Source organism: Dromaius novaehollandiae, chromosome 3, assembly GCF_036370855.1.
Source record: "Dromaius novaehollandiae isolate bDroNov1 chromosome 3, bDroNov1.hap1, whole genome shotgun sequence".
Classification (NCBI taxonomy): Eukaryota; Metazoa; Chordata; class Aves; order Casuariiformes; family Dromaiidae; genus Dromaius; species Dromaius novaehollandiae.
The window spans coordinates 36,595,672-36,875,191 of NC_088100.1; the positions used below are offsets into that span (position 1 = coordinate 36,595,672).

The 279,520-nt window shown below is 38.0% G+C and overlaps 4 protein-coding genes and 2 long non-coding RNA genes across 20 annotated transcripts; 2 read left to right on the top strand and 4 right to left on the bottom strand.

Moving 5' to 3' along the window:
- Positions 1–6,087: 6,087 nt before the first annotated feature.
- LOC135327836 (uncharacterized) lies at positions 6,088–18,932 on the bottom strand. The gene is made up of 5 exons (XR_010388246.1): positions 18,222–18,932; positions 16,955–17,135; positions 14,046–14,173; positions 7,932–8,008; positions 6,088–6,160 (listed from the first exon to the last, which is right to left on the bottom strand). It is a non-coding gene; the product is annotated as an uncharacterized LOC135327836 (long non-coding RNA).
- Positions 18,933–19,014: 82 nt separating this feature from the next.
- IRAK1BP1 (interleukin 1 receptor associated kinase 1 binding protein 1) lies at positions 19,015–36,053 on the top strand. Its single transcript, XM_026121076.2, has 4 exons — positions 19,015–19,340; positions 25,627–25,692; positions 29,818–29,948; positions 30,978–36,053. Exons 1-4 carry the CDS (start codon positions 19,089–19,091, stop codon positions 31,246–31,248), a joined length of 720 nt encoding a protein of 239 aa, XP_025976861.2. The 5' UTR covers positions 19,015–19,088; the 3' UTR covers positions 31,249–36,053.
- LOC112995855 (uncharacterized) lies at positions 27,609–41,733 on the bottom strand. Of its 5 annotated transcripts, XR_010388245.1 has the most exons (8): positions 40,681–41,410; positions 39,629–39,795; positions 38,257–38,346; positions 37,006–37,076; positions 36,055–36,218; positions 34,099–34,209; positions 30,879–31,068; positions 27,609–28,841 (listed from the first exon to the last, which is right to left on the bottom strand). XR_010388245.1 is itself a non-coding variant. In XM_026121075.2 (7 exons), exons 1-7 carry the CDS (start codon positions 40,711–40,713, stop codon positions 31,051–31,053), a joined length of 654 nt encoding a protein of 217 aa, XP_025976860.1. In that variant the 5' UTR covers positions 40,714–41,410; the 3' UTR covers positions 27,609–31,050. The 5 variants fall into 5 exon arrangements, 4 of the variants coding, with proteins under 4 accessions (XP_025976860.1, XP_064364762.1, XP_064364761.1 ...); XM_026121075.2 differs by having other exon boundaries at positions 27,609–31,068; XM_064508692.1 differs by lacking the exons at positions 27,609–28,841; positions 30,879–31,068; positions 40,681–41,410 and adding exons at positions 31,970–32,197; positions 41,426–41,733 and having other exon boundaries at positions 39,629–39,791.
- A 12,816-nt stretch (positions 41,734–54,549) lies between these two features.
- On the bottom strand, positions 54,550–175,478 carry PHIP (pleckstrin homology domain interacting protein). 2 transcript variants are annotated; one of them, XM_026121112.2, is made up of 41 exons: positions 174,995–175,478; positions 174,773–174,831; positions 174,558–174,587; positions 174,341–174,400; positions 164,138–164,288; positions 163,926–164,024; positions 154,682–154,842; positions 142,096–142,317; positions 141,364–141,464; positions 133,903–133,973; positions 133,048–133,148; positions 132,911–132,951; positions 131,712–131,810; positions 129,506–129,659; positions 128,464–128,598; positions 112,954–113,082; positions 107,691–107,916; positions 104,419–104,556; positions 103,206–103,389; positions 102,060–102,183; positions 93,342–93,482; positions 91,114–91,190; positions 90,087–90,318; positions 86,813–86,932; positions 83,867–83,974; positions 83,289–83,413; positions 82,997–83,079; positions 78,231–78,342; positions 77,955–78,016; positions 76,335–76,490; positions 74,219–74,339; positions 72,032–72,157; positions 69,553–69,625; positions 69,108–69,158; positions 68,638–68,787; positions 66,731–66,883; positions 64,404–64,567; positions 63,639–63,919; positions 63,170–63,331; positions 60,281–60,910; positions 54,550–54,787 (listed from the first exon to the last, which is right to left on the bottom strand). In XM_026121112.2, the coding sequence occupies exons 1-41, from the start codon at positions 175,038–175,040 to the stop codon at positions 54,765–54,767; spliced, it is 5,481 nt and encodes a 1,826-aa protein (XP_025976897.1). In that variant the 5' UTR covers positions 175,041–175,478; the 3' UTR covers positions 54,550–54,764. The 2 variants fall into 2 exon arrangements, with proteins under 2 accessions (XP_025976897.1, XP_025976896.1); XM_026121111.2 differs by having other exon boundaries at positions 60,281–60,913; positions 174,995–175,462.
- An 18-nt stretch (positions 175,479–175,496) lies between these two features.
- On the top strand, positions 175,497–187,582 carry LOC112995846 (uncharacterized). 7 transcript variants are annotated; one of them, XR_010388248.1, is made up of 4 exons: positions 175,497–175,679; positions 176,282–182,887; positions 183,195–183,291; positions 183,770–186,125. It is a non-coding gene; the product is annotated as an uncharacterized LOC112995846 (long non-coding RNA). The 7 variants fall into 7 exon arrangements; XR_003262269.2 differs by lacking the exon at positions 175,497–175,679 and having other exon boundaries at positions 175,714–176,437; positions 181,439–182,887; XR_003262267.2 differs by lacking the exon at positions 175,497–175,679 and having other exon boundaries at positions 175,714–176,404; positions 181,439–182,887.
- Positions 187,583–193,747: 6,165 nt separating this feature from the next.
- HMGN3 (high mobility group nucleosomal binding domain 3) lies at positions 193,748–218,728 on the bottom strand. 4 transcript variants are annotated; one of them, XM_064508697.1, is made up of 6 exons: positions 218,329–218,591; positions 203,280–203,330; positions 197,565–197,594; positions 196,718–196,765; positions 194,253–194,366; positions 193,748–194,134 (listed from the first exon to the last, which is right to left on the bottom strand). In XM_064508697.1, exons 1-6 carry the CDS (start codon positions 218,341–218,343, stop codon positions 194,003–194,005), a joined length of 390 nt encoding a protein of 129 aa, XP_064364767.1. In that variant the 5' UTR covers positions 218,344–218,591; the 3' UTR covers positions 193,748–194,002. The 4 variants fall into 4 exon arrangements, with proteins under 4 accessions (XP_064364767.1, XP_064364766.1, XP_064364769.1 ...); XM_064508696.1 differs by lacking the exon at positions 218,329–218,591 and adding an exon at positions 217,657–217,787; XM_064508699.1 differs by lacking the exon at positions 203,280–203,330 and having other exon boundaries at positions 194,253–194,363; positions 218,329–218,728.
- Positions 218,729–279,520: the final 60,792 nt, after the last annotated feature.

Sequence of the window (279,520 nt, forward strand, 5' to 3'; positions counted from 1 at the left end):
TGCTTTTTCTAAGTTTATAACTTTAATATTCAAATAGCTTGTTTTGAAACTTCTGCTCCCAGTCATTAACACTTATGAAACTGGGTTGTTTGCATCCATCTAAGAGCTACAAAACTAAGCCAGCAAAGCCAGTCTTATATCCACCTAGCCAGAACATTACACCTGTATAAAAATAAAGACTCAATATACATAGCCAATAAGAGAGGACCTACAGTTCTGAACAGACCAAATTTTTACATACAACAGATTTTTTTATTTATATTTAGTGTTTAATAATTTAGTTTATCTACCAAAACTAATGAACAGCATGCTTTATTTCAACATGGTTGCTGAGTTACAGGAGTCTACAGTATCACCTGGAACTAGTTCTACTTTGTGCAGCTTCATTATTAATAAGCTGTTCACCTGTGTAGGGGATGTGCGCCAGGTCTGTTTTTGAAACACGTTTATAGCTGTGGTCCGCATCCATGAAGATACAGACTTTACTGAAGCTGACACAACCATAAGAGTTCTCCTGAGAACACTTTCAACCTTTATGTTGGGCAAAACATGAACTACAGGATCTAGCTACACCAAAGGTAAAATATGTAAAACCAACCCAGGAATGGATATAATTGTTTTATCTAAAAGTGTTTCCATCTTCCTGCCTAAACCTCAGGAGAAAGATGTCGTCTATGTAATTTACAGAGTAAAATTTCTGAAATATGTTCTTCTTTCATACTGTGTTTCATGTTACTGCTCACTGAACAACAACACTAGTGCTTTTTCTAGTGCCAGCCTCAAAACTGACTTGGGGGGGGGAGATTATTTTTCCTTGAAAACACATGAAACAGGATTTTAATTTTTCACTGGCATTCTTGCTTTTGACTGATTCATTGTTGTACACAGATGCGTTTATAAGCAACTAAGAACAATGTTAAGCTTATTCAGAACTCAGCTTATCAAACCAGTTAATCCTAAAGCCATAGAGGAATGAGTACTGGGATTTAGAAAGCATAATGAAAGACTATTTTGATGAGTCCCAGCCAAAGTAGTTCTGAAGACCAGCAATCTAGGTGTTTTATTAAGACAACGAAACAGATAAAGAAAAGTTTACCTTCATAAATGTGAACACTAAAGCATTCCTTGAAGAGCTTAAAACTGTAGCTAACTGACTAGAGAATTTAACTGAAAATAAAATAACCTATGTTTATATTTGGCATATGCTTTTACTAACAAGCATTCTATTTTATTAATAACAATTTTAGTTTACTACGGTTTACAACATATGGTACACAATTTTATTGTTTTATATATTCTACTCTCCCATTCTGCTGTCAATTCACATTGACTTCAGTAAGAACTATGTCTGTACAATCAGATCAAATGGCTTATTGTATTCTTTTGGAAATACCCGTATGTGAAGAATCAAACAGTATTTCTATTAGTCACAGAGTTGACCATTTTTAATATATATTACAGATAGGATTCAACTCCACTTGCTACAACAAAAGTGACTTTAATTTACATATCTGATTATGGAGATGAATCTGACTCCATATAATTTAAACAACTATCAATTTCAAGCTATATTATGTCTTCCATAATGTTCAGAGTATTTAATGACTAGCCCTACTTTATTTGCAGTCGTTTCTTCTCTTTTCTAGCATTACTAAAACAATCACTTTGTTCTCTCTCAGTGCAAAAAACAGAAAAAAGGTAGAGAAACCAAACTCCATATCTCAAATGATGATCATCACCAAAACAGGTCATGTGTAGTATCAGATATGCCCCCTTTTGGACTACTAATTTCCTAAGAATTTTTGCTTGCAATGAAACAGAATGTAACACTCTAAAGAAAGAGATTTGGTACATTAAAGTAACGGTGTTTCTATTCTAATTAAATAACTCTACTTCAAAACTGAGAATCAAATCATAAATGTATTCAACATCTAGGTCAAAAATGTCAAAAGTATCTAAATATCAACTACCTTAATAGCCCACATATATTTTCAAATGAAATTTAGAAGCTTAAATATCACTGACTATCAATGAGATGATTGAGGGCTCCGTAGGAAGATTTTGGTCCTTAAAAAGGCAGTATTATGGAAAACCCCACTATGTAACTACCTGAAATTTTAGTAGCCAAATACCTTCAGGAATCCAGCTACTAGTAACAAAATATCCTTTGAAAATGTCATGTGAGAAAAATGAACCTAGACTAACTCAGTAACCACGCTGTCTGAACAAACCAGATGTCAGACTTTTTCTTCTCTATGTAGTAAATTGTTTTACTTCTGTATGCAGGACACAACTCTTTTCTATATAACAATATGAAGAAAGAAATCAAGTTATTTCTGCACATACTCTCCTGCATAAATACTGGGCTGGATTTTTAAAGATACGCAAGTGAATTTTGTCAGTCATTGATTTCAACAAGAATCAGATACCGAGACATCTTCTTTAATCCAGCCTTAAGAGCAACAGCTGGGATACAGGAAAACCATATTTGAATCCATGCTAAATTATCATTAGAAGAAGTGGAAAGAATAATAGGACATATTCAAACTATTCAGGAGGAAAATGAAGGTGCAGTTCAACTCTGAGTTGTGTTCTCCTGTCACTGCAAATTACATAACTAAGCAGCTTCTTCAACTGGAATTATTACTCTTGAATCAAAAAATCCTGATTTTTCAGATAAATTAATTTAATTTAAAGTTAGATAGCTGTTTCCTAGCTTGTATTTTCTAGAGAAAAGGTAGACCTATCGGAGCGCCAGGAAGCTGCCTTTTCCATCCAGCAGACCAAGGGGGACTTATCTGCAATACACTCTTAATGGCTAGGAGAAGGAAAGGGGAGGGTAAGAGAGAAGCAGCAACAGTAACTTCTACAGATTCCCATGACAGGGCTTTTCTAACTTTATCATCTAAGAGTCAGCTGCCTACATGTCAGGAAGTCCCCTGGGCTCCTCTACAGTCAAAGGAGAGAAAGAGGCACCTCCAGAAGGCAATTCATCTCATCCTAAAGTGGATGTCTAAGACAGGTTCAATGAATCACTTTCTCATTTCATTTTTATCCTATGGCTATGAAGGGAAAGTGACAACTAATTTTTAGATGCCTGAGTTTGGTAAGATAGATCCTACTCTAGTGTCATTTTTCACTCTACTCTGAAACTTCACGTTTGGATTTTCTTCACCTTTGTGGTATTATTGTCTTTGGGTCTTGATTGCTTTTCTCATCACAGCTGCCAAACTTCACGATGCCTGACCACTCACTGGACTGAGCCAAAGCCCACTGAAAGATTCTGCTTGAGGTGAATGATCTCTGGATCAGACTTTAAGGAAAAATCAGCACAGGGGCAAAGGAGCTCATCAAGATTATTGAAGAACAGCGAGCAAGTCAGCTTACTCAGGTCTATGCAAAAAAAGTTTTCCCTTGAGTCTTTAAGAGAGGACCAACATACCGAGTAGCCCACTTTTGTCGAGAAGGTTATCAGTTACCGGCCCTGTTTTTCTCTACTTCATATCTTGTGCTGTTATACATAATTTGATAAACTGCACCAAAATTGCTCCATATGGTTGTCATTCACTTTTGTCCAGCAGAAAGGCCAATGACAGGAGTAAGACTCTCTCGAAATCTGTATTGCAAGAGTCTTTCTGCACCTGTCTGATGGGGAAAGGACTTTCAGCTAGAATCCTAGAATCTCCTCCATCTGGAGTTAATTCAAATTTTATCAGCTTTGGGCAACATATAAAAAGATTATTGTTTAAACATGTTCATGCTTACCATCAAGGCAAAATCACATGATTAACTAAGTGATTCTTTTCTGCTCCCAACAAAAGTAGACTCAAGGGAACCAATAGATACTTTAAGATCAGATATATCTGCCTATGCATAGACTCCTATCTATCTGTCTGAATCTATGCGAGTTAAACATACAAATATGTACTTCATTAAATCAAACTTTGATGTTCTTTACATAATTCAATCAAAAACCAGCGATCTTTATCACTTTCACATCAGAATTAATAGGATACAGACACAGTAAAAAATCATATTATTGGGATTTCATTATTATGCAGTGCCATGCATTTACTATTATAATGTAAAATAACATAAATATTTAAATCTCTTGGTACAATATGGAAATTAACACCAAATGAAAAACTATTAGCATCAGGAAAGCAGTAAGTTACTTCTAAAACTATTCTGTCTTTCTCACATATGCAGCATAAATGGATGATTTAAATCTCAAATCAGACTCCCATTTTCCTACCAGTACTTTTGTAATGAACGTTTAGAGTTTAAGCCTAGTCAAATAACTGTGTGAAATGCTTCTTATGATGCATTACCCCTGCTCTCCTATATACATACATACAGCTATTACACTGCATAAAATTGAGAATAATTGCACAAATCTTAAGCGCATGTTCACACATATACATACACATACTGAAACCCTTTCTACATAGCTGCTGTACAACGGTCCAAGCAAATAAAAAAAATATTCTGATAATGAATTATCCACAAATAAAATTTACTATAAATTTTATGAATATATAGATGAACCACAGAATGGTATATACAGAATGCTAATCTCTGTGTTACCCAAGTACTAAAACTGGAAAGAGAATACAAGACCAGAGAAAACAGAAAAAGAACTTTTCTGTTCCATTATGGAGGGAGCATTTTTAGTGTGAAGGCTTGTTACAGTAGTTCAACATTAAATGTCACTCTATGCTATGTAGTTGAGTTATAAAACTCTGGTACAGCTTTTGTTCATGTCCTTTAGAATAGATACAACTGGGATGGCTCATCCAGCCTACATACCTCTCTCCAGCAGTAGCCAATAGCAATTATTTAGAGAAAATATAGAAATACAGAGACTGAATAGAGTAATTTGTCCATGCTGTACCTCCGAAGCAACTAGCAGAACTCTTGAGACTTCCTCCACAGGAGGTCATACCCAGACTCTATTCTCCACTAGTTTATCATAAAAGGAATTATGAACCCATTTAGGAATGCATTCATCCTAGAGTAAAGGTAGATAACAGGTGTGATGGATTCTGTATGTTTTGTTCAACCTTTGCTGTTTACTTCATGGTATTATAGCACTCCTTTTAAAAAGGGAATGAGTGGGTCAGGTGAACATGTTTGGAGAGGGAGATTGTTCCATCTCTGGCACACCACTGGGGGAGAGAAGACGGCAGGAGAGAAGAAGACAAGAATGAATGCTCAGAAAGAGAAGCCTGCAACACAGCAGAAAGACTGAGACCAAGTCTATGCTAGGCTGTCAGTTTAGAGCAGGAGTGTGCTTTAGAAGAAAATCTCTCAACTTCTCCACTTGGTTGTGCTCTGGTTCGCATTGTAGAACGCTCTCTGAGCATACTAACTGTATTCCTTTGGGGTGAAAATAAATTGAAAGATGCAAAACAGGAGTGCAACTCCAGTCTCAAAAGAGCATTCAGTCTATAGGACCATGCTGAGCACAGTTTGAAGCAAATGTGTATGGTGTGGGCACTGGGTCCTCAGCAGCAACTGTTCCACTCTACAGATAAGCCCCTAGAGGCGCCCACTAATTGACAAAGCATATATAGCCTGAAAGACTCCTGAGAGGAGCAGAGTCTGCCACAGCTAGCCCTCAAAGCAGACGGGATGACCAGAAAGGACTATATAGGGTGTGCTACAACCCAGAAAGCCACCGAGTTGACTGAATCTATGCTTGGAAGCATGGACCTGCCTTCAACAATGCAGTGGGAACAGGAAGATATTTTTATAAACCATCTTTTTCTATTGTGCTTTGTCTGGTCACTTTATTTCATTAAAAATATATATATCTCTATTTTTATTCTCAAAAACCTGTGTTTTTGAGTTTAAAAGCCATCTTGGCCTCTGGGGGAGCTCACTATAAAGAAAAATTCTAGGCAGATCCATCCCAAAGCTCTAGCCAGATCCAGATCCCATTACAAAGATTCATAAAGCAACTTTTAAATAATGAACCATGTAATCCAATTCTGACAATATTTATGACTGCAGTCCTAAACATTGAGTAATTGAACCATTCCTTTTTATCAGGGGAATGAGAGCATAATCCATACTTACACTTTGTCTGTGGATTGTTGCTAGTCTTCCCTCAGGAAACTGGGATGATGCTTACTACAGCCATACATGATTGACATTACTGAAATACAGCCCACAAAATGCTGCATCACCATCTACAGCACAGAGAAACTCACTGTATCACATGTGATCAAACACTGTACTGAAAAGACATACCATAAAATGTCCATTTGACCTCCCCAGAAGCATTAACATTAAAAAAATGCTGAACTAATATCAAATGACTTCTGCTTTTTATTTCTTGAAATGTTAAAATGTTGTTTGGAAGGAAACAGGCAGATATGAGTTACAGTGTAACAAGATACTATACATCAAAGATGCAAATATTTATTTTATTGTAATCCATCTCCTATTTATGGATTAAGTTGTTCAGGGAGCATGATAGATCTACATCATCTTTCTGAAAGCCAATTTTGCATTTTGGTCTCTGGTTTAGATAACAGATAAAAATCACATATAACTCCCCAGTGAATACAGTAATGCAGATGCTGAATCAGTTAGTTCAGGAAAAATCCTCATGAACTTACACAAACGTAAAAATTTCTTCCAAATCTATCTTTTGCCGATAAGACATAGACAATACATTGCTAGGCACTTTAGAAAAAACTTATTGCTCATTGTTGTTTTCTGTTGATTTTACTTCATGTGATCACATAACACCCTTTTTGGTAAGCTATACATGCATTTATAAAGCACTTTCAGAAGCAAGGATGAAAAGCACCAGCTAACTACCATCATTACCTCTGCAGAGGACTCAGAAAACATGCATCTTTTTGTCTGAGAGAAGCATGAATTACATGCTGAGGCTATAGAAAGTAGCTTTAAAAAAAAATGTAAAGTCATTACTGAAAATTTGCATCTGATAAAATCATAGACACTGAGAAATTACACACCCATATTTTGCAAGTAACACATACACTCAAATTTCTAGTGATGCTTAAATCACAGAAATCCTGCTAGAATCATTTTCAGAAACACAGTTGCCTCTCTTTCTCCAGCTTCTTTTAAGATAATTTTCACAAACAGTAATAACAATCATGTTCAAAACTCATTACTCTGGCCAATATAGGCAATCTTATGTCTTCAGGTCATAATCCTGTACTGAAGGGTTATGAGAAGACTCTAAAGTGCAACTAGAACACCTAACAAAGCATTTTCCAGGGCTTACCAGCCCCTACCGGCCTTTCACCAGGCACAGTCCCCTGGGCTTTGACTAACTCTACCAACAGGGGACCTAGGTCTGCAATTACCTGTTCTCCACGCTAGAGTTTATTAGTGGATCACCTTAATAGCCTCTTGGTAGTAACAGGAGTAGTGGTTTTACAAATTCACATTGCCTCTGCCACGCTAAGAAGGCAGTGAAGCTGTATGTGTGTTACTGGCACAGTTCTTTGACCTGCTTCATTCCTATCAGTACATGACCCTGTATTTAATATGACTCTAAATTTGGAGTCATTTTCATGCAAGTTAGATAAAAAGTATGAGCATGTAAACTGCAAACACTTTCACACAGATGGCAATGCAGTGAGAAATACTATTCCATTTCCCTATACAGAGAGAAGAAATGATAAATGTCAGACAAACCTGAGATATTCTTCCTCCAAGGAAAAAGAAAAAAAGCAAAAAAAAAGTTAGAAACCAGCACTTAGATGGAAGCAACCCCCATTTTGGGACTCGTTATATAATCGCATTTATTATAAGCCAGTGGTTGATTCACTGGAATGTGTCACTCCAAAACACTACATTTTGCAATCTCTTGCTGCCATCTTATGCCGCTTTTTGTCACTGCACAATCCATGACATATATCAAAAAATTTAAAGGAATTTCTCACCTGTATCATTCTGTTCGTAAGTGTTCGTCATCCTCTCGGCTCATTACTGACTGGCACTCATTTCCGCACCCCCAATCCTGCAACAAAAAGTCGAACATTCCAAATTCTTTTTGAAGTTGAGGAAACCTGAGAACACCCAACACCCCTGAGAAGCCTGTTAGAGAGACTAATAACAAGCTCTGCCCTTCCACACTATTTCCTCAGTTGCTCACTGCTCTTCAAACATACTGCTCCATTTTCATTTGCACTGATTGATTCCGAGTTTCCCTTTGTGCAGCATTGTGCAGGGACTACAAAGCAAATGAAGATAGGCCTGTAGCCTGTCTTTTGTAACAAAGATGGCTATAAATGGTGACAACAGATTCACAGTACAGATTATCCATGTGAAAAGAATTTAGAGACTGTTGCTGTTTTAAACAGAGTTAAATGACAAAACACCAAAATGATTGAGGCATAAGCAAAATTAATGGTCTATAATGTGATCTTTTAAAGCAGTTTTTTTTCTCTCTCAAAAGCTACTCTAAATGACATTTTGGACATTTATGGGTGTATCCTTTCTTGAATTCCACATCAAATCTCTACAATTTACAGGTAAAGGAACACTGCTGTTTTTTGTTGTTCTTTTTTTAAATCAGCAAAACCAGAAAAGTCTCCCTAAAGTCTGAGAGTTAAACTGCATTTTCTCTTTTTCTTGTCCCATCAACTCTTATCAGATTTTCCAACAACCAAATTATTCCCCTAGCATTACCTGTACAAAACCACTCCATTTTAGTTGTGTTGGATGTTGATGATTAGAATTTAGTAAAAGCATATCTTGTGGCTGATATATTAGGGAGAACAGATTCATTTTGCACTTTTTTTCTTCTCCCACTCAGTTGTCTTTTTGTGGTTGTTAGTGCTCTGATGAAAATTAAAATAGAGCTCAGCTTCTCAATACAACTAATGTAAACAAATCTTCCAATTCACAGCAAATGCTGCAATCACATTTTATGCCACATAAACCCCATTTTCTTAAAATGTGTTGACTTCAAGCATTCCCAGCTATTGTAATCCCAAAGCATAATGTTGCAAGACGACTAACATTTATATTGATTTTTCAATATGTGCTACAGTAACTCCTTTTTAAAGACACTTCAGTGATCATTCTAAATGACAGTGCAATCAAACCAGAGCTGCATAGAAGTATTTCTGTGTTTGGCTTTTCCTAGCACTGGAGTAATTGCCGTATCTCACTTAATAACACATTCACGGGAGAATCAACTAATGCAGTAGGACTCTACCATGAAGATCGAAAAGTAATATTATATTCTTCTGTGCTCAGTTTCCAGAAAGATATTAATGTAAGCTAGTATTTAAAAAAAAGAAAAAATAACAAATCAGTGTGATTTGCAGCATTCCTAGACTCTATTACATTATATGGCCCCTGTCGCAACTTTCTGCTCCTTGGCACACTCCAGTGTGGGGAAATCTAATCAGTTATTTATCCCAGCTTTCTACCTACTTGCAAGGAGAAAAGAGTGCAGAACCTGACCTTGAAATACTCCCAAAACATGCCAGATTGGTACAAACAGAACCATATGGTTAATCTTGCAATTATCTACTTTCTTCAGTACTTGTATAATTCCCTGTGGTCTGTATTTTTAAACATACAGGTCCTAATTCACCTTTTCAGGTGCAAAACAGGGCGCCCACTGAAAACAAGGTATAGTAGAGTCATACTCAAGGTCATTAAAAATATTTGATTTTTTTAATTAAATCTTAGTTAATTAAAAATACCATTATTGCAAAAAAGAGGAAGACTAAAAACAGGAGAAAAGTAGCATGAATTAAGAAGGCCAACCTATTTCTCATCCGGTAACACTGGTCTCCTGATAACTACAGGGAATGACAGTTAGCAGATATAACATAAGCTTCTGCTAATGTTAAAATGGAAAAAAACACTTGTTTTTTAACAAAATGTAATATGATATCCTTTCATGTGCTGAGGAGCACGGATGATTCAGATGACCATTGAACTTCAAGTGAGGTCTGTAGGCATTACACCACAGAGACCTACATAAAATAATTCGACAATTTAATTTCAGCTGAAAGCAAAAAGATACCCTAAATCAAAGATGATGCATTTGAAAGGCTGAAGAGTACTCTGCACATCCCCACCTACGGGCAGAGCAAAGGGCCCAGGGTAAATTTAGGTAAAAAACATGTTTAAACAAGTATTTATTAATTTTATGTTCCTCAGGGTTACTAAGTACCATGCCAGCCTGCTCTGCTTCAGTGCTGCTTCACAACTGCTTAAAAGTTTCTTTACAAATCAGGCATCTCTGCTTCTGAACCAATTCTACAATCAATGGCAATATTGTAAATCTCCAGATTCATAGTCCAAGAATGCTTACAAATGCTCTTTAGATACAGCTTTGAGCAAATGGACCTCTTTCTACCTTGCTAGGATCACCTCCCTGATATCTGTGCTCTGACATCTTTGTTTCTGTCACCCTTTATTCTGGCATTTGCTATGCATTGTCCTACTGTCTCTGCAGATCTTACCTGTTCCATTTTATTTCCTTGGCATGTGGGCATTGGACTTGTTAGGAAGCCCAAAGCTCTTCAAAAACATTTCTACATGCAGTTTTTCTTGTAAACATTTTGCCTTGGTCAATCTTTGAACTGTGATTTGTCTTTTCTCCTGCTGTATGACATATTTTCACCAACCGAGATTGCTCTTCCAATCGCAGTGGCTGTTTCAAGGCTATCTCAGACATCCCTGCAGAATTACTGAGATATTCTTTGTTAAAATCGCAGTTACGGAGGGATCTCTTCCCTGTGTTTATTTATTCTTCCCCAAGTCGCATTATACTACTTCTTCTATTTCAAACCCTAGTAAAAACTTCTCAAATAACTAAAAATAACATCGCAGAACTTCTAACTTTTCCATCTGTTGGGAGCTGCGTGGTTTGAGGACTGGTCAGTAAGCTACCTGGTCAAGGTACTGCAGTGACATGTAGCTGCTGTAAAAGGTATTTTCACTTGGGAGCCACCCTACTACTGTGCCAAGAGTGTTCCCTGGTACTCAGGGTGGCTTAAACACCCTTGCACAACAGGAAGAGCACCACTTCACTTGTGCTGTGTAGGGGAGTACCAGGCAGGTGCTCAGGACAGGAGCCACAGTCCCTTGCAGAGAACATACAGGTCCAGGGAGAAAAACTGTTGGTGGCAGGCACCTACCTTCGCACTCTGAACTGTCTTTTGTGCCAGAGAAACTGCCTTTAACAACATACATGAAAAATATTCAAGAAGAGGAATGTCAGGCAGCGAACATTGGTATGATCACTCTACAGGGCTGCACTGCACTGGGAGTGAGTCTAAGTCTCTAATATTAGGCTTAGCTTTTCATAGAGAATAGGATTAGGGTTTCTAGGGAAATTTGTCCTGAGGAAGGACATGAAGGAGACAGTGGTAACACAGTAAACCCAGTCCTCCAAGGAATTCCAGGAATGGGGGGAAAAATCTGTAAAAGATAGAGAAGGTGAAAAATGAATTGGATGGATTGAGCAGAGCGAGCTGGGAAAAGGAGGGAAATAAAAGGATATGATTTAGCAAAAAAAACAGGGTCTTCAAGGGAACTTTAATCATGGCAAATCAGTACAATAACAGGTGAAAGTTTGTCTAAAATAGAAAGAAAACATTGATTTCTGTTCCTTTTCCAGTAACTCCTTATGTATGAAAAGAAAGTCTTGGTACAAAAGTTAGGGAGACGTTTATAACATTGTCTCACTTTTTTAAGGTTGTCACTGTCACTGTCTGGTTCAAAGCCAATGATTTTTCTAATTTTCATTCCCCTGAGTACAAGTAAAAGCACATGTAGTCTCTTGCTGTCAACTGCACGGGTCTGACTCTTCCACTTGTGCTTTCTGTTCTCAACAAAATTCTTACATGCCATATTTTAGCTAATTTCTGAATTATCACTCCTTCTCATACCTATTCTTACACCTCACATTCCCACCATCTGCAGCTTTGTCTTCTAATGTGTATTTTTTAAACAAGCATCTGTCATTGGCTTAACATGAATCTTATAGTTGTTTACAATATTCATTATTTCAGATCAGTAGACATTGCTGACAATGGTCTTAAGTCATTAAGAAGACCCACAAGAAAACCAGAGTTATACCCTGTTGCAATTCATTTAAAACATGAGATGCCTTGATGTCAGCCAAATAAACATGTATAGCAATCTCCTGTCAAAGTTACGCTAATTTAAAACATTTCAGGATTATTAGACTGAAAAAAAAAATGATTAAGGTCATCCAAAGAGTGACTGGCCCAGATTTAAAGTTGTCAGTCTTTACTTTTTCCTTTGTTTTTCCTTGCCTTTTCCTTTTTTGCTTTTCCTTCCTTTACCTTCTTCCTTGCTATTATGTAATAGCAAAATCTCATCTAAGTTGACAGGTTGGGAATGAAAAACTGAAAAAAGGAAATCTTCAGTCAGTATATAATCAATGTATGGATTGCCTTGATGCAGGAGATTCCTGATCAAATTATAGGGCCAAGTCTCATGACTGTCTGGGTGATTTTATGACAAATAACAACATGCGTTATATCACATACACAATTAATTTTAGGCTTCAATTACATTATGACTTGTACTGTTGAAAAAGAACCTATTTTTTGTCCATGTCATGGTGTTGTGAAACTACGATACATTCAGTATGGTTAAATAAACAAATAACATGTAAGGGAAAGAGTATTTTTTAATTAAAAAAAAATAGTTTCTAACCCAAGCTTAGAAGGACAATTTTTAAGTACTGATTTTTAAGATGCCTGTGTTCCACTGTGTAACTTCAATTACATTAACAGAAATGTGAATGAGCAGACAAATTCCAGGAACTGGACTGATAAAAGCTGCTCTGGGGAAAAAAACAGCCTCACGTCCACCCAGTTAGAATTTAAAGATTGTGGCTAAGTCAGGCCATACCCATGAGCAAAGAATAGGGTCTGAGTTCCAGAATGAAGTCCACTTGTGATAAAAATTGCTTTTTTTTGCATTTCAAAGATGGGACACAGGTTTCTGCAATCAGTCGTGAGGGAAGGAAGTCAAAAAGAGGGTGCATGGGGAAAACTCATCTGAAATTAAGGAACTATGCTCACGGAAAGAAGGGAGACTATGTCTCTTAAAACAGTGTCTTCTGGTTACTGATGCTTATAATTAAGTGTTGAGTCAGTGCATTACTGAAAACTCCTGTCAAAAAGGATATAAGCAAACAGCAGACAGTAAGGACAGCTGAGACATTGGGAAGTGGAAAAAAAACCATCTTTGAAGGTTTTTTAGTCTAACATCTATCAAGGACTGCTGATTCTGCCCCGGAAAAGAATAGACTTGTTAACGTCTAGTCTCTTCTAATCCCTATTTTCTATGAATCTATGTGGCATAATAGCTTTTTTAAACAATGTGTGTAATTAATAAATAACTATCTGACCAAGAACAGCAAGAGGCTCTCCATAAGTAATCTTTCCATCAAGATTATATATTTTTCTAAAAGTTCAGACAGCACGCTTTTAAATTTATAAAAGCTGTATGGCTTCTTATGGAAGTCAGGACACAGGGATTTCTTTTAACCATAAAATTCAGGATTCTGTAATTCTCCCCAGTTGTACAGTTGCCTTTACAAAGTTCATATAACATGCTTCTACTGAAGATGCAATTGCTATAACTAACAGGTTCCATGATGATCGAATTACAGGGGTATGTTGCATTGTTAAAGGAGGAAAATTTCTGGGCAGTTAACATTAAGATGTTTTATATATGAGAAGTATACGTGTGTATTCATTCACTGTCATCATGTACTTCTAAGAAAATACAAAATTATAGGCTGGAGAAAATGCATATTACTTCCTTCATAACTCATGAAAGCTCAGCTGACATTTTAAATAATGAACTGAGATTTAGTATTAAAATTGCTAAGCTAGCGTAAATTTTAATTAACTGTTGCTTATAGTATTTTAAATTACTTTTCAATTAATATTATCAGATCCTGCAGATTTGCTATTTTTTAAGTTGTCAATTTATTTAAATATTACTTTGTTTGACACATCGATTTTTGGCAAAGATTTATTACTTACCAAGAATAATTCCAGATCATTTCCTCATCAATGCAATAGTAAGAACCACTTCAAGCAGTCATTTAGGCTTCCTGCAATGTTCATATCCTCAAACTGGGACTATGATTTTTTTTCACTTTTCGGTGCCACTGAAAACAGAACATGAGGTATTTCAGAGAAATTAGATTTAAACCTAATTTCTACTGGTCTTAGTTTAACTTTCTCTCTTACAGCCATCTACATTATTAACATCAATATGCTGCATGATTTAGGGCTTCATTCTGTTGCGACTAAAGAGAGCCATAGACTTTTAATTGATTTCAGCAGCAGCTGTATGAAGTTCTTTACCGGTTTTACAGCAACTGTCAATAGTGATCTATTATGATGGTTTTTGTACTGTGGGCTCTTGACTAGTAGACTAAAATAAATCTATCAGCTCATTTCATCGATAGCTACAATCAGAGAACAGGTAACAATTTCATTGTTCACACTGCATGCTAAATTTGAATTAGAAAACAGAGTAGAGAAAACTCCATTTTTATTAAGAGGACAAATTAAAAACTAGAAAAGGTCAGATCACATCAGAGCCCAGCCTGAGCAGAAGCCAGTGGTTTTGTAGGGGTTCTCTCTAAAATCACTTTATCCTGTCAAATCACTATTCAAAGGAAAGCCTAGAAAGGAAAAAAATGACAAATGTCTTTTCTGAATCTGAGGGATGTTTAACTGTTTAAAGGAAGGCAAAAATCTGAATAGTCTATTTTTGCTTTCCAGCAATACTGTGACTTCCCATATGTGGACAACATGTTCCTCTGGTAAGAGAGGTGTTTTCTAGCAGATGACATCTACAGTGGAGACAGAATAACTTAACCATTTTTGACCAATCTCCCTAGTTACAGGAATTATTTACAGCCCTTGGAAATGTGAAAGTGAAGGCTCAGAATGGGAAGAAGACTGGAGACATTTCTCTTTCTCTATAGAAGTCTGAGGGGCGATAAAGGGAAAACCTTGATTTTGCTTTAACATTCTCATCAACTTCACCTCTTGTGAGCCCTAGTAATTTCCCCTCAAGTCTCAGCTTGTCTGTCAGTGTTTCTCAGGAGTCTTTCCACAGGGAAAGAAAAGTTTTCTACATGCTGAAGTCTCCTGAGGAAACACATCCTCAACATAGAATTTTAGGTTCACAGAAATCATGTAAGTTCTATGCTGGCTGGAGCCAGTGCTCCAGTTTATCCAACAAATTTTGATCCTGGAAATAAAATACCAGCCACGGCAGGGCCACTAACTTTGTTTCTCTTTCTTCCATGCATGTTTCTTCTTAGAAGACAAAAAATGCTGGAGAAAAAGTTTTGAACTCTTTGGTGATCTTTATTAAGTTAAGAATTCAGTGATTTGGGAGAATTCTGACAAATTCATTTTAAATCTTGTAAAATTTTCTTCATTCTCAGACCTAACATTCTAAATTTTGAGTCAGACATGGTTTTGAAAGGATAACAAATCAAGGCTTATAATGGAGTGATCGCCAATGCCATATAAGAAGTGAGTGACCAACTCTGCATATAAACATGGTAGGGAATAACCAAGATAACATAGATATGAAATGCTGTTGTAATGCACTAATTCAGCATCTGAGGACAGATGACAGAAAGACTTGAGTCAACATGGTTACAGGAAGCTGTCCTTTCACAAAGACAATTTTCAAAAAATATCTGAAAACAGCTTTAACAGACTCCTTTTCCACACACATTCCAAACCTCAAAAAATCTTACAATTCTCTACCTAACAAACCAAGCTCCATTACTAAAAGTCCTAGGCAATGCAGCACCTCCCTACTAACCTACAGAAATACATTCAGACATAAACCATTTGTTTCCTAAGGAAAAGGTAAATTCCAAGCACAACTTTGCACATTCTTCATCCCACCATAATCTGCAGTTAATTCTCTATTTTATGGCTTAATCATAAATTAGCAGATTGATATTCTCAATTATGTTGGCTTTTCAGACATTACAAAAACTGTATAATCCATCATTTTCAAAAATAATTTCTATTTGAAGTCAGAAAAAGCCTATTATCTACAGATTCAGCTTTATATTCAAATTCTGAGTGACAGCTTCTCAACATACTGGTGCTTTGCAAAGTACCCTTAAAAATACTGCAAAGTAAATATGTTTATGTTAGTACATTAACCTTAGTGTACGATGTTCTTACAGTGCATGTTAACTACTCAATAATACTTGTACTGTGTTTCAGAGAAACATATTTTTCCATAGATTAATTTGCATATAATGTAATTTCATATCTGGCCTTGAAAAATGTCTTCTAGAACACATCCAAATAAGCTCTTTAATTATGATACCTTTTTGCAGTATTTCTAGTAGATACACTATATTCCCAGAAAGTTAAACATCATATAGCATATAATTTTGATATGCATAAAATATGTGGCATTTCATTGCACATCTGCATATATGCACGTAACTACTCCAACAGATTTGGTTGATACAAGTTGTATGCCATAAAAAGGCAAATTTAGAAGGAAATCAGTTTTTATCAACAGTTAAATCAGAATAGTGCTCACCACATAAAAACAACCTGGAGGGTATGCAACTTGGCTTAATTAGGTTATCCAACATTTTACTGATGATTTCTTGATGACTAGCATTCAATATTTAGAGTGTGTCTATTTATACTGCTATGTATTTGAGTAAGTAAATTCACTACAACATCTCAGCTAAATGAAAAAAAGTTCTGTTTTGACAGACTGCTTTCAAAATCATTTTTAACTCCCTATTTAACAGAAGATTTTATTTCTGAGGAATATGCATTTCTAACTTCCTCTGTACTAATTTTCATTTTACAATATATTTCCCTTCTTGAAGTCAACACTGTCTAGAACTTACTTAAGTAAGTGACCAGACATCACTACTTACGGATTCTATTGCAAGCTTCTTCCTTGTCTTGTCATGTAACTTTGATCCAAAAGTCAGTTACACTCAAAATGCTGATGTCTCCACTTTCGATTTTTCATGCTGAGAAACATGGAGCGTCATCTCTAATGAACACCTAACAGATACAATCTATCTCATCCGAAGTTTTAAGTGTTCAGCAAATCTGGAGAGAAAAACAGATTCAAAGTTATACTGGGCAGAAAACTCAAAATATCATGAGGCACGCAAAACTTATTAACATCACTTAAAGCAGATGTGGTATTAATGGTGGGAAAGAAAGTTTATACAGAATCTGTCTAATGACAAGACATGGAGCACACACTAAGCAGAGTTAATGAGGGAAAAAAGAGAGGACTTTGGTTGCCTTAACATTTCTCTTTCCCACCACCTCCAAAAAATCTGCATCTGACTTGTAAAAGCCAATCTTGATGTCTCTGCATATCATAAGTATAGCAATATTTATCTGTGTCATATTAGGCAGACTTTTTAATCTTTGCAATGTGTATTCTGAAGGTTGTAAGACCCTATATAAACATAAAATATTGTCAGAGTTTTCCATCTCTTTCCCAAATTCATTCAGGACCAATCAAAACAGTGAACAGCAATGATGTATCCAGATTCCCCCCCCAGACATGCCAGTACAAAAGAGACCAGACATACAGACCAATGCTAGCTAGACACAGATATGAAACTTTGGTTTTAGCTCATTAAAATAATTTAATTTGAGAATTCTCCACAGTCAGAATTTTAACAAATATTTTTATTTTTTCACAACTACATTATATGAACATAAGCCAAGATATGGAAAACCTACGCAAAATGAAGGCTGTAAAGTTAAACTATACATTCTGTTCCAGGCGTTTAGTGATGCTTTTTCACAGAATCACAGAGCGGTTGAGCTTGGAAGAGAATTCCGGAGATCGTCTAGGCCAACCCCCCTGCTCAAAGCTGGGTTGATGTGCTGACTGCTCTGGGCTGTGTCCAGTGGGGGTCTGAATATCTCCAAGGATGGAGACTCCACAGCCTCTCAGGACAACCTGTTCCGCTGCTTGACCACCTTCACAGTAAAAAAGTTTTTTCTTATGTTTAAAAGGAACTTTCTGTGTTTCAGTGTGTGCCCACTGTGTCTAGCCCTGTACCTAGCACCACTGAGGGGAGTCTGACCTCCTCTTCTTTAGCCCTTCCCATCAGGTATTTAAACCCAATGATCAGATCTCCCCTGAGCTTTCTCCAGCCTAAGCAGACCCACCTGTCTCAGCTTCTCCTCCTGTGTCAGATGCTCCAGGCCCTTCACTGAATTTGTGGCCCTCCACTGGACTCGCTCCAGCACCTCCGCGTCTCTCCAGCATTGGGGAGCCCAGGCCTGGACACAGCACCCAGATGAGGCCTGACCGGGCCTGAGGAGAGGGGAGGGAGCACCTGAGTGCTGAGCAAAACCGAGTCCCCACCCCTTTCCTAAGAAAAGGGCAGCATCTACCAGGACGTGGCCTGCAGATCTCCAGGCAGCCAACTCACATGCTGCAATGCCCCACAGTGGCAAAGGGGCAGCGCCAGCACGGGACTGCTGGGGCAGGCTAGTTTGTTACAGGGCCAGCCTGCGCCCTGCCTGTCATGGCACAGGGAAACCCGGGCCTCCTTCCACACACAGCAACAGCAACACCCCTTTCCCTAGTGCTCCTCCCCAGGCTCTATCTCTTAGGTTGCGCCAGGAACTAATACGCTGGAAAAATACGATAATATGCGGAAAAGATATTAGAAACAGGTCAGCTCTTCCTCTGAGGATAGGGCCGCCCCTCTCAGGCCTCCCCAACGACTCCCTGCCCGCTTCAACGACCGAGGACGTCCTGCCTCGGCAGCTGTCATGGCGAGCTCCCTGAAGCGCGCGGCAGGAGCACTTCCGCCTCAGTAACTGTCATGGCGGAGCTCTCTGGAGCAGGCGGCAGGAGCACTTCCGCCCCGGTAGCTGTCATGGCGGAAAGGCACCTCGCTCCAGAGCCCGCGTGGAGATGGCGCCGAGGCGGCTGTCATGGCAACGTGACGGGTCACGTGGTCGGCTCCCAGGGTGCAGCGGGCGCGCTGGCGTTGGTTGCCATGGTGCCGGGCGGGGCCCGGCGGGATGGCGCTGCCCGTGCCACCTCCCGCGCGCGTGTTGGCCGAGCTGGGCCCGGCGCCGGCGGCCCCGGCCGCGGAGCGCAGCGGCCCGCGGGAGGTGCACGTGAGCGGCAGCGCGGAGCTGAGCGCGGGCCCGGACCGGGCGCGGGTGTGCGTGCGGCTGAGCAGCCGGAAGGCGGCGGCGGCGGCGGCGCGGGGCAGCGTGGCGCGGCGGCTGGCCTACATCGCGCAGAGCGCCCGGCAGCGCGGCGTCCTGGTGAGAGCCCGCCCCTGCCCGCCGCCGGGTCTGCAGCCGGCCTGGGGCGCTTGGGAAACGACACGTTCGGGGGGGAAAGAAAAAAAAAAGCAGTTATTTTCTCACCATAAGTTATTTAGCCGTGGGAAGCCGTTTTGTGGCAGCATAGTCGCTGCCCGCGCGGCTTTGCTCACACTGTAAAAGCTCCGTGATGGTGATTTTTCCCCTGGTGACGCTGCTCATGGCGTGTTTGGATTTTATAAAAGCAGCTCCAGGTGCTGTCCCGCACCTAGGACTCTTGAAACAGAGCAAAAAAAAAAAAAAAAAAAAAAAAAAAAACTTTGATGGAATAAGTGGTCGCTTTTGAAAGCCTTCGCTACTGAAGACTCCAGGAAATTTGTGCCTTTTCAGTGTGTTCGCAGCTGAGCTGGGGTAAAGGGAGATGACCGAGTTTGCTGTTAATGCCAAATTATTCAGTGTACTAAAAATGAAAGAATTGCTGAGGGTTTTGTGGTGCTCCCTGATGCTCCGGTGAAATTCATTATTCATAAACACAGAGTAGTTGGAGAGCAAGCAGTTGTAACTAGCCCCAAACAGTGATGCTTCTCCTTAGTTGTTGCCAGCCCGGAAAGCACATTTGGCACCATCCTGGACAGCTCTCGGGGAGCATCATCTCCCTGCCCAGCGATGGCCAGGAGCATACTGGCATGATAGGAATCCCTGAGAAAGGAAAGGAGAACAAGTTATGGATATTTATTATGCACACGCACATCTCAGATGCTGCATGCATGGGAGGGTAAGTGCTGACTATAACTTACTGTAAAAAAAAAAAAAGCAAGATTTTCTGGTTTCTTATAGAATTGATGGTGATGCTGCCTCTTTCTCTGTATTAGCTGAATAATGCATTTGTTCTGGAGTAAGAGTGATCGTAAGGATGGCACTTAACCCCAGAGTTAGGGAAAGGACATACTGCAGCCGTGGGGCGAGATGTACTGCAGGCCTGGGCAGGGAGAGCGCTGCAGGCTAGGTATGTCAGTGACCCTTCTCCTGTGGGGTTGCTCTAGCACGGCTTGATGTGTGTCTGTCACGCATCCTTGCCCAGAAAAATGGCAACCAGAAGCAGGATGCCTTTAGAACAGCTTGTTCAGTCAAAAACACTTTTGTGGGGGATTATACATTGGCTGCCTTTGGTTTCTATTACACGAATTAATAGGAGCTTAAAGTCTGTTGCGTTTGGGGGAGGAACAGGGGAAGGTGAGTGAACGCAACATGCATTCCTTTTTATTAGCAGAGAAAATAATAAGCTTTGTACCCATCACTGTAGTGAGTTATCAGACCATGAGCTGTTTTCTTTCTACATGCAATTAAATAACTCTTCAAAGTGTGGAGAGATTAGAAAAGATAGCTGCAGATATCTAGCCTACAGTGAATCTGAATAACTGACTTCTGGTTTTGACACAGTGCATTCAACATCATTGCAAATAATGCAGAAAAGGCGTAAACAGAATGCTAAATAAATGAGCATACTTTGGAGTGCTGTAAACACTACTGCAGACTAGAAAAAATAATTGCAAAATGAAGTATGACCCGGACAAATAAATGATTTTATTTAAGTATATGTAGTCAAATTCAGAAAGGTAATGGGAATATGTAAGTGATGGTGTTGTAACCTAGGTGGAGAGAAGACTATTTTTACGCTGTGAGAGCTGAGCGTTCAGTGTGTTATTATAGTTATAATTTCATGGTAATCTTTTGGCTGGGTTCAGAGACGCTACATGTTGGAGAATGGAAATGTTAGTTCTTCCTGATTACTACAGAGACTGAAATGCTGCTTAAATTCTGGGTTTCTCAGTGTTACCAGTGTGTTAGCTCTAGGAAACTCGGAGAAGAACAACAAAAAGTTGTCTTTTTTCAGAGTAGTTCCCAGTGGTATAACTGGTATAATTTTGAGTGCTTTGTTCCATCCCATTTTAAATCATTCTGCTACTGAAGCATTCATTTGCCTTGTAACTTTTCTACTGACTAACAACTCGCACTGCTGGCAATTTCTTCTTAACTGGATTTCCTAACATCACTTCTAGTTAATACCATTCTAAACCACTGTAAAATTAATATCCCTTCATGATGTTCATACAATTCCAGTTGTTGCAAGCTTATCTAAGGCCTCTTTAGAAATCATCTGGCTAATCTATGTATTTATTTTTTAATTAATCCATAGCAGAAAATTTCCTTAGGGTGTTTTTTTATTGCTATCATAGGAGGTCTGGGAGATCAGAGGTGCACAATCTTTGTAGCAGCAGGGGCTTGCATTAGTAGCCTGTCAGAAGCCTGAGGGCTGCACCTAATTTCCATATATATTTACACAGGATTTTAATCAGAAATAGATGCACACAGTACTATATATTTATAGAGTGCTGTAAGTATGTGCAGCACTTCAGAGCACAGAATCTGCTTTGAGGGCTAGAGGGAAAGTAAAATCAAGAGGGATACCAATCTCTTAGCCCAGCTGTTCAAAAGTAACATCTTTTCTCTTTCTCCAGAAGCAAATTGATTTAAATTTATAACTTATAGTTTGTTTCAGCTTGGTGTGGAGATGATACCCATTTTCTTTAACCATTGCAGCTGACAATTGTCATTGGCCACCTTGTTTAAAAGTAACAGTGATATTTGTTGTACTGGGTAAGCGAGGCTCCAGAATCAGGGTGTTATTTAATAAAACACACACATCAGCTCACAAATTGTATCCATGTGGGCTCTGACTTAGAGGTTCTGTATACACAGATATGTTCTTAGATATATATATAGTATCCTCCATATTTGGAACATTTTATTCAAGAGTGACAGTTAAGGATTCACATCCAGACAGTCAATGAGAAAAGGATTTAAAAGTTTTGCTTATCCAGATAGAAAATTTTCTAATTTCAAAATGTTCTTGATTAAGAAGTGTAGAAACCTGCATAAGACATCACCTTTTTTAGGCTACCACTTATTTTAAGAAATATCCCCAAAGTGTTCCTGCATTAGCAGCATACAAATCTGCTTCCTACCTTTGTTAAAACAACCGTTACATATACTTCCATGATTCCTGCAACGGACATTAAGCATCAGAAACTTCATCACTGTAGATATTTGGTTGTCATTCTGTCCATCTAATGCCAAACAGAACGGACAGAGTGCAGGAATGAGTGGCTGGGGCATAGATACCATGCCTAGTTAGAGCATGCGCACAGTGTTTAATTGGTAAAGGTGCTCATGATCTTCAAACTATCCAGAGATATTTTGATGGATGGACTGCTAGGAGATACAAGCATGCATCAGGTCTTATCAAGTATTTCTTTAGCACTAGAAGAAAAACACTGTGTTCAGGTGGAAGAAGCTAACTATCTTTTGGCTGTTTCCTTGTCTTTGTATTATTTTGCATAGAGTAAAATTATATTGGATATATCAATGCAAATGTACAAGTACATTTTAAGAGACATTTCCAAGTGTCTCCAGATTTGTAATCTATAACCACACATAATGGCATAGCCCACATAATACACTACTGTGCATTAGTATACGTTTTCAAATTATAAATGTTTTTTCCTTATTGAGACCAGTCTTGTGTTTTATAAAAAGGACACACAATTTTGTGAACTCAGTAGCCAGGAGTGGAACACACAGTTTTACCTTCAGGTTTTTTTCATACTGTGTTGTCATATAGCTGTCACCTTGAAGCTTTCATTGAATATGTATTTAGGTTTTTTTCCAGTACTCTTTTGGGAAAGAGTAGTCATTCTTTTAAACAGCAGTGGTTTAATTAGGGTGAGCATGAGGGTTCCATGAAAAAGAAAGTGTTCATAAGTAGCGAGGAACGGAGGACTATATAGGACTTTGTCGTGTTGAAATAAAGAAAAAAGGAAGGTGAAGCATAGTTCTGGACTTGATGTTAAAAGGTCAATGGGATATTGACTGACTTTTCATTTTTGTACAGTACCTAACACAGCACAGCTCTGGTCATAACTTTGGGGCTTACAAATGCTCTTATAAATCAAATAAAATGACCTAATTATTTTTCTGCAGTGGTGATAGTTTATTTCACTGGTGGTTTAGAAAATACACTTATAAGCAGAGTATAAATGTGATTCTGTTAAGAATAGTGCATGGGGGGGGCAATTGAGGTATCATATAAAAATAATGTTACATTCATTTAATATTTCTAATGTGATTTTTGTCCCACAGATTTCGCAAATGAAATAAACTATTCCAGAAGTGGATAGTACCTGATACATCAAAAGTGCAGCTTGTCCTAAGGCACTGTGAAAACTATTTTTTCCCCTGTGGTTATTGCAGCTCCTCAGCCAAAATCAAGTACAATATAAACAGTAGACATAAGCAGTAGGGGAGAAGAAAAAAAAAAAAAGGCTTTTTCTTTTGATGTGGTGGAAGCTTTACTTCCAATGTGAAACTGTCATCACCCACCTGTCTTTTCTGCATCCTTGAGAATAGAACCTGCTCCTGAACAGGGACACGTATCTAATGGAAGATGTATCATAAGAGGGCATGTTGTTATAACTTCAGCAACTATTTCTTCCATTTATCTTCACTATCACATACAGCTACTGTCAACTCTGGTGGGATAAAAATTAGCTGTGAGGGAAATCTTTAATAGATGGCACAAAATGATTTTTCACTTTGATTGCAGAGAGATTGCAATAGTGCCTAGAACCACAAGATGGCACTGTCCTTAAATATACAGCAAGCGTGCTTAAAGGCAAAGCCAGAGAAAGCTTTAGCAGAAGAGGACTTTAATTTGTCCAGAAAGAGAACTTCTTCAAAGGGATAATGCAATGGGGACAAGGAAAAACAAATGTGCTTTTCGATATTTATTCTAAAGTTTTATCACATTTTGGTTATTTCTATGAAATATATAAGACTTTTACAAAAAACGCTTTACTGTATGGTTATTTCTGTGAAATATATGAGTTTTAGGGGAGAAAAAGCTTTCCTGTCAATTATATTGGATTCTGTCATAAATAGTAAGATTTTCCTCCATCTCATAAATTAAATGAACTGTTGGCGCTGAGCACTCTTCAATGAAGCATAGCCAGCCATGCTGCTGAAGTACCTCAAACCTATGACTGTAAAAGGGGAAATATAGTTACTGGGGGCTAGCTGGCTCCATGCCTTTACCAGAGAGACTGTCCAAAAATAAGCACTGTATTTGAGCACTGCCAATCAATCATCAAACTGAAATTTCAGAACTCATTTCTTGTAGGCTGCTGCATGGTGATGATTATGGATCTAAACTCCCTACAACGCTTTAGAAGGAAAATAGTCCTAGACAACAGATTATTGTCATTTCTATGAACTTTCTCATGCTGCATGGTAAAGCTGAAAATTTGAATCCTCTACAGGAAATATTCTGAAATCATCTTTTGAAATAGGTCAATACTGAAAGCAAATATTATGTTTCCCTGTACAATAAATTTAGTAAGTAAAGCTTTTTCAGTAATTTGAAAGTCTTAGTATCTGCTTCCCTGGGGTTCCTGGGTATTAGATTCAAATATAAATTTGCAATTAAATTGTAAACTGCACTTTTTGTTTTGCTGCAGTAATTTTTCAATGAACTGTTCATCCAAAGCATTAACCTGAGAGGGAAGCTGGTGAAAGAAATGTGATGGTTAGACCATTAACAAGCCAGTCATATGTTCAGATGCAACCAGAGTTATTCTGTGTCCTAGTTAAATAGTACAGTATCCTATTTGCTAGTCCTCTGTGCATTCATTACATTGAATAATACAGTTGCTATTAATGTGAAAGTATCCATGGTGGAATAACCTCTTTTATGGGTTACCATTATGTTAGAATAAAAATGATTTACTCATTGTTGAAATCACCTACTTGCTGCAAGCTGTTACTCTTGAAATAGCTTAAAATAGGGGGGGCTCTGAAGCACTTTTTCTATACTAACTTTCTGAAAACAATTTAAACTTCTAGTTTTGTGAACCAGGTGAATTGACAGTTACACACGGATACACACAACTTCTAGCTAGCAGTGGCTTTCAAGACCCAAGTCTTTTCCTCTTCAAGTGAATAGCAGCAAAATTGCATTATAGAACTACTGTGTAATTCACTTTAAATAACTTCAAAAGAATCTATCTAGTTTTTAATTGAAGAAACTTGCATAGAAAAATTACACACTTTTGTTGCTAAATTATAAGTGACAAGCCCAAACTGTCCAACTTTTACAGAATATGATGTACATACATTTCTAATGTATGTTGATTTCTGGGTTTTAAAGTTATATTCTTGTACTTTGTTTTAGGAAGAAAATATGACTGTAACAGAGGATTTTAGTAGACTAGAAAACACTTACCAAATGGAAGCAGAGGTAGGTATTCAACCTAGCAGAGAAAAAAAAATGCACCAAGGGCCAGTGGAAATGTGCAGACTGTCTTTCATCATGACTAGAGTAGCTGTTCTCTACAGTAAAGTTAGCATAGTCCACAGAAACTACTGAAAGACTGCCATTGAAAGTGGCATTTAGTTGCAGCCTGCTGTTTTGTGCAGAGTATTTGTTTGCTGCTACTGTAATATAAAAAGAATTATTTTCTTCTCAGATTAATGTGTGTATTTTAAATTTCAGGTGATGCTATAGAAGGGAATATTGTGTTCTAGGACTCTAAGGCTGTCGTTCTACGGCAGTATAAGCAAACATAGGTTAGCGTCTTACCGTTCTGCGCTCTCATTCACCCCTAGCCATTCCTGCCCTCTACTTTTTGCCAGGAGTTGTACTTACATGATCAGGTGGTAGGTTAGTTCAGAAAGCTCTCCAAAAAGTGATTGTTTTTTCCATCATTTCAGCTCCCTGAACTGGAGGCAATGCAAGGCAGAGGACAAGAATGGATGGGGGACAAGAGTGGCAACCCCAGTCTAGATCTGCTTAAGTCACAGTTGAACAGCACCTGGACCTTGGGTCTATTCTACATGGCTCTGCCACCAGCCTGCTGCAAGTAAAGCAGAGCTAATTGTTTCCTAGGTAATTCACTTTGAATTCTCTAGATAAAAAGTGCTGTGCAAAAGCTAAATATGGGAGTAATACCACTTACTTCAGAAGCAGCCCAGGGGAGTGCACTTTTGCACATTCATGAGATAGCAAAAAGTAAATGTTGCTCTAGAAACATTCACTGAGGGAAATGATGTGTTTTCAGTCAATGAATCTTTTCAGTGCATCAAATTTTAATGACTACCCAGTAACTTTACAGATTCTTATGAAGTCAACCTGGAAGTCTGCAATAAAATGATAGCTGTTTTATAGAGCTGCTACTTACAATTCCCTAAAGCAGGGTTCAGCCTCTTTGATTTGTTTGTTCATTTGTTTTAAGGCATATTCTCATCCAAATAACAACAATAAATATCGAAATAATTGAGAATTTGCAGAGGACAATTTGGAGTTAAAAATGAGTCCTCAGCTACTTAAATGATAGGCGGCAGTGTCATGTTCTGAATTATTTTAGCTTTTTAATACAGACAAGTACTGTAAGGAAAGCTGAAATTACCAGGTCTTTTAGATAATCTATTCTTGAAAAATCAATAAAACTGTATCCAATTATTATTTAGACTACAGACAAGCTTAGGCTTACAACTTCAGTCTTAAGTGGTAAGTTAACCAATCTTCTCCCTTTTCCTGCTCTTAATTTTCATACAACAAAGATTGTAACTGGAAAAACTAATTACATGGATCAAGTGTTTGTTTGTAGATGATATGGGCCAGCTGTAATTGCTGCTCAAAAGTTGTATGGTTGCCTAGAACTGGGAGTCAGAACTTGAAAATCTACCCATAGGACTGCTACTTTGGTTGCCTTGTACATGTAAGTAGCAGTATGGTAGCTCTTTATGCAGAGATTTGTTTCTCCGTTCCTCCCCCTTTATTTAAGTGCTAGTTTCATTAGTACAGCTTCATAAACCAATTAAGTTCTGTTGACGAGTGCATCTGACTGCTTTAGCAATATAAATTAATTTAAAATTAACTTAAACTGGCTTCTATAGCAGTGAGTTTGCTATTATATTTGTCATACATCAAATCTCAAAAGCCATGTTATATTCTATGAACCCTTTTTAGCGTTTTTCTACTTTAAGAGTTTTCAGAAGACTAAAGAAATTATCAGATAAATAGCTATTTTAAGATATAAATAAGTATTAAGGATATACTTTCAATTCTAGGGAGGTAAATTTCCATATATATTATAACAAAGGAAAATGTGCGGAAGAATGAAGCTTTGTATGAAAACACAAATCTAAAATATCTTAATTATAATAGTACATTTATTGCATCATATCTCATGGGATAAAGATTAGGTTGTTTTGTGCATTTTGTAATATACTTGACTTTTTAAAAAACACAGCTTCTTGTCCTTTTACAGCCTGACCCAAACATTTTAACATGCCCACAATGCTTTCTCTAACCATCACATTATTTTGTTCACATTTTATAACCTTTATTCAATCATAATTTTATTGAAGAAATTGAAACACTGCTTCGTATTTTAATGCTCAGGTATCCTCGCTGAATTTAAGTAGAATTTATTGGATCTAGCTCTAAATAATCTAAGTGAAAACTATGATTTAAAAAAAATCACAGCTGTCACTCAGTTGTTTTCTGCCCTGAGGGTACCTGACTACATGCTTGTTTTCTGAAAATAAAGTTCTTAAGTGCCCAGAACTGGCCCAGTCTAAGCAGCTTATCTCTTGCTTAGAAGACCCACGATTCTTTTGTTTGATGATTCTTTTGTTTGATGGTTCTTTGATCTCCTTGAGGGAACTAATCCTGTAAATGCTGACAACAATCTGAAAGACACTATGATGGACCTCACAGTGAGACTGCGCTTTCTGCTTTCCACAAAATACAATTAATTATGACAACTTTCTCGCAAAATACAGCATAAAAGATTATGTGCTTTTTATAGTTTTGGGAAGAGCTCTCACTGAAGAAAAATCTAGGTTCAGTTTCATCTTCAGTCTTAGTTCAAATTCATATTACACCTTCCAGAAAGTGCTCCAACTACCATGTTACAGGTAAAGGGTGTATAACTCAGACGAGGCAGACTTGGTGGAGTTCCTGCACAACAGACTTGTTGCTCTGTCCTTGTAGCGGATGGAAGTGAAGATACTGAGCCAGTGCAAGGATTATACCCAGGATGAGGGGAAATGCACTACACTGAGACAAGCTACCAAGAGTAATGAGATTTGTGCATTAGTTACTTTATAATTGTCAGTATCCATATTTACCTTCTCCTGTATGTGAAGTAGTTCTCTCCTCTCTTACTGAGGGGTAAACTTCCTTGGATTATATCTCTTATCACAAGGTGGCACACGGGAAGTAACTGTAGAGCAGCTGACATGCAGTAACTTGGATTTTCGTGCTAGATACCTTAACTGGGATAGCTTGCTTCATGGACTGCACAGAGAACATGTCCTGTACCTCACATGAGTTTGCAATGGAATTTTCTTTGCCACGGCTTGCTTTCTTTCCTGTGGAAGCTGTATTAGTGTGCAAAAAGAAATGGGATAAGAGAGAGAAGGAGCCTGACTTGGTGGTGGTGAGAGCACTCTACTGGGAGGTGAAGAAAAGGATTTGGTCCTCCTAAAGAGGAGTTTGGGACCTGGGATTTCTGCTACCTGAATGCTCTGACAGCTGGGCATCATTGGTTCACTGCTGACTACTGTGCTCTGCCACAGAGAAAGGCTTGTTCCTGGCTTGAAAGTCAGGTGGCAGGTTTTTCCCTTCAGGGAAGGCTGTAGGGCTCTGGATCCTGGGCTCATAGTGATGACTGTTTGTAGCACTTGTAAGAGCACCTAAATTCTGGAGAGGAATAAGATTCCTGAATCTTTTGTATTTAGTGCTTTTTATTGCCAAAGCCATAGACAGCTAAATGTTTAAATTGTTTTTAATCTGAGTCTGAAGTGCCCAGTTCTCTATAGGCACTGGAGCGAGTCTGTTCACCCAACACAGGGTTTTGAGCCCACTACAGGGACCAGGCTAGGGTTAGCTTAGTCTGACAGTTTAGGTTTCTTGAACGTAATGCTTGGAAATAAAATGTAATTTTCCTTCCTGCACAATGTTTTACACATCATTTTGCTTGGGCTTCTACATAATTAACATCTAGTAATCTAAGGCTAACTATAAAAGGCAGGAATTGGGATGCATCTGGTCATGTGTCCCAAAGAGCACGTGTTCATTCTTCAAATTGTTTACATACCAAGAATACCGTACTTCCTCACAAAAGAGCATCTTCTCAATCCACAATTTTAAACCATTTTATAAACATCTTTCTGCTGCAAAACCAATGGTAGACTCATTATAAAAATGTTCTAGCCAACTAAATGTTACAGTTATATTCAGGACTCTAGTATATTTAGTTTGTACATACACTGTCTTTGCAGTGATTTAATTAAAAGTGCATCATAGCAGAAAGTAAAAAAGAATGACTTGTCTAATCTCTGTGTTCACTCACAGGTCTGTATTATATTCAGTGATTTTGGAAAAATGCAGAATGTTTGCAATCTACTCATTGAAAAGCTAGGGACCTCTGTTACTATTAGTCCACCTCATTTCTACCACACACCAGAAGCTGTAGACACCCTTCGGTAAGTTGTTTCTCAGTCCACAAATTTTACAACCTCAGGTAACAATATGAATACGTCATGTATACTGATTATAATGGGGACAAGCAGTTTCCCTGATGCCTATTAAAATTTATATTTAAGTATTTCAGCATTTTTTCTAAATATAACTTTATAAATTAAGGTTGTTCAGCCTAGAAAGATACAGTTTGTTCCTTCTACAGTGCCCCTGTGCAAAAGCAGAATGTAATAAAAAAATGTTTTCCCACTGATTTCAATTGGCTGTGTTATCAACTGTTAACATTAGCTAGGTCAACATATTTTGGCTTTCATTACATCAGCACCTATTAGTTTTAATTTGGATTTATGCATGAATGTGTCACCAGATGTTGATAATTCTAAGTACTCTTGCTAATTTCCATTAGTCTTAGCTGCTGACAAGCTCTGAAACAAACGATTCACAGTCCTTGCTTAGCATCAAAACATGCTACTTTGAGGCCCAGGGGCCTAGATATTTCCACGGTTAATTATTCAAACTCCTGTTTCTTCTATTGGGATTGTGGGAAGTGGCAGAGGGGACCTTATCTTAGACTGGGTTTTGCCTTTTATAAAGAATCAGGCCTGTTCCCAGGAAGGGAACAGCTAGCTGCTGCTAACAACTCCGGAGGTGTCAGAAGTGTATCTCAAAGGTTTGTGCAGGAGCCTCGCTGGAAATCAGGCCAGTGAGGTTAAACAGGTCCTGGCATGCCTTACAGCTGGGCCACCCAAAGGCCTAGGGCAAAGGCTGAACTCATGCTCTGCACCACACACCTGAAGTGCCTGCAGCATATACGTGTTTGAAATGCTTCATCATAGTTGATAAGGATGCTGACATTTTCTCTTTGCTGAGTTCCCCCTCAGATTTCTAAACTGCCACTCGGAAGCTGGGGGAGGATAATGTGCCTTGCATCTTACCTAGTTATGAAGACGGAGGCACTGAAAAAGTTATTTGGCAGGAAAACTTTGTACAACAGTTGGCCCTGCTTGTTATATTGCTGCTTTTCTACCTCTCAGCCGTGAAGTATGTGTTGCTGCTGTTGGAAACACACGGCGAAAAGCTCAAGAAGTCTGTCGATTGTTTGGCCAGTCATTGGGAAAACCCTTCCTAATAAGAGAAGAAGAAACAAAAGAATGGGGAGGCCACATAGACAGTCATCTATCTAACACCTCAGATTCATTGACGATGCAGGAAAGAATCCAGAATGCAACTGTTTATGCGTCTTGTAGAGTATTTGCTGTGTTTGAGATAAAGGGAAAAGAAAACAGAAGAAACAAGTTGCTCTAGAAACATTCTTGTCACTGAAACCTCGGATTAAACATCCAAATGCCTTCATTTTTCAAGCATGTACTTTTCATGGAACAGTTTTTAGAAAGAAAATTCTCAAATACTAGACACTTGTATATTTAGTAGAAGTTTTCAAAGTGGATTCCACTGGCACTGTATATACATTTTGGTTTTTTAATTCATACACTTTTCATGCTTTCTTCCTGCTTTCTTTTTTTACTTCACTCTTATGGTAGGAAGAATATTAAGAATGCAGTTTGTGAGCCAAAGTAGGTTGCTTCTAACATGTCTATCCAAGTGCAAGAAATTACATTTAATACAGTTCTGTGTCACTCACAACTCTTCCTTTGCGTGAATCATTTTAAAGTATCACGATACATGCTTTGTAAAAAGAGAGTGGTCAAATTATTGCAGGATTTACTTACTGCAGCTCTCCCCAGAACTATTTGAGTTCCATTTGGCCTTTATTTAGCTCTCTGCCCTTAAATCAAGGTTACTGTTAGTTCTGGAAGCTCATTATTTAACCATTTAACTTAATTCCATCCCCCTGGCAAAAGGCCAAGGTATTTGAAATTCAAAACCTTAGGTACTGCTGCCTGAAGTTTGGCTATATTTAAAACCTTCCTCCCAAGTTAGGAAACTAAACCCAGGCCTGAGTTCATGGTACACTGAATATGCAGTGCATTCATTTCTGCTGAAACAAACTGTCCAACATAAGACATGCTTAATAATTTCAGTTTTATTTCTTCATAAGAAATAATTTACATCAATTTTATCCTGCTGTCCATTTGCTCCAGTTTAAAAAGGAAGTGTGTTGTGCACATATACATCACATATAAAACACTTAAATACTTCAGTCATGAGGATAGATTTTTTTCAACCATGGCTGCATAACGTATTTTGATCCATCATAGCCACTGAAATAGGCTTTCATATCAGGGTGATGTACCTGAGAAAATAATTTTTCCAAGGTGAACAGGCATCAGAACTAGCAATATATACAAATTGATACTTTAATGATTATTTTAAGTTATTAACTTATTATGGTTAACTCCTGTTTGGTGTTAAATACAGGATGTACTTAAAGACACTTTTAGCAGGATTTTTGACACACCTTAGCCATTGTTCTGATGGCATAAATGAGGTTTTCTCAAACTGCTGAACTACTCTACAAATCTTGAACATATCTCATGAAGTAACAAGTAAGTGCTAGATCTAAACAGGAGCTGATGTATTTAAATCGGCACTATTTCTTAGTGAAGTACTTCCCACTCATTTGTTGCTGGTACAGCTGTTTGCTATTATTCAGCTGGATCAGTTATCTAGTCCCATTAGGCAGCAGGAACAATAAAGCAGCAGTTAGTGAAGTGATGGCCATAGGTAGCACAATATCCAGCTTTAAGATGCAAAGCCACAGAAGGGAATCCACATTACATGCTGTGTCATGATCCAAAAAGCTTACAATGAGTTGTTTAGAACTGTCCATTAGGAAATGGTGAGAATGAATTTAAGCTTTTTCTCTTCCCTTCAGTCCCAAAACCCTTTAGGAAAGTACACTGTCAATTAGACCGTAGGAGAGGAGGAATGAGGGCATTCTGCAGACCTTCTTTTGAACTTAAGGTATAGGCGTGACTAACAAAGTTTGTAATTAATCTCACTCAATTAAACAACTTTCAAAGGTCTGATTTCACAAGCTTGTTACTATCGCTTCCCCTAATACTCTGTGTGGAGAATAAGCCACTCCTGTAGCTGAATAAAGCAATCTGACATCTTAAAGGCTAGTTTTCACATAAGGTAAATGTTTAAGGTGAGGTATCTGTTTCTCCCCATGGACTATAAAGGTAACTGAAGGTGACCAACTGACATAATGAAAGGTGTGTGGTTTTTTGACGTGTACATAAGAACAGTCAAAACCCAGTTCTAAATACATATGACGCTCATCTGAGATGGCATTGTTCCCATTGCCGAGTTCAGGCACGTTAGTACATTTTATAGTACAGTCTTTGGCTAAAACGGAGGCACAGTTTCATCAGAAAGCTTGGAGAATCTTCAGGCCAGCCTAACTTACACCATTTGATTGGGGCTTTACATACGTGTATTTTACTATACCTGTTAGGTGAATGGCTTAACTACTTGATGTTATTTTGAATATGGATACTGCCACTATCCAATTTAAAAGAAGAAGATTCCACTATAGTGCTGGTTCCCTTGCAAAAATGCCACCTGTATGCAGCATGGATGCTTGAAGGCTGTCTTCTGGATCAGACTCCTCTCAGGACTTAAACATATCTCTAACTAGTTTAAGAATTAGGTGCATCTTGTGTGAGCTAGACATGAAAAGCTACTGAGATCATGATACACAAGACAGAATTTTAGGCTCCCACAGAGCTTTGCAGTCAAGCAGAGAGATATTATTCAGTCTGGGCAGCATCTGAGCCAGAGCTCTTTGAAATGCAGTTTTTTTCAAAGGGGAACTGCAAAACCAGTATACTTTGCTAGATCTGTAGGAAGAGATTAAATGGCTTGTTCAAGTCTGATGGGTCAGTGAGATTCCGAAACAAAGTCCATGTCTGCAACATCCTGTTCACAATAGAAATCAAGTTGCTAAAATCTGATGAGCAAAAAAACCTAGAGTTTGATACTTGGAAGTAGGCAGCACTTGGCTTTAGTCATTTATCACCGGAAAATATGTATTTGAAAGTACAACAATAATTTGCATATCTGCTTTTGTTGCTGGTTTTCACTACCTTTGTTAAATGCATAGCTAACATCTATGAAGTCAAAGGTCAGCCAACTTTTAAGCATACAGGATAACAAACAAGTTGCAGTTAAATAAAAAATAAATACTACCTCTAATCCCATAATAATTGTTATCTCCTCCTCAGGAATGTAAGCTGTAGATTTGCCAAATCCATTTGCTTTGTTAATTAGAATTCGATAGTGAGGAGTATCTTTTAGATCCTGTAAAAATACAAGAAAAATAAATAACCTCAAGGGGAGAACATGACTAAAGATTACATTATATAAGTTAACTTTCAGTAGATTTACAAATACTAAAAAACCCTCAATATATACATAGGACAAATTAAATTTATGATCTTATCAAGATCAGTTTGGAAAATTAAATATAAAACAATCAGACCTGTAATCTGTGAAGTTCTACTAGGCATATCTGAAATACTCTTTAAAGAAGCAATATTCCAAGTAATCTTTTCTCCAGTAAATCTTACAAGAAACATGACTTAGAATATCCCTGCTTTCTGTAAGTAGTCCCCATAACAATTTATTAGTCATCCTTCTTCCTTCACCTTCACAAGTTTTTACAGAAAGGGACTGAAAAAGGGGCGAATCTAGAGCATAATACCACCTCTGACAATGTTGGTCCCAACCCTGGGCATAACTTAGGGAACTCCAGCCACGAAGGAGAAATGTGGCTTACTATTATTTATTTTTATATTCTTATAGTGCCTAAAAACCCCAGTCATAGACCAGGGTCCCAGCGTGACTAGTCGTAAATGTTCCTGCCCCTAACAACGCATAATCTAAACACACACACAAAAAGTGATGGATGAATATAGGCAGATAAATGGTGAGCCAATGAAGCAGTTAGGCAGTACTGGTCAATGTGAAAGGCAGTGACCTCTGCACAACAATGTATTAATGAACTAGAAGTCAAAGAAAGGCAGTGATGCTGTAAGGTGGTGGAGCTGAAAGCATGGATAATGTCTGGAGAGGATTTGCAAGGATCAAGCTCAGTAGTTGACTCTTATGGTCAAAAGCAATTTTGTGTAGCTGATGCATGTAATATGATGATGCAAAAGCTAGTTTAAAAAAAAGAAAGAGGGAACCACATCACTGTTGAAATTAAAATCATAAAGACGAACACAAAGTCATTGGGAGAACAGAACTAAATAAGATACATACAAAGAATCAGCATGCCTGATGGGAAATATCTGGGTGTTCAGTAGATGCAGTAATATAGAGAGAGAAGAAAAAAAGCACTGATGCAGATATTTTAGAAGTCAAGGATGAGTGCCAGGTGGATAAAATTACAACAGGGAAGGGACAGAAGACACAACATAGGACTGAATGTCTGCTCCCAGCTGAACACCAGTTCTCTTCTACAGGCAGTTTCTTTCTTTTTCTCATTTTCAGTCCCCTTTGGCCTCCCTGCCACTTTTGCAACATGTAAGCAGCCAACCCACAGAGTAAGCAGCACTGTCAACATAGATTTAGGATCTTATTTTAAAATAGATCTCATTTTAGAATAGACCAAGGACTTAGGCTAGACAATTTCAAAAGCTTCAAGAATTCTAACAAAAACATGTTGTTAGAACCCCCAAAACATACCTTTTAAACTGAAACTGATTAAACACTAGAGCTTACTTGCATTTCTTAGGTGCAATGAAGATACTACTACTTACATCTACACATCCGATAAAGGATTTAAATGCTTCTCAACTTTAATAACGTACCACAAGAAACTAGTTCAAACATCATAGGTTGACACTGCTGCTTTAAAGGCAATGCTGCATGTTAAAAGTGAGTAATTTTAATTCAAGAGACTGCCAGTACATCCCTGACCAGTGAAGCTTAACCAATGAGTGCTGCAACAAGGCTCTACTGTGATGACAGAGCAGAACAAGCAGAAGTATCCCTCAGCTACACAGGTGATATGGGACTCAAACTATTTTCCATTAGGTTAGCAGAAAGACTGTCTGTAATGGCGTTTCCAAGATATTTTTTTTTTAAACCTGAGTTATTCTGTGTATGTATTAATAAAGCAAGAATTTAAAACATTCAAACCTGTTTTGCTGGAGGATATTTGTGTTGTAGCCATTCTTCTGGAGCTTTAGCTTTTACATCCCATCCAACAATGACTCCTGAATAGCCAAACCTTTTGTGAACTATTACCTGTCCCACACTGAACTGAATATATTCAGGCTTTGGACTGCGAATGTAAGTTGATTCTAGTTTAAGAAAGAAAGAGACTTAGCAAGGAAGTGTGTTTCATCTAGTATACTGAACATTTAAGCAGATGTTCATCTGACTTCCAGTGCAACAGACTGGCAGTTATATTACTTAATGAAGTAAGCAAGGAAAGAGATACTGTCTTCCCCATGCCTCCCCCCCCAAATGTTATTACAGTACTTGACAAAGTAGCATCCACTAAGGAAGGTATTTTTGTGTTTGTACACTTTTGAGACTACGCATAGGTCTTAACAGAGTTTTGGAAAGCATAAACACAAGTATGCATTGACAATTATTTTTACCTTAAGCCTTGTATACAGTATTTTACAAGGCTACACGTAGTGCAACTAGTCCTAACTTAGTTTTTTTCAGTTTGTGTCACAGAATTTCTTCTAGTCAGTCTGCCACAGGGTTTTTTTTTTTTTGAAAGGGAACCGCACTAAGTCGAGATCAAAAGGCTGATCAACTGCTTATTTATCCTGTTATGAAGCTGATTAAATCAGTTCACTTGAATAAAATGAAAAGTATACCACTGTTTTTTCATATGTCAGTTCAAAACAGGCACACTCAGATCTGTTCAGTAAAATGTCCAGGATGGTATACCATATTGATACTGTTATACAATACAGAATGAAAAGGCCCCAGATTCTACATTTTTTGTTTTGCTTACAATTAACAACATTTGGAGAGAAGGTCTTTCCCCCCCCCCCATCGGTTACAAGGTAAGTGCAGACATACACCTTAGAATAAAATATCACAAGCGAAATCCAAGAAAGACTCCAGTACCTGCAAAATAAGAATTGGTTGTTTCTTCATTTTCTCCGCTTTTAATTTTCTTTTCTCCATAGTACCAATTCCTAAAATGTAAAATTAATTAACCAATGTTCAAACAAGTTCTTTAGAAACTCAGTATTAGGATAACCAGTCTTCTGATTATTTTAAGTAAAGCAATACTGCAAAACATTTGATACGAAATTCATTACAATTTGAAACCCAAACAGAATGACAGCTTTACAGGAACAGCACTTTTAGGGGATATACAAGAAAAAGGAATTTTTTTTTAATCTTGGTTTAGCTCAAGTCTGTAGGCATGCTTAAGGTTGACAAATACCTTTTAACAGGATCAAAAATGGAAAAATGTCCTGACTTGTCTGGCTGCATTGTTGAAAATAGCAGCTAATATGGAAGGTTTGGAAGGTCACAAATGTCACCATATTTTTAGCATAATCAATTCTTTATAGTATTATAAGATATTTAGAAGACACAAGCACCTCCTACTGTAGACAGATCATCAAAGGATTGGTCCTTGGAAGCTCTATCTTTAGATATCCCTGGAGCTTTCTGCAAAGTTAGAGGAAGCAAGGTAAGGGGGAACCTGAAGAATCCACAGAAACTGTGCTTTCCTATAAAAAAAATGGAGACTCTTCCTTTTATATATCACTGCTCTGGGCTTCTCTGGGGGCAAAATTTAAGTCTGAATTTTCCACAGTTCAGAGGTCACATCTCACAACACTTAACCTCCTCAAATAAGTACAAGCAAGTCTCCTTAAATTAAAGCGGTGTCTATGATACAGTGAGCTGGTCTAGAAACAGTAAGACTGTATCGTGAATGTCCAAGTTTTCCCTTTTATCTAAATCCATCTTTGTTTTCTAATTCACTTCCAAGTTTTCCAGGACTATCATATAGAGCATAAGATGTTCATCCCATGTTATAGAATCTCATCCTACAAACACATATCTGCTTAAAATCATTAATGTGTTAATCCTACTGACTTCACAATCAGACAAATTTGAAGTAGAGGATAACACATACATAATTACTGCTATGATTTATGTTTAGTTTTCCATGGAGTCCAAGATGCGTATTTGTGCAGAATATAGGAAAAAGGTAGAAAATCCCAAGTCAGTCTCAACAGGAGAATATGAGACATTTCCCCTTTGTTACTTACATCATCCCTAAAGCATACCTTTCTGTTAAAAAGAGACCAATTTTGAAAGTTAGACTTAAGTGTAGACAGTAAATATGTAACATCCTACCTTGTCTTTGATAGCCAGAGCTTTAAATGGTCTGTCCATGCATCCAGGCTCAAATAAGATTTTGTAAAGCTGCTCCACCAGACAATTATCCTTTAGTAGTAAAAATGACCATCGCATTATGTTAAAACCCCAAATACTGTTTTTATATATATATGTATATATATTTTTATATATATATAGTTAAACTTTAAGGTTTTGCTTCTGTTGCAAAAAGAAAAATCTAAGTAAGAAAAATGACCAGGAAAAAGGTCTCCAAGAATAATATCTAGATTGCAAATGGATGTCCTTTCAATCATTACTTGTACCAGTAAGCCATATCTAATTTTGGAAAATGCCTTTTTTCATGACTAGGCTGTTTTCTGTCTCTACTTAGACCATAGGAATTGCTAAACAGCATCAGAACAGTATTCATTCTGTTGTTTAAACTGTTATTTGAGAATAACAAGCATGAGGCATTTCAAAATGTAATCACAAGACTATTAAAAAGTAGCCCATTTATCCAAAAAGCTTCTCCATAAATCTAAACGGCTAGTAGTTCAGTCATGCCATGAAACCTGAAAGTGATTTAACTCTGGGTTCTCACTCACAAAGTGAGACTTTTTTTTTAATCAGTCTAATCTTTTGCTTACATTATTTGTTGCATTTGAATGCTACAGATTAATCACACAACCAATATACTAAACTGTGTTATGAAAACTGTAAATCATACAAATCTCTCTTTGCATGGTTCATCTTCAAGTTATCAACATTTGCCCATGGTTATCACAACTAAATATTTGAATCTGACATAGCATTCTCCTCTTTATACTGGAGACAGATGGGTGTGATCCTGTCTAAATAACTTCTTAATTAGTAAACAAGATGGCACTATTTACTTAATTCTATCATTATGACTGCCTTAAGCAATTTACTATGAAAGAATTTTTGTTGCTTAAGACTCTGCGCTGACTCATACTATGCTAGAAAATATATTTCAATAGTAAGTGTCCAAAGGCGGTGGAAAGTTAGAAATAGTCTTATTCGTCAAACATTTCTCAACTTTTAAAGAGATTAAATCCATAGCAACATACATTGGACTTTCCAAAAACAGAATGAGATTAAGATACAGTCATGCAGTCATGCAGATTATACAGAGATTTTTATATGAAGAAAACAATGGCTGTTATTCAAATGCTGACGGGCATCTTTAAAAAAACTAAATCTGCTCACATTAAGCCACAAAAATGTCTGAGGTATGATGTGAATGTTGTTTTTTAGTAGGAATGGCTGCATCTCCCACCCACACTCCAACTTTCCAGGCCAAAGTGTCATTTGGGATAAGAAAGAGAACTCTTTTCTAAATAAATACAGTAGGGTAGGAGAGGCTTGCAACCTTTCTGTTATTTGGATGCGCTGAGCAGAGTCTGTTCCATACCACTGGGATATGAAATACTGCGCAGGAAGTGCAGACAGCAGCACGCAGATCTGCAGAAGTGCAGCTGCACTGATGTGAGGCATTCCGACAGGAAGTTTCTTCAAAGACACCTCCCTGCTCTCTATCTGAAAAGAGGCAAAAAGAGAGAAAGGGGGGAGAAGGTACCAATAGGCTTCGCTAACTGTATAGTGCTTAAAAGTTTTCTTCAGATTGTTTTATCGGTTCACAAGATAATGCACAAAACATACATATGCATTTCAGTTACATCCAGAGCATATCCAAATTAGATCTAACTGCATTAGAATTTGAGGCATTTATAAAAAGTAATTGCAGGCTATCTAAAGTAGACAGCATCACAAGACAATGAAAACAAAAACCAAGTTAAGTTATATAGAAATCTCTTTCAGCTGGAAATCGACAGAAGAAAAAAATATGACCGGAAGTTGTATCATTGCCTGATTTGCAATAAAAAGCTGCTCTCTCTGAACAAAATTCATTGTGCTTCATTATCAAATAATTAAGTGCATTGAACATATTTGACATATCAGCTTGATGGCCTCAGAGGAAATCTAGTTAGACACAGTGATTGTTATATATATATAGCAGAAGTAAGGGATGTTTTTCCATTCAGAATGAAAATGCGTATAGCGTTATGCCAAGACAATAATAACGTGTCATACTCACATCACTATACTAGACAAGGATTTGACATCATTTATTCCATAGGCACCTGCATACTTTATCAATGCATTACAATATTAATAATGATGCCCCCCATTAAATTAAGATTCATCTTCAGATGAAGAGTGCATTTACTGTCTTTTCACACCTATGAGAATTTTTCAAATTAAAACTAGGACTTGCTGAAATTACAGATGTATATCTTTTACACAAGCATTCTCAGACTGTTTAGGTTTACTGCAACCTTCAAAAAGTTATCTATATAGTATGCGTTCTCCTTTCTGACTCATTAATTTCCAGTAGTGGCTCTTAAAATTACTACTACGTACTTTTCTAGCAGAGGACTCAGCTTGCAAGCACATGCCAACTGCTTCAGTTGCTTCCACTCTAGTTTTTTTTTGCTATCCTAGTTTACCCCATTTTTAAAAAATAATTTAGGTTACTGTAATAGAGAAGGGGCGTATGCGCATGAGAAGTTAGATTTATAAAAACTGCCTAGCAAAGGTAGTTGGAATCACAAAAATGGTGCTGAAGGATGCCTGAAGGATACTGTAAGGAGCTCAGAAACACCTGTGTGCACGAGGAGCAGTTAGCAGAAGTCAGGCTTTTCAGTTCTGCATTGCCCCCTTTAGAACCAACGGCAAAGCAGGAAGGTCTCCCGACATTAGACATTAACCGTGTTCGTACGCCCTCAGCACGTGTTCGCTAACGTGCACCAAGCCGGGAGGAGGGCGGCGAGGCAGAGCCGCAGGCCGGGTCGGTGGGGTGGCCAAGCGCCGAAAGCCCAGCAGCCGCGCAGCGCCGCGGAGGACCGCGCCGCTCGCAGATTATAGGACTTTCATCGCCGCGGGTCCTTCTCGCATTTCTAAAAGCAGCTTTTTACACTCAGCTGGAGCCACCAGACAAGAAAGGATGTGGTAACATATGAAGAGAGAGTCTGAAACAAAGGCGCAGTCCTCCAGAATCAAAATACTTCCGTGCATATTCCCGAAATAGCTGAAAAAACTGTCAGACAGGAATTAGCCCCTGCACCCCCGCCGCCCGCGGTGCGCACGGATCCCGCCGGGAGCCTACCGCGCGTCCCAGGAGCCACCGTCCTCGTACGCCAGCAGCGCCCGCCGCCGCCCGGGGCACCTTCCCGGGCACCGCCGGCTGCTGCTCCGGCACACGGACGGCAAGGGGGAAGCCGCGGCGGTGCTCGCCGCCTTTGGGCGACACCCCTGCTGAAGGGGGAAGGAAAAAAAAAGAAAAGAATCAATCGGTGTCGTCGTCGTCACCCGCGGCGAGACAGCGCTCACCCGCCCCCCCGGCGCCGAGCCTCGCAGGTGGAGGCAGGCGGCGGCGCCGCGCCCCGGGAGGGGAGGCGGGCGGAGCGTTCCTCGCGCCGGGGGCGCCTCGCGGCAGGTGGCGACCGTCGGCGACCGTTTGGGGGGGAGGGGGGGGCGGGCCGCGGACATTTTGTAGCGCTGAGGGAAGGGCGGGAAGCGCCCGGCTGGCGAGCGTGCGTGCGTGACGAGAGGGGCCGCGGCCGCCCCTCAGGTAACCCCGCTCCCCGCCGCCGCTGCGGGGTCGCTACAGAAACAGAGATGTACTGTTTCTCACGCATCCAGGCTGATGTTATATATCCTGCCTTGCAGAGTGGCAGGTTCGCTGGGGCCTTGGTCTTCAAGTACTTTTGTGCAGGGTTTTACATCTAAATTTATATTCTGCTGATCTTGAGGGGGAAAAGAAAAGAAAAGAAAAGAAAAGAGAAGAGAAGAGAAGAGAAAAGAAAGAGAAGATGCTCTTAGAACATACCACTCTGTGCGTTGCAGAAGAGGCCAGTCCAACCTGCTTCTGATTATTGGTGTAGTTCTGCCTGGTGCTTAACAGCCAAATTTTAAAATGATATGTACAAAATGATCTTAGTTTGAAAGGTCCTTTTTTCTTTTTTGTTTCTTTGTTTGTTTTAGCTCCCTAGCATATAAAAAGGGGCTGAAGTCTTTCATTTGGGTGTGTTGCTCATTATGCTTTACACATTATCCTGCTTTACTAAAGGGGTGGGTAAAGCAGTTGAATCTTACATAAAATAATCATTAGTGAGTGGAATTTAGTGGATTTCAACAAATCAAATTAATACAGAGATGTGGATGCTCTAACTAAAGTTCTGCTCTTATTTCAATTTTTCATATTTAGGGGTTTATCTCCTTTTTGATAGAAAAGTACTCGTTCTCCTGTCACTCGAAAAATCTCCCAGGGTAGATCAGATCTCAATTTCGAGTTCTAAAAAAGCAACAAAACCTCAGTAGACTTTCCACACTTACCACTTTTAAGGACCTTCTAAAGAAAAAGGAGAAAAACTTTTTTCTTTATTTTGTAGATTAACTTTAAATAAGTGATATTTGTTACTCCCTTGTGCATTCAAGCTCAAGGGATTTAAGTATTTTCTGTGAAAGAAAGCTAGTGTCTTTAACCTTCTATGACTGAAAGTAAAAGAAGACCATATGAATTTTATGTAAAAGGAATCATGTCTTAACATAAACTTTTAACCCAGTGTCACAGCAGGCTTCAAAGTGTGGCTTATGACTCTACTGGTGGTTCACAGAGCACTTCCTGGTGGTCCATGGGGCTGATTTTGTCACAAATGGAGGAACGCATAATTGAAACAAAAGCCTCCTACACAGTTTCAATAGGGCATGTGTCAGACTTCAAACAGAACCCCCGTATGGGCCTGTGACTGTTGAGTTGCTGCACAGTGGATGAAGCCTGTTAATCAATCTCTTCTTTGCCAGATTTTTTTTGGTGTAAATTCAACAGTGATCACATTTGTTGATGACACCAGAATCAGAATGGGAGCAAACACAAGAAGACAGACTCAAACTGCAAAATGACCCAGAGAGATTAGAGCAACAGGAAAATTACAGCCAACGGGGAAAATTTGGCAATAACCAATGTGTCTCTTTCTTACCAAGGGGAAGCTCTATAAAGGGCAGTACCACAAAACCCAGGAAAAATGTTAACAAGCTGTATGTGGTTCATTAAAGTAGCTTAATTTTCATTGTTTCTTCAGTAACATTTCAATATTTACACTTTCAAATAAAAAGAAAAGCTATCGAAAGCACTTTTCCCCGAAGGGGTATGCTGGAATTGAAAATGGTTTCAGAAATAATTTGACAAATGCAAGAAATACACCATTTGATAATACAGGCTGTAAATACCTCCTTGCTTTCTGTTGCATATAAAATCAGCAATGTACAGTACAAGTATGGCTCTAATTTGCAATATTATTAGGCACCTAACTAGAGTAACTGTGCTTCTTCTACAGACAGGGAAAAATAGTGCAGGGTCTCCTACACTACACTGGACAGAACAAAGGAGTGAAATTCAGGTTATGACTGAAGAAATCAGTGTTACTGTTTTCTCAGTTATAATGATGCTTTGGCATTCTTGTGCAGATAAGATTAAAACACTGTATGGAATTAGAGTATTTTACTCCAATTCATATGCCAAAGCCTGTTGAAACACTCTGATCTTACAGACTGTAATACTAAAATGGTAACTAGGCTCCACCAACACTGTCGTCTATTAAGACACAGTTCCCATCTTCCACTTCTTAAGGCTGTGAAGCTGCATTTATACTGGTCTTTAAACAACAGTGCTGGAAGACTAGATTCATAGTGCTGTCTTTCCTTCAAACCCTCTTCTTTTGCTGTATGCAGGCTCCTTTTCCTTACAGCTTCAAGGTGGCCTTTCCATAAGCACCACTGAACTGGCTTTATTCTTTGAGTATGTTTTTGGCCAGAACAGTTTGACCTTTCACTTGCTTGGGTTGGACTGAGATGTCTGGGGCAGTGGTTTTCAGCCTGGGGGTCTATGAAAGATAATTGAGAAAAGCAAGCATCCTACACATTCAGCATCCTGGGGTTTGCAGTCAAACAAGAATAATCCATTTTTCTAGTGCAGAAAGACCGTTTGAATTCCTGTGCCATGGCTATGTAGGAAGCAAAGGAAAACAGTGTCAGGATATGGCACCAATTCTTTCCCTTCTCCATTGCTGGTGTTACCACTTGACGTGTTCTCCCAGTGACCTTCCTTGATTTGGGTACAGGCTGTATTGTGAATTTTTAGACTGTAAGAAGACGATGATGTGGGGCTGGCAAAAATTACAACAGCAATTTCAGGACGGCGTTGGTGGAAAATACATCATGTGGTAACCAGGTGTCTACAGCTTTGAGGTTCTGGTTGTGGATATATTTAAACCTCTGCAATATGGCTGGTATGCCCAATTAACAAGTCACATAAGTATTGACCTGGATTAGAAACACAAATTTAACCTAAGAAAAATATGTTCTTAAAACATAACTAATCAAATTGTTTCTCTATAGATAAAATACAATGGAAATAAAATATAATGGAACTATAATGGAATACAATTTCATTTATAGCTAAAATAAATGGAAAATATAATGGTTTCAGTTGGATAATTTAATCATTATTCCTCAACCCGATTAAATTTTCATTATAGAGGGAACATAACAGGTTAAGCGTTCTGAAGGTGTTAGGAATATTTCATCATAGAAGGCATCACAGATCATGGCTGCGTCAGCAAAAGAAAAGATGCCTCTTTTCTGCCATTGCAGTAACAGAAAAATGAGTTTAGCACCTAAATAGGAAAAATTCAGAGAATATATTTCTTCCAGGAGCCCCACTTTCCTTCCAGCCCAGTTAGCATCAAAAGCTTAAGCCACTTTGAATAACAGAAAGGAAGAGTCTACCCCAGAAACAGGCCAAGAAAAACCCACTTTGTTTTGGAAAGCGTCTTTCCCCAAGTGAATGGTGCTCAGACCGCTCTGTTTGACAGTGTTAGCATTTAAATGGGCCAATTAGACTTTGAAGGTAACAACTCTTTGAGGAAGAGTGATGGAGAGGTTGAGGTGACACTTTTGCTATTACTTGAATAGAGAGTTTCCTGCAAGACAGCATATTCCTACCTAGTGGTGAAAAGGTTATCTGCACAGTAGAAAAGTCTCTCTGTACATTAATGACATCAAAAATTTTTGAATTATCAGTAAAGCAGTGAGCAAGTTCCTCAAAAAGGGGCATTTACAGTTCTTTTGCATTGCTCATTGGTTTGGATTAGAAGAACTCACTGCAGTGATCTGGGCAGTGAGGATCTGTTCTTCAGGTGTGCAGAGAGGCTTCCAATACAAGTATATGATGTCATATATGTATGTATTTTCTTTCCTTTAAGGAACAAGCATGTCATGTCACGTAATGGGCTAAATTGTATTTTATTGGCTTCTGGTTAAAACTAGCTATGACTTGACAGCATCAGTGAAGTGTCAGAGGTGGTCAGAAAGCAATCTAAACCATACTTTTTTGTGAATGATGTATGATGTGCTGTAGTGGTGTTGAACTTGGTCACTTTTCCCTCTCTTACCATTAAGTTTTTAATTATTCTTGGCAGTGATAGGATTGAAATTAAGGTTTCTGAAGTTAACCTTTTTTTGTCCTGGATTAAACACATAACTTTTCAAAATTTAGAAAATACTTGGTTCCTTTTTTTTTCCTAGTATGGGAACAAAATGTATCCTTTACTGCCATGAAGATTAGATGTTGTTTTGTAGGTTTCATGTTCTTGTACACAGAGATTAGAAAGGCTGGACAAAACAAAATGAGAATATACTATGATAGAAGTCAATCAAGCCAAAAAACTTGAACTTGTAACTCTGTGACAACAATACCGTTATCATGATAACTGTCACTAGCAAGGACTGTTGTCTGAAAGTGCTCCAGCTGCAGCTATAATAAATAGTGGAGAAGCTAAGTTGGAGCAGACTGACAGAACTGTGATTGCAATAGGAGATGAGCTATTAGACTTGGCTAGTGTTTCACCTCTGAGTGCAGAGAGAGGTGCCTGTGCTCCTTTAGGGAACTAGTTGTGCCTCCTTTCAGTATTACTTTGTTCAATTTGCACACATAACAAGACACAGGCTAGGAGGCAGCAGCTAAGATGATAAAGGAGCAGAGGTTTAATGGTGGGAAAGCACAAATACAGTACTAGATGGTATTCTACCCTAATGGCTGAAGGGTTTGTAATACGGAGCAGATGGTGGTGTGCGTGTTAGGCTAGTAGGCTAAGGATGAGGGTAGCAGAGCCAGCTCAAAGGCAGAGTGAAAAAGTATGTGCAGTACATGCTTGGAAAAACTGTTCAAGCATAGTCAGTACCTCCACTTAGAGGTTCCTGGTTTTCAGAAGCCAACACTCTTGCTGACTTTCCCTTGAAAGTACTGGATGTGATCAGGCAACCATATTCCTGTGATGATGATTTCTGCTGTTGATTTTGTTGTGAGTTTTTATTTCTTTTATGAATGAGAAGTAGAGATTTCTGAAGAGAGTCAGAGATCATTTTATTGAAACTGTTAGCACTTGGGGCAATGCTAAGCAAAGATGAAGCGTGTTTTCTGAATGCTACTTACCCTCCTTTGCACCTTGTGTTAGTAGAAGGGAGATTACTAAAATGTGCCAAACTGACTGGATAATATAGTTGCTAGTGGGCCTGGCAAAAACATGGGCCTCAGCCTTGTCCCCAGGTCTTGACAGTTTACTAGGTGATGTTTGCAGTAACACAGGGCAGAAGCCTCGTTTGCCTGTTCTTCATCTTTTCTTCAGCCAGTTCCTATCCATACATCTGTCACTCTTCCCCTTTTTGTCCCAGTAGGGTATAAAAAGTCCCTTCTTGCTGTGTGAAGTGCTATTCTGCTGAACACAGCCTATGATCTTAGCAAGTGCATCTCTGGTCACGCACTTCCTTAACTAGTCAGCTATGTGTGTATAACAAACCAGGTCCTGCACTGTATCTACAAAGCCCACCTACCTCTTTTTTCAGCTGTACACTAACTCAATTTCGGTTGCTTTTTACTTCTTATCAATTCTTCCCTCATCTTTATGTAAAATGCTTAACTTAATATTTTATGGTTTTGAGGAATTAACTGCTGGTTCATCTTTGTGGTAGCCTGCTGCTCTTGATTCATATGGGGTAGGCTAAGAAAAGGTGTTCATGTTCTGTGGGATCCAGATCTTTCCTCATACTGTCAAAAATAAAAGGGACAGAAAAAGGGCTGAGGGCTCATGTAGATCCTGGATTTTGCATAAGGGGGGGGGAGCAGAGAAGGAATCTCAATCTCAGAGGTATTTAGAGGGTACGGTAACCTTTTCCTTTTCCACAGATGCTGAGTGTTTGACTTAGGTGCATGTTCCTTTCTTGGCTGATTTATTTTCAGATTTGCACACTGTCTTTCCCCCAAAGTGGCCACAGACTGTCACACATGCACCAGGATTATTTCCAAGTGACTTGAGACCATTCTGAGATGCAGTCAAAGCTGTAATTGCTTTGATGACCATCTGGTCATCTATCAACTATAAGACAAAAATGCTTCTGCACCTCTGTATCCTCCCTTTCTTTCTCCGTTCTAGGGTTTGCATTTTAAAATTTTTTTAGCTCAAATTTAGAACTCAACTACAATTTTAAATCTCAGTAAGACCCTTGAATATCTGTGGCTTCCAGGTTGAAATTTGGAGCACTTAAAAAAATGAGCCTTGGAGCTCACAAGGAGTTCTCACATTAGAACTGGATCTCTGTTATCCTGAGGTATGCAGAGTATGCAGGCTTTTCTAGATCTTTTGATGGTCCACATCAGTTTCCTTTTTGCTCCACACAGCCTCAAAGCAAGTAGATTCTTCAGGGCCATCATGGCTGTGCTTGCATCTCTCCAGCCCAGGCTGCAGGAACGAGAGGGACCTAACAGCTCCTTTGGGTAAAACCTTGAGGGACACATTAGGTGTCTACTTAATCCCAACTCAGGGAGGGTGGAAGTCTGTAATTCAAGTGATTCAAGCAGCTTACTCTGAAACATTAAGGGACTTTTCCAGAAATACCAAGTAGATTAGTAGAAATTGCGAGATGCTTCTATTTTCAGGCAGGTGGTTGTCCAAATGCTTGAGCAGAGGCTTGTGGTGCAAAAGCCAGACAGAAACCAATCACCTGTGCTCTGTTGTGACTCAGAGGTGTGAAGATAAGAGACCAAGCTCCCCTTCATTCACTGGAGCATGGCAAGGCCTTGGTACTGGTTTGACTAAAAGGAAGTTCATGGTCTGACTGCATTTGGTTCCTGCACAACGTAACAGTGGGGCTTCCCTTCTTACTAGCTAGAGGTTAGCGTGGCAGAGTGCTCCCCAACTTTTCTGTTGTAGCTGGGTCACTGTGCAGCCAGGCATCTGAGACTCATAGCCAGAATGAGCACATGCAAAGAGGCAGCCTGATTTGAACTGTGTGATTAGAGCAGGCATTTGGGAGGGGAGAAACCTGTTCCACAACAGAGGAGCTAATGCAAAAATGCTTAAAGGGAGTCTTGAGCAAACAGTCCTTACCCAGCTCTGCCTCTCACTAACTGGCAACTCAGACAGCACCTCTGAGGGCTGCTGTGACCATGAATACCAAGTGTCTCCCATTATCCCTGTCAGTGGTCTCTTCTACAAATCCAAGGTAAAGAAGACTACATGGTGCAGCATATATCAGAAGATCATCCCAAAGATAAATGCCAAAGAACGTTTTTCAAGCCCAGGGTTTTCATTGTCACCATGCCCATGAAGAACTTTTTAAAATTCCATGCAAGTGAACTTCACACAAATTTAACCAGATATATTTGCAGCAAGCAGCACATGCCACTATCAGATGTTTTGTAGCTGCTTAAACAGACTCCTTTCTCCCCCAAATGGAGTCACAAAGACACAAACCCACCCTGGTAGGATAGGAAGGCAGACTCTGAGTTATCTCATTCTTCAACAGAAGAAGGCAAAGGCAGGGCTGGAATTTCTCCAAAAGTGAGGGCAGTTTCAGTCTCTGCTCAGGCAAGTGGTTTCAGGAGGCATAGAAAACAATCACAAAAAGATTGTGTCCTGTAGCCTTACCTCCAACTTGCTCTACTGATATTTTTGGGTTTTAATCTGGTAACTGTGCTCTTGGAAATAGAGTCCTGCACTTGGATGGAACCAGCCACAACACCACTGCACTACAATCTCTTTAAGAAAAAGAAATTCCTGACAGGAGGAATTCATAAATTTAATTAATAAAGCTTTTTGATTTATTATAATACCAGAGAGAAAATTTCCAAAAAAATTTCCTGATGTGTGAAAGGAACTTCAGACCAAACGCACAGATAGACACTTTTCTCATGTTCTAAATAGCTAATTGACACATAGTCACACTTCATATTAAAGACAAATTAACATATACATAAAAGAAAACTTTTTATAGAGGGAGGTGGACTGTTTGGTTGAAGGAAGTTCTGGTAGTAACAGTTTGGAACAGTAATGGAATAAATATTTATTAACCTTATATAAATGTACCTTAATATAAATGTGCAAATCAACTTAATCATATTACTGTAACCTTTATTAGCAATTTGAAAGATGAAGTTTGTAGACAAAAAGTGTTTCATCCTTATCACTATCAGAATTATTTCTAATTTTAAATTAATGGCTTCTGCTATAGGTTAGCTTTTGCATCAAACATATCAAACTTCTGGTTAGCGACAGGCCTGACAAAGCTCTTTTCTAGGAGCTAGAAATTGATGTTTTGGGTAATAAAATGTCTGAGAGGAAAAACAGTTGGATAGTGTTTGTTATTCCCAGTTCCCTGCATGGAATCACAACACGGTCATCATCTAAGGAAGAGGCTTCTCATTACAGGACTAGAAGCCACTCAAGCAAGAGCATCAACACAGGGTTTGAGATGATGATACGCCTGTGGTAAGCAATGCTGAGTACACTGGGATATGATCTAATGCCTGCTACCTGCTAATGCCTGAGTTCCAGATAGCAGAAGAAAACAGAACCATATCAGCTTTGATGTAGAAGGTTAGAAGAGGCAAGAATGGAACAGTGACCTAAGCCTTTTTCCCTTTCTATTCATCCTCTTGTTACTCCTTATTAGTGTCCCTAGGCTTAAGTTGTCTTCTCTGAGAGAAGCCTCCTTATGAGCAAGTCTTCCCAAAGCAACTTCCTAGTGCCCTGCCTGCTTCCCACACAGCCTCTACCCCTGCAGCTTTTGAGGCTTTCATCATAATTTCAACAGTCAGGAGTATGATCTGCATCTCTTTTTTCAGGTACCACGGCCCTACTATTCGCACCCCTCAGCTCATATCACAATTTTCAGTCCCTGCAAAAATGCTTTCTTTAGCTTTTGCTCATCCTATAGCAACCATCTTTTTTTTTTCTTTTAAACCAGAGTTCAGCCAGGATTTAAGTTCTAGACCACAACATCTTGATGCCTCAGAGGATATACAGACATGAAAGACAAGTTCCCGCTCTAAAGAGTTTACAAGTTTACAAAGTTTACAAGTGTAAAAATGAGAATGGTGTATATGCATTTGAATATGTTGGCACAAAAGCAATTTATTTGCTTTTCCTTCATTCTTGTACAATCTTAAGTACTAAAATAGTTCTTTCTCTGACCGTCCTACATCTTTGTATTTTTCATTTTGATAGCATTAAGTCAGAGGTCTATGCATCATTAGAACTTTAAGAGCCACCATCCATTTGGGGTGATTGAGTCAGCAGAAGATCACAGGGGTAGGGAAACATTTGCAGAAGTTTTCTTGCATATGTAAAATCTGTAGGTTTCTGCCATTCTCTTTCTCCATGCAGAAGCAAGAACTTCCAGAAACACAAAAGTACTAAATTTCTCTCACTTGACATAAAACAGGCATCATTTCCCAGAGCTGTGTGAAGCAATTAGCAATTGCTAAGCTGCAGAAAGTAGAACTACAGTGTCTCCTGTAAAGATTCAAAACTGCCTCTTCTCATGAAGGCAGGGTTCTCCAAAACCTCAATACAATCACATTACATGCACAGATCGAAACTGGGATTTTCTACAGATGTGTGAAACATGGATGATGGTGCTATTCTGTGAACTGCATTTCTGCCATCCTGGTGGCCACGAGTCTTAACCTGACAATGATCTGAGAGAGAGAAAGGAGGTTTAACAGGCAGTCAGGGACACCAAAAGAGGTGTAACCTCAGAACCAAAGATCACAAGAAGTTTTATATGAATATAAAGCTTTGGTAAAGGCTTGCTGCACTCCTACACAGGCTGAAGCATTTTATTGGAATATTTTTCAAAACCAAAAGGAAATTTGATGAATTAGCAGATAAGAAAAAAAATCCTGTCTATAAGACATAATATGCAAGGATCTAGCTTTCTTAAGAGGAAGACTGTATGAAATTTATAATTATTTTTCTAAATAAATCCTCTACTTTCCCTTGTAACTTAAGCTATCAGGACAGTTTGTTTAATATTAACACACATTTTACACCCTTAAACTCTTTACAACCATTAAACAGAATAAAAAATGTGTAATGTATTTTATATCCTTCCAAATGTTTTTCTGCATTAGGAATTAATTGATGTCAGTGAAAGACAATAGTACATAGACACATGCACCCATATTTTTATGTTAAGATTTTAGTTGACTGAAAACAAACTGTAATGCAAGTTGCTGACATGATCACAAATTAAAGATTTTACTGTTTTAAGTAATTTTGTTCTGTAAATATCATTAACATAAAACCTTGGTGAAGGGGAAGCTTTTTGCAGCTGCAGGTTTTTTTTTCTTTTCCTTTTTTTTAAGCAGTTCGTGGCAGCTTGTGTTGGAAGATAACCCTCCCTCCCCCTCCAGTACTGAAGAGAATTAAAATTTTGAATTAGGGTGCTGGAAAATGCAGAAAAAAATAATCCCACTTGATTTTTCTACTACATAATGCAAAACAAGAAAAGTAAATAATTCTTTCCAGTTTTCTAGTCATATTCTAAACTAGCTTTACATTTTAAGTTCTAGTCTTTCTTATTTTGAATATCCTTGTTCAAACTCAATTTCAGGGACCTGAAATAAAGAGCAAATCAGCAGACAAGGCTGTCTGGCACCTTGAATGCTAGCTAGTATTTAGTTTGAACTCAGTATCTCCAGGATTCAAACATGCCTCTTAGTTTCCTCGTTCACTGCTTCTTCATTGATACACCAAAAGCTAAAGAAAAATGAGAGGTAGATAAAACCAAGCTTAGGTAAAATCTCCCCATTTTTGAGACAAGAAAACGAAAAATGAAGGAAATTTGTACGGATGTTATCAGATCAGAAACAGCATCCCAGAATTCTCTAGCCTGTCTTTTCTTCAGTTAACGCAAAGATTTCGAAGCACCAGAGAGGATTCCTAAATCCTTACTACCCTCTCATAAAACAGCAAATTAAGCCTGTTGTACTGATACCTATCACAAAAGATTTCTCTCTGAGCTAGAAAAAACAGCCTGAGAGTTTTGGCTTAGAGTTTCCTGTCCACATTAGTTAAAGTATGTATATATATATAATATATATATATATATATATATATTTTGCATACTGATTTTCTGAATAATAAGTTAATTTTATATTATTTAAATTCCAGTCAGCTTCTACATTGCTTGCAGTTTTTAGTTTCCTGGCACTTGCTTTATTTTCATATATGCTTCAAACAGAAACACTGAATAATTTTTAAATGCATTCCATTTTACTCACTTGTCCTCAGGAAAATGGCAGATACTCTCTTTTGAAAAGTTCAGGTCGATTGCCAGAGCAAGAACAGACAATATTTTTGGTACAAAAACTTTCTCATTTTGAAAACAAAATGGTCATGTTCAGTGATCACACATCATTTTCTTCATTTAATGAGCCTTATGATTTAACAGAAGTAAATGGTTTAACAATGTAGTGAAGTATTAGTGCTGGCACAGTCAGCGTGTTCTAGCTCTCAGATAGCAACATTTCACAGTATCTCCTAATCCTAAATAAAATCTTCATCCCTTCCAGAAGTAAAATAACCCAGCAGGATTCAGAAAGACATCTGCCACACATGTGAAGATAGAGAGAACTTCTCTGCATTACACCCATTACAGTGAAGTGAGACATGATTGTATTTTAAAGTTGATTCTGTGCAGTTATACAGAAGAAAGATATTTGAAGTAGAAGAACTGGAGACATCGTAAAATCACCACAAGTGTTCTCCTTAGCAGAACTAAAAAAAAAAATCACAAACAACTTGGACTATTTATAGTAACAAAACCAAAACCAGCTGTTGGACCCAGTGTGATTTGCTTCTGGAGAAGTGCACTGCCGTTATTAGAACTTTGTACCACCAAAGATGAATATACCAGAAAAGCACTACCTTTGGTACTTTATAGAAACATGGAAGAAGTATGCTGCATTTTCAGAATTTTTAAAGTATTTCTCTCAGAGCAGAACACCCCTATTATTAAAACTCACACAGATGCTTGATCAGATAGGTTTTTCTCATATGCTAAAACAAGTCTTCCTTTTGCCATAGACTCCATCATGGACATATCCGAGAAGAACGGGTCTTACAGGGGAGACTATTGTACTATGACCATTCCCTGATCCCATTGTTTGGCAGCACTGATACCTGGATCTACTAGGTTAGTGATGGTTCCTTCTATCACTTAGCTGTGATTTCAGAAGGAGAAAAAGATCATCTAATGTAACAGATGAAAAGAAACAGAATGCATGTGGTGTGGTATTCAAAATGTCAAACATTTTCTTTTGTATCCGAGAACAGAAACATGTGGGTATAAACAAAAAAATAAACTCTGTATTTTGAAAACACATCCCTTACTGAGTTTTCTGTCCTTTCAGGGCTCCTAAACTGGAAACCAGTACTCTACATGCAGGGAGGCAGGGGACTTCTATTGCTTTAGTTCTTTCTAGCTTCTTCTAGAGTTGACAAGAAGTAGAGATTTCCACATACACTGGTCGCTGCTCTGGTACGAACAGCTGTGACCAGAACAGGGATGGCTTCTTGGAGGATGAGTTACCCTGCTGCACATGTGAAAATGAGCTAAGAGGACTGGCAACATTGTGCTTTCATCGCCAATGTTAGTGCCTTTATATTGCCTCCAGATCTGCAGTTTTTAATGGAAAAGCCTACAAAATAGCAAATTTTGATCTCTGAGTGCTTTGGCTGCAATTTTGTCTATTGCCACGTAATATACCAGGTAATATCATATTCCACAAGGAATCAAAATGAGTTGACTTCAGGCTGTTTTAAAGAATAAAGACGCAATTTTCCCACAGCGCAGTAATTCACTAGATGAAAACAAACACTGTTGGACAGCTTAGAAAAACATGTTTTCTATTTATTTAAAAATAACTTTGTAGTTACTACATTGCAGTGACAGTAATTCTTACACATACATTCTAGTTTGTATAAAAGGATTCGAAGTATTATGCATCAAAACTAACATAGAAAGTGTCCACATAACAGTAAAGAAATTTCCAATCAATATGTACAAAAAGAAAGGGCACTGTTATCCTGGTGAGATACTTCAGGTTATAACATGATAATCCAGATTTCTGGAAAGAAAAAAAAAAAACCTTGATAAAGCTAAAGAATTATAGTTTTGAAAACTGTTTGTTACTCATTACGTACAACTGATTTGTGTGTTTTACATAATTCTGTACAAAATAAGCATAAATTTTAATCTGAAAATGTGTCAGTTTAAAAATTAACCTTTCTAGGTAATTTCCTTAAAGTTGACCTCCATTTTATTTATATTTAAACATTATGACAGAATTTAATTCACTCAAGATTGTTATCCAGTTGTCTGCCATAGTTTTGCAGTTTTAGTATGGTCCAAAAATGTAACTTCTATGCGGTCTCAGTATTAGCAAAGCAACATGCGAAGCTGTGAGAACAAAATAGTACATGTACATCATATAGGCATGTGTACACAACAGGTACTTATAGTAAATTTCTTTATACTCCTAATATGTATGACCTTGTTCTTTGTTCTTTCAGGGTAGAAAATCATGGTATATTACTACCTTCCCTCCCTAAAATGTATTGTTTGCATTATCTGAAGTGAATTTCCTGATGTATTTATCTGCATTAAAAAGGATCCAAAAGGTCTACTTGTCTCACTACCTACCTCCTAAAAGCTAAATTTATTCACCTTTATTTTATTGCAGCATATAAGGTTTCTCTCTAGAGTGCCTTGAGGCTGTTATAGCCTTGGAAAAGAAAAAAAGAAAAAAACCTAATCCCCTTTTTCTGCAATTTAAGATGTCTTTTAAATGAGCTTTCCTGGAGTGTTTCCTCCTCTAACACATTGTAAAATTACATGGCAAATGCCCACATTAAAATTAGCACAAATGCAAGAGCACCTAGAGGTTAGCTCTAGTTTAAAAGCTACCTGTTATTTCTGCCAGACATAACAGAAAGTGTACAAGCTGTATTCCCAATTCAAAAATAGCGAGTTATGTAAGCTGTCAATACCAGATTTGTTATTAGAAACACGTTGTCAGTCTTGGCCAATTTTATGAAATTTAATACACTTTCTTCTGCATATAAACAAGCATTTATATACAATAATTTACAGCAGAAAACTAACAGCCCTTTTATCAGTTGAATATCTAGGTCCCCTTGGAAACCAAGCTGTTACAAGAACTTCAGGGAAAAAGAGACAGAATATATTATACAGTAATTTTACAACGGTAATTTGTCTTCATTAGGTAGTAAACAGAAAATGAGCTTTTGCTGTTTCCAGGTGAGGTTTTAAAGCCCTCTACCTTCTGTTTCACAGCACTTTAGAGTTGTATTTAAATTCTTTTTATCCACTCAACTGAGTTAAATTTTTTTTTTTTTTTGGTAGAACTGCCGTGGACAGAATATACTACCTTAGAGTAAAGTGAGAACTCAGGACACAATGCAATTATTGTGATATGGCTGAACCTTGACTGACCAACAATACATTAAAATTACCTCAGCAAGATTCACATACTTCAAATTAAATTTGAATGCTGATGAAACTGAGGTTAAAAACCTCCAGCCTCTAATCTAATATGTATGTATGGAATGAAAGGGTCCCATTCAGTTAAGCCTACTGCTTTTATGGAACCAGTCAACCATTTAACGTGCACCTGAATTCGAATTACACGCTTAAGCATTTACTTGTAGTCCTTGATCCAGCAAACGTGAGCAGGAGATTTAACAATGTTGTGTAAAAATTGTGACAAGCTTGAAGTTACCGAATGGATGGATGGACTATTTTTTGTGTTGTTTGCAATTTTTTTTTTTGTAAGGCAAAAGCCTCTGGCACAGAATCAAAATTGGTACTTGAAAAATATTTGTACAGCAATACAGTGAATAAGTTGTCTCTACACTACAATTTATTTTTTATAGATACTAATATATCCTACGTGCTGCATCAGGGTCCTTTATCAATTAACAGTTTTACAGATATTAAGCCATAGTAATATTTAACTCAACCAACTCAATCTTACAAGTCTAACAACAAACTGATCACACATGTACAAACTGGACACTGTACAAATAAACATATGCAAATATATATCACAGCAGTCTAATCACTGGAGGAAGACATTTTTCTTTAAAGTTGTATCACTGGATCATTGCACAGTGACAATGAACTCTAGTTCAATATTGACAATAATGAACAATAAATATAGTGGTAAAATTTAAGTTCAGTTCCTGGTAACACGTTAAAAACAAAATGATTAGAGTTGTTAAATACGTAGGCACAGGTACAATGATTCTGTCAAACATTTAGAACACACTGGTATCAGAGAAACAGTTATTTCCTCATCTGTAGTTAGAGTACACACTGTTGTTAGATACCACTCAGTGGTAAATACCAATTTTAATGGTTCCCAGTATAGAACAAAAATTTCAGAACAGTATCCTCATATCTATGTCAAATATAAATGAATTTAATGAATAAAACTATGCTAATTGCTGCCATGTCTGTAAGATCACTTGATTGCATATGAATAAGACACCTATGTAATATTTACAATGCACATGTGAAACAAGCACATGAGATTCTGATGTTCTGTTTTCTGCGTCAGTTGTTAGGTACTAGAGATGGCATTATCTCTAACATGCATGTAACAATAGTTCTTAAATTATTTCAAAACATTAATAGTTTATTGCTCACATTTAAAAACTTAAAATGGCATAATCAAAAGCTCTTTTTCTGTGTTGATACAGTATGTCACAACCTCAAATAAAATATTTTTCCCAACCAAAACGCACACAGTCTGATGGTGACTAAAGTCTCATAAATAAACCGTTTGCAACCTAGTGAAGCTAAATTATAAAAATATAATTTTTAAATAAATCTGGTATTAACTTCTACTAAAATTTTTAGTGTTGCCTCTATAAAAAATCTGACCCAAATTATGCACAATTCATTTTAAAGGAAAAACAGTAATGTGTCTAATATGAATTAAAAAAATAACTGGCTAAAGTCACCAATATTACTGGGAGGGAAGCAGTACCCTTGTTCCACAGGCAAGGCCGCCTATTCTTGTAAAATTAAGATGTGTAATTTTCTACCTACTGTTAAGGGAATGCGTATTATTTTAGCCTCCAAAATTTACATACAAGGTATTTTCAGTATATAAATATATACATAAACATGCCATATAAAACATTATTACAAATGGAGTAAATACAGAAGTTGAATTTTAGATATAATCTATTTCATATATTACAATGCAGATAACATCAGGAAATTACACATTTTCAAATGATTGCCTTCATCAGTGAGTTTTCATAAAATTAAAAAGTTTAATTAGCCTTGAAATGTGAAGCTGCATTTTAACTGTACAACCATAGCTTTCCATCTTACTAGATGTTTAGTGACTCCATTTTAACTGAATAATAAGGAAATGCTTGCTAGAAAAGAATAAATATACAAACAAATGAAACAAACCATTCTGTGCTCCTCAGATTCATAACCAAAGCAATTCAATGAGGATCTGGAAAATACTTCACTCAATTTTTGTAACAAATGTGTAATGAACCATATTAAACTAAGTATGGTGGATACCAATTTGCCATCCACAGTAGCATATTTCCACTCCTCTTGGTGCCAAATACCAACATTCTTTGCTCAAACATTTACGCTTTTTTGTAACAGAAAATAAAGAGTGAAGAATTTGGCCCCAAATAAGTAAACAGAATCTGTGCAAGTTTAAGGCCTTAATTCTGTAGGCTTTTCCTTCCAGATGTTGCAGACATTGTTTGTGAAAGAAGAATCACTATAAAGTAAGGGTGTGCAGAATTGGGCTTTCATTTCAGGTTTATTTTTCCAACTAAGTTAGGGTCACACAAAAATTCTTTCACACTACCCAGAGTTCCAAAATTATATATAATCTGAAAATTTTGGTTACATTTTTGTACCATACCAGATCTCAGAAAATACTACTACTTCTGTATTTTTTTCTTAAAACTGGACAATATGTTTTAAGTGATAGAAAATGGTATTAAAGTTTGTTTGTAAAGGTATAAAATAACTAAATGTACCATAAACAAATAAATAACTGCTTTTCTTTTCCATAGCAGTACATATAGTAATACATTCCCCTAAGTCATATAGTTATCATTTACAATAGACAACTTAATTTTACTAAGGATGCAAGAAATAATAGAATACAAGGCACAATCATTAAATGGAATTTTTTTCTTTAGGGTGTATATTGACTAATGTCAGCGTGATATACCATAAAAAGTGCAGAAAAACACAATGTGCAATGAGACCACTGTATAAAACATGATTGCATAAAAAGTGATTTGGCCTTTTTAACCTTAATAATTGAAAATAACCAATCTTCCCCTTAAAATTAAACTATAAAGTATGACATTTTAAAATTTTTTTTTCAATTCTAGTGCTATCTAAAAAATCCTGAAAAAAGAATTTATACCTGGGTAATATTTTATATGTGTTTATGTATATATTAATATATACACATACACTCTTCTTTGTAGGTCATTTTTAGCCTCTTAAGCATGTCTAAAGTCGTAGAAACAACGATCAATCTGGATTAGAAAGTAAACATCATAATTCCATACCTGTCCTGTAATTTCCTTGAATCCTTTAACCAATTATACATTTTCTCCAAAACATCTCTGTCAAAGGACCCCACCAGTGCATTATTTTCTACCGTAAGTACCAAAAAGGATACATTTCAGAACAATGTTAACTTACAATTTAAAACAATACACAGTTTTTATCACTGCAAACTGTATGCTGTACTGACACTCAAAAAGAAAAAAAGGTTTTCCACTGCACTGATTCTCAGTCTTTGGCACAATAAACAGAGATTTAGTGATTGATACAAGAATCAAGGTCTGAAAAATTAGACATTAGTCAAACTTTTTCCAATGTGGATATATATATATATATATATTTGTGATTACATTTTTGCTATGTTTGGCAGAACTTGGATAAACCAACAGCCTGTGCTAGGCTTCTTTTACAGTTGAATGTTCCATCATTACTGAAATTAAACATTTTCAGATTAGCAAAGTTTGGTATTTTTGCATTTGTATTTAATAGAAATGTAAGTGAATTTACTGCCACTTTTTGCCAAAATCTACCTTCCTAGGAGACTTGACTTTACAATCGATAAAAGTGTACCTTGCTTGGTCAAAAATAGACTTCTGTTCTCAGCTTGTGGCATTAACAGTTTTATCACCTTTTTTTAATTGTGTAGAGATACTATGCATTATTCAAGAGCAGAGTAATTCTCAATTCTCTAAGTCAGTCAGAAATTGCTTCAATTATTCTCAACTATGAACAAAATGACTGTTGAAATGCATAACCTATTTGGAGGGCAATAAATAGCAAAAGTTTAAAATATATATTTCTTTCAAAGAATGTTCTTTCAGTTTATTTTTTGCTAAATTTTTCTCCCCAAATCAGAACACATTCTTCTAACCCATAATAGCAGCAGGGAAGCAGAAGTCTGTGTTCTGCTCGTTCCTTAACTGTACCTGCTTCATAGCATTCTGAAGTAAAACACTTGGTAAAAATTACCAACCGATTAAATTAGCCTTTGCTTTTTCAGTCAACTTTCGGACTCTGCCTCTGCTAGACGTTCCAAAAGTTAAAGAGGTGTCTTCAAACAATAGCTGCCTTTGCTCTTCCTCAGAGTCATCTTCATTGTAGAAGGCTGTCCTCCTACCCTGGTTTCTAGTTCTCATGTGAGGTTCAGAATCTTTAAGCTCTTCAGACCCTTCTTCCATAGGCTCATCTATCTTTTTCCTCCTGCTTCTTGTTTGCATTTTAACATTTGCAGGAACTAAAAGGTCCGAGCCTGGCTGATGTGTCTTCATCTTTCTTTTTGGCTTTCTACCCCCACGGCCTTTTTTTTGTAACAAGTCTTCCTTCATATTATTTTCAGAAAGAGAATTGCATGCAGTGGAGGCAGATGCTTCTTCTGTTATATTCCTTGAAGCCTGGACTGTATTCTGCTCTGCAACCTTCTGTTCAACAACTTGAAGCTTTTTTGGTTTTCTGCCTCTTTTCTTGTGTACCACTTCACAGCTACTGTTATTAGTCTCCACCTTAGGTTTCCGCCCAGGACCTCTTTTAACTGGTGGTTTTGAAGGTGGCCCTCCGTGTCCATTTACCTGAATGCTTCCTGATGCCAAAGCACTGTTCTTGCAATCTGCTATTAAGAAATGAGAGTAAGTATCATAAAACAGATTTTCATCTACATTCATTTTCATACTACCTTAATAAAACTCTGTTAGTAAAATGTATTGTAAGAGATTTACAGTGACTGCCAAATTGTCAACAACCAAGAGACCCAAAGATGAGGTAAAAATAAAACTTCAGCAAGTATTGTGGGATTTAGTTTCTTGACATGACATATGTAACCTCTCTGTTTGTAATTTCCATGACAAATAAATGCTAGGTTCATGAGGAATCCTGGAAAGTATTTGATCACAAAAATCTGTATGTTGAAAGTGAGCACCATTTGGAATAATCTCCTACTTGAGGGGACTATTACCCTTAATTTTTCTCCTGCTTCTGTTGAGAATTGAAAAAAATACTTCCATTTATCATCTTTCAACTACAAATCAATTCTACTTTCCTTTTTCTTGAGGAGCAACTACAGCTTTTTATATGGACATCTGGTTGTTTCTCAGAGTGCAGTAGGATGTAATACTGTATAAAGATGGCTGCACGGGCTACCAATTTCAGGGTAGAATTTTAACACTGTTTAGATCTAACAACACTGTATGCTAAAATACCCATTTTTTTCTCAACATACAGTGTCATAGTAGTTTTGATCTAACAGATCTAGCACAGTACAGCTCAAGAGTTTTATGTCAGCATGCAGTGAAGACTAACTAAGTTGGGTTCAGCTCAAGGAAACTTAAAAAATGAAAAAAAAAAGGAAAAAGAACAGCTCAGGTCTTTTTCTTGGCTGATAAAACAGCAATGGACATAAACTCCTACTTGGTATCTGCAGCAGCAAGAAGTTGCTCAAGAAGCATCACTGCAAGAATTCAGAATGTTCACAGCAGGTTGCCTCTGGATGCATGAAAAAGATGCCTCCATCCCAATGCAGCATCCTTTATAGCCAGTTCATTAAACCAGGGCTATTTCAACAATGAAGGAGGAAAAAGGGAGGAATGTGGGAGACAAAAAAAATAGTATGCAATCTGCACAGATTTCTCAGATTACCAGACAAATGGCAGAAAGTATTTGCTTGGAGATTTGTCTAGACTGAATTTTCCTTAGGTGGTTCTCAGCTTTCTCAGTGGGGTACATCACATGACCTGTTATGGAGGCGTTCTGAGATCACAGTTCTCACCTAACACACAGTACACTGCATCCAGTCATCTGACTGAATATCCATGTACAAGCCCTGTTGCCTTCAAATGTGCCCCCATCGTGCATCAAAAGCATAGGCCTCCATTCCTGTATGAGCAGATGTGCTGGAGAGAGACGATCACGTAAATAAAATTCCGCTATCTGTGACGTGACCAAGCATCCAGTCATAGAATGGGTACATATTCAGCCATGTAATACAGGAACTGCCAAGAAGCTCTTGTGGGAAAAGTTGCAAGGAATGGGCAGGCTGTAACTTATCAAGCTGCTTTTACAGAAGGAGCAGTAAGAAAAAAGAAATAATCATCAGGGACAGGGGGGCTACAGGGAGTAACTGGATTAATCAGATGCGACCCAACTTGTAGACTACCATTTCTCCATCTTCAGAAAAGACACATGCTTAGTAGACCTATCACTCAGGTTCATAGCTGCTTCAAAAGCAAGAAAGTTTTTGCAGCTGGGAGATCTGTCTCCGCAGCAGCCTTAAGTTTGAATGTAACCATACATCAGAAGAGCAAGTAATTTTAGTCAGGACATTACATCAAACCAGGTCCATCAACCCATACAAACACACTAAACAGACACAGTAAACATTCTACAGTTCCATCGTTCCATCTTGCTGTGGAGAAAAAAGAAGGAACCAAATCACAAAGATGCTGTGATCTTTATACTCTTGGTTGTAGAAAGAGACAGTGTTACTAACCCAAATAAACCACATGAATATTATCAGGTAAAGCCTGCAGGGTTAAAAGCATAACCCTGCAAAAGTCTACTTTTGAATCTTAGAATTCATCAATTGTGTACTTCTAATACACTGAAAACATTGTAAAACTTGTAGTAATCTAAGTTATGATATGTTAACATGCCAAAATTGGCACAGCTGTTATACCAAGAAAATGGTTTTAAGAGTTTTAAGAGTCAAAACCATGCTAATTATCCAGTAGGAAACTAACTATCCATTAGACTTTCTTATTCCATTAAATCATAATACATACTAACTTCCTCACCCTCAAATTATCAAGACTAAGGTGCAACGACAGCCACTACGTCACTAACTGGGGGACAAAATGTTCCAAAAAATCCTTACCTTGTTGATTAACAGTGGATGATTTTACTTTGCGTTTGATTTGCTTCTCTTTTTCAGGATTTTCTCTTGTGGTGTTATTCCTAGTGTTATGACCATAATCAGATTGAGTAGGGATTGATAAAATATTCTGGTTCTTGGAATGTTTGGTTGAATTCTCTGGTACTAGAAAGACAAAAAAGAAAACTTGAATAATTGGGATTTTTTACACCACTTTTGATCTTATCTGGCTCAAAAGGAAGTCAGTCAAGTTCTGCTACAAAAGAACTTGAATCAGTGATCTAGAAATGAAAAGGCTTCATGGGTAAAATAGCATAGTATAATTTTGTTCAGCTTTGCTCTGATGAACCTCAAGGTCCTACAGCTTAAGCACTCAGAACCAGTCTTAATGGAGACAATTAAGTTAGATGGCCAAAAAAGCAAGAATTATGTTTAAAGATGTTCACAATGCTCTTCAGCTTTTTTAACTTACCTGACTTCCCTGACCCTGCAGCAGTATTAGGCTTTGTAATTAAAGGCTTTATTGTTAAAGGCTTTCCTCCTGACGAAGTAGATGGTTGCTCTGGAACAGCCACATCTGTTATCCCCCTATTGCTTCTAGTTCGCACAAGAGAAGAAGTTTCAGCTGCTTTTCCGTTCATTTGAGCTGGAACATGTCTCAGTGCTGTTGATCTTGCAGGTGCAGAAGATGAAGAGGAGGCAGAAGTATCTGCCTTCAGCTGAGGTTTTATTAATCTCCTCTTCCTTTCAGGGCTGCAAAATGAATTAGAATTTGTAACCTGGGTGACCACTTTTTTATTTTACAGGAATAAATAAAATTAAATTCTAGTGTCTAGGATTGTGGGAGTAAAACGATCATTTCTGTATGAAATATGTTAAAAATATGACATTTACTGTGGAAATTCATGTAGTTGTGAGCCTCTGAAAAGTGAATCTTTAGTGAAGGATCACAGTAAATGCTATAGTTATATGACAAAGCGTGATGCCACCACTATCCTAACGATGCTGTTTTATTGTACATGTTTAGCAGTTATTTGAATTTCAAGCACTTACACTAGGATAGCTCTAGTTAAAGTTTAAAAATCTTCCACATCATAGGGACTTGCATGTCAAATCTATCATTCTGCAATATAGGGAATAGTAAAGGCAGCATTAAAAAACACCACACTAAGTTCTAATATTTAGGTATGTCAAACTTGCACAGCATTTCATGAATACTGTAAAGAAATGAATGTACCTGGATGCAACACTACTGGAAACTGAGCTGCTTCTACTTCTTTTCTTCCTTCGTTTCTTTATTGTATTTCTTTTATGAAAACGTAGGGCAGATTTATAATCTGACAAAATAGAACTTATATGTTCCTCAAAGAAAGCAGAAAGGCGCAAACTCATGCTATAGATCTATAAAAAGAAAAGCCAGTAAATGAGCAAGTTCTATACTCTTGCAAAGCATTATTATACTTATTTAGCATTAAGCTATAGCTAGAGAAATATATTTATTACTATGGAAAAGTTCTAAGGAAATCTACAGCCTGTCTCCACAAACTTACACTAATCCATGTGTAGGCTTGCATTATCTATTTTCATGGCTTAGAAAGTGTATTGTGACTGAAGATCCACAAGCAGGAGAAAAAAAAGATTTGAAAAGCCATCCCTCCTGCAGTCACTTTCCAACTGCCTTTCCAGAATGCATTCCTTTCTAGCTTCAACAGAACCACAAGTAGAGATCCTTAACAGAATTTACTTTGGCAAACCGATAGTCAAGAAACCTAATTTTCTTCAGCATTAAGTGGCATCCATATACCCTATATTTGAACATCAGTTGTATTATTTTTATGGATGAATTGATACTGCTGGTGAAGTGATTGCAAAGGTACCAGAATTATGTAGGCACAAGTTTTTCTTTTTTTTTTTCCCCTCTAGCCTCAGATGATTTACAGAGAGACCTGATCAAACTCAGTTTAGATCACAACTAATTAATGGAGCACAGCTGCTATTAATTCTGGACACAAAAACATGCAAACTAACAGTCTAGATACTTTAAGTGGGGACACAGCACTATCTTAGAATATGAAACACAAAGACAGTATCACATCAGTTGCCCACCTAATGACATACCTGACATACTATTTGAGTGCCATACTAAACAGTAAATGTGACAGTTACTGAATGCATTACTGAAGAGGACATCCCAGGAAATTTCATAAGAAATTATATAAAAATTAGATAAAAATATATGTTTGATGTGCCAGGAAAAAGGAACTCAATGGGTTTACTCTCCAAGAAAAGCATCAGTGAGGTGAAGATGCTAAAAATATCATCAAATGTCAAGAGTCTGAATGAAAACATAGCCATTAAACAGCTATGTACTTATAATTACACAGATTCTGGAATATTAAAATTCTGACACCTAGAACCTTACATTTCTACTTCTAAATAAAATGAAAGAATACTACAAGTTTACTACTACACCAGTCCATTTGGAATAACATGAAAAAGAATACAATAATTCTGGCAGAACTCATGAATCCACACTGGAGCGAAGATAATGTTAGGCATTCTCTTATTTTGATTTGAGGAGATGAAGAAGAGAAAAACTACAAAGGAATCCAAATTACCCCCAAAGCCCTGCCCTTTGATGCTGGCCAAAGGACAGGAGACTGATTCTTATGTAGTCCAAACATTACTGCTTATTACCCACTGAAGTCGGATCCATCACTGACCAGTCTTCCTTGCTAAATTCCTCTACTAAGCAGTCTGTCCCTGCATTTTAAGATAATGAAGTCCTGATGATCCACTTGCCATTTAAAATAGCCAAACATTAAAAGGTAGAGTGAATTTTAGTCTAACAGCTAAACCACAGTATCAGAAGAAAGGCCTTTTACTGCTACACAGTAGCCTTGACCATGAATAAAGAATATACATTTGCAGCTTTCACTTCCACCAGGTTCTGCAACCTACAAGTCAATTTAAGAGAAAATGGTAATAACTGTACCATTGGTCTTTCAGTATCAGCTCATTAACAACAGCTTTGTATACTCATATGCTGTATAAACAGTTCTATTTCTCAGAAATCCTAAGTGCTTCTTTACAATCTCGTGAATCAGTGAACAGCACAGAATTTCATTGTCCACTCCTAGTCTACCTTAAATAGACTTAAGTATTTCAGTTTTGTGCAACTGCAGAAGTGGAGGAGTTCAGCGTAGGATATGAGTTTTGTTTTGAAAATCTAGTCTCACAAATATCAGTGAAATGTCACTATTGTACATACAATCACATTTCTACAGATCAATCTTTCAATGTAGTTCTCCCTCTAGATCCGTTTTCATATTTATTTTCAAACTACACTTGCAGAGCATCAGAACTTTAGACATTTAAACAGCATACATTCTTTTTCTTTAAAATACAAAGCTATACTACTTTATTAAAAACATTCATGTTTGAAGATTAAAAACAAGTTTAATTATTTCTGAAGTAGTCAACTACACCATTTCTCTATTTTTCTGTCTTGTATTTTTCAGGTAAGTTTTATTTCAAACAGAAATCACAAAAATTAAATCTTACCCTTGACCTTTTACTTGGCGTGTAGGCTTTGGAATTGCTGAAAATAAGTCGCACGTCTTTACATAACTCCATCGGTGACTCATAGTTGCCAGCTTCCAACGTTTCTCTAACAGTAGCAAAATCCATTGGTGTGTCAATAATATCTCTATAATCCTGTTACAAAACAGCAAAACAACCTATTACAATTTTGTTCAAGTCCTAATGTATCTTTTTTGTTCAGATATATTTGGTAAATTTTGGGTTAAACCAAACTATCCTCTTCGAATAGGTGTGGAAGACCACTAAAGACAATTTGCTTCTTTCTAGTCCTACATAATGTAAGTCATGGTAGACATACTCAAAAGGTGCCAGTTTAAAAGTTAACTGATACAAGATCTAATCAATTTTATAAGCATTTACCGAAATACAGGTCTCAAAGTTTTCTGGTTGCTAAACTACTGACATACCATGAAGAAGATAAATGGGATATAAAAATGCAATGAAAAGCTCTCTGGATGGTTTAACAACTCAAAGTTAGTACTAAGCCTATAATATATATGTGTGTATATACACACACACACACACACACACACACACACGCACACACACACACACGTATGTATGTATGTATGTATAGTAGCTTTAAAAAAGAAAGTTTGAATAGTCTTTTGAACGTGATGCCAGTCTTAGTGCATCTCTGCTGAAACCTGAGTGGTTTCCCAAATGGAGAACTGGCAATTTAGGAAAGCAATTCTGAAACAAATGAAAAGTCTGCAGGCTTAAATAGGCCCCTCTTCAAATCAGTGATAGAGCTTTTTTCTAGACTACTGAGGAAACAAAGGAACATCCATAAGACAAAAAGCTCAAATACCCATTTGACAAAAGGTTATCTTAATCCATCAGAACAAATGGCACCTGCGTGTGTGAGTCAGTGCCTCTGAATGTGAAAAAGGTTTGTGAATACTAGGAAGCAGAGTGTTTCATCCCTGAGGGTAATAAGGTGCTTTCTATCAGCTCATTGTAGCACCTGAAACATAAGGGGCCACTTGTAGTCAGCTGACGCAGTACTTTTAGGTTACTTCAAAAATTATGAGGTCCAAAGAGGTGGCAAGACAGACCAAACAGTGACTTCCCCCAAAAAGCATTTCTTTTCAGTCAGTGACTTCCCCCTCAGTTAATCACCTTGGAATGATATTTTAAATAAAAACTTAAGATACACTGGAAGGAAAGCATGCTAAAACTTTGCTGTGTTATTGAAAGTAAAACTAGCATATAAGGCTAAAAGAGATCCAAGGCAACAAGACTTCTGTGTTAAAATATTCTGTAGTTACAAATGGCTTCTCATGGCTATCTGAATTCCACTGAAATCACCCAGGTAGAAAGTGAAATTTGGAGAAATCATTGTTACTTCAGTTAATGTTTCACTACAATTCTTCAGTGAACTGAGACTCATGAGAAAAAAAAGGGTAATTTTTCCCCAGCAGTCCAGATGACTGTTATGAAAATTTTATTTTCTACTTCTTAAATGAAAAACACAAAAAGTGCCATGACAACATTTGTCACAAGCAACAACCAAATATTATATTTGCTTCACACAACTGCTTTCCACCCAGAAAGAGAAAATGCATCTTCATTACACAAGTTGTAATTTACTCCAGAACAAAGACATCCCTTAATATAAACCATTTTGCAATTAAGATATTTAATTTAATTTAAGAATTTAATTTAAGACAAGTACAGTTTATTGTGAAACTGCTTAAAAAAGAAGATGATAAACAATACTAGCAGGTGACAACCAAGCCAACTGATAGCAAAATTGTTGTTAATAGAGCTGCCTGAAGTTTCAATTGGAAGAATTAGAAAAACGGTCAGAGTCAGCAAAAGTAACAATGAGATTTTAACTACTCTTTCTATTGTAAAACACTCACTGGATATTCAAGGAGATCCACTGGTTGTCGAAATGGTTCAGAGTCTTCGCACTGAAAAATGAGATTCAACAACTCCTGGCATTGTTTCTTCCATGACTGAATGTCATATGACTGGGCTCTATTACGTAGCCGCCGCTTCGGCTGATGATCCTGAAATGACAATATTGTTTGGTATATATAAAATAAACCTAGCTGTTTTGACAAAATGAAAAAAAAGTACACTGCAGGATATAAATTCTAATTAACTAGTAATGTGCAACAGCGCAGATAGAAATACTTTTACATTCCATAGCTCATTAGAACAATACTATAGTCACTAGAAGTCCAATGCTTTTTCCAAAAGCTGAAACTATATGATCATAAAACAATTTTCAGTTTTACATCCTTTTCTTTACAAATGCATTTCAAACTATTTACAGAGGTATAGATCATTAAACAAACAAACAAAAACAAAAAACACATGATCTTACCTTTCTTTTTCTAGTGGAAGTCCCTGGCACATTTGTATCTTTCTCTTCTTCCTTTGAGCAAGATAATGAGTCACATAAAAAGGTTAAAAAAAATATAAACACACATGAGAAGCTGAGCCCTTTTAAGCACTTATAATTTGAGTCTTCGCAATTATATCCCTGTGCTTTGGAAAGTATTTCATATGATTATCAGTTTTGAAAACCTCTCAAAAGTCTAAAGAACCACCTAAACTTCTCCAATAAAGCGTTTAAGCTCTCTGCTCTACAGGAAAGGAAGCTGGATTTTTACCAGTTTCCTGGCTGACAAGAAGAAATGGATGTTGAAAAGTACTTCCTACTCCCTTGCAGCAACTGAACACAGTATTTCTGTATCAAGTGGGACAGCGACACATCAGTCCCATTTCTCCAGTCTAGCAATGCCAATGTCTAAGACACAACCACTTACCTCATCAGAGTCAGACAACACTTTCTTCTTCATTGCATTGTATAATGGAATGATATCATAGCAACTCTGATCTCTGCGTAACAAGAAAAATAAATGTTAATGTGTGTATTTCATCTCCCCCTACAGGATCAACTATATTTTGACTAGGAAAAATAAAATATTTATGAAGTCATTCCCAAATAAAGTGATTAGTGCCACAGGAATATTAAAAGGAACATCGCAAAAAGAAAAGCTAATCTTGTTCAAAAAGCTGTAATATATTATCTGAATTCCCTACAATATAGACCACTTAACAGTGACATTTTAAAATGAAACTATAGATTTTATCAGCATTAGAAAAATCTAATACTATACCACTTAAAAGGCTTTCGGGTTCTTTTAAGAACGCTACACCATTACATTAAATCCACTGTAACGTAATATCATCTACAGCGTAAGAAGTTAGATGAATAAATGTTGCTTTTTGAAGGACTATGACTGCCATTGTTTATAGACCTGCATAATCTATTGCAACAAAACATACATCTAGTTTTGATTCCTGTATAACATGTCAAACTTCTACAAACCCAGTAATAGTAAACAAAAAGAAAACCCAAAGGTTTTTTTTTTTTTTTTTTTTTTTTTTTTTAAACTATGTAGCAATTCAAGCCACCACCACACACACACAAAAACAACCCTAAGCAACTTGGCGCTGGAATCCTAATCCATAATACATACTAATATAAATATGATGGAAAGGAGGAGAGAGGGAAACAATAATACCACCAAGAAAAAGAAAAACCACCCCACCCCACAGGATTTGCTGCTTTTAAAGGGCTAAGTAACTTAGACACTAACCACCCTTTGACTGTCAGAGGCATTTAGGTATTTCATTCTCGCTAGAACCACAGAATCGTCCTGCAGTGGTTTTTACTAAAGTTAGATCCCTAAAAATCTCTGGAAGTCTAGGCTTTATATGCATCACTGGTTCACTTAAATGAGTATATTAATAGGCACAAGCTAAAGTGGTATTAGGTCATTATTAAATATAATCTGTTGCACTAATTCAGCAACATCAATTAAAAACACACAGTCTGAGCCATTTAATTAATTGAAAAAAGCCACATAGGACCAAAGATGTTAAAGAACAAAATTAGGAATAGGGAAGCTCTTTAAATGTGTACCTATTCCTAATGATGTGTTTCACTAAAACTTCTAGCATCTGAAGCATTTCTAAGTATTTCGTCATATTTCACCTTCCAGCTAGTATCAGACTCAAAAAGCACATATGATGTCAAAGATTCATGTAAGGAACAAAAATCTTGTTTTCAAATAAATATGTATGGCTTTAGTTATCTCTTAAAATGTAATACCTGTGTTTTATAAGAAAACATAAAATAAAAAACCAAAAAGAATCAATATCCCATGTTACATTGATTAACTGTATTTTAAGGTGTTTATTTCAGTACGAAAAATGTCACATGATTTTTGTTAAAAAAATGAAACATCTTGTCATTTTTCCAGGTGGGACCAGCAGCATTCACTGTACACAAGAAAATCTACACAGTGGACACACTCCATAAGCTCTCACAAATTTCAGGTCTGGAGATGTCAACAGAGTGTGAGAGCTCCAAAACATTTCTCATTGACTTCATTTTTCTTTTAACAAGAACAGAAAACCTTTTGAAAGAGAAGAGTCTTTTAATCTCTGTACACGAAAACATTACTTCTAAATTGAGACCTGCTTTCCCATAGCAGTCTTTCTAAATTTAGGGAACAGGAGATTTTTAAACAAAAAGGTTTTCTGTAAGAATGTTAGAATTTTTACAAAAATTATAAAAGTGTTGCAGTATTTTTCCTTTTTCTCTGTCAACTACAAAGCCTCCTGATTTTTCATTTTGCATGTCAAACATCGTTTTCAATCAGGTTGTAACAGTTACAAAGACTTTAGAATTCAATTACCATAATTATATTAATATATGCAAGATTAAAAGTTAAAATTAGACTCCTAAAGTACCTACAAACGTACATATCATTGCATAAAAATACTCAGACCCATTTCTATCATTTGAAGTAAAAGTTATTTGAAGCAAAAAAAAGTTCTACGTCAATCCGCTACAAAACACATCCTTTTAGTTGGTACATTTCTGCTTCAGATGACTTCTTCATACTCTTTATACTCATTAAAAAAACTTCTTTAGAAGCTTATGACAGAACATCATTTTAAAACTGTAAAATCCACCTTATTTTTCATTATTAAATGCTTTTCTTTTTAAAGAAATTATAGCCTGCATTTTATCAACTTCAGTACAAATTTTATCATACTTTGCAAATGTGTGTGTTCTACTTTTGTCAACACAGACTTTATTCATTTCTGCCCCAACAGCGGACAACGGACTTATTCCAGCTGTAGAACTACCTTTTTTTAAAATTCAGATTTCAAAAAGCTAAATATCTTGGTAAGAAACAGGAAAACTATCAGAGCTACTAAGCAACTCACTTTATGAAATGTAGCAGAAGATCTGTGACAAACTTGGCAGATTTGACGATAGGACTTCCTGGTTCATTAAATGTGCGAGTATTATGTTCTATATATCGGACTTCCCACATTAACGAAGAAAGTCGCCTATGTAGGAAAGGAGGGAAGAGAGGGGAAAAAAAACATTATCAAACAGACTACACTTTTAACAATGTGTATTAAACTGGAGAAAAAGCCTTACATGATTCCTCTAATGCACTGTCCCATTCATCATCTTTCTATATTAAACCAGAAAACATACTCTTAGATAAGTGGCCCTACATGACCAGCAGCAGGCAGCTTCCTGAGTCTTCCTGCTCTCACGTATGTCCTGTGATAAATATGCAAATAGCTTTAAAAATATACAGCTTATACTTCTTGAAAAAATTCAGCTGGCAATCTTTAGCTTTTATTATCTCTTTATGATATTCATAACCCAGCATAAATCACCTCTTAAGTCACAGCTGAGGATTGAAATACAGTACTAAAAAATGTACTAAAATTAAACATTTTTCTCTAACAGCTGGACAATGATCAGAATTCTCCATCATCCTTTACATAGCTCTGATTTCATGACCTAACTACAAAACAGAAAAAAAGTGGCACATTCAAATAAAAAATAGGTGAAAAAATTAAATCAGAATCTAAAAAGATGCAATAGAAAAATGACATTATTTCCTAGAAAATCTCAAAAAGCACAAAAGCTACAAATAGATAAAATCTTCCACTTTTATACTAGCAAAACACAATAAAAGAAAGGAAATGCTGCACAATTTGTTTTTAAAGGGTACAGTGAAGTGGGGAACCATTTAACATGTGTAATGTACCATAAGCATTTAGATGCAATTTAGTTGTGCTTGTGGGTCCAACATTTAGTTCTACAATATGCCAGAAATGATGGGGAAAGGAGGATATTTTTTGTTTGTTTGCTTGTTTTGTTTTTATTTACATAGAGGTATGCTAAGTCTCCTGATTCTTAAGTAAGACTATGATCTAAGATAAGCCTCATGAAAAGCTACCAAAGACATCACATGCGGTACAAAGAGTCCCTCCTGCAGAACACGAAGAGAAAGTTTTTACTGGAAAGCAGAATACATGGCTGAACACAACGCTCCTATTACTTAGTCGGCTTTGGCAATACTACAAACCAGTAAAAACTCGTTTACTAAAGAAGGTATGCTAATTACCAAAAATAACTGCTTACACTTTCGACCAAAGAAATAAAACAGAGTGATTAAAAATTCCTTGCCAGTTCTGATTACAGAGGAGTACATTTTGAAAGCTAAACCTGGATTATCTCATATCACAGAACTAACATGGAACAATACAAGTGCACTATGGCCTTATAATGTATAAAAGCTAGGGCTTTTTGAAACTGACAAGGTAATTTTGTTTTAGGATGCTATATTCAGTTATTAGTACACAAAAAGCACTAAAAACTTTCAAATTTTGCCCAAAGCAACATGCTATCCACAGGCACTCAATACAAACATTAGAGGGAGGATAGTTTTCAAATTAGAATTTTTCCAAGAATCAAAAGAAAACAAGTATTCTAAAGGAACATGCTCCAACCTGGATACAATTTACTACCAAAAAAAAAACCCAAAAAACCCCAGTGATTGCAGTCACAGTTTTGGAAAAGGACAAACTTTGTCAACAAGTAAGAACAGTTATTTCCTGTTACTATCCAATCAAATACACACAATCTAGAAAGTCAAGGCCAATAATTTAAGAAGTTCTATTTTCTATGCACTTGCCTAAAGGGATAATGCAAGATTTTTAAAAAGTACAGAAGGTCAGTAACACTTTATGTCTAAGGTTTCTCTTATTAGATTTTAAATTTTTAAAAATAATTAAGTGGAAAATTAATTCTTTTGACTAAAATCATTTTACTGACCTAATCTCTGGTCCTGCAATTTGAATCTCACACACAGCTAGTCATTTGTATAAGGAGCAACTTGAATACCATGTTATTCTAAAATGCATTTTGCAGAAGAGATTTTCAATCCCTTTTCACGTTTTATAAAACAGAAACCTAGATCAAGCATAGGTGAGACAAATGGAAAGAGCACACCTGTACTCATCTCCTAGTCAGGTATTACAAGACAAACAGCTATCAAAAATATGGCTGACAGCATTTCACAGCAGTAACTGAGACTTGGATCTAACCTGTAAAATCTGCTTTCCAGTCTTTGTTTAATGGTACTGAGATCTGTGGGATATGCCACAACAGTGCAATACATTGGGTAAGCTTGAAGATCCACAGGTGCCACAAACGCAGAAGCAATATCTAGATAGAAAAGAAAAATCAGTTATATATACAAAACCAGTCCTTCAGCAGTTTTAAGATTTTTTTTTTTTCCCTGCAACATGGTATTTCTTCATGTTTGAAACATACAGCAATTACCCAACAAAAATCAATGACAATTCTACATAGTCTAAAATATTTGCAGTAGTTTACATATAAAAGTGCTTGCTGAGATGTATGTTGTAAGTATAATAACTGCAGCAACTAGCGAGTCTGCTGTGCACGAAGCAACATGCTCCTCAGAGACATGCTAGGTGCACAGAAAAAATATGCACATTTTAAAGTAGATTCATTATATAGATTAAGATATGCAATTCAATACTGTTATTTACAAGATGGACTAATTTCACTTGGTTTCATATTGCTACTCTCCCAATTTCAAACAAAGCAATTAATTAAACTCCTACCATGAAGTTACAGCCCTATTTCAATTTCATTAAGATGCGAGAAAAAAAAATACACAAAACAAAATAGAAACATAACCTCCTGTCCCCACCAAAAAACAAAGCAGCTTTCCCAAGCCAATCCACTATAATGCCAACAGACTACAGAGCAATTTAAGTCTGTACAGCTACAAAATTCTTTTTTCTCCTCCTATGGTTAGAAGCATCACATGTGCTTAGACACATCATTCTAACATCTTATACCTCAAGAGAAAATACGGTAATACAAAAACAATTAAAAACCTTCAAAGTCTCTCTCAAGTCTTCAAAAAAAGAAGATACGTTGTTGATAAACAGACTGCTCTTCTGTTAAAAACTGTTTGCTTACTCATGCATGTTCTAGCAACTGGCACTTTGCACAGATATGCACCACATATGTTACAGTTAAATCCCAAACTAAACAGTATGCCATATGACATAATGCAAAATATAAAACCATTACTGCTAGATGGTATACACATTGAAGACAACTAAAATCTCACTTCCTTACACATTTTTGTATAATTCTGTAATTTGGATTAATATATTGTATAGACATTCCCTTTTTTTCAGAACCAAAAGGAAGCTTCTTATGCAGCCTGTCACCAAAGAAATCATGTGAGTTATTTAGGCAGTAGAAATATTTCAAGATTGGGAGTTTGGCGGGGGGGGGGGGGGGGGGAGTGTTTGAATCTTAAGTCTCTTACCTTTCTTCAAGTACTTCAAATTCAGTTAAAAAAAAAAAAAAAGTACAATTGTGACAATTCGCATATCTAATGACCACTATTACCAAAAACCTAAGACTGCTGTTGAACAGTACACTTATCACAAAACATAAAATAGCATTGTGATTCTGCCTGTATTTCACTGATAGATCTCCATTTGACACACCCCCTCTTTGAACACGTAAATGTCCGAGTTGTGTTAAATGCTTTAAGAATTATTTTTTCAAAAGTTGGCTGTAAAGAGTAATTGCTCTATAAGCAACTAGCAAGTGGTTAATCAACTGCTTTATCCTCAATATTTTACTTTTAATGAGCATCTCTTCTGTTTTTCAGATATAAGTAAGGGGATGGGGGGAGCGAAAAGGGAATTAAAGAGGCTAAAAATGAGAAACCTACACATAGGTATCCATTCTGTAGGTAAGTACATAACATTCTTCTTTCTGCTTGTAATATAGCTAGTGTTTTGTTCATCATAAGGATGATAATTTTAACCCTAACAAATTTTAACCCTAACCAAGTGATTCTGGTAGCCAAACTCAAAAATCGAGCACCTGTTTTCAGCATATAAAAACCAAACCCCTTGCATATGTCAAATTATCTATCAAAAATAGCTACCTTTGAAAATGAGAAAAAAATAGGTTTTAAATGTACTTGTGCTATGAAAAATTAAAAAAAAAAATACACACTGCCAAAAGTTTGCTTCAGTTAAGAGACAAAAGTGTATTTTTCACAGCATAAACAGTTACTGATTTTGGTAAAATCGAAAGTATGTATCAGCACAGTCTGCAAAATTTAACACAAGAATGTTTCTAGTATTAGTAAGTATTTACCTAAAGTCATGAGTTGGTTTATCCCTGCAATAATTCTGTCGCACTCTTCGTCTCGGGTCCTGGAACCCCACTCTCCCTCCAGAGGTTTGTAGAGCAGCGTTCTACGTTCATCATCTGTTAAAGGAACGCTTGTTCCCAATTCTTCTGGAAATACAGCTAGAATGTAACATGAAAACTAAATATAGCATCTTGTATCTTGTGTAATATCTATTCAACTAAAAAATATATAACATCATTCTACTAAATAACAGAAATCCATAGCTCTTGATTTGCTCAACAATGTTTTCGGTGCATCCAATACACTTTGCGTATTGTTGTATGTTAAATTTTAATCCTCATAATGCAGTTTGATCCATTTAGAAGATTCATAGCCTTCCAAATACCTACTTAGAACTTATTTTAGATCAATTCAGACACTCCTTTTTCATAACTAAGTTGTTTCTTTTTTTAAATCCCCCAAATTCTTGATAACGTAACTCAGCCTAGGATTTGTGGTGGATGATTTTCAGACAGAGCTTAAGATAAAAGCTTTAATGTAGACAAAAAGCAGTCTCCACTATGTAGTGATTACACCTTGTCACAGCTTTGTGATGTCAAATGCTAAAAGCAAAGCTCCTGAGCGAGCAAATTAATCTGCATTCACCATGGCATTCTTGAGGACCTACCATCTTTGGTAATTCAAAATACAACAGTCAGATTTTCAGGGTATGATGCAAAGTGCTCCTTTTTAACCAAACTTATTTTGAAAGGAAGGTGTAATAAAAGTTAGTATTCGTTGATACAGCAACACACTGAGGTTCCCATTTGGTTAGCTAGCTGTTTTAGTTACTTGTTTCAGACACATTAGCTTCTATGTTACTGTTTTCCTTATGGCCAAGTGGTACCCATTAAAAGAAGGGCTGAAATGAAATAAGTTTAAATGAAACATGCCTACAGCTCACAAAAATAAAGAATTATTTATAGCCAACAAAATTATCAAAATTTTCTAGGAAATATGTGGGAAAATGCTGATTCTACCCTATTTTTTACCAGATTTTTAAAGAAGTCTTCAAGACAAAAAAAAAATCCCTCAGTGCTTAAAGAAGAAATACTACATTTCTACATTCCGTCAGTGGTCTGTGAACAGTGCCCATGACGTACTGTCCACGCTGCAGCATGTCCATCCACCAGAGGTTCTGGACCAGACAGGGAGCAAATCCTACTATTACTAAACAATCCCATAGATGTATGTTGCATCTTCAATATACTGAATGTCTGAGGGCATGCTGACAGGTCTCAGAGCATTCAGCTTTCTCAAAGCTTACGCAGGGCACAGGTTTATCTTCCAGCCTTTCTAATTGTACAAAAAGACCATCTATTTTAACTTTTGCAGCATTTTTGGTTTATTTCCAATGTACAGCCATGCTTATAAAAAATCAGTATATGTCCATTTTTTATAAGGAAAGATGGCAGTTCATTTACTTTTGTCCATATTTAAGTATGATCTTCAAGTAAAATGATTTGTGGGTTCCTCCTCCACCCTCCGCCAAGAGAAATACAATTATTTTGGTCACATCATGTAACATTTTTTTCCTTCTTTATATATACTCTTAAGGCAAATTAAATTATTATGTACCATACCATTACTTGGTATCAGCTCCATGTCCCAAGGACTCATCTTCTCGGTATCCCCATTGTCCCAGCTTAAAAATAACCACATTAGAATTACCTACTAATAATGCTTAAACGATGTAATTAGTTAATGATTGTAACATAACATGTTTATATACTATAAGGTTTTATAATAAACTAGTACAGTGAGATGCATGACTGAATTTAATGAAAGCACGTTGCTTCAATCAGTATTTCAAATGAAATATCTGATTAAAATAAAAGATTGAAGGTAAGTTTGCTAACCAGACATTGTAGCACTGAAACAAGCTATCAGGATAATCAGGCTGCAGAGGTTCCTGGCTTTCAATTGTTCCAAACCACCAAGCATCATCTATTACTGACCTGAAACGATCACCTAGGTAAGAACAAAAATAATTTCATCAATACAAGGCACCTTACTCCTCTCAACAAAAGCAGCTTTTAGACACCTTTGGATTGATCTTGAAAACAGAAATCCCTTGGAGTGTTTGTATCAACAAGCATATATGACTCATAACCAGATCTTTTAAAATAATACTAGTAACTTCTTTCTGGAGGCTGCTTTTAAACCACAACAAAATAGTTAATTATTAATACAAAAATGATTAACGATTTGCAAATCTATCCACATAACCTTTATATACAAATTTACTACTAAAATGCATATGAAGGTAGGACATTTCAATGTGTAACTCCTTTAAAACTAAAATCTACTTGTATTAAACACTACATGTTACCTTTAAATAACTGCATTCGGTGACATTTCTATACGAGGAATATTTCTACTTGCTACTGAGCTCCTCCTCTTGGGTTTGAGAAGTGTTTTTATCTACTTGTAAACTTCCTAATTTAACTCAAAGGTTCATTTCCTTTACTACACAGATGATATGACTAATAACAGAATTAGATTTATTTAAGCTTTTTAAAGGGTTAGCAGTCATTTACTATAATCTGAAACAGTTTCATGAAAGCATTCATATAGCTGAGAAAAAAAGAAGAGAAGCACATTAGAAAGAAAAAAAAAATACATGCCAAAATACCACTGTCATACATTCTAACATCTTCCATAACACAGGCCACAGAATTTAGAAATAATCTTTTAGTTAAGTATTCAGTTCATTCAATCAAGAACAAATGTAATTTAAATGTGAGAGTTCAAGAACTGCACTTTTTTTTAAATGGAATTTGAAGAATATACGCACACTTTCTCAACTGCTGCAATGTTTGCTCTATTTCTATAAATCCACATGAACGGAAAAAAACATTCTGCCCAAATGCCTGCTGCAGATGCCCGAAGTATTAGCAATTACACAGACTTTCAAAAATGCTCCTCTTTCTTTTCTGCACCTTTTTTTTTTTTAATTTAATGGATTGCAAGTAATTCTAGCAGAAATACAATGCTTTCATTAATAGTCCAAATTGTGCTGAATGTAATAGAATGAAGTATTTCATATGTGAATTATCTGAAACACAAGATCAAAAGTGTAAATAAGGGCTTGTGCTTTACTTATTTTAAAGGAATAAACCACTTTTAAGAGCTCTTAAGGAAAAGTCTCCTACCATGGCATTCCCAAGTGATCAGTTTTACAAATATGTGTGTAGGTACAATTATGAGCACCTTCGTGGGGCTGAACACTGAGCAGTTCAAAACTGCTTAAAGGAGAGTATCCTGGCAGCTGCTTCAGATGTCTCATGAGCCACTGAGTTCCTATGGACTGAATGCTTAAGCAGAAGGAAACATGGCTGAAAATGCTCACAGAACATTCTCTCAAATCACTTGTTCTAGGGTCCTCTTTATCACCTCATCTATAGGACACAAAAGAGCACATCTATATGGACCAGCAGACCAACAATTCTCATTAAAATGGGATTTAGCATCTTTTTCCAAAACTGAGTATCACAAGATGATGTTAGCTTGACAAAAATATAAAATACATGTTGAACTTAAAGTGGCTGCTATATAAGAAACAGGCATGCATACCTGTCTAAGACCAAAGCTGCAGGAATCCTAGTGGAATAGGTTTTAGCCCAAATATTAGTATTCTTGTTAAACTACATATAATAAGACAACAAATACATGCAATAAGTAGAATCTCAGTAAAAATCAGATACCATCACTCCTCAAACTTTAGAAGTGTGTTCTTTCTAAAAGCATTCATACATGTAAATAACAGGGCTCTTAAATATTAAAAAAAAAGAGATATAAATACCATAGTTAAGCAAACATTCTTAAAAATACAAATACAAAAACATATCACAAAACACATCACCAAGGATTGTTATCAATAGGCTATGATGGAAGTCAAATCACATATGACAAAGTTGGACAAGGTTAGAAGATCAATGCTTTAATAACCTAAGAAAGTGTAGTCAGAAGTCTTTAATTACCAGTGACTGTGCAAATAGTAGCTATAAAAACATTGATTTGTAGGCTAAGTGGCAGAAAGAAAAAGACAGCAACAGTAGTCCTGAGAAGACAAACTAGTGACTGGATGATTTGAAAAGATGATCAGTTTGTTGATGAAGAGCTATGGTAACAGTTCAGAAGACCTGGGCAGGTCAGATAAATCCTGGGGTTTTCATATTCAAGTGGTTCAATATTCAGGAACAGTTTCATTCACAGTATAGTATATTTTTCCACACAGAAAGGATGATCTACTTTCAAGGAACATTTCCATATTGTGTTCCACATTGTGATAAAACAGCACACGATTCATTCAAAGAACCTAAATATACACTACTAAAATAGCCAAAGTGTCAGCGTACATGGTAGCACTTCAGAAGACTGCTGGAAGAGCTGTAATGGCTTTAACAACAGTGCCTTTGCCATCTCTACTTCAGCATTTCATGTGGTCTCACAAAAGGAGACTATCTCACCACTATTCATACCACCCAGAAGTGGAACTGTAGAATGAGCAACTACACACAGCTGTCAGCATTACAAACTACTGGCCTGAAACTTGCATCATTTACAATGAAGGCTTGATAACAGGCTCTGGCTCTTGATACTTTGCTGTGTAGCTCTGATTCTTTCCACATTCAAAAGCTTCTGGAAGTAAGCTTACCAGCCCAGAAATGAGATGCTATCTGTGCTCCTACTAGTCTTAAGAGTAGGAAGAGTGATGCTATTAAGCCCCTCCACACTTCCTGGATTTCTATCATGACTTCCGGCTGTTCACATACGAGGTATGGCAGTCACCCTTCTACTGCTGCAGTGATCTTGTGGGCTAGCATGAATATAGAGTGGGGGGACAGAGGAGAAGACCACCACAGATCCATAAACAGCAAGAAAAAGAGCAAGGCATGGTGACGTCTTAGTAGATGCTGACCAAGCTTGTTTCTCAACCAATCTTTAAACTAAAATGACCTTTAAAGGAGAATCAGGTAGATTTGTACAGATTTGCAAGCCTAAAATCATTACTACATTCTATGTAGAGTTGAAAACCAAGTGTCTTTTCAGACAAGATCATGAAAAATATGAGATGACATGGCAGTTATTGATACGGTATTATATAATTTATACGTATGTTGTTTAGGCATGCATCCTGAGTTAAGCGAGGACATCATGATGTGCAAAGGACAGGTGATCAATCCAACTTTCCTGGCAAAAAAATCCGATAAGAAATAATATAAAAGAGCTTTTAATATCCAGCTGAGCCACTTTTTCAGTTTACTTAGCTTCAGTGAACTCTGGAAAGGACAACCCTTCAAAAAGAAAACTGCAAATATAGAGTAAGGAGGCAGAGTATTTGTGGAAAGATATGCCTACTTAGGAACAACTGGTAAGATAATCAGATATACCAACATGATGTTGCACTGAAATCCTCCATTGTCCTACATGATGCTTTGTTTGAAGTGTTAAGATAAAAAAAGATAGAAAATGCTACCAAGTCAGCTTTGTTAGATGCTAGCCACAGCTTCTGAAAGGAAGAACTGCAGAAACTGAGCCTGTAACGCAATCACCACAAGTTTTTACAAAAAGTGTTTAACATTGAGATCTGATTTAAAATGGAAGACTATCAAATATTTCATTTTCAGAGCATATCACTTCACAGAATACACTGAGATACTAGAGAGGACTTAAAAATGCCAGTATGTTTATAAACATGGTATCAAACACAGTGTTAGCGGAACAGTGACGAACCATCCTGAATTCTGAAGAGTCAATAATACTTGTTCAATCTTTTAAGTTTAAAAGTCCATCTAAGGCTGTTCTTAGAAATGAGAACATACGTACTTTTTATGTCCTGGAGGGAAAAAAAATTAAAAAAAGACTAGAGTATATATATATATATTTTTTATAATGAAGCTTTCACTTCCCCTAATAACATTTCACTATTAAAAGGTGGTCTTTCCCATAGCACAGAAAAGATGACTAGGAAATAGATCTGACTGCAGCACATGCCTGCAATGGACATTCTCCAGTATCCACCACTTTGAAATAACTATGCACAGGCAAAGAAAACAATATGCCCCTATCATGCAGTACTGAATTATAATTATATACACTTCAATGATGCTAAACCATACGGAGCTGAGAAAGGAATTCAAATGAGCAAAAAGAGATGGGAAGGGCATATTCTTTATGCAAACTCTTTATGCCCATAAATTTCAAATGGTTGAAAATATGTTTCTGTATTTCCACTAACGAATAGGCCTGAAAAAATTAAAGACATTTTTTTCTAGCAGCGATCTAGTCATAAAAGGCCCTTCAAACTAAACAAGAGACAAGCAATATATAGGATACAATAAACCATCGGTTGCTGGTAAACATCATATTTAAAAAATATATATTCTTAATTCCTCCCTGCAAACACATAACAGATTTTCTTTGTATTCAATTTCTTTTACAAATCACCATCAATACTTTGGTTGCTTGTAGCTTCAAAGGCAAAGTAGGACTCCATATCCAAATGCGGGCAGAGCTTTTTCTCCAATTCCAGCACAGTATTTCAGATTCATTTACCAAAACCTACTTTTTAATACGTTATCATGAAAATCGATAATTTTTTTTTAAACTCACCACATACCTATATTCCATCGCCTATGTTTCGCATCATCAAACTGTTGCCTCAAGACTAGAAAATCTATGACATCAGGCATATCATGGTACCTAGTTACAACAGAGGACAAGACTAGTAAGTGATAAAATAGCAAAAGCATACAGAAAAGATTAATTAATTATATTATTAATAATTTAATGCACTTGAAATTCAACACTTCAAAAGTAAAAACTCAAGACATATATCATTAATGGTATCTTTAAATTAAAAAAAATTCCAAAAACATCTCTCAATTTGAATATAATAGTGCTTCCCTTACTTCATGGTGAATGATCCTCCAGTCAATTTACCCGTATCTGGGTCAAGAAAAGCTAGTTTAAGACAGCAGAGAGTTGGCAAACCCACTTCATACTTAATACCAACTATTTTCATCAGCTCTTGCTCCTGAAATAAACAAAACGTTATGTAGCACTGCTGAAGTTAAGGCTACTTTCTGAAACACAAAAGTACGAGTGTGCTAAAAACACTAGAATTCTATCAGACCATGCCAAAACCAAGTATCTAAAATTTACTCCTTCAAAATAAGAAATTGTTTTCAACATGACATTTTTTAAAAAGTTCACTGTGAGGTATAACCACAGTAACAATCAAATAAAAATCAAATAATCAAATGCAGCATAATATTGATACTTGCTCATCAGATCGAAAAAAACATACAGCTTAAAATCTAAATTACTTTGACTTTTAGTTAACTTTTCACTCTTAAATATCTTAAAATATTATGAGCATAATATTAAGAACATTGATATCACAAATCTTCTTTCGGTTACTTTCCAAACTTTTTTTTGTTGTTGTTGTTAATCTCAAGACACCAAACAAAATGCAAAATAGTCATACCCGTAATTCCATTTTATGCCATGGTTGTTTTTTGGGGTTAATACTATATATTTTGTTCTTCTTAGCCATCACAACGTATGCCTCATGACCTTGTCGGAAATAGTAGACCTAAGAGTGAAATGTAACAGTTAGCTAACCAAAACTTTGAGTCGTCGAACTGCCAGCATCCTGTTGCCCTACAATGCATTTACTCTCTTTTACCATTGAATTTTTGCTCTTTGTTTTTCCTGCTTAAGTCACAGGTCCTCAAAAATTAACTGGTGGACAGTTTTAAAGTATATTTATATGAATAAACCCACTGATGTTTATCTTTCCACACGCTTTGCAAAATCCTGCAAAACTACAAAAAAAAAGTATCTGACAACTTTCTACATTAATAGTTACTGAACTTTCTTAACGTCATATAGCAATTTCTTTTAAACAGAGAAGGACTCTACAGCTTCACTTCACACTCCAAAATTTTTAAACCCTTGTTTTTCAGAGTATTTGACACACACAATATCCTCCTAGGAAGAAAGAGCATAGTAGCTACAGAAGGCATGAAAGCTGTGAGAATCTACTATATACTTTAACAATCTAACTGATAGGAAAAGAGGCTACTGAATGACAGATCTAAAATAGTATCAATTTAAATTACACTTTCACTATTGTGACAATTGTTTCCCATAAAAACATCTTGAAGTACAAAACAAAAAACTCAGTTTAGTTGCATGGGCTACAATTCATTCTACACTTACTGACCGTTCCTATTAAATCTCTTCCTAAATTCAATCCACTGTTTACAAAAGTGAAATAGTTTTATTTTTTAAGTGGCTACAAGTATTGCACCTTCCTTCAAAACAGCTAATTAGAAGAATACCTGGGGAAAAAAGAATTGACATCTTTTTCCAGGAAATTATGTTTTTAATCTTGGTAAATTCCTGCTTCTACATAATTTGCTATAGTACTCAGCCTAAGTGTTCTTTATTGTGTCAACGGCAAAATATTACAATGTACGTTTACTCTCTTTGGACAAACACACAGGCAAATGTCAGTCTCATCTCTCTGGTACGTTTCCACTGCTCCTCAAGACACAAAGGTCTGTAAATGGCACTAATCAGAAAGGGAAGAAGGGTGGCTGTGTGTTATTCTTACACACTGTGTACAACTAAATATAGGACTACTTTAGTTTCCCTACTGTTTGTACAGCTGTAAGAGAAGTTTGAAATCTCTCTCTCCTCCCAAACCTTACAGAACATATTAACCATTCCACTAAAATGTTCAAAGGCCATGTGAGACCTCTTCTCTCACCATATTCCTCTAATTAAGCATATCTTTTACTTCTGTGGATCTCAAAAAGTAGCTTTTTTGGGATGAACACCTCACAGAATTTCAAACAAATCTGGGAAGGGCAAGTCATCAGAGATGGTGTTTTAGACTAAGCAGCTTGATTACAAATGTACTTGACTGGTGCAACTATGCCTACTTTCTAGGTACAGGAGAGGAAAACTCCTGTGTAACCAATATGAAGCTTTTTTCAGCAAAAGATTGCAGCCCACTTAAATATTCCTTACACACAGTGCACAAGCTATTCAATGGGTGCCAAACCAAACATGGGAGTTAATCTTACTAAGATGTTAAAGGATATGATCCTAAGTAGCATGGCACAGATAAATCCTTGGCTGCTTCACAATACCCAGATGGTATCAGGGACCAAATGTATTCATTTGGACTTGATCTTGTGAACAGTCAGTCTCCAAAACATGCTTACTGGAGGGTATAATTACACAACCATTTCATCCAGGTGCAACACTGACTTGAAATGTTCCTGCCCTCCCTCACTAGTGAGGCCAATGTAATTTTTGCGTAGCTATGCTGTAAACGGGATCAGTGAAGTGGTCCAGTAAAAACAAAAGCAAAGCTGCTCACACATGGTTACTGCTCCTGACAGTTTCTAAGGTGACACCCACAAACAGCTGCAGCTCAGGAGCAGGTGCACCTTTAACTGACTTTGTCACCAAGTGAGGTATTCCTCTAACTGCATTCTGACGATGTGAGGTACAGAAGAACTCTGCTTAGTACCTCAGAAATGCACAGCTCCCTGGAGAGCCAACAGACTACACATTACAGCATAAGACAACTATTTCCTTTTATGTTAATCTGAGGGAATTTAGGAAGCACTCACAGACTCTGCTTTTCGAGATCGTATTCTATCTGATATCATTTCTTCAAGAAATTCACTGTACTATCCATATTTTACATATTCTAAAGTAGTGAGTGGTGTGTGCCCTCTTGCTACTGTATTGTGAGACTTTTGTACCACGTTTAGGTGATATAAAATACATATACACAAACTTATCTTGTGGTTCTCTGTGCCAAGAAAATAACAGAAGTTTTCTGAAGTCAGAAATTTAAGTGAAAAGAGTTTCTCTTTAGAATAAATGAAGTTTTTAAAAACACTAATTCCTCCAAATTTTTCTAAAAATAAAAGGTTTAATTCCAGGATTTCGCCTCAAGTCCTAAACAGAAATCTTTCAAACACCACCTAAATTCTTATTAGACTTCTTACATATTCTTCAGCATACAAGATCCCCTAAAACAAAGGACTAATTTCACTAGATAAAGTATCTCATGCTTCAGTTTGCATAAGCATGTCATAAGGAAAGTAACACTGAACACAGCATAGTAAGGAATGTTACTCTAACAGCATGGAATAAAAACAGCCAAATACAACACTGTGTGCAGAATACTTTAAAGTATGGGAAACACTAATGGAAGCACTGAGAAAAATTCATGTATAAAATGAAAGCAAAATTGGCGTGATCGAAGGATATTTTAAAGGCAATTCAAAATATTCTGATAATAAATGGTATTAAACCTCTGCAAAAAGTGTGTGGATGAAGCTAAACAAAGGCAAGAATATGCTAAAAGCAGCAAGAATATTGAGGAAAAACTACAGTGCAATACCTCATCCCCCATCTGTGGTACAAACGGGCACCGACGAGGAATAGTATCTGTAATCCATGCTGAAGGCAGCCATTCTTCCAGTGTCAAGCCATTTTCTGCCAAAACTCCTACAGCTAGCCTCTGAAGAAAATGCATAGAAAAAATGAATATGAATAAAACTATCATTTGTGGAACCATTTGTGTTCTGGCAAGTATTCTATTAAAAACAACTGCTATTTCTTAAATATATTATAGTGTAAAAAAGAAAATATTGCTAACGTGAAGGTAAGTCTTACAGAACAGCTTTCAATAATACCAAAACAGCAAAATATTTTTTTTAATTATCTAAAGAACTTTTTAAAAAGTTTTTTTTCTCTTTTATAACCTCGTTCAACACATGAAGACTGAATTTGTTAAGGCTCCATTAACAACGTCTGATGCCTCAAAAGACAGAACTGAAATATGCCACGCTCTTCAACCACTTGCACAAAGACTTTAAAAAGAAGGCAAGAAAAATTGCTAAATCTGAACTTAAAAGCTGCATAGCAGACTTGAATTTGAACCTTTTTTGTATTGAAACAGTCCTATAATCACAATTTTGCATTCAGAAACAAAATTCAGCCGGCACACAGAACAGATTCAACAGTTAAGCCCCTTATCCTTATCCTTTCTCCTTGTTAAAGGTACGTCACAAATCACCATCCCTCATAGATGATGGTAAGGAAATAATTAAACAACTTATGAGGACCAAAAACCATTTTTCATCAGCCTAGACCTAACCAACACGATGATACATTTCAGGCTAAAAAAGAGCTGTTTCTCCTTAGTCCAGGTCTCAAGCTACACCACATGCTGGGCTCCAACACTAGAAGGGCCACACAATATATAATAAGGAAATGCCAAGCTGTGGAAACCAACAGGCCAACTTGCATAGTTACTTGGGCCCACAAGACACTATGACTATACAGCTGCTTTCAATTAAGAAGCCCTGCAAAATGAGCAGAAAGAGATTAATGAACAGAGGTAAGGCAGGTGAAAAGGGCCTGGACTGAAATAAGAAGCTGGCTATTTTAACATGCATGAGTACATCTGCATTACCAACTGGCGTATTCAGTATAACTTGTGGGACTTTTTAAAGACTTTCTTTAAAAGCGTCAAAAGAGAACCTCTCCAGAACTCCATAATAATCATCAGTTTAATGCCCTCCTGAAGCCAAGCCTGAACTCAGACCATTGCACTTATCAGGAAGAGACTAGTCCCAATGAATTTGCCTAATCATTTCCAAAACCCTACAACATCCGTTAGTATTTAGTTCCACAACCTAATTCCATGTTCAGGTGGTTTGGATTTTTGGTGTTTTTTTCGTTTGTTGGTGGCAGTTCTTTTCTGAGCTTGATGTCTCAGTGCTCATAGTAATGCCTCATATGTGATATGATGTGATATCAGATGCCTCATAGTGATAAAGTAAGGAAAGAAATCATTCTGTATTCATTCATTTCTAAACCATTCACAGTTTTATAAAAAAAAAAAAGCTTTCCATCATACCCCCATCCCAAAATCTCTCTTCTAAGCAAGAAAGTCGGTCTGTTTTGTCTGCCTCTATGCAGCAAAAATCCCTATACTGTCTGATCTTCTTGTGTCCTTCTTCCCTTTTATATCCTGTTTTAAATTGATTTTTGGTGGAGAGGAATTAGAAATGTAAGCACTCTTCAAGATCTGGGCAGCCCATGCACTTACAGGGAAGGATGACGTTCTGCCTCTGCTCCTTAATTCCTAACATTCTGTGTGCCTGCCTACAGGGGCTCCCAAGACCTCCTTCCTCAACGGTAAGACCTAATTTTGATTCAGGTTCAGTAAACGGGAAGAACTTGCTACCAGTCAGGACAACGAGCTCTCTGAATAACCTCCAGTAAGGCAGCAGAATCTCTACCACAGGAGACATTGAAGACAAGCACCTCTCAGGAAAGACAGGTATACGTAATCCTATCTAGGGGAAGGGCAATAGAGAGATGATCTTCTGATATTCCCTCCAGCCTAGCATTTTCTTCTGATTCTAGAATGCACTAGGTCATCTCTAAAAATCTGAAATACATAAAGTCAAGATATTTTTGGAATCAAAGACCTCCTACACCCAGATAACCGGGATCAAAATGGATGTAAGCCTTCACACAGTTCAGCCTTTGGAAGTATTAGGCAGTCACCCAGTCTTACTTATTATAGTAAAGTCTAAACTAGAGGCTTCACCCATTTAAAAAAAAAGAAAAAAAAAATCACATCTTCCCCTACCTGATAGCTTTTTCTGATTCCAGACCATACAGATACCAAGATACTATTAATAACAGCATTACAACCAATGACTGCGCCCAATAAACAAAAATTAGCCTAATCAAAGAGTAAAGGTTGCCACCTAACTTCCTGCACTTCTTAGCAAAGATTTACATTTTAGCCAATACTATGCCAACCTGCATCTTAAAACAGCTCTTTTTGTCAGCCTACCTTCTCCATTCTAATGTGGGGCAAAATGCTGAAACTGTGATTCTAAGGAATGGTGGAAACTCCTGATCTTATAAATAAGATATTTAATTGCTTAGATGACACAGTTGATTTCCTTAGATATTATAAAAATTGAAGCTACAAGCTTATGAAAGCCATTAGCATCTACCAAATATATCATGTATGGTCCCTAAGAAGAAAGAATGAAGAAACCAAGTTTACTGAATCTAACACCTACTTCACGAAAAAACACCGAGAATAACAAAAGCCACTGAAAATTTCCATGCAGTGCACCAAACAGGAACAACATGACTATGTTAGAAAATAAGCAAAAACCAGTCAAACAACAACAAAACCCTGATCAAGTGAAATTCCTCTTGATGTTATGATAAGCACAGTGCAAAGCAGCATACACCATGGAATTAGTAGAAGAAAACATATGGTTGTGCAAACCTAAAAGAAATTGGAATGAACTGGGGAGATATCTGAAAAGATACAGACACATATTACATCAATACTCAACACATCTCTAGAAAGGAAGTTTCTGGTCTGAAATAATATAGTGTTAAAGGTATTAAAAAGCACTAAGTGAAACACCTCAAATTCAGAAAGAATATCATTATAGCAATCCATCATTTGACTTATAAGATGCAGTAATTATCATTGACATTAATTACTTGTAAAAGTCAAGATGTGTTTGCAAATTAGATAATATTAAGTTGTATACATAACTAAATCAGTCATTTGATTCTTATTATGACAGTACAAATAAGCACCCAGTGATCTCCAAAGTACATCTAACCTTCTGTTTTCTCTCTTTGGGTTTCCTCTTCTTTGGTGATGTTGTTGGTCCATCTTTCTCCTCATTCCCTTTTTTCCTTTCTTTCTTAATTTGCTTCTTTTGTTTTTCAGGTCCTTCTTCATCCTCTGAACTACTTTCTGCTTTCTTTGTTTTGAGTTTAGGAATTTTCTTTGGTGGTTGCAGATTGATTCCTGCATCTGCTGTCCAGTCAGAATAATCACTAGAATAGTCACTAGGGATGGAATGTCAAAAAAAAAAGAAAGTTAAGAAAGAGAAGTTAAAAGCAATTCACAGTGCTATGGTTTATATAACATAACCCAGTGCAAGACTGTTAGAGTTATGGTCTGAATAACTACAATATTTTAAAGCTGAAAAGCAGTGCCTAAAATCCCATACTCAAACCATATTTTTAGCAGTAGTAAACTAAGACTGAATCACTTCAAGGTTTTTGTAAGAAGCTCAGCTTCCAGCATTGCTGGAAATGAATCCAATGTTCACTTTGTCAGCTCAAGAAAATTTTTAATTCTGGATATTGTTCTCAGGATTTCTGGTTTTGAAGACCTTTAAACAAAAGTTAATAAAAAACCTACTAAAGTCCAACAAGTAGCACTTGATCCACTTTATTTCTTCATTTTTAAGAAGAAATTAAGGATGAGCTAAGCTATCTCAGTCTTTGCTCTTTAATTGCAAACCAAGAGTCAGCAGAGGCACCTGCACAGCTCAGACAGACAGTCACAGCAATCTGCTATTGCATGCCTGAAATGTGCGCGTGCCTGCAAAGAATCAATTTCCTACAAAACCAGTATGAAATACTTCTGCTGGCAAAAAAGGATGAAACATTTCCTAAGTTTTAATTAACCAATAATACAACTGAAAATGAAATCCTAGAAGTTTTAAGTTCTTTGCCATCTGTTCCTCTAAATGTCCACAAGTGCTTATTATTCCTAACTCATTGTTTACAGATAAGAAAAGGGTCTTTAAAATTTTCAAGCAGGATTTTTTTTCTGTAAGATACACTGTTACTTACCTAGAGCTTCCATCACTGTGCCATGCTCTTTCATCATCTTCTGATGTTCCACCACTGGCAACAACTACTTCTCCTTCCTAACAAGGGGGAAAAAAAAAAGCGGAAAAAAAAGCAGCATTTTCCTCAGAAAAATAATAATACATGACAATATGACTAACAGTCTTCTAGGCTGTCTGTATGTTATTAACATATAACATCAGAGAAGTTTTGCATTGTTGAAAAACATTTTAGTTTGGACATATTCAATTTAGTTGACTTACTTAAATGAAAGCAAAAAAAAAAAAATCTGTATCTGGACAGATGCATGGTGTAGAGCAACATTTCTTAACATATAGCCCATAGAATCCTGACTGCTTTGCAATCTCCACAAAAAGGTTACTGTATCTTTTAACAAGTTATTTCCAGAATTTTCTATATAGTTATTGAAAAGATGTGGAAATACTATAAAATGAAAATCAGGATAAGCCTTCAATATGCTTTTAATACTCATTTCGCTTTAGCTACATACTCAGACTTGTGTGGCTTTAGAAAAGATGATCAACTCTCAATGTCTTATGAGCAATGTTTTCAGACTCTGACAGCTGAAAAAGCCCCAACAAATCTTAGCTCTCATGACCTTAAGTCACTTCATCTTTATGCCCCTCTCCTCTAAAATACTGTTCATCGCTTCATGCTGTATCAGTTTGTGTGTATGTGTGTGTATACACACACATCCCATTTCATTTTTAGTAACTGTTCAGAGTTAAAATGCATTTTGGCATTAACAGAATGATTTCTACCTTTCTTTTTTAATGCTAACTCTCTCACACATTCTAAAACCTTAAAAAATCAAACCTATTAGGTTTAAAGGTAATAAAGAGACCTTTTGTGATGAGTTGCATGCATGCAATACCTTGTGCCCAAATAGAACAACAGAGATACTCATTTTTCAGGTGTATATCTGTGTAGTATGTATTTAACACTGTCAGAGGAATAGAAGAATCTAGATTTAATCTCTTAGTTACACTTCTCTGGAAAAAAATTCAAAGCCCTTACCCCTCATCATAGCAAATCACCATAGCGAATGTTACCATTTTTTTGCAACAACTCTGAGATACTGATAGTACAACACAAAAGCAGCTTGCACTGAACTAGTAGAACTGTATGCATGAATAAGCTCATTTTGGTAAACAATTTTTCAGTTTTCTCAGTGTTTCCTTCTTTAAATTGTCTTTGTTGCTTTCCAGTAGAAAGCAAGTTGCTTATGCATTGCAGTAAAATGATCAGAAGCTCTTTAGGTGTTGGATAAAAATTGACTACACAAGCATAAAAAAATACAGATGTTCTTGCAGGTTCTTACTAAGGGTTTGTTGCTTAGAGCCACATTGAACTGAGGTATTGTCTTATACCCAATGTGGTAGGTGGAAAAAGTTTCAACAAGGCACTGAAAGGAAAGATGTGAGTAAGTTTACAAGGTTTTTTTTGCCAACTTGTGCAGAGTAAAATTTGCATTTTAGAATACGAATGAGGCACGTGAACAGTTTTGTTAACACATAAAAACCCAACCATACAGCTTTTTAAGAAAGTTATGCGAGAACTATATAATAGGAATCTACCACATATAACATCTTATATTAGATACACACAATTTTCTATAATTTCTATAATTTTCTATAAATTGTGTGTATGAAAGTTAGCTCTGAACATAATGAAGTTGCATAAATACATGAGCTGGTTAAGGTTTGCATTTTGCATTCAGGAAGCAATTACTTTTTCTGTTAAACATTTGACTCCTTTTAGTGGTAAGCTTTACTTTCATCAGACTTAACACACTGTGTAGTTGACCAAAAAAACCTGTGCATTCATACTTGGTACATAAAAAGGCTATAAATATACAAGTCTTTCATCTTGAAATTAACACTATTTACCATCACCTCCATTCAAATTCAAACAAATTGGCTGTACCGATTAGGCTCACAAATACAGGTGAGATTCAATATCAAAAACATGTACCCTGGAAAATGTCCTTACAGATGAGCATTTCTATCTTTTTGCCAACTAGTTTTAAGCCAAATCTAAAGCTGTATAAGCAGCATCTATTCAACATCTATTTTTAAAGAACTGAAAGAAAACCCACAATGAAAACGTATCCTGAATTTCTGCTAGAAATAGCATTTAATCAGCTGAAGCAGGAGCTTTAACAGATAGAAACAGAAGCTACAGTATCGCCTCATGACTGAGAGCCTTACATCTGAGGAACTGTGTCCATTTTCTAACTCTTCAGCAGGCCTCGCAGTTTCTTCTAATGCGTATCTGGTACGGTAGTTGTGCTGGTTAGCTTGCTGCTTTCTTGAATCACTAGCATCTAGTAAATGATCATGAGAATGGTTCTGTGAAAGCACAAAAATCAAAAATAGGTCTTATTAATATCAGTTTGATTTCAGGTTAGTATCCTATTTAAGAATAGTATTCCAAGAAGCAACTTCTGCAGTAGCAAAAGATACAAGTGCGAATATTAGAAAATTCAAAACAAGGCCACAAGTCCAAAACTAGAGAGTCGCAGAGGAAAATTCCCCACATACGTAGCTTAACATGAGCACCAAGCACTTCAGTATATTCTGCAAAAAAAGAAAAAAAATCTTTCTGTACAGATATAATAGGAAATTCTTATCCTAAATTATTAAAATTCTTCATTGTTTACGGTACAAGGTACACAGACTGTTAACTGATAGGCTAAGAGCTTGTAACAGCTCAAAATTATATTAATAAAAATGGCTCAGAGGAAATGGAACCTCTTATACTCAAGAGGTTAGGATAAGACAACTTTCCCAGTAAAAGTTACTAAGCCTTTGTAAGATAGAGCTTACTAGTTTATCTATACACATTGTAATAAATTAATAAAGTATGCCTTGTGTTGGAAATCTGTTTGAGTGAATTGAAACAAGAACATTTTCCCCATTTCAATATTATAAGCCCTTTGAACTTTGGGAAAGCTGTATCTGTTAAGCTTATGCTCCAACTGTACCTCGTTAGCAAATGAAGAAGCTACACTACTTATATTTACTACTCAGTGCTCTTTCATGCTATACGAATCCACATAGTTGCTGCAGCACTAGAATTTTAGAACAGTGCTCTTCTACAGATGAAGCTATATATACACAAAGTTTAAAATTTCCCCTGTACTACTATAAAATGACAATGTGATACACACCAACTACATGGAGTACCATACAGAACTGATATGGTATACATGGAGTACAACTTATGCCTGAATTTCCAGCTTGTAAATATTGACCTGTATATGACCAGAAGACCAGACAGACAGCATCCCAAAATAAAGTTCCAGTAAACTCCTATTAGTCTCAACACTTTGATGTTGGTAGCTGGAGACAAACCAACTTACAGATCTTGCCGGTACTGCATTTCAGTTGCCTTGAAGTAGTAGCATATTGTTACGTTTACTTTCTTTCAAATGACATATGGCAAGAAAAACAACATGCAAGTGTGCCATTCTGCGTAACAGAAATGTAGGTTCTTAAAACCCAATACGTAACTTAGAGAGAACTTTAGCAAGCATCATTTTGCAACTGGAGGGTCAGATCTGCTAGAAGAGACCAATATAGTAGCACATCCCTTAGCAGACAGAGATGGTGGTTACCAAGAAAGGCCTTTAAATGGTAAAATGATGCATGGAAGAGTTCAAATGGATTAAAGCCAAATGTTAAGAATATGAGTTCCTATAAAGCTTAAAATAATAAAATAAGGTCGTAATTAAGAAATGCTTCACACTCCAGTATAAAGAGATCTTGTTCTGCCTGTAGAAAACGTAATACAGTATAGTCACTTGCTCCTAACACTGTAAGTATGTAGCTCTGTATTAGACCCCTGCCAAAAAGTGCTACAATCTCAATTTCCAAGGTTTTGTTCAGATTTTTTTTGGCACCCATGCTTGAACTTCTGTCTAGCCCAGATCTGAAGAAATTGTTTCTGGACACTTCTCTAGATGCCACAAAAGGAGGGGTCCTTCCCCACTGTTCTCTCTTCCATAAAAGTCATGCAGGTATCTATTGAGTGCTGACATGGTTGAAAAACTGGTCTCAGGAATGAGGCAAGCATAACTGGAAGGAACCACAGAGAGGTACCAATATTATCAGAGCCTTCTGGAATGACAGACTGCTTTGTACCTCTTCCCTTTGGATCTTTTCTTCTGGAGAAAAGAGAAGATCCTGCCTGTCCTGTATGATGGAAGTTTGGTTCATGACTGGGATCCTAAGTTTTCCCATTGAGAATAAAACATGCTTTCTGGCCAGAACTGTACTGGAACTTCGCTAAGTGCCTGGCTGTAGCTAGGATTTGGCTTCCTTTAGCCACAACAACTCCTCCTTCCCCCCCCCCCCCCACTTAAATATGCAGAACTCTGATAGCAAGAGGTTTTTTTCTACCCTCCATGTTAGACGACATGCACCTTTTTGCAGGGATGACTCCAACTGTTCACAGGCCAGCACACTGATGTTATGTATCTGTATGATTACACTACGGTTTTCACCTAAATGGATAAGACAAATTGCTCTACGCTCTGTCACAGTAACTTTGTATTTTATTTGTTCTGTTCATTGAATTTAAGTTAGGGAAGCTGATGTCTGATCTTCCCAAAGAGAGGGCACTGATTTTTAGCAGCACTACCCAAAGACACTTCTACAGGGATTACTTAGTAATCATCATTTTAACATCAGCACTGCCCAAACTTCTGAAGCCTAGAGCATTCCTTTTACTGGATTCAAATTGGCAGCACATACCAGATCTCTCCAAGCTGCTTTGACCTTACTCAGCACAGCAGTGAGGCAGGCCCAAGACTAGTGGCCAACTCCATCACACAGCACATTCTGCCCCTCAGCTTTCTGGGGCTGCTCAATTCTTGTCAGACTCTCAAGACTGATTGCTGAAGCGGCCAGACAGGTCACACGAGCCAGTGTTACAGCAACATGCTTCTGCTGCTTTCACAGAACACCTATTGGGAATAGCTGCTTTATACAAGACCAGCTACCTGTTAGCATCATGAAACAGGGTATAAGAAAGCAAGGACAACAGAAGTGGGATCACAAAGGCCCAATGAAACAAATGAGTCAAGTACCCTTTATATTAATAAGGACACATTTTGCAGAAGCTACACTATACCCTGATTAGATACGCTTATTTGTCTTATCTCTCTGGAAATTAAATCTCTAAAAGTTTACATCCCCATTTCTACCTAGAGGTGAGATTTCTCAGCTGGGTACTGTGAATATAGCCCTTTTCCCTATTTATAGTGAAATGCTGGATCCCTGAAAAACAGGCATGCTTTGTATTGCTTTTTGTTTTTTGGAAAGAGTTCTTCTCTTTTAGCAGTTCAGAGGTTGACAAAAATCAATCAATCAATCAACAAACAATCTTTCTTTCATGGAAGCACCTATCAAAACAGTAACAGGCTGTTTTGGGAATGGTCCTAGTACCAAAAGAAAAAAATAGTTCAAGAAGTCATTGTAAATAATGAAGAAGGACTGTAAAGTATACTTTCGTATATCTTGCCAAAAACATATTTTAACATTACTCCTACTCAACACAGCATTGCCAAAACCAGTTGAAAACCTCCAAGTTGGGAAGATTCTTATTATTGTACGTGGTGGTGTGTGTGTGTGCGTGCATGTGTGTGTGCGTGTGAAGGTTTGAGTAGAAAGAGAAGGTATTAAAAGCTTTTTCCAGCTAAAATGGAATCACTAAGATTTGCAGCAATGACTGAGGAAACACAGCTAACAGTCCTCTTTTTACAATATATATCATAGAGAAAGAGCTTGGAATTAGACTCTGAACTCTACAGGGAGGCTTGGAAATAAAGCCAAGATCATCATGGATTTGAGGTTCAACCATCACTTCCTATCTCTCTTTTAAGTATACTTTGATGAACAGTCATATACACTGACAAGTAGTTTGTATCACATCCAAGGCTTCCATTCAATACCAGAGTTCATCTATGACACATCAGAAATTACAGCTGCTGCCAGAACATTTTTTCTGAGAAATACAAACAGTGACATTTCCTGTATTTAACAGTGATTGGTTCAAACAGGTCATCTGGACACAGCTGGGAGGATTTTTTAATACTATTTTTGAAAGACCTGTTGACTCAGTGGAAACTCTCAGTGGTGTCCTGACAACTTCCAAGTCTGAACATTACATTCTACTATCTGTAACACTATAACTCCACCAGGAAGCAAAGCTTTGCTTTTATACAGGGTTCCAGTAATTTTGCAGGCTTTTGGTTATAACAACTTCACTCTGTTTCTTCACCAGCTGTTTCTATTCTCAATCTGAAAATTGTCCCTTTTTCGTGAAGGCAGTAGGGATCAGGCTATACTAGTAAGTTAAATAGGGCCAGGCCACCAGCATATGCCCAGTACCAGAATGCAATCATTAACAGATGCTTACAACCTCCTTAGGACAAAGAAAGAAAACTCTTTGTAAAGCTCTGCGTATGCTTTCCCAACATTATGCTTTCTATTCATCAGTTTGTCAGATAGTCTATATAACTGCTTTAATTCTTGACTGTGTACACTATCTAAATTCTTCAGCCCAACAGTTCCCTCTGAACTTAATTTGTCCTTAAGGAATTTTTTTTTTCTAGAGAGATACTTTTGTATTAGAGAGATCTTTAATAAACACCTTTGTCCAAAATTAAACACTCTTCAACAACTGTGAGTTCTCCTCCGATGACAAATTTAACAGATCACCCAAACTGCTAGTACATAAAACAGTTATTACCTCCTATTCTGCTAAATATCATCCCTTCATATTCTCCTGAAATATAGATCTGTGCTTATAATTACGTAGTTCTTACTCTTACCATCACATACAGGTAAGAAATTAGTGTAAGGTATTCCAAAAGAAATGAAGACAATAGGCAAAAAGCAGTAAGTGCTTCCAGGTCTCAAATATTTTATTCTTAACATCTTGCCAACTTACTTGGAAGTAGTGGTTAAATCACACATAAGAGGAAATTAGTACTTCTGAGGAACACAATTAAACTATCCTTAGCAAAGAAACGCGCACATTCCTCCTGTTTTCTGTTAGTTTGCAACATAATGATTTACACCTGCAATGGTAGAGGCCTATTTGTACTTTTTGTCCAACCACAGCAATCTCCAACTTCCACTCCTTGAAATTTCTGTTTAAAATTTCCACCTATTGGCAATTAAAAACATTTACATTTCTATCATTTAATTTCACTTGGATAGACCACATCAACCCTCTATTCTGTAGAAATTCCATAGCTTTTTAATATTTATTGAAATGCACTGTAATCCCAGTAGTTTAATAAATGAATACTCTCATTTTATGAACTGAGAACCTTTATCTAAGCATGTTTTTTATCTCATCTCTCAGCATTTGGCATGTTCTTCAAAAATTAATTTAAAAAACAGTTCCATTTTGAAAAAGCTAAAATTCTAATGTAATAGTCTTTCTTGTGTCATTAATTTCATTTTTTTTAAATGTTCTTATTTAACAGTAACCTCAAAAAACTCCATACCTCACCAATGACTTTGAAAGTCAAATCGAATTCTTCACTTCACATTTAAATCAGTAGTACTAAATGCTATTCAGATCAAAATACCCAAGCCTTCAGAGGTTCACTCACACAACTCCATTAGTCTTTCAAAGCACATTTCTCAATATGACCCATATCAAAAGAAATGTGGGTCTTCTGATTTTAAGCATTAGCATGCTTATCTGACTTCCACCTAAGCTGCAGATATTGTTAAAGAAGAAAGACTGAGTTATGACTCTGTACTGCTTTCATCACACCCTGGAATGACTCTGGAACAAAAATTAATAATAAGACTTAGGAAGGCTCCTAACTACAGAAGTAACTTTACCTTATATTACATTCTTCCCCTAAACTTTAACTAAAATTTAAGTTGCCAACCAAAACGCTAAGAATTGTTCCTGCCTTTCTGTTCATTTCTATACTTCTGAGATCATTTTAGTTATAGAGGGGAAGAAAAGAACAAAAGAAAATATTATTTTATCATTATTATAGAAATAGAGCTAAAAAATTTCAAAAACTGATATAAAATTAATATTCTCTAGAGCATGAACATAACTGACTTTGTATTTATATGAGGATGTTTTAATACAAGCCCTGTTTACTTTGTTCCCAGCATTCCTGAAGGTATGGCAGCATGAGATGTTTTCTAGAATTCTTGACATTGTAATTCTTGGGTCTATAGACTACTAAAAGAATGTTTTCCTGTCTTGCTTGGGGGGATCCCCATCTCTTCTAGACCATGAATTATCTCATGAAACACTGAAGAATTCACTAGGCAACAAAAGGGCTACAATCTTTCAATACTACTGTAACACAAAACACAAGATATCCGTATGAAAGCCTACCACATGCACTCAGGGTTAAAAAAAAAAAAAAAAAAAAACACTAAAAACATCATACAACAGTTTTTTGGATTGGAATCAGTCTTACTTCTCTTCCTTCCCAGTTTTGTATATAATTTCATGACTACAGAAGAGGACAACAATTCTAATTCACTATTCCAAATGCTCAGAAATTACTGGACAAAAATGTGCTTATGTTAACCATAAGAACAACAAAAATTGCTAAAATCTGAGCAGTGTAGCTAATTGAGAGACTTAATCGCTTGGGACCAAGCACTCTTTTCACAAATTTGTTTAGCTTATTAAAAGCCTATTTGATACCTACTTATTTCTCAGTCCCTCTGAGATCTATCTCAAGAGATTTTCACTATCCATATACTTCTCCATAAATCTGAGTGCTCCAAAAAGTGATAGATTTAACAAAGAATAAGCAAAGGAAGAATATCAAATTTCTGTTGTGAGATAAATGAAGGACACATTCTCATCTGGATCAGTATATGAAACTGAGCTAGCTTTTGCTCTTAAAGATTTTAAGGAGATAAATATGTATAATGAAAATTTGGGACTCAAAAGGATCCAGTGAAACCTTTAAATTAAGGAGACTAAAAATTTCTCCTCTGGGAAGAATATTTTAAAGTCATCCATTATGAGTTTCTTTTCTCAAAGATGTAATACAAGTAAATTGCCAAAAACAAGATGCTGGACTAGAGCACGAGCTCATCTGCTCTGCTATTTTTACGTCCTGGTGATATTTTAGGAAAACTATAACCCAATTAGAAATTCAAGAGTAAGCTGGTAGGAATGCATGGAGCAGGATCATTTGACTGTATGTGGTAGCTAGAGAGAAAAGGAAAAAAAAAAAAAACCTCAAGCAGCGCAATTGTTCAAGTAAATTTAAAGAAAGCCTATAAATCAGCACCAAAACATATCCCCTCAAGTAAAGAAAAAAAAATTTCTTAAAATTTGAATTTTAAGTCTATCTTCTATTATTCCTGAGAGAAAGTAAGAGTTACCAATACTATGATGCCCTTGTAACTCATTAATGGGCCTTATCATAGCTGCCTCCAAACCCTTGAAGGACAAAGGGCTTATTTCTATGTATAAAAACTGGTAGACACAAGACACAATGAAAAAAAAAAGTTCACTTGATTTTGGGCAAATACAGTTAATGGAGCTTGCAGCACTACAATTAGCACACAGGTACCATTTCTTCACATAGTAATGCACAGAATTTTAATGAGACTCAGTTAAGAAAAAAATGGAAAATGATTAGGGGACTATTGGAGGGAGATTACTCTCACCTTTGTTGAAAACTTTACTTGGGTTGAATGCCAAAAAAGAAGTAAAACCGAGATGTAAATTAAGTTTAGTAACTGTAGAAATGTGTTCATCTCTAATTTACTGTTTTTATTGCATATAAAATTAATTCATCACTATTAAAAAAAATACAGGAGCACTACTTAGCATCTGAAATTTACTTATTTTCAGATTGCTTTCAATCTCCATCCTTTTCTCCCCCAGGGAGTGAATATACGGTACAGGCATTAAGTATGTTACTCTAACAAAATTAAGAGTTGCAGAGTCTTTTTTATACTTGTTCTTTACTTTCTTTTGCAAAATATTTTTTACTTATTTTTCTACCTTGAATCCCCATAGTGACTTTTACTATTTTCAACAGACAATTTGCAGGCATATATTTTATTAAGTTTCACCCTTTTAATTAAGGGTGAAACCATCTCACCTACAATACTACAACAGTACTACAAAAGCCAAAGCAGCTCAGTTTTACTAAGTTACTAAAAACCCCTTCTCCTTTATAACTGCTTTAACATTTACCTCTTTAATTACAAAATTTGGTAAGTTTAGCTAGGAAAGAATAGAGAAGCATGTGAGATGCACAGATAAACCCTGATTTCTAATTATAAATACATAAAAGTTATATGAGAACATCAAGTCAATTATGATCACAAGTTTCATTTTTAATATAAATCATTTCTCCCTATGGTTTTCATCTATCCAGTCTCTCTCTCTCTCCTGCAAAAAATGTATTGGTATCTCCAGTAAAAAACATGACTTACAAAATCCCATATAAAATGGTACCATAATTATGAATGTACTGTGACAGAAAATACCTGATTCTTTATCCACAATGGGATATGTGCTTAAATGCATTGGTGTTAAGGACTATGACATGAGTTTTAATCAAACCTTTCCATAGAATGCTTTATGTCAAACACTAAAAAACAGTAGCAGGATGTATCGGTCAATAGCAACAGATTCCCAACAGCAATTTCCCAACAGTCTCCAATACCAGATTTACAGGGCTTCTCACTTAAGGGCTTATAAAAGAAATCTCAGTTGCTTAGTTAGAACATAGTCAAGCATCAACAGAGGCAAAATTCCTCATTCTGGGAAGGTAAACACATATTCCTGTGTTCCTGTTTTTTAAATTTAAAACTGAGAAGAGTAATGTAAATTCACGTGGCCTAACACACTGAATTAAATTTTATGGTTCTTGCTGTAATAAAGTACAAGTGGCTATTTACCTTGGAGAAAGTAGGTATTTTGTTGTCTCTTTGAACGTGACTCGTTATATGCTTTCTTTTCTCTTCCGACCGATAAACCCTTATTTCTTCTTCTCCCTTTGCTGTTCTCCATTCTTCTTGCCTACTGGAAAAATAAAATTGAGATGTTAACTTCAAAGAAAAATACTACAGCTGAGAATATCTCTTCCGATTATGGAATAAATATTCAATGCTTATAACAGTCTTTGAGTAGTAGTAGTTTCTCTCTTTAGAGTCAGAATTTAGCTTCAAAGTTATCCTTTCTGAACACAGTAAAATTTAAAATGGCAAGTAATGAATATCTGCTATGTTGTGTTTAAAGGACATCTATCTGACTTAACTATTTCCAAATCTATGATTCTCAATTCAAAATCAAGATTCTGGAGAAATGGCCACACAATATCTGAAGTAAGGCAGAAAAACACAACTGAAAAGTACTCTTTCTTCATTGTTTACAAGATAGCAGTTTCTAAATCCAAAGGAAACCTGCATCTTTACACCAGCTCAGTGACTTGGGACATCAGTTATCTCCCCTTGAAAAGGTTTTTCAAAATTTTAAACATTCAAAAAACATTTGGTTACTTAATTATTTCAATCATATTTCAGAAAGCTAGAGCAGTTTACTTTTATCAGTAAAGCACAAAATCCCTACCTGCCACACTCGGGAACGTATTTGTCACAAAAATTTACTACCGGAAGAAATAAAAGTACTGCAGGTTTGGAAATTCATCTCAGGCTGAAGACTGGATGTTGGATTAGGTCAGTGTCCCAGCCTTCTATGAAGGCCATAAAATACCAGAGACTAATGTGGTCAAATCACTGTAATCTTATGCTAACAGTCAGAACAAATATAAGCAGTTAGATCCCAAGGCATATACGAGTTAAATTACTCTCTCTTCTGCTCTATCAGCACTTTTTAATTCACAACACACTGATAATTCCAAGACTTTCAAATGTCATGGAAACAACAGTTGATTTAAAACTGAAACCGATTTTAAGAATTATGAGACCACAGAATAGCTAGGTACCACACAAGCTGTTCTGTAACAATGTGAATTCCAAAACTGTTCAATTTAACTAAGTTGACCAAACTAAAATCCACTGCAAACTTGGAAGACCTCTGTTTACCTGGCCACTCCAGATGAAAGCTCAGGCACTACAACCCTTCGACTCCAAGCCACAAGGTCCCGCTCAGTGGCTATTTCACTTCTTGGTGCATTGCTGTGCATCTGACGCACACCTTCAATTTGTCCACTACGTCGTAATCCTATATTTGGTGGTGAGTGTACTTCTGAGGTAGAGCTTATAGATCCTGAAAAGTCAGAAAGTCATAGCTGTATTAGATCTAAAATTCTAAATGCTAAATGAAAGAAAAAAGAATTACTTCAGAAGAAATAAAGTATTAATTGAATAGAACAGTTCCAATAATCTCTGTAGTTTCCAAAACTCAAACTTCCTATACATCTATGGAGCTGCAGTACTGTTTAAAAATTTATACTGAAGAGGAGCTGAGACATCAATACTCTGAAGTAAAGCAAATATTTCACTGGTTCACTGTTCTTTAAAAGCGCTTCTGAAAACTTTTACAAAAAACTGACTATTGCAACTGCACTGCAGGTCCATTTTATGAAGTGCTGAGCTATCTTACTGAATCTGGATATTCCTTAAACACAAAGTCCACTAGTTTCAAAAATTGAAGCCACAACACTGGAAATTATTAGGAATCCAAGCTGTAAAATTTACAAACAAGAAGCTGAAATGGTCAAAAGAAAAAAACCACGATCCTCCAAACACCTAGGCTAAAAAAAAAAAAAAAAATTCCTCATGTTTCCACATCTTTCCACACACTTGAGCTCTTCTTGCCCCCTCAGGTGGATTTACCACAAAGAATTTTTTGGAGTTGAAGTTTACTGTGAAATCTTCTGTAAGACATTGAAATGTGAAATAGTTATACAGAGAAACAAGAAGCTCTTTCCTTTTCTCTCCCTTTTCATTTCCTTGATTATTTGCCACAATTCAGATTCCCATCAAGTATCTGGCCAGCTCTAGACTAAACAGCAGCACAGTTATTATCGCTAAGGGAACAGAATTGCTGCAAGTTCCTTGAGGGGGCATACAACAGCTATTACAAATTTGCTATGTTAATAATTCTGAGGTTATTAATTCTTTTTTGCGAAAGACAAAAAAAGTAGAAAAGTTTTACTATTTTCTATGGCTCCATACCTCCTTTCTAGTAGTTCAATAAAACACACATATCATGCACAATAATACGTGATTTACATTTTCCAACTGTCAGATGTTCCAATAGGAAAAACAAAACAAAAAACAGCCAGTAATTTACCTCTGCTTATCCGGCTGGTACTGCTAGTTCCTGCCTCCCCAGAACGTCTCTGATCCTGTTCTTGCTGAAGTCTTTGAATCATGCTATCCAATGGACTAACTTCTTGATTTGCTTGTTGACTAAGAACTTGATTCAATCCTGTGAAGCAAAATACGAAGAGAACAACACATAAATGTTGATTTGAGGAGCCAAATACTACAAACTGGCTATCTAAATTTTAGCTTTGAAATTAGAAGTACAGTATATAATCACATTTAAGTATGGGTTAATACATACTTCAAGAGTTTCACTTTTTAAACCAGATAACTCTTTTCTTAATATTAACAGTATTACATTTCCTGGGGCAGGGTCAAGATGATCACATGCCACTCCTAAAAAAAGGTTTAAATTTGATCGAGTATCATCAAGTCACAGAAGACTGTTGTTTGTCAGCTGAGTTAATGTCAATTGTCCACAAGCATGTTCTTAGCCTGTCCCAAATACACTATAAAGCACGTTAGCATAAATCTCAATGAATGAACTACATAAAGGATGTCTAATTGAAATAGAATAGTATTATCTATATGAGGGAACAGCAAGCAGCAAAAATGTTTGATTGAGCTCCACACTGGCATTATGACAATGTAGGAAAGTAATGCTAATTTTCTTTGATATGAACAACAGCCATGAAACCTCTTTGGGTGGGTCTCTCGACAGGACATAGTTCTATTTGAAAGGATTAGAAGGTGATAACGTTATTTCAGTGCAGCAAGCAAAAACCATAGCATGTAAACATAAACAATGCAAAACTTCTTTTCTTAGCCACAATGGTCACAAAATACTAGATATATATGGAGAAAAAGGCAAGGGTTACAGGCTGATTTGAAAAAGAAGTCAAATATCTCAATACAGGTGATGGAACGGAGTAGCGAGAAATTTGTGAACAGAAGCAAGTTGCATACATTTGTTGAGGCAGCGAAGAGGGAACTTGCAAGACTTTGTAATGTGAGATGACAATTTTCAAAGAAATAAGCTACAAAAATTATTTTCCCAGCATCATTCTAAAGAGATATCATAGCATAAAACCACATTTATCAAGATAAAATACAAGATACCACCGTAACCATGCTATGAAATAAAGAGTTTTGATTATGTGAAAGACAGAAACAGTCATCTCTTAACAGATGATGTTATGCAGAAAGAATATAAATATTTAAGATAGTGCTCTCAGGTTTTCAAGGTTAATTTAGCTGAAGCCAACTTCCCCAAAGCGTAGAATCACGGAATGAGGTCTGGTACAATCACAGATATGTTTTCTGACTGATGCGTAATAAGGCAGTCAGATTTGTTTGGTCAACTCATAAGCAGATATACTGTCTCTTGCAAACAATTTGAAATGCTACAAATAATCCAGGAACGCTTTTAAATAAAAAAAAATCCCTACCTAAACAAAAGGAGTATTTTTCATATTTCTAGTTTGTAAAATTTGCCTTCCTAAGTAACAATAAATTAAAAAAAAAGTCAAATAGGAAAGTGGTGTATATTTGAAATTTTCAATATATCTGGTTAAAAGGAGCTTCAGTTAACATATAAACAGTAAATCAAGCTTGACTAGCATTTTTTTTAACTTTTATAAGAAAGAAAAAAAATAGATAAGAATACAGAAAATTACTTGACTAAAAAAACAAACAAACAAACAAACTGTCATAGCTCTAAGTGAGATCAGTCAAATCCTATAATAAAGTTTCAGAAAAACAAGGAGCTTCCATAGTGGAAGGGGAACATATAAAGTACACAAACACAGTTTAGGTTTGGGTAAGGTTGCATATACTGTTGCTAAATTGTAGAGTAGATAAACATCTTCTGTTTCTCCCAAATCTCTCTGGCTCTCTGTTGGTCTGGTTGATGGCTTCCTGCTATTAAACAAAATGCTATGGACATCATCTTCCATTGGACCTTCATCTATCATGCAGACACATCATTATATTTAATATTGCTTTCTGTGTTCAGGGTCTGACTTATTTCAAAATATTACAATGGAGAACATGTCCAGGACATTTGCCAATTTGGAGATTACAAAAACATCATAGCTCCATGTAACAATGAGGTAAACTCACTGGAACCCTAATTTAGCTTCAAAACCACTGGCTAAAAAGTTGGAGATAAAGCACAGCAGACATTAACAAAAGGATTTTTGCCTTTTTACAAGTGCTACTTAGGTAGCATTTTTCCTATAGTTTTGGAGGAAACATTAAAACATTTATTAAAAATTATTTAAATATTCAGGGGCCTGCTATCCTCATCTGTAGACCTGAGGATGAAGAGATCGCTTGAGCAAAATGATACGGTATTTTATGGTCCTTCTGACAAAAGATGATCCTTGGAACACGTTGAAGTTTTGTTCTCTCACGCTATCAACTGTAGGAAATTCGTAAAACAGTCTTTTGGTGAGGAACGAAACTTCCACTCAACTTTCCTAGAATTTCTGACACACTGTAGACTTAAATACGGCATGTATAAGCCACTATTTATAGGCACAGGCAGTTTTCCCAGATTTTTAAGAATATCCAGATACTTAGCAATGCCTATCCTGGAAACATTTAAAGCTACTGTCACTAGCCACTGTTTGGTGATTCACATTAATGCTGAACTAGTAACACACAACAAGTAGGCATCATTTTTAAATCTTCACCTATCTGTACCACATTTAGGCAATTTCCAATAGCTGTTGCCCCAAAGTGTGTTCTCCACATGCATGGCATGCAATGAACAACTTTAGAGGAACATCCTAGGTTTTCATATCCTCATCAAGTCTTGAGAGATCTTTAATTGAAGCATCAAAGCTTAAGTTGAATGATTTTCTTCATCTCAAGAAGGGAAGGATTTGGCAGGAGGTGTCAGCCGTCCTCCTACTTACCTCCTCTTATAGCTGTTACCTGAAAAGGTGTGGAAGATCAATCTATTTCCTACGTTCTCTGAAGTAGGAAGTCTTACCCCCAAAAGATCAACTGAAAGCTCACTCAGCTTCTTACACCATTTCAATAATGAAATGATGAGCTCCAAGCAAACTGGTATTGTAGCGTTAGGAGTACGGACTTGAGCCATGACAGTACTGTAAGTGACGTAGGCTCCCACAAGCAGTGAGTGCCAAGCGACTCATTAGCCATGAAACTCTTACATGCTACATGAACTCTTATTAGCAATGATGAAGAAAAAGTACAAAGTGAGAGGGAAGTGGTAGAACACCTGGAGGTACCACATATACTTGTATACTGAACCGAAACTTTCCATACCTGATGATGTCACTCCCATCTGAGGAATAAGCTGTTCCTCCCTGCAGTTCTCACGACCAGGAACTAGCCTTTGATACCTTGCAGGATGAGGGTTGCCATCCACGTCAACCAAAAATGGAGGAGGCATAAGGTGTGGAGCCTGCTGTGTCTGTTCATCCAGGACAAAGTTGTTGGCATCACGGATAAGGGGCCGATAATCACTATGAAAGAACATCTGATCTGCTATCTGTAAACAAAGTCATTTTGTAATTTTTAAAGAACCTATAAAAAAAGCATACAAAACATATCTGCCAAAAGTATTCTTTACAGTGTTACTGGTGGTCACTTCTATAAAAACAATGTTATAAGCTGATCTATTTAACTCAGTTTAAAGGGGAAAATTTAACAAGTTTGTGGGGGGGGGTTTCCTCAGTACTCACTTTCTGTATTATACTACGACAAGAATAATCCAAAGGCTTGAGGGTGAGGAGTGTTTAAAGAACATGGGAATGGGAGAATGTTTAACAACCTGTAGTCATTTTAAACAGCACAGATAAATTAATAGGTTACAAATTATGATGTATATACACTGATAATGAAAACTGTACCGCAGACTTCTAACAGCTATGGTGTGGGAAGAAGAAGAATAGGAAAATTATTTATCACATCATTTGCAGTTCATCACCTAGTATTTTTAACACAAGCAGCCAAACATACATATTCTTACTAGAGTGCTAGATATTTGAAAAAGTTTCAGTAGATAAAAAGTTGAATTCTTCAGACTCAAAGGTTTGTTTTTAATTTCAGTCCACTCCCTCATAATTTATTCTAGGTGACTTTGCCACAGGCACTCAGGACTGAGGAATTCTTTTGTCCAACCAATATATACAAAGGTTTATGCTCCGCCCCCTCGCTGGCACATGCATCTCAATGTCACACAATCAGGGAGATACTGGATTACAAGGAGAAAAGAGAAAGCAGACAGCAGGCAAAATGATAGACAGATTACACATCCCAACACTGCTCACTGGAAAGTAAATCCCTTCAAGTGACAGTTCATGTAGACAGCTTAACTTTGAACAAATAGAAGTAACATCTCACACAATCATAATTCACTGGAAATAGATTTCCAGTGCAGCATAAAAATGATTAAACAATTGATCAAAGGTGTAAACAGATCTCCAAATAATTTTGTCATAGGTGTTAAAGACAGATATTTGAGCATGGACACAGAAATACCTGAGTTCTAGTAGAATGTGTTCCGACTTCTGGAGAGTATGCTCTATCATAATCAATTCGTAACAATTTTCTGTAACTTGTAATTCAGAAATCAGCAAGATACACATAATTGTGTCATCAAGAGACCAGACGTCAGAGTACAACGCAAACACTAAGTTTCCCTGTCCTGGATGAGAGATGACCAGGAAGGAATGATGACAATAAACATCTGTCTGATACAACATCAAAAAGAAATCCAAGGTGCCTACGTGCATCCACATGACACAAATAAAAACATATAGGAATCATCTGTCACACAGTTCTTGACTCTATCCAAATTCAGAAAAGTAGCAACAGCAAGAAAACTGTAAAGATGCACAGAGAGATGCAACAGCAAATAATTTACTTCTGGGATTGAAACGGCTACTCTTACTGAGTACATACGGACAAGATCACATCCTATGCAGTAAGAAGCCCTGACTGGAAAAGGTATTGTTGCCAAATTCTGTATTAACTTGAGGGAATGAATGGAAAAGATAACAAGCACTCTCATGAGGGGAACAATTGTGTTTCATCAACAGAAACTTCATCAACAGAAACTTGGTTTCATCAAGGCCAGCTTAACCACCTTGTTCCTCCAGCTCAAAGAGCTAGCTCAAGATGAAGAAGAAAAGTCCTATAGGAAGACTTAAGGTTTTGTGCAGAATCATAAGAGCAGAATATCTACTACTTTCACCTAGTGCAATCTTCCTATTACTATTAAGTACTTTCCATAGTGAAAAAGAAGAGTTTCCAATGGCATGACCATACAGGCTGTGAGTTTTAATGTCCTGTGATTTGGCTGTACAGTGCTCTCTGCATCTCACCCTACCAGGTTTTATAAGTAAGGGGAAGATCTGAAGGATCTTGGATTCAGTGTCCTCATACCAGAACAGTCTCCGGTGCAAGATCTGCAGGGACTTATCTGTATTTACCTTTCTGTGTACTCTTTACTGCAAGCAAGTATGGAACAGAAAGTAAATAACCATTTTCCACTCTGTGAGATAAGAATGGCATTTAACAGAGAATCCGGGCTCAGACCAGCTCTAAGCAGAACTCTGAAAAGCTCCTGCTGGAACCTGGGGCTCAGATATGCTCCAGTGTAAGATCTTATCCTCAGGCCCCAGGTCCTTCAGGGTGAATTAGGGAACCTTAAATTGCCATGTTCAGTTTCTCACATGTTCAGCAGACAACCTGAACCTGTTAAGAATACTAACAAGCAGACCTTGCTCTTCTACTTTTAGAGGTCAACTTCACGACAAAAACAAGATACTGTACCACCATAAAAGTGTCTTCTACATAGGACATCTCAAACTCAACCTTGTTGCTGGTGGGAAAGCTTTCAACACAGGTCTGAGCTCTAGAAGATAGACTGAAAGGTTCTTTCCTTTAGCAATTACACATTCAGAACCCTCAGTTTCTCCAAATAGTCTTTTTGTATTTGTATAGGTTTGCCTTTCCTCACTACTGCACAGGAGCTGACAACTTGCAACAAGGAACAGTGGTTTGGGTAGTCTAAAGGAATTAAGGCCTTGGAAGGCTCAGAGATACAGCCCAGTGCAAGATTTTAAATGAACTGAAAGGTGCCTTATGCTTTAGGATAGTTAGGCATTCTTGACAAGTCTCCCCACCTAAGCAAGGGGCCCCTGAAATGCATGTGCCCTGTTGACACTGAGCTCAAATCATCTCTGATGAACTTCAGACACTCAGAAATCTCAGCTGAGATTGGCTCAAGGTCCCCTTAACTGGATCAAAGACCAAAGGAGTCCAAAGCAACTAACAAATGTGTACTGCTCCACAAAACATGTCACCCCCCAAAAATACCACCCACAAACAAAAAACAATATACCTCATCATCATGGCCAAGATCACACCGAAAAATGTTTGTGGGGTTCAAAGGTGGGGGGGGAACGAAGGGGGTAACAAAAGGCCTAAACAGACAGTGATCTTAGTCAACTAGGAAGCACAGATCCTATCTGCACATAATATGAAAAAACTGTACATATGGAAGATGAAGAGATCTCTTACAGTAGAGCCAACATGAACTCGACTAGAATCATCATCTGGAGCACAACTTGCAAAGAGTACAGGACAAGTGTGAACAGACCGGTTATCACACTCCTTTTTCCTGTAAAAATCCTTCCCCAAAATATATGGAAATCATTTTAAAGACAAAAACATACCCTCTACAAGAGCATATTCTTATAAGGTGTCTAAATAAAACAAGCAGCTGGGGGGGGGGGGAGGGGCAGAAAGCACAGCACCAAGTCTCCAGCACCGCCAATCTTTAGTTATATTATTCCATAAGGCAGGTCAGACAAAAGTGAAAGGAGATGGAACCAGACAAGAAAAAGATCTGTAATTTCTGAGATGAGTTTTCTGTGAGCCGAAGATAGATTAAGGCAGCAAAAATGTAAATGCTATTTCTTCCCACTTCTTCTATGGTCAATAATGGTAACAATGTGGCACAGTTGTAGCTGGAGAAGATCATTTTAAATCACCTGAGAAGCAAAAAAATTGAAACACAATCTCTTCTCAGGTGCTGCAGAAAAAATCCCAAGGGAACAAAGGGTCTCTAGAGCTTAAAAAGTGAAAAACACCATTTTCCTTCTTCAAACAGATCTAATCCCTCAAAAGTTAATTTATCAAATGGCAGTGTAAAGGAAACTCCTGGTCTGCCATGGCAGAGACAAAAAGGTTCTTGGCATCATGTCCATTTGCAACATTTCTGAAGTGCAGAGGACTATACAATTACAAAACCACTAGAGAAAATAGGAAATCTGGAGCAATCCATGGACTATGGGGAGAGAAATATTTCTATCACAACGGGGTATAAATCTGGAAATGTAGGAACTCTGAAAGATAGAAAGACCTTGAAATTCATCTTCTGATAATCCTAGTTTTCCTGGCTTGTGTGGCTTCTGCTTCTGTGTATTTTCCCTTCTGTTCCAAAGAAAACAAACAGGTGGATTGATCTGTAGTAACAGTTGAGGGATAGCAACAACAGTCAAGTATTCAGTGCTTCAAATAACAGCTGAGAAAAAGGAATAAAATATCCCCAGTATTTAGCATTGCTGTAACTAGCATCAAGATAAGTACTGGAAGGCTTCAGACAAATACAGTCGCTTACAAGACAAAGACTAAAATTCCTTTTGCTCTCTCTCCTTCAGACCCGTGTGTTGTTTGACAGGGTGCTTTGAAGGCTGACCCAAGTTCAAAGATCCAAAGCAGAAGGCAGGATCCAGACACCACCACTTCACCAAGAATCTCCAAGCACTGGGTACCAGCAGCAGAGGGCCTTGTGGGCACTCCAAACTAGGTACGGTACAGTTCATAGGGCATGCTCATCAACCATGGCAGGTTGGAAGAAAGAAAGAAAAATCTTTCCAGTCATGAGGGTCTGTGACAAGCCACCCAAACTTAGAATACACAATGGTAACTATGATATCAGGATAAAGATACAATATTTTAATTTCACATTACTGTGTAAGCACCATGACATCCATGCTCGCAAAACTACATAAGCAGACATAAAGCTGTATCACTAGAATGCACAGGACCTCTACTGTAAATAATTGTCTCCCATGCTATGAAATGTTTAAACAAATATCAATAATTAGTTTTATTACAATGCCCCCACCCTGCCCCGCCTTTTCTCCTAGTTAGAACCAGAAAAATATTTAAAGTCGAATGTGCAACTAATATCAATTTCACTTCAGTCTATTCACTTTATCCACGTGGATCAACTACTATACACCTGCAAGCCCCTCACATCAGAGAGAAGGCAATGACTCTGATTTTTTTGTGATTCCCATGCAAACAACAATAGCTTCATATTATGTTTCTGTAATTTAAGGAAGACAAACACTGAAAGCAAGCCCAATCAGTGTCAACAACAGGAATCCAAGGCATCCCATATTAATGGTTCAATAATATGTTGAGATACATCTTCTCAAAATGAAGCTCTCAAGTATGCACAAATACATTCAAAACAAACAAACATTTTGATTTTCATCTTGCACTGTACCTTGTCATATTTGCTACTGGAACCAAAGCCAAAAATCAGAAGGTGACCATGAGAATCAGTACATGCAAAATGCTGTCCATCAGGAGAGCACTTGCAGTCAAAAACTGCACCATGTCCTTGTCCTTCAATCTGAAATACATCAATATACAAAACAATTAAGTTACCAGAAATAAATCATTTTAAATTATGATTCTCAAAACTGTGGTGCTGATGTTGAAATTTACATAAAATTGGTACAACAGTATACTGATAGATGGAAGTTACTTTAGTACACAGTTTACTTTTTAGCCATTCACTTTTCAGTGAATTTTGTGATAATACTCATGAAAGATGCCAAATTGATAGTAGTAGAAACGGACAGACTTTATCCACAAAGCAGGCACAGTATAGGAAGTAACAATAAAAGCTTCCCCTTGAATGTCCTGCTGATAAGCCTAACCAGAGAGCTGGGTCCAGTTCAGGGCTTTAGTCACTACATCCTTTCGATCCTCTGCCTTTCTGTTAAGCTAGCTCATAAGCATTGGCTGCTGCGGTGTTTCAGAACATCTGCCCGCTAGAAAACGCACTGACATAGACAACCCACATTACACAACTTAGCAACTGCCTGTTCCTGTAATTCCTACTCCTACTTTATCGGTGTGGGGAGGTTTAGATTTGTGTAGTTTTAACTCCAGTTTTTCAAGGAGAACTGCAAAGATTTTAAAAAAGGAATTTTTACCTGATACTCATTTTCTGTTTTCCAGTTCCATTAAGCCAGAACAAATGGGTTTTTGTTTTTCCCTGCAACCTGTCAATCAAGCAGAGGTGACCAATCACCACTCTGAATTTTCATGTCTTCAGCACCTCTTCAGAACGCCCCTTTCTATTCTCCCCAGTAAAGCAGTTTTGCATTTTCTTTAAAGAGAGACCAAAAAAATTCTTTCCCTAACTGCGGCAGACCTATATACTGCCAGGAGGAATAAAAAAAAAAAAAAAGAAAAGAAAAGAAAGAAAGAAAGAAAATAAAAAAAGAAGAATTCAGTCTGCACACAGTAACGCTATGAACTTCTATGGCACCTTCCAATAGAGGCCATCAGCATTGTTTTTAACAAACTAAGCCTCAAAACTCCTGTGAGCTAGGTACTGTTTTATCTTACAGGTTAAAAGACTGAGGCAAGAAGTCTAACTGTTTTGCCCATGATCATACAACACATTCACATCCACACCCCTGCACACACACCCCAATGATAGAGGCTGCTACACCTATTCCCAGTGCTTTCGATTATTAGATAATGGTCTCTCTTACTACAGATGTTTGCCAAAAAAGTAAAGTGAGTTTCTGGACTTGCAAAAAAGGAACATAAACCAGTGCAAGATTTATGTTCTATTTTGCTCCACATTATTCCAGAAGAAATGAATTTTAGTAGAAGTATCCTACAGAAGGAGATGGGAAATAAAAACAGAGCCTCAAGTGAGTGACACTAACATCACAACTGCTAAGAATGCAGAATTAATTAGGCTAAATAAATGCAAGATCCAACAACTGAGGTAATGTTACACTTTGCGTTGCTCTTTGTACGCAGAAAGCTCACCTTATTAAAGGGAGGCAGGGGAGAGTAGGGGGGAACTTAAGCCAAAGATTAAACTTTGCAGATGTATACTAAAACCTGGAAAAGTGTTTATATAGAAATTTCTGATCCCCTTCCCTACCCCCAACAAAGAAAACACACAAAGTATCGAGCTTCCTAACAACAAAGCCCTGCATAAATAGAATTTCAGGGTCCTCCTAGAGGCTAAGATTTGAAGACTTTTTGCTGTCCAAGGAAAACTAGGCATGCAGTGGGAAGAATAATTTGCTAACCACGGTGAGGGGTGGTGGTGGGGAACAATCAGACAGATGATGTTCTTAATCCTCCTCAGGGAGGAATGGCTGGGACGGACCATTTTCAAGAAACTCCTGGGATTAGAGTGAAGTGTTAGTTGAAGACATTCCCTTCTGATATAAAGGAAAAGAACAGTGATCCACTATTCAGCAATTAGTACAGTGTAAATAATTTTACTCTAAAAATATTCACAATCAGGTTAAAAAATGCTTTTGCAAAGGACAGCAATCAGATCTTTTAGTACCACCCTTTGAGTCTTATGTACAAGTACTTGGAAACAAAGATCCTTAATGCTTTAAGAACAAAAAACTACTGTTGGAGATTATGTCAACATAGGAAAATAAGCTTCTATGATGTAACTGCTATTAAAAATTAAAGGGCAAGGCCTGCCAGGAGTGATATTCAGCAGAATTTTTTTCCCCCAATTTTTTTTGAATTAGTAAGTGCTACTTTACAATAGGATTTCTTCAGTAATAAAGCTAACAGAGAAGAGCTGGTCATTTGGAGCAGAAACTAAACATTAAGTTCCAGAAGGGGTATCCACAATAAACCCATAAAGCCCTAACTTCAGTAAACTATAAGGGACTTGAGCAAAGAGAAAACTGTTTTTTGGTTTTGCTTCTTTTAAATCAAAAGATGCAAGAACTATATGAAAACTGCATCCCAAAAAGAAAAACCGTTTTTTCTGTCTGGAATTTTTCCTTGCTGAATAAAAGGATACCAAGGGTAAAGGGAAGAGGATAGCACTCATAAAAACAGAAAAAGTGTTAGTCAATTAACAGCAGTCCCTACAAAATAGGGATTTTAAAAGTGAACATGTTAAGATACTGCAGATAGCAAAGGCACTTCAACCAAAAAAGGAAAGAACCAGTGATGCTATACAACGAGCATGGACTAAATCAAGATTACCTTTAATCTCAAATCCGAGAATTTAGCTATTTCCCCCACTTTCTATCTTAAGACAACAGTGAGGAAACAGAAAGATGCAGGTACACACCAAAGGGAGGAATGCTGATAAAATAAGGGAATGAAAGGGAATGAAATAAGGGAATGAAAAAGTAAATCTATTCTCTTCCTTTCAGTTGTGATGAGAGTTATATGTTCCCAAATAAGGGAGAATAGAGTTGTGAAAATGGCTCAAAAATAGTAAGTCTTAGTTCATAAAAATAATTTGTTATGTGAAATCACAGAAGTAGTACTTAAAGAGGAAGTGACTGGGGCAATAAGCCACCTTTCTAACCTCTCATGAATAGCATGATAGAGTTAAAAACTAGTCTTTAAGGAAAGTAAAACAAGACAAATGAAAAACTGAATAAAATGCAAATTGCGTCAAAGAGTAGAGAATACCAGACAAACTTAGCAGACTTTCTTCAACAAGATAATTCATTTTGTATACCAAGAAAATACAGTTAATTCAACCTAGCTAAATTTCATCAAGTCATCTAATAATGGTGCCATGATATGGCATTGAAAACTTCGTTCAAAGGGAAGAGATAGTGGTAAGTGGAGAACTGTATTGTGGATAAACTTGCTAAGGAAAAGATAACAGTTACTAGCACTGAAAAGACATACAGAGCTAAAGGTATGTTGTCAGTGAAGTTCCTCAATCCTGGCCTATTTATTAGTGACTACACGAAAAAAAAGAGTACGTTGCAGAAGTGTACATTAGGAAATCAATCATTAAAAACAGAATTGGGACACAGTACCAATGATATTGCCTGCAGCAATTAAATGCCAACAGGACAAAACACAACAGGCCACAAACTTAGTAAAACTAGTAAGAATATCTAATGTACTTACTGCTAGAAAAAATAATGGGATTCAGTCTACACACAATAACACTGTGCACATCTATCGCACCTTCCAACAGAGGCCAAGAGCATTATTTTAAAAAGTTAATGAACTAATAATCTTGTGAGACAGATACTGTTCTATCTTACAGAATAAGAGACTGAGGCAATTGGCTGGAAACAGAAGGAGAAAGATCACTGCATATCTGTTGCAATGAATCACATAATGCACCAACAGAAAGAAAAATGTATGAGGGGGGAGGGAGAGAGAGAGAATGCATGCTCAAGCAAGAGAACATGCATGCTAGACGAGTACACAATGATAAGCAAGAAGTCTTCTAAAATGACACATGTAATTTTTGTTTCCCACATTCAAGATAAATGAATTCTAACTGGAACAGATACAGAGAAATTTTTTCACTGATCAAGGTAATGGAAAACCTAAGAGCTCAGCCTGTTAACAGGACTGCTTTGTACACATATGCAAAACAAGGTGTTTAGGAGGAAGAGAACTATTTAACTTAAACATATATGAACAAATCAGTATTAATTAGGAATAACATTCCAACTTGAAAATTGAAAATCAGATTCCAACCATGAGAAGATGAAATGCTAGAACTTTCTGAAAATAGCAAAAAAGTAAAGATAACTAATTGTTCTTGAAACATATAAACTCTTTTATAATTGATCAAACTATACCATAGCTGCCTTAGTCAAGTCAATCTCCTGCTATTGTGAAGTTCCTTGCAAGTTTATGTTCTTATTTGCTGTAAGGAACAATCTTTGATCACCGCATGCTTCAACAAGAAGCCAAAAAAAGTCTATGGACTTTCAACAAAGGTAGGAGAGGCTGTGTGAATTTGCTGTGGAAAACAACAGTTAAATTTTATTAAGCCAGTGAAAAAAAAATTCAACAGGATTTCCCAGCTGCTTCTAGAACTCTTAGAAAAGATCAAATGGTAGAAAGAAGGCAAGCAGCAACTAAATTGAGACTGAAAAGTTGACTAAAAATGTTTTTATCTTCCTAGCATCCAAGTCAGTTATTTATTCAGGAATGCTGAAAGATAAACATATCCATGGAAAGACTTGACAGATCACCACATCAGAACCTGAAGACACACAAAAGCTATATAAAATACATTTACAGCTTTTTTTTGGAGGGGAGGGTAAATTTTTGTCAATAAACAAAGATTCTTCAAACTCAGTACTGGCCTCTACTTGGACTAATAAAGCATTAGAGTGACTTTACTCCGCAGGATCCTTTATGTGGTCTTACATACTAGTCAAAGGAGCAACTTCTCAAAAACCACACTTTGACCAACTCAAAAATAATGAATCTAAAACCTTATTCTAAGTTATTTCATCCTTCAAAGGTGCTCCTAGACTACAAAACCTGATCTAAAAATAGAAACGGTTTCATACAATTCCAGCAAACAGGAAGTCTCTTCAGACTTCATGAAGACCACAACACAGGAAATAACTTGTTTTAAATCTCCAATAAAAATACTCTGTCTATATGAGCCAGTGGCATGCCTTTTCAGACAACAGTCCAAAAGTATCATCTTATATGGCAGAAACAGTCCAGGGACAGAGCACTTTGCTGAGCTGTACTAGATGGCATATAACCTCCCATGTCTTTCTTCTGATAGGGACTCCAATTTCTCTGTGTGACATTTAGGCTTAAAATAATCAAAAAGTTTTAAACAAAGCTATTGAAAGGGAAAAGATCTAGTGTAGGCAATTCAGGTTAACTGATTAATGAACAGTAAACAACATTGTAACTGACACACGAATACTGTTAGAGCTTCAGATTTTATCAGGTTGCATTGAAAGTAAAGGTAGCATTAGAAGATCAGGAACCACCTCATAAAGATCAATGAAAGAGGAAGCTTGCTTTCATAAGATGAATTTGTCTGCTTTAATTTCAAAATGATGACTGGACCTCAGAAGATAGGATAGGAGAAGCACTAAGATAAATAGATATAAGGAGGCACAGCACAGGAATCACCTGTCATGTGAAGTGTCCACTCAAAACTAAAGGACGGAGTCAACAACCGGCTCTCTGAAGGAGCTGGAGCATGCAGAAAAAACTGAATTCCAATTTAGTAGTCTCTGCTTGATTGACAATTTGCAGGAAGAAACCCTTTTGACTTGAATCGGTAGACGCTATAACACTGACACCATAAATTCCTCTAAGTAAAATAAGGATAAAACAGTAATAAAACGATTGAACCATCATTAAAAGTGGAGGGTGTGTGTGTGTGGGGAAGTTATTCAAATTCACAAAAAAAAACAATCTCCATAATGAAATACATCACTAGAGGTTTCTATCACCTCCAAGGTGGTTTCCAATTTCTCTCACTGATTTATATAAAAATAAACGTGGGAAGAGGACAGAAAGACTGCGGAGAGGAGGAGGGAAAACAGTGCATCCAGAAAGTCCGATTCTTCTGCAGACTTTCCATTAACTTCAGGTGGGGTCAGAATACCACCCCATACAGTTTCAGTTGTAGAAATAAATAAATAAATAAAACTTATGAAATGCTCAACTTGACCTTTATTTGGTCAAATTTTGGTACGACAATTTCATTTACTGCTTATGCTAACAATTTTAAACATCTATAATACATCCACAGTTCACGAAGCTAAGAAAATGTTTCTTTTTAATTTTTTCAGAAGATGTATTGTGTAGAAATTATTTATAAATAAAAAGTTGAGGAAAATGTTTAAGCTTGAAAAAGGACCAGGCAATAAAACTACCACATATCTTATAAAAGTAATTAAGAACCCATTTTGAAAGAAATGCATTGAACCTGGAGCAGTACTAGACAAATTTCTATTAATTAGATACCAGCTAGCTGAAGATTTGGAAACCAAAACTCAGGCATTAGCTTCAGCAGTCTGGATGTTTTTAGCTTCTAAGTGGCCTGAACTTTCAAACTTGTATTACTATGAAGAGTAATATTTGATTTCAAAATAAAATATTAATCTGTATTAACAGGTTTACACAAATTAACTAATATCTAGCTAGGAAAAGGCATGTATTCACCACAATAATTTCACAAAGTGAATGTAAAGCAAAACTAATAAAAATGCATTCACCTTACTTTCTCACATGATGGCTGGCAGTACATGTTTTTGTAGGTTTAAAAATAAGTTTAACACCTTAAATACAACTACTGTTTTGTTACATTATACATCACTCATTTCTTGGTTTTCTGCCTACATTTCTGTAAAGTATGACCTGTTTCATTAAGATACCATTTGGAAGAGCAGCAGCACTTACAGAGCTTTATAACTGTAATTATCATGTAACCAGAAGAGAGTGGCTTTGCAAGGTAGGTTAACATCTGCTTGTTGATTCTATTACTCCAAGTGTTTTCCAAGGCAATTAAATGAAATAAAGGAATTTAAGAGAGTGCCTTCAGAACAAGTCTATCCAATTCAATTTTTCGTTTCCTTACTTCAAGGCTTCTCAGGCAAGAAGCAACCTGAAAAAGAAAACTAAGGACCAAAAAAAGCCACATTTTTTTCTTTACCACACTACAGTCTTAATGGCTTGAGTCTAAACTTCCAGACTGGTCAAGAAATCAAGAGACCTAAAATAAGTTTGTGAATTCTCAGAAACAAATTCTATTCTTACGAAACATTATATACTTCACTGTATAAAGAGTTAGAACGCAGTCTAGTAAAAGCTACTACAGAAGACTGAGATGTAAATAGGTTTTAACAAGCAGTGTGTCTTGAAAAGATCATTCCAACACACCCTTTCTTCCATCTAAACTTTTCTAGAGGGGAATACTAGAAATTCAGTCACACTCTAAACCTCTAAGTGCAATAAGGAAAAGGCTGGAATATTTTTTCTCTCAAGTATCTTCTACTGAAGTAAAACTTCTCTTCTTCACACCAACTGCTTCAGGAACACCTAGACATAACCACTAGAGCAGCTATTCAAAATTGTACCTAAAATTTTATTTAAATGACCTCCTAGCTTCATATGCTTGACATGGATGAAAAGATATTAAAAAGGAAATTTAAAAACAATTCATAATGAACTTGAAAGTAACAATATATAGTCTTTTCTCTAAACATTATATTATGCTGTCTGGGAAAGGTGTATATTAAGTATGTTTGCCTGAAGATTGCGTGAAGCAGCTTTTGTATTTTCTCCTTTTTCAGAATATTTTCTTTAATTTGTAAAAACAAAAACAAGCAAAAAAGGTCATGCTAAGTAGCTGGTCTTAGCCATGCTAAGAAATTCTTTCTAAAGTACAGCTCTGCATTTTTTTTTTCCTATTTCAGATAACAAATACTGCCCCATACAATTTGAGATTTCACTAGAGAGGCCAACCCCAGTAGTGATAATCTTTTGGTTAACTTGGTAAGACAGTATAAAACATTCAATGCTGTGCAAAAGAAGTCATAATCTGAACAAATCTATTGTTATAAAATTGGCAGATGGTCAATGTTTTTAACCCTGCAACAGCATATGACGGTTTTTAATTTCCTTGTTTCAAAGACAGCTACTTCTGCAACACCTTTCTAACTCCAGCCAAGTATATAAGCAAAAGATCAACCTGTAAGTTGGAGCTGCTTCTGCTTTTATGTACTGCATGTTCAATGGGTTATATTTAACTTCTTTGTAAAGCTTTTCAATACCAGGAATTTAAGATTTGCCATTCCCCCTTATGGTACTTTTTTAATGGGGAACAAATACATCTCAGTTTTGATGTGGTAACATAATGTAAAGTCAGTGTAAATCTATCTTGCCAAAATGGTCCATAATTATTTAAGTAAGGTTCCAGTATGATGTCTTTTAATCTCTGAATTCCAAGGACAAAATTTTAGTCCCTATTTTTAAGCCAAATCACAAATTTTCCTTTAAAAAAAAGTGCAAGTTTAACTTTATACAGTTAAAGCCAGACTTTATCCTAAAATCTGAAATAATTTACTTCTGGGCTGACAATTTCAGATGAAGTAGCACAAAATCAAATACTACAAAACTGGCATTAAAGATGCAACTGTGAAAACTTTAACTTGTTAGAAAATTGACAGTTTTCAATTCAACTGCTTACACCAAACTTATTTTAATCTATTGCTTTCAATACAGATGGAAGAAACCATGTTAACCAGACTAGCCAAACCTGTGAATAAGCTGGATAACATTTTGTGAAATAAACACAAAGTGCTTAAGTTCTTATTTAAAAAAAAAAAAAAGTCATATTTACCGTCTAGGTTTCAGCATCTAGGTTTCATCATCTAATGCTAATTGCTAAGCATATTGACAAGAACACATGCAAGGCACCGAAATATCACAGTTCTGGGTACAATGACTATTTACATAAAATGTAAGTAACGGAAATATTTTACATGAAAGTTCTGGGGTCTTAAATATGAGCTTCCATCAGAAAAGTGCCCAGAACGAAAGGAAACGTGATTTTGTTACAGAGATCTAAATTAAAAGATGTCTGAGTTAAAACAAACAAACAACAACAAAAGACACATCTCAATTTTTTCTCCAGGAGACCTGAAGCCCATTAAGGAACCTCACCCTATCATAGAAACTACACCTATCAAGGATGTTGTGGTCATTCTGAGTCTTAATGAAAAATCACATATCTTACATACAGGATCACAATTTTTCAAAAACAGCAAAGAACTGTAAGCATACCCTGAATTTTCTCCAATAAAGATGCAACAGGCAGGTCAGCCTCCCCTTAGGCTTTGCAATTTAAAGCTCTTTTCTGCTGCAGTCTCCACAAGCAGGGTAGAGGACATGGGAACAACAAAACACCATTTCAAAAGAATAACAGTCATGGCGCTGTAAGAAACTATCCACTATTCCTCAAGTACCAATACTGGTTTCCAGGAGAAGCAACATTTACTCATTGACACAAAGGTGAACAAACATGTATTTCAGGGAGATCTCAAGGTATTTCTTTTCCAAATGCAAGAGAGTTAGCTGCCACGTCAAAGAGGCTAGGAAAGGGAAGAAATGGGCATGGTGTGTTTTCTTTTTCCCACTCCTGCTCCTCAAAAAGAATCAATAGATTGCTTCACATCACTAGTTTACAGAGCTCAAGCTGTAGTACATTTCTGAAATATGCTCATGGTATCGTATATGATCTGATGAAATATGCTTTGGCATTTAGAGAGAGACTCATCAGCAAATTCATAATAGCTGGAGATACCTAGTGTGACTTTTTGGTGTCACAAGCTAAGGTAGCTTAGCCTTTCAACAAGTCAGAATAAACCCACAAAAGTAGGAGGATTTCTAATTATTCAGCTTTGTCAATTTAATACAAGACTGTAAAAAACATTCTTCTCTACCAGGATTTCAAAGCAATCTTCACATGATGAACAGATTATGGCCACCTTTGCACTGAATTTAAAGTGGGTTCCAGAAGCACTATCCACCCAGAACATGCTGTAAAGAGCACTGTAATACATGACAACACTCAGAATTACTGTCTTAAAGGTAAGGTAATTTAACAATAATCAGTCCGAGTGAAGGCTTCATAAGCATCAGGAGGAAAACGTTAGTATTGAAAGCAAAGGTCTGACCTTAACAGATGTTTAGGCATACAGGAGGCCCTTGAGGAATGCGAGTAATGTCAGACATAGGAAAGCTATTACAAAGCCTGTCTCACTTATCAAAGATTCACTTTGCAGTAAGAGCCAACCCAGTAAGGCAGAAGAGAAACATGCAGTCATGAAAGATTTTTGGTTGGTTGGTTTTATTTGTTTTTTTTGGAAATTTGTCAATCAGGAGAACCATTTTCGTTTAAAGGTATCACTATTCCTAGTAGATTTATTTCTTCATTACACAAAGGTTGCTTCAGTTTCATAAGGCTAGTCAGCAAGACTTTACGAAAAAATGTACAAGCCTTCAGGTACAATAATTGCAATGCCTAGTTACAATATCTGACTGAATCTGGTAACAGATCCAGGCAAAGTAACTACATCCAAAAACAGTGCAAATATTAAACATTCCATGGCAGCAAGGACTGTAAAAAACCCTGTTCTCCTCTCTTCCAATCTTTTGTTCTCGCTACTGTACTACAGTTATACTTTCAACAGCATACTTTCAAATAACTGCAGTTACCATATGCTCCTGCAACTGTTCACGAAGCTATGCCGTAAACCAAATTATCCAAGAAAAGATGAGTGAGAGAACAGAGCTACAGGCCCTTTCATACACATCCAGAAATCTTTTAGAAAGATTTTGTTTTTATACTTCTCCTGGGCAGCAAGCTCATGGGACAAGAGCTATTATCTTTACTGTAGAAGCCTATACTCGAAGGATCTAGATAGGCTCCGACTTAGCAAGCAGTTAGAATCAGCAGACCTCAACCCTGTTACATATTGCTTAAGGGAAAACATAGAAGTCAGAGGAAAATCAAAAGCAGCGCTGTAACACAAAGACATTTGGGTCCAGATTCAAAGAGCGCCAGTACTTCATGTCCAGAGTGCAACACCAACAAAAACCCACCAATCAAACAAAACAACATCTTTGCATCTACCTAACCTTCTTAGGCACCTCCTTTTTGATCTGGAAGATCCTTAAGTCCTTGTAGGGTATTTTTTTCTCCATACATACTCAGAATTGAGATAGTTTTACTCAAAACTTACAGGAATTACAAGCGTTAGGTGAAGCTGCAGCATACATCATCTGAGTGCCAGTCTTAACATTCCTCATAAACCAATAGTTTTAGGTGTATTTAAAAAATAACTTAGTGAGAACACCTGAGATACTGTCACAGTAAGTGGTGTGCAGCTTTTCTAACATGGCCTGTCTGAAGCCTGAATGGTACCAAAGGCCATTTCTACCACTTTATAATTTACCTAGAACATTACTTCTATACTCAGGAATATAAGTCCAGGACACGCACCTAAACCAACCAGCTACAGATTCATGCTTCTCCACAGTGGCACAACTTCAAGGAAAATGAAAATGTGCAGTCTAGAAATTTACAGTTAAAGACACCATCCTGGGTAAGTGACAAATGTTGGATTCAACACCTTACCTTGTGCGGAGAAAACAAAATCTGTTTCCTCCATTTCCCAGCTGAACACCTTAACTAATAGGTAATCACAGAAGATGGGTGCCATTGCCATGTGTTCCTGTGCTCCCCTTTTAGGACAGCAGTGCTCAGTTCTTGGAAAGACGCCTAACTACAGAAGGGATCCTGAGTATACCCAGGTGCCTCAGTGCAGCTTTGAGTAAGTAGCAGCATTTCAAATACGTCTCTGGGTACACTATTGCCCAGTGGCTCTCACTAGACAGCTCACCATTCAGCATTATTTTTTCCTGGACCATCCACTGAGACAGATGCATCTAATATACTCTCCAGTATACTGAGGTTTTGGGGGGATACTGCACTCTACTTTGGGGATGAAGAATCTAAACTTAGATGCCACAAGAGTCGTGTCCTTCAGTGAATCTAGGCTCTGAGTTTAAAACCTCATGGTTATGGTAGCCACAGCTTAAACCCTTATGAGGTTTGTGCTGTCCTTCTGTAGCAAAAACGTTATTTAGCAAATCACTACAGGTTCTAAACCAATTATCTGCAGCAATCACTTAAGGTTTTTTACCTTTGTTTTTTCAGCAAGTCTGCTAAATGCTTATTCGTACCTGGGAAATGGACCCTGTGAAATTGCTTTAACGTTTCAACACCAAAGCCACAACCTCAATGATTCTTGGGAAAAATGAATGTCAAAAATATATCCTTATAAAAAATATATATCCTTACTCTTCTATCTCATGGAGAACATATTCTTCATTAGCAGTTGTATTAAATCAGGACTGCCAGGGATATTACACTGGCTACAAAACAATACTAAAACTTGTAGATGCACACCCAATTTAAAACTAGCCCAGGACTAGATTTCCTGCACTTGAAAATTGTCTAAAGAGCTTCAGCCCTGTCTTAATTTTGATATTCCTATGGCAAATTTCACTTTTTAGGATAGGGAGAGAATATATTCCTTGAGTCTAGTTGACTCAAGTCACTGAGTTCAGCCAGTCGTTACCCATGACACTGAGTGATGTGATACTTACAGGAATTATACCACGCACCGTCACCACAGCAAAAACTACAGATGAAAACATGAAGCGAGTGTGCATGTGTGTGTAAAATATACATACTTACTGAGGGTAACCCGAAGCGTGAAGACAATCACTTATGCAACTAAGTTTACTATTAATTACGAAGACCAAAATATATCAAGTAGAGCTTCAAATTCAACTATACTGGTGCTAACTGATTTTACAGCAAATCTTAAGTAAAAAGAAAAACAGTGAAAATGTTTTGCAAGACCACTACAGTCTCCTAGTGGCATCTATCTGTTATCTACCCATCAAGGCACAATGAACTTGGATCTCCCCCTCTAAGTTAAATATAAAACAAAAAGCATATCTGGTTACCACTGCTCTGCAGTTTCACATTCACTGGATGGATATGAGGAATTAAGTCTTTCTCTTAATCTGATTGAAATTTCCTGCATTACTCAGATTTTGTGATGCTGACAATGAAGAAACCCAGGTTGTAGGGAGCTTAAAAATACCCAACTTTACTTCACGGATTTGCCATAAGGCTTTAGATGTACCAAACAACCCATTTAAGATGGGAACACCTGACTGGACTAACTATTGTTAAGCTAAGAATTATCTAAGGTTTTTTTAAGAAAACCAATACCTCTGAAGTCTGCAATTTTTATTAAAGAAGAATCTGTTGTAACAAAGTCATCCAGTGCTAGTTCAGCTATCACAGATATTGTCCTGTCGGGCAATGATAATGAAAGGTTCTTGACTGGTAAGGCAGAAATCACATGTCATTCAGAACACAGGTTTGGTTCTTGCTGGTAATGTCGCCTGTCTGATCAAAGAGAACCCAATCTGAAAAATTTTCCCACCCCCAGATAGAAATACTGTTTTTCAGAGGTATGAGATGACGTTCTGAGCAAGTCCAAGAAAGTCAGAGCAGTTATATCAGATAAATTGATTCTGGCTAATAAAATTATGTTCCCAGTTGATACGCCAGTTAGGAAACAAGGAGAAGCCTGCCAATTCTGTGCATACTCATGCCTTCCCTTAGTAAACCAAAACACTTTAACCTCTGCAGCGGTGACTATACAATCAAGTCTCATGCTCTAGAAGCATCTCCCCCCAGTCATCTAAATAAACTCTGTTTTCCCTCCACCCATGTCTTTTGAAACATCAGACATGGAAGACTGGCTAGTGAAATATTCCCAGACTGCAGGGAGAAGCCTCTCTCAGATACGCAACTGGTATGTCCTGTTAAGTGGCCTGATTCAAACTGATTGCCAGACTTGCAATTCCCCTCACCTCACTCAGCAGGCAGACTTTTTCACATTCATTTCCAGCATGAAGCACAGATTACTAGCTGCTGAGATCTTCTGACTCTCTACTCATTTTTCTTTGACTATAAAAATCTTAAATGTATGTGATTTTTTTTCACTCTTTTTTGGTGTTTGGTTGTGCCACACAGCATCCTTTAGCATTCAGCTAAATACTTCGGTCTTTCAGGTGGTTGCCTAAAATCAGAGGTAAGGAACTTAGATTCAGATAGCTCTCAAATTAACTTGTCTTATAAAGAAGAGCAGATGAACTCAGGCTTTTCTGACCTTAAATTCCATGAAAACTATCATAGCCCAATCCTGAGTGGTCACAGAAAGACAACCTAACCAGGCAACAAGAACACACGCCTCAGTTGCTAACAGTGAACAGCACTGAGCAACGAGGATCTGTACTCACAGCTCCAGGCTGATTGTCTCAGACCCTTCATAAGCTCAGTTACGGACATCAACGCAGAGGGAAAATACTGAACCTACGTCAGTGCTGAAGCAGTCTCTTCCTAGGCTGCAAATTCTCTTTCACAAAGTTTGGTAGAATTTCTTCAGAAAATCTGTCCTGTACACTGCACATCTCAAATCTTTCTTTAGGCTCAGAGTGACCCCCTCTTAGCCTGACTTTATTTCCAAATGTCTCTCTTTTTTTTTTTTTTTTTTTTTTTTTTTGGTCACGACAGCTATGTCATCTATGGCAGGTCTCTTCTTGGGACAATCTTCTTTACTCTTGTCTCCAAGACTGTCACTCCACTAAGGCTGGTGGCTGGAAGAAGCCCATTTGCTTATTCTCGAGATTCTGACAATTCCTCAGATTCTACAAAGACTGTGCAGTTTTCTCCAGCAAAGTCTGAGTTGCATAACACATCATTACCTTGTTGAGGAAAAACATACATATATCAAAGACTCACTTAATACTAAGAAACATAAGGAAATACCTGTTGCATCCATCTTCCAGAAGAATTAGTTTAGTGCAGAACAGACCAAATTTGAAACCTGCATGTGGAGGAGCTCTACACAGAAAGGCTGACAGTATTCAGTCCAATGGGTCAAGGCAGCGTACAACAACATTGTATGAGATCAGGTGACTCCTGAAGAGCTTTAGCCAGATTAAGAATTAGTAATGCAAAAAATAAATCAGGTTCCATCTTGGTTCCCCAGACAGGAAACAGAGCACTAAAAAATGATCTCTGTCACCTTGTCCCTTATGCGTGATCTCTGACAATGTAAACCAAGACTCCAATCTCATGTGGATGAAGCATACAGAAAGATGACACTATGAAACATGGCCAAAACCCCACTTTTTCGTATGTTACAGATTTAATCTTTGCCCCACTAAACTGAATAGGAGTTGCTCTACTGATTTCACTGGATGCAGGATCTTGTCCTACATAAAAACCCATGCTTCAGGATGGCCTATGTAAGAATTCATTAATAGCAAAAAGTTTAGAAAGGTTGCTTTGGCATATCTACATAATGTGGATAATTACCATGTTGAAGTAAGACCGGATTTTGACCCCTCTTGCCAAATCCCAAACTATGACGTTTCCATCATGTCCAGCAGAGAAGAGAACTCTTGGATCAAATGGATGAGGTTCAAGTACAAACACTTCATCTTCATGCCCCTGAAATTAAAGATACAGTAAGCTGAACAAGAAGAATGTCTCAAATACTTACACAGCAATTCAATACAGTAACATTGGTAAGTGCGATGTGAAACTATGAAAGTGCCCAGCATAGAACTATGCATACTATGACCACATATTTCTTTTTTTGTGTCTGTATATTATACTCTTCTTTCTCTGGCTGCAATTTTAACTTTGTAACAAGTATATTAAGTAACTCCCAATACTTTTGCCAAGATTTTAGGAGCACAGAAAGCCTAAACCAACTTTTGACATTTTTGATCTTGATGCTTCGAAGGCTTCAATTTGTTTAGGCATAGCAGCAGTTAGAAATTCATTTCAGACCTGCAGAATTAGGTTTTTAACTAAAAGTTAGAGAATTACATTTCTAAAATTAATACTAACTTTAAAGCTTTGCTTAAAATATTTCCATCTGCTGATGTATCTAGTTATTTGGAGCTACCTATTTTCTCAATGAAAAAAATACTACTTTAGTATAAATGCTATTTGATTTATTCTAACTAGACGACTAACTTTTAGTATCCATGGAATGATGAGGTTGCAATAAGAAGTGGTTCAGACATGGCAATTTTATTCATTAACTGTATTTCAAAACCTCTGTCACACTAAATAGAGGTCGGAAGTAGCAAAAATTTTTTCCCTCTCTCCTTCCAAGATGCAGAAAAGAGAGTCAAAAATTAGTTTCAGACATCTCAAGCAACAATGGAGATCTGAACTTTAATGCTTTATTTTCTAGGAATCAGACAGACAGACATGTCTATTACATTTCAATTATCTGGAAGTGTTTAAGGCAGCCTTCAGGTAGAAGGAATGTGTGAGGATAATTTTGGTGATATATATACAAATTCTGCATTCAGGATTGACAGATCAAGACGGAAGACCTTACCATAAGAATATGAATGAGTTGGCCAGTGAAAGAATTCCAAACTTTCAGAGTCATGTTATTTACTGCAGTTATAACAGAGTTGTCATGGCGGTCCCATGCCACCATGGTCACTTTCAGTTTTGTGATTTTATCTTCAACTCCCTGTAGACTTTGTCTAAAACAAAAAAGCAGGAAGAGTTTCAAAGCAATCCTAATTTACTAAAAGTACTGTTATTTCCATACTAAATGAAAACATTTCTGTATTTTACTTTATTAGCAAAAAAACCAGCATTATGTTTTCAAGAACCTGGAGAAACGAAAGATGTTACCCATTGTATAACATACACCACCAAAAAAGACATTTATAGCCACTTAAACAATGACTACAGAGTCACCTTAATATTTTAAAGAATAAATATATAGATTTTTTTTCCAGATAATGCCCTTTGATACCTGATCTAATCCATTTAAGACTGTTCTCTGTGATATTCACTCACTGAAGAATAAAAATCCAAACTAGTTATTTGGTGAACAGTAATTTGGCCTGGAGAATATTTATACTAGGCAGCTATAAGCACAGACAGAAGTATTCTCATACCTTTGAGTTTAATTGTCAGGCCACACTGCATACCATACCACCATCACTTTACTATCAGTAATAATGGTGCTTGATCTTGCATGTATTTTATTTTTGTCTATATGAAAATGAAACACTAGCCATTTCTAACATAATCTATCAGAATACTCCCAAACCACCTTTTTGGAACTGTAATTTAAAGATGAATCACTGTTGAATTTTCTAGTGCATTAAATTCTGGGAAAACATCAAAAGCAACAATAGCATGTCACCACTAAGAAAACAGACACAAAATACAGAATCTTCAATATACTATGCATTATAATACATGAAATAATATTATATACTGTACAATTCAATAATACAAGAAGTGGTTATAAAACCAGATTCCTTTCTAGATCAACGCAAAACCCAGGAGGCTTTACAAGTTGGATTTACTTTTTCCTTTCAGTACAACAGTTTCATTTTCTTTGATAAAACTGCACATGTGTAGACAAGACCAAATTTGGAATTGCATTTATCCTTCTAGTTGAAAGGACAAAACAGAATTCAGCTAAATCTGCTTTACTGAATGAAATGAACAGTTCAGTGTCTCAAAGAAGTTTAGTATTTGTGATTGTAATGAAAAAGAATCCATTCTTATTTTTCCAGGATCAATTAAAACTGAGACTTTTTACAGGATGCATTTTCAAGAGAGATTAAGTCCATCTTTGTTTTTACAGTGCCAGCGTTCTACAGACTCTCATTTAAGATAGTTTTATTGCATCTGACAATAACTGACCAGACACTTTCTGATCCAAACTTCTAAGTTGTACTGTATTTAGCCACTCTCTTCCACCGCTCTCTTGGCCTTTCAGCCATCTCCTCAGCATTACTCCTGATATCATTTTAGACTGTTTTGCATTAAATAGTCTTCTTCAAAATATTCAATACAATTAGTAAGTGGAAAAGTTTTACTCCTTAAATCATAAAATCTTTCTAATCTATGTCAGTTGGAATACATTTCTCTATGCAAACTAAAAATGTCTAAACCACAATTCTAACAAAGCCCTTCTTCATCATCAAGCCTGTTTCATTTTTGGGGAAAGGTAATACAACCTTTTATTTAGACTCTGGTCTACCGTACAGAAATTTCCCATACGTACAAAGCCTTGTAAATTCTCAGATTATTTTAACAAGTGAGAACACATTACACTGCAAGTAATTTATCTGCTCTGGCACACAGAATAAACTAACCCAATACTACTTCTCTAAGCATGCAGATTCCACAGTAATTTTAAGTATTACTAAAATGCAAGAAGTCTCAATAATAGATTTGACTTGGCTTTCTTGGTCCAGAAACAAATACCTACTTAAAAAGCCATATAAATTTCATCTTTGATGGGTTTCATGTATCTTTTATGTTTTTAATCTAATCTTATCAAAGTACTAGTGGAGCCATTATCGGGACAAGCTAGTTTCCAGAGCTGAGTGAGTAGTCAAATATTTGTTTTCATTGGAGTTAAAGAGCTAAACCAGCATATTGTATATTCAAACCATAATCATTTAAGAAGACCTTTTTTTTTAAAAAAAAAAAAAGTCAGCAAGCAAAATTTGAATTGAATGGACTTCAAATAGCTATCTGATAGCAAAACATTTTACATCACTTACCCTGCTGGGCGAGTAGCCATATCTAACAAAATGCTTTTCCATTCCCTTCGCTTAAATTGCCAGATCCTCGCTGTTCCATCACGGCTTCCACTCACAAATCTAACAAAAGGAAAAAAAAAAAAAAGTTTACTCAGAGACCAAAGGGAGATCTGTACAGAAAAACAAACAAACAAAAAGGCAAGAAGTTACAGAACTCAGAACTCAAAAAGTAAACTGCAGTAAGAAGTCTGGTAACAGTTTCAGAACGCTGTACTACTGGCTTGGGGTGAAAATTACTGCATGTGACATGAAAAAAGTTCTGCTTCTCTATCTTAAGTCCCTTCCAAACTAACTGTACCATGATCCATGTGGCACTTTGCCTACTTATGACACCGGTCTGGCATGAGGACATAATAACCCAATGAGCATTCTAAGCAATCAACTCTATCACTCTATATAAAGCTAAGGAAGGAATTCAATTGGACAAAATAGTTGAAATGCCAGCAGAGCTGCAGGACTGAAAATAAAGACTCAGTAACATAGTACTGTATGTTTGGTAACTATCATGATACTTATCTGAACAACTGTCTCCCAGCTGGAGCTTCTCCCCCACCTTTTTCTTACCCTTTTTTAGAGTGCAGGTGGAGAAGGAGGAGAAAAGGGTGGACGGAGCACAATGAAGTTTGGTTTACAACTATTTATATCACAATAAAAATATACATTAGAACATCATTTAAGAGTCAGAAACTTCATAAATAAACTGAACTATTTTCCTTATCATCGTTCACATCCAACATCCAGAACTTCAGTGAAGCGTTAAAGGTTAGACTAGTTAGACAAAATATTCTTAGAATATGAGAGTTTTCCTGTATCCAGCAGTCAATTAAAAAAAAAAAGTAAATATATATAAAAATAAACGTATTTTTATAAATGTGTATATATACACGTATATAACTTCTAAGAAAAAGTTAAAATATTTTATAATACTCCTTAATTTTGGTAAACTCAGAATACTATAATCACTCATTATAATGAATATGACTGTAAGAGTTTCATTTCACTAGTGAGAATCCAAAAAACTCTGGTGATATTATAGATGAATATGCTGCATGAACCTAAAAACAGAAAATGATTTTTTATAACTACTTCCAGAAACTGATATTTACAGATCCAAAACAGGTTTAAAAAATCTAGCTCTGAAAAAGAAATTGTTTACTTACCTGCTACTACTATTAGAAAACTGAATGCTGTCAACTTTGTCCTATACAAAAAGAAAACAAACAAAAAAATCAATATTGATTCCAAATTATCCATACATTTTAAACAAATACATATGTGATTTTAAAATAGTATTTACAGTATGAAACTCCAACTCTGATATCTTCTCTGGCTGACCTGATCCAAAGAAATAAACCCTAATGATGTGATCTGTACTCCCGGTGGCCAAAAACATTCCACCTGAGAAAGGCAAACACAGATAAGCAAGTCATAAGAAAAAAGAGTGATCTAATATTATTACAATATTTTTTAAAGCCTGTAACATTAAAATTATTCCCTTTAAATTTATAGCCATATCTCATTTCAGGTTTGCCTGTGACTAACCTATAAATAAAAACAAGAGTTTAACTGAAGACTACACTAAGTTGAAGTACCTCACATTTGCTGGTAAGTATGCATTTAAAGACATATCTGAAGGATTAGCTAACTTTTCCACCTGTAATAATTTGACTAAGCCCATAGAGGTCCCAGTTGTAGTGAATTACTGAAAATACATCTCCGTGGTTTTGATGTTTTATCCAATTGTTTATGTGGCATTTTTTACCAGTTGCCACTTCCAAGGGATCACAGATATTCAGATCTTGAGAATCCGAGAATCAACTCCTCCTTGTCCAAATCCTTATAGACTTCACATAAAGCAGGCTTTAACACTCGCACTCTCAAGAAAAAGGTATATGTCACATTTTAAAGGATTTTCAGTCAGTCACAAGAGCGTTATTTTCAACATTTTACATGCAACTGTTTTCAAGAATTTCCATATCACCAAGAATTTATGCAGATTCTGAATAGCCATCACTAATATTTGGGATTTTTTAAATCACTAATTCATTTTAATCTTATTAACAAGAAATATGCTACAGTAACTGCATTATACTTCATTTTACTTTCCAAATAACTTCTTATATTGAGACAAAGAAAAAAGAAAGTCCTTTACCAGCACTAAAAGAAGAACAGATCATTTGGACTCCGGGCCGAGGGCGTTCTGTAAATTTTGTTGGCCTTGGACTATAAATAAAGAAATAGTTAAATGATTTCCTAATAGGGTTTCAAAAACAAGTCAGTGTCTTAGAAATAAAGCACAGAAGGACAAAATTAAATATGGAGGAACAGATGGCTGCCCATCTATAAACAATTTAGTGTGACTATGCTTCATGATCTGATCTTCAGGAAACTAAGACATCCAGATGGACTAAGTAATGCATGTATCAAAGAGAGCTATATCACAACTTAAATTCTGCTCCTCCCTCCCCCAAATATTACTATACAAAACACTCTCCTAAGTCACCTGCAAAGTAGAAAGGAGGACACCAGAGCCAGTTATCCATGACGTTCAGTTTTAAGCCAATGAATTCTGGAACTCTGGTCTTCTCTGGCAGTACATGGCTTTACTACAAGAGATAAACAGAGCGTGGTGCTCTTTATAGAAAAGAATGTAAAAGAAATTTAAATAAACTTGAAGCTTTTCACAGTGTTTAGAATGTACCAGTTTGTTCAGAAAGTATATATTCTTGTGGGTGGCACTAGATTCACATTGCCCCCAAAGAATTTTAGGACAATGTCTGGAAGTTCATAAGAAATTTTACTGTATGCATTGTGCTTCCTCTTAGGCATTTCAATACCTGATGTGCAAGCAGAACTAAAGCTTCAATGGATTTAACACTTTAAGAGTGTATAAAAACAACAAATCAGATCTGGTACTTCAATCATTACTTCAATTCTGCTCATGTACTGCTGCAACCTCAAATCAGTAGGTGGTCTTACATAGTATACCATCTGCAATCTTCATTCCTTAAAGAATAAACTCACTAGATAACCTCAGCATTACACCCACAAGTGTCATCACTAAAGATTTGTTTGGATTCTTTTAACGTAAAAGAATACATATTCACAATTCATGTAGAATTTTCTCTTTTAAGAGCAAAACGGTCCACAGAACTATAATTTATTTCAGCTGAAGGCAGATAACCTTCATCAGATGCGTAAGACCCTTTCTCCACCCTGTCAGTCATTGCTACCTCAAGAAAAACAAAGAGTAAGCATTAAACTTAATAGTGCCTATGCAAAGTAATGAACACAGTGAAAATACCAATTAATAAATATTTTTCCAAATTGTTCATTCAGTATACAATACTTCTGTGAATCTTCTTGTCAGAGTTTTCAGGCACTTCCCTGCAAAGATTCATGGCAGGAAAACATCACAAGATACACTAGACAAGACAGATCTATTATGTAAAACAGTTTAAATCCTTCTTAATTGAGATACTAACATAAAAAGAACTATCAGAAGATTCAATATGCAGCTTACATAATTTTGAGTAAACAGATATATAGGCTGCTGCTATCCTTCACTATGGTTTGTGAACTCTACTTTTAGATTTAACATGGCTGCAAAACAGAGCAAGTAATGCCCTCGGGTTCTAGTTTTGGATAACCAAGTGAAATTTTCCAACTTAAAATCTATTTAATGCCTGTTATTTTAGGCATTAAGAGATAAAAGATTACAGTATTCTTTCACACTAGAGCAGGTTATGGTCTTTACAACATGAGCTGGACAATCAGTATTTCAAAAGCTGGATGAATATCTAAAGTATCTAAGAGTACAGATATATATCTAAAGTATATAGAGCATTTTGGGGGGGAAGCAAGGAAGCTGGACAAAAGAATCATTTCTTGCAACATACAGAAACCAAGTGAATTGCTCATGTTACAAAAATTCTCAATCCAATTACATAAGTGGCTGAAAGGCACTAAGGCACCTTCATGAACATTTCACAGACAAATCCAGAAAAGTCTTGGAAAACCATTTTAAGATCCTATTAAGTTCACTGCAGATCAACAAATGAGAGACTGCAGTCAAAAAGGAACCTGCAGTAAGAACAGCAGACAAAAAAGCAATTTCATCCATGTACCTCAACTAAAGGACACACACATCCACACAAACACCCCATAAATTCACCTACTTCAAGATGCTACAACGATGCAAGCACAGTTGCATAACCCAAGCCCCGCACTCTAATCTCACTCTGGATGTTTACTGACTCAAGTGAGACTTCTCCCCAGAAGACAGATGTGCGACCTAACCTCCCCAACTCGTGTCTTTGTTCATGAACTAATGAAAGTCCAGAGTATGTGAGTTCTGATGTATGACGTGTCTCTGTAATACCAGTTACCTTCTGCGTAAGAAAGTAGATGGGAATTATCATACCACATTAATGACAATTGAGAAATTACAGCTTTTTTTTCTAAAATAGGAATGTCAAAATCACCAGCACCTGTTCTTCCTAAGCCTTTTTCTTTTTAATATTATGGGAAAATATTAAAAAAAAACAGCAGTACAGTAAGTTCCTCCATCCAAATTTGTGACAGGTTTCAGCTGCTTTGGCCGCATGGCCTGCCAATGATAGACTACTGCTGGAAACTTGTGACCCAAATAGATGGCAGAAGAATAATGAGACAACTCAGTATCTTTCTCAGAAAGAGAAGATACACATGCAAGTATTTTACAGTGAAACTAGTTAAACTTTTGGGCACTGACCAGTTCTAATACTTCCCCCCTCAAACCTAAATCAGACTATTCTTCAATTCTGATGATTTGAGGTTGATTCTCTGTCCTCTCCCCACAGTCAAGTGATACATGATATGATTTGTGTCTTCTATCATGATCCAGAATAACATCAAGAGACTAAATACTGGGGAAAGCCTTGATTGCCTAAATTTTTCATCATCTTCCTATCCTGTTTAGACAACATTCCATAACTTCCTTCCTCTGCAAGAATAACCAACCTTAGTGTTCATCTATTTAGAAACTAAATTAATCTGCCTGGAATTACATGGCTTTTGGGCACGCACGGTAACTGCCAGGTCAGAAATCTCTTCGCTGAAAGAACAGGAGTATGCAGGAGGCTCTGTAATGCTCCACTGAAGACCATGCCTAGTCACAGCCACACTACACAGAGAAGCATGTGAACAGGGCTGATCTTTTTTTTTTTTTTTTTTTTTTTTTAAACAACATGAGAATTTTGTAGTGAACCATGCCATGTCTGTGTTTCACCCTTTGGCACAGAACCTACTGTAAAGTGTCCTTTAGCTGTTTATCGAAACAGAGCTCTGTCACCAAGCATGTCTCCTCTGGGCCATATGAACGACCTAGATACAACAGGCCTCCATTAATGAGGTTATCCAAGAACTGACCAACATGGGAAGTCTCTAATTTGACAGATACTATTACTACAGTAGCAGAGCTGCTGGCAAATCACAATACAAGGACTTCTGCAATCCAAGAATGAAACGAAGTAAACATTTGCAGAGGAAAAAAAAACAGAACTGGAATAGGGCACTAGACATCAGAAGGCTTAAAGAATATCAAAGTTTCCTTTCTTATGGCTAATAATACAGTTTAAGATAGTCACTGTAATTTTTCAATTCTTCATTATTTGTTGAGATAAGTAAATGCTCCATAATCTTCTGACTTACTTTCAATCAAGGAAAGCATGGAATAAAGAACAATTTCCAGTATACTCATCTCCTGAAGAAGCTGACAGGGAAAGACTTCCTTGACAGAAGGGAGGGACTAAGTCTAATTTTAGTTACTAAAAAAGAGCTCATTGATCCAGTAGACTTAACCATCCAATCTGGGTTCAACTGAAACAACTTCCATTGCAGTTAAGAACAAAACATTATCTTGAGTTCGGGTGCACACTGAACAGAGCAGGGTCTCCAAGGGCTGCTTTTCCTGTATTTAAGAACAAGTTCAGCAGGGCACTGCTGGCACTGCCTATCATATTGAAATAACAGCCACATGATCAGCATGAGGTTGCCCGAGTGCTCATCATTTTAACTCACTGCCAGATGATTCAAGTACTGCTGAGTATAAAAAGCAGTTCTTTCTCAAGCAACTGAAACTTCAACACTTTTCACCGTTAGTTCAGTTTTTAACATATTGGACATTTTAATAATACACCTTCATCTGTGCGCGCAATTGCGTTTTTGAAAGACAGACTGCAGACGCTTTCAGAAGGAACATGAGATTCCTAAGTCAGAATTCAATACGACAATGCTCTTGACCTGTGCTACTCATATCTTTCAGTTTTGCCTGAAATCTCTCATTTCTCCTCTGGGGGGGGAGGAAGAATAGTGATATGGGGGTTCAAGCTCAGAACCTGAGTAATTTTCACAAGAAGTCTTATTTTTTCTGTCATCCTTCCTCCTTTGTAAATATACTGAATGGAAGCATGTCTGTATTTTTTTTTTACTATAGCAATAAAACAAAGGACAAACTCCTCACCCACCAGGTACTTTCTTTTTCAAATGGCCTACACATAACGTTTTGAAAACCAACCTTGCAAAGTGCCTTATGAAAAAAATTAACAGGAATCTCTCCTTCCTTTATTGCTGGCACCTTTTTACCCCAAAGTATCACTGAATGGACACGGATCTGTCCTGCCATATTTCTGCAGTTCTGGAAGCAGATCCAGATCTAAAGGCAGAAGGAAGCGCCATCACCTCATCCAAAACTATGTGGCAAACCCTGCCCGTTATCAAGATGTCGGTCCATATTATGTGGATGTCCTATAATTACACTGAATTCTTAGTTACATGTTATTACTTATTATGGCTTACGTGAATAAGCATAACAATCAGCTAAAGTTTACAGTTCAGCAAATTTTTAAGGAAGACTTCCTGTAACTAACAAATTCCCCTGATTTAGTATATTGCTTAATTTGATAAGAGCTACATCAAGAGTTTTCTGGGTGTCCAACCGTTTCAACATCTTTAGTAACTCAGTGAAATGATTTAGCAGAATAACACTTACCTGGATCCTACCTTGAGCAACACCCACTTACACAGTTCATATAATTGGTCCTTTTAGGACTTACGAGGGAAATCTCAGCGCACAGTAAGTGTGGTAATTATTTGTAAAAGACAAATAGCAAAGCCAAGACCACAAACACAACAGCAATGAAACACAGCGGTCAGTGTATAAAAATTAATGTACAAAGTTCTGAGCTTGTTATAGTGCCCCAGAATTAGTAAGGATATCCTGAGAAAAAGAGACACTTCACAGCAGAAGATATAAAACTGCCTAAAGTTGACATATGCAAATATCGAAAAGGGAAGGCATCAAGTAGAAAGCAAAACAAGTCACATTAATACAGCAATATAGTACAAAATAAGGCTTTCACATTGAATAAGGTAGATTTTGGGTCAGCAGTTATATAATTACTAATAATTTCATGCAGCATATGGATTTCCCAATGAATGTGTCTGCCAAATGCATTATACGTCGCAGCACCTAATTATCTGTCTTGTAACAACACACACCTCTCATGCATTTTGCAAGCAAAGAGGAAACGATAAGGGAGATAATCTTTCCTATTTTACTTCAATAGAAATAAATTTGTGAGTAGTACAATTCTGCCTTTTCCTCTGCTCCATAATGTATTCTCACAGCAGCAACGGAAGTTGTGCATGAAAGTGGCTTTGAACTGCTACTGAAAGCCTTCAGCTCTACTGGAGGAACCACCAGTATCACGCTGATTCAATACTACAGAGACATCTCATAAAAGAAAAAAAAAGAAGTCAGGATGGGAAAGTAAACACAGAATTGTAAAAAGACCTTTTTTTTTTAATTTTTGTCTTTTGCCATTAAATAGGAATGGGATTAGAGTTTTCCTTTCCTGAAGCTAGCTACTGCTCCTTTGCTCATCAAATATTCTTTCTCAGATATTTCTTTCTCATCACCTCACACCAGAAAATACCCTTTAACCAAAGGCCATACAATTATGTCCCATTCTCAAAAGAGTCACTTGCTTCTTAGAAAGACTAACATACTTGTAATCAAGTTTTAGTTTTGATCAAAAAGTATCAATAACTTCAAGTACACAGAAGAGCAGTAGTGGGTTAGAACAAAAATCTGAAACCAGTATCCTGCCTCCAAAAGTGGTCAAAATTAGATGTGTATGTGCATAAAAAGCATATAGTGATACCTCTCTACACCTCCACATAAACTTTCAGCAGTCATATCCTGTGGCAAGGAGTTTCACAGCTTAACTGCATGTTTTGTTAAGAACCTCCTCTTTCCACTTCAGAACTGGCTACCTTAACTTGACACTCTCTAATATGAGAAGGGACAAGGAGCAATTTACATCTTATATGCCCTCCTCAAGAGAGTCATGACTGTAATTTGAAAAGGGCCAAAATGTCCTTTTAATCCACATCAACTATATCACTGTGAACTCAGCCTGGGAAACAAGAATTTGGCATGATTAGTCAGTAAGGATGCAATTTTCCATGTTGACCAAACCAAACCACAGGTAACTGCCCAATATTTTTCCTCTGCATTGGCAGTACCATTCCAGATGTTTCAAAAGCGCAGCTTATTGCTTTTGGAGGATTAAGGTTAACTTAAAAATCTTATGAGAGTCCCCTAAACTCACACTATTATCAAATCAGTAGGAATTCCACCTTTCTACCTTTCCTTTGTCTCTTCCTCTTCCCGTTAAAAAAAAGGGGGGGGGGGCAAGGGAGGGGGGAGAGAGAGGGAGGCACACTGGCTCAGAAGGCTTTAAAAAGCAAGTAGGTTAAGATTTCACCATGTCAAGAAGAACTCAGATCTTAAGAAAAATAACGTGGTGGTAACTCCTCTCCTTAGCATGGTGAAATAAGCATGCAAGCCATCTCTTCCTCTCCTTTCCTCACTACCAAGGAGAGCATTCCATTGATTACAGTGTGTGCCAGACAGCTGAGGATTAACAGCGAGAGAGACAGCCTCATCTGTAGCATGAAACAGGAGAGTCAAAATGCCCAGAGAGCATCAAAATAGTTAAGATCTAGAAAACTACGGAAGTGGCAAAGCTAGCTGCAAGCCCTGAATACCCTTAGCACACTAGAAGAAAGAGATTCCAACAGCAAATGCCTAAATTGCAAGAAAATGAGACCAGCCTAACAGAATATACTCCTAAGAATACATCCCATCCTCAAAATTACATAATCAGTGATTATTAAAAACATCCTTTTTCAATCTTAAGCTACAGATGTTTTGTGATGATGGAAAAAACAGCAAAAAGTATTTTAAAGCCATTTAAAAACTCCTTTCACACATTAAAAAAAAAAAAAAGATTACAATCTTTTACTAGATTAACAGAGGTACAACAAAACTAGGTATGTATCTATTTGCTTTACCCCACAATATCCTCAATGCTCAGTTATGTTATTAACTTAATCCTTCAAAGATAAGCAGGTAACCTACAGTTACACCAAAAATAGATGATATCCAATCATACAGAGTGTGAACCAACCAGTGACAGGTTTCATTTCAGTCAGATTTTTCTCTAACATTTGTACATCATTCTTAATTACAGACAAAGAAATAACGAGTAGTAAAATAGCGACTAACTTTATTTTAAGGGTGCCAGCATCCCACAGCCAAAAGCATATTGTTCCATCTGCCCCAGTTGAAGATAAGTATCTCTTTGAGCCACTGCACAGTGGAGAGAACTAGGGAGGAAAAAAAAAAAAAAAGGAAAAGAAAAGAAAGAAAAAGCTCTCATGTTAATCTGTTCCAGACTAGCAGTATTTTCTGTCACGTGCTATAAAGCTCAAGTCATTGATCTCTCATAACAAATTCAGGTATCCAACCATATTCAAGAAAAAAATAATAAATTGCAACAAACACCAAAACAATATGATGCTTCTCAGAGTAACTTCTCCAGAACCACTTTCTTGGGTTACTTGCCAAAGCACTTTGGGCTCTCCCTCCACACAGTCCAAGACTGCACAATAGCACACAGCACTAAACAGAAAAACTAGTCAGCTGCCACTGCAGTTCTTAGTCAATGCACCTGTATTCAGAACTACAGCCTGCAAAGAAATGATACTTCAAAACAGAACTGTCCACATGCGTCATACAATTTTTTGTAAAATCACAGGAAAGGATAATGGCTTGCATTTTTCAAGTGTCAGGTACTCTGACAATAAACAGAACCGATGTGTACCATGATAAGCCCTCTTCCATTTATGACTTAGTTGTCAGATACATATTTTTATTACATAGAACGTTCCCAAGTAGTTTCCTTTTCAGTCAAACAAAACTTTATTGCTTAGATGATTTCACAAAGCAAAATCCTACCTGCAATGATGTTATAGATGCGCTGTGGCCCTGCAGAACTGCTAAGGGTGCACATGTTCGAAGGCACCAAACTCTGATCATTTTATCACAGCTCCCAGCAGCTATCATGGTGTTTTCATAGTTCACTGCCATATCAGATATTTCAGCTGCATGCCCTCTCAGGGTAGCCAGCAACCTTCCATCATCCGTTGCCCAGATTTTTACAAGGCAATCATCTGATCCCTAGAAGTAAGGCAGAAATCATTTCAACCACACCATTAGCTGTTTTGATACTACAGTTAAATAATACAAGGAATTGAACAACAAAACCATCTTTTTTTTCCCCACTATATTCTAAATGCTTTTTAATTGCTTTCCACACTGCATTCAAAACACAACATAAAATCACATTAATTCTCAACATTATATGAAAATCATACATTTACAATACCAATCTCAAATTCTATAGCAAGCTGTATTTCTTCTTCGGCAATAAGCTTCACTTTTTTCGAAACTTGAGCTCAAACTGAAGAAGTAGGCAGTTGCGATACCTTAAAATTTACATTAAATGTGAAAATCAATTATGAATTGGTACAGTGTTTCTGTCGTTTAGCATTATACTCATTTATGTTCCATGACTAGTTTGTCCTTCATGCCCCACCAATCTCAGATATATTCTTACCATGGGAAGAGTGAGGTAAGGAGTAACGGAATAGCTGTTCATACAAGCTAAGTCAAAGTATTCTAAGTCTACTTTCCTACTCACATTAATAAATGCTGAAAGGACCATTCTCAGTAAACTTCAGAGGCTTCACCTACCTATTCATGCTTAACTCACATTTTGCTAGTCTTCCCACATCATTTTAACAGTTGTTTGCTTGCAAGTAACAAATCCAAAACCCTAGCCAAAAATTCAGACTCAGTCCTTCAGTTTTCATTGCATTTCTGAACCTCTCTGAAAGACTGAAATTCTTCCCACCTCCTTGAATACAATGAAATTTCAACACTGCACAGAGACATTGACAGAAGAGATTTGCACAGTTCCATACTATTGATTCAAACTGCCTGAAAGTTTCAAAAATAACTATTCCTATGTACATTTCATTCATTTGCTTTGGTCCAGAAGGATTAAAAAGGTGGGGGCAGGGGGCATTTAGTTTAACATCTGGAGCACCAATATACTACTGGACACATTCAGGTACAACAGTAAGTTTTAATGTAATGCCATTGTTACAAAGCTTCTCTTGGGTTTCTCCTCTTCCACCTACTTGTAGCGTATTTGTGTGTGTTTATCTGGTATTTATTCTTTAAAGAGCATGGAAGGCAGAACGAAACCATTGTCCATAGGTATCCAAAGCACACAGGGACCAGCAGCCAGATTTTAAAAAGACTCGTAGGCATCTGATGATGTGTCTATGACCAAAAGTGCCAAAAAAATATTTAGAGGCTATTGATACTACTTTCACACATAAATGCACATTAAAAAAGCACATAAATGGTAAAAGTTCTCCTGATTTCTTGCACACTTTAGTCTAGATACACATAATTATATAGAGATCCTACACTGCTATAGTTCAGCTACTCTTCTTTTCCAGACAATCCAATCACGGGACAGCACAGGACTCAGAAAGTCCTCACCAACACATAAACCAAGTATGAAGTAGAACTGTTCCATGAAACAGCCAGGCAAAAATTCTAGAAAGCAGTTTCAAAAGGAACCCAAACACATTCTGCAGTTTTTTGCCCTGCATAACAGGATTTTGAAAGCTTTTTTTTTTTTAAATTATTAGATACTGACTAGTCTGTTCACATTATGTTCATACTGATGAACAGAATTTATTTCTCCTCATTTGCTTAGCTTTCTATGTACTTACTAAAAACGCTGCAGTTCTCCATTTCAAAAGGTAGTTAAATTTTACTCATTACACTGCGTTGGTTCAGATTCAAAATATCAGCTGGGAGGAGGATGAGAACAGTATACCTGTAGTTATCTCACCATTTTTATTATATATCCCTTTCATTTGTAGCACTACTCAGCAAACTAGGCAACTGCCTCAGGCTGACTTTTTGTTTAGAGAACAGGAAGTTGCTTCTTCTCCAACCACACAGGAAATGTTAAATAGCTGCCTGACTCACAAAGTCGGTTATTTACAACAGTTTCTCTTTTCCTCTGTTATTTACATCAATTCAGACAAGACAACATATCTCAACAGAGAGAAACACAACTATATCTCCCATTTTTGAAAAAGTAAAAAGGAAGCTTTTTTTTGGATATGCTGAGAAAGTCTTTATCTCTTAACATCTGTGAAAAGGCTACTTTGGAGTATTACTGACATTTTAATCCGGCAGAAGCCGCTTTGCAGAGGACTCTGGACATGTGCAATCAAGATAATTTAAAGTTAATTTTCAGATTGTCTTGATAGGGGCTCTGATTTACCAGCTGCCATGCTTCTACTTTTCCTCAGATGGGCACAACTCTTTTTTTTTTTCCAAAGGAATCCTTCCCACCTGCCCCAGCTCTCCAAGAGGTACGTCCATGAATGCAGAGATTTGCAGAGAGGTGCGGTGGAGGGCTTCCCCCATACCCCTACCCTAGTCACTTCTGGCATAAACTTCTGAGCTTCTAATTAAAGGTTCTCTTTTAAACAAGCACTTCTATTAAAACAAGATCCCTCTTCCCTGAATCAGAAATTTACCATTTGAGATTTTAGATTTCTTTTTCCTCCTGCAACGATACTGAGGCTGAAGAGTACCAGTGTTCTATGACAGCAGTATTAGGTACATTACTTAACACTTCATTAAAGGTATCTTCTCTTGTACATTCTCTGGTTAGTTACTGCAAGCAGCAGCCAGTTTTGTTTCTAAAAGCTTTGTTGTAAGTGGGATTGATGCAGGGATGTATCTGTTCTACGAAGAAGGCAATAAGTGAATTTTGTTAATAATTACATTTTCTGCCTCTTAGGTCAGGAAAGCAAAGGTACAGCCTATACTATTTCTATTTATGCATGAAACTTCCATGGAGAGATTCTGTGGTACATATTTATCTAACCTGTTACACAGTGCCAGCCCAGAGACAACCACCCCAGATCACACAGTTAAAAAGAAATGGGTGAGAAGTTGACAGAAGCACAGAATAAGTGAGATTGGAAGGGACCTCTGAAGATTGTCTAGTCCAACCCTTTCCTCAAAGCAGGGCCAACTAGAGCAAGTTGCTAAGAACCCTGTTCAGTTGGGTACTGAGTATCTCCAAGGATGGAGACTACATAACCTCTCTGGGCAACCTGCTTTCCATTATTCGATTACCCTCAAAGTAAGAAATTTTCTGATGCTTAAACAAAATTTCCTGTAATTCAATTTGTGCCCACTGCCTCTTGTCCTGTCACTGGGCACCACAGAGAAGAGTCTCACTCCATCTCCTTCACTCCATCTCATCAGACATTTATACATGCTAATAAGATACCCCTGGTGAACAGACCAGGCTAAACAGTCCCAGCTCCCTCAATCTCTCCACTTATGTGAGATGCTTGAGGCCCTTTATCATCTTTATGGCCCTCTGCTGCACTCACTCCAGCATGTCCATGTCTGTTGCACTGCGGAGCCCACAACTGCTGGCCATTTCTCCAGCCTGTCAAGGTCCCTCTGAACAATCACAAAATCCATGCGATGTATCAACAACAACTTCCAATTTGTATAATCTTCAAACTCTGTCCCATCATCCAGATCATTAATGAGTTAAATAACATTGGCTGACATATCAACCGCTGGAGGACACCACCAGTGATTAGCCTCCAGCTGGATTTCATGCTGCTGATCACAACCCTCTGAGCTCCACCATTCAGCCCCCTTTGAAACCATTTCATTAACAACTTATCCAGACCAACACTTCAGCAGTCTGTGAGTGAGGATGCTATGAGACAGCAGCATAAGCCTTGCTGAAGTCAGGATGAACAACATTCTCCCCTCTTCCCTCATTCACCAAACCAGTCATCTCACTGTACAGCTCTATCAGGCTGGTCAGGCATAATTTCTCCTTTGTAGCTCCAGGTCAACTCCTCCCAGTTACTTTCTTGTCTTTCATATGTTTACAAATAGCTTCCAGCATTATTTGCTGCATCACCTTCCCAGGGATCAAGACGCAGATGAATGGCCTGTAGTTCCCCAGATCTTCCTCCTTGCCCTTCCTGAAGACAGGAGCAACATCTGCTTTCTTCCAGTCCTCACAAACCTCTCCCAGGCACCATGACTTCTCCAAGAAGAATTGAGAGTGGCTGCACAATGACATCAGGCAGCTCCCTCAGCACATGTGGGTGTCTCCCATCAGGTGCTATGCACTTGTGTATGCCCAGGTTGTTTAAGTGTTCCCTGACCTCATCCTTCTCCACCAAGGGCAAGTCTTCCTTGCTCCAGACTTCCCCATGGGTCTCAGGGTCCTGGGGTTCCTGAAGGCAAGCCTGACCAGTAAAAGATGAGGCGCAGAAAGTATTGAGTACCTCAGCCTTCCCCATGTCCTTTAGCACCAGGACCCCTGCCCCACTCAGCAGTGGGTCCACATTTCTTTAGTCTTCTTTTGCCTGCCGATATACCTGTCAAAGCCTTTCTTGAGGCTCTTCAGGTCCCTCAGCAGATCCAACTCCAGATGGGCTTTGGCTTTCCCAATCCCCCGCATTCACAGAGAGTGTTTCTGTATTCTTCCCTAGTCACCTGTCCCTCCTCCCACCCCTCGTATGCTTCCTTTGTGCCTGAGTCGAGTCAGGAGCTCTTTGCTCATCCTTGCAGCCCTCCTGCCACCTTCACTTGCCTTTCTGTACATCACGTGAACTGTTCTGGAGCTTGGAGGAGGTGATCCTTGAAAATCAGCCAGCTATCCTCTTCTCTCCAGGACTGTATCCCATGAGATTTTTCCAGACAGGTCCCTGAACAGGCCAAGGTCTGCTCCCCTGAGGTCCAGGCTTGTGATCCTGCTTTTTGCTTTGCTTTCCCCTCTCAGGATCCTCAACTCCATCATCTCATGGTCACTGTGGCCAAGGCTACCCCCAATCTTCACATCCCCAACCTCTTCTTCCCTGTTTTTAACCATCAGGCCCAGCAAAGCATCTCCCCTTATCAGCCGCTTGATCACCTGTGTTAGACTGGCATCATCACCACAGTCTGGAAACCTCCTGGACTGTTTGTGCCCTGCTGCATTGCCCCTCTAGCGGATATCAGTGTGGTTCAAGCCCCCCATGAGAACCAGGGCCTGCGAACACAAAGCTTCTTCCAGTTGTCTGAAGGCCTAACCTACTTCTTCCTGATCAGGTGGTCTGTAGCAAACATCCATCACATCATTCCCAGAGAGCCATTCACTGCAGCACTCCCACTGTGTGAGCTATTCCACATCTGATTCCCTTGAGATCATAACCTGGCAACTACACACAGACCTCTAAATCCTTCTGTTTTCTCCCCACATTACGTGTGTTAGAATACAGGCACTTCAGATGGGCACCTAGTCAGGCTGATTTCCCAGAAAAAGTATGAAAGCTTTCCCCATAATGCTCTCAGCACTTCCTTATTTGTATGCATACACGTGAGGTGTGCCCCTTTCAGCCCTGTCTTTTGTTTTCAGGGTCTCTGCACCCACCTGAGCCCTTTGCTTACCAACCTCATCCACCACTTCCTCACTAGATCATGGCTCATCATCCCCCTTGCTGTCCTTCTTACTTTAAAGATCTCCTCACCAGATTAGCCTCCCTACTGCTTTTGTCCCATTTTTGCCTCATATTCTCCTTTACACATCCCTCAACATCCTGAACATCATCTCCCCTGCATACCTCTGGCACCTCCACAAGGCAAACACTCCTAAGCCTTATTACCAAACTCACTCCTTGCATTGACACTTTCTTTATGGAAGATATCAGAGACCTGAATATTCCTTCAGTTGCTTTCCCCTCTGTTGGCCTACTGCAAGCTACTAGATTAGTAGCAGTCCCACAAAGTGTCATTCGGTCACAAATAAAAGTATCAGAGGATTCAAGACCATTGCTGCCAACTCCCAGTGCTCACTCTCCATCAGAAACGGATCCCACATTTGTGCTTCTCTTTTCGAATCACACAGATTCAGGTTGAGACCAACACCTATCCTATTCTTCAGAGAATAAGAAGAGCTTTAGCTTCTGGTGTTCCCGAGAGGATAATTCTTCTCCTTGCAGAGTATGTCAGCACCAAACCATGGCTGCTGGTTTCCCATGCCCTCTCTACCACCATTTGTTCAGTGCCTGCATAAGTTTCTGGCCTCTGTGATGGTGATTAGTGTTTTATTTGTTCATTACCAGAATGCAATAGATGTGCAGGGATGAAGCTCGCTGCCTGACTTTGATGACTCAGCCTCTCTCTTCAGATGTTTTAATAGTGAGTGTCATGTCAGCAAAGGAGCAATCGCTTCTGCGGTATGCAGAGATGATCTAGTTCATGTGATCTACAGCAGTGTCAAAAGTCTTAAAGTGACCTAACTGAACATACCACCAACTCCCCATCCTTACCAGGCACAGGTTAGCCCATTATCATGACTGTAAGTTTCTTATATGTGCAAGAACTTTATCTGTGAAATGCATCTATCTGGACACTCAAGAGCTACTGTAGTGCATGCACACACTTGTCATCAGGTAAACTATGAAGTTTATAGTGTAGTGCATGCACACAGCTTGTCAGTTATTCCACAGAATTCTGAGACACCTGTCCATCTTTTTTTATTTTATTAAGGGGTTAACTTACTACAGGGTAAACTTTCACATTTGCCACAAAACAAGAACATGAACACAGGCAGTTACTGAAGATTAGCTGACATCTTGTGCATTTCACACACTAGCTCACTTTTTGGAAACTTGCATGCATCCCCATGCTCCAAGTCAACACGGAATTTTCATGACAACTGTGATGCTCCTACACTTTCAACTGACAGAAAAATACATAAGTTGTTAATCTTCGCAACGCACTAAACAACAAATTTCACATTCAGATCAGTATTTACATACAATACAATGCTTTCCAAATCTGCATTAGGCACAAAAAAAATGCAAACTAAAAGCAAAAGCAAAAAAGTAGACACAAAGAAATACAGTCTTTGTTTACGCTAGTCCATTCAAACTTTAGAAGTTAGGCAGGGTGAAAAAACCCTCAAAAGTAAGGGAAAGTACTCTCTTCTTCCAATCTTGGGTGGGGAGAAGGCCTGGGACTAGAAAGAAAAGAATGAAATCCTTCCCTCTGTGTTCTTAAATGACAGACCTGTATTCAAAAATATTTGAGTCTATAAAGATAAAGATGTCTAAAAAGATTTTCAGGAAAAGCCTGCATACTTCATGATGTTTTTAAACAACAAATTAAGGGGGGAAAAAATCTTTCTGGGTTCACTTGGATTCACCTCACCAGGTTCGATCTTAGAAAAAAGTTGGTCTAAACAATCACTCAGAACAAATGCTTCTCCCTCTCTACTCAGTGAAAGGAGCGGAAGGCTGCTTCAAGGAGCAAAACTATCCCTTCCTACATTCAAGGTATCAAACCTCCTCTGAAAGCTCTGTAGCTGAGACAGAGAGCAAACCCAGAAACAAAGTTAGGGGACATACCTCCACTCCTGCCTGACTGTATGCATAGTGTACACTGTAAGACTTGGTGTTTCAACTCCTGCTTAAAACTCAGCAATTTAGCAGACCCTAACTCCTAAAAAGCCAAGCCTTCTGAATCAAAGTGTTCTTGAGTGTCAAAAATCACCTAAGTCCTTGATAAAACTGTCCTAATGGGAAGCTACTTTGTTCATTTATACTTTATTTTAGTCTAAAATTACCTTCTACTTCCAGAGTAGAAGAGTTATAATAGGTTCCAATGAAGAAATGTACCCCATAGATAAAACTGCAGACTGATCAAATCACCCCTTTGCCACTACACTGGACACTAGCAGTTCTACAACTCAAGTATGCCAGAGCACCTTACTCTAAGGGCGTGGTTTTCCAAAACTTCTTTAAGTTTCAAACTTGATAAATAAATACATAAAAAAAAATAGAACTTCAGAAAGTTTCAAACTCTACATCAACCCCAATCACGTGCTTAAAGTGGTAATTCTCCCCGCCCCTGCCCCCAAAAGCAAGAGTTGTTAATACACCAGTATCTTCAAGTTTTTAAAGGTTCTTCAAACATTTGTGTCGTCCTTCTCAGGTATTGATTATTAAAAGTTTTCCAGGTGACAACAGGAGTCAATATACAAATTGCCATGGATTTTTATTACAAGTATATTCTTCTGCCAGCTACTTGGATCTGAACAGGTTCGTTAAAATTTGGCTAAAACATTACCTACTCGGCCTAGTGATGATCTGAACCATATTATCAACTCACGCCATTCTACTGTTATCACTATGTGAGATTTAGAGTATGAAGAGCCTTGCATATTCTTCTTGAAAGTGTAGTTGCCAGCAAAATTTAAAAAACAAACACACGCAGAGGAGACAAAAGTGGTAGTGGAAAACAGATGGTGACAAAGAATATCTTCACCCCTCAAAGCAGGGATTTGAAAGTAGAAGGGGGGAATCAGGAAACTAGAATCGCCAAAACACTCAGCTTGCAGAGGTGAGTGAAGGAATCACTGACACGTGCATGAACTTCTTATGCAAAGCAGTACATGCATGAGAACAGAACCAAGCCATTAATATTAACTGCTTGCATCACAAGCTAGCAGTCCCAAACCACTGGTCATGTTTTTATTGGAGCTGCCTAAGTAAAATAATACTCTGCCTACAGAACTGTACATATTACATAAAACATGCTTTTGAAATTCTCGCATTGTAAGGGTCAATATTTCAAATAAGCTATTGATTTTCCAGTAGGCTTACAGCCTGCAACCATTTTACTGGATGAACAGATATAACATTCAAAGCAGAAAATAAAAAGACATCCGACAAACCAAGCCCTGCATTACGAGAGCCCTAAAAAGCTGCTAGAAGAATATAATTGATGGATAGCAAACAGATTTTTTTTTAAATCACTTAACTCTACATGGGCAATAGGAACTTAAAGAGAAATCAACTTAGTGCTCAACTGCACCTAGATAACTTGAAGATCTAAAACAATCAGCAAGAAAAACAAAAGATAGATCTGTAACCTAATGCCACCTGGACAGACCTCAGAGGTCTGTTTAGTAACAGTAAATTAAATGAAGAGGACCAGCACAGAAGCTGCCAGTTCACTACAAGCTGGCTACAGAACAGCTAGAGAAGCATGTGTTTTACCTCTCTATTGTAGAGAAAACTTAAACAGCTGTTAGCAAGTCTCAACAACAAGGCAAGGAAAAGACAAAAGTAAAATTGTAAATGCTGTAGCATCTTGGCACAATAACAATATCAGGGTCCAAAAAGGCCATGGGAGTCTGACTGAACTAAATGGGACAGTTCACAGCTCTAAAATATGGTTGCAGTTTTGCCAACAAGGACATTGGCTTACACGACAGCTCATGTTTCCAAGGTTATGTCTACAACTGCTAAGAATTATGTGCATATTAAAAGCATTTATCAAAAGTGAATTCTAGAACAAGTTTAGCATCAAAAGAAAACTGATGACAGCATTACCAAGGTACGGAGTAGAACTGGTTCACTTTCACACCATTACTCAGATTTGTGGGCAGAAGTGAAACTGCCAAGAAATGCACAAATTAATCTTTGGTTGGAATCTTATAAAGGCTATTTCATACTGTTGTTTATTATTCCCTAGAAAGCATATCTCAAAGACAACAGGAAGATGGAGGTGGGGAAAAAGAAGAGTGCCATTCTTCTTTGCAGTCAGAAAGTTAAGTAGCAGGTGCTCTGAAAAAAACAGAGAAGACAATGCCTTTTCCTAGCACACAACATGGGTTCTACCCCTCACATTTTTCAAGAGATTTAAGACAGTCAGAAATATTTAGATTTTCTTCACTAATGCTGATAGCCCTTTTGGTTGTGTCTTTCCAAGTAAAAAGGATAAATACAATTTATAATTAATACAATTGATATAATAAATACAATTGATTTAAAAATCTATGTTACTAAGCCAACAGAGTTTGCGTATTAGAAACATTTTTGTATATTCAGAAAAACAGCTAAGAGGTTAATCTTAAAAAAACAAAAAAACCCACACACTCTTGTGACATCTGTAAAAGAATTTTGCATGACCTATTAGCTAGTAGAAAACTCGTGCAATGTCCTGTTTTCACTGCCTCTAGGCAAACTAACAGCATCCTCTTCTTCCTAGCGAAGGTAACATCTCTTAACCAGTAAGAACCAAAAATGTGCTGAAATCACTTTTTTCTTTTAATTTGAAACAGAACACAGCACTTGAATTTACAGGCTTTCAATCCTTCAGATGTTAGGAAGGAAGGAAAAACAGCTATGGTACATTTTCTACAACCAATTATAAATCTAAACCAACTTATTTTATCTAGCTAATGCCACACTAAATGCCAGAAGTTTGAGAGTAAAAATGTAGAGCAAGAATGATCCCCTACTGATACATGCAAATTTGCATTCTAGTTACAGACATGTCTGGAATAAAAAGAAGTCTGCCTTCTTTTCACTTATAAATTCCTGTTTTTCTACTTGCTACTCTAGAGATTTTTAGACATTACAGTGGTCAAGACTGAAAAGAACTGACCCCATTTCATTACTTAGATGCAATTACAATAAGACAGCTCATCACTGTTTATCCTACTGACTACATCACTCCAGCAAAAGCAACTTGCGTTTTACTGGAATGCTGAATAAAACACCTTGGTTTTCCATTTGTCAACAACCACTTAAAAGTCTCTCAAAAACCCCACAAACAAAAAAACCCCACAAAACCGAATTTTTCAGGGAATGCTGAGGCAAGAAGTTCTGCCCCATCCACCCCAAATGGAAAACATCAGCCACAATTAATTTCTATACACACATTATTTAACACTGGATTGAAGTCATCATGATTTGAACCTCAGAGCTTTTTCAAGCTATCACTCCAGGACATTGGTACATCTGTCAAAGGACTACCAGGAAAGCCCTAGGACTGCAGAAGCAATTCCCCCCGCTTTTACTTAAACTTCTCCTGCTTTTCTTTGGGAAAGAAATTACCATTACAGTCAAGGGAAAAGTGGTTAAAGGAAGGCAATTAAGTCAGACTGCAAGAATGCACATCTCTACTCTTCATCACAGATGAATTCAGAGGAAGTTAAATAAATCTCTGAAAGAGGACATATTTTAGGAACATGCGAAGATATCAGGAAAATGAAGAGTGAGAAGAACTTACCAAGGAGTTTTACACACTTTACCTAGGAAGCACCAACAGAAGTTTTCATTTAGAGGTGAAGAGGATGAGCACAGGAGATTTTTATACTTGCACACCTAAAATTCCTAATCCATTCCACCATGTCATAAACCCATAAAACAGAGAGAGTCCCTTTTCCTGACAGGTGAATCATGCATGAACTAGGAAAGATGGTAAGAATTTAATGTCCATCACTACTGAGGGAGTTAGCTTGTGAACGAAAGCTAGAGAAATATGAAAACAATCTCGAGTATGTGTGAATTAACAAGTGAACAAATAAACCAAAGTTTTTCAGAATACTCTAAGTGTCCCATCCCCACAACCATGCATCCCTCCATACAACAAAGCAAAATACATGTGGGGGAAAAGGAAGAATCGTATTTACAACCATCTTATGAGAATTCTAAAAGCCAGGGCTGCAATGCGAAAGTAAGAGAAATGAGCTGTATTTCCACCTACATCACTGAAGTATCTGTCACGAGGTTAGAAAAGACACTCAAGCTCCTGAATCCACAAAGTTATCAACTGCATACAGTATTTGTGGGAAGGCAATCAATGCAGCCCAAGTGTCCCAGATTGACATATTCATAATATTTAGCTTCAGTTAAAGTGACCACTTACCAAGGAATCCAAATTACACTGACACCTACTTGTTTTTCATCGTAATTCCCACTCTTTGGGAAACTTGCAATCTCAGTAGTTATTTTAGGTATCTTTCCCAGTATTACTTAGTTAAAAAAAATACAAATATTATGAACACTGGTCCAAAAACTAGTTCCAGGAATCTCAAAGACAACTCACCATGAACCAGCGTTTATTATCACACTAGTTTTCAGCTTTCTAGTTTCTATCAATACACTGTACAAAATCTAAGTTTATCACCAGATTGTTAATCATATTAGTCAGGTTTTTAACTTAACAAAACATATAGAAAAAAAGTCAAATTCATCTGCGATTGCATACTGATTGTCCTCCCTGAATTCTTAATCAAATCTTGTGGTGATGCTCCATTCTTTTGCCTATGTTTTGCTGCAGAATAACTTCCAAGAGAGAAAACAATCTACAGAAGGTCATTTCTTTCCACTGAAAATAACCTGAGCTTTCTTACTGAACTACATGCATCAGAAATCAGCATTTCATTTGGCTTTAAGATATGTTATATACTCCTTAAAAAAAGGAAATATGAGAACAACAGTAGTAAGACATTTACCTGGTCTTGATGCACAACATCAGCACAGCTAGTTTTTGGTAAAAAATTTAACTGACATGCAATCTATATGTAAATAATAATTCTACAGAAAATAAAGATTTTTGTACTTACAGTAAATATTCGCCTGCCAGTCCGATCAAAGGTTACACAGTATACAGAAGATAAGTGTCCTAAAATTCGTTTGTGCATCTTCATATGTTGATAGACTGCAGTTGGAACAAGGCGTTCAAGTCTGTACTTCCCATTTAGTTTTCTTGAAAACAGGGTATCCACTACCAAATGGGGAAGGGAAGGAAGAGGGAAAAAAAAAAAAAAAAAAGACAGCATTTATATTGGGTTCATAAGCTAAAGTGCTTGTCCAAAAGGGAAAGTTCATTTCAGCCCTGGACCTCTTACCATACGCACAGCTTATTATAATAATTCTCTCATTTTACCATTGCCCATACTTTAATCAGGGAAAAACATAACACAGAAGTACTCTATGATACAAATATGCAAAAAAAGTACCACAGGGCAAGGCAGAGCATGAAGTTACAACACATCAAACATTCAATTTTAAATGCCCAAATGTATGCTTCTCACTTTATACTAAGTGTGAGAAATTCAGAAGGATTGAGACAGCTTGAGAATAGTAAACTATTTCAAATTTATCAATCATAAGACTTTCAGATAGATATTAACTGCAGATCAGCAAACATTCAAATCTTCTCCAGGGCAACCTATTTTGAGGTCTGCATAACCAAACGTTTATCTACTATTCACAAGGCACAATCAATCTTTCCTTCAAAGAATATTACTACCAATTGGGGGGGGGGGGGGGGGGAGGCAGGGGCAACAGGAAGAGAGGGAGGAAAAAAGTTACATTCTGAGTTTGACTAACAGAGACTTAAAACAAACAAACACACACACACACCCCCAAATCCATCCTCCCTCAACTTTAAAATGCTAAGAAGGTCCAGGAGCAGTAATCTACTTTGTTACAACATAATTCAAATCAACCAGGAACTTCAGGAAAAAAGCATTATCCAGAAGCTCAGCTTTATTATTTTTAGACTGTTACTCGTGCAATGATAAGCAATGGAGTACAGTGTTTGCAGGCATGAATACATAGGCATTAGTCAAACAGCTCCCCATATTATCCTTAGGTTGAAGAAACAAGGGCAAGAGCAACACATTTTATATTCCATAGGACTATGTTAAAACAGAAAATGTGTTTAGACCTCCAACTTTTGAATATGTGAAAATTAAACACACATGTACGCCCAAAGTCCACAGCACTACACATAAAAAACAAAATCTGCCAGTGTCACGACAGGTAGGTGATACTTTCATTACTACTCTGGTCAGGCATTCATTCTTTATATTTGACCAAGGCTGTGTTTATACTAGTAAACTACAGGACCAATTCAGCCAGCAGTATTAACTGCGAAAAAGCCAAAAGTCTTTGGCATTGCATGGTTTTGACAAAGGCCAACTAGCACTCTCTCAGATAGCGGTCTGAGCATCTGCACAGGTCAAAGAACATTCAATAGGCAAACCAGATTGTGGCTACACTATACGGGGAGCAAAAGCACTTAGTGGCATGGACAACTGCCAAACCCATTGGTGTCAGGTAAAGAGAACAGCCCCGAACCATTTTATTTACTACATATGTAGCCCAAAGATTCAAAGTCTGGCTAGTTCAAGATGCTTGGTGAATGAGGGGGATCATCAGCTGTGGGGTTAGGCACTTTTAACCAGCGCTGCTCCTGCTTTAGGCTAAACTATATCCTCTCCACTCCCCAAACACAAGAAGAAAAAGATGCAGCTGCAACTGCCTTGCAACAAAGCATCTCCTTGCCAAAGGACAGTCAACTTTAGAACAGCAGAAAACCAAGATGAGTTCAGTTAGGGGGGAGAAAAAAAGGAAAAAAAAGAAAAAAAGCCAGTTTCTGCTTCTGACAATTCCTCCTACAGTTTAACAAAAAAAAAAAAAAAAAAAAAAAAAAAAAAAACAGAGTAAGAAAGGTCTTTGTCATGACAATGAAGTGAGCTTACTTGCACAATAATCTTGACCTATTCTAAAGTTACATCTTGTTTACTCTTAAGATGCAGGTGGTTGCCTGGAAATCAGCTTCTAGCAATGCCTTCACATGAACCCATAGCTCACAAAAAGGAAAAGCGCTTTATCCAAAATTTTAATTTTCAGAAATGTTCCCATCTGTCAATGAATTTAATAGTAATCTTTTATAAGGAAGAAAATCGTTAACCAAGATCATGTAATTTGGAAAAAATATCACAATCTCCCACAGGTCTGAACAGTCTGTCCATTAAGAGATTATTTTTAAGACTTCTCGAACTGTTCTGTTGAACTAAATTCTCACATCCATCATTGTTCTTAGATATGACCTTTCATTTAACTGTATGTATGTTCACCCACATTCGCTTTGCCAAGTGATCCAGTTTGGTTTATTTCACTGACCTATTTCCATTATTTATTCCTAACATTTACCACTCCAATATGTCACTTGCACACTTTGCTAGCACAATAACATTTATTTTTTTTCCCTCCAGAGTTCAGGTAAAAGTTACAAATAGCTGTGTCTCAAAAAAAGATTCTGCAGCTGAACAATAAAAATTCATACTTCTGATGCCAGCCAAAGTCAGAAAGGTCACCAACTGTCAATAATAATAATGTCTTTTGTACTAACTACAGGCCTTTGGTTTTATAACAATCATTACCCATATGTGGTCTCATGACTTGCCAGGCCTTGTCTGGTCTTTATCCTATTTAAGCTTGATTTTACCTATTTACAAAAAAATAATTTCAGAAACTCCTGTAACAGCAAGTCTGGTATCTATCTTGTTTTAGCCACGTTAGCAGTTTTCTGTCTTTGCTTGGCCTAACACAGTGGTGTCAGTATGAGCAAAGGTGTTAATCCAGTCACAGAAAATGCAATAAAAGTATAAGCAGTTCAACAGCTGCAGTGCAAGCCACTAACCATGCATAGTAAGTGAGAAAACAAGGACATGAACTGTATCCAAGCAAAGGCTATAGAGTGCTGGTTGGGCCTTACAGTGAGCCATCCAACATGAAGGGAAGTAAGGGTTGGAAGGAAGAAAGAACAAAACTACACAACAGATTGCTTGCTCCCAACTGGATGGGCACTGTGAAGAGAACACACTGCGCAGAAATAACTCCCATCCAACATGTCTCAAGCCTGGCCAATTCAGGGAAGTAAAATTAACTTAGCTTTGAAAGCTTGTCTGTTACTCACACGTGTAAAATCCTGCTTAAAAAGGAAAAACAAAACAGAACAAAAAAAAAAATCAAGAGATGTTATCAAGTGGTTGTTCTGCAACACTGCAGGACAATCCACCACTTAGTCCCAAGTGACATTTTGATTTGACATTTAATAGTGAAGCTAGCTGATCAGGCTTTCTTATTTTAGTTTTTATCATTCAAAGTCACACACCTTATTTACATGGTCTTATAACAGAATGTGAAATATGCCTTTAAAGGCAGGGGAGAGAAAACTGTCTTGGTCAGTAATAAGCCAAATTCAATCTTTTACCAGGTACAAGTTATGTTAAAAAAAAAAAAAAGTACACTTTAAATCATTATGGCTTATCTTTCATTTTCTTTCTTTCTGAAGTTGTATTTAATTAAAAAAACTACTACTGTGAAGAACAGAAACCAATTTCATCCCTTTCTAGTAACACAAAAATGGAACCAGAACCAGCACAAGCCTGGGATGACACCCGAGGAGCATACTTCACTTACGACTCTTACTCATACTGAATTGAGTTTCCTAACTGGTTGAGGTTGGACACACCTCTAACGAGTAAAATTTAGGACTTTTAGACTTGTCAATTTAAAAAAAAAAAAAAAAAAGTCAAAACTGACAGACTCCTCCTTTCACTCTTTAAGCTAGTAACACTAAATGCGTCATGCATTCACTTGATTTTTCTCCCCTTCTTTCAAGATGTCCAAAATCAAAAAGAGCAGCTTCAATTGACCTCTACCCTCCTACCATATGTCTGTTCAACTTCTAAACACTATACAATACTCTAGGTTTTCTGGTTTACAGATGACTGTCACCTATCTAAATGGGTTAAGCTAGCAACTTGATCAAGCCACCCTGTGTCTCAGAGCATTTCATGAAGGTAAAAATACAGTGACTCCTCACTGGAGTGTCTATGAAGAGATAAAAATTCTATATACATCTGAAAATTTGACATACAGAATTTATTCGTTAAACGAAAATAACTGCCAACTCTTTCAGAGATGTAAAAGGTGAGGTGTTTAAAAAGATAAAGAGTAACAACAAAAGCAAGTTGCACAATCCCAAGCATTTCCAAGCTGTTCCCCGATTTCAATGCAATCTTGCTTACTTTCAGTAGATATTTGTTCAGTCCATATTTAACTCAAACTATTGTTACTGTAAGACTTCTATACACATTTCTTGCATAACAAGGCATTATTTTAGTATAACTCACTTTAGATTTGAATAAACACGTGTAACTGTTTACTTTATACAGATCCCTTAAGATAAGTTTAGTGTATTTCTAATGCTTAGAACCTAAAAATTACTCTTTTGACTTTTTGCTATAATTAAAAGAATAATACAGTTACACAAAGCACTCAGGTTAGTTTTTAGGCCAGAAGGATTAATTAGTAAATTTCTAAAAACAGACATTTACATCTCTTTCAGAACATTACATTCTGTTTACAGCTGAAAAAGCAGCAGCATTCAACAAAAACTGTGAGAAACATGGGCAAAATATCTAAGAACTCTTCTCAAAGGGGACTATGCAACAAGCCCATGAAATAGTATTTTTCAGATGCAGATATATTCATTGATTAGGAAGAACATTCTTCATTTTCAGGAAAGAGCAGCCAATCTCACTCTGTTTTTCTCACCTGAATGACCAGCTTCCCCAAAAGCATCTAAATTTTAGTTCTATGCTTTTTCAGCAGTTCATAAAAACTAATGGAAAGAATTCCTTTTTTGTTTCTGCATTCAAGAAGAAGGGATCTTTGACAGAACAAAGCAGCATAAGGAAAAGACTTTTAGCTCCTTTTATTCTTAATTTTTATTTTTAATAATTTCTTAATCTTTTGGCCTGACATGATTTATTTTGGCCTGATGTGATTTTTCTTGACAACTCCTTTTTCCTTACGTACTATCTTCTAAATGTCCACAACTAGTATGTTAATTATTTGTTCCACTGTTTCTACATAAATTGAAATTAACTAACTTAGCTTGTAATTTTAACTCTTTTCTATTTCTTTAGCAACTTCTTACAAGACAGGTATGTTGCACACGCAATATCAATTGAACAAAGACTATTCCACTTGCTTTTTTTAATTATGTTCTACATGTGGTTCTGTAGTTTTCTAGAGAAGTTCATATTTGTATAGAGGCATTTTAACTGCATATAAAACAGCTACCTACAAGGCAGCTGGCAGAACGTGCACATGGTTTTAATTCTCAAGAATCTCTCATCAGCATCATAATTATACTGGTTCAGCAGGCTAGGAAATCAATGAATACAGCTATATGTTTAGTGAAATGCAAATGAAGGGAAAAAAGTCTGCACAAGCTAGAAAGACTTCAGACCCTTTTCTGTTCCTCAACTGCTGGTGGGCTCTCCACCTGAAATACATACAGCCTGAAGAGTAATAGTTTCTGAAATTTTTGTTAGATAAATCTATAAAACATAGCCTTTCCGGGATAAAAGGGGAAGTCATTTAAGGAAATGGAATGAAATTATCAAGCTCAATTTATAAAAGAAGTGTGATTCCAGCTCATGATTTCATTGAAAGGATCAGAGTAGAACAGGATAAATCAGAGATAAATGCGTCAACACACAGTTCTGAACCAGACACCCAGAAACCTAAATAACTCCTCAGTAGAAAACATTTAACTACCAGCACTTATCTCAATGCTTAGAAAAGGATTCAGTGCAAATATTCAGTGTTCCACAAAAGGTTCAATTAAAAAGAAAAACAAAACATCTATGTCTTTAAAAAGCCTTGTTCTTCCCTAAAAAGTAGTTGAAAGTTAGGGGCTGAAACTGGGAGTTTGTCTACCAAGACAAACCTACAAATCTCTTTGAAAACCAGCTGCTATGGCTTTCATAGCTTTTTTCCCTTGAGCAACTATATACCATTGAACAAGACATGGTACAATGCAAAATAAGCCATTTCCTCTTCCACCCTGACTTCATCATGTTTAAAAATATATTCTCAAGTATAGAAGCAGCTAAGACAACCACTACTAAAGAAATCTTAACTTTCTAAGGTCAAGTCACCTTGCAAAAAGGATTGCTGATCTGGCCCAAGATTCCCCACGTCTATGTTCTTCAAGCACATGCACAACCGCTCAAGAGGGGAATTACTCAGCAATAAGTATATTTCTCCCCATCTCTAGAACACAATATAGAAACAACTCTTTATTTAGAGCTGTTATTCTGGCATTCATTCAAAAACATATTAAACATGCAGGTGCTATACAAGAGTTTAAGCAACCACCTTTGACAAACACCCAAACCACCTGAGCAAGCTCTGAAAACTCACTTCTGAACACCCTACAAAGCCATGTTTTTCTTCCTATATCCAAAACATCTACAGAAGTAATAATACAGAAAGCATGCAGCTTGTCCTTTAAAATAAATGAAAGGCCTGTAAGAACACCAAATACTCTGCCATTCTACCAGGTCAAAATTGGCAGTGCTTTACCAGTAACATTCAAAGCTTCTTAGCTGCAAAATGCTTCTGCTGCAGCTATTGAGAGAACCATAATTCCCTGGCTGTAGGTAATGATATCCATTAAAAAAAAAAAAAAAAGACACGAAAATCCAGTTTTTTTCAACCCTAGAAATAATCTAAACACCCAAAATTGAACTCTTTTTTTAATATATCCCAGTTCATGGAAACCTCACAGGCTAACAATAGCCTCCAAAAGGAGTTCAGACATGGAGAACTTTGCCAGTTACTATGTTTAATGCCTCTGTTCTGAAAAGTATGTAGCTGCAGATTTGTATTGTGTTATTCAGTAGTTCACCCAACAAATATTCAGTCCTCTCTTTTTTGCCATGACAAAACTTGTGTCTTTTATCAGTCTTTTAGCAACACATCTTTTATCACAGTGATGCAACGTATTAAGCAAAGTTCAGAGATTTTGTGCTTCCATAAACACTTTATTTTGTTCCAAGGAGGCCCAGAAACCTGCTTCTGCAGCAATACCTACTCCTTAAGGTCTCACAACTCCTTCACTCATCTTTAGAAGTTTCCCGGACACTTAAGCCTGCAGTGCACTACAGAAGGAGCTTCAGTGCATAATAAGGAATGCCATATTACACTCCAGAAGTCCTTGTTTTGTGTGATAAAAATATTTCTGTGCATCATGACTGTTAAATTGATCATGAAATTTAGAGAAAGCTTCTATGGATTTTTTTTTTCCTCTTAGTCAGGGTGTTAAGTACAGCGACTAAATGAGTGCTTCAATGACTTTCAGTAACAGAGGCTCAAGCTATCCTATTTCATACCTGTTTTTGACTAATCACTTCTTGGTTTTTGTTTTTGTTTTTTTTAAAACTAGTTCAATGCTTGATCTCCTCGAAGGATTTAGAAAAATTTTCAAAAATGCTTTTTCCATATTTAGGTATACAAGTACCTTTGAAAAAACTGGCCATTCTCTGTCTAACCTAGTATGAGAGAAATACTAGTTTTAATACACATAGTATTTTGAGATATTTTTATTGCTACACGTAATTTTAACAGAAAATAGGTTATAGCTCAAAATACCCTCTACAGGAGATGCTAAGTAAATCTTCATTCACTGTCAACCTAACAAGTAAGAAGGATGGTGCCCGCTGGCAGCTGGCATGGGTTGGGTCTGGTTGAACTTTAGTTATAAGGGAGCAGACAAGAATAAGGGAGTAATTTAAGGATAAACAACCTGTTAATCACTGTGAAAGTTGCAAATGCATCTTTGCAGACTTGTGCAGAACCTCTGAGGGGGCAGACTGAGTGCCAGGGATGGTAACAGCCAAGAGACGGGTGCCAAGGGAGCGTGAATGAACCAGGCAAGCATTGAGCACTGTATACTCAATCTTGTAAATCATGTTGTCCAGAGTCATTCAGGAAAGATTTGAAACAGACTCTAAGAGAGACTCCAGAGAGAGAAGGGAGAAATCTCAGCAGTACCAGAGAGAAAAGAGAACAGTGTTCACAGCCCTGCCCCAGGACTTCATACAGCATGGCAGGAACTGCGTTAGGAACCACTACACTGACTTGCCTGGCCTCTCTCCTGGACTGTGCCACCTTTCTTGCAGGACAGGGAAGTCATGTGATTCATAACACTGTGCATATATCTGTTTGTGATCAGTGTTTTGGTGTCCGAATACATTTAGTCTCCACACTGGTCTTAACCTTTCTCCCACCATGGTTGGGGGAAAGATTGGCACGGAAACACCAAAAGAAAACAAGTGCTTTTGCAGAGTTTTCCTGCCCTGACCATGACAAAAGAAAAAGGAAGTACCTTAAAGAACCTCCTAAAATATCACACGTCCTTTGATTCTCCTCACAATTAAAAACAGGAAAATATATTTTCTTATTAGAAAGTTGAAAGTTAACAGAACCCATTTCAGTGACAAAGATATCAATAAGAGCTATAACAACTACAAGGGCAAGCAGAAAGAAGAACGGCAGAAAAATACCCCTCTGACCTACAGCTGCTTTCATTTTTTCCAACTGCACGGACAGCATGACATAGCATAGCAAACTACATGCACAGCTAGGAAATTAGTGGATGGACCAAAGAACAGAAAGAATCACTTCTACAAGACACACAAATTTTTCAAAGAAAACCATTAGAAGTCTACGTGACTAACTCTCCCCAACAACAGAGAAAGACCATGCTGACCTGATTTTAAATTTTTCCACTGTATCAACTACCTTTTTTTATCAAAAGCATTATTAATCTTTTTTATCAAAAGCATTATTAAATTTTTAAGAAAAAAAGTTTTATTTATATATTTTCACTGTTGGAAGATATTATATTCAATTTCATACCTCAAAGGGAAGTTTTATAATAATAATTAGCTTCCGAGCAGAACTAGTACATAAACACATGTACATAAACACATGTACATAAACACATGTACATAAACACATGTACATAAACACATGTACATAAACACATAAAAACTGATACACAACATCCTAATAAAAATAACACTGAATGAAAGGTACAACACAAACAAGGACAAATATAATGGAATTGCTACTCAGCTCTCATCATCACATTAATCAATTACCCTGGGAGTTAGGAATTACAATGGCAATGCCATCATAAGACTGACTTACCTATACTAGGTGGACTGCCATAATTGACAGGTGACTCTGGAGGCCTTCCACAATGTAATGCAGCAAGAGCCGATCCTTTCCACACAACATGTTTGCAACCTGTTTTAAAAGAATTACACAAAAATATAAACCATTTTATTGCATGAGAAAAATGCAGAAAAGACATGGAAAAAAAATCAAGAACTCTCAAAAATCTCATGGAATTTTCATACTTTTGTTTGTACGAAGCAAAGACTGTCTGCCAGCTCCTAATAACGTCTGCACTCCAGGGACACTCTGGGGGATTTCTTGCTCTAGAAGTGGTCCTAGCCGATGGCATATTTGAAGCAAGTGATCGGGTGCCAAGTGTCTATAGTATTTCACCTATTATACAAAAAAGCAAACAAAGCATTTAATAAAGAAAAAACAAACATTTTTGAAAATGTTTGATCTTTTTTCCAGTTTCCTACACAAATTCTTAAAAAAACAGTATATAAGGCATAAAAACAGATAATGACCTTATGCACAGTAACTCTTTCCAGCTGGTCCTAATTAATTCTATTCACAGTATGCAACTTGTACACAGAACTGTTGGTATTTACTATTTTGTGACTTTAAAGCAGAGTTAGCCACAAAATATTAAGCCGCTTTATAATAACAGGGAAAAAATGTAAATATATTCAATATTATGTTTAAATAGTTTTCTGGTCAATTTAAATTACTTTGAGACAAGGATTACAGGCACAGCAACATTTACAGATTTCTTGGAAGATTCATATATACTAAATAAGTAACACAATTTTGGAGAAGATGGATACTCTTCACACACAAAAACATTCTTCCTCAACTCACCTAAGTTATGAGGCCTGGCTAAAGCTCCACAGTTGGAATCTTTACATCTAAGCCTTTTAAATCAAAGCGTTGGTTTAAGTAATTCAATTTTACAATCAGTATACATGTCCCTCTGTTACACTGAAGACATGAATTTGTAACAATAAGGGAAACATCCTCAGACCAGGTTTTGTACACTACTCAGTTCTCAATTGCACAGCACTAGAACAAGCTCCTATCATCATCAACAGATCTTCTCATTACCACTTGATTAAAAGAATGTCTAGTCAGCACTATTGACTGCCCATACAAAACTGAGTCCATGTGTTCTTCGGAACTACGAAAATTATAGATCAGAAAGATGATCTTCTGGAACCAAACAGCTTCAAAACACGTGCAAGTGACTACAGTAAAACACAAATCCTTCAATTAAGAAATAGCACTTTAAATACATAAAACTGCTACTGCCAGCTTAAAGTATAAGAAATATTTAAAACAGTAAAATTAATATGGAGGATAGAAACTCGATTTTCTTCAGTTCTAGTACAGGATTTGGCATGTAGCAGTTTAATCCTTTTTTCAGTCTGAAATTTGTCTGCACAGTTTCACTTTGCAGCAAAAAAGTACTGCAGTAAAAGCTTGTGATGTTTTGTTATTCTACAACTGCAGAAAGCCATGATAGACATTTTAGCAAGACTGATGCTTTTGTACTATCCACAATTAACAGGAATATACCTTACTCTTCATCAAATGTGTTTCTATCTTGCTGACACAATGTAATCACTCCATGTATTCCAGCAATTTGTTAGCATAAGAAGTGCTGATGTCTGCAACTGCGACTTTGGAAAAGCCTTGCTTACTCTAGAGCAAGTTTTTCCTCCCACCATGTCAACCTTCTAGTGAAGGAGGAGGTTTGTCTTCTACTACTCTTCTAGAGTTATATTACCTTCGTAGCAGGCCTTGCAAGTTATCCAAATCTGACTATCTAGAAGTCAAATGACTTAAAAATAAATCTGTAGAATTAATTGTAAATTTTAACTTAAATAATATCTTAAATTCTTTTAAAAAAGCCTTTTTCTTTCTTTATCTTACGTGAATTTTTTAAGATGAGTAAGTTTAATGTTATCAGATACATGCACTCAGTTAGAAGAGTAGCAAAAAATAAACCACTGAGCTTGGAACTTGCTAGTCTGATTCATTTTTCTTATAGGTAACATATAAATGAAACAGACATCTTTCACTCTACTTAGAGAGGGAGGAACCACAGTCAAAATGCATGGCTGAGTGCTCCTCCAAAAAAGCAGAATAGTCCTAAATGGTGACTAAGCTGTGCAATTTCTGCCACCAACAATCCTCATCCATTTCCTTAGCTTTTATTCTCCTTCACTCCTATCCAAAGGATCAAAAACTTAGAAAGTACTGCTCTTTGCACTGTTTTATCTGAAACCAATTTTCCATTTATGTGGAAACTGAACTTTTCTCTCTAAAAGGTTAATAATCAGTGATGTTCCGGTTTGACCACATATATTAAAACAACTTAATACAGTTAAGCATAGTTTTATCCTGCTCAACACCCTTCAATTTTATACATGTCCACAAATGCACAAAATCTGAAGTAAATAAAGCAAATCAGCTTTGACACATTCCAAAGCCACAACTAGCTGACATATTGAGTCATACGTCTCATGATTTGTCATAAGCCATATGGGTTCACTTTTTCTGTTCTTGTTGGGAGGTTTTTTGGTTTTTGTTTTTTTTATAAAAGAAGCATGAACAAGAAGGGCTCAATTCCACAAGCAACTTTTTAAGCAAATGTTTTAAAGAGTCAGATCTATTTGTATTACTCTTGATCATACCTATTAAAGACATTATCTTAAAATACACCTTACAGACAAAAATAGACTGTAGTGCAGGTTAAGCCATTTTATGCAAAAGCTGCCAACATACACAGTAGTTCTGTGATGCTTCTGAACAGAAAATTTCAGAATCATCACTGTTTGCGACCAAACAGTACTAACATCCAACTCATTAAGAAAGTGATTCAACAATAAGGAAAGGAATAAAATATATATATATACATCTCAGAGTAACATTGGCCATTTAAACACTTGTCAGTTCCAGGAAGTTCGTAAAACAATTTCAGATGCGATATACAGATGTCAACACTTGCCTCTCATTTTCCTATATGTTAAGACTAATACATACACATACATTTTAAAAAGAGAGAGAAAAAAAAATGCTCCATTTCACTGTAAAATCTGCCAGACAAAAGTCTCTAGTCTTATTATAGGTTGTATTTGGACTTGTTTCTCTTCTGCTATAAAGAACAAAAATGGGGGAAGGTACTTAACCTATTTTTAAGAAATTTACCTTTTTCTCTTGAAAAACTTCTAAAGTACTTCCCTCCTCACGGGGGGAAAAAAAATGCTTTTAACAATACTAACTTGTATGTGTGACTTAAGCCTTTAGCATTAGAGCAGAAGTCACAAATGAAAAAGTACATAAATTCATCTTAGTCTTAGCATCCTTCCCTTTTGAAAAAGGAAAAAATATATATATAATAGAACCAGAATAGGGCAGCAGCAAGCTAAGAAAGGACGAGGTAAGGAAGTTATTAAAAAAAGAAAAAAAAAAAAAAAAAGCTACTTGAAGGCTAAAATTATTTCTTTTGATCTATTATGCTTTTTTAAAAAATTCCAATAAAGTATGCAAGCTGATGCTAATTATTTTAGGGATTAATGAAAAACAAATTTGGGATACTTGTGCTCCAGAAAGACAGAGAGATCTAAGGTGCAGCCTACTTAGAAAGGGGCAATCCTTGCACTGACGAACTGTAAAAAGAAGCTAAAAACAATATAAGATATACCTACTACCCTGTCTCCTCCTCTTACTAAAAAAAAAAAAAAAAAAAAAAAAAAAACCCACCACAGTATCTTTCAAGTCAAGTGACAAGGAAGAAATCCAATTATTTTTTAAAAGGACATGTTACAAGCTTTGTCAGACACAGAAAAGCCCATGACAAGCCAAGCAGGATGATGAAAATTTGTCTCGTTATCAATCACTGATCCCAAAATGAGAAGTGAAAGTAGAAGGGAAAAAAAAAAAAAGAGAGAGATGTGCAAGTATTTAAAATTCATACAGCTGTAAATGAAAAGTGAAAACTGGACTCTTTTTCAAGCTTTTATGCCAAATCTGTGACATCAAAACAGCATATAAACAGCACTTTCCTTTTCCTGCCAGTCCCCCAGATAAAATTCTAGGTGGTTTCTTTCTTCCTATTAGGCTTTCTGTAACACCTAACTCTGTTCTAATCTTCCAGTAGAAATGCAGAGAAGATATGCTTTCACAAGTATAATACTAAACTAACTATTAGTTCAAAAGAGCCATTCCACATAGGAAGAGTTACTACACTTAAACATTACCGTAAATCAGTAAAGTTTAGGGTCTAACTCAGCAAGAATAGCAACACTGCTAGGAGGTACAAAGTTTTCACACCTTAGGCACAAATATTTTCTAGGAAAGTAAGAAGAGGTATCACTCTTAACTTCGCCCTTCACCTACCATCCTCAACTTCACTTATCCAGAACGAATAGCATGGGAATACACAAAATACAGCTCCAACAGCTATTTAGACTAACATTCAAATCTATTACTTTTGGAGCAGACCTAAGTGCTTGTATTTTCATTCTCCATGACTCTGCAAAATAATTTAACATCAGAATCACAATGAATCAATCAACAGAATCATGGTTTGACCTAGACTCTTTCATTAAGTTTCTAATACATATTTCAGTTACACACTGCAAGTGTTTTAGACACCAAATAAAATACAATCCTATTCTGAATTCTGCACTAAGCAGTACACATACTGAAACATTCTGTAAAATAACAAATTTTTTTCCATGCTAACAGTTAGCATACTTAACTACAAGTTCGGCCCTAATTATCTTTCAGAAAAACGTATTTCCACATAAGAACATTAAAAAAGTCAGTCAGCCACCTTTATTTCAACATGCTAGAGCTCAATTTTACTAATACCAATATCCATCCAAGCTGCAACTATTCCACTATATAAGATATTACAGCAAACAAACTCCATATTGAATTACAACAACCGTTGTACTATATCAGACCATCAATCTAATCGAGTATCCTGTACCACTAGCAACTGCCTGATTGCTTTAAAATTAGGAACTGCAATAACGTACAATTACTTTTCTCTGAAGCATTCTCATTCTCTTTTCTTGGGGGGAGAGGGAGACAGCAGAAGAAAGGGGAGAATTAACTGTTTGCCCAGAAGCATTTTTATTTCTGAAGTATTTTCCAATTATGCATGAGCTAAAAGGATATGGATATTTACCAACTACATTCTATAGAAATGCACACTAACATAAGATTACTTTTCCTCTAATGAAACAGACCTATATGAAACGAGCTGTCCCAAGAACATACAATCCACTTTTCAACAATTTTGTGCTTTTAATAGGTGGAAGAGGGAGTAGATAATAAAAAGAACCTTAGCATAAACAGACTGCTACAAGCTTGGTACTTAACACAAAACATTATGAATGACTGGAACATTTTCAGCCTTGTGGACTTACCTATTACTGTGAGCATACTTGCACCTATTTGCCTATCTTAAAAAAAAAATTCCAAAATGTTTGTAATGAGTTTAGAACAGATACACCTAGGAAACCAAATATTCCTCTTTAGCCCATCCCTTATCAGCATTTCTTAACTCTAATCTGAAAGACACTAGGGTCGACTTGCTGATCCTACTGATTATCTACAGAACAAACCAATGCAAGGTGCTTTACACAAGGAATGGGAGCTCCTCATCATAAACATAAAACAGTTTCAACAAAGAGTCTATAACTTATCATCTGAACTGCCAACTATATAAGTCATCTGTAGAACAGAAATGCTTGACTTGTAGAACTACAATTAAATCATTTAAGTTTACATACATCCAATAGCAGCACTGATAATTAGACCAAACACATTGTTAAGTATCACAGTCATTATCACCACCAGTTCACTAAGCTTTTCAGACTACCTTCTGAAACACTGTATATACTTTCCCCAGAATATCGTTGATAAAACTATATGACAACACAGCTCTGGGATTTGATGCAAATTTTACCTTTCCTCACAGGGTTTTTTGAAGAAATGAACCACTTATTTCAGTTACTTACTAAGAAATGGAATTATTAAGCAGTAACCAGAATACTGCCTAAAAGACTTTACTACCTTAGAGACTATGCAAACAATGAAATATTGCAACTGTTCTGAGTTTAATGGCCCAGTTCCACAGATGCTCTTTGTAACTTCATGCACCTATGCAAAACTAAAAATAAAGAACATTGGAATGGCCTGAAAACAGAGTTTGTCATTTTCACTTTAAAAATAAAATCTTTAACAATGGCGGGAAGGGGAGAGAGAAGAGAAGGGAAGAAACATTAGCAAAATAACAATAAACAGTTTCTGAGAACAATAAAGTATATTCCACTATCTACTAAAGCCACTACACAGTCATCCTATTCGACACAGTTCCCTGCGCTCCTCCATCCACGACTACCACCAATATGAATAAAAGTTTAATTCAACAGAGAAAAAGGAAAATTATGTGAATAACTTAGGTAAGACAAAGAAAGTCCATGCAATAGCTCAGATTTTCTACACCACAACGCTGGTACTTTACAAAATCTATAAAACCTCTACAGTAACTTTAAATTGTTAAGGAGAATCTTCATATTCAGCCAGCAGAAATCCACTTTGCTTCCAAAAGGGGTAACCCCAACACGTTCCATATCCCTCACTATGCATTGCTACCATCTCTCTCATGGTGGTATTAGGATCAAGGTGGCTGAAGTCAGAGAGCTGAATCATCTGAAAATAATTTTTGTACTATTTATTTTTGAGACAGTTCAGCACCCTGATCCAACTGACTGCATACTTGGATGAGTGCTGGTGCCTACACAACAGATGCAGTGGAAATGCATAGCTTTCAGCAACAACACACAGTTAGATCAGCTACACCCATAGTGGAACTGCAACATGAAAAACCAATTACCCTGTAGTCAAATAATGCACAAACAAGCTATGGTGTGTCAAGGCCCTAACAAACATGTTTTTAAGCCTAACGACACAACACTTAAACAATGTATTTAACCACAATCTACACACAATTCAACTCTGACAGAAGGCTCCCTCATTGTGCTATAGCAAGCAGTTAACTCTCTTAGTAAGACTCGACTTCCATTCCCCATCATAAGAACTCCTCAGATTTTCAAAAAGAAGAAAAAAACATGTTTCATGTTTAATTGTTTAATGGGGTTTCACAGCTAACAAAAGAGAACACAAACATGGAGAGATCTGTTCCTGAAAAGTCATGCCATCCTCACTATTTAGGCTAAAAGCAACCTACCAGAGACACAACTCTCAAACAGACTTTGGATATACCACAAACAGAAATTGTAATACTGACAATATAAAAACTAGATTGGCACTCTGAAATAAGAGGCTACACTCTCAAAGACAGAATCAAGTAGTTTATACCACGAATGGGGACTCTAGGAAAAAAATATAATATGGAAATATTTGAATTCAAGGAAAACCACTTAAGACTATAAAACACAGTATAATAGCTGTTCTGAATTCATATATTTTCTTGCAGCATTACAAGCCTGCACAGCATGGTGCTAGCTTGTAAGAAAATGAAACATTTACTTTCACTGACCAAACAGAAGAATGGAAGTAATATACAAGATGAAAATTGTACCAAATTTAACATTATTTGAGAAAATTAAGTTACGGCAATAAAATATCTAAGGCTGTGAATTTCAGTCTAGTAATAGAAAAATAACTCCAATAATTCTTAAACATATGCTTTCAAAAGACGACAAATAAACAGGAACATTAGGCATCACTAGAAAAGATAGGCTATACAAGATCCACATAAATATATAACGAAAGGTATGGTTTTGCAAATAATAGAACAAAAAAAGCTTAGCATTAAATTCCATCAACTGCTATACACAGCCTTTATTCCATTCCAGTCAGGCTTCTAACATTACATTTATTACTATTTTTGTTTGTTTCTTAGCTTTTCTCAGCTGCTTCTATCAATTTTTGCAAAAGCTCTAGGCATACAAGTGAGAGAAACTGGTACTGATGCATGACAAAATGTGCTTTCTCCAGAAAGACCAGATAGCATCTGAAAGCTGTTTCTAAAAAAAAAAAAAAAAAAAAAAAACAAAAAAAAAACAGAGGGTTAAATCAACATCAACCTCCAACTTAACAGCTAAAGATACTTAGGTTAGAAATAAACAAGTTCTTGTTTCACATTTTTTTTCTTGTATGTGAAGTTTAACTCTCATCCTACAAATACACTTTTGTAACAGCTTTCACAAGCCTAAAACATCGAATACAAAGTTTACACTTTTGCTTCCCCAACTGAAGCAAAAGCAGAAATAGAGGAAAGAGAAAAGTATCAAGCACAAAGTAACCAACTTCTTTTTCCCCTCTCCCCACTTCTAGGTAGGGGCAAGGTGGAAGAAGGGCATACAGATGCTTACCAGAAAGTACATGAAGAAGTCTAAGAAAGCTTTGTTAAGAACAGAAGACTAGGAAGAGAAAAAGGACCTAAATAGCAGCTTATGTCTAAACACACAGATCAGAATCAAGTCCAACTTTAGACTCCTGGAATTTCAGAGAAGTACATCTTACATCATTACATACTAACTCTGACTAAATTCATATGTATCTGCATTCTACCAAATAAAAGATGCTTCAAATGCAGGACCTAAAAGAAGCCTGCATTTCTCATAAAGCCTTATCTCAACCTTTAAAAAATTTTTTCCCCACCTTCTCTTTTCTCACATTCTCTTATGCAGACTACATAGGAGACCCCCAACCCCATTCTATACTAGGACTGCACCTACAACTCTAATCTTTCCCTTTAAAATTGAAGGGACAAAAAATTAATGCTAAGTTTTACGAAGTAAATTGCCATCATTGTTTGGAATGGATAATATAGCCTTATGGGTTAATACTACCTTTTAAAAAATATGTTAATAGTGCAACATATCATATAAAGGTACCAGCACTTTGAAATTCCTAGTTGAATTTTTTCACAGTCTTTGACTTCAAGAAAATGTGAAAGTATTGCTATGTATGAGCATGTTTTCAACAAGTCAACTGCAATCAGTTCTTCCACAACTACATGCATTAAAATGCTCAGGCCAGTCCACCTCACACTCTAGAAGAAACCAATGCAATGAACAAGCCTGTTCTAGCTACAATAGAAACTTACCACTTGTATTGAAATAACAATAATAAATAAAATAAAAAATGGCTGCATGTACATTATCAGCTGCGTTATGGTCCCTCTCCTTCCGCATGAACTCAAAAGTTCACCACATGTCTAAACCTCAGAAGCACTGGAACTTAGAGCTAATATGACCAACCAGAAAGCTCAAAGGGAAATCCTGCTTTACAAACAATACAAACTAAGAGGGCACAGCTTTCTTCTGAAATCTTACTTAGAAATTCAGAGATGAAATTAGATGATAACAGCACATCTGTAACAAAAACAATACTAGCAACAAGTTACTAAGGGATGCAACTCCAACATCTTAATTGCTGTTTTCCCACAACATCAACTGACAGCACATTAGAAAAACTACTCAGGCCCACCTCTGCTAGTAGGCAGAATTAAAACAACTACAGGCACCACCGCAACTAGTACCTTTGCTATCACAGATCCACAACTGAGATGAAAAGCACACACTGGGAGATGGAGATTAAAAAAAAAAAAAATCTGCGATACAAACCTGGCCGTTTAAGTTACCTTACATACTACTAGACAGGTTTTATGTAGAAAACAAAGATGTATAACGCATCTTGCAAGTATGTGTGGCCACATACAGCACCAAGACGGGATATCTCGGAGCAAACCCACCTCCAGTACAGACCCGAGACAGGTTTAGGGGGAAAAAAAGAAAAAAAAAATTCTCGCCCGCCCGCACGGGCCCGGGGCCCGCGCCCCCAGGCACAGCGCGCCCGCCGCCCCCCCCCCGCCACAGCCGGCCCAGCGCAGGCAGCCGCCCGCGGCCATTGTGCGTGCGCGCGCGCGCGCGCGCGGGGGGGGGCGGGGCGGGGAGGAGCGCGCGGAGGGGGCGGGGCGGAGCAGAGCGCGCCCCCGCCGCCTGGCGGCCCGGCCGGCTCCGGCAGACTCGGCGCGCTCGCTCCGCCCCGCGCTGCCTCGGGCTCCCACAGCACATCCATGACGTACCTTTATTTCTAGCGCGGTGGCTCCGCGGCTCTGGCTTTAGGGCGCTCGCCGTTGTTCACCCCCGCGCCGCGGCACCCCGCGAGAGGGGCTATCCGCCCCCCGCCCCCGCTTGCCTCGGCCGTGCGCGCTTCTCCGCGGGGTTGAGAGGGAGGAGGAGGCCGAGTTTAAAAAAAAAATCCTCCAAAGTTTTTTTTTTAAGTCGTATTTTTTGCGGGAAATTCAATTTTTTTATTGGGCTGCTCAAGGAGAGAGGGGAAAAGGAAAAAAAAAAACCTTTGCCCGCCGCATCGCGCTCGGCCGCGAGTCTCACCAGGTTCTCGTAGCTGCGGGGATGCTCCTTGCCCGTCCAGTCCGTCCGCTTGGGCAGCAGCTGGCGGGGGAGGAAGCAGAGAGCCGGTGTGAGCCGCCCCCCGCCCCGAGCTGCCCCCCAGCCGAGCCCGCGATGGGGCGGGGGAAGCGGGAGAGCGCGAGGGAAGGGGGAGGGAAGCCGCAGGCGGGGCGAGCGCCGGGCGTGCGGCGCCGCTTACCTCTTTCTCCGCCACTTCTCGGATCAGGACCTGCAGCAACAACAAAAGGGGAGGGGAAGAAAGGAATAAAAAGAGAGGGAGGGGAAATTAAAAAAATAAATAAAAAAGAAGGAAAGAGAGAGGGAGAGAAAGAAGCGGTGAGCGCGCCGCCCGATCCGCCGCCCTGCCCGGCCGCCCCCTCCCCGCCAGGGCCGGCGGCGCCATCCATCCCCTACCTGAGCCGCTTGCTGGCAGGGTCCGTCCTCCAAAAAGCGGGCGATGAGGAAGTAGAGCTCTGGGGGGAGAGCAGAGGCGGTGAGGGCTGAGCGCGCCCCATCCCCGCGGGCTTTCCTTTCTTCCCCCCGCTCACGGCCGCCCCTCTCCGGCTCCCGCGCGGCGGCTCTGCCTCCCGCCTCCCTCCCTCCCTCGCCCGCCCGCCCGCCGCGGCGCTCACTCACCCGCCCGCAGCTCCGCCGTGTGCCTGCTGCCGCTGTCCCCGGACATGGCGAGGCGAAAGCCCGCGACCGGGGGGAGGGGGGCGGGGGGGTCGGGCCGCGCTCCCCCGGCAGCGTCGGGGCCCTGCGAAACGCGTCCGCCCGCCCGGTAGCTGTCACTGTTCGTTCACCAGGAAGAGTCTCGGCTCCACCATTCAACCCACGGGCAGCAGGAGGAAACAACAACTCACGGCAACCCGCCGCCAACGCCGCCGCCGCCGCCGCCAGCCAGCCGGAGCGAGCGAGCGAGCGCGATCCCTCCGCCCGGAGAAAGAGTCCCCTCCTCCTCCTCCTCCGCGCCCCCCGCCTCAGCCCTCCCCCGGCCCCTCGCGCCGCGCCGAGCCGCGCCGCGCGCACCCCTCCCCCCGCGTCCCCGGCGCCCGGTGCCCGGCGGCGGGGGCGGCGAGGCGCGGAAAGGGGGGGAGGGGGGAGCCGCGCCGCCGGCCGCCTCTCCCTCCCTCCCGCCCTGCCTCCCGCGGCGGCGGCGGCGGCGGCGGCCGCCCCCGGCGGCGGCGGGCTCAGGACAGAGGGAGAGGGGAGAGGGCGAGCGCTACGCGTTTATTAGCAGGCGGGCAGGCCGGCCGGCTACGGAGGAAGATGTCGGAGCGGCAGAGGCGGGGCGGGCGGTGAAAGGCGCTTTCTCTGCGAGGTGCGGGCGGCCGGCGCGGAGGGATACGACGCACGGGAGGAGGGGCGGGCGCGCGGGCGGGCGGGCAACGGCTATTCGCGGCGGCAGCGCCGGGGCTGGAAGTTGCCGAGTTTCAGCGTTGCAGAAATGGGGAAGCGAGCGGAGCCAAAATGCCCCCGGGGAGCGCGGCCCCGCTGGGAAGGCGGGCGGAGGAGGCCCATCCTCCCTCTGCTCCGCCGGCTCCCCCTCCCCCGCAGCCAGGCCCCTCCCGGGCGCGGGGCTGCGGCGGCCCCGCGTCTCGCTTGGAGCCATGTCGGCGCTGGGGCGCTGCGCGCTGGCGGCTCCCGTGAGCGCCGCGGCTGCCTGCGACGTTGTGCCCCGGGGCGAGTTCACATGCTGCGTGTTTTTTAGGGAAAAAAAGAAAAGAAAAGAAAAGAAAAAGCACAGCCGCGCTGCTGTCGCTGTGTGGCCAGGCTGCGCTGCGCTCGGGGCTGGGCGGCCGGCGGTTGCCATCTCCGCGGGGATGACGGGCTGGCAAAGCGCTCTCGGTCTTGTATCTTAAAAAAAAAAGGGGGGGGGGAAACGGGCTTAATAACGATTTTGTTAATTATCCCGGCTGCTAGCTAAACCAGGCCCGCGGGACTGGTGAGTCTTCCGGCTGCTGGGAGCAGCGGCGAGAGAAGGAGCGTTGCCAGCGTGAGGACGAGCAGGCGATGGCGATGCTTGAACCTGTGGCCGTACTGGAGGTAACGCGCTGGCGGATCAATAACCCGCCGAAGGTTCGTGAAAGGCTGCGGTATGGTGCGAGGCCTGAGGAGCGATTAAAGCTCCTAAACGAGCGAATGTTGCACTCCCTTAGCGGTGCCGGATAGACCTTCCGATCTGTGTCGTAACTATTCGCTGGCTGCTCACAGTCAAAAAAAGGAAAGAAAGTAAAAAACAAAGCAAGTTCCCTCTGATTATTACATTTTTTTAAATCTCTGTCTAACGAGGGAAGGGGGTTAGAGGTGCCTAATTAGTTGTCTTTATGATTTGCAATGCAGCTGTGCTTTTTCAGGTCGGCTTGGGGCCTTGTAAGAATGAGCGTATTTGTAGACAATGAGAGTGAATTTAACAGTGATCGATGTAAACAGGGAAAGCTGTCATTTCTTAATGCACACAGTTATTAACTAATGGGGCCTGTCAAGCAGAGCCAAAAGTACGTTTTGAAAAGGTATAGAAACCAGACAAAAATATTTTGCGAGCAAAGAACCTGAAGCTCTCCGCCACGTAACTTTTAACCAAATTCAATATAAAAGGTGTTTCTGCGCAGCTGGGGGCAGCGGGGGGACTGAGTTTGGGTTTTTTACATGTGTGTTTGCAAGGCCCACGAGCCTGGTTTATGAGCCTCCTGCCTGAGCTTTGTGCTTGGCATGGGGAGAAGGCTCGCTGCAGCTTCCCCTCTGCTTTATCGCCTGACTGTAACCGTGAGAGAAAGGAAGCTAAAATATCACAGACTTCCATAAAGTCATGTTGTAAAAAGTGATTAAAAAAATTGATTCCTATAGCAGATGCCTGGTTTCAAGGCATTTTGACATACAATTATCACATGTCCTAAAAATCATTAAAATCATAATCTAATGTGGGTATAATCATCAGGGTAAATGCATTCCTTAGTATAGATTTTTTTATAGTATTAAAATTGTGCATACTAGATTGGATCAGTTTATCTCTAAATACCCTCATTTAATATATTTCAAAATGTATGGGTGTCTCCCTTTCCTTCTTTTTATGCCAATAACCATTCTGTGTTTCGGCTTTATTTTAAATCGACACGTCAAATAATTGAAATGGCAATGAAATCATATCTACCATCTAATAAAGATTTAAAAATAAAATGACTTGAGTCTTTTCATAGTGATATAAAATATGTATTGTAATAACTCTCATAGGTGGCTCTCACAACAAAGGACTACATGAATAATGTGATTAACATTTTAATTTCCCTTGATGTTTGTATATAACAGTATACTTATGATATCATTAAACCTATAACCAAGGAATAGAGAAATTTTAACAGTGAAAGAGCCTGAAAGTAGAGGAAAACTGCCCCGAATATTTTGAACTTTCCTGTTCTTCTGGCAACTTGTAACTTTTCCTGATGCAGCTTAAAATACAGCCCACAGGATTAAAATGTTCTTGGTATTTTCACAGTAAGATAAAGATTATATCTTTTATTTAATTTTTATACAGCACCTAGCAAAATGGAATCCCGATCCCTAACTTGGGCCTGAACACTGTGGTAATACAAATAATATTTAATAAACAGCTTTTACAAACATACAGTCCACTTAGCTGTTGAATTTTGTAGTTCTTTTTACAGAGGAAATGTGATGATTTGATTTTGTTTTTTTGTTTGGTTGTGGCTTAACATGTAAATCACACTGGCTGCAAGAGGAGATGCGGAATTATTTTTGCTTGGTGATGCATGTTAAAATGAGTTTTAAGAATTCCTGCGGCAGTAATAAATATTCCATTAATTTTTCAGACATATTCTAACAGTTTTTTTTCCTGTTGCCATTCAGTGGAGGATGTTTTTGTTAAGTACGCAAGTGTAGAAAAATATTCTTACCTCTGAATTTTTATAGTCTTAAATGTTGTGCTTTCAAATGGTTCCTTTGATTTTGTGTGTTCTTGTCACTTTACATTATTCTTAAGTAAAAAATACATCAGTTTTGCTTTGTCACTGAGATTTAATGCTTTTTATGGGGTATTTCTACTATGGAAGTTCTGCATTAAAAAAGAAATAAATAAATTATTTTTCTTCAGATTTAATTGTGAGAGTAAAAGAAACCTCATAGATTATTTTAATCTGATAATTTGTTTTAACATCTGATAGTTTCTTGATTTACCTACTCTTTTTGCAGATGTTAAGTGTCCCGTTGTTTTATTTTGTGGCTTTCAAGTGTGAATATTCACAAATGTTCAGTAAGAATAATTTTGTATGAAAGCAAGAATAAAGTTTAATGGATTTTGCTGTTAATAAAGTTGACACATAAAATTTACAATCAGGTATGGACTAAGCCCAAGACTTTTTTTTGCCCTACTTGGCACCTTGTCCTGATTTTTTTTTTTTTCTTTTTCTTTTTGCTTACCGCAAAGGTAGTCAGCACTCTAAGTATCCAAATACAGGTATGTTAGAGATAACTCTCTTGAATCATTGGTTACTTTTGGGAAATAGGAACATCATATCTTTGATCTCTTCTTGATTTTTGTATATCTTGATACAGTTTTTTTTAATTATCATTATTATTATTATGTCTGCCCTAATACTTTGTATCAATTATCAGTGTAGTTTAATTTCTTGCAACCAAAAAGTACATTACTTCAAACGTAATGGCTGCACTTCCTGGTATGAAAATGCTTTCTGTTTTTTTGTTAAATCTGGCCTTTAGGGTTTGTAAATTAAGTGACAAGTTGAACAATTTAGCTTCATACTACTTTTTCTTAAATATTTGAAGCACTATATTTGGGGGAGGGGTGTTTTGGGAGCAACATAAAGCATTGACTAAACTTTCTTTTTTTTTTCTTTTTTCTTTTTTTTTTTTCTTCTCAAATCAGAAGTATGATCACCAGTTGCTTGCCTTTTTGTGGCTGTTGGTTCTCATTCTTGAAACTAACCATTAATTTTTCAAGACTGAGAAGAGAGCAATTTTACTTATGAAGCCAGCCGACCTTTTTTGTTATTGTCTATATTAAATATCTGCAAGAAGGACCAAATATGCCAAAATGCAATACAAGTAAATTCCTTCTGCAGTTTTAAACAATATTTTACAATATAATTATGATTAGCTTCACAACAAAATCCTCATAAATACTCACTTGTTTACACTTTGTGCCAAGAATCTATTCCTTCTGCATTGGTAACTTAGATGAACTTTCAGCTATAGAGTTTCTACCAAATGCTTAGCCAATGTGTATTCTACCCATATCAGATATTAAATACTGAACTGTTTGCTTTAATCCTTTACTTTTATTTCCTTTATAATATACCCATTACCACAGAACTCGGATGTCTTCCCACTCAAACCGAAACACACCATTTCGTCTTTCACTTTCTCCTGTCCATTGGTGAAAAAAATTCATATTAACCAGACTACCATCAATATTGACAAATAAACATTTTGTAAAAGCATACAAATAGCTTAACCCCGACAGACAAGTTTCTAAATGTTATCATGTGTGGGTAGAAGAGTAAAGCAAAATTAAGTCACTTACAAAAACATAATTCATTTTTGTGTAAAAATAAATAACAATCCCTGAATCTGCCATCAAGCTGCTGAAATTTTACAGTTTGAGCAGCAAATAAGTCTAGATAAAATTCATCAAATAACCCTAAACACCTCTTTAGTCTGCTGTTACCTAAAAAAATGTGAATTGCAGCTACAATGATATTCTTGTGGTTTCACTGTTACATCTTTGAGTGAATATGAAAAATTTCCATTATCAAGAGAAATTAAGAATTAGAGCTATGTAATTCCTACTGAATAAAGGAATTCTGATGGTTTATTTTTATTTATTTATTTATTTATTTAAGTCATGTAATTTGTGCTCCAGTGTTTTGCAAAAGACCTTCAATTGAATTTACTGGATCAGTTTGACAGGACAACTTTGTACGCTGAATACATTCCCTAATTGTCCAAAGAAATTTAAGAAAAAGATTTAACTGCTGTGCTTAATTGTTCAGTATTGCACTGTTCTTCACAGAGAATCTTGGATATTTGCCAGGTTCAGTTTCACATCCATTTGAGGCCTCCAAGGTTATTTGAAAAGTCTAAGGATTATGGTTTTTTAAGTGTTGCTTTCAAAAAATTTATATACAGGGTGCCTTTTAGAGGAGATCTACTCCATAATGAATATCTAGTAGAAAAAAAAATGTTTACTGTGTTGCTTTAGAGATTGGCAGTTATTTTCTTAGGTCATTTCTTCTAGAAAACTTTTGAAAACATTTGCTGTTACTATACCTATTAACAGAGATATATTGTTTTTAATTAAAATATGCTGATGAGACTTCTGTTGAGCAGAAGAATCCCAATATTGCATTTTAAATCTCAGTGACAAATTTTGTTTGAATTGATAACATAAATTGCAAAGTTTATTAATAGACACATTTTAATAGTGTCTTTCAGTGACTGTCATTATTTATCCTTACATTTTTCAAAATGAAAAGCTAGATTTCTGTTTGAGGGCCATTTGGTATTTGGTATGTGATTTTTAAAATAACAGTAGTAGCCTATTAGAAATGCAACTTTTAAAAATACAGATGAGGGTTTTTTTGTCTAACTCTTCAGAGTGGGACTGGTTACCAGTTGCTTTGGTATAGATTTGGAATTTCTCTGAAGCTGATATAATGGACTATTACGGATTTACATCAATATAATAACTTGAGAGAATCTGTCATAATGTATATAGTGTGATATACTTGTTAATATGTAATTACAAGAAAGGTGGAAGGAAAAAACTTTACAGATACTCTTTATGCAATTTAGATAAAAACAAAGGAGGTCAGGAGAAGTATCAGAGAGACATACCTAGACAAGATATGAGCAAAATAATGCTAAATAAAATTTGATGTTGTTATATTCAAAATTCTCTACTGGAAGAAATAATCGTGCTCCTTCTGTAGTCCTAAATCAATATATAAAAAAAAAAGCTAGACTCAATAGGCAGTAGTAAATCTTTTACAAAGACAAATTTATAATATATCCTAATATTAAAAATACAGGTTTTTTTTTTTCTAGAACTCTAATATGAAACCAACAACATAAACCAGTGATGCACCTTGTTTTGGAACACTGTGGTGAGTTTTTCACCTTATTGCCAAAGAATTAGAGTTCAGCGATAGATAAGGAAAATAGTTAAGATGGAAGAAAAAATATTCTAACTATTATACTTGTTCTAAGATCAAGCAAATGGAATAAATTATTTGAAGGAGGTAATATCAAAAGTACAGAATAGAAAATACCTGTTAAGGAGAAGATGAAGCAGGATCTTCTGAGAACTTCAGGATATAGTTCAAGAATGAAAATAGGTGAAAGATTCCAAATTAAAAATGATGTTTTTTCTCCTGTCATGAAGTATAGTCATCCTGTCTCTACTTTTGCCTCTGAAATCACTCAGGCAAAGATTTTAGCAGACTTCAGAAAAACTGACATTTATACAGATAAGAATATCCAGTGATAGTACAAATACAGGATTAGATGGATCATTGGTGTGATCCAATACAGCATTGCTGTGTTGCTAGCTTTAAGACAACGATCAGTTTTTCCTGAGTGTTTCCTTCTAATGTTGTTTAACATTTCATTCAGAGCTGTGAATTTCTGTATCTCTGTAGCAGAAATACCTGTTTTCCCCAAAATAGCAATGATGTAGGACCAAAATTTGCACTTACAGTAAAGATTTTAGTGCTGTTAGCATTGAACCATTTGGCTGACAGTGCCTACGTTGTGTAGCGTATGTGATTTGTCAGTCATCCACAAAGTACACATCACTGAGATTCTGATTTCCATTTATTGTTCAGTCTTTTGAGAAAATTCTGAGCTGTTGATCTAGATTTCTTAATGTTTTGTATTCCTCTATAGCATACACTTGGTGCCTTGAAATGATTTTTTTTCCTTTTTGAGTTTGCCTAGACCTACTGCAGCAAAGTTTTGATATGCCAAGTAGGCATGGTTTACTAATTGAGATATAAACTGTGTAAGGTAGCTGCTGATTTAAAATCACTGAATCAGTCTCTTGATTTTACAGATTTTAGAGTACAGGAGACAGTAAGTGTGATTAGACCACAGGTGACCCTTGTACCACAGGATGCTTGTTAGGTGTTTTGTTTGCTTCCTCATTTTTAACCTAATACTAATTTAAGATGGAGACTTGTATGTGTGCTTCTCTTTCCCCAGGTGAGAACTCACCACAAGGTTAAAAGATTGTGTTCACTCTAGCCCAATTAATCTTGAGTTTTTCCATGCAGAATAAAGCAGCTTAAATAGTGGAGGCTAAGAATAACCCCCTTTCAAGGATATCTACCAGGTGGCTAGACCACTCTCTTAGGAGGCGCAAAATACTGTTTTCCCCTTTCCTGTGGAAGAATTTGAGCTGAACTTGGACCTTCCACGCACACACACCTGACTGGAATAAAACTACGGAGTTGGTGGAGAAAAGGCACAACTGCTATTTTGCTTGGGCCTTGGCTGGTAAGTGTGCTCTGCGAATGCTTAATGCCTGGGGTTCGCAAGACAACTGTGGGATTTGTGGATGCTGGGTTAGTTAGAATAGGCAGCTTTGGGCACAGTCAGAAATCTTAAGACACCCAGATACTTTCACTGTTGGAAAACTAAGTATCTACATTTTCAGCTCGGGCATCCAAAAATTATTTTATAGTTATACTGTTATATATATTCTCACCCAGCTTTGGATCAGTTTATCACTGACAGGAGTTAATTCCACAAGATTTGGAGTGTTAGCATATGCTGGATTGTGTGTGTGTGTTTTTTATTGAAGCTCAGACCTCAAGATCGAATAAAAAAGAAGGAACTGAACTTGATCTTTCAGCATGAAGTTTCACTACTACTAATTGCCTCTCAGTAGGCCCATACAGGTAAAGCCCTGAATAATGTTTAAACTCAATCAACTAATATAAAAAAACAAGATGTCTTACAAAGACTAAATTAAACTTTTCAAGGAATACCCAGGCATTTATTTTTACATGGTTCTAATTTTGGAGTTTGTTAATCTGGTCACAAACTAAATTAATTTAATCCACATAAAAGTTTTCTGTATGTAAGTTTGGAAGTATTTTAAAAGACAAATGACTGTACAGGATTAATTTAACCTCCCACCTAAATACAGCTACCTTAAGTCTGAATCACCTAATTAACATACAAGTATTGCCAAACCTATCTGTCAACATTTGAGGAGTTGGGTCCTCTAAAATCCTTGCCTAAAAATACTCAGGTTCCTTTTATTTATATGTTAGGTATGTTAGGTCTTAAGAAACAGTTCGGTGATGTTTTAAGTTTATCCGTTAGACATTTATTAGAGATGAAAGCTGAGATTTTCAATTTTCTTTCTTCCAGATCTGAGCGATAAAGTAAAACACCAAATTCTTGCAAGCTGAGAAATAAAAAGAGCAGAGGTAAGAAATAATCCTATATGATCTAATACAATTCATAAAGATTGTTAAGGATAGGGAAGAACAAGAGGAGCTGTTCTATTCAGCTGCAAGAGGAATTACCCATAAGAAATCTGAGTAACCGATAGAAAATAGTATACTGACTTAAAGGATCATAGGCATCCTGTTGGTCACATGTTCACCAAAACTTAATCTTTAGGACTCAGATTAAATCTTAAATTTCAACAGATAGCTAAGCTTAAGAGAATTCTGGAAAACTTGTTTTGTGCAAACATAAAAGAGAGTTGCCTAATAAACTACCAAAAATATTTCTTGCAAAGCCTGCCAGTTGGCAGCTTTTGAGTTTTGGTTTTGCTGTTTTTAAGGCATGAATAAGGAATGAAGCAGTAGCAGATGAATGAACAGAAGTCAGGGCAAGTCACCTGTGCTGTAGCAAACTCCAGAACAAGACATAAAGCCATTTAAAAATTGAAAGACAAAAGAAAAGGAGGGGGGGAGAGGGAACAGTCCCCTAATATACTGAAAAAGAGTTACACCAGCTTTCCGTCCTTCAGCTAAATGTCTGAGTTAAGGAAGAGTTGATTTATGCCAGTATTCATAATGAGTAACTTAAGATCACAGAGGTTCCACCTGAAGTTATAATATTGATGTTTCTGGTTACTTAAACATCACAGTAGTTCCTTAAGACCCAGCAGAACATTTGCTTTTCTCAGATTCTTGATAACAGTAACCCTTTGGCCTTTTCATTCATTAGAAGAATGCCGAAAAATGCATTTTTCCATGTTCTAAGTATTGCATATTCACATTGCTACTTCTTGCCAGCTTTGCAAGGCAACCTTAAAAGTAAGTTCTTAGGCCAGACAGACTTATCCCTCCTTATTTTATTCCTCAGAACCATTACAGAAAAGTTACAGAAAGATCAGAAACTCCTGTGTTTCAGATAATTGATTTGTGCCTTTCACGGTTTCTATCAGCTGTAAAGAAATGTGAAGATCATAAGACCATTTCTTTTCTTCATCATAGTTATTATGTAAAAATTATTTTCAAAGTAGTAAACATTCTAAAAAATAATCAGGAAGAGGTAATCACCTCCCATTTTTTAAAAAAGCATTTCCCAAGAAATTCTAAAAACCTGGCAGCACCTCAGCTTTCTGCTTATTCCAATGAAGTTCATTTTCTTTTGAAATCCTTTTTGAGCCTAAAGAAAACAGTCCAAATTAGAAGTCTTCAATCACATTCCTTTCTTTGAGTCTTTTAATCTAAACTAAATAATTAACATAAGTAAAATAAGCAAACACTTCAACTGAAACTGGCTTTTGGATTTATGGTCCACCACTCTCACTACATGCAACATTTTAACACATTAAAAAATAAGTATAGCTCTGAAATAGGTTGTCTATGTAAATTCCCAACCCTTGAATTTTTTGGTTACCAGCATCCTTGGATTCTTGTTCTTCTTGTAGTAGAACAGCATGTGTGGCACAAACCTGAATGCCTCTCAGTTCATTCACTGTTGAGTGTACCTAATATTATAGGACTCTCCACAGTTGTGCAGCTAATGGAATATTTATAGGCAATAAAATTTTGAATTCCAGTGTGCAAAAGGTAAGGAGTACTTGTTGCTGTGTTCCTCAATCTTGAATTGTATCAATACTAGTAAACTGAACAGTACCAGTAAACTGAACAGTACCAGAGCCCACTTTATTTCCGAGGAAAATTGCCATGCCCTGGCCATGTCCATATTATTAAACTCTTGTAACCACCAAAACAGGCTACATATAAACTGTCAGCTGAGGCCGTGCTAATCCATGAACCATGCCAAGGACTGCTTGGGAGAATGCTGGTTGGCCTGGGCCAAAAGCAGGGACTATGGGGACAATTTAATTGCATAGGCAGCTGGGTTCAAGTGCCTAGCCCCAAGCCCTGGCACTGTTTAATTTGCTAGTATAGCCTTCATGATTCACAATCAGCAACTTGAAGTAAAGGGATGTGTGTCAGCATGTGCTTAAAACAAAAAGGTCACCATTGTCATTTACTTCTAAAAGTCAGATCTGTCTTTTTATTGAGGTATGATATGTAGAATATGGACTGAGCCTGTAACTGTACATATCCAAAACAGATGTGCTTTTTTAGGAACCTTTACAGGCTGAGCTAAATCCTAGCTTGTTTGTAATAAACACTAATACATGTCAGTACTTTTTTTTGCACAGCCTCTGAATTATTTGATTCTTCATTCTGTCCAGCAAATAAAGACATAGCTCTGAAATGCTTGGATTTTTCTGATAAAATGAGAACTTGAAGTTTGTGGTCTTGTTTTCTTTCGACCAGTGCATGAGTAAAAATATTGATAGGTCATTATATATGATATATATACATCATATGTGGCATTTGATATATATCAAAATATTGCTGTATCATTTGACACAGGTCTGTAAATATTGTCAAGAATTTGGGATCTTAAGCTTATGGAATACTGAATAGCTAGGGCCTGTCATAGCTTGCATTTTCCTGGTTCTTCTAGTTGATGAAAATCCCATGACAACCTCAGATGTAGGGCACCTGAGATGCAAATAATTGATCCCACAAGCTTTTCAGGACCACATTAAAGTTATTTGGAGAAGGAAGTGTCTCCTGTTGATGGAAAACAGAATAAAGCTGCTGAGAAGTTGAGGAAAACAATGTTACATTAAATGGAAATAAACATAAATTAGTAGTTGTAAGGGACATTCATAATATCTCATAATCACTTCAGAACACTGTAAAATTAGGTAGTTAAAGACAGTAAAGGTCTGGCTGCAGTTGTTTGCATCTATTTACGAGATATTGCAAAGGAGATGCTAAGTTGATCAAATACTTTGTCAGACCTTACTAGGAACTGGAAGGCAAGTGCAGGAAGACCACTGAAAAGAATCCTTAAATGGGATTTGAGCTTAAAGCTTCTTACTGTCTTGTTCTTATCTGGTGAAAACACGTCTATTGAGAGAAAACCCCGGTTCTGAAAAAAGTAATAGATAACTGAGTCTTTCATTTCTGGTCCAACAATAATGTAAAAAGTATCAGATGATCTGCTAGACATGACAAATGCATTGTTGTAAAGAGATACATTATATCAAATGGGTGATTGTCTAATTGCTTCCTGAAATAAAAGGGGACAGTCAGCATCTTCCATGTTTCCTCATATAAAACAAGGCTATTGTTATTAGTGATAAATTGAATCAGTCATTGAATCTTGTAGCAATTCAGTATTTACACTGCAGGCCGCTTTGAACCTATTACTTCTATGTATTTTAAGATCTGTACACCTAAAGCACCATCCCAACCTGAAAGGTCACAGGTCATAAGGACTCCTATTAGCTGAAGCCTTCATCAGATGAGGAGCATATCATTGTTTTCACTTAAAAGATCCAGCACTTCAAAAAGAAGTTTGACACTCCTGTGATCATGCAAGTGTGAATCAGACAGTGGCTTGACAGAACCAAAGAAAGGTGTTCCAACATCAGTTACTTAAAATCTGTGCGGCAGTCATCCCCCTGAAAATCTTGCAGTTTCATCACTGTGGATGACATCTGCTTGGAAATACAATTTCTTTTTTTTTTCCCCTCACCTTTAGGATACTTTTACATCTATATTCAACTGTTGCCGTAATTGTGCTTACAACTCTACGTTTCAAAATTAGTTTTATGTTTTTCGTAGTCCTAATGCCATCTGTAATACTAGATAGCTAATTGTCTCCCTTAATAAATTCCTATTAACATTATCCACGTACAGTATTTTGGAATAACTGTTGATAGCTTTCTGACTTGCAGTGACCACTTAACAGAACCAGCTGCCAAAGAAGGCACAACCAAATCTATCTTTATATAAGCTCTTTGGAAAAACGCCCTTTCTCTTCTACTCTGCCCATGCTCTGTATTTTCATTTGCAATCTTCCATCTCACCTAAAAGTCTAGTACCTTTTGTCACTGATGTGAAGAAGCAGACATCTTAGTAGCAGCTTGATGCCAGGCAAACTGCTTATGTTAGCTGATTGCCTCCATGCCAAAAAAGGGCAATGAGATTCTGTCTTCTACATTCATTTTCCAAAGAGCTGCAGAAGTCAAGGCTGTAGACTTTTGTTCACATCATAGAAGATGGCTATGTCTGTAGACTTGTTTATAGACCCCTACCAGCTTTCGAAGGGAGCATGAACCCTGTCATTGCGAATGCCATGTTTGCTAGCAACAATAACTAACAAGGAAACACAATGTCTCTGTACCGTGGGTTTCTAATGACTGGAGTAACGAGTATTCCAAATAGGACCAACAGGGAAAAAGAAACCAAGCTTGTTTATAAATGGAATATGACACATTTATGAAATTGTATAATATGATGTGACTCTGCAAACTCATCAAGTGTCCTGGTAGTCATCCTACAAGTGAAAAGTTGGCACTGATACACAAATGATACTTAACTGTAAAAATGCAGATGGCAGTTTGATTTCTCTTGCCCTCAAAGCAATAAAAATTTTAAAATTACGAGATTTACTAGAGATGTATCTTAGAGGGAACAAAAAAGTATAGTACACTCAGTAACTGGATTATTGATAAAAATCTTCAGGGGGAAAAAAATATAGTGATACTCAAGGCTTGCTTACTCATGCAAAGAATTTTGCCACCTGTTTCTCTCTCACATCTATTCCTAGAAGAATCAGTTTCTCTTGTGTTGTATAAGCTCTCTTCTTCTATACTCACCCTCCCAGAATTTCCACAGAATGTTTTCCACAGAATAGCACTGATGTTGCAATCACCACAGAGCATTCACACCTCCTCTCCCATGTTCAACTGTGATGGAATGTTCTTCCAACCTCATCCTGGGACACCCCACAGCCGCCTCCTGTTGCCATGGTGGAGGGACTCCTCCCTCCTAGGCCTAATGGGCAGCTGTCTCTAAAATGACAGTAAACTGAGATTCACAAGAATTCTCAAAACCTTTTCCTCCTTTTTTATTCTCAGTTATCCTATGTGATATATATTTACATCAGTTTCTTAATCTCTTAATGGTTATAAATCCCTTTATGTAAGAGTGGAAAAGATCCGAGCTCTTACAGAATATTATCAGAAATTAGGAGGGTTTTGGTTTGAAGAAATTAGATCATTAAATTTTATTGATTCTATTCTCCTAAACAGAGCTTAGAACACTCTTCATGCTTAGTCCCAGAACTGTCAAAAAAATTCTTCTGTAAGCTTTATTTTGTGAGAAACTGAAGTAACATAACTCTTACTGATTTTAGAAATGGACTGAGTACTTTGACAAGACCACTACTTCGAATCTCTGTATTATCACCTGACATTATATTGCTTTGAGTTCATTGTTAGAATCAGACTTGTATCAGACAACTTGGAAGCTAAAATCTTTCAATACCTTTTTTTTTTTTTTTTTTTTTTTTAAATAGGCCCCAAGTCTTTCTGACTGAAAATCAAAAAAAAGCCATAAAACAATTCCTGCAAGTTTTACTACTGAATTCAAGTTATGGTAACATAATTAAACACAATGGGCACCCGGACTCAGTTTCTTGTTTGAACAGGAATTTAAATTTTACTAGCTTTACCCATATCTTAGCAATTACTAAAATACTTTTTTTTTTCTTTCAAATGTGAATGGAAAAAGTGAGACCAGTTTTTAGTATCAACTGATCAGATATGTAGTGTCAGTTAAGTAATTTTGCACCACAACTCATTTGCAGTCAGTATCTCTAAGGTGTTTCCAAGAAAATAATATTTTGCTGTAATAGTCAAACATTCAAAAGTCTCTACTTGTTATGAACTAGTTTGTGGCCAATAGTATGGTTCATCACAAAGGGAATAATATATCAAAACAGTTTATTTCTCATCCTGTCCATTTTCAATAGGAAAATCATAATTATTTCAATATAAATCCATGATTAGACATTATAGAAGGTAACCTAGATAAATAATAGCTTTACAGTAAATTCGAAGTTTCTGAATAAAGCAAAAAATATCTTTATTATGGTGAACAACAGTAGGAAATTCTTGCCATTATAAAAATTACACTGACCCTTGCAATGCTTCTCCTAACTATTAGGTATACAGTAATTTAACCAGCAATAAAAGTGTTGCTGCAGGAGTTTTCCTACACAAAAAAGAATGATGATAATCCACAGATTAGGAGGATGACAGACTTCTTGCCACTTAACTTGTTTATAGATAGTCTCCTAGACCTTTATATGCTTTGTTTCAAATGTAGAAATTTAGTATCTCATTTAATACCCATTAATATAGGGGTCTAAACTGTCATGTAAAGTTGGGTAACAGTTTCAGCTGCACAGTAGTATTCTAGATACAATGGCTTAAGTGAAAATGCAGATCCAATGAGGCAGCCAGATCAAAAGCAATTTATTCAGCAGAGACATATACTCCTCCATATTTCAATTTTTTTTCCTTTTCTTGTTTGATGACACCTTATGGTTAGAGAATACAGAATGGCCACTTGTTTTTCAGCTGTATTATCTCCTCAGGGTTATATACAGTTCTGTATATTTTCAGTAGAAATTTAATTAAAATGGTGGGTGTTCAGACTTAGTATAACGCTGTATACCTTAGGATAGTAAAACTGGTTTAATTTCAAACCATGTTCTCCCTTTCTGCTTTTGCTTGAGTCTTCTCCAGCACTTCAGCGATCTTATTTTTCCCTTTCAAGACTACATTAAAACCCCCCGCCACCAAACTGAGCATAAAAAAAAAAATCACTTTTCTCATTCCACTAGAAACTAAACTCTTAAATTTTTCTAACATAAGGGATCTTTATTTTCTTGCTATTCTTCCTCCCTTCCCTACTTATTTCTTTTTGTAGTTATGAAATTATGAACAGAGGCAATGTCTGTCAAATTTTCAAACTTTTAAGAGTTGAGCAAAATATACTAAAACAAAACAGCTTAACTTTCACTGCTGTACAGCATAAGCATTAATTTTCCATCAGTACCTCCTTACATGTTTGTGTCTCATCTGCACAGTTCCTCATTTGGAAAAAGCTGCCTTTGCCTTGTGAAGAGTCAAAGTGTCAAGTGTAACATTTTGCCGACATGTGCAATTAGCCCAAGGTCAACTAGGGATAGGGAAGATGCAGAAAGTAACAGCCAAGAGAAATCATCTAAAATTCAGTGAAGCTGCATCTTTCACTACACAAGGGTTACCTTTTTTTGATCATTCATTAAGACTTATTTCTGATGCACCCACTTTCTTTAAACTTAAAAACAGTCCCTCCTTCCTGATCAAAAAAATACTTGTTTTATGTACTCTGAAGTCCCTGTTACTTCCCAAAAAGGACAAGTACGACTTTTATGGAACCTTCCAAACCTTGCGTACAAGTGTGAAGCAGCTGATCACTTAATACTGATGAATGCCATTTTCTTCATGGCCTAAATACAGCATCTGGCACCTTCGAGTTACAATTCAAAACTGAAACGCTTATGTACTTCCTGAAGGTGTTCTGCAGTTCACCAACTGCCTACACGCAAACGCTCCAGCTACAGACATAGCTGGAAAGTATATGCTATAGGCATAGCATATAGTTTAAAGGAAAATGTGGTCTACAACTTGCCACGCTGCTTTGAAAATCTTCCTGCATTGCAGCGTCAAGTTTTCAAAGATGAAAAAGACTGGAAAGCATCACATTTACAAAGCACTTTTTTTAAACTCAGAAATGTTCTGTGATTCAGCAGGATAGTGTGTTTCATTAAACTTCATCCAAGTGGATTTTTTATTGTTAAATGCTTCTAACAGAACTCTGGCACTGAACTGAATCTCCTAATTTGGTCAAGCTGACCCAGGAATTCTGTGCCAAAATTATTAGGTTGGGATATTGTCCAAATAATTTAAGGACACAGCTTCTGCTACATTTTAGGTATTTAGTAAAAAGAGCTCTCCTAAAATAAGCTTGCCCAGAGAAGCGTCAGTGTCTAATGACACATAGGTCTAAATTAAATTAGTGTCGTGTAGGGTCATTTCAAGAACTCCACCTGTCTAGGTAGGATTAAGCAACTAATCTCTCAGTTACCCACACATAAAATGATGAGACTATACAAAATCCTCCTCACAGTAATGATAAACCATAAATTGACAAATGCTTAGAAAAAGTTCAGTTAAAATTCCCTTGATTGTAGTATCTAGAACAACAGACTCTTCAACAGGGTGCATCAGAAAGCAAATCAGAAGTGTTATGCAGGGCTATTATGTATCACTAAATAATAATGACGACTTTCCTTCTAATTAAGCTACCAGTTTTGTCATGGCCCTCTGTTTTCCATCACCTAAAACAGGAAAAACTTACTTTAAATCTTCTTCCAAGATTAAGTTCATCATGCAGAGAACAGCTTCCTGTTTTCCTTCTTTCACTGTAAAAAGCCTATCACAAGAGTAGCAGCAGTGCTTAATGCAGGCCTTGACTACTACTCTGACTAGCATATAGTTTTTTGTATTCAATCTTAAAAACGGAAGAACTGTAGAGAGGCTTAGATTTTTTTCTTTTTTTAAATAAGAAAGGAAGGCAACTGGAGATTTCTTCCCAAAGAATAAAAAGAACACTAGGTCAGGCAGCAGTCATTTATTTATTGACTTAAACAAGCAAAAGTATCCTCAGACATAATGGCCACCACTCGAGCAATACAAATCAATGCTACTGAAGAACAGGGAACATCTTTTCTCTCACCCCTCCCACCCCAGAAGTAATAATAGAAATATCACGATCCCTAGAAAAAAGAGTAAGAAGGAGAAAAATTATCAAAGATGCTTAGAATGAGCCAAAGAGTTGAAACATAGATACTAAAAATCATTGGCTAATTCACCATATTGCCACAATCACCTCAAAAATATCTTTCATTGCTCCATCTCTACCAGGTACCAAATATATAGTGCTGTTTAACAGCAATTTCAATATATTAACAACTGTCCTCAGCTGAAGCAGAACAGCAACTACTAGTTTATAATAAATTTGAGGCTTCAGATAGAAACAAGGATTTCCACAGAGTAAGATGCAAATCTGCCCTAGTTAATGAAAAGGGAGTGGGGGGAGAAACAAAGCTGCTCCTAATAGTTACTGTACATCTGTAGCAATCAAGCAATTCATTCTCTGTTGATATCTCACTATAGACACAATATCCTGACACACTATGGCAACTCTACTCACCCTGTGACAGAGTATCTGAAGAAATTATTTAAGTGCCTTAATTCGTAGGCCACTGAAAATCCCAACCTGCTACTTGTGTGGTATTTTTTAATCAGAGGTCAGCAAAAAATAAATATAAAAAAAAAAAAAAGCAAGCAGACTGCATGCAAAACACACCAGTTGCTAAATCACTTAGTTTTCCTTGTAATAGTTGAAAATATGAGTAAGGCATTCCTCAAATTTTGAGAAAATATTAGGAGGCTGTAGTTTTGCAGGCAAGGAAACCTTTTATTTTAATCCATTAAAAGAACCCAAAATAGTCAGCAGGTGGCCACATCTATCCATGTTTCATTAAAATCACATAAACCCTAAGTACAAAAGCACCACTGATTATTGCTCTAGAAAAACTGCATGAAAAATTCAAATACGCACAGTAAAAACGTCACCATATGCACAAGACTTCATTTCTTAAAGCAAGTGTATGGAATGCTGATCCAATTTTACACATACCTTGCAATATTAATTTGATATTTATATTACTTGGCAACAATGGGAATTTCTAAAAGCACTGTTATGAGAAGGGAAATGTTCATATACAATTTAATATGTCAACTATCATAGTCCTAAAAAAATTAGCATTTACAAAATACTTGATAAAAATATCTTTTAAAAGTTGTCCGAGAGGTACATAAAATCAACCCAAAATTCTCATGATAATTCATTCGTTCTTGTCACCTACAGATTCAGTTTTCTGAGCCTGTGAAGAGGAAAGAAAAAATTTAATTACTACAGTAAATTGCTATTATGTATACAAATACCCACACTACCCTTAATCCTGCGATTATTTGCAACAGCTCAGTTTCAAACCTACGTCAATATTACATTTACACAAACAAAACAGGTACATACACACACTTCTCATAATTTATTGGTCCCAGCTTTTCAAAAGCAATACAAGCCTTACCTGTCAGCTTCCATTGTTCATACTGAAAAGCACCACACTACTATCTGTTTCTATTCACTGCACACATGCAGAATGCTCTACCGTACCCTTAACTTTCACTGTTTCAATCTGCCCTTTTACTGACAGTGTGCTGGGTGGGGCACCTCTGGATGTTGAAACACTAACAGTTGAGCGAGAGATGCGAATCTGCAATAACATTATGGGCAATAAAAAGAAACATTATGAACATGCTATCAATGTCTGAAAAGCTGAATAATTAAAAAAAACACTGATTCAATCAGCAGGAGGTATGTGTGGAAAGTACCTCTTCAGCTTTATTTTCACCATTTTCAGATGGTGTAGTACCTTCCTTTGCAGCTTCTTGCTTTTCATCCTTCTTCCCTTTAGCACCTTTGTTCGCCTTTGTTCCAGGTTCCTTCTGACAGAAGATTAAAAACATGGGCATAGTCTGTATGAGTAGCCAGCATCCTACATCTTTATCAAAATCCCTTCATATAAACTAAAACACAAATCTTGGCAAGCTGCATGTGCTGGACTAACACAGAAATTCACCTAAGACTACCTGGAAATTTTCAATGTACAGAAGTTATGCAGACTGTCAAAATTTCCAGAAAATGCTGATGTATGCTTCTTCATTATTTCTGCTAATTTACAGGGATACAAAAACCCCTCAAACTTTTCTGGTAAACTGATTAAAACAGAGGTATATAAAAAGGTATCTGTATGAACAATTACAGTAAAAAAGCTTAACCCAAGCACAAACAACACACTGCTTGTGTAACAGCACTACACTTTTGATTAACATAAAATATTGAATTAGATTTTTAAAATTAAGCATTTTTGTTGGTTGTCCTTTTCTTAGTTTGGTAACATCTGTGATGTTCATTTCACGTCAATGAAAAACAACCAACATATTAGAGAGGCAAACACTGATAAAATTCTATTTGCATCAACAGAAAGCAGAGACTTTATCAAAAGGAACTATTCTACCATGTACAATTTCATTTGGACAGTTGCTCTTAAACAATACAACCCACATGTTGAAGTCTTATTTTTATATTATTGCATCTATGGATGTATTTAGGTTTGTGATCTAAGAGCATTCACGGATGAGTAGAACAACAGGTTAAGGATTTTAAGTCTTACTTGTTAAAAATGTAAACTATGTTTGAAAATTTTACATTGGTATTTAAAGTAGCTCTGATAAGCACTGAGATGATGTTCCATGCAGTCATTTGCTCCAAGTTCTACGTGCAAAATGGCAACAATAGCTGTGAAGGGGGATATTAAGGTCAGACTCCCTTTGAATCCTTTGATCACCACCTTTCCCTCTACAGGAGTTGGGTGTATGGCCTGGAGCTGTTAACCCTAGTTACAAGGCAGTCTGAATTACTCCTCTCACTCTTGAACTTCCACATTACACACCAGCTCCAGTGTGTAACTGAGATGCTTATTGTTGGTTTGAGTATACTAACTCTTCACATAGGAAAGAAGGACTTGACTTAGTAAAACTGTAATTTGCAAGCTCTAAACACTAAAAACAAACCACCAAAGACACAGCAGATTTGGGATCATTAGCAGGTTCAGAGTACACACTTCCTGATTTTTGTTAGGAGACCAAGATTAATATACTCCTCAAAAGGCAATACAGTTAGAATTTAGAAAAAAAAAAAAAAAAGAGAGAAAAAAAACAGATTGTAAAGTTGCTTAGAATTTCATCATAGAGGATTCCACACGCCTGAAATAAGCCTCAAATGTCTCTCATGCAACTTAGACTCCATAATACGCAGCTCATTTTACAACATGTACTGAAAGTTGTAACATCTACCACATTCCATTCTTTATTAATACTCTTTTTAAAGAGTGGAGTAGATTTATTAAACTGTTTCCACGAATTAAATCAATCAGGATAATTCATGAAGTCTTGCTGAATTTATCAACTGCGTTATTAATAAAATGTTCCAAGTCGCAGAGTTACACATCTATACGTGAACCTCATATCCTGATACTTGCCCAACTGAGATACCAAAACAAGGACTTGAAAAATGTAAGTGTGAACAGGGCTACACTCAGTTTCTTCCAGTATGTTTTTTTTTTCTCCCGATAAAGCAATTGTTCTTATTTAGCATTCCCCTTGGGCCCAAGTAAATCTGCATTTTCTGAAGTATGTGATTTATATGCAGAAATCCTGAAAAGGTATTTCAGACACTAATAAGATTTTAATTTGACTGTAACTGGCCTAGTAAACCAAAACCACCCAATTTAAATATATTTAATTTCACCTTTAATTATAATTGCACATTCTCAGCAATGGCCAGGCTTCAAAAACAGGTAAGAGCCTCTCACTATTAAATGAAGTACCATCCCTCTAGTAAAGCAAACAGGATGGCATGGAATAATCTCAAATCCTATTCTGGGAATTGCTAAATCCCAGGTACAGCTAACTTAAGCAAACCTGTAAATTTCAAGAAAAGTGTGGAAAAGGGAAAGATTCTTCCTAACGTTGGTATTCACTACAAACTAAGATAGTCTGCATATCAAGCAGGCAAGACATTTTGTTTGGCCAGCAGAGGCCAGGAAGGGGTGGAGCAGAAAGAGAGTGATACAATTTTTTTTTTTTTTTTTTTTTCCCTGGTTAGGGGTGAAGTGGGGGGAGAGCTCATGCATCAGAAATACTCTATGTGAATTGAATTGTTTGCAATGCGAGGAGAAAGTATAACCTGGTTATTATTGATTATAGTGATAGCAGTTAAAAAGAAGAGTATTTACCTTAGTGGTTTTCCTTGGTTTAGGTTCAGGTTTTGGTGGAGCAGGTTTCTATAAAACATTTTTAGTTGCATGATGTATTAAATATATTACCAGTAGCCAGCCACCAGCCTCCGCACAACAGCTTCTACCCACCCCACAACAGCTTCCCTTACTTCCTACTCATTAGTATGCACCTAAAAAAAGATCAAAAAACCTCAATGAGCAAATGAATCTCATCACTGTACTTGCACCCACTTCTATTAGCCCACTTGTCTAGGAGCCAAAGTAATTTGGGGGTCATTTTAAAAGTCAAACATGCAAATTAGAAGGAACTACTTAAAAGCCTGTCAGATAGATACCTTTGCTAAAAGAAAGTGCTCACAGTCTTTTCATATTGCTACATCATTGAAAGGCTCTTCCACTTTCTGAGGGGTTATTTTGTTTACATGTCTGTACACACACACATTGCACAAACGTACTAGAAAAGATTTAGCATCTGCTTGTTCTTGTGTCCAAATCTAATAAAGAAGAGGAACTAAAACCAAATACTAGTAACTGCATCAATCAAGCCCTTGAAGGATTGCTCTTACTCTTTCATAGAGACGTAGCCACATTTCCACAACCTGCAAAGGTACTAAGTCAGTACTATGTGTAACCAGAGAGAGTGCTGTACTGAAATAGGGAAATGCATCTTTTTATTAAAATAACCTCCGGAAACCAACAGAACAAAAAACTCTAGAGTTAAAGATGTCTGTAAATACCCTTTGGCAAGAAAAAGATTGAACCAAGCAAAATGCAACAAACCTGTTTGGTCTGAGAAAGCACGTGCCTAGAAAAGTATACATCAAGAGGTGTTACACATACTTACAGCTGACAATCTTGCTGATCGTCTTGTGGGCTACAGAAAAAGATAGAAAGAAAACATTTATAGGCTTACAGCAAATCCTACCCAACTCCAGATAATATCATTTCATGGTGACAGAGTAAATAAAATATAGCCTACCAAAATATGTATCTGTATATGTATCTATTAAACAGAACCCAGGGCTTCCTCATTTTGGACCATCAAAATTTTAAAGGGACAAAGTGATGTGGATATAAGTAATGAAAACGGTTCATGAACTATAATGCCTAAATCTACTCTCAAATCTATCAGTGCTTGTAGTTGTAAAATACTATTTTTAGTACCTCTTTTACAAGTACTTCTGAGTCCCTTGCTGCTCTATGAAAGGTTCATAAATACAGCAAGTTTAACTACCAGTACACAGGACACAACAAACCTTTGTCAAAAGCAAACAAAATACTTAAAATGATGTTTATCTAATCTATCGGATGTTATTTTAATAGCAGGTAAAAATTTTCTGATAAAAAAATCAAAGTAAAGTTGTTATCCTTTCCTGGAGGATATCAGAGTGCTAACAGGTCAAAACAGGAAATGAAGGATCCCTCTAGTCCCACAGTACCCCCCCTCAACTGCATCTGAGAGTCCATCTGCACAAAGACAGCTACAAGATCAGAAGGAAAATGATTTTTTGCGTTTAAAGACAATTATAAAAAGGAAAGAAGAAAGTCCAATATTCTGCTTTTCCTCCACTTCTTCTCTTCATTACCTCAACATGCCCTCCTAATTAAATTTGATTTCACTTTGCTCTTTTTCATAAATCTACTACTGAAGACAAGCAAGTGTAGAAATAGTTGTAAGCTCATTAATTTGTTCACAGTGTTTTTGTACTCATTAAAACAGATGAGTCCATGATCCAGTTACCCAGCACAGTTATCAAACACAGTTAAAATTTGGTCTATGCCGTAAAACTGGAATCACATTTGTAATCAAATAAAGGTACAACTCAACTACAACAAACATCCAACACAACACAGCTTAAAAAGTGAAACAAAATTATCTTTTTAATTATGTATTAAGCATTTAAGATGGGCTGAAAAAACATGGCCCCACATATCTCTTGCAACAAGGAAAAGCTGTTTTTAATATCTGAAGAATGCAGTAAATTCTATTTGTTAGAGCCATATAAGTATTCTTAGGGGAAGCAGTAGGGAATAGTTCATATTTGGGTCCAGCAAAATACAAGTCATGTCAGAAAACACCTAAAGATATTTTCAACTATCAAGTATTTATGGATCATTAAGCAAAAAAAAAAAAAAAAAAGGAAAAAAAGAAAAGAAAAAAAGAAAAAAAACCCTCTCCTTTCTTGTCAATTTAGAATATTAATCATTTGTTAAGCAGCCTAGCATCACTTTAAAAAAAGTTAAACACAGCATTTAACTTTGTCTGGAAACCAAAGAACTCCTAGCTCAAGGCATCTTTCACAAGTCTGTTTTCCTAAAGGAAGATTTTTATCCCACAAGCTTGGGTGTTAAAATGTTGCAAGTTAGCATCCACTTTTTACAAGATAGCATACTGTCTTAGATCCAAATTGTAATTCCCCACCACCACTGTTCTTACTCCATGATTGATTTTATATAAGATTTGCACTATGTAAGAAATTCTGCATAACCTCCCCAGTTCTCTAAAAATCCTTCAAGGTTTACTTGATTCTCATTCAGGGTTTGTATGTATGTTACGTTACCCGATTATAAGGATGGAACTATAGTTAAGCCAGGAAAGGTCACATTTCTATGTACTTTTGAAACAAGCCAAACCTCCTTCTCCCTCTAAACAGCTGTACTAAGCCAGAATCACCTACTGCACCCAATAATCTATTTAACACTGCCCCACTAGCAAATGCTTAGGGAAAGAGTGTATGAGATGGAGCAGACACAGAAAGACACTCTGCACTTCCCTACTGTGCCAGCTGCTGACAATCTACAGTTGCGCGCTTTCCATTCTGCATATTATATCCACATCATGTTTTTAATAGTCCCAGATGGACATTTTTTTCCATGAATTTGTCTGTTTGCTTGAAAGTGAACTCATTTACACTTTCAGTTTTCACAATATTCTGTGACAATGAGTTTCATAGTGGGATTACATGTTGTGTGGAAAAAGAAACAAGAATCAAACCAAACCAAAGACAAACTCCAAAAGTAAAGCTCCAACACACACACACACACACACAGTATTTCTTTTGAACTTGTTACCTCTTACTTGCACTGGATTCCTCTTATTCTTGAATTATGTCAGTAAAATCATTCCCTAACTGCCCTTCTCTATTTTGCTGATGAATTTATTATCTCTGCAATATAACAACTAAAGAATCATAGAAATGCAGCTTTTTCATTAAAAAGCTGCTCTATATCCTCTGTTCATCCCACTATCCTTTGTACCTTTTCAATTCCAACATACCCTTTTTAAGGGAGAGCCATTTAATAGTCCCCATCTAGGTGCACAATGCATTTATGTTGTGATACAGTGATGTTTCCCACTCTGTTCTCTATTCAGTCAGTAATTTTTCTCTGTTCTATTCACCTTTCAATTATCAGGACATTTTCTAAGAACTATCCACAGTGATTCCACAATCTCCCTCCCAATTAACAGCTAATTTGACCATCATTATGTCTTCCCCTGCCCATGTGTATTAATTTGCATTTCTCTACATTCAATTTCCACTGATATTTCATAACCTAGTTATTCAGTGATGTCACATCCTTCTCAGTCTCTCTCACTTCTGACTACCCTGATGACGTTTTGTAAACTTCAGCACACTTTGTAGTTTCACCAGTAACTTCTCTCCTAGATCATTTAATGAATACATTCAGCAGAAAAGCTCAAACACAACTCTGTCCAACACTCCACTAACTCTCCTCTATTCGGAAAACTAACTACTTTTTCCCTAGTCTCTTCTCATATCTTCATCTGTTACCAATTTTAAGGTCTTCTCTTTAATCCATGGTTTGTTAGTTTAAGAACCTGGTTGGAGAGCTTTATCAAAAAGTGTTTTTATATCTAAGTACATTGTATCAATTGGTTCAACCTCTTCCACTCACCTGTTGAATTCTACAAAGAATTCAGATATGTGAAGTATGACTTCTCTCTGAAATCTGTCAATTCTCCTGTTATACATTTGTCCATATCTACTCATTCTACGCTTTAAAAAAACACCTACTTTTATAAGTTAGACTTATGGTCTTTATTTTCCCAAATCTCTTATCTAAAATCCTAAGAGCATATTCATTGCCTTCAGTTACTCTGGTACTGAGGCCAGTGCAAGCATCTTAATGGTTTAGCTAAACAGTTTTAGCCCAAATTCGTTCGGCTGTTGGGTGAATACCATCTAGTTCTCAGATTTGTTATTATTCTTTTTATGCATTTGTTAAAAAAAAAAACAAAAAACAAAAAACAAAAAAACCTAAAACCACTTCTGCTCATACTCAATTCAAGCATGTTCTCCAAACTCTACATGCATAAGAAAAGGCTCCACTGTGACAACCTCCCTAATAAGTCTGCATAGCAGAAGTTTCATCTAGCTACTGTATTTCAGCTTCACATTTGACATACTGGATGTTTTGCTCCTTACCTCACTATTTTATATCTGTACAAAAATACCTTTAAAAATAATGATTTTCCTTTATTTTCATGTTAAATCTGTCTGGGTTTTTTGGGGGGGAGGGTGGAGGCCCTTTTGAAAAACAGTATACATTTCTTCAGGCCTCTAGGATGATGTATTACATAGCCTCTCTGCTGCCTGAAATCACTAAATATTTTAGCTGTTCCTTTTAACAGGCTCTCATTTTTAATAAAATTCCTTTTCTTGACATTGCATCTTAACATTGGGGAGTTTATTTGGACTTACATTCCCACAATGACGATGAACCAGACTATATTATGGTCATAATTATGGACTCTCTGACAACTGTCTTTTTAACTGGCTCCTATGTACTACTGAGGACCAAATCAGGAGTTGATTATCCTTTTCTTGGTCCTTTGACTTGTAGCTCCAGGAAGCAAGCATTCCTGGTTTTAACTTTTTAGTCTTTTAATGCCTTAGCAATGCATTTCTCAAAACTGCTCTTTGCCATTGCAGATGCAAATTTTTATGGCTTCTGTTTTTTGGGGTTTTTTTCCCCCTGTAAAAACGTAGAATTCTGACTTCACTGTATGTGCCATTCAGAACCTGCTAGTCTCCCTCAAATGTTTAGTTTAAATTTTTTGAGAATAAAATTCTTCAGTGTCATCCACATGGGTCTGTTTTGGTTCAGACTGAAGCCCTCCTTTCTGCCTGTTTCAGCTGTTCCAAAAGTTCCCACAGTTTCTAGTCTAATCGTTCACCATTATCCTCACTTACTAAGCACCACAAATGTGTCTGCTGAGACTATGTTCGTTCATTTTTTCTGTAGTGTCCACAGCCACTATTATCTCATCTTGACTGAAGACTACTCCAACAGCTCTTGTATTTCAAAGAGAACAGGCCCTCCCCAGAGAGGGGATATTTCTGCAAACCTCTCTGTCTTCCTTCTTATATTAGCATTCGGGTGTCTTAAATATTCAGGGTAAGGAACCTTTACTTTTCTGTCTCTTGAAGAAACAATATTTAAACTTGGACAGAGGAAAAAAATCATTTAGAGCAAAAAGATTACATTTTTACTATGATTTAGTCAGCCTTTTCATATTGTATGAAACTAAGAAACTAATCGGTATACTATCTTCTAGGAAATTCCACAGGAAGCTACAGAGATACCACAATCCATTCTTCTCAGACCTTTATACTCACCTGTTTTCTTTGTGATTTTTTTTGTAAACATTACTATTTTTTGAAATATTTTGACATTCCACTGTACCATTTTCTTCTGCCTGAATGAGCATCAACCAGCTTCTCAGTTCAGAAAATGTAAGACTTCATTAGACTTTTTTCCCTGTTCAAATATGCCCAAAGCTTTATCAGAAGAGCAACTAACTGTTAATCTGTTTGAATATTCACCCAGTCTTTTCAAGGACTTGATTAAACTTTGTCAGCTACAAAAGGTGACAATCTAGGAAAATTAATCCTCAATACTTCTCCACCTCTTTTCTTAAACTCAGATTAAGGGCTGTGATAAAAATCTAACAAACCTTACTGTACTGGTCAAGGTACCACCAGCTGTCCACCTCGCCTTTTCTGCCAAAAGTTAACCGTGCCCTTAATGCAAATTCGGATGAAGGAAACATACCCATATGTCAGCTGCTCCAGTTTAGAATCTGGTATCTTAATTCAAAACACCCTTCCATCAGCCAAATAAGCTAAGAATAGTTTTGAAGTAGAGTGGCTGAGGTGTGTGCATTAACTCTCTTCTGCCAGCTCTGCTAGAGAATGAGGTAGGCAAACACAGTTCCAGGCAGTAACATGCTAAACTGTTGCTGTGAGGTCCACCAGAGTGCCTCTATTAAAGCCCTAAACAGCTTCTGGAATTTGTCTTATGTACCAGCGAGTCCTATAAACCGTCAGTGCACAAAAATCAAATTATGCCAAATAAGCTACAAATGTGGCTTACTTCTGGTTTTAAACAAACCATCATTATTTCCACTGAAAACACCTCACTAGAAGTGGCAGAGTAGTACATACTCTTTTGATCTGCAAGACTTCAGATCTCCAATTAAATAATTACATGCCAAAATGAATTTAAAAAAAAAGAGGGGGGGGAATATACTTGCCTCTTGTTTAGTTACTTTTGCTGCATCCTTGCCTTCAGCACCCTCTGGAGACTAAAAGAAAAAAATAAGTCAGTGCTTTTATTACAGATTTAAAAGCATCTGGCCAACAGCAAAACACAGATGACAGTGAAGATTCTTCTTTCTATATGTTGGAGCAACTTAAAGAAGCCTGGCAAATTCATGTTAGTATTTACAAGCAACATTGTGCCAAAGCCATTCTAGATTTTCCAAGCAAAAAAACAAAGACTGATTATCACCAGGTATGTTCATAACACACAGCATCCCTCAGTGATTCTTCTAGCCAATTAACTAGAAATCCCTGAGAAATTTAGCACTTTTCTTCCTAAACATGAACTTCACTTGTAATTAGATGTGATGAGATGAGCCAAAAAGCACAGCACTACTGAAATGAATGATTTCCTTATCCCATTTATTCCTCTGATGACTCAGGCTCACTCATCTGAAAGCTTTCAGAATATCTTGCCCTCATCACATCTGTTCCACCAAAACAGTTTAAAAAACAAACAAACAAAGAAACAAACAAACAGTAAAACACCAAGACTTTGACAGGACAGTTAAGGAAACATCTTCCTTCACAAGAAGAAAGTATCAACCTGACCATTCTAACTCTTGTCTTACAGAGGTGCAAAGAAATGCTAGTTAAACCCAAACACAGCTAAAATCAGGCTTATGTTCCAAGTCCTTTACTAACAAGGTATGTTACTTTTCATTTTGAAAAAGACAGGATGTCCACCTAGGGGCAAGCAACCATGGAAAAACAGCGAGCAGTAGCTACTAGAGAAGTACAAAAAAAAGCAGGTGTTTTTAAAAGTCATTTAACAGGTAGGAGAGAAGGCAATTTCATTGTTGTTTTGCTTTTCAATCAGTAAAGGAGCAGTAGAGGAGTTATGTTTTCTTTGCTCTTTCCATTTCAGTCCTAACCCAAACTTTCTACAGGGTTTTCACTGGAATTTCTGAGAGTTACACAATTATGGTTTGGAGCAGAGAAAAAGACTGGCTAGTTTGCAGTGGAGTTGCCCACTGCCTTCTCCTGTCATTGGGCTCTAACATACCTACCAAAAAACAAATACTCTTCAACCACCCACCAGAAGACAAAACTTGGCTTTATGACTGTGTGCTCCCCTAACAGAAAAGCAGCGTGCCACAAAAGCAGCTGGTTTAAAAAAAAAAAAAAAAAAAGCCTAGGGACTGATCATTTAAGTAGCTAGAAAACGGCAGGAAGTTAAGTAGCATTGAGCAGAGTACAGCAACTCAGAATAGCAACACAGGCATCCAAAATGGAGCTTGACTGTTCCCTAAGGTAACTCAGTCTCACCAGCCTCCTGTGGGATTGTTTTAAGTTTATATTCCTAAAAGCCTTTCTGTTTGGTTACTAAAGAGTTGCCATAGCTTGATGGTGTGATGCTGGGAGCATGAAAAACCATAAGCAAAACAAAAACAAGTGGTTCCATGATCACTGGCAGAAACAAAGCTTTGTTTCCTACAACTTCCCTCTTCAACACACAACGTCATACAAGCTCCAAGTTCAACTTTCCTGTAGTTTGGGAATTCATAACATCTGTCTTTCCTATAAGAATGTTCTCAAGTCTAATAAACCTGCACTGCACCATTAAAGGGAACTCCAATAGCATCTTTCCTCTACTGGGCACCTATTTACATGGAAGTTATCTTCAGAGTTTGTAAGTCCTTCCTGAAAGCAGCCAAGAGGATCAGGATTTATAGGAATAGGGAACAGAAAGACAGCATGATTCACTTCCTTAGGCAGCCAGGGTAAAAACCTCATCAAATGAATGAAGCTGATTCACATTCCATGATCAGGGTATTTTACACTACTTCACTTTTAGAAACCTTAGAGCTTTGAAACAGGGCTAAATCATCACGAGATGCTGCTATCACGTGCCAGCAGCTTTGCAGTAACTGCCCAGGAGCAAACTCTCATCCTGCAATACTGTACAGTTAACACACAGTAATTTGCCCCATTTTCTTTAGCAATAGTGAAAGACAAGTCTCTTACATTTCTGGTACATAGGGCAGCCTCTTTTTAGATATTAGTATTACTGCTTGACAACACATTTTAAAAACCTCTCATATAGCCAACTGCAGAAAAAATTAACAATATGTTAAAATATTCTTAATTCAAGCACTATATACAACATATTATATAACATACTTCAATTAAGTTAGCTAATTAGCCCAGAATTCCCTCTCAAGCTGGAAAATCCAACAGCAATTACAAGCGCTAAAGAATTTTTTCTGTGGAGAGACTTATACATTAACCACCTCAGAGATGGGTAACAGTAGCAAGGGGTTTTTACATGCTCTCATTCCCATCTCAGACTCCATCCCCCCTTTCTTCAATCACTACATGTTTAGGCAGCCTGAGGCTGGGCTCATCCTCCCAGGCCCCTGGCTCTCTAGTATGCTGGCAGAGCTGCATGGGAGGTCATGTCGTGAATAAGATAATTGATCGAGCTGAAAAATAGATTGCTGCTTAAACAAATTTATAAATATAATTTAAAATATAAATATATTCTACTACTCCAGCAACATCATTTTACTCTACAGCTGCACAAACAATTGAGCCAGTACAACCCACAGGAACAAAGTGGCACCGGGCTGTTGCAAGCAGCCTGGGACTCCTTAAACTAATAGGAACACCAAAAAACATGCACGTCAGAAATACGGCTGCAGTATATCTGTTGAAAGAGGAATGGAAGCTTCCTCTCCCCTCCAACTAGTCCCGCTCATACATTCCAGCGAATCCTGGCTGGTTTGAATCTTTGTGCTAGTTTTTCCCCTCTTTTCCCCAGGGATCAGACAGATTTATACATGCATGTCACACGCAGTGGCCATCTGCACTAGCAGTTGGAAGTCACAGGACTTTTATGTGGAAGTCACCAAAACCTTGAAGACCTTGTTCCCAACTCTTCCGTAGGAACCCTTCCTCTATGTTTTGTCCTGGTGAAAAACTACTGAAGGAACTCTGGTTTCAAAGCAACTGAGCTTACTAAGTAACACATCCCCTTGGCAGGTTTTTCCACATGATGTAATGCTATGGCTCACCGTATTTCACATGACACCCTGGTCACATTAAAGTGCACTCTGATACTGTGCCTTACAGCATAAACCAGCCAGAGACAGGACTGTCCACCCTGCAAGTTTCGTGCAGCGGAATCAAAGCCCCCTGGAGCACTGAGAAGGATGCCTCAACTTTATTCCCTCATATACCTGTATTCCCTCACATACCTGTATTATAGCCATGAAGTAGCCTCTACAGGCCTGCTGTGTCTAACTTCATATGGATGCCAGCAAGAAATAACACAGATAATAAAAAACAGAGAAGAACAAAGGTAACAGTGACTTTTTTTCCCATCAGATAGGTACATAGAGGTCATAGCAAAGGAGTTGACTGGCTAACTATAAATATGCTTTCAATATTCAAACTAATGGCAGGTTTTAAGTTCAGACGACTATGCACTGTGTCATATCTCAAAGAGCACTACATATTGGCAGTAAGATTGTAAAGTAAGCAGCAGCTAAGCTTTGTAAGATCTGTCAGTTTTGCATAACTTTTATATCACAAGATTAACCTGGAAGGATGTGTGCAAGATTCCCTGTGAGTATCATCAATTAGAAATTTTTAAGGGACACAACAATTTATTTTTTTAAAGGGACACATCTTGAAAAAAAAAGTTTTGAGAGAATTCGAAAACCAAAGGAATATTAAAAGTTGATCTTGTTTATATACACAGGTTTTTAGATTTCACCAGTTATGAAGTCTAAATAGGAACTGGTGTTTCTACATGTGGTACCTGCAGTACCAATACCATAGAAGAATTAAGTTGAAATCAAAAAACTAGATTGTTTTAAGGAAACATTTAATAGAACATACATGCAAGTTTCCTTTATTTGTCTTAAGCCTGGACCACCCGGTAGAGACGCACCACAAAAGAAAAAAAAAGCTTCAATTTTTCTAATTAAAACCCTGCAATATAAGCAGGATGCCATATGAGTACAATAACACAATTCTAGTATCTACAGTTACTGATACCCATTTGAGAAATCCAACAGCACTTATTTGAACTCTCAGTGACCAGCTTCTGGATAAATATTTTGTTTGTACTTAAATGAACAGAAGCAGTGCATTAAACGCATGAAGAATGAGAATACAAGTAGGTGAGAAGTAACAGTCAGTATAGAAGGTTGCAGGTAAAATGAAATAAATCGTTCATTCCTTGAAGGATCTTATTACTAGCTGATACTCAACACCTCAGCTCTGAGAGGCCAGAAATTAATCTTCCCATATCCACACGAAAAGCACGAAAAAGCAGATTCCAATTCCATTATAACTACCACATTAGGAAGAGGCAGAAAGCCTTAACCTTCCTTGCACATGAGTATTTTCTGTAGCGTTTCCTCCCTTCTTTGCAAAGTGTTTTGTTCAGCCACATTTCAATATACTGCCTGCAATGGGATTTGCCTGTAGATACTTTCCTGGCTCAGTATTCTAGCTGAAATTTCCATGATGTAATGATGTAATGGAGGTCAATCCTCCAACAACTTTTCTCTCCAACCAAAATATGATAGAAGTTTGCAACAAAACCACAGTGGCCAGAAAAGAAAAAAAGACATATAAAGTCCTAAGTCTTTTTCAGAATTTACCGTACTGTTCTGCTATAATTTTCCCTACCATCACTTCCCTTCGAGTATTATCTACTGCATTTCAGATAGTTTAAATTTTAGCACATAAAAGCTAAGTTTGCTGTGAGTAGAGCTCAGTTAAAAGCCAACAGAGCTGCATTACACTGAATTTAATTCAATACATTGTTTCCCCATACCTGCTAGATCTTCTAATTGTGTCTGTCTTCACAACAGCTCTGAATTTTGTGCCAGGTCACAAATGTAATTAAAATGCTGTTTACTTCCTGTTTTAGGTTAATGAACACGCTATATGTTAGCTAATTGAACATCAACCAACTCCTGTGACACCCTTCTAGCCACCAGATCTTCCAGTATCTTATCATTAACCTTTGTTTATAGCTAATTCTTTGATCTGTTTTCAGCTGATACAACAGTGCTCACTACCAAGCCAATATGAATGAACTTTGCAAGTGATTTAATTCTCTCTATTAAATTCTTTATAAAGCCAAGTATTCTTCCTACTAAGTTCCTTCATTTATCCTTTTCTACACAGAGCCTGATCCAGAAAAAAAAAATGATGCATGCCACTAATATCAGAAACAAGTAATTCCACCAGAACCACTTACGAAGTACAAAGTAAATTTTTAATACCCAAGCTGTTTCCCATCTTTTTTCTTCCCTGCTTCTGAGTTCTACAGTATAGTCTTCCAGCAATTTTTGAGAGTTCCTCTATGTATGACTTAAGGGATATACGCTTTTATAGAGAGAGATATATAGATATGTTATATACATCTTTATATAATTTATGCTTTTATACACACACACCTATAAAATTGATGTTATACATATTTATTTTTATATAATTTATGCTCTATGTGTGTATATATACACACATAATATATGTATACAAAATTTTGAGGTAGTAAAGGAGGCTGCAAGTCCCACGTTCCAAAGGTTTTTTAAGAAGTATTTAGAAGCTCTGAAACCTGCATTACATACCAATTCCCTCCTGCTCCAGATAGATGCCTTTTCCCGAATACCCAATTATATTTGATTACATGTATTAAATCCAACATATACTCTCCATTACAAAAAAAAACTTTAAGTCTGCATAATATTTCAATCTTTCCTGTTAAGAAGTATTGCAAGGAAATATTAGACAAGATTTTTTTTTTTTTTTTAGAATTTAAATCTCTTCATCTCATATCTATTAAGAGCAAAATATTTAATTTTTTAATCCTTTAGGGGGAGAATGTCAAGATCATGAAGTTCTGAAACGACAAACTGTACTTAAAAATTTAAATATAAAGACCATCATTAATATCCCCTGGTATTAATATGCAACTGGGAGGAGGGGGGAAAAACAGGAAAAAACACAGTTCCTTATGAAAGTCTCCATTCTTGCTTAGACTTTCAAGACTAACAGAGCAAGTGGTTAACATGCACTGGGTTTTCAAAGAATATATTAAAAAAATAAGACTATAAACAGCCTGACTATAATAAAAATTAGTAGGTTCAAAAAACAAAACAGCTAAGTGTATTTTATTAAATTCAGTAATTCTTAACATGTAACTCCAGGGACCTCTGTGTTCTTCCAAGCAAGAAAGAAGAGACAGAAATGAAATTAGGTCTGCTGTATTTCTAGATATCTAAAATCAGTCAGAATAAATGTTTCTCCAAAGGGGAAACTAAATTCCTTCATTGTAGGTTAAGATTTTGCTGTTCCCACTGAAAAGAGCTCAGTAGTTGACCAATATAATTTAAACCACATTTGTATTTGATGGGACATTTTTAAAGTCTCAAAGTTGCTTTTCCTTTCACTTTCACCCTATTTACCTGGGAGAGCTGTCCAATTTTGATTGGGCCAACTAACTTAAGAAAATAGAGGAAAGACCTTCCAAATTTCTCGTCCCTGTAGTCATTTTTTTGGAATACATTATCTTTTATCTATAACTGAGTGAAGGGGCAAGAACAGTTTCTAGAGACTGCTGCTTAATTTGCTTAGTTTTTTTAAAATCAATACTGTAATTCAAAATTAGACAGACAATTCCCCATTTATACACTGAAGTAATTAGCTGGATTTTGAAAAATACAGATCAGTCATGGCAGTAGTGGTTGCATAGTGCATCTGAAATCTTTCAGCTTCCCCTCAACTACAAACTGGAAAACTCAGCTAGGTAATGAGTAAATTCTTCTCTCAATATTGCTTTATCATTTTACTGTCACCATAAAATAAAAAAGCAGATTCAAAGAATATGATGAAATCCAAGCACAAATAAGATTATTTCTGTGGCCTAACGCTTTCAAAGGTGGGTGCCAATTCTGCAAGTGAGACTAAGTGAATACTCATGCAAGCATATATGCAGAGCCAGAGTTTTAAAACTTTAAAGATTAGGTTCCTAAATCAGTATCTAAATAGAACTGATCAGATGTGCAAAACAACATCAGCACAAAGTAATTCTGAAAAGAGCAGAAAAAAATATATTTTATCTGCTTAAAAATGGAGATTAATTTTAGACAATATTTTCAATAACAGCTGATTTCTGAAAATAGCCACCTCTGACAAAGAACAGTATCCTGAATGGCTGAGATATATAGTTCCTTCCCTTCCACAACATATAACTTTGATAAAAAAACACAATAATCTGCTATGATAGAAAAGAAACTTTGTTGTTGTTGTTACAACTAATTGGTGCTATGGAACATCAAACCTCTGAGAGGAACTAGAAAACACAGCAGCAATAATGCTGTCAGACACTCAATTTCCACCTATGGAAGCACCCTTTGCCATCACTAACTCAGATAGCATTAGGACACTGCGGACAGCTAAGTGGGAAGGCAGGAATCCAGAGTGAACATACCTGAACAGTCCCAACAAAGCTAATGTTGATGGGAATATATGCAACCTTTCATCCAGATAGATCACAAAATTCTTTGGAAACATTACATTTCATATTTGCAGCTTTCACTGTTACCAAGAACACCACTCTTTACAACAGGAAGACCGAATCTGCATCTCCGTATCACAGGAGTAACTGATTGAAAATTGTTCACTTCCAAAGACACCAGAGGAAAAAAAGCTCAACCAAACAAGCCCAATGCAGGGTTGGTGGGTTTTTTAATCCATAACTGTGCAAGGACAGAGTTTGAGCACTTAGTCATTGTGATGAGCATCACCTAATGAACTAAAGAACACCCCTCTGTGCACTCAGAGACTTTAGGGCCGATCAAAGAAAGGCTGTCTAAGGTGGCCATTTGATGAATGCCTAGCTGACAGAAGTTGTCATGGCTGCTGCTTAGAAGCCATTCTGCTTTCCCCAGCTAATCATTTCTGCCCCTAAGCCAGCTGGACTCTTTGTGCCCATGTTTGGGAAACCAGACTGGTCTGAATGAAAACTACCGCAAACACGTATGATACCCCACAAGCTGCATCAAGAGTAAGGACAGAAAAAGTTGCTGGAATTGCTTCTTTTAGCCTGTATATGCCTGCTTGAAATATTTAATGAACTATAGTCCTAGTAGTAAAGTCCCACACTGTGAACTTCACTGACAATAAAAATCGTACAAGAGGATCCTACTTCTGCATATACCCAGTTGCTTATTCCCAGCCCTACTTCCTTCTACCAGGTTATCATCACCTGTTAGCTGTGCCGCTATGTGGCATCTCTAAATAGGATCAGTAAAATGATCCAGGATAAAAAAAATGCCAAAATGATGTTTAAACCTGTTGAGTCAGTAAGATTTAAGAGGATAATGGCTTGAAACTTAGGTCCAGCACCTGAAAACACCTTTTTAGCTACAGGACCATAGGATAAACCACTATGCTAACTATCTGCAGTTAAAGAGAGAAAGTTGATGGTAGCCATTATGATCCTACAAACTATTAATTTCCAAGGGGTGCAGTAATCTGGTTTACTTGCACCCTACACAGAAGATGCTACTACAATCACTTCAAGCAAAGTTTAACTTCATACAACTTATCTAAACAAGCATACACCTTAGAACATAGCAGGCCTATACCCAACTACAGCTTTGGTATAAAAAAAAAAGCAGAGAAAGCAAAGTTTTTCCAAGTAAAATTGTAGAAAAGCAGCCTTAAACCACACAGCATATACCAGTTACATTCCATTTATGTATGTTGAACTTCTTTGTTTATGAAACTTAACAATACTGATATTCTAGAATACAAAACAGTATTATTCTCATTGGTTTGTTAAACTGCTATCAAACTTATTTTTGATCTCCACCTAAGGGGAGGTACTTTCCTAAAATCCCTGCACGTAAAAAGATTACCTGCACCTTGTTGTTTCTGAACTAGGAGATGATGACTTGTAAAGCAGATTGTATTGGTGGCTACAGTTCATCACATATCACATTTTAATGCATAAGGCATCATTATGAATGACTTGATTGATAATTTGGTGAAAAACTAACAATAGAAGTACACTTTAGGTTGCTCATTCATTAATTCCAACTGTATTCCAGTGTGGTCTAAGAAGAAAATTTATGTACATTGTAACCAATTGTTAATAAGTGGGTCAGATTTTTACAAGATTATGTAAAATGATCAGAAACATTTTAGAACTATAAAAACTTGGTCTATGAACTTATAACCTTCATAACTCTAAAAAAGCCAGTCATAGCTAAAATGATATAATTAGCTCTTCACAAGCTATTTTAAAGCATATCTTTTATATTAAATGTAGACAAATACATGCTGCATGTATTTAATAGCCCTGCAACACCACATTGCAATGAGGCACAGCAGCATTACTCATGCATCTTTTTTCTTCAGTGCTACTCAACTCTGTTACACTGTAATATATCCAAGTGTACCATACTCAGAAAGTTCTGGGTTTTCTTTTTCCACTTCATTTTTAATTGCAAGATGTAGACCCTTCAGGTTAGTCTGGTCATGTTTATCACATGCCAACATTTCTTGGAGTAGCTTTAGTAGGCAATTTTCAATTGCTTTAGATATGTCAAAGTTTAAAATTCTCAGCGATTACAGACTTAGAACCCATGGAACAACTTGTAAAATGAAAAGTGACAAAACAACGCCTTTTTCCCCGCATACTAGAAGACCCTTGCAACCTTTTCTTTTAAGATGGAACCTCTATTCTGTTTGCCTTGATTGAAAGTGCACGCACCTCCGACTGCGCAGCAAACATTTTGCCTTTCCTTGCAAAGGATGCCCAAAGTGGAAGCCCATCTGAAGACCGCTACTGGCACATTAGCTAGGAGTTTGTCAAAGTCAGGGGTACCTCAGTAACACAGATCCAAAGACAGTCTTTTTCTGCTGTTGCCTAGCCTTTTTCCAGTATTTACTGAACAGCCTGCCATTGATCTAGAAGAAAAAATGGGAAGGGAAACTACCTTTTTAGAGCTCTGACTTCTGCCCTTGCCCTCATGTTGCACAGCAAAAAAGGAGGAAGCAACCAGCTTGAAATGCAGGGGGAGTTTAAGGGAAAGTTTGGAGAGAAAACAGGGAGAGAATAGGAAGAGTGAGGGGACAAGGGCATAAGGACTTGCTACTGCCCCTCCTCTCTCTCTTCTACTTAAGATACAATCACCTGCAGACCATGAAACAGAACACAATTCCCCCATCTCTGTGTCCCACTGCTAACAGAGGATACGCTATTAGCCACACTCTGGGATAAACTGAGAAGTGCCTCTGCTACAGACCCAAGAGCTTCCAACCCCGCTGATGACCCTGAATGGCTGGCTGCAAGGGTAAGAGCAAAAAAGGAAAAACAACAACAACAACAACAACAAAAACCCCACAGGTAGTTCTATATAATGAAGCTTTCCCTGTCGAGTAGCTTCAAAATGAAGATAAATTTAGGGAGAGAAAAAAAACCTGCTACGTTACATTCATACCACTATGTTAAATTGATGCAAACCCATTAAAATATGGGAAGTGTTAGCAGCTTGGGCTGCACAGCACTATCTCATATTGCTGTGTTATGACCACTACCTCACATACTACTTTTCCCATGAGATCTACACCTCATTCTAGGGATGAAACAGTGACAGCTACAGCAGACAGAGCTGTGATCTGCAGGACCCATAGCTTCGTTAGTTAATTGGTGTTTGACTGCATACAAGTTGCTTTTAAACAGCCATTTACTAACTGCAAGTTCCTCTGTTTCTGCGTGTGCACTATGAGAAAAGATGACAAATTTGCAGAAGTAATAACAACTGCATCACCCTGAGCACGGGAGGTGCTTATGGGGGCAGGGGGAGTGGGAGGGAATCACATCAGACATCTTAAATTGAGAATCCAGGTTGAAAGGACCTTTCCAACAACTTGACCACTTATCTCTGCATCCCAGTTCACTATCAGTGGAACAGGCACAACATTCCTCTGAATATTCAAGACACTTTGGAAATGCTGACTCGAACATGAAGCATTTCACAAACAACTGGGTTCAGGTCCACAGAAAAACCATAGGTGGGATTTAACAACTCTACGTTAGTGCAAGTTTTGGATGATGAAAAGTTAGAGATGTGTCAGGCTACATATTTAACCACAAGGATTAGAAAATACATTGATTAGATACTCAGTTGGCAAGACAAGTAATATGGAAGAGTCCCGTGAAAAACTATTATGTGATTATGTAATTAAATGCATTATGATAGAACAGGGCTAAACTACAGCACCTCCCAACTTCTACTAAAGGATTTATTCAACCAAATAATCAGAAGTTTTGTTTTTATATAGTAAATATACTCTGCTATTCTCTCCCACTTTAAAGAAAGTGAGTTTGTATAATGGAACAGGAATCTGCCACAGGTGTTACCTCTACTACATTTCCATAGCATCAACTCTACTGCAGAAGCTAACATGCCCGACTACAAAAAGCAGGCGAATAGTCTGAAGCGGCTAATTAATCATTATATTTTTCTGCTCTGAAACACAATAGCAATATTCAAAGATGTTATTAAAAAAAAAAAAGTGGCAACCAGTCTTTGCATCTGATTCAACTCCAAGTGTTTTCAAAACAACAGGTGAGGTGCAGGCCTCGTTGCTCAGTCAGATGGATCATTCTGGAGTATAACCCCAGCTAACTCACAGGCTCCCTGTTCAACACTGGACAAGTCACCACTTGACCTTTTAGCATCTCCCAGTGATGGTGCACACACTGTTGAGAGCTGCAAGTACTGTTCATCTTGATGATGATCACACTAAAGCTTGTACATGCCCATGCATGTATGTGACCATACCATGATTCTCCTTGTCATTAGGGAAAGGATGATTTTTTATTCTTTTGTAGTGACACAGAGACATTTTTACTGGGGCTGTTTCAAGGTCAAAGAGTTTTCCAATATGACCCAAGAGCTAATTCCAGCTAGACAGGCAACAAAACAAAACTAAATGCCCCAATCCATTTCAAGGCGTTCACTATCAACACCACAACAGATATCCTAGTCTATCCCACACTGGTATACCACTCTTCTTGTGAAAGGCCATGTTCACACCACAACATGTTATTACAACAGACAAAGCATGCAGAAGTCTGACAGAAAGAGTCCAGAGTTCAAACTCTCTTTATTTTAGTGCAGTATCTGACACCATCTCAACACACAGTAAATTCTTGCTTCCCGCCACCCCCCCCCCGTTAACCTTGACAAGCGACTAATGAAACACCAGTACCATAGATCACATCATTTGTAATGAAAAGGCTCAACTACTGACCTAAGTTTACGTAGGGAAGAAAAAAAAATGAAGATAGAAAGAAAAGCAAACACAAAGGATCAGCCTGTTTAGATAACTAAGACATACACAGAAACAGGTAAAGGTGGATTCTCATATATAGTCTACATGTCATTTCTGCAAAATTATTATTTACTTACTTACTTACCTACCCCCATAATTGTGAAAATCTCTTGCTTTGGTTTTTGAGGTTTATTTCCTAATAAAACCTTTGGTGTTAATAGCCTTTTTAGAAGTTAGAAACTTTGCATTAATAGAGGAATCCACTAGCAGCTGCATGAAACAGTTTGTCTCTATGTGGAAACTGAGTGGTGTTAATAATTACTCAGCTATTGCTGTATCACTATCTTCTCACTCTGTGGATGTTACTCTGGAATAAAACTGACTATTATAGAATAGTTATGGCTATTCCATTTTTCTCATAACGTGAACCCATCAGTTGTATAGCTTTCCTAGAACCACCACTTTCCAAAACCCATAGTTTCTATATAATCTTAAATTTTAACTATGTTTATCCATACTACGCTAATTAAAATTTACTGAATAAGTCTTCATACTCATTCCTTTGATCACATGCATAATTTTTCTTTTTTCTGATGGCCTTCTAAAGAGAAGATATTTTTATGTACTTATTACTCAAAGATAAAGTGAAATGTTTATTAACAGAAACAACAGACAACAAAAACCAAGGGCTACTACAGCTCTACCCTGTTTTAGGAAGGACAGCCTGAAACATTATCAGTGGTGTGAGAACATTAAACGGTAAAGGAAACAGGGTGGGAAGTTTGCAAGGTTTCCAAAGTAACCTTTAAAGTAAACCACAAAGCATCCTGTAGGCACAAGGCTAATTTTCAACTTTTCCTCATGACAAGCAACAGCACTGAAAGAGCAGAAGCATGTGAGGCCTATACGAGAGGGCAACGACAGAACACCAAGGGAAAAACTGCTCAACATTCCCTAACTTCACGCCAAGTCGCCCCTACAAATGCAACCAGCCCTATGGGTGTATCCATTCTCACAACCAGAATCAGGTTAGTTCAGATTTTAACTTTGAATTAGGTAATTCAGTAGCATGCTTTACATTTTGATACCACCCATAAGGACTTGGGAAAGGATGAAAACTGAATGCCTAGCTGCCTGAAAGTCATTATCTACTGGTAACTTCAATAAAACAGATTTCAGCCCCAGTCGAGGCATGATGTATTAGGAGGTCATAGGTGACATTTGGGAAGTCTCCAACAGTATAAATTGCTTTGCCTTGGTTGACCTAGTTAATATTAAAAGACTGCAGCTATTTTTTAAATAGCATGTATCAGTGTCGAGGCTCTCATTACACTCAATTAGCAACTGCAGAAGGAAGGAAGTTCCTGACAGGGATTTCCAACAGGGCCTCAGACCCTGGGGAGCCGGGTGGCCACCTTCCTCGGCCGCCTCCACAACCCCTCGCCCTGCACCGGGCAGGGGCAGGTTCCCCCGTCCGCGCTCGACCGCCAGCGCTGCGAGTGCTCCCCGAGGCCGGACCGGCGCACGGCGAGGCGTCCGGGCTCCAGCAGGGAAGGAGGAAACAACAAATCCCGAGCGCAGGCACCGAGGGGCCGCCCGACCCAAGTTTTTCCTCTCCGCTTGGACGCAGCTGCCTCCAGCCCGCCCGAAGGTGCCGGGAGAGCAGGCGCGGCCGGCGGCGGGCAGGGCAGGGCAGGGCGGCGCGGCTCCGGCGGGCCCCCGCGGGCGGCAGGGAAATGCGCCACGGGGCCAGCAGTCACGCAGGGGCCGGCGGCAGGCGGCGGCGCCGGGGCGGGAGCCGAGCGCGCTCCCTCCGGAGGCGCCTCCCCGCCACAGCGGCTGTGGCGGCGGGCGGCCTCCCTCCCCGTCTCCCCCGGCCCCGCCGCCCCCGAGGCGGTTGTGAACTCCGCCGCCGCGTAAGCGGATCCCCGCGGGCGGCACGGGGCCCGGCCTGTGCAGGCTGCTGTCCTGATTGACACCGGAGTTGGTACATACGGGTCTGTCACAGGAGGCGAGGAGAAGGGTGTAGTTTGTTTTAAACATGGCTTTTCTCTCCCCTCCTTCTTCTACCTTGGAGCCATCGCCGGGGCACGCCGCGAGGCGCAGCGCGGGCGCCGGGGGGCCGCCCGGCCCCGGGGGCAGGCGCCCCCTCCCCGCCTCTCCCCACAGCCGCTCGGCGCCGGCTGCGAGCCGGAGTTTGCGAGCAGGAAACTCCTCCCGCCGAGGGCCAGGGGCGAAGCCGCAGCTGCTGCAACATTTCTCTCCCCGGTGGCGGGTTGGGGGGGGGCGGAGTTGTGGTAGCGACTTCGCCCCCCCAGGGACGGGGGCGACACCTCCCCGCAGGGCGCGGGGAAAGTAAACAGGCGGCGGGGGGTGGTAATGGCACGGGGATCGGCGCGGAGGGGCGGCCGGGATTTGCAACAGGCAGCACAAATGCCTGGAGTCGAGAGCAAGCCGCAGGCTCCGAAATAAAACACCAACGGCCCAGGTTTGAAAAGCAACACCAGCTCCGCGTTTCGAAACGCATAAATATACACGCGCACGCATATAGAGATTTTTTTAAAAAATCTACTCGTTCCCAGCGACCTCCTCCCCCTCCCCCCCCCAAAAAAAATTAAGCAGGAAGGCACAAAAACAGAACCAAACACAAGCCGAGGGGCGCGTTACCTTTCTCTTCGGCATAATGTCCCTGCTGCGGGCTGCAAAAGTAAAGCGATGAAGGAAAAAAAAAAAAAAAAAAAAAGATGAGGGAAAAAGAAGCGCTCCCGCACAAGCGCAGATCCGCCCAACAGCGGCGGCGGCGACACCGGAGTCGCTCGTGCCCGCAGCTCTGCCCGCGCCCGGTGCCCGCCGCGCCGCCCCCGGCGCCCCGGCAGCCCCCACCGCCAGCGCCCGCCTCGCCGACGGGGAGGGGAGAGCGGGGCAGCCCTGGCTCCTGATTGGCTCCCCAATTGTGTCGCGCCCCCCGCTCCGGCGGGAGCGGGCTAATCAGGGGCAGCCCGCGCGGGTCAGAGGCCGGGCGCGCGGGCGGCGGCGGTTGGGGCCCGCGCGAGCCCCGGGCCCTGGGCTGGTCAGCAGGCGCCCTCCGAGCCCGCCCGCAGGGGGCCTGCAGGCCTTGGCTCGTCAGGTGCTGCGTCCAACCGTACTGAGGTTTTTAAAGCGGTTGGAAGGCAGACTCTAGGTCTGAGTGCAACTGGCAAGTTGTGAGCAGCAAATAGCATCCGCTCCAAAAACTATCCTAAGATAGTATTTGCTAACATATGAATTATTTCAACCTGTTTAAATTTCCGTTCACTTTCTCTTCCTACTAGTTCCAACTTCTCCCTCTCTAGTGAAATCTACTGCTGTCTTTCCCCATCATAACCATTCTCCTTTTTATTCCTTCCCCCCCCCACATGTTTTAAATCTATTCATCCTCCAGCCCTTAAATAACTTACTTATTTGAAGTCTCCCCTTTGCATCCTCTGTTGAATTAACAGGAAGACAATACACTGATGGGAAAAACACTCCATGACAAGGTTGACTGCAGCCAGTCAGTTCTTCAGTGAAGCCAAAAAGCCAACAAGAAGAAAAAAAAAAAAAAAAAAAAAAAAAAAAGTAGAACTAAATCCACAGATTTGCCCAGAGGTTTAGTCATCTCCCTTTTAGCCAAGAGCTTACATGGTTAAGACACTCACAAGGATGCAGGAGCCCTCTTTACCTGAGGAAAACCTTACCTTTACCTCTCGTTCTCCTACAATTATTTTGACTACCAAACTGTAGAATCCCTGGAAGTAGACAGAGGTTAGATTCTCCCATTGACATTGTTTCAACAACTTTGTATTAATAATTAATTGGGGCAGGAACCCAGCTGTTTTTGCACTCAGTTAAGTGACCAAACCACCAAGCTGGAGAGTCACACCCACTTGTTTGTGTGCTACCTCCATACATTTTTGAATAGTTTGTATGAAGTGGTATGGCTCCACATAGAAAGACCAAGAAACATCCACTTCAGCTTGTCATGTTAGCCAGCAGTAGGTATCTGCTGATCAAGATTTAGTCCAGCCTTAAATAGTGTAATGCCTAAATATTGATCAATATAGGAAGGAAGCAAGCAAGAATGACTTATTTGCTTAACCTTGCCCTAATTCTTTGCTCACCTGATCTTTAGCTTTTGTCTCATGCATGCTTAATTATTTATGGATGATAGGACCAAGCTCTACAGCCTCACTGTAGCCCATCTCTTCAGAAAGGGAAACCGCAGCCAGGCCTCCATTAGTACACAGAATGCTATGGAGAGGAGGACAGAACACAGGTGCAGTGATTAATTTAACCATAATATTTCCTCCTATGCCACGCAGCAAATTCTGATCAAGTCCATCTCTGACTGCAAAACAAAATAATTTTTGGAGGACAAAAATCATTAAAAAATTCAATTAGTTCTGTGATTACCTTTCTCCTTGTTCTAGTCAATGCTTGGTTCATGTTGTCCCTCTGTTTTTAGACCCATAGAATAATTCAGGTTGGAAGGGACCTCAGGAGGTCCACAGTACAACCTTCAGCTCAGAGCAGGCTGCTTCAGGCCTCATCAAGTTTTGAATATCCCCACAAACAGAAAGTCTACTGCCTATTGGGGCAACCTGTTCCAGTCTTGAGTTTTTTCCCAGCTTATGAATAAGTTCAATTCTAACATTGTCTCACCTCCTTTCCACATGTCTGGTTTTGCACATATTTATTCTTAGTCTCTTTAATTTCTTCAGACTTTCATCTAACAGAAGACAACTCAGAGAGCATTAGAAGTCTGGGAAAAGGCAGAGAAGTCGTCCAGTAGAGTTAAGAGGGTTTTTTCTGGCTTTATAGGAAGGGGAAAAACAGTCCTGTTGACAGCTCATTTAGAACTGCCTAGAACAAATGAGCAGTGTGAAGGGAAGGCAGAAGTCTAGCTGCAAGAAAGCGAGGGAAAGAACTTTTGGGGCTGACAACAGTTATTTGCAGATGTCAAAATAGGTAGGACAACCGTACTTCTGTTAGAGCTCAAGCTATCAGACCAGGCCTTTCTTCCCACTGAATTTGGGCTCAATGGATATTGCATCTCAGGAACCAATCACTCAGGAAAGTTGCTGCTCTGTACAGCAGTCCTGTTGGTCTCTTTCTTCACACACTCAATATTTTCTGATCTCTTTCTGCAACTAAAAGTAACATAAGCTCTGTGCACAGTGGAAGGTTGTAGGGCAAATTCACTGAGACATTAGAATAGCAGCAAGTTGTTTTTCTACTACTAATACACTCAGCCCTCCTGTATCTGTGTTACACTCTGTGTGTAACACAATTTATTTTTACACTGTCTGGCTTACTGCTGCAGCCTTCAATAAAAAAAAGCATGGGAATTGTCTGGTAGTTTCCTCTTTCTGCAGCTGTTGTCTTTTTCTGAGATACCTGACCTGCTAGAGTCAAGAGATGCCTTGTCTGAAAAGCGCTGCCACTAACAAGAAAAACACGGATGAATACCTACAAAAAGGTACAAATCCTTGAGGTAGCAAAAATGATGTTTTTCAATATGTGGTGAAAACTTCTTTACTACAGATGTAGGCCATGCTAGAAAAACATACTTTAACCATGTTTTTTATTGTTATAGATATTAGTTTATAGCTTATAAATAGAAACAATTGTAAAGTTAAAGTAAATAGGGGATACAACTATAACACAATACTACTTTTCTATAATATTTTTTAGGAAGTACACATATCAAAGTAATATAGTCCTACATCACCTTTCATATCCAAAGGATGACATCTGTACTACAGGACCACCCAGATAGTCTTTGAACTATAAAAATGAGAAATTATTTTGATCATTTCCTTATAAATGAATATGCAACTGTAGGCCAATAATTCAAAATGGTGGAGATCTTGAAGAAAAGGGATAAAGTTACACAAAGTAAGCAATCAACACACTTCTAGCTACTTGCACTTTTTCAGACATATCCTAGGCACCCCGGAGTCTGGTAATTTTCTTTTATTATTTTTCCTTGCAAGTAGTGACTCTGAAGTAAGAGAAATCTTTAAACAGCACCAGATATTAATAATGTGTGACAGCTAGTACAGAATATGTCTGAAAAAGAAACCTGCCTAGCAGTTCAATTGCTATGAAGGAATTCCTATAACCATTTAGAAATTTTAAAATTAGTTTCAGGACAATGTTACAGTTCATCTCTGAATCAGAAAATTCACTCCAAATTCACCACACTACCATCATGATGCTTTCCAAGCTATCAAGCTCTTGCAACACATCACAATTCTCATCAAGAGCTCCTTGTACCATTGATTCAGAGGCATCTCCAACACCTTGAACCACCACATCCACTTTAAACCTTTCCTCCACCATGAGGAAGGCAACTTTCATTCAAAACCACTCTGCACAAACACTATGGGGCATAGCAGGAAAGGGAGATGTTTAGTACCTAGTCACTACAAAACTAAGTGACACCAACTTTTCCATCATACTAATTGTTAAAAGTGCAATCAGTTCCACACACATACTAGAAAGGCAACTGAATTCCCAAGTCTGATAATTTTCATTTTTTTGTCATAAATTTCTCCTAACTCTTTACAGAAATAGAACTGATATACTTCCATTGAAGTCAGTGAAGGAACCACACCAGTGAAATTCAGAGCAGAATTTGGCAAACAGCGTGTACCCTGGAGAACTATTTTTGGCGCTTCAGTGCTATGGTCATACTATGAGGTGTTAACATTTAAGGTCACAGAATCACAGAGTAGCTGAGGTTGAAAGAGAACACTGGATATAGTCTAGTCCAACCCCCCTGCTCAAAGCATGGTCAACTAGAGCAGGTTGCTAAGGACCTTGTCCAGTTCTGTTTTGAATATTTTCAAGGATGGAGACTCTGCAACCTCTCTGGGCAACCTGTTCCAGTGTTCATACACCTTCAAGGTACAGAAGAGTTCTTTCTTATGCTTAAATGAAATTTCCTGTATTTCAGCTTGTGCCCATTGCCTCTTGTCCTGTCACTGGGCACCATCTCCTTTACTCCCTTTCATCAGATTGAATAAGACCCCCTGAGCCTTCTCCTTTCCAGGCTAAACAATCCCAGCTCTTTCAGCCTCTCCTTGTACAACAGGTGCTCAATCCCTCAATCACTTCTGTGGCCTTTCTGTGAACTCCCTCCAAGATCTAGAGTAGAGTCTTTCTTTTGTACTGGAGAGCCCAGAACTGGACCCAGCACTCCAGATGTGGCCTCACCAGTGCTGAGCAGAGGTGAAGGATCCCCTCCATTGGCCTGCTAGCAGTGCTTTTCCTAATGCAGTCCAGGATACTGTTGGCTTTCTTTCCCACAAGGGCACGTTGCTGCCTCATGTCCCACTTGTTGTCCAACTTCTTGTCTACTAGGTCCTTCTCTGCAAGGCTACTCTCCAGCTGGTTGGCCCCAAGTCTGTCCTGGTGCATGGGGTTATTCCTCACCAAGTGCAGGACTTCACACTTCGCTTTAGTGACCTTCATGAGGTTCCTATCTGCCCATTTCTCCAGTTTGTTCAGGTCCTTCTGAGTGGCTACACAACCATGTACCACAGCTAAAGCCTGTACTTCATAGGTTTATCATTGAGGATGTTATGGGAGATGGTGTTGAAAGCCTTGCTGAAGTCAGGATGAACAACACCCTTCTCTCTCCTGCAAAGCCAGCAGAAGACTATCAGGTTGGTTAGGCATGATTTCCCCTTCATAAGTCCATGCTGACTGCTCCTGATCACTGTCTTGTCTTTCATATGTTTGGAAATGTTTCCGGGATTATTTGCTGCATCACCTTCCCAGGGATCAAGACGCAGATGAATGGCCTGTAGTTCCCCAGATCTTCCTCCTTGCCCTTCCTGAAGACAGGAGCAACATCTGCTTTCTTCCAGTCCTCACAAACCTCTCCCAGGCACCATGACTTCTCCAAGAAGAATTGAGAGTGGCTGCACAATGACATCAGGCAGCTCCCTCAGCACATGTGGGTGTCTCCCATCAGGTGCTATGCACTTGTGTATGCCCAGGTTGTTTAAGTGTTCCCTGACCTCATCCTTCTCCACCAAGGGCAAGTCTTCCTTGCTCCAGACTTCCCCATGGGTCTCAGGGTCCTGGGGTTCCTGAAGGCAAGCCTGTCCAGTAAAAGATGAGGCGCAGAAAGTATTGAGTACCTCAGCCTTCCCCATGTCCTTTAGCACCAGGACCCCTGCCCCACTCAGCAGTGGGTCCACATTTCTTTAGTCTTCTTTTGCCTGCCGATATACCTGTCAAAGCCTTTCTTGAGGCTCTTCAGGTCCCTCAGCAGATCCAACTCCAGATGGGCTTTGGCTTTCCCAATCCCCCGCATTCACAGAGAGTGTTTCTGTATTCTTCCCTAGTCACCTGTCCCTCCTCCCACCCCTCGTATGCTTCCTTTGTGCCTGAGTCGAGTCAGGAGCTCTTTGCTCATCCTTGCAGCCCTCCTGCCACCTTCACTTGCCTTTCTGTACATCACGTGAACTGTTCTGGAGCTTGGAGGAGGTGATCCTTGAAAATCAGCCAGCTATCCTCTTCTCTCCAGGACTGTATCCCATGAGATTTTTCCAGACAGGTCCCTGAACAGGCCAAGGTCTGCTCCCCTGAGGTCCAGGCTTGTGATCCTGCTTTTTGCTTTGCTTTCCCCTCTCAGGATCCTCAACTCCATCATCTCATGGTCACTGTGGCCAAGGCTACCCCCAATCTTCACATCCCCAACCTCTTCTTCCCTGTTTTTAACCATCAGGCCCAGCAAAGCATCTCCCCTTATCAGCCGCTTGATCACCTGTGTTAGACTGGCATCATCACCACAGTCTGGAAACCTCCTGGACTGTTTGTGCCCTGCTGCATTGCCCCTCTAGCGGATATCAGTGTGGTTCAAGCTCCCCATGAGAACCAGGGCCTGTGAACCAGTTGTCTGAAGGACTGCTCAGATGGTCTGCAGCAGACACCCACCACAACATTGCTCATTTTGGGCATCCCAACCCATAAGCTTTCATCTGGCCTCTCACCCGTCCCTAAGCATAGCTCCATGCATTCTCGCTGCTCTCTCATATAAAAGCAACTCTCCTTTCTCACCATGCAGCCAGTTCTTCCTGAAAAGCCTGTATCTACCCATTGCAGCACTCTGATCATACAAGTCAATGTATCCAAGTGAAGGAAATCCAGTTGCAAATTTCTTTGGAATCTCTTGTAACTACTTTGGTTTAGGAGGACCAAGAAAAAAAATGAAATAATGGAAAAAAGAAGCTTTTAGCTTGTTGAGGGCTTGTCGAGCAAGCAAAACTATTGATTCTCTTCAGATATCAGAGATTACTCTGGGAAAAGTCTCATTGGTTAGATTTCCCCCATCTTTCACTCTGTCTTAGAATAAAGAATGCAGGAAAATAAGTTATAACAAAGCTGAAGAGAATCAGGACGCCATGACAAACAAGTCTGTTAAGATCTGATGCAGCAGTACTGTAGAAACACTTGTCCTTTAGAGACAACTACATATTGAAATGAAATAAGAAGCACACCACACAGTTATCCAGTCCATTGTCAAATAAGGCAATTGCCTGTCATTCTAGCTTTCTTACTCTATTACATAAATCCATGAGGCAATTTACGACTTATTTATACACAAGCGTGTTGTTTTGCATTACTTGCTCAAGCAAGAGTAAATGCCTTTATCTGTCTTAGCTTCAGCAACATGTCCCACCACGATGGCTTCAAAATACTAACACTAAATTGCTCCAACTAGCAATATTCTTGCAATATTTTTCTCTCTCCCTTGCCTCAACTTATCTTCTAATCTCCTCATATACAAATGCTGGACCAAGCAGGATACCACCCCTTGAGGGACAGTAGCAGTAAAAGTAATAAACCTTGAATTAATCTGCATAGCCAGGAAAGAGCCTTCCTGATCTCGGTTAGAAGAGAATTCCAGAGAACAGATTTTATCATCTGAAATCTTTTCCTAAGTCATTCTACTTGCAACAGCCGTGTCTTCAGGAGCCAGTCTTTAATTCTATGCCAGCCCCTTCTGAAAACACCCACAAACACATATCTCTAGGCATATGCTCATTGTACTTCCAGTGTGGTGGTAACATTTTTTTTCTGAACACAGGAGATTTACCTTGAGTATACTCCTCCCCATTATTTATTTCCACATTTATGCTTAGCACATCTAAGCCCTTCCAGAATCAAGTAGCTGATAAATGATAACAAAGAAACACCTTGAAGCACTTTCCACATTGTGGTTTTCTATCAAACATGCAAAAAGCAGACATGACCCCTCTTCTGAGGACTTCAATAAAAGTCCTACGTGCTGCTCTGCCTACTGCTGAGCCAGGTGTAGCTAACCTACTGTCAGCTAGAGATTCATTCAGGTCTGTCAATGTACCAGCTCCTGTGGCTGCTCCCTCGTTCACAGCTATCAAACCATTTAGGTTAGAAACACATGTATTTAGAGGGGTTTAATTAACCAAAATAATTTTGTAGAAATGAGTCAAAGAGCCATCGCACTTACAGCTTGGGATTTGGGAGAATACTAACCTCCAGGTAGTGAGGCAGGGCAGTAATCAGCAGCTGGGGGCAATATACTCTTCACTTAGCTCAGATGCTGCTGGAACAGCTCCTCTGACTATAGTATTCTTAACTGCAGCATTCATCCTTCCTTCTAGTCTTCAGACAGTTAACTGAGGTGATTCCCCAATTTGACTGCAGCTTTGCTGGGTCACCTCTCTACTTCCTCCAGCATTGTGTTCGCAGCAATCTTCTATAAGGTACTAACTCCCAGTTCTGCTAATCCAGTCTCTCAGATAGTCGCTCTCTATTTCAGTATGGACAAAGCAATACAGACCTGCAAAGACCTGTTATTGGAAGTGTTTGGGCCTGGCTCATTTCAACACAGGCTAGAGAGCAATCAGACAAGTTACACTGGCAGAGCCTGGCAGGTGGAAACTCATGATAGGAGGTGATAATAAGCAGCTGGGGGTTACCCAGGTGTTCTTCACTTATTACAGTTACAGCCAGAACAAGATATGTGAACACGGGAAACAGGTTGCCCTGGTTATCCTCTTTAATTGATGGAGAGAGATGGACAACTATAAGCGGTGATTTATTCTACCAAGGACCTGAATCACCCTTTGAAACTCCAAAAACCACATAGGTATTTGGAGAAGGGGAGATTCATAAATCCAGATTCATATTTTCCTAATGGCACAGATTAGCATTTTTGTTGCTATCATGTTTCTCTGAATAATACTACAGGTGATTGGCTAAAACAACTGAGAGTTTCTTTTAAATTTTAAAATCAATTTGAATTATAAATCAAGTTTAGGTAAATGATAGGTCGTCTGTTAACATACACCAACAGAAAGACTATTGACCTATTTCTGTTCTACAACATTAAGCCCAGCTGCTCTCAGTAACCACTAAGAAATTATCTGTAAGGAATATGATAAAAGGCCTAAGTGGATCAGCTAAAATTGACTTTAAAAAAAAAAACCACACCTCTCTAAGTGCACTGACTATATGTTTATTTTCTTTGGTAAAAGGTAAGGGGGATGTTTTGGTGTTAGCACTGTATGTTCATCTTAGCTGAAGGTGTTGTGAGTTCACCCTGATTAAAGACAAAATGGTGCTACAATGCAGAAACAACAATATTTCTGTGAGTTGTTATTTAATGAAACTTCAAACAGCTCAAGCCAGTGCTCTTAATGTTCTATTGAAAACCTAGACCAGCTAAGCAAAATAAATACTTCTTCTGTATCTCATACGACCAGCTCTTCTCAATCTTTGCTTAGGGTTTCTTTCTTTGCTATCAATTCATCTTTTTCAAACTGGAAAGGCAACAAGCATACAAGAGAACACAAACGGAAGCTACAGTGCTCTGGCACAGAGTTCATGAGATTACAGTAATATGATTGCTCTCTTACCCTCTTCATACTGAGGCTGCATCCACTATTAGGTGAGATTCTGTTGTTATATGTAAATGCAAATCAGCCTTCTGTAAGTTTGCAAGAACGATGTAGAGGCTAGTTTATTAGCTATCTTGTAGAAAGGAAGTGATGTAAATATATCTTATTTAAGTCTTTCCATCCTCCTTGCATATGTTTTCCTGAGCTAACTGTGGTTGTCCCTTTTTGCATGTATTTCATGAAAAATATGTCAATAAATAATCAATTGAGCTGACAAGAGGAAAAAGACAATGCAATGGAAAGCTTGTCAAGTAAGGCCTTTAAATATCCGGTGTAATTTAAATGAGAAATCCTAAATAAACTGCTAGATAATGTGGTAGGTAAACTATTAACCAGGCACAAAGCCCTACATTATGTTTGTTATTATATAGCAAAATCTTCTCATAAGTAGACATGAGGAACAGTTACTGAAATTCAGTATATCTGAATTAAAAAAAATAAATTTCCAGTGTTGCTTTAGAATCATTGTTGAAAAATATATGTTTTGTTCTCAATCACACCTAACCACTTGGGAGATTTATAGGCATTAATGCTCAAATAAATAAGCTTAGAGCTGGAGAGTTATTACTTCTTTAGGCTTGATGTAGCTTTCATGGAAATTATTAGCTGAATTTTCAGGAAATTCAGGAATGTATGATAAAACCCTTATTGGAAGTGTACTTGGTTCTGTGTAGTAAACAGTATGTGATCATTGAACCAAAAAAAAATCTGTTGCTGAAATTTTGTCACTATATTTTTAATCTGTATATGGATACAGGCAGGGTGTTTACTGTGTTTTATAATCAGCAACCCTTTAAAATTTGTTGGTGCTTTAGACAGATCTATATTTATAAAACCTTTTTTCTTTTTGTATTGGTCACACCTGCTCATATTTTTCCATTAAACACAGATTTTTTTTCCCCTAGATTAATTTTATAATCATCTCCTCTAGTAAAAGCGTATATGAGAATACAACTAGTCCATCCATTTCTCCTACAAGTTAGTTTCTAACAAACAGAAAAAAAAACAGCAAAAAAAGACACCCAAACCCACAAAACTTTAGGTCATGCACCTTCTTTGAACTGAGGAGACATAATTGGGATTTCCCAAAGGTTTGCTGTCAGCTAACTGCTCCCACTGAAAACAATGAAACCATTGTCTTTGATAGGAGTCAAGTTAGGCCAAAGCTGAGCACTCCTGCAAATCCTTTCCGTGCCAACTGGGGAATAATCAAAGATGTCAACATTCAAAGATGAAAAACATATGAAAATGTATATTATACTTAAAATGTTTGTAAGCATGTATGACTAACTCAGTAAATACCCTATCACAAACTGAGCTAAAAAGAAAACTTCCTGAAATTTCACATTACTGCTTCTCACCCACAAATGATAAAGTGTGTTAGCTATTCCACTCATTGCTATTTTAGGGGGAACCTGTACAGCTGGCTGAACAGTTGAAGTCAGGAAGTACGATAATACATGTTTTTAGTGCGGAGCTGCATGGATCTCATAATTGTTGATTTAGGTATTTGGATTTAAACAGTGGAGAACTTTAGTGAGAAGAGCTTTAGCTGGAGTTGACAGAGCTCAACTCTGACTTTTTTTTTAACAAATATGTATTGATAGTTGAGGCTATGTACCTGATATGGTGTTTACTGATGTAGCAGTGCCAAAGTCAGAACATTGTAATTGAGAATTTCAGAGGTCTGTTAAATATGTTCAAACATACTGCTGCTTGATAGAGTAAAATTTTTCCCAGTTTGGTGGTGATATGAAACCTTTAAGAGACATTCCTGGCGTGCTGTAGTAGGTGCGGCAATGCCCCCAGAGGGGATCGGCTTTGCACATACAACTAGTGTGTCTCCTGGGTTTAATTTTCTTTGTCCTAATTGCCAGCAGAAGTGGTGATGATTGTTTTTTGAGGGTTTACAGTACTATCTCCAACAAAGACATTTAATTATTAAAAGAAATTGGTAAGCTGGGCCCAGAATTACCAGTTAAGGGAATTTCTTCTTGCCTCCTGCGAAGAAGTTGGGAAAATTTGTGCAAGCAGTGGGAAAGTCCATAAACAAAGGCGTAATAACCTCTCAAAAATCTGAATCTTTATTATAATAAGCATTATTTTGCCCTTCACTTCCACCAAAACTGCTGAAGCCCACTATGCTAATGCACTCTGAAAGCACTTTTGCACAGTACTTTACAAAGTGCCTCAGTGTTTTCCTACAGTAATCTCTTCCATAGTTTCTTTATATGTCAGAAACATACAGAGATATATCTTTGCAGGAGAAGAGAGGTAGAGTTGTTCTTCTGTACTAGGTGCCATCTATTTCAAAATCTCTTTAATTTAAGGAGTAAACATTTTTCATATGTATATAATACACATTTTAAATATCCATATCCTATATAATGCCTAATATATAATATGAAATATAAAATGCAGTATATATCATAATGCATGTTATATATTGTAATATATTTTTTATATATATAAAAAGATAAGATACACATTAAAGGTCTACTTCTGTTACTTTATCTGACTTCTTCACTGGAAGTTTGTCTTGTTCTTGAGGGAGGAAATGAATGAAGTCACAGCCTCAGGCCTGCCTGCGTATCACTCTGCACTCAGAATCTCCAGAAAATGGCCTGGAAGCATCTTCGTACACCTGCTATACATCTGCTTCTTTATTTCTGTTCACATACCTTATCTAAAAGCTATGCACATAAGCTAGATTATGAGAAAGAAAATTGCTAGAATTCCTGTTACCTTGTAATGCAGATGTACCACCTCTGTAGTGGAGATGGTGTGTCTGAATGGTTCTGTAACACACAACATACACTAACCAGCTTCAGTCAGCTCTGGTTGGTAGCCCTCTGTAACATCTTCAATTATGTAATATAGGCATGCTCTCCATCACTGACTGAAAACATTGCCAGGGTGACAACAATGCGGTGAGATGCAGAGAAGAGATCTGTAGAATGAAATCCTGCCTTTACTGAGGGGAGGGAGGAACCAAAAAACCTCTCACTGAATTAATTAGGGTCAAAATTCAAAACAAAATGATTATCCTAATGTCTTTGGAGGAGATTTTTGCAGAGTGGGGTTCAGGCACATTCATAGGACATACAAAGACATAAAAAGACCTGGTGTGGATGCCCTTGAAATGGTACAAATCTTCAGAATAAATGCAATAGAACCAGTGTAGCTGTGAAATCAGTGTCTTTCTTGGGAGCTCATATCTGTATCTAAAAGGGAACATCATAGACTTGAAAGCTGCAGTGCCTTTGATCCCATGCCGGAATTCCAGGATTTCTGTATAGCATCAGCTCAGCTCCCCGCAGTGAGCATGGTCAGAGGAAAGTATCATGAAAAGAGTGTTATAGTCAGCACGCTCTTGAGGTTTTGGCTTGTTGACACCTAGCCAGTGCTGACTGTAATTCCAGCTTTGCTCTGGGACTTAGGCATTCAACAGTACAAGAGGGACTTCTCTCCTCCTCAGGCCACGTGGCAACAATGTCTCTTTAAGAATGGGAGCAGAGCTACAGACTTGAGATCAATGGTCTTTTGGCTAGGATTTCCAGACATCCGCAGCCTGTTGGAGCTGCAATTGCCAATAATTTATCAGCACCAGAGGAATGAAAAAAGTCTTTGAGTTCCACCCAGGGAAAAGAGGATGTGCTCCTAGGTTCCTCAGCTTTAGGGCCTTTACCCAGGAGGGGGGAGGTCTAGTTTTTAGTTTCTGCTCCAAAAAATGTTCATGAATTTTCTTCACTGACTGTTTCTTATAAAATACAGAAATCATCAAAGCAGAGCTCAGAACCCAGCTGCTTCTCTGAGGCCAACCAGGCTTCCTGACTATATTCCGTCTTTTTTCCCAGGGAGATAGAAGAACATCCTGGTTTTGGTACCTCAGCTGGTTTAAGTGTGAGATAGGTACTGAGATGCTTCACATATACCTACAGAAGAAGGCTGAGGGTTTGGTAGAGATATGTTCAGAAAGAAGTAGCATCTGAACAGCGGTTTTCAAGTTGTCATTTTGGACTTAAGCACCACTTATCCAAGTTTTGAACCTGAAATCATTGTTCTCCTTTTTTAAGTGCATATCAATATTGATTCTTTCACCAGCTGCATTTAGCCCATGTCACACAATATGGACAAGATGACAGAGAATAGAAAAATAAGACAAAAACAATCTCAAAGCTGAAAGCTGATGTCAGCAAAACTGGTATTAGGAATAAAATACTTTTTTTCTTTTTGCTTTTTTTTAATAGCAATAAGGATGAGTTCACTTATGGAACAGGTAACTTAAGAATATCCTCCAGTTGCAAAATCAAGAACAGAAGTTTTACCAGAAAGTATGTGTAGCTCTTTGCTAAATTACTGGATCAGGCACGAGAACTGCAGGGTAAATTCCCATGGCTCAGTGCTAATATTAATTTAGATTTTTATACACAGTGCCTCACTGTAAATCTAAGATCACTATATCTTCATGAGGACATACACCTTGCTTATTCTGCCTGTGTCTGGAGATTTTTTCTAGTTTCTTCTGGATATGACTACATAGTTGTGAGCCTTCACTCTAGATGGGCATGAGTCAGCTCCAAACCATAAACAGTGTAGCCATGGTTAGTAAGCCTGAGCTACTAAGCCTTGCTGATAGCGTGGGCACAGCAAGTTGTGTCTGCTTGGAGCACAACCAAAGCAAGCTCACATCTGCTTGCAAAAAAATGTGTAAACATATCCTCTCTGTTCTTTTCCTGCTTCCTCCCCTGCCTTTCTCTTTCCCTCTCCCTCTCTCTTTCTCTCTGTCCCACCCACACACATCCACAAGAGCACTCACAGAAACTACACCCATCTAAGCCCTCCACCCAGATAGTTCAAATTCCTGAGTGGGATCTCACAGGGCACACATTTGTTTAGGGTGGTAACAAATGGCTGTGTTTTGGTATGAGGCCCCTTGCACAGTTCCTTACAATTAGCTTGAACAAAGAGCAGTTGTTATATTCACCCATTTCTACAAGGTTTAACTCAACCTAAGAAGTGTTCACTTTTGCCCTCTAAAGCTGATTGATCCCAGAAAAGGGGAATATGAATCTTGGGAATGGGGGGAGCCACTGTGTTATGTTCAAAACATTCTTTTGGGAGTTCCCAGTCAAAGGGGAAAGACTCACCACCAGCTTAACTAAAACCAACATGTGGCAAGATGTAGGTGCCCCGTAACTCACAACAGATCCTAACTGCAGAAATGTCAATAGTAGCTCTCCTTTGTAGTCGACAGTGGCACCCAATGACAAACAAATTTTGGGTGTGACTTTCATGTGGCTACAAGATACAGGCTCCATGGGGTTTTCTCATGCAGAGGACAACAAACAGGTTACTTTTTTCCTAAATTTTCTTTTCATCTGTCTTTTCTTCCACTAGCTAGGTATTAATTCTGTTGTGCATTGTCTTCTATTTTTCTGCCACAAGCAGCATGCTATCACAAGTTGGTGGAGATTCAACATTCCTGAAGGTTAGACTGTGTATCTCAGTCTTAAGTCCTTGTATTTCCTAAGCTGATCACCCCCAAGAATGAGACTAACACTTAACTTCATTTTACAACAGAAAGCCATCCATATTAGATAGCCAGAATACATACACTGCATTTTGGCTAGCATTGCCTTGATGCCTAGGATTTAATTTTCTAAGATTTGGGGGGTTTTACCAGTAGGTTTTGAAAAACATCAACAGTCTCAATCACTGACCCATTTGCATAAGGACTGAATTCTCAGAGAAGCAGTACTTTTTGACAGAGCAACTATGAAAAATACTGGGAAATAAAAGGATCATCACAGAATGCATCCCTTTCTCTTGTTAAAAAGTATAATCCTTACAGGAGATTATTGATAGGTGAATATCAGAGCTGGTCTGCCTTCTAACTTGAAAGCCTGTTTCTCAGAGAAAGCTGTCTTCTGCCAGATTAAAGGAAATGGAATTTCTTAGGATCCCATTCTCCCCTGCTCAGGAGAAACTGATATAAAAGAAAGGAAGCTCACAGCTTCCTGGAAAATCTTCCTCTGTGTGTGGGGGGGAATATTTTTCTCTCAGTGGCAAAAAACAAATTTCTCAAGGAAAACTCAGGAAACAAGATGAATATGGCTCTTACTCTGTCAATTATTCCTGCTACCTGCTGAATGCTGTAGGTCCTGCCTTCATGTGCTCTCTGCACCTTGGTTAAATGTGGGAGAAATACCCTACCACTGTTCTATTTGGAAGATACTTATATAGCTCCTACTACTGCAGCCTGTTTGTAATCCTTATTGTCTCTTCCATGAAAGTATTTCAGGCAGACTAGCACTGGCATTCCTCTTTTACAGAAAGGGAATTGAACTGAAAGTATAAATAACTTGCTAAACATTACATATGTCCATACAAAATGGTCGCAGAAAATCAAATGTGTTTCCTGGCAGAACAAGGCTTGATTTGTTTTGCAAGCCTGCAAAATAATACCTTAACCCTTATGTCTTTAGATCAATACCTTGGTATGGTGGAATTAAGTATCATAAGGTATGGCAAACAAATACAGGGTTTTCATATCTGTCAAGTATATATGGAAACTTTACAATATAAATGGGACAGCCAGGGATAACAGACGGAGTGCAAAGCTCCTCACTTTCTGAACAGGTTTGGGCCTTGGAAAGACCATCAGTCATAAAAGTCAACAAGTCCCGCATAATCTTACCTGCTGGAGAAGGTGGGAATCCTATTCTTATGCCTTCTACAAGGTAGTTTCCTATTGCTGCTCTGTGTCTAATCATTCAAAGCCTGCACTCTGAGGCTGTGCAAGTGATCTTGAGGAGAGGAGGGAGAATCCAATCAATTATGAACTACCTCACATTCGGCTTTCAGCAAGCAATTAGTAGACAAAACCTGTTTGAGGCCCTTATTTGATTTAGGAGGGTGATGTGTCTTGGCATGCATCAGGATTTGCTGATTCTGATAAATTGCTCATCTCTGTCATGGTTCTAAATAGATATATCAAGTTTGTCGCAGGCTCCTTGCCGAGCCTTGATCTAAATGATCTTTCATCTAGGAGTATGGAGCAGTTGTTCTATTGTCTGGAACTGCTATGTGGAGGTCAGAAGTAATGAAACTGGCATTTATCTAATTATGAATTCCATTATTATTTTCTATCCTGTTACAGCTGGGGGTAAATCCATGTAAGTCTACTTTAGTGCAGCTGTCTTGAACTAGCATAAGAAGATAAATTGAAAGTAGCATGAGCCAAGTATCCCCTAAGATATCTTTGCACACAATATCTAAGAGAGCCTAAGTTGCCATTTGCAGACATGCTGTTGCTAGACCCAACGTGATAGAATTGGAAAGGTGGGTTGGGGATATATTCTCTATAAGGACTCTGGAATGCTCCCTCCTTCCCCCCTACCCAGCACCTATTTATGTTAGCTGCTCTTTGAAGAATGGTTGGAGGACTAACACAGAGGCAGATTAATGGGGGAGTATACATACAGCTACTTGATCGTATGGCATGCACTAATTGTACTGAGTTCGATTTAGTTAAATTTTGAAATAATTGGCAGGGTGCCCAGAGACCCAGAGCATTTCTCCTATATTTCAAACCAAAGGAAAACTAAAAAAAAAAAATCCCTCTCAAATTCCTTTCTTTGTCCTTCATCTGAACCTCCTGTGTTCCTATTTGGGAACTATTTAAAGCACTTTAACTTGTTTTTAAGACTAGTTCTCGAGATCATAGCCACAGTGGACAGAGTTCTGCTCTTTTTCACAGAAGTACTGAACAGGAAAAACTTGGGGGTTTTTTCCCCCTACATTCTTTCCAGGTTCTTGTGTGTCACTGTGTTACTTGACAACTGAATTTAAGAAATCTGATTGTCAAGTTCCCTTACTTCTGATGTTCAAAAATCACTCAATGACAAATACCACATCATTTCTTCAATGGAATTGTTGCACATATATATTAATTGGTTATGGGTTTTGTTTGTTAAGTATAGATAATTCAGGCCAGACTCTTTTTTGATATAACTAAATATAAAATCTGATCTGTTCTGACCACCTGCATACCATGCAGTATTCAGACTTGTGCCAGGTGTACACCCAAAGCTACATGGTAAGTGCAGTTTATGAACTTCCAACCCCAAAGAACTGCCTGGCATAACTATGATTGTACCCTAACTGTCTTTTTATGTAATTAAAATTAAAATGGGGTTAAATGGGATTAAAATGTTCAGACCAATCATTAGCTTCTTCCTCACTGATGTATCCGTGGATTTATGAAAACAAGGGCTGTTTTCCCACAAACAGTACTTGTTATTCATTGATTGCTACCTATCTCTTTTAAAAGTTTGCTGTCTGATCAATAAGAAGAAAAGATGTGAAGAACTGCCTATCACAAGTGAAAATCAGAGAATAGCTGAGCTTATCATATTGCAGAAAAATTCAGACCCAATTTTGATACCAAAAAAAAAAAAACACTCAGTGTTTGAAAGTAAGTAACCTCTGCAAAAATGAAAAACCTAAATAGAGTCACAAAAGTTGCTGAAGTATTCAGAATGACAAGAAGAGCTTAAACTGATTAAATGTGATTACCTGGAAAATGCCATCTCTGTACAGCTGAATAGTCCATGAGCAACCTTCCAGATGCAGAACTTCTTATTACCAAAACGGAAGTGTCACTCTCTCCTTGTATCACTGCACTCTACTTTCTAAGGGAAATTCATCTCTGCCTGGCCAGATTATCACCTCGGCTGAACTCATGGAAATCAGGTAATCTTCAGGCACTGAACATCTGTATATCACCTTGAAGTTTCTTATGTCAGATGTCAGCAGTACTAGATATTTCTATACTGTTTAAGGTTGGTATCATTGTTCTTTTATATGTCAAGCTGCGGATATAATAGTATCATGAAGTGGTCTAGATGTCAAGGTATTTCATTATTAGTCACTGCAGTTTTCTTTACAGCAGTTTTCCCTGCAGCCTTACAGTAAAACTTGACATATTTATTTAGAAAGCATTTATTACTTTACTTATCTGATTAACACAATACCAGACCAGGACGTACAGTTACAGAAAAGGTACTCTGAGCCTAACAATTAAATAATAAAACAGAACAAAAAACTAACTACAGTACTTGCTGCTTGAATAATGTTTTCAGTAGTATAAAATTTTTGTATGGACAATTGGGGAAAGCCCTTCTTGGCTTGAAGGAAGAGACGGTAAATTTCTAATCTTCTGTGGACTGCTTAACTAACAGTATAAATGTGGGCAAGCTTCCAGTTTAATAGAGGTTAATCAGAAAAAAATCAGTGTGAGAAAAGCAACTGTGTTCTTTTCTTTATGGTCATGCAAATTTAAGTGAACCATACAGCTTAGACAAATATGTCTGTGTTTGTTAGCACATTGTTTCAGTGTGTGATGCCTGAGTAGTCATCTTTAGTAGACAACCTCATACAAATATACTCAGCTCAGAATATACCATCTAATGTAGAGGTCACCAGAAGCTATAGTAGTCTGTGCAAAACCTGATATATACCTTCAAGCAGATACTCAGACCAGCACTTCTCTTTGAACTAGCATTGTCTTTTTTATTTAATATATATAAGACTATTGAGGGATAATACTAATTATTATCTAGCAAGTGAATCTCACTACTATTAATTAACAGTGAACTAAAATCTAAGTGACATACATTATCTTGCAAAAAGTCTGCAATAAGAACATGCCACACTGTATTACATTAAAGGTCCCTCTGATCTAGTGTCTTGCCTTCACCTGTGGTAATTAGTAGATTCCAAGAGAAGGACAAAAACAGGGAAAGCATATAGGACACTTCCCCCTAGTACCTTCTCAGACACCAATTTTCAAGGGTCTTACTGAGCCAGATGTGGTTTCTGCATACTTACTAAACTTTCATGGATTTCTTTTAAATTAACTTGTCCAGAGCTCATGGCAAATTTCAGCATCTTTGTTAAAACCTTTGACAGTGATATCCACAGATCTACATACCTTCTGCAAAAAGAACTGCTTCTTTTTTTGTTTGTTTTGAACCTGTCATGTGCTAGCTTTCTTTGATTCCTGTTAGTCCTTGTGCTGGAATAGTCAGTGACAAGTCAGACCCTTGCCCACTCCTTATGCTACTTTTAGTTTAGTAGCCCTCCTAAGTCACTTCTTTTCCAGACTAAAGAGTCCTAGCTTACTTACCTATTCACTATACAGAAGCCGTTCCACATCTTTGATCATCCTTGCTGTCCTTTTCTGAACATTTTCTCTTTCTGCTATACCTCTCCTTATATGAAAGGAGCAGAGCTATACTCAGTATTCAAGGTGTGGGAAAATTATGCATTTATATAGTAGCAGCATGACATTCTCGATAATGTATTTAGTCATTCCTAACACTTGTTTTGCTTTTTTGTTTGCTACTGAGCACTCAGTTTACATTTCACAGAACTATCTACCATGACCCCAGAATCCTGCTCCTGAGTGATGAGGGTCAGCTCACAGCCTATCATTTACTATCTTAAACTAAGCTGCTTTTCCCATATGCATCACTTTACATTTCAATTTTTCATTCACATATATAATGTTCAGCTATATTGAATTTCACTTGCCATTTTGTTACCCAGACACTCAGTCTCCTGTAGACTGTCCGCAGTCGTTCACAGTCTGCCCTCATTTTTTCTAACCCAAATAACTTTGGCAAACTTTCTCACCTCAATTCTCACACTCTTTACAGGTCATTTTTGTATATGTTATACAGCACACGCCCCAGCACAGATCCCAGCAGCACTGCGCTACTGATTTGCCTCTATTTCAAGAACTGTGCACTTACTTCTCATGATTTTCTACCTTTCATCCAATTATGTATCCATGCAGAGACCTTCCTTCTTATGCCATGCTTCCTTAATTTCCTTGAAAACCTTACAGTTTCTAATTTTTATTGGCATAAGTCAATAGGTCACACAAAGAGTAGATTTTTTTATCAAATTCAATATTAAAAATTATCTTCTAATATTAAGCACTTGAAATAAGTGTGAATTACCTTTATCACACTAGATAAGACCTCATTCTCTGTGTAACTATTTTTGCGTAATGGGCTATTAGTGTATTAAAGCATTGTGGAAGATTTAGAATTTGCCTTCGGAATAACTGCAGAAGGAAGCTTGCTAGTCATTCTGGTTGAAATACGTTAATACCACAGCAATAGCACAGCTATTTTATTTGTCATTTCAGGTACTGCACGCAGGCTGGATTACCCTTGGGAGGTTCCTATCTTTCTCCATTCCTGTATAGGGTACCAGGATGACTACACTCCTTAGGCTTCTCAGCTAAGTGTATAAACTTGGGAGGGAAGAATCCAGGGCCCAAGTGATCAAAATTAAATTCAATACTGTCAGAATAAGATCTGCCACCAAACGAGAATCCACAACCTCATTAGCACTGAAACAGGCATAATAGTTTGTTTCAGAAAGAACTGGTTAAAGCATAGCAGGAGTTCAATTAATCTTAACTGTAGATATTTACAGTGTAGTTGCTTACATCTGAGCTAATTATCTAGTCTCCCTATACAGAATTAGTCACTGGAAGGTCTAAAATTATTCAGTTCTGATTTGCAGTCTTAAAATGCCTGCTTCTCTTCAGAGACTGTAAGGGGAGCGTGAAGTAACTACCTCAGACATAGACATTTACATGACTCCCTCTGCAGGATCCCTGCGCTTGCCTGCCTTATGTTTTAAAGCTCTCAAATGTTTACACATGCAGATAGGATGGGAAAGCCAGGGGCACTGCATTCATCTTCTCTACAAACAAATGCAAGAGAGATGCCTCAGGTAAGACAACTTGATTCAAACTCATTCATCTGAATGTACAAATTATAGCCAAAACTAACAGAGATCTCATGCTCTTTTAGACTAAGGGAATTCCCTCAAGAACTCATTGTTTCCTTACAAAGAATGGTGATCAAATGGAAGGATTAACAAAAGTGATCTGTAGCTACAGTGAAGATTTTAAATGGGTAAACTTTGATAAGCTGGGAGAGCTACATAATGAAGGGGTCTGGAAGGGGGCTGCCTTTAGGGAAGAAAATGCTTAAACTGGATTTTTCTTAAGTCAAATGTGCAAAAATCAGGAAGAATTTTTCATGCAGAAACAAGTAGGAAAAGGTTTAGGATCACACTGGACAATTAATCTTCTCAGAAGGATATTAGAAATCAGCAGATACCCTAAGGGAAATAGAGAAAGGGACTGAAGAGTATGTTTTTTCTGGAGGGCAAAGAGTCTAGAGATAAATTAAAAACTGCTGAATTTTACACTGAATTAGATCTTGCAAAAGCAATTAAAAATAGTAGATGATACGTTAGCTGTATAAACAAAAAGAGACCAAGAAAAGAAGAAGAGGGGTCTTATGTAGTAAGGCTGAGCATAATACCTACCTTTTTTTTGCCAGTATGTCTGGGATAAATGGAACAAAATCTATTTTGGGTTCATCAAAAGTAGATTGTTCTGTAACAACATGAGTTTTTCTAAGACAAGACTATTTTCTCCATCTTATATTTCCCTTGAAATGCAATAGGTTTAATCAACCTGGACTTGCTTATTCTCTTTCTGTTCTTCTATGCAGAGAATCACCAGTTTATGAAGACAAAGAGGATATGTATAAGAACCAGCAAGAAGACAGTTAGAAGATAGATGATAAGAGGCTGTGCTGAAAACAGAACTGTAATTCTAGAAGGAAGTATGTAGCAGAATTCTTCCAGGAGTGGTCTTGGTCTGTCTTGATCTAATTTAGTATTTTCCTGTAGTATATATTGTCATGGGAAAATATGAGTATTCTAATGAAATCCGATGATGATGTGAAATTGAGAAGCAACATCAACCTAAAAGAAAATTGGAATATCAGAGGATATGAGAAAGGATCAGAGGGTGTAAAAGAGGATCAGAGAAGAGTTTGAGGATGGAATGACATTTAACAATGGCAATTACAAAGCAATAAAGTTAGGAAACAGGAATCTCTGCTATAAACTGGGCTGTCATCAGATGACCACAGGAGGACTGTGTGACGCTGAGATGATATGATCTTGAAAGAGGCAAATGTGATCCCACCATGTGTCAGGAAGTGTATTTTCAGGAATGGCCGGAAGTGTCAGTACCATATGCAAAGTTTTTCCTAGACTCTCTTTTGGATCGAACCATCTCCTTTGGTACAGTTCTGGAGATCATCTGTTCCAGGGAATTCTCCTTGCAGACAGAAGTGCTTCCTAGGCTTCTAGATGCCAGATTTGGCTCCCTTGGTCCTTCACATTTTTCCAGGGCACCTTAAACTCCACCATGCTGATGCTAGGCCCCAGAGTAAGCAATAGGTACTTTCACCATCATGCTATAAAAACCCAGCATTCTGGTGGGCTCCAACACAGCCTTCACATTCACTTTGAACTGAAAATTCCTCCCACACACAGACACACACAAATTATTGTGTCTTAGACCCACAGGCTCCTTGCATGGTCCTCAAGGAGACCCAAGTCAAGTCCTGTGCAATGTGTACACGAACAGTGTATGCCTGAGGAGGTTGGCTTTGGAGAATGTGGATGCTGGCCTCTCTGCATTGCTGTGTCTGAAGGTTATATGGGAGGGTGCCTTCAGACAAAGACATTGACAAAAACTGCCTGGGCATGCTCAGGACCCATATCTGCTACCTTGCTACAGGCTAAACAGCTTTTCTGGCTGTCGCTGGAACACACTACTTGCTTTCCTGAGCTTTGTGATACCAGCTGTCAAACCAGGTCTTGCAACTGCTATGGGGATACACTCCTTTTTCCTTTGGCTATCCTAGAAAAGCTGGACAGTTACTAAAATCTCAACGTTAAGATTCATTGACTCTTTGCCAATCTAAAGGAATGTCTTGCAATTAGCCAGTTAGTTTGATATCACACTTAACTTAGAGGAAGAGGAGGTGAAGTCCAAATAACAGTATTAATTCCAAATGCAAAGTAGATGGCACTATTGCAAAGGTTTACAGAAACTGAAGAAAACTGTGCTTAATCTGCTGGTACCAAGACAAATATCTGAAAAAAAAAATTCTCTTCTTCTCTGTAGTCAGTATTTTTTAGTGACACTGAGTACATCTACTCTGCTAAATACGTGGGTCCAAGGAGTGAGCTTTAGTACTAGATTCCATGGTTGTCCTGTTAAAAATTTTAAGGAAACCAAGCTGTTCTGACATAAGAGAAAGGTCCATGCATGGATATATAATTGTTTAATTGTCAGATTACCTGTGGCTCTGCACTGGACCACTCTAACGTTCTCCCCAGGATAAAGCCCAGATATGGTTTTGGGAGCAGCTCACCCCAGAAACAAATCCTAACGGTCAGTTTGAAAGAGACTATCAGGTTCAACTCCCTGCACAATCCTTCAGCAAAGTCCCCTGGTAGGCTTTGCACCCTCATGCTTCCTAGGAAATGCAACACAAACCCTCCACTTTCAGACTATCATGATATGATGATGATACACAGTTCTGAAGTTATTTCAGGGACTTTGCACTGAAAAAATAACATGAGATAATAAGTATGTTTTAGAATCACGAGGGCAGTATTATAGAGTCCAGAAGAGACCCAGTGCCAGGTGCTCTGTAGAGTGGGTATGGCTGGGCTGGTCTCAAGGGGACTAGCCTTAAGTAATGGGGATCTTAGTTAATCCATGCCATCTGGCCTCAGGGCCAGGTGTTGGTCCCTGACCCTGCCTTATTTAGCAGCATAGACATACCCATCTCTCCACTGATTCTGTCTCCTTGTCTGCCCTACCTCTCATGTTGTGTCCCACAGTGAGAACCACCTTCTAGTGCAGCATGTTAACCCCTATAGCCAATACTGTTTCCTTATACGTTTCCAGGTGATCCATCCAGATTCAGTCATTCTGCTCCAAAACTTACTCAAACTTAGTCATCCAGGAGATAATTTTGACATTCCTTCTGTTGACTTCAGAACTGACTCACCCTTTCAGGGATGGAAATGTCATATTGCCAGAGCCAGCTATCACCTGTACTTGGCTGGCCTTCACTTAGTATGGAGTAAAATGTCTTCTCTTGTAGTGACTCTGTGTGTACATTTCAGTGTGAAGTGTCTCCATCTACTGAGCCTCTGTCAACCTCTAAATAGGCAAATGTACTTCTTACATACATTTAAATGAATTTAGTATACTCCATTCACTATAGGTTCTTGACTGACAAGAAAAGATGATAATCTCCCGCTCTGAATGAAAATGAACTTGAGGTAACTGATTCTCCTTTTTTATGAGAGGAAAATGAGACCTGAGACAAATGGAACTGTTGGATAAATCAGGTTGGAACGGACCTCTGAAGGTCGCCTGGTTCAACCCCCCTCTCAGAGGCAGAGCTAAATTCAAAGTTAGGACAGGCTGCGCAGGTCTTTGTCCAGCTGAGTTTTGAGTATTTCCAGGGATGGAAATTCCACAGCTTCTCCAGGCAACCTGGTCCAGTGCTTGGCCATCCTCCTGTGATTTTTTTTTTCTTTTATCCAGCTGGAATTTCACTGCAGTAAGTTGTGCCTGTTGCCTCTCATCTTTTTTCTGACCACTTCCAAGAGGACTCCGACTGGCTTCTCTATAAGCCCCTAGTATTTCCCTAAGCCTTCCCTTCTTCTGGCTGAACAAGCCCACAGCTCTCAGCCTCTCCTCGTACGTCATCTCCTCCAGCCCCAAGCATCCTGCTGGCCCTGCACTGGGCTCAATCCTGTGTGTCAATGTCTTTCTTACACTGGGAGGCCCAAAATTGGAGATAGTACTCCAGATGCAGTCTTACAAGTCCTGAAGAGAGAGGAAGAGTCACTTCCCTTGGCCTGCTCATGGCGCTCTTGAAGTTTAATTGTTCTCTGTAAATATTTGAGGATAGCAAACATGAAGAAAGGGAAGATCTGCTTAAGTAAAAGGTACAAGAACAAATGAGTCTGAATTGGTCATGAATAAATGCATTATGGAAATTGGAAAACAGCATCCGATGATGAGTGTCCTTCAACTTTGAACTAGTCTTACAGTAGGAATAGTAAGGTAAGAAACTTAACTATTTTTAAAATTAAGTATGACAGATTTATAAAAGAAAGTATGTGATGCAACTTAGTATTTCAACATTGGATGCTGAACTGGAAGATAGAGGATGTCCCTTTCTGTCATGTGTTTTGATTTTTGCAGAACCAACTTCAGCATTTTTGGCTAGGGAAAAATTTTCCAATGCTATTTTAACTAGTTCCTGCCCACAGTGATCTCAACACTGTGAACAGGAGAGGTTTGAAGTTTTAGGGAAGATCTGTGAAATCATTATTTGGAACACGCATAATGTATTTTTTCTGCAATTAATTCTAACCAAATACATTTAAAAATCATACAGAAGTCCCCCGAAATGTAGCATTTAGAGATCACTTTTTTAATATGGTTTAATTTTTTCTGGCTTCTAAGACAGACGGATGCATTCGGGTCTTGCTTTCAGGGTTTCTGAAAACATGAGGTAAGAAATCTCCATTACAAAAAAAAAAAAAAAAAAAAAAAGAATAAAAAAGTAAAAAGAAGACAAGGTTTCCATGTAGTATCTCAATTCAGTTCTAGAAGCTAATGCCTCAGAAAAACTCTCCAGCTTTGCCAACACTGTATACATAAAGCTGAGAAGAGAAAAAAGATTGATGGGTGTTTCATCCTATCCTGTTGCAAAAATGAAGTGCTTTTGGTTTATTCTGCTCATTCCTGGGAATCAGTTTACACTTTCAGTGGTAATTATGCAAGAAAGGGAGAAATTAAAAGTGATGTGGGTCTCTAAGACTGTTTATTATCTCTGGAGTCCACAATGAGCTATGTGCCACCATTAGACAGACTGTGAAGGAAAAATATTAAATTTCCTGCAATAATTCTGTAGTCTGAAACATGCATGCAAAATGGAGACCAAGAAGTTAAAATTCAAAAGCTCCTGCTGAAGGGGAGAGATATAGAGAGAAAGAGTTCACTGGGATGGATTTCTAGCTCTTGCCTATTGCTATTCTCCTTCCTTAGGAAGCTCAGCCTTTGCTAAACAAAGAGTTAATGCAATGCGAACATCCTCTAGCAGCACATTCGGTTTGACATTAAAATGAAAATAATTCAACTACTGAACTGTAGAGAGCTATCGCCTGCTTTAAAATTGGAGCTATGCTTACTGTGTTTTCTTGGCTTTAGTGATCAGATCATAGAGACTCTACTTTTGTTTACAAATAATTGCTTTTTGGACCAACAGCATCAGTGCTGACAACGTTCTTGGGCTGATTACAGATATAATCATGTCTCTTTTCCATGCCTAAGCTAATCAGCTAGAAACAAACCTCTATGGGCAGGTCCTCTCCTAAGGTGATCAGTGTAATGGACCCCTGCATCTGAAATCATCAGCCATGGATTTCAGGGGCATTTTTCATGCATGTAACACTCTGTTCATGCGAATCAGATTGTACAATTGGGGCCAATGATTTTTTAGGGACTCAAATATTGTCAGTATGGAAAAAGCATTTCTCTCTTCAAGCAGAAAGAATTCTGCTGGCATGTTCTGAATAAAGTCCATTGAACCACCTTGTTAGCATCTCTTAATGACTTTCCTGCTTCTTTTGACTCCCACCCTGAATTCTTTTCTTCCTAAAGAAAAAAGGATAATATTATTTCCCAGTGGGTATCTACTTTACAATGAGAAGAGAAAGATTAATTACACAATAGAACCCCATTATTTGAACCTCTGTGATCCAGACTTCTCCCTCTAATGAACTGCCAGCATCTTCCACTTTTCTATTGATTTGCAATTAGCTGCAAGTCCTTGATGTCACCTAAACAATTCAGACAACCAGGATTTCGCTGCAAAGCAGGCACACAGCAATGGTGGCCTCGTAGTCTCTAACATGTTGGAGTATTATTTCTAGAGCCATGTTAAAAGAAACATGAACTTGCATCACCAGTGTTATGGCATCATTACAGTGTGTGCGCTCTCATGTTATATTGCATTAATAGATTTGGGAAAGTTAAAAAAACAACCTATCAGTCAAGCTGTTGTGAAATAAATATTTGGAGTTGTTTGCGAAGACAAGATGAACTCCTAAAACACAATTATATTTTCATAGCTTGTTCACTTTAAACAGTAATTTGGGTTCAGCAGTAGTTTAATGTATTCCTGAATTGTTTGCTCATCATGTCATATTAGATTGCCTAGTAATACATTACACTCTGCTGTTTTCAAAATGTGAGATTACAGCTCAATATGTAATGAAGGAAATGCTCTATCAACTGGATGTTCTCTTGTCACTGGGGCTGGCAAAAAGAGGAAAAATCCGCAACACAGCTAATCATGCCAGGCAGTAACACAGTAGACCTTTTTCCCTATGTTCTAGAGAACAGTGGCTTTTTCTAGCAGTGTACCTGAGGTTTAAATCACAATGATTCTTTCATTCATTATTTCTATTCAAGTTCTAGTCACCTACTACTTCCTCACCACTGTTTTGTATTCTTGACTCCATGTCTTACAGAATTCCTGAAGACAAGGCAGGAAAGAGAAACACAAGCATTTAAATTCACCAATGACTGAAGCAAGGTACTAGACACTCATTATAATAATTAAGGAAACCATTAAGGATACATTTGAATGACTCTTGCCTTTGTAAATGGTGTAATATAGATTCTTTGGCAAATACAGGCTTGATTATTTTGCTTGGAGAGGACTCTGTCCTCTATTTTTCACATGCATACATTTCAGCTCTAAACTTCGGGCTGGACTCCGCTCAGGTTTTCAACCATTAAAACTGTTCTTTATTTGTTTTACAATGAACTAGTTTAAAAATACAAGTGCTATACTGGCCTTTTGCTCAGGGGATTCAGTCATCTAGCCACATGCTAGATGCTATATATTTATCCCAGCAACATTGTTGATATTTAATAAATATTACAGAATAATAAAGGATGTTCATCAACTCATTTTCAAAATGCTTTTGAAATAACGTGCTCCACTTCACAGGGCATTCCTGCTGAATGAAGCTTGAAGCAAATAATGTCAGCCCCTGCTCTTTGTCTTTGTTAGCAATCCTGTGTTTTCCCTTAACTTTTGCTGTGTACAAAGCTCAATCCTGAAGATGGCTGTATGCTGATTTTCCAGACTGACAAGCAGGAAATTGGCCAAATATATATTGCTAAGCACATGTTAGACAGTGTTAAGCACTGGTAGTTTAAAAAATTGTGAAGACAAAGAGGCACATCCATCTTCAAGGGATGGACTTTCAAAAGATGATCTATTGCTGAGGCGTCTCACTAGCACTCAATATCGCCCTAAAAGAAACTGCATTACACCAGCGCCGTCATGACCAGCTTACAGGCCAAGCAGTCATAGTGTGGATGGGGAAAGAGTGCACTGAGCCTCTCCCCCATTACATATGTCAACATTATGCATTTAATGAACTGCCTTGTCATAAATTTTGTAGGAATAGCAATCCTATGAGGATGGCTCTCTGCAGGGTTTAAGTACAGAGTCTGGGATATATGCAAGGGCCTTGGCAACAACAGGGCTGTCCCACAACTATAAGCAAAGTTAACCCTCTTTATCAGCCCCTATCTCCCACTCTCCTCCAGTAGCGTTGACACTGTCTGTGTTTCCATGACACTTGGAATGAGAGGAAAGGATGGACATTCTGGAAATGGGAACAAAAGAGAGGGTGAAAAGCTTGAAGTCTTCGTTCCTTCCCTTGATAAAGCCATAGCAGGGACTAGAGATACTGGAAAAATACAGGACTCTTCAGTTTGGAGATGAGAAGGCCGGGGGGATTTAAAACAATCACACAGGTGGTAGATAAACTGAACTGTTATTCACCAAATCCTGCAATAATAGAACTAGAGAAATTCACTGAAACTAGTGATAGAGCGATTTAAAGCACATAAAAGAGACTACATCTTTACACAGTGGGTAGTGGACTTCTGGAATTTGTTGCCACAGGAGACCATAGAGGTAGATGGTATCAAAAACTTCCAAAGGGGCTGGACAAATTCATGGCCAACAGGTTGATAATGAGATACTGAAAGGAGGGAGCAGGGCTGTACCCTGTGATCCAATGAGTGTGGATGATGGAGGTGTATGAGAGAATGAACTCAGAAAGTGGTCAGGCTCCTGTGCACTCCCCAAATAGCCTCCCCTGCTGCTGCTCCCACAGACACTGTCCATTCAAGACCAGGAGTCTGAGATAACACCTGAAATTGCAGGCTGCTGGCCTTTGCTCTTGACCACCAAGCACAGCTGTGGCAGCAGCTGGAAGGCAGTTTGGAACTGTGTCTGTGAGGATTTGCCCTACTCTCATTAGTCTGAGGAGACAAGTCTCTGTGCTCAGTGAGGTTGTCTTCACACCATGAACAGCTACAAATGAATACATTTGTAAAGACTGTGATGGGAAGCTACAGCCAAGTCCTTGTCAATCTAAGCATGGAGAAGATCTTTTCAGAACGCTGCCCCCGGCCACAGGAAAACTGTGAGTTAATGTGACACTTTAGTACTGTCCAGCTCCATGTTGTAAGACTGCTTTGAGGCAATTTGGATTTACAGCAAAAACTCATATAGCTAATGAATATTTTTAATTGAAGAGAATGAGCATAATCTAATTATAACAACTTTAGAAGAGCATGACCAGTTTTTATACTAAAGTTAAGCAGGATGACACAGCTAATCATAGGCCTGGAAGCCTGTTATCAGTCCTGGGCAAATTAATGGAATGACTGATACAGGACTTGATTAATGAAGAATTAAAAGAAGAGAATATAATTAATGCCTGCTAACATAGATTTACTGAAAATAGATTGAATCATACTAAGTTGATTTATTATTTTTTTTAATGAGGTTACATGTTTAACCTATAAAGGAAATAGAGTAAATACAGTACAAATGACCTGCTGTGTCACATCTTTTTTACTCAGAAATTGTAAAGTTGTAAAATCCACATGATATGTAATAAACGAAGGATAAACTGGTCAACTGACAGTCTCCGAATGTAGTTATAAATCTGGAATCACAGTGACACAGTGCTTCTAGTGGGTGCCCCAGGGTTCAGCTGGGAGGCCTTGATTTGTAACAAAAATCAGATACTGATGATGTTTCATGTCCACACATAAAGGGATGAAAATGGTAAGTATCGAAGAGGCTCAGGCAGACAGCAGCATGGATTGCTCTGCAAGTACATTAAACATGCATTTTAGTATAGCAAGAGGGAAACATCTATAGGATGAAAAAAGTATGCAACACTTGAGGATGGAGGAATCTATGCTGTTAGACAGTGGTGTGAAACAAGCGGCGAGTCAGAGGCTGCAATGATCTGACTGAAGTCTTACTGTGGCACCGCAGCCAATAGGCTTAATGGAAACCTGGTACGAGCTGATGACAAGACTCAGCAGTAGCACTGTTACATTGGCTCCACACTGAGCTCTAGTATGATGCAGCTGGAACACATATTTGCTTAGTCTTCCTTGCTTGGTTTCACTTTTCTAGAAATACTAGTTCTGTAATATGCTTTCATCTACTCCCTCACTGTGGGATATGTCTCTTTCACCCTTGGCAGCGTCATCAGAGCTGGACTCTTACTAGGGGAAGATGACACAAGTATTGAGGATGGATGGGATGAAACATGTTCTAGAAGGGCCCATCTTTCTCCACTGAGACTAGGGGAAGTCTAGAAACTGGCTTAGACTAGGCCCCTTACTTTTAGAGAGGTAAAATTAAATAAAATGAATGCTACTTGATAGATAGATTTTTAGACATACTTAAGACTTAAAACAGTGATCAGACTATCAGGCACTGAAGTTGATTAAGATTTCTTTCTAGTGAGGGTAAAATGTTAATACTTATTAAAAAAGGTTTGAAGTGATTGTGTGTGCTCCCTGGAGCTGTCTTTGACCCTTCAGACTAAAAGACCTTAGAGTGTTGAAACTAATACACTTTGTACCGTGAGCACCCACAACATGTCATGAAGGGCAATATAATGTGTGGCAGAGGCTAACAGGCTGCAAACTATTTTCAAGTGCTTTTGTGAGTTCAGCAGCAGAAACAGATAAATTAGAACATTTTTAGAAATGTGTTAAAGCAGTTTTGAACTGAGAAGCAGAGGGAATGTTAAGACAGTATTCAGCAACACAAGGGGTGGTTACAATCAAAGCTAGTTCTTGTACAAGATGAATTGCTGGTGTAATACAAATATCAGGAAATGACTGATCAAGATGTTTTGTGAGTTTCATTTTGTTGCATTGTGGGCAATTTTAACAGCTTGGAATAATTATTATAATTCACTAAGACAACAATTTTCTGTAAATATTTCTGATGACAAAAATCAACTCTATGGTTAGAGCATTGCCTTTCCTCAGGTGTATTGCAGATGCCTAGACCACATAGTAAAAAACATCTTTCTTGAACTTTGAGTGAAATCCTCTCTCACTAGAGTCAGTGTATTACCTTCAATGGAGGTGAATTTTCCTCCACTCTTTCCAGTATTTCAGCTTTTTATAAACATTGAGTAATTACATTGAACTCAATTGTATTATTAGCCTGTGCTTGGAGGGTAGGGCCTATGTGCAGAGAGACTGGAGGCTACTTACCGGTGAATATTTATATAGCTTGCTTAGGGTTGTCAGCAAAAACTATTAGTGATAGAACGTAGCCACAGTTAAAAGAAATGGAAAAAGCAGAATGTAAACAGAAGCAGAAAGCCATTTTAACATTATGTTAGCAGGAGCAATCTGATTTCATGTGAACAGTTTCAAAGGTATGGAGAGCACATTTGAAATACTTAATTTCATTGCTTTCTTCTGAACTTTCATTAACCACGGAAGGGTAGTTCATGATGTAAAATTAATACCATAACTTTATGACATCCATAGCTTGGAGTGACTGATTGATAAAATGGCAAACCATAACCAACATACACTGGTAAATATTGTGAAATTCTGCTCATTTTGGCTTCAAACTTCACTGAGTTAATTCAGCCTCCATGTAGAGACTATACTACAAAGGTATTGACAGATGTCAAATAACTACCGTGGCATACGTTTCAATGATATCTTTGGATCTAGCCTCCTGCCATTCAGGGATCAGAAAAGTAATGGCTAACTTCAAAAATATATACAATTAGAGTTATTCAGTATACTGAACTAATAGCTCTACAAAGTCAAGCTGCAAGCAAATTAATGGGAAATTTTAGCGATAATTGGGGTTGCTGGTCATATAAAATAGCTATGGCAATACGAAATTACGACAGACATGTATACACTTAGAAAAACCCAGGCTTTCACTAGCTGGATGGTGCGTTTTTCAGAAGGCCTTCGGAATCTGGTCAGAAAATTTTGTAGGCACAAGTGAAACTAGCCTATATCAGCCTTCCCAGACACAAACAGTGGACTCGAGAGGACAGAGGGTGTTAAAGACAGGCTTTTTGTTGTTAAAGGAGATAGCTAGGTGTAGACATAGCTGGCCACATAGCAGCATCTAGATTTTTAAATATTTTGCAAATGATTGTACCAGTTTCTTGTTGTATGCCCAGCTTAAAGGATAGTGGAGCATTGAGGAGGATGTCTTAGAGGCACAGAGGCAGGGATATCATGGGTCTGTAAGTGGGTCTGAGGAGGATCTAAATGTAAACACCAGGAACATCCATGCTGATATGTGTATTGAAAGCATATTACGGGCTATCATTCAGTGATATGCATGATTTTTCATAGCTCATGAGGAGTCTTTTAAAAATTTTTTCTTTTCTTCTAAATAAAGCGATACTGCATATATTTAAAATAAAGGGTCAAAGTCCCTTCTTAGCCCTGCTAGAGAAGGAATTATTATGGGAAGTTTAGTTACACTCTGCACTGCTGTGTAAACAGCTGATAGACATTTTTTGTTAGCATGATATCTTCCTACAACCATTCCTCCATGTTCCCATTTCTTAATGTAATTCACCACATTTAAAATAATTAATCTGGAAAGAAGGAAGAGTTGCTTTCCCAAAGGAACTTGCTGATTGACACCTGTTTTACATATTCAGTGCAGAAACAGCAGTGGTGGAGCACACTCCTGCTATCACTTCCTAATGGCCATTTATTTTGCTTTACAACAGTTTTCCCCAGCAAGATAGGCAGGAAGATTCAATTTAAATTCCTTCACTTATAGAATTAATTCTTTACCTAATGATGTATGTTACAGAATTTTTTGCTTTTGGGGCAATAATGAGCACCTATTGCCTGGGCAGTTTGCAGGTCGCCTAGGAATTCCCCAGAAATATCAGCATCACAAACTGCATATCAGTTCACTAATCCTCCTTCCCAAGGAGAAAATGGTAGCATCTTAGATACTGTTAGGTTTATGTAACTGTGAGGTAAAGGAATTTTAAGGACCCCAATAATGTTTGTAAAATGATTTATGAATGCTGAATGAGGGAAACTGTATTCATTCTAAGAATTATTAACGCATTTGAGCCTACTTGACTGAGTTTGTGAGGTGATATGGAAAAGCACTATAAGAATAAAACAAGTAATCCTTTGACACTTTTATACAGTAAAAAGCAGTGAAGGAGAGGTGGAGAGTTGTAAATATGTAATAAATCCAATATTTGATTCCTCCTGAATAATACATTTCCCTTGTTTGTGCGAGGAAAATAATCAAATCTTTCCTTCCTGACTCATAAAATATACAGGTGAGTTGTGGAATGTTTCTAATTTGCCATTTTTATTTTAAATGAAAAACAGTATTTTTCTAATCTAATTTTGACAAGAACTATAGCTGTGGTAGTTCCCCCCCACACGTCGTACACGTACATGTTCAACAGTAGGTGGTGCACCCAGGGCAGAAACGTACATGGTCTAATATGCAAGTTAAAGAGGGTTTACTGGAGGAGGAGAGATCTTTTGGGTTTTGAATATATGTAACTGAAAAGTATTTAAAGAGTAAAATCTCTAAAAAGATAATAAAATAAATATACTAATTGATTTTTAAATCCTGTGCAATTACATGGCTACTCAAACAAACATGAAAGATAAGCATCTTTCAGTCTGGTTATTTTTCTTTCAAATATTCGTGCAACAAACTATATGTTCAACTTATACCCTGATTATGGAATTACCATACATGTGCTTTAATGCCCAGATTTCATTCTCATTAGCTGGGAAGGTAAGTCCCAAGACCAAACTACCTATATAGTTACTCCTGCTGTTAAATATTTTTAATTCATAATTCACAATACACTTTCAATATTCCTTTTAAATTACATCCTAGATATATAGCAGATACCATGGGATTCTTAGACATCCTAGAATCTTTGTAAAATTATAAATAGCAATATAAGTTAATGTTCTCTGCTGGGTTTCCTTGCTGTAGGCATTCTTCATACAATGTATGTTTGCTTTTCAGTTTTGTTGCTCTAATTTTGTAATACAAATACTATGTCTCACATCCTTTATACAACCAGAGAGTGCCACATGAGTAACATGACTCAATACGCTCACATTCCAGCCTGAATGGCACTAGCAGAGCATCATATGGATTTATACTGGATTTATATACAACTAAAGTGAAAATTACAGTTGAAAGCAAACCATAAAAATCGAGTGTTCTAAATAGCTCTCGAAGAGGAGTTTTTCTGTTGGTGAATATTTGACTTTCCTAGCCTGCTTACATTTCTGCAGTTCAACAACATTTGCATAATATACTATTTGTTTATACACAATCTGACAAATCTGGTAATCTGCAAACAGTGTATTTTGTTAATTGTAGTAGGTGCATTGGCTATGTATGTATTTGAGCAGCTTGAGCTAAATTGAGAGAATAAAACCAATGAGGCAGGAAAGTCCAATTAAAAGTACATTAATCAAATGCCCCCCAAATGCCTTTGCTCTCTAATATGTACTGCTGCATTTTATGAAGAGTGTCTGTTTGTTGTCAGTTGTCCTTCTGTATCTAATGCTGTATCTTGCACAGCCAATGCTCAGTAATAAATGTAATTGCCAAGTGCCTCATTTTGGATACTTCATTTTATGTTTTTTACAGATTTTATAGTTTGTTTTAATTTAAACCAGTCTTTTTAAGATTTAGAATGACCCAGAGACAAAGAGAAATGAGAAAGTAACTACCATGTTAAGAAATGATGGTTTAAACCACAGTTTGCTTTTGATCTACCATAGTTCCAGTAGACTATCTTCTAATCTACACTGGAATAAGTAGAAGCAGACTCTGTTGGTATTCATTTAAAAGTTAAAATAGAAGAGTGCTTCAACAGAGCACTTAAAATGCATACCCTTAATATCTGATAAGCATTATTAGCCTGACTCAACTTCTAGTGTGCAACTATAAATCAGTTACAAGTCTGTGGGAGCCCAGATAAGAAGTTTATTTTGCAGTACTGACAAATCTCTTAATAAGAAAATGAGGACATACAGTTGTTCTGAAATATATCAGTTTGGTTTATCCACTAGGTTATTGACTAGTCTGCGAGTGGGACACAGAATTCCAGTTCCTTGTTCTATCACAGCATCTTTATGCGATGACAGGCAAGACTTTTAGGAACAGATCTAAAAGGGAAAAAAGGGAGATTAAAACAAGATTCAGACAGAATTTAGGATCTGAATCTCTTCTGCTTAATCCTGGGAGTGCCTCAACCCTGTTATGCATGGTAGTTCCTTACATGCCTAAAGTCACACTTCTGTTTATTTTGAGAATGGCCCTACTTGAAACGAAGCTGAGCAGTCCAGTGTCTTGCCCACAAATAATACCATGCAGAAAGGAGGCCATGTTTGTCCCTGGAGGGCAAAAATTTCTGGCATATATTTTCAGAACATATTTACGGCATGCTGACAAGAAGTGGGCTCTATACAGAACCTCATTGTGGCCAGTATCGAAACGTAAACCTAGCAGGAGGATGGAGTGGTTGTGCTGCTCCCCTTTCAGTTGCGAGCGTAGGGGAAGAAATAGAAAATTTCCAGAAAATACAATGTAAAGTTTCAATATTTCTTTATGTTGACAAGGCTAGAAGGTCCAGTTCTTGTGTAAAGTGGCAGCAATTTCTGCTTCTCCTTTTGAAGCTGGCACAGTGCAGAGAAACACTCCAGAACCAGTAGGCCAAGTAAGGAAAAGAAACCAAAACAGGAGTAGAGGAGGTTGTGATTTGGAGAGTAAGTCATCATTTCTCATCCCTGCTCTGAGACTTTCCTGTGCTTCGCACTGAGCAGTCACTGGATTAAGAATTAGAAAACAGGCTGAAGCAGGAATATGACCCAGTCTTCTCCCTGACTGCTAGGTGTCCTCACGTCTGTGTCACTGGCTTATAGTTCCCTTTTTTATGTTTCCCATGGGAACAAAGAGTCTCCAAGGGTTTTCTGCATGATAGGCTGTCTTCAAGAGAAGGGATGGAGAGTACTTCTTTCTTCTAGCATTTGGGACAGCCCTGAGAGGAGGGAATGGAGTTCAAATTCTCTCAAATTGGAAAGAGATCTGAAACCAGCTCTTGGTTTAAGTTTCTCACAGTTAGTGTACTGTAAAAGGCGGGTCCCCCAGCCTTCTTTTTGGAGGAGAAATAGAGACAGAGTGACATTTTTGAATAAAAAACACATAGGAATCTGCCTTCAGAGGATAAGTTGTGGGTGCTTGCATCTTGGTGTGAGACATGGGAGTGAGAGGAAGTGGGGGATTACAGCCATACACCCTGTGCGTATCATCTCCTATCCATCAGTGCTACCTGGTGCAGTACTGAGTATGACAACTTCAGTTGAGTGCCTAGAAGCAAGTTTGTCCTTTGGATCCCTTTGGGAGGTACCTCACTATGGAGGCATCTGCTTCCAGGTCCAGCTGCAGAGGTTATACCTCCTAGTTATCTTCCCCCCTCACTCCCCAGACCTTACAGACCCACATCCCCTTCACTCCTTTTCCCTACAATTTTCTCAAGAGGTCTCAAGTTTTCCCTCCTCTTCTGCCTTACAGCTGAGCAGCTTGTATGACTCTCCCAAGGCCACTCCTGACAAAATGACTCAAGTTAGCAAAGACCTAAATTAACCTGCCAACCCAGCTGATTTCATGTAAGACAAATTGAGGAGGCTCAAAAAGGAGGTCAAAGACATGATGGAGGTAGAAGGTTCTGCAGGTAGCTTTGCTGGAGATGAAGGTGGATGTGTGCTTCTGGCTTAGCATTTCTTGTGGACAGAATAAAGAACATGCAAACAAATTTTGGTAGGAGACTAAAAGGTGTTGCTTTACATGAGCATTTAACACTGGGCTTATCCTTAATGCTCCTCTACCAGTAATCAGTTAGCTATATGGAAAAAAAGGACTCTGCTCATTATTTCTATTCAAATGACTTATACAATTGTATGCAAAATCTGAGTATTCAATGATATGCATTAATATTAATTATTGAATCTACTGCCAGTGAAAGGACTTTCAGGAGGGGATTTCTTCTGAATATGTTAAAGGGACTTCAACATCAATTTTTGCATGCTTAAAGATGCAGTCCTCTCTGATGGTTGTATTTCCATAGAATATTTATTATGAGGGTGGTGAAACAGCATTCCATATTAAGCTAAGCTTCCATGGGAGAAAGAGGGTTTTGCTGGAGTGCATGCTAACTATACATGCTAGACTTCTTTTCACAGGATTGAAAGGTTTCACATTTTCTTTTATGTGAGATCAGTGGTTTTCAACTTTTTCCCATAGCAGAACCATAATAAAAAAGTGGACTTCTGAACAGTAATTTAAGCCTCCCAATTGGCTTTTTCCAGTTACCTTTTGCAGTTATCTTAGAAGAAGTTCAGAGAGCATGATGTGGTTAAACAGTATGGAATTAGACAAATTTAAGGAGAATAGCCCTATTGGTATTTAACAGCAAAGCTTCAATACCACCTCTAAATCAAGAGGTCCTAAAACACTAATTGAAAAATCAGTGAAGAAATAACAAGGTAAGGACCACAGTCTTTTCTCTGCTTTAGTATTTCTTAAACATCCATTAGTGGCTGTTGCCAGAGACAGCCTACTAGGCCTGATTGACCTTTGTGCTGATCCTTCAGCTAATAAAATCTGCAGTAGTTTCTCATGAAAAAAACACAATCTCATCAATAAGCACAATCTCAATTAGAGTTCTGAAAATTAAAAATATTAAAGGCAAGATCAATCTTTTCTCTCCCTTCCAGGAACCACCATGAGCCACGGACTGGTATTGTACCTCCAACACGTATGTGAAATTCCTTTCCCTAGAAAGATCATGGAGCACCCAAAATAGCAAGAAAAGCCAGAAGGATCGGAAGGAGGGGTTGGTAGTAGAAAGTTTTTCAAAAAGAAGAGGAAAAAAATTTAACTTCCTAGAGAGTGATGGAAGGGATGGGGCAACAGATGGTGAAACAGGCAAAAGTTTTCCCACTGTAGCGGGCACTGCCCAAATCCTAACGTATTAATTAGGAAGCGATGTCCCTCTGAGAATTATTAACATCTCTGTGCTGTATCTGATGCCAGACTCCCTGTCAGACACAAAATGCCGGCCTAGATGGACTCATCCAGCATAACACAATCACTTTATAAATTGCTTTTGAATGATTTATAAAATAATAACGCAAAAGGATTTCAGATGCTATAGAAATATTATTTTACTGACAAATAACAGCTTAATTAGTCTCCAGAGTACTCAGTGTTGATGGACAGAATGGCTGATAGTGGGGTGTGTGGGATAAGCAGCCCTGGCAATGCTGAATCTGATGGTAAATAGGGGCAAGGAACAGAGCAGCTCCCTCCCACATCCCCTCAGCTTTGCCAGATCCCTCATATGAACACTGGGTGGCAAAACCCCTGCTTCTCTCCTTTTATCCCGGTCTGTAAGCAGAATTACTGCTCCGGATTATTACTTTGCCTCCTCTAGGGTCCTAGAGGAGACGGATGTTTGGACTGCAGTCTGGCTGCCTTCATGACTTAAGGCAGCTTGTGAATCCAAACACAAAGTTCAGAGCTAGGGAATTGCAAGAGCTCCTGCTTCTGTAATGGTATGTTCTGTTTTGAAGGGAAGTATGTTTAAGTATATATAAAAAGTATATGTCCAGGTATATGGTTGTCTGCTAAACACTTTTCATTAGTAATGTTTATGTGTAATGTAGCATGTATATATGTGTGTGTGTGTGCATATATGTATATATATACATGTATAATGGAACAAGTTGATTGATATTATTTTTAGCTCTGGGTTAATTTGTTTAAATTTGAAATATTGTGGAGAACCAAAATTAAAACATATGCTCTGTGCATATGTTATGCAGGCATAAAAAACTTTATACATGAAATATTGCAGATAGATATTCTTCTCATAACTAAATGGAATTGTTTTAAAAAATGTATATCTGATTTCTTTCTGGGGACATGAAGACCAAGCAAGTTTGCCTTGCCTGAGTGCAGTTTTAAAAGCAGATTCTTAGAAAACTTTGAAGCAAGCATTTGATACAACCCTCTGACACTTAACAGAGATGTGTTATAGTGCCTTTTAAGTTTATTCTGTTATTGCTACTTCTAGAAAAAAATACCAAGAGCAAAAACATGAAATATATATATTAGTCCATTCTGCCTTCTAGCAAAAACCAGAGCTCATTAGGTATTTATAAAGCACTACATCCATTCCTCTGGCATTCCAGCGAGGCAGGTTGATTTGTTGTTTTGTAGAAAGGGAAGGCTGAGGCACCAAGAATTTAGGAGGACTTGCCCAAAGTTGCCGAGCGGGTAAAATGGTAGAAGCAGAAAGAAAACAGAAAAAGCTTGACTGCTTGTCTCCTTTAGAGAATCAATAAGTCTCCCCAGTGCTGCTATTGAACTATAACAAAAAGTCCTATATTCACTATTATCTTACCCGCCTCTGATAGGATTCCCTCATTGCCAAGCAATTGATTGCCTGTCTGTCCAAGGAAGGATGGAGATGACTCTTCAGGAGAAGAACTGCCAGTCTCTCAGAACTGATGAAAGGAGTACAACACAATGCAAGATGTTCCCAGGGCTTGAGCCTAGGATGCAGGCCATTGCTATCCAAGAACTTGGACCCAGTGTGGGCCTTTGACACTGGCAGATGGTGTGTTAACAATAAATGAAAATTTGCTATCACAAGAACATTAAATAAAAAAAAAATATTTTGTTAGGCTAAACTTGGTCTACTGATTTAGCTCAGGGCATAATACCTATGCTCCAAAAAGAGCAAATGCTGCCACACATAACTAAAGGACATTTTTCTGAGGCACACAAGACACTAACAACCGCACATGAATATCTTAGTTATGGTTCTTATTGGTCATTCAGTTTCTGCTCTAGGCACTTAGATACTGCAGGGACAATCGAGAACTAGATTACCTAACAGCCACTATATATGAGAATGCAAGTAGGTCTGTCTTTTTTGTTCCAAACAAATAAAAAATGATAGCCAAGCTATAATGGTATCCAATAATACCATCAGTGTCAGTTATTTAGAAATCTGTCCTCTAGATCTTGTAAAAGGTATCTGAAAATCCTTGGCTGATGTGCTTTCATTTCTCCTCACTTCTACCCTGTACTGAAAAATACTGTCAGGATCGTATCAGTGGCTTTAGTGGCACTTCCAGTTTTCAGACCTTCTTTTCTATTATTAGCTCTATCAGGTAAACTTTGTGCATATATTACTTCTGGCAGGTCTGTTCTCAAGGATGATGTACATCCTGTCTCTTTTGCATCCAGCCATCACTGTCATCTGAACTGTTTTCAGGTTTCCTCAACCACTGTCAGCCACAAATGCTCACATGTCTTTGCCAAAAACCACCACCAAGCTTCTTCACCTAATGCTCATACTTTTTCCATGGCTTGTTGCTCTAGTTGCAAGTTCCAGCAACTTGGCTTTTAAGGACTTGGCCTGAGTCAGCCCTGTTGCTTAATTAGCTCCACAGTAATCAGAGGCAGGAATCAGTTCCTCAGCCATAAAAACCCTGTTTTTAAATAGACATAATAAAGAACCACTTAAATGAGAAAGAACAAAAAATCAAGATTTCTCCCCCCAGGAAAAGAAACACTGTAGGAGGTTATTACTGAGCAGTATGTGTGCCATATATATTCAACTGTAGGGTTGATTTTCCTTGTCTAGGCATATAAAATGATCTCTAAAGCCCACATGAATTAAAGAAGTCAAAATAAAATTATCATCTCACAAAACAATTTGCTTTCCACAGGATTTTCTGAACCTTGCACTGTAGATCAAAATTCTGAGCATGCCTGGAAACTTTATCTTCTGAATAGGCTCCTTGGCCACCACTCTACTGTATTGAACTCTGCCATGTTACTAAATAGTATGTCCTTTCACAATACCTCCACTGTTTTTTTTGGACTGCTGACTGTGAGACTCATTCCTTTTCCAAAATCATGAGCTATGGGGTCATGTACTGATTATGGAGCATAGCCAAGCATCTAAATACAGAGCAACTAAAATTACAGTGTCTGAGAGTATATTAATGGCATAAAATCCCATTGCTTGATTCTTTCCTGTCAGGTGACTCCATTTTTATGCTTAAATACTAAAAATAAAAGTTTCGGAGTGGATTAAGCGTGGTCTTCACAATCAACCAGTCTTTAAACCTTGGCCTGTGCAGAGCTCTCAGTCCATGCTGGGATGCTGGCTGTTTCTGTCACTGGCCATGTCCACTTTGTACTGGGCAGCACCTCCCTGGCAGCATTTTGAGCTCCAGACTGTGACCCAGTATTAGGCACCTGTTCCTGTAGGCAGACTAAATTCAACTAGAGCCAGGGATCTCTACTTCCCTGTCTGTTCCTGAGACAAGTAAGATGGGGGCATTTATAGGAAAGTCACACTCTATCTTCTCTCCTCATCTCAGTTCATCTTTTTTTTCCCTCTTCTGGACCATCACAATTGGGACAGCTGAAAACTACAGCAAAGGCTGTACCTTGATCACACAGCTGACAGCTACGCAGTGGAGACTATTCACTGCAAATACAGCTGAGATTTCCACCGAAAGTAATGAGTATTGTGGGGTGTTTTTGCAAATAACTCACATTCTGGACATCTTACACTGGCTTTGAACTCGTCTCAGGAACTTCTGCGCTGTAGTGTCAGGGCAACTACTGACAATTAGAGGCCATTAAGTTCTGGTCACTTAGAAATGGCGATTTTAAAATTTTTTTTAATCTTAAGCAGGTCTCTAAAGCCAAATGTCTACTCTGTCAATTGATAGAAAATAAGTTATTTTTGGTCTAAGCTTGCATTAACACAGAAGTTAGGCAGAAAATTGGTCTATTCTTTTTTTGTTTCATTATTCAAATTAACAGATGCACTTCCTATCATTTGTTATTTTCTCTGTCAATAACACGTAAATTCCATGGAAACAGGCCAAAGATTTTCTTAGCAACCGAGCTTCTTGACTGATATACATGATTAACTACAACAGTCTGTTAAAAACTTAAAATAAACCTGTCTTTTTTATTTAGAATTTTTTATAGTGAAAGAGAATTCACTGGTAATGAATTTAGCATCGTTTCAGAAGATTTTATTTATTTTTATGGAGGCTGAGCACTCAAGGGATGTCACGGTAAAAGCAAATGTCATTGTAAAGGCAAATGTGCTGGGATCAGTCCAATAACTGCGAGTCTAGGTAAAGTAAGAGCACTCTCACCAACTGATGGCATTAGTTTTCCATATGATTAAAAGGTAGATTGACTCATTCCTTATTAGTGCATAACATTTCTGTTTAAACTGTCCTTCTCTGCCACTAAGTAGTAAATTCCCTCAGGAAAGATGGCATTTTGACAGGGAATTTCTAGTTCCAAGAGGGTAAACATTTTTGAAAAGAGTACTCTGACTCTGGGACACTGCTTTCCAAGTCCCTAGAAGATAAAGACTAATCACATTTTAAGAAGACAATAGTTATAGTTTTTATGTCTTCAAATTCAGATAAAGTAGATAAAATGTCACAAGTTCTATCCTATTTCTAGACAATCATTTTTATCTTTGCTTGGAAGAATCTCCATTGATTTCAAGGGCTTTGAATGAGACCCAAAGTACAGACCAATAGTATACTAAAAAGAAGGATTATTTTTAAAAATAGTGTACATAGCTGCTGTGAAAAGGAATAAAACAACAGTATCTGAAGTAGAGACTGACATTCACTTGAACTCAACCTCTTAAAGACTCATGTGGCATACTTTTGTCAAAAGCTAACCATCCATTTATCTTGCCGCTATCAAAAAGCTTAGAGGTCTTTAGATCTCTGTAGGTATTAGACAGAGCTAGTGTTTAAATATTGTATTCCTCCAGCAATCCTGGAAATAGCTTTTTTCATGAATAGACATTTTTCTGGTACTGAGAAAAAAAAATAAGTAGGACAATATGAAACAAAGGAATAACAAAACATAGCATTAAGCCTTGGTAAGCCTAAGGAAGACCTTAAGTAGCCCTGTATTCAGGCCTTTTAAATAGTTTGTGGACAACGGCAGCTTTGGTGATATCACAGGAAGAATAATTTTTCCAGTAAATTTTTCGTTTGCTGAAGTTTAATGATATGCCTCCAAATACAATTCTCCTGATTTATGTCTGCTGTAGGGAAGGACAGTACATCATAACTCTTCTTTTCACAAGTGACCCACAGGATCTAACATCAAAAAATGCAAATAACTGCAGTATAGTAATGTCGAATGATCTAAATGACCATGCTAAGAGACTTCCATTAAGTTGGAAAGTAACCTCTTAAAGCTTTGCAATCTAATTTAAGAAAAGGAAAAAGAAAAGATTGCCTCTTATCTTAGCAGCTTTTAATAACAAAAAGTTACAAGAAGAGTAAATATTACATAAAACGGTGAGGACGTAGAACACTTCAGCCACCTGAAACCGAGCAGCTTGGATGGCGCTCCACTCTAGTCATTAGGTGTCCATGAAATCATACTGGTGCCAAACGTTAGCACGGAGAATCACATTTGCCTGGGTTACGGCATGCTAATAAAATGCAATGATTGGTACCAACCGTCTCTGTTACTCACTTCTGCTGCTAGCGGGTGGGAAAAGGGCTGCCACAGCCATTTTGACACACTCCCTGGCATGCCTCACTGCACTAGGCTTTTGCCTGATGCCATTTCTAACCTTTGTGATGTGACAGAGATATAAAATTACCTTGGAATAAGAAAATCTTTCTGTTAAGCTTTGGTTTAACCACAGAGTTCTGTAGTAACATTGTATGAAATAGTCTTGTAGGTAAGAAATATATTTTCTAACTCCTCTTCCCAAAATACAGAAGACCATAATTTCTTATGGATTTGAGATGTACGAGCAATTCTGCAGGGATCCTGAGAAAAATGCAACTCTATACTGCATGTGATTTTTATTGGGTTTCTGAAGTAAGACTAGTTTTGTGCAATAAAAACAGTATTTGAGGTAGAAAAGGAAGATAATTCAAACTGAGCTACACCTGTATATGTAAAATACCCTCTTTTATACAACCCACAGTAGCTCAGTTCTCATTAATTTCAATTATAAGTTGATGAAGTTCTTTGTTATTACACTGTCATTTGAACTACATTTTCAAACTGCAGTAAGACATTAAATGTTCTCACAGGCGGTAACTGCTGACAGGGGAATTTGCTCAGTGCAAGACGTGTAATGAAACCCAAATCATTATTATTATTAATGATTTGTATTACTTTATTGCTTAGGAGCTGTAGTCATGGACCAAGACCTCATTGCATGATGCACAAAGCCAGAGCAAAAAGACCATTCCTTCCATAACCATTACAAATTTCAGGTCTTTATTGGCATTGCTGAGCTCACCAGCCTGAATTTGAATTTTTACCTTCCCCAAAACTGGGCAATGCTATCTGACAAGTCACTTGGGTTGTCTGATAAATGTTCGAACTGATCTTGTAACACTTCTTTTTTGTCGGGGTGTCAGAGCTCCCGTCCTCACTCAGCTGACACCCAAGGGATCGTCAGCCAAGACGCTCCCATCATTCACAGTTTCCTCGGTCCTGAAGAGCAATGACCTCTCATAAGACAGGACACGCTCAAGATAGAGGAACAGTCTGAAGAAGAGAGGTGGAAATCGAAGCACATCCCCAGTTTCATGGGCCTGACTGCTGGCACCACAGAGTGGCCAACACAGTCTTCCCTCACCAAGGAAGGAGGCCGGGAGAAGGCTTGGATGAGATCCATGTGAGTCATTCTGGGGGCTGATAATTATCCGAGACATGCCAGAAAGATAGGCCTGGATTGAAAAGAGGACAAAGGTCCAGAGGAAAGAAAAAATAGGTGTGTATCACTGGCACAGAGATAATTATTCTATGTGGGATCAGCCAGCAACTACACACAGAGAGAAACGAAGTGAGGGTGGAGCTCTGTGGGAGCAACACAGCCAGAGGAGAAGCAGGTGAGGAGGACAGCCTGAAAAAAAAATGCCAAGGAGGTGTCTGGAATAATAAAAGGATAAGCAGGAAGAGGTCTGGAAGCTGAGGGAGGACCAGGGTGTCGCATCCCTGAAGGAAGTATTCACTAAGCAAAGTTGTCTCGCTGGGGTGCTGCAAGCACTACACCAGCCTGGTGTGGGTTTGGGTGCCTGCCCTGGCTACACAACCCTCCCTTCTGCTGGTGAATCTGCCCGGGCACTGTTTCGCCCTTGTCTTTACAGGCTGATTCCACCCACAGAGCACACTGCAGACAGCAATTGCCCTAAGGACATGGCATGTATGCAGCAGGGTCAGGGAAGAATGAAACGAGGAAAAAGAAAATCAGCTCATTTCAGTACAGAAGCCCTGCCCTTAAGCTATATATAGATAGCACACTTTGTAAATGAGAGAAAATAAAGAAGGTATGCAGCAAACAAATGCCAAAACCACAGTAACTTGTTGTCAGACAGCCACAACCCAAAAGAGAATACTTTCCTGGAAACCTTTTAACAAGCACTGCATGCTCATACTATTTTTCAGACACACTCACTAACAGCTCCTCAGTTTCTTATTTCCAAAGGCTGTCAATTACTTCGAATACTGGGTGATTTGGAGCATTCACAATCTTCATAGGTCCCAGGAGAACCTGAATAAAGGAACTAAGAAAGTACCTGGGATTCAGTAAATATTCCCTGTTAATAGAATCCGAAAATTATCAGTTTTCTGAGTTAAGATCCCTCAGAAACACTTCTAAAAGTGGAAAGTGGATTTTCTGGGGCATAGGTGTAGAAAGGCGGCAGATTTATTCAGGACTTCAAAAGCAGGAAAATAAAACTATCCTGATAGTTAACAGACAACTGCAGCCCAGTAGTAACACCAAAAAGATCTGCACTTTCACTGGAGTAGAGGGATATATGACAGCAGGTTAGTTGGACTGACAACCTCCTAAACACTTTTATCCAAAACTTATCATTACAAAGAGCAAGAGGGGAGGGAGAAATGAGAAAAAGAAAGAAAAAAGAAAAAAAAAGGAGAGGTATTGTAACCTGCAGAAAGAAGGATTTTGGACTCAGTAACCTCAAAAGCAGAGCGATTTCAACAGGAGGTAAGGAATCATGCTGAACTTTCTATGGTCTCGATAAGAAACTGCTGCTCAGTTAACAGAGAATCACAATAGCCAAGTTAGGACCTGGCAGTAGAAATTTGGCAGAAATCAGGCAGAAATATGAGACTGCTTGAACAAACACCCTGTCAATGCAAGCAAGTAGTATTCCCTCCCCCACCCATTGAATAAATAGTTTGGGCAACAAAGAGTGGATCTTTTCCAATCATGATGCCAGGAGAAGTGTTCTTGCTCATTTCATAGTGGAATTAAACCAGAAAAAAAACAACACCTCTATGAACTATAATACATGAAGTGGAATATTGGAAGTAAAGATTTGTCTCCAAAACTCCATCTGAAGTAATAAAGTGGAAACCGAAAATTTCTACTTTTCCAAATGAGCCATTCAGTGCTCTGCAAAAAGCACGTGCAGCGGGTATGAGACTGTGCAGCCCGAAAGGGGCAACAGCGACAGAACAGTGCCAGCCCCGGAGCTGCAAGCGTCCCGGGGGTGAGAAGTTCGACACCTTCGTTCAAAGGCAGCCTTCATTAGCACTTTGGCAGCATGCCCTCGTGCCACGGCAGATTCACCTCGCTCTTCCTCCCCTGGCTGAAAGCACTCTTTCTTCAGAGAAGCTAAGTGCTGGCTGCCAGGCAGGAGACGTCCGCGGGAGAGCATGGACCTCCCTGCTTCTGGGCCGGCTGCAGGAGCAACGAGCTGCAGGGCCAAGAGTCAGCAGTTCCCGCAAACATAGGGCTGCAATCCAGGCGGGCGGATAAACGTAAACCCTCATCAACCTCACGTGCCATGAAAGTAGCTAAGCAGCAGAACAGAAACAAAACTATCTTACTCAACACACTTCCAGCACTGTTGATGCCCAGAGTAGTGCTGAAAGTGTGTTGATTAAGAATATTAAGGCAATGCTTAGAACTGGCCATGCATTTTCCAATTTTTTTGTTTTTGTTGGAAAGTGTCACTCATGAAAATTTTGCTTTTTTGCAGAAATATTTAGTTTTCGTAAGAATTTTGTCATTAAATTCTTAACAAAGTATCAGCAATGACTCCACCATCAACATTCAAATTCTTCTTCTGCCATTCTCTGACAAACTCTGCTGTTCAAGGTTGTTTCACCTTGTATAAATGACATATCTATTAGACTCAAGAAAGAAACTGGTTCTTTACATGACTTGGAAGGCAATGGATTTAGGTCCAAGTCCCAGCTCCAGTGCCATTTGGGCCACTTTATTTAATGCAATGGTTACATAGGGCTAGTAGATGTGACACAGGAGATATGAGAGATATGCACCCTTGTATACCTGGGTGGCCAAGCAGCCAGTTTATGGCATTTCAGAGACCAGGTGTAAGCAACTGAATCAAGTACCTGATTAACACAGTTCAGCTGACCTGGCAAGAGGTGTCTACTTCAGAGTAAGCTGAATTGGCTTCATTCATTAAACATCCATTACCTAAAGAAGCTTGGAGAGCTGGTGTGCTTCTGTAACCTACAGGCAGATACTTAAACTAAGGTTTCTTAATCTGTAGTTGTGTCCTGCCCCTGCTTCATAGGGGGGGATAGGGGCATACCCACAGCTAGTTCCGGTTTTATCAGATGTTGGAGATTGTATGTGTGAAAGGAAGACCTGCCTCACTTTGGGTTGATGAGAAAAGCAAAGAAATCCCAACCATATTCTCAGATAAACAAATGTGATCTTGCCAAGATTAACCAAGATAATTCTTGCAAAGATAAGTCTTGAGATAGCAAACTAAACTTCCTATTCCATAAACAGCAGCAAAGGATGCTGAGAACTGACACAAGAGCAATAGTCACCTGAAATTAATGAAGAAGGAAGAGTATGTCAAGGTGGAAAAGGATCAGCCTGAAAGAAGGGCAGCAGTGACAGTACCTATGAGATGAAGAGAAGCCAAGGGAATTGGCTCATCAGTACAAGACAGTCTCTGGAAATAGATGGACTTGGTTAACACAGAGAGCTCCATTTTTCTGGAGACTTCTCTTGGTATTTTTGTGTCTGATTATGGAAAAACACTTTGGTAGTCTTGTCATAAACTGAAAAGAAAGCAAGGTGGGGGTTCAAGGCAATGGAAACTACTTTTTCACATACATCTTTCGGAGTTTAAAGGTGCCTTTAATAAGAGGATTGGGAAGAAAAAATATTATGTCTGTATACAAGAATATAAAAGGCATTAAAACATTTACAAGATTAATCATAACTCTGTCAACCTGAAATCAGTTCCAATCAGTATAACAGAATAGCATATATGGGATTTCATTAAGAAACAAATCAAAGGAGAGAATTATAATATGTACCAATAAGAAAATAAGACAAACAGATTTTTTTCAAATCAAGTCAGTATCTTTTTGGTCATGTCACAGATTTGGCTGATAAATGCATCAATGTTCATCCAACATATGAAATATATGTATATGAAATTTCAGTTAAAACTGATTTAACTAAGAAACTATACTTCTGCAGAATCATCATAAAATAATAGATGATAAAACAAGCTAACCACATGTAAGGGTACCTAGGGAATCATGACTAAAGAAGTGCATTTGTAGTGTGTTGCCATGTCTCTTTATATCATTTTACTTTTAGCAAAGAGCTGGTAGGAAATATAATACTGTTGATAAAGTCTGAAGATAGAGCAAAAATTGGAGGACTGTTAAATAGCAAAAAGGTTATGTCTTCCCTCCAGCAGATGTGATAAACTATGCCCAAACAAGCAAACAGAATTAATTTACAGTGAAGCTAAATAGTTACATATCCAGACAAAGAACATAATGTGTTTATGGGAACAGAGATCACATTCTGGGAAAAAGAAAAGAAGTTGAGTCACAGTAGATGGTGGAAGCTTCAATGCAATGTGGTGGCTGAAAGGATTAACATGGTCTTTAAAGGTACAAGGGATGTCTATCATCTCCATATTTGATATCGGTCCCTTGAATAATAACATGTCCATTTCTGGCCTTAACAGAAACAATTAGAAATTATCCTCTCATCATTTCGGTCCTTTGTCCATATGTTGGCTAGGATCTGAAAGGCAGTTAACTTGTGAATCCAAAAACTTCAGAGGTTATGTCGGTATGCTGGATGTATACTTTTATCTATAGGTCCTATTAGTTAGCAGCAATACATTGGATGGCAGATTTTGTTATGATATATTTGAGTAATTGTATTAAAATTTTAGCAGAGCTCCTAATCAAGCTATCAGCTCTTCAGCGCTGCAACCACATTTTCGTCAGTGTTTTGAGCAAACTGCTATGATCAATAATAAATAATAATTATTAATTATTAAGAGATGAGGCACAGAACATACACCTGGGTCCTAGCTCCCTTAGCTTTGAAGCTGCTCGCATCCACAATTTAATTTTAACTCAAAACAATATAGTGATTCCGGCAGACACCTTCACCAATTTACCTCTGCCTGACAAGTTCCTAAGGAGAGACCACCATGCAGATAAAGTAGAAAAAGCTTGGAGGGTATAAGGACAGTAAAGGGACTGGATAGCCTGTATTTCCAGAGGAGATAAAGGGAACCTAACTTGTTCAGCCTCATGAAGCAAAGCAGTAGTATTTTCAAAAATACCTTGGGGCCAGTGGAGAACCATAGAGGAACTGTCCAGATAAAGGATAATTTTGAAAATCAGAGTATTTCTTACCACAGAAGCAGGGAGAACTTTCTAATAGGAAGTGTGGGGCACAAAAGCCAACTTACTTTAAGACTGTGCTAAATCAGATTATGCAAAGGATTAAATGACATGGTTTCTTGTGAGAGCAGAAGGGATGGGTTTCAGGACTAAGAAATCCCTTCTGCTCCTATCCTCCTGTACTGAAATAGGAGACAGTAGGTTAGGAGTGAGTGTATCTGAAAGTTATATGAAGGTCATAAAACAGAGTAAAAGAACATCTTTGGAAAAAAAGTGAAGGGGGTTTAGGAGACTGGAGTGCTACAGGGTTTTGCATGGCCGCGTAGGGGACAGTGTCAGGATTGTGGAGAACTGAAGAATCTCTAAAATGACAAAGAGAGAGAAAACAAAGAAAAAGGTAAAGAAGATACAATACTGGTGTTGCACTAAGGTAATGGACTTCCTGAAGGTACAGCCATACAGATCTGCCATTTATGTTCTGTTATATAAGTCAGAAGTTATATTAAAATATAACAATGTTTGAAGGAAGTTAAACCTCAGGACAGTGTACAAAAAAACAGTCCAGTATTTCCATTCAGGCAGTAGCTAAATCTTTCAGGGTAACTGGGGGTAGCTGCAAAATAAGTCATTTGACCATTGCCTTTGGTTTTTTTGGCCAGCTTTACCATTGATGTGAAAGCTGGTGGTCTGAGTGAACCAGCGTTTGATGGTGTGCCACTGAAAACTGAAGAGAAGGGGAAAAAAGCCCCAGAGCGGGAGTTGGGTACACAAGATAGCATAGAGGAAGGGAGCTGTGAGAAAATGAGAAGTCAGCTCTCTTTTCACAATTAAGATGATTTTACATAGAAAACGTCACACCAGTGACTCCACAAAAACTATGAGCATGTGATAACAACAAGCCATGGTACTGAAAGCAGCCAAACAAATGCTGACATAAGCAGAAACCAAGCATCATGGTGATAGCAGTGACTGAGGGCAGAAGTCCTGCTTGCCCAGTAGGCAGGCTTGATTGCTGTCTGGATCCTTCGGGAAAGAGTGTGTGGACAGGACACACACTGCATCCATAGCATGATCTTTCCTATGGTACCTCCTCCCAACCATGTTGTATTTGAGGGCCTTTCTGACCCCGAGACCATTGCATTAGATAACTCACATGGACCAATCCTTCTTGAATGCATGTTGTCCTTTTCTAACTGCATTTATACTTCTGGCTGCCACAACATCCTTTAGCAGCAAGCTCTAGAATTTAATTGGGCATTGCGCAAAAAAGCATACCCTTTTGTTTGGTTTAAATATGTTGCTTTACTGTCATTGCTTTAGTTCTGATAATGCTCTCAACATCTCTCATGTCATGCATTGTTTTATAACTTCCATTGTACCCCCACTTCATCCCAGACATTTTTATTTTTCCCATGCTGAAGAGTCCTAGTCAGCTGAATGCTACGTATTCACTGCAGGTTTCTTCTCAACAGAGGGGTTGTGGGACAGCACTTATTAGAGTGTAAGGCCAAAGCTGTCTTTGGTAAGATGCAAATCAACGTCCTGGGATCCTTTTGACTTTTCTGTTGCTATATTAACTAGAGTCACCCCTTAAATACAGAAAAGCTAGTTGAATTCCGACATTTCAGGGACGAAGCCGAATTTGTGTTTTGGAAATGGGCAAGCATAGCTTAAAATTCAAGCAGAAACTGTTATGGACACAGTGACAGGGGAACAATTTCACAGTTTTGCATCAGTAACTCCAGACTACGCAGTTGCAGAGGCTTCACTGACAGTAAGTGGCGTTCAGAAGAGGAAGACTGGATACTTTTACACACAGACACACAGACAAACACACAGATTTTAACTGTCATTTACATTTCTGCACAGAAAGCACAGCAAGAAGCCTGGCAATGACCGAGAGCCCAGAGGCAGGAGCACATTTCTTGTGGAGAGACTCCATCCTTGGCCGAAGCAGGGGAAGCGCTGCTGTACCTGAGACAAGCCTCTAGAAGGAGGTGAGCCAAGACTGTGTTTTTGACAAGTGTCCTCTGACTGCTGAAAACCTCTCACAGCTGTGATGAGGATCCAAGTCTGGACTTGACCTCTCTTCAGCACTAGGATTGTCTAGGCTGCTTTGCAACAGACAGGTGAACCAAGAGCCTTGGTACACAGGGTCCCAAGTACTCTTTCTCTTTTACGTTATATCTGAGCCCCCTGAGAAGGTCAAATGCTATCAGCAGGAACTGCACTGAAAAGAGAAGATGCCTTATGCCTTGAGTAGAGCGTCAGTACAGAAACCAACCTCAGGCTCAAGTTTAGTTTGTGTCCGTCTCTACCTTCTCCTTTGCTAGTGGTGCTTTCTGGCAGCAGGGAGCCTGCTCATCTCGTGAAGAATCACTGTGTGCAGCAGGCTACCAAGATAAACCTCAGATATCTCATGCAACACCACTGGTCCATGCACACACTGCTGCAGCCTGCCAGGCTCATTGCGGTCGGAGGTACTCCAGATTCATGGCCTAGATGCTCAGGAGTATTTCAGGACTCGCTGTCCACTGCTTGCTTTCCTTGTGAGTCAGGTGCCTGAGTGCCAGTGCTTTTAGGCATGAAGACCAAGTGGTTTAAAACAGAAAGGTGAAAACATCTCAGATCAATCGATAACTGATTTTTTTTTTTTTTCAAATTTGGGTTGCCCTCAGCTGGAATGATCTTAACTCTGAGGTGTTGCAGTCCCTTGAGCTTTGAGAGGGAGAGGATCTCAGAAAGGGTTACAAATATTAGTAAGTTAACTAGTACCTCTCTGAGACACATTGCTGTTCTTACCATTAAGAAGAGGGAGGAATAAAGGTACAAAGAACTTGTGGTTAGAGAAAGGTTGTAACTTGCCACACTGGCTTGTATAGGAACTAAAATTAAAGCACAGTACTCCCAAATTCTCAATCTGGGTAAAGCGGGTATACTTACTGAGCTACTAAGCATCCTTTAAGGTACCTGGAAGCCAGAAGTTCTCAGCAGGTCTGCAAAACTCAGATTCTGTATGCTCATTCTCTTTCTGCAAGATGCTGATAATACATAGGTATTGCTTTGGATGCTTACACCCAGCCCACCTTATCTAGCCAAAATACAGCATTCAGTATACTAACCAAAACGAGCCTAAAACACAGGGTCACCTTAACAGTGAGACTTGTGGTTGAGTTGTGTTTATCCAAGCAATTCCAAAATCATGAATTGGCACCCTCTGTCATGCTAATGAAGACATTATGTTAAACAAACAAAAAAAAGTACAAGAGGAAATAGTATTTGGAACTTTCATTGTTTTAATCGGGCATTTTATCTTCCTTTTTATCTTCAAGGTTTTCTCCACAACCATAGGGAAAAAAATCCCTAGATTTTTAAAATTGAAGCTAAAAATCTCAATGGATTTGCAGAAACACAGCAGTCCTGAAATGAAATACAGTTCCCTGAGGTTTAGGATCACAGAGATGTAAACATGCCTGCCATAGAGGCCTACCCAAACTAGAAGTTTGGGAGAACTAAATTTTCTTCAGACTTGGTTCTGCTGATATAAATAGGGGAGGGAAAAAAAAGAAAATTAACATTCTACCTATAACATTCTACAAGAGATTTCACTTTTTTAGTGTGTTGCATTAGTGAGGCTGCAAGCTTCTAGGGATTGGGGCATAATGGAGAAGATCCAGGCCACCTGCTAGCACAAGATATGTTTATGTTGAGTCTCCCCAAATATCAGGCACATTCAGAAGGTGTCACCTGCGAGGTGCTGTGAAAAATCTCCTACGGCATGGATGGAAAGAAGAGGTAAGTGACTGGTTGCTGAGATCCATAGGATTACATACCTAGGGACTTCCCTTGGGCTCCCTCCTTTTCTAGTTATTGCTGCTGCCATTTGAGTGCTTCATGGTGTTTGCAGAAATCCTTTTCCCTTTGCCCCAAGTCTCGACCATCCTCATCTGAGCTTTTCCTCTCCCTGCAACCCCCTGTCCTCCCACTCCACCTGTCCACCTGCTCCTGCTGGAAGCTATAGGTACTTTTAAACTCATGACAGAAGGAAATGTTATGAATATGGTGAAGGATTTTGTTGGGGGCCGCAAATGCACTGAACAGTTCCTGGTCATCTACAGTGCTAGAGGCGCACTCGCTGCGGTTCTGCGGTTAGTTGATTGCATAAGTATAAACCTACATTATCAGGACCACGTTGATGCAATTGCACAGAAGAGTGCATAAGCAATCATAATGAGGAACAAGAGAGAAGGTAAGCATCCCAGTGACCATTTTCTTGGATGTTCCTTTAGCTCCATAAAATAACAGTAATTATCTGGACAAATGAGATGCATCCTTTTGTGGCTTCAATTTTTAATTAAGCTCTTTTTCTGCTACTGAGCAGACATTTATTTATACGATGTTAAATTTCCATAACAACAATTATCCTGCTTACATCACTGTAGACGTCCCTTGAACCATGCATTGCCTCAAGCTTGGAGTAGGATCCTTCTACACATACCTGATTTCTTTTCTTCTTCATTAAAACAAGAGATAGAAAAATAAATTAACAAATCTAAAAGCAACTTTTCTCATTCTAGAAAATAACTCAGTGTCCATGACCTCCAGCCTAAAGGTGCTTGATAAAGTGATGTCAAAAGGGTGCAAGATGAACACACAGGAGCATCTTTCCCAGCATGTGTACTAAAAAAAAAAGCAAGAACAAGCGAGTGAGAGATGGAGTGATAGATATGGCTGTGGAGGCATCATTTCTGCTGGAAAACAGACACCGTGGTGGGGGAAAAGGATCCAGTCTCTCCCTGTAGATCCAGTAACCAGTCACAGAATGGGAGAAAATGCATCTGAGACCAGAGAGTAGAAAAGATGGCCCATGTGTATGCTAGCCTCTACAGCTTGAAGCTGAGCGTCGCGGTCCTCTTAAACCCTTTATTATAAAGCACCATTCAGTGTCCTGGAGTGTTATGCTCCTTCCAAGATTTAGCTTGGTGATGAAAAAAAAATATCACATCCAAGGCCCAAGAAGTCTATCATGAGACATATTTCATACAGTAGATAACGTGCATTATCCCACAGCACCCCAAATTTTTAGAGAACAAAGTATTCAACAAATGGACTTAAAATGTCCAGATGTAGATAATAAGCCTCATTAACAGCAAGTAGACATTTAAGTAGACTTCAGGGAAGTCAATGGTGCCCTCTAAAGGAAACTCATGTAACGTACAAGATTTGACAGCTATTGTACCCACTGCTCATGCAGACACTGTGTAATCCCTAAACTATTCCTGAATGAGTTCCAGGAATATGGAATTTTTTTCCAGATTCATCTCTTATAATCTAGTATGCTGAAAAAAACCAACAAATGTTAAAATATGGAGTATTTAATATTAGTTCTGAATTAGAGAAAGACAGCTTGTGTACGGCTAAGGGTTTTTCTTCCAAACATTTGCTGTCTAGGTAAGAAAGCATCTTCATCCCAAAACCTATGTCATTTTATTGGGAGCATGACCTCAGATTATGGCTTGGAGAAGAAAGCTACATCAAACTAGCAGGAGAGCAGGCAAGCAGAAGTAAAAATTGCTTCAGTGGGCCATGATATATTTCATAAAACTTTATCCCAGGTCTAACTAATACAAGAAGAGCAGCAGGTACAAAACAGTTGATTACAACAGCTGCTCAAGAGTAAAGTGTGTGAACAAACAAGCATAATCATCTGAGAGGAACGAGAGCTCTGAGTACTGCCTTGTCTCAGCCTTACCTAAGAGAAGACTGCATTTACTCTGCAATGCACTTAAAAAATTCAACATATTTTCTTTCAGGAAATATAGAGTGCTATGAACAATATCACATACGTTGCTTTAAGCTTCCAATATTTACAAGCTAGAATTGTGCTTAAATGTGAGAACTATCTCAATATTATAATTTTTTAAATGGCAAGTTCTATTGTAAGGGACTGTACAATCAAGACTCAGTCAAGACTTAGATATTGAGATATGCTGAGCTATGCTTGATTGCACTAGCCAAAGGATGTCATTGGGCAAATCAGGGAAAGAGCTATTGATCTTCAAAGTATAATGTGCAGATCTTATATATTGGTATACATTATTTCAGAACAACAGCAACCTGCTGCCCAGGAAGATGAACCTTGCCTTGAATTCAATAGGCACTGCAATGCTTTGCTCCTCAGAAAAGTCAGGACAATTATTCTCAGGCTTTGTGATTACCACTCATTGAAATGAGGATTTACTTGATTAGGTTTTGGATTAACTCTAGATCTTGAGTGTAACTGATAATTGAGAAGATAATTGAGAAGAACATAAAAATAAAATATTTAATACTAAGCAATATTAATAAGTGAATGTTGTAAAGTTGCTCATGTTTTCAGTAAACTGTGCCTTTCTGACATTTCTGGATTGCAGGTATAGTATCCTCAGGATGCTGTGCTACATCAGTTAAAGCAAAATTACATCCGGTGCCAACATAAGTGATGCAGTCATTGGAAACAAAATATAGTCAAAGAAACAGGATTTAGGCAACCTTCGAATATATATTTTGGGAAGACTTTTCATCCTGGATTTATGAATTTCTTCAACAGAAGAAATTATGTACTGCAGCTCATTGCAGAGCTGACGATTGGTTGAATGTTTTTTCATTAGAACAGCTGAGATTTGGATAGAGAGAGATGGCTTTATATGGCTATACAGACATGGAAAAAGAGGCAGTGTCATATAATGGGTGAAAATATGGAAATTTCTAGTCTCACTTCTGTCATTTATTGCTGTGAGTTGGAGAAGGCCTTTTGTACCTCTCAGTTTCTCAGGGTTTCCACATGGGTGGTGTGGGACCAACAAGTTTAGAGAGTGTTTTGAGATAGAAATTTCTCTGAAACACAAGCACTGTTGCTGTAACATTACAGGAAGGGTTATGAGACTAGGAAAAATGTGTACCAAGCAAACAAAGTGAAAACTGCTAGTTAAATAAGAATCATTCCCCAAGGCTTGGATGTTTGGTTCAAACAGGCAGTTTAGAGCTTAGTTTTATGCTTGTTTCAGCTGAGAATTCAGATCCACAGTTAGCTTTATAGCAACAAGAAGGTCAGGTACAGGAGCTCAGTTTGTGCCCTTTGCCAGTCCAAACACAATTTCTTCATGCTGAGTACAAGTAATTAACTGCTCTGGAGTGAATTACAGCAACTGGGTTATCCATCCTTGATACTGTGAAAATTATTAAGCAGCAAACTGTGAAGTCAACAGCTTATCAGAAGCTTTGCAAAACACAGTAGCGAGTATCCTGAGTCCCACAAACTCCCAGTATATTGCAGTGTAGAGAATGGTAATAGAAACATTAAGATTGGTATAAATGGAGAGTGAATGGGAAGGCCTGGGACATGGGAGCGGCAGAGGCATCAGTGGCAGAAGGGCTGTAAGAATGGCATGAGTTCATAGCACCCAGATTAGCAGGTCATCAAGATCCAAACGCAGCTAGCTGAAGCTTTTCAGATTACCCAGAAATCAGGGGACAGCCTATATACAAACTAAAACAAAGATTCAAGCCATTAAAGGATGACAGGGAGAAGATAAAGACCAAGCTGGAGCCTTTGGCCCTCAGGTAAGGTGACAAAGGACAGTGAGGAAATCCTATTGACTCACAGAGGTGGGACAGAATGGAGAGGCAAAAATCAGTGTCAGCTCCTAAAGAGCACAAAGGCCACTTCAGACTGAGCCTACCCTCACCACCCAATGCAGGGCCCACATAGTGTGATGAGGACTTCATAGCAGGCGTGCCTTTTTTTGTAGGCCACCATAAGGGACCCTGGCCTGGTCAGCTGGGTACAAACATCGTGGTGCCCGGCTACTGGACAGACCACTTGAGTTCAGGCATCTTTGTGACAGCATGCAGTTATGAGTACGCGTGAGATCTTTTTTAAAATAAAATCACCTCTGCTTCCTATGATGCCTCACCTTGCACTTGGCTACACTTCCAACATTATTTCCTCCAGCAGGTGAGAAGAAACACAGCACAACATGGGTGGTAGGGAAATCCACGGTGAGGGGAGAAACTGAGGGAGAGTAGAGGAGGTGAAGGTAATTTAGGGAGAAGATGACTGTAGTGCCTAGAGGAAGAAAAGCAGGAGTCTGTTCAGACAGAAAGAATAAATGAAGGTCAAGAGGAGAGTTACAGTGGAAGCAGCAAGAGGAATTTATGGAAGTTACAGAGAAAGAGGAGAAAGAGAGGTCTGGGACCAGGCAAGGTTTACAGAAAAGACAAAAACGTCATGAAGATAGAGTTTGAACAAGATGTTTCAGAAGCAGGAAGCTGGAAAAAAAGTCTTAAAGCATATAAGAGGGGTGTGCATGCCTGCCGCAGCTGCTGTGGTAAGAGAGTTGAGTTAGCATTTGTGTCCTAAATATAATGCTATCATCTTCGACACACAGGAGGTGTCTAAGGCAACTCTGCTGTGCAAGTAGCACAAAGGAGCTTTGGGCAAAGGATTTCTGCTGGAATGGGGCATTAATACTGGTGGGATGCGGCAAAGAAGATAGAATCATACACTAACTTAGGTCGGGACCTCTGCGGGTCATCTGTTCCAAAACTTGCTCAGAGCAGGGAAAGATAATACATAGAGGATGAAAAATTCCCTTGCATCTTCACAGACAAAATTAAGCCCTAGCTATGGTAACATCTGCTGGAAAAGGGTATCCAAAGTCAAACCTTTCACTGGTTCCCTATGGCTGATGTTCCCCTCTGGAAGCAATACTCATCTTATAGATTACTGGCATTGTCACTATATTTGCTATGAATTATTTTCTATGGAGCGCAGATTTTTTTTGTGTGTTGAAAGCTGGCAAAAGACACACATGACAATCCACCGGTAGCTTGCTCTAAACACACATGCACATTTGATGCATAGCTGATGCCAGCACAAAACAAAGATATGAAAATATTTCTCATGCAAACTGGGTTGGTGGTTAATCAAGTGAATCGTACCTTTTAGAGAGGTATCCTAGCAACTCCCCAGCAGCCAGAAGTCCCAGCTGACAGAGCACACTGATGCAACTGTTCTTCTCCTGCAAACATCAAAACTTTGCAACTAATCAAAGAGATAATTTGAAACAAGAGACCACATTAAATTTGATCTAACAAAGGGGAATTTTATTAATGAATAATGTCACCTGGGGCATCTCTTACGCTTAAAGTTGTCATCTCAGAACAAGAGTAGGTCAGACTAAGTGAAGTCATGTAATTCCAGCAACAAAACCTTACTTTCCAAAAGTGGCAGCATGATTCTCTTAAAGATGCTACCTTCTGCAGTTTAGATTCTTGCTAGTCTCAGCTTTAGAGCTTATGCAGAATTTATTTATTTTTTAATAGCAAAGGCTCACACTAAGCACTGTTTGGCATACAAGTATCAACAAAAGCCCTCCTGATGCTTTTGCAGCCATTTTCCCTGAGATGTTTCCCTAAACATATTCCTACTCCTAACATACCAGACCACATACTCTTTCATATCCCCTAACAGTGCAAACAGGCTCTGGGGTAGCTGTATGAGGACCCGCAGTGAACCTGAGACTACCAAATAGCCTAAGCACATCCTTTCCAAGTGTCCTGACTTTGGAAGCATTATAGGTTTGCAAATCATCTCTTTAGGGGCACTTACGAAACAAAATCAGAAATGTAGGATATTTTTAGGGTTCTTAAAAAAACCACTTTTTTTACTCTTTAGCTAGCCCAGCGACACCACAGATGAGAAAAAAATATTGAATACTTGTATGCATTTCCTAGTTCAGTTTTCTTAACACTGAAGTGCTCTTTTGGCTTCAGTTCAGAGTCACAAAGGTATCCCAAGCCCTCCTCCTAGAGCTTAAAATCCCTTCTCCTGCATTATAAAAGATCTGCTACCCCACCCTGCTTTTCATCTCTTCTCTCTCAAAGAGAAAAAGCTTTCCTCTTAAATCTTCCAATTTTCTGTCAGGTATGTCCTAACACCTGATTACCTTCATCAAATTATCAAATTGCTCCTCAGGTGATATATATATATATATATATATTTTTTTTTTTTTTGATGAGCACCCTTCTGGGGATCAGAGTTGAAAGACTGATTTGTTCAGGGCAGTAACCATCTCCCAGGATACTCCATTAAAATGGTGAATCAAACTTTAATAATCCTTTCTTCTAAGAACATAAGAATTTCTCTCATCACCTTTTGTGAGCTCAATAGGAAAGCAAGACACAGCAGACATGACAGTCTGAAGACCTACCAAAGAGAATTCACAGCAGTACATAGACAAAGTCCTTCTATCATCACAAAAACATCTTACATGTGTGGACTGCTTTTTGTCCCACTAGGTGAATTCTTTTGCAATCAGTCAAATACTACCAAACTCAGCTACCACTAAAGCTACACGCAGACTACGTGGATACAATGGCTGAGACCAGGAGGTAAAGACGGCTGCTGTGGTCAAATCAGCTCAGTCCAATGGTCCGTAAACCCTTTTAAGATAAACCCTTTTAAGACCTTGCGAAAATTGCTTCCAGTCACTGTTTGCAGGTAGGAGGATCCAAAGCCTGCCCCCCTGCTTAATGGAAAAACCAAAAGAATCCCTCTCCATGCTGCCAAGTACTTGCTTTACACATTTTAACTGTAATCGCAATTGCATGCAAGTAACTGAAACTGGGAAGTGTAGCAAGAAAAGGGAATTAGCTGTAGAG

Excerpts from the sequence above, each read along its gene's own strand:
- LOC112995855 (XM_026121074.2), bottom strand. The coding sequence starts at position 40,713 with ATGTGCTTGCAAGCTGAGTCCTCTGCTAGAAAA. Across the intron at positions 37,077-38,256 it reads CTCTGGCTATCAAAGACAAG|GAATTGGTACTATGGAGAAA; the intron begins GTAGGATGTTAC and ends TTTACATTTTAG. Across the intron at positions 32,198-34,098 it reads CAATTATTATGGGATTAGAG|GTACATCACCCTGATATGAA; the intron begins GTAGTATTTATT and ends TTATTTTCTCAG.
- PHIP (XM_026121111.2), bottom strand. The coding sequence starts at position 175,040 with ATGTCCGGGGACAGCGGCAGCAGGCACACGGCGGAGCTGCGGGCGG. Across the intron at positions 90,319-91,113 it reads CACAGTGATGGAAGCTCTAG|TGACTATTCTAGTGATTATT; the intron begins GTAAGTAACAGT and ends TTCCATCCCTAG. Across the intron at positions 83,414-83,866 it reads GGCATAAAATGGAATTACGG|GAGCAAGAGCTGATGAAAAT; the intron begins GTATGACTATTT and ends TGTTTATTTCAG.
- HMGN3 (XM_064508696.1), bottom strand. The coding sequence starts at position 217,704 with ATGTTTAAAACAAACTACACCCTTCTCCTCGCCTCCTGTGACAGACCC. Across the intron at positions 196,766-197,564 it reads GATCAGCAAGATTGTCAGCT|AAACCTGCTCCACCAAAACC; the intron begins GTAAGTATGTGT and ends AATGTTTTATAG. Across the intron at positions 194,135-194,252 it reads GTGAAAATAAAGCTGAAGAG|ATTCGCATCTCTCGCTCAAC; the intron begins GTACTTTCCACA and ends ATGTTATTGCAG.
- IRAK1BP1 (XM_026121076.2), top strand. The coding sequence starts at position 19,089 with ATGGCGCTGCCCGTGCCACCTCCCGCGCGCGTGTTGGCCGAGCTGGGC. Across the intron at positions 19,341-25,626 it reads CCCGGCAGCGCGGCGTCCTG|GAAGAAAATATGACTGTAAC; the intron begins GTGAGAGCCCGC and ends ACTTTGTTTTAG. Across the intron at positions 29,949-30,977 it reads GAAGCTGTAGACACCCTTCG|CCGTGAAGTATGTGTTGCTG; the intron begins GTAAGTTGTTTC and ends TCTACCTCTCAG.